This window comes from Squalius cephalus, assembly GCF_949319135.1.
Source record: "Squalius cephalus genome assembly, chromosome: 10".
NCBI lineage: Eukaryota > Metazoa > Chordata > Actinopteri > Cypriniformes > Leuciscidae > Squalius > Squalius cephalus.
This window is the reverse complement of record NC_137131.1, coordinates 20435081-20710591: the sequence shown is the minus strand read 5'-3', so window position 1 is coordinate 20710591 and position 275511 is coordinate 20435081. Positions and strand designations below refer to the sequence as shown.

At 40.1% G+C, this 275511-nt stretch overlaps 6 protein-coding genes and 4 long non-coding RNA genes across 18 annotated transcripts; 2 read left to right on the top strand and 8 right to left on the bottom strand.

The window, feature by feature from the left end:
- Positions 1 to 34086: 34086 nt before the first annotated feature.
- LOC307165535 (uncharacterized protein) lies at positions 34087 to 53529 on the bottom strand. The gene is made up of 15 exons (XM_079883244.1): positions 52916 to 53529; positions 37549 to 37746; positions 37308 to 37421; positions 37162 to 37212; positions 37016 to 37069; positions 36790 to 36879; positions 36593 to 36673; positions 36359 to 36442; positions 36135 to 36218; positions 35917 to 36000; positions 35702 to 35782; positions 35425 to 35597; positions 35002 to 35066; positions 34690 to 34791; positions 34087 to 34475 (listed from the first exon to the last, which is right to left on the bottom strand). Exons 2-15 carry the CDS (start codon positions 37646 to 37648, stop codon positions 34454 to 34456), a joined length of 1185 nt encoding a protein of 394 aa, XP_079739370.1. The 5' UTR covers positions 37649 to 37746; positions 52916 to 53529; the 3' UTR covers positions 34087 to 34453.
- Positions 53530 to 68305: 14776 nt separating this feature from the next.
- On the bottom strand, positions 68306 to 256021 carry LOC307165541. Its single transcript, XR_013822496.1, has 3 exons — positions 255955 to 256021; positions 69552 to 69742; positions 68306 to 68439 (listed from the first exon to the last, which is right to left on the bottom strand). It is a non-coding gene; the product is annotated as an uncharacterized lncRNA (long non-coding RNA).
- Positions 71792 to 88206, bottom strand: LOC307165878 (uncharacterized protein). Its single transcript, XM_079883923.1, has 4 exons — positions 88071 to 88206; positions 87163 to 87459; positions 86823 to 86923; positions 71792 to 72055 (listed from the first exon to the last, which is right to left on the bottom strand). Exons 1-4 carry the CDS (start codon positions 88162 to 88164, stop codon positions 71906 to 71908), a joined length of 642 nt encoding a protein of 213 aa, XP_079740049.1. The 5' UTR covers positions 88165 to 88206; the 3' UTR covers positions 71792 to 71905.
- On the bottom strand, positions 94120 to 105915 carry LOC307165724 (uncharacterized protein). 4 transcript variants are annotated; one of them, XM_079883613.1, is made up of 7 exons: positions 104313 to 105915; positions 102985 to 104059; positions 102450 to 102833; positions 102171 to 102221; positions 97241 to 102078; positions 95737 to 96976; positions 94120 to 95627 (listed from the first exon to the last, which is right to left on the bottom strand). In XM_079883613.1, the coding sequence occupies exons 2-5, from the start codon at positions 103028 to 103030 to the stop codon at positions 101990 to 101992; spliced, it is 570 nt and encodes a 189-aa protein (XP_079739739.1). In that variant the 5' UTR covers positions 103031 to 104059; positions 104313 to 105915; the 3' UTR covers positions 94120 to 95627; positions 95737 to 96976; positions 97241 to 101989. The 4 variants fall into 4 exon arrangements, 1 of the variants encoding a protein (XP_079739739.1); XR_013822532.1 differs by having other exon boundaries at positions 95737 to 95890; positions 96099 to 96976; positions 97241 to 104059; XR_013822533.1 differs by having other exon boundaries at positions 95737 to 96614; positions 96823 to 96976; positions 97241 to 104059.
- LOC307165723 lies at positions 110777 to 117365 on the top strand. Of its 5 annotated transcripts, none has more exons than XR_013822527.1 (10): positions 110777 to 110897; positions 111241 to 111345; positions 111575 to 111626; positions 111759 to 111932; positions 112922 to 112948; positions 113716 to 113879; positions 114277 to 114407; positions 116138 to 116203; positions 116364 to 116458; positions 117111 to 117365. It is a non-coding gene; the product is annotated as an uncharacterized lncRNA (long non-coding RNA). The 5 variants fall into 5 exon arrangements; XR_013822530.1 differs by having other exon boundaries at positions 113336 to 113879; positions 117111 to 117363; XR_013822531.1 differs by lacking the exon at positions 114277 to 114407 and adding an exon at positions 112365 to 112508 and having other exon boundaries at positions 113336 to 113879; positions 117111 to 117363.
- Positions 136695 to 152256, bottom strand: LOC307165945 (coiled-coil domain-containing protein 106-like; the record flags this gene model as incomplete). Its single annotated transcript, XM_079884030.1, has 8 exons — positions 136695 to 138089; positions 139011 to 139232; positions 139555 to 139692; positions 139932 to 139970; positions 140903 to 140968; positions 150962 to 151018; positions 151185 to 151241; positions 152178 to 152256. The coding sequence occupies 8 exons, from the start codon at positions 152254 to 152256 to the stop codon at positions 137779 to 137781; spliced, it is 969 nt and encodes a 322-aa protein (XP_079740156.1). The 3' UTR covers positions 136695 to 137778.
- Positions 164623 to 171357, top strand: LOC307166195. The gene is made up of 4 exons (XR_013822600.1): positions 164623 to 165849; positions 166146 to 166353; positions 170580 to 171123; positions 171281 to 171357. It is a non-coding gene; the product is annotated as an uncharacterized lncRNA (long non-coding RNA).
- LOC307166480 (uncharacterized protein) lies at positions 177370 to 184184 on the bottom strand. The gene is made up of 10 exons (XM_079884869.1): positions 183962 to 184184; positions 183386 to 183535; positions 183113 to 183261; positions 182833 to 182969; positions 181849 to 181943; positions 181647 to 181758; positions 181337 to 181560; positions 181077 to 181248; positions 180817 to 180944; positions 177370 to 179134 (listed from the first exon to the last, which is right to left on the bottom strand). Exons 7-10 carry the CDS (start codon positions 181436 to 181438, stop codon positions 178817 to 178819), a joined length of 720 nt encoding a protein of 239 aa, XP_079740995.1. The 5' UTR covers positions 181439 to 181560; positions 181647 to 181758; positions 181849 to 181943; positions 182833 to 182969; positions 183113 to 183261; positions 183386 to 183535; positions 183962 to 184184; the 3' UTR covers positions 177370 to 178816.
- LOC307166061 lies at positions 190076 to 191409 on the bottom strand. The gene is made up of 3 exons (XR_013822582.1): positions 191336 to 191409; positions 191084 to 191180; positions 190076 to 190188 (listed from the first exon to the last, which is right to left on the bottom strand). It is a non-coding gene; the product is annotated as an uncharacterized lncRNA (long non-coding RNA).
- On the bottom strand, positions 205573 to 212425 carry LOC307166401 (uncharacterized protein). Of its 2 annotated transcripts, XM_079884730.1 has the most exons (8): positions 212322 to 212425; positions 210419 to 210508; positions 209805 to 210116; positions 209351 to 209668; positions 208976 to 209104; positions 208245 to 208277; positions 207710 to 207759; positions 205573 to 207551 (listed from the first exon to the last, which is right to left on the bottom strand). In XM_079884730.1, the coding sequence occupies exons 2-8, from the start codon at positions 210486 to 210488 to the stop codon at positions 207546 to 207548; spliced, it is 918 nt and encodes a 305-aa protein (XP_079740856.1). In that variant the 5' UTR covers positions 210489 to 210508; positions 212322 to 212425; the 3' UTR covers positions 205573 to 207545. The 2 variants fall into 2 exon arrangements, with proteins under 2 accessions (XP_079740856.1, XP_079740857.1); XM_079884731.1 differs by lacking the exon at positions 208245 to 208277.
- Positions 256022 to 275511: the final 19490 nt, after the last annotated feature.

The following is a 275511-nucleotide window of genomic DNA, read 5'->3' as shown; positions in this document are numbered from 1 at the left end:
TGTACTAAAATGGCCCCCAAAGTCACCAGATCTCAACCCAATTCGCTAGTTGATTTTACGAACGTTCCATGATTGTCAGACGTCACTGGTGGGCGATGGCATTTCCGGTCTAAAGTTACGCGCTTCATCGACGACGCCGGTAACTGTCAGGTAAAACGAGGACCAGATAAACATGGCTTTTTACACCAGATCCCTTCAACATCTGCCAAGGATAACGATAAACGACGTACACCGAATAATTCAAGCGTCATCATCGGCTCCCAAGAGCAAGAGGGAAAAGGGTTTCAAGATATACGTCTCTTCATTCATTGACAGTTATGAAGGTAAGTTATGTATGTCTTTAGCTAGCTGTAGCCCTAACGTTAGCGATGATGCTAGGTGACGTTAGGCTAGAAAGTAACCTTTACAAAATACTTATTAAACGGTTCATTTTAGTGGTTGGTCACATGTGGTTTATTATATGTTCATTTTACTATCTGACATTGAATAAATATATACGAATGATTTGTGTTGTTCAGATACATGTATTGACAGTATTTGGTTATCCCCAGTATCAAGTAAAGATCTACAGACAGGGAGAGTCAGCATCCGTGCTACCTGTCATAGATCTTTGAGGAAACATGAGAAACCTCACACCATCAGAGTATAGGATGAAAGACAGTTCAGTTGTTCGTCTGATCCAACCAGTTCTGTTCCAGTTCTGTTCTGGGGCTTCAATTTGGCAATGATGGGTTGGCAAAACTGGCAAACAAATGTATAATTACCTAAACAAGTTGAACATCTTAGACAACTATCTAGCTAACCAAACGTTTGAAGTAGGTAACACTATGATGACACTTGCCTGCCCTATTAGTGTTCTAGTAGACCTACCATTCCTATATGAAACCCCAGAAGCTGGTTGTTGAGACAGTTGTTTTGCTGTTTATATTGTGTTCTGTTTAACTTACTTTCTTACTAACCCTAAAGTAATCTCATTCTCTAACTCATAGTAGCTAACTTGAAAAATAATGCAAAATGCACCTTTGACTTTTAGATATCTGATCAGTTTGTGATCTCTGCTGATTATAACACACTTTTTTGTTTTTTAAAAGATTGTCCTTGAAGACTCCACCCCTGTTCAGCTCTATGAGGCCGAGTGCTCCTGTGTGGCTGGCAGAGCCTTATGCAATCATAATGTTGCATTACTGTATCAGACTGCTCATTACTCACAGTTAAACATCACAGCTGTACCACCTGTTTTGAGCTGCACAGAGAGCGAACAACGTTGGCACAAACCAAGAACTATGGTAAACTTTAAGCAGCTTAATTCCATGCTTATGCAAGATTTGCCTATAGTCCCATTCTGTGACCTCTGAAATGCCTTTTCATTTATTATTGATAGGGTGTGAAGCCGGGCCGTGTGAGTGACATGGTGGTGCTGTCTGCAAAGCCCAAACAGAGGACGGTAGCGAATGGTGTCAGGTATGTCCAGTATGTCTTGTTCATTTAGAATTAATCAACTAATATGATTATGGTTGTCTAAATATACAGTACAGGCCTAACGTTTGGAAACATTAAATTTTTTAATGTTTTTGAAAGAAGTTTCTTCTGCTCATCAAGCCTGCATTTATTTGATCAAAAATACAGAAAAAAATGTAATATTGTGATATATTATTACAATTTAAAATAATTGGTTTTCCATTTATTATACTTTAAATTATCATTTATTCCTGTGATGCAAAGCTGAATTTTCAGGATCATTACTCCAGTCTTCAGTGTCACATGTGACATCCAGTCTATCACATGATCCTTCAGAAATCATTATAATATTCTGATTTATTATGAGTGTTGGAAACAGTTCTGCTGCCTAATATATTTGATGAATAAAAGGTTCAAAAGAACTGCATTTATTCAAAATAAAAAAATATTTTCTAATAATATAAATCTTCTTTACTATCACTTTTTATCAATTTAACACATCCTTGCTGAATAAAAGTATTGATTTATTTCAAAAAAAGAAAGAAAAAAAATTACTGACCCCAAATTACTGACCAGTAGAGTATATTGTTGTTATAAAAGATTTCTATTTTTAAAACATTTGCTTCTTTTTTTTTCTTTTTTTACTTTTTATTCACCAAAGTATCCTAAAAAAGTATCACAGGTTAGAGGTTATGAAAAAATATTAAGCAGCAGAACTGTTTCCAACACTCATAATAAATCAGAAGAATGATTGAATGATTTCTAAAGGATCATGTGATAGAGTGGAGTAATGATCTTGAAAATTCAGCTTTGCATCACAGAAATAAATGATAAAGTATAATAAATTGAAAACCAATTATTTTAAATTGTACGGTAATAATATATCACAATATTACATTTTTTTCTGTATTTTTGATCAAATAAATGCAGGCTTGATGAGCAGAAGAAACTTCTTTCAAAAACATTAAAAATAGTAATGTTTCCAAACTTTTGGCCTGTACTGTAAATGTGCGTAGCGGTCCAATTTGAATTATGATATGCAACTCTACTTAGGAGCACTCTCTACAAAGCGATGCGGGGGGATCTGCCTGATCCTGATGTCCTGAGGGTGGCGGAAGCTTATGAAGGCTTTCCAGCGGACATAGCACCTCTCATTACCACCATGTCCATCAGTGCTGACGTCCCGTTGGTTGAGTCAGCTCTGGGAAAAGTTCAGGAGGGCAGCCCGATTTCGTACCAGCAGCCAGTGCCAGTCAGCCGCATTATTCTTCCTCACACTGGTGCTCCTCCACCCCCACCTCTGCCTTTAGATGGCTACAAACTGGAGCCCACTACATGCCAGTTTGTGTGCAGTCTCCACCAGCAGCTGCATCTGCAATCTCTGCAGACTTCCTTGGATACAGCGAGGAAAATAGAAGAATCAACAAGGGAGCAGAGTATGTCCACAGAGTGGCACCAAGTCAGAAGGATGAGAGTAACATCATCTCACTTCAGGGAGGTATGTCATGTTCGCAGTCAGTCTTCAGCGGAACAGCTTGCTGAAAGAATGATTAGGGGAGTTGCACAAACGGCAGTGATGAAAAGAGGTCTGGCATTGGAGCCACTTGCCATTCAAGAATATTGCAAAGCAAAGAACACTAACTACTGGCCATGTGGCTTCGTTGTACACCCTGATGCCCCCTGGTTAGGGTCTTCCCCTGATGGGGTTGTTTTCGACCCAACAGAGAACCCACCCTTTGGCCTAGTGGAAGTGAAATGCCCCAATGTAAAAAGTTATGTTGACTGTAAATACCTAAAGCTTCACAATGGCACCATGAATCTAAAAAAGCAACACGGTTATTACTGGCAGGTGCAAGGACAACTCCTGCTAACAGGTATGGACTGGTGTGATTTCGTTGTTTGTGCAGAGGAGGATATGATCAGTCAAAGGATCTACAGGGACCCAGAGGTTGCTGCCGTCATCAGGGAGAGGGGAGATTATTTCTATTTCTACTTTTATTTATCATCATGCATGAAAATTTAAAATCAACCCACCTCCCAAAACATGTTTGTGTGAAAATCAATGTTAATGTAAATAGTCCTCTTTAAAAAAATGCACACACATGTACATAAACAACAAACCTATACAAGGTGCCTTTTGTTATTATGAATTCAGTGTTAGTAGTTAGATTACATTAGATTAGATTCAACTTCATTGTCATTTAGCAGAGTACAGGTACAGAGCCAATGAAATGCAGTTGACATCCAACCAGAAGTGCAAAGAAGCATTAAAGTACTGTTGAGTACTGGAATATGTGCTGTTATGTGGACTAGTTATCAACAAACTCATAACTCATACAAAATGTCAAACGTTGCACCACAATGTTTATTTACATAGTTTACATAGTTCATCATTACAAATATATACAAGGAGCCATGTTATTGTTGAGTGTAGTATGACAGCTTGTGTCTTTGTATAATAAATGTCTGAATTAACTCATGTATTTGTGTTCCTCCTGGTAGTGTAAAAGACAATAAATGACAAATGTAAACATTGTCAATATTTCAGACAATTTTCTGAAAGGTATATCACAAGATACAAAAAAACAAACAGCATAGTAAATGACAAAATATATAAGCAGTATATGGAAGCTCATAGAGAAAAATACAGTCACATGCCAGTCTAGATTTTCACTGTTGAGTTGCCCATGCCTTGACAAGGGGTCCATTTTGGTAGTTTACCAAGAAGCAAGCCACACTGAACAGTTGATCAATACTCCCACACACAGATAAGGGAATAAGTTTGTCAAACAGTTTATTCTCTTTAACTCTCCGGATACACCTTTCAACGTGAACCCGCAAACGGGCGATGGACTGTGTTTGTTCAACATCCTGTTTACTCATCTGAGTTTTCTTTGACAGAAAAGCAGGCCGGTAAACTTTGCAGGGTACAAGAGCATCCACAAGAAACCCCTTGTCTACCATAATTGCCATGTCAGCTGTGAGTAATTTTGTAATCCCTGAAATTCTGAAAATTTCCCTATCACTCATAGAACCTGCATACAGTGGAGAGACGAAGGTGATGGGACCATGGGGGGCAATGCCAATCATGGCCTTGAAAGTGGTGTGTGACTTGTAATTGGAGAACACCTCACTTTGCAGAACAAGAGATGAGGGTGTTTGACAAAAAATTTCGATACAGTCCAGCACCACTTGTGTGTCGGCGTATGGGGAAAACTCTGGTGGTAAGTGAGCTTGTACAACCTCTTTTGGTAGCCACAGCCTGATGGAACCAAGAAGGTAGTACAGAAAGTGTGTCCAGGTCGTTATAATTCTGCTGACAGTGGTGCGGTGGATACCAAAACGGTTGGCAAGATCACGGAGAGATAGGCCAATGGAGAGATGCATAAGGAACAGAAGTAACTCGTCTATGGGCGCAAGTTTCTGTTAAAGAGATTATAGAAAATAAACTTATATTAGCAAAAGTAAAATTACAGTTACATTTTTACTACTTAAGAGTAGATACACCACCTAATGAAATAAATATGGAACTTAAATGGGTCAGAACTATGTAACATGATTCGCCTTTGTAATGTGATTCATTGTACATAACATTACATTACATTTGGCTGATGCATTTTTAACCAAAGTGACTAACAACATGGTAAACAGTTTTAAGTTTTACAGCAATTCTCTCAACAATTCTAGGACTATTTAAAAAATGAGTACAGTAAGAATAAGTGCATCAGTGAGTGCTGATTTTAAACAGTTGAGTGTCAGTTCTAGACAGGTGGTAAGTGCTAGGATCAGCAAGACTAGTTGTAAGTAGTGCTATGAGAGGAGATGTTCTCTGAAGAGCTGGGTCTTCAGGAGTTTTTTGAAGACCCAGCTCTTCAGAGGACATCTCCTCTCACTGTAGCCTTAAGTGTGCAGAATGCAGCTGGGTGGGGGTTTACTGGTGATGGGCAGTGTGCTGTTTGGGGGGTATGGAGTGGGGGTAATGGAAGTCAGGTGTGTGTGTGTGTGTGTGTGTGTGTGTGTGTGTGTGTGTGTGTGTGTGTGTGTGTGTTATCTGGGTTAGTAAAGTAAATATGCATTAATCTACAAAAGCCTGATGACATAGCTTACTGTTGATCTGTGTTGAGTTGCACCAGCTGCACTGGCACTGGTGACCCGCACCATCTTGGTATTCGCGGCTGACTCCACAAGTTGCCAAAAGGCCTTGAAATGCTGGTATGATGCAAATCTAGCAATGAAACAATTATGTTGGGTTAATTTAACTTCAAATGAAATTCGATGTAATGGTAGACATATTGATTTCAAAACGATTTGGTAACACTTTACAATAAGGTTCATTAGTTAACATTAGTTAACTCCATTAGTTAACATGAACTAAGAATTAACAATACTTCTTTAGCATTTATTAATCTTAGTTAATATTAATTTCAACATTTAGTAATACGTTATTAAAATCAAAGGTTGTATTTGTTAACATTAGTTAATGCACTGTGAACTAACATGAACAAACTATGAACAGCTGGATTTGTATTAAAGGGGGGGTACAATGGTGTTTCATGTATTCAGAGTTGTTTACAGTGTTAAAGAGATAGATTCTCATGCTAAACATGGGCAAAGTTTTAAAAAAATATTTTGGACGAATAACGGAGAATTTCTATGCTGAAAATCTTACTTCCGGGTTGGTACAAGTTTCGGCTGGTTTTTTTTCGACCGTGGATCTAATGACGTAGATAAGAGTGCAACTCCTTATATGAGCATTTCTCTCGGAAAAGCTCGCCCGCGAGCACGTCGACCAGAGGAGAACGAGACCGCGCACATCAACGCGCTTCAACAGGAAATCATCGGCAGCCAGCGCTGCATAGGATTTGTTCAAGAATGTCTCCAAAAAAGTGTGTTTTTGGATGTGAGGGAAAGCTTACCGTGTTCAGTTTTCCAAAGAACCCAGTGTTACAGGAACAGTGGATGCAGTTTGTTTTTCCGGGGCAGCAACGGAGTGTAGGAAGTGCGGTTGTGTGTTCTGGTCATTTCAGTGACGAATGTTTTATTAACAAGGCTCAGGTCGACGCTGGATTTGCAAATCGTTTGCTATTAAAACGTGGAGCGGTCCCAGTGATAAAAGACCCCATTCATGTAAGTACAACTGGATCAGATTTCTGTCTTTTGCTGGAAATCAAGAACTACCGCTTGACTCTATAGCTCCGCCTCCAGGACTTCGGCTTTTTCCGGAGAGAATCGGAAAGCTGTATTTTTCTTTTCTAAATATAATAAAACTAAACACTTTTTTGAGATATTAAGGATGCACTACTACTCTATAGGTACTCAAGATTAACATGAGATTAGGTGAAACTGTGCATGTTATGTACCCTTTAACTAACATTAACAAAGATTAATGTATAGCCTACTGTAACAAATGTATTGCTCACTGTGTTAGTTCATGGTAGTTAATACATTAACTAATGTTAACTAATGAACCTTATTGTAAAGTGTTACCAACGATTTTTCATAGACATGGTCATGGACCTACCTTGTGTAAAACCGAATGTCCTCATCAGACCCTGCAAGACGCTCTACACCAAATCTCGATTGCAGTTGCAGAGTTTCAATCTGTTGTTGCAGCTCCTGGACTTTTTGCTTCAACTTTTCGTTCTCTTCCACTAACTCAGATGGAGTCACCGATGTCGTCGGAGTTACAGATGAGTCATGCTCCAGTGGTAACGTTACTTCCATCTCGCTATCAGAGCCAGCAGTCTCTGACAGGGGGTCCGGCGGGGGAGAGGGGCGTTTAGGGCAGCGCTCCCAAACACTGCACCTTGGCGCTGGTAAACAAAAATTGTTCCACTCAAAAAGACATGGCACAGCTCCTTGAACAAGTTTTCGACGTCCTGTGGTTGTTGTGATGACATCTTCTAGCTTAAAATGTCGACTGCAGACCCGGGTGTTATCGGTAGGAGTGAAGTTATCGCGTCTTATCTTGACTAGCCACTGAGCTCGTACCTCAGGCTGATGCGGAAAACGATGAAAACTGACTTCAGAATTATACCTCGATGAAACGGCACATCGAGGAACACTACAATGTAATTTAGAGTTGCCAATTTGATGCTGATATGTAAGACGTTTCTTATTTACTGTTAACATTTTACATACGGTACTCACTCACTGATAGCTTGCCACTCACTCTTCAACAACATCTAATACCGCCAGTAGTAACCTAAACCGGAAGTCCCCCCGCCCACCACACAGATTTCGAACGTTCGCGCGTCATCCTGTGCACAGAGCGAATAGAGCATCTTTGGGATGTGGTGGAACGGGAGCTTCGTGCCCTGGATGTGCATCCCACAAATCTCCATCAACTGCAAGATGCTATCCTATCAATATGGGCCAACATTTCTAAAGAATGCTTTCAGCACCTTGTTGAATCAATGCCACGTAGAATTAAGGCAGTTCTGAAAGCGAAAGGGGGTCAAACACAGTATTAGTATGGTGTTCCTAATAATCATTTAGGTGAGTTTATATGGGCCTAGCCTATGTATTTTTGTAGGCTATGTCATATTTGTACCAGACCTCAAATGTAATCCAGGCCCAGGCCCAGGCGGCCCCCCGCCTCTGTAATCCATGCCAAGGCAGCATTAGACTTTGGAAATAGATCCATGACATTTGGCATCGCTGCCTGTGCTGATACTGTTGTCAAGGACCATTTGCTGATTATATACATTCAAGAGCCACATCACCGTTTGATTTTCAAAGTACAAAATAGCAAAAGAAAAACAGAAAGTCCAGAGTGCCACTATTAATGCAACAGCGGAGGTTAAGCACTTTTTGATCCTCCAGCAGGGCTGTTTTTAGACACTTGGAGGGCCTAAAGGCTACATTTATGTCACTCCTAAAAAGCATTTGAAACAAATATGATTTTTTTTTTTTTTTTTTTTTACAACATCTGTTATTGAAAAAATAATATTTTTAGCTTATATGTCTATATTAATCAAACTTTAGGTATACACTAAAAAAGAATTAAAGAATGAAAGGTCATCTATCTGGACCATCTCTTATTTACGGGTGCTATCATGGCCATGTTTTTTTATTGTTTTTTTTTTTTGTTTGTTTTTTGCAGTAATTTGTTCAGACAAAACAAAATTATTTAAAAAAGTTAAAAATCTAAAAGCAATGAATGATATCCCATAATAATTTAATATACGTAGCTTTTCATTATAACAAATAAATATGAAATTGTTTATATTATATAATTAATATCATATTTTTGAATATGATGCTTTCATTATAAATATGGTGATTATCTCTAAGGTGGGAACCCTACTTAATATATGATATTTACCATCTAAATCTAACGTCATGTCAACAAATTCATGACCTCAAGGCTAGATTATTGTAATGCTCTACTGGGTGGTTGTCCTGCATGTTTAATAAACAAACTACAGCTAGTTCAAAACGCAGCAGCTCGAGTTCTTACCAGAACCAGGAAGTATGACCATATTAGCCCGGTTCTGTCAAAACTGCATTGGCTCCCTATTAAACATCGCATCAATTTTTAAATATTGCTGATCACTTACAAAGCACTAAATGGTTTAGCTCCGCAGTACTTGAGCGAGCTCTTAACGCATTATAGTCCTTCACGTCTATTGCGATCTCAAAATTCCAGCCAGTTGATAATACCTAGAATATCGACTGCTGGCGGTAGATCCTTCTCCTATTTAGCACCAAAACTTTGGAACAGTCTTCCTACCATTGTCCGGGAAGCAGACACACTCTGTCAGTTCAAAGCTAGACTAAAGACACATCTCTTTGACCTAGCATTCACATAATACATTATAGACTTCTATAATTCAATGTTAGGCTGCATAGATTAGGTCAGCTGGAACCGGGAACACTTCCCATAAATCCTGATGTACTCGTTACATCATAAGAAGAATGGCATCTACGCTAATTTTCGTGTCTTTTGTTTATCCTGAGGTTTTCCCGCAGCCTGCCGGATCCAGGCCGTATCCAGATCTGATGAAGGACCTGCGCCTGGACCCGATGACAACGCAGTGCTGAAGTGCCAACTAGTCTCTCCCTATGGAGAATCCCTTTACCACTCTACAGATAAAGCGTCGTCGGGAAACTCAATTCGCGTATCTACCCCGAATTGATCAAATAAAATAAAATTCTGTATCAAAAATTATAAGGAAACACCAGTACTTTTGTTTAGGCTTGGTTTGTAGGGAATTACAAACCTGCGGACATATATTCAAACGCACATAACTATAGAACCAATTCTTAATGCGCATGTGACCGCCATCAGCGTTTCTCACAGGTTCGCGTTTAAAGTGTATGTAGAGAGAATGGTGTCGTCTTAGCGGCCTCTAATTTAATCACAAATGATTGTTGTGATGGAAGCGAATCAATCAAAACTAACTTTAGCTGGAAAATAACTTTATTAAAGAACCGCTATAAAGCCAAAACAATCTCTGTTACCTTAAATTATACGTTTGTCTCTGTAAAGCTGCTTTGAAACAATCTACATTGTTAAAAGCGCTATATAAATGAAGATGACTTGACTTGACTTGACAAATGGAACATTCAGCCAGCTCTTGATTATCATGTTAATTATTGAAAAGTTTTTATTAAAGTTTATTTAAAGGTGACATATTATGCCCCTTTTCACAAGGTTTAATATAAATCTATGGTCTATCCAGGATGTGTCTGTGAAATTTCAGCTCAAAATACCCCCCAGATAATTTATTGTTTTTGGGTGGAAATGTGCAATTAAGGGGCAGTAATATTATAATATGATCCCCTTTCTACGTCAGAAGGGGAGCAAAATCTGATCATCTTATTTTTTGACATGCTTGCAGAGAAAGGCTTACCAAAACAAAGTTACTGGACTGTTACTTTTCACATTTTCTGGGTGGGTAGATGCACCGGGGACCCGATTATAGCACTTAAAGGATTAGTTCACTTTCAAAAAAAATTGTTGCTGATAATTTGCTCACCCCGATGTCATCCAAGATATCCATGTCTTTCTTTCATTAGTCAAAAAGAAATTAAGGTTTTTGAGGAAAACATCCCAGGATTTTTCTCCATATAATGGACTTCAATGGCAACCAACTATACCAATGTTCAAAGAAGGTTCAAATGTCCGTCTCAATGCAGCTTCAAAGTCTCTACACGATCCCAGTCGAGAAATAAGGGTCTTATCTAGTGAAACGATCATTTTCATTTTCTTTTCTCCTCCAACTTCAAAATCGTCCGACATCTTTGTTTTAATTTATTATTTATTTTAATTTATTTTTTTTGTGACCTTTCCAACGTGATGACGTAATACAGATGCATCTCAGAGATGGTACAAGATGGGCATTTGTGGTTAAAAAGTATATAATTGTTTTGTATTTTTAGAAAATGACCGATCGTTTCACTAGATAAGACCCTTATTTCTCGATTGGGATCGTGTCGAAACTTTGAAGCTGCAGTGAGATGGATATTTGAACCTTCTTTGAACATTGGAATAGTTGATTGCCATTGAAGTCCATTGAAGTCCATTCTGTGTAGAAAAATCCTGGAATGTTTTCCTCAAAAACCTTAAATTATTTTTGACTGAAGAAAGAAAGACATGGATATCTTGGATGACATCAGGGTGAGTAAATTATCAGCAAAAATGTTTTTGAAAGTGAACTAATCCTTTAAACACAGGAAAAAGTCAGATTTTCATGATATGTCGCCTTTAAAGAAAATTATTTGAAAGCTACATTTCTAGCATCTGTATAACTGCATTTTTCCATCTTAAAAGTAATGATCTAAATTATGACATATTCTCTCAATAACAAATGCAGAAAAGTTAGTTCATGACCTTAAGGCTAGATTATTGTAAAGCTCTACTGCGTGGTTGCCCTGCATGCTTAATCCTCAGGTGCTCCTCATTTGGGTGTAGCACTTGTTATCTTCCCGGTCAGAAGTGACCGGACACCTAAAAATGAATTTTTGTTCAATAATATTTTCTCTTTTGTATTTTGAGACGATTTGATGGAACTTATTCATATTTAAGCAATAATTATGGTTAATTTTTGCCATCTAATTAAAAAAAAAAAATCAATTAATGCAGTATTTCAGATTACTAGAGAGACTAGGCCTTTTAAATAAATAAATTTTTTGACAATTTTTTTGATCTCTTTGACAAGTCAGATTAGCGCCATCTGTTGATAGAAAATAAATAAAACATGTAATTTCATGGTGTTACCACTAGATGCCTGTATAGCTCTCTATGGAGAGGCTTGTGAATTCTTTAGTTGTTTTTGGACAAAATTACTTACATTTAAGATGTGGATTTGAATGTATTTTTTAGAGTGTAAAATGTATAAGGTTTATAAAAAAATAAAACTTAATTATTGTGAAGTGTACACGTTTTTGCATTATTATTACTACAGTCAAACCTGAATACAGAGAAAGCATTTTGTAACAGACCACATTACAATTCAATAAAGAAATTTACAAAAATAAACAGGAATGCTTTATCACAGCTTATTATTATGTATATATTATTATAATTAATAATTATATTAATAATAATTATTAATAATTATATATATATATATATATATATATATATACACACACACACACACATACACACACACACACACATGTATTAATTATAATTATTAATTATATTAATTATTATTATTATTATTATTATTAGTAGTAGTAGTAGTAGTAGTAGTAGTAGTAGTAGTACATCTGGATCTGGTCTCATTTCAACCTCTTATTTCAGTCTTCTGACTCAATTATGCTGTATGGTAATAGCGCTACCAGTTCATTTGTGTTTATAATTGTGTATGAGTGTGAGTGGGTGGGTCTGTTTTTCACTATTGATGTTTTAGAGTTTCACCCCTTCATTGCTGAGCACTTTTTTTTCTTTGTAGATAATTTTTGTGTTTTTATCAATTTCCCATTCATTTCTTATGGTCGGTCATTTTTGACCGAAGACCAAACGTGACTATTTTGTTACGACCACTTAGCCTGCTTGAATCATGCCCTCAATTTTTTGTGTGTGTTCATAAAAGTCACCAAGTTTCGTACCATTCTGATGAAGCTGTGATTTTTAAAAGTATAACCATAACACTGCATTGCTCCCTATTAAACATTGCATACATTTTAAAATCTTGCTAATTACTTACAAAGCACTAAATGGTTTTACGAGCTCTTAAGGTATTATTCACATCTATTGCGTATAGACTCAATAGATTCTGGCCAGTTGCTAATAGAATAACAAAATCAGGTGGTAGATTATTTTCCTATTTAGCATCCAAACTCTGGAATAGTCTTCCAAGCCTTGCCTGGGAAGAAGATACATTCTGTCAGTTTAAATCTAGACTAAAAACACATCTCTTTAACCTGGCATACACATAACACATTATCAAGCTCTATTATTCAAATTATTTAAATGATTGTTAGGCTGCATAAATTAGTTCAATCGGAACCGGGAACACTTCCTATAACACCCAATGTACTTGTTACATCATAAAAAGAATGGTGTCTATGCTAATCTGTCTGCCTCATCCTTATCCTGAGGTTACCGAGCCTGATTTTTTTCTCCATTCTGCCACCTGATGGAGTTCGGGTTGCTTACCACTGCCGACTCTGGCTTGCTTAGTTGGGGACACTTAATATTCAACAATATTATTGATCTGACTTCCGTAGCTGTGGTATCAAAATTGGAATAGAGCATTGTGAATTTTCACAAGTATCAAAAATGTTGGTGTCATAACTGTCTGTTTTTGTGTCATGGCTGGTAAAAACATATTTTTGTCCGGTACATTTGCAGTGATTGCAAGTCACTGGCCATTGGCAGGTGTGGCAAAAAGTTAGTTTTAAGCCCTGCTTTTACATATTTTTCCGTTGTTGAAAAACTGTTCCTTTAATTATCGTTAACAAAACTGAAAATCATTAACAAGACCTTTGTCTCAAAATATGGTCAATAATTTTATAAAATTCTCATTTGGTACATAAATCTACAATAGTTTAAAAACATTAAATATTATATCAAATTAGCACAGAATCAACTTTGTGTTGCTGTCGACGATCTTGTCAAGGATCAGACAAATTTCATGTGCATCATCAAAAGAGGTTGCTAGGAAAAGTGCTGAGCTGAATTTTCATGCCATCTAGTGGTTTAAATGAGAACAAAGTCAAATGTGCCTTTAGCCTCGCTGTACCATAATCATCAGAGATGCAATGAAACTATTACATTTGGACTATTTATGCCTCATAAAGCTTTTACAAAGGATTTAAACCTTTTAGGTGGCCAACCTTTTAGGTGTTCTACTTGAAGCAGTGCTGTGCAGACCGATCAGTTTATAACATCATGTACATCAAAAACGGACACTCTCACTGTGAGAGCTATCGTGGTCTGCGGCTCAGCAGCAACCCAGGCCAGCCTCAGCACCATAGAAAGGGGAGCCAGAAGTCAAGCTATGCCTCCGCCTGGCCAAACGCTACCCATTGCCTCTTAATACTGTATCAGGTGCTGTTCTCCCACCTCGGTGCAAGACGCTGCCTGTAATACTTCAACCATTTGCCACTCGACTCAGAGCATGGCAGGCCATCCCCGGAGTGTTGAGCTGGATTTTGGGGACAATCAAGCGAGGTTACTAGATTCGCTCGCAGACCCCCACACTTCAGGGGCATGGATTGCACTATGGTACGGAGCAACGTGGCGCACGTTCCTAAATGATGAATTTTCTTGCGAAAGGAGCTGTAGAGACAGCGAGTCAGGCTTTTACAGCCGCTACTTCCTCATTCTCAGACATCTGAACCGCGCCTTTATGAAGCGGTCATTCAAGACATATCCTCTCGCAAGTATTGAATTGTTGTTTATTTTGTTGTTGTTATAAATAAGAACGAAATAATATCAGAGAATCCTACAATATAAGCGCAAACTTTGTACCAGACAACAGACAACAGAGACATCAAAAATATTATCCATATGAAAAAATATATATAATAATAATATATATATATATATAATGGAAATTGTGAGATGTGGTATAATTACTGCAGCAGTGCCTACTCCAATTTGTAAACTATTGCAATTGTGTAGAAAAAGTAGTGTAGTGTATGTGATGGGCAGGCTGTAAATTGAAGGAATGTTCGTTCAACAGTCTCACTACACTGGGATAAAAACTGCAGCAGGTGGAACAGGTGATGTGCTAGGTGAGTTACATCCTGAGTTACCTCGATGACTGGCTCGTATTGGCCCAGTCCGAGACCGAGTTAGACTCTCACTCTTCTTGCTCCTCAGCCATTTAGACTTCCTGGGAATCAGAATCATCTTAGCCAAGAGCTTGCTGTCTTCCAGACAGCAAATCGGCATCCTAAGGGCAGTTCTCGATTCGGGCCAAATGCGGGCCAGGCTCACACTGGAGCGCGCTGTGGCTATCAAGTGGCTCGCAGCGTCTTTCAGAGTCAGAGCTTCACTCCCCCTCAGCACATTTTAGAGGATGCTGGGCCTTATGGCGTCCACATCATCAGTACTTCTGCTGGGCCTGCTACTTCATGCATACAGTACTTCATGAAGCCCCTGCAGTACTGGTTGAAACCGTGGGATCCAGTCCTTCATATCAAGGTGGGTCTCCAGAAGGAAGGTTGTCTTGACAGATGCCTCCAACACGAGTCAGGGAGCTCTGTGCGAGCACTGGCCGACTTCCAGCTCCTGGTCGAGCACAGAAAAATGGCTGCACATCAACTGCCTGAAAACGGTGGCAATCTTTCTGGCACTCAGAACCTTCCTGCCAGACCTGAAAGGACACCACGCCTTAGTCCTTTCGGAAAACATGGCAATGGTGTCCTACAAAAACCACCAAGGAGTACTCAGATCGAGGCATCTGTCCAGGCTAGTGAGACGCCTCCTCTCATGGGCAATCTGCGCTCACTGAGAGCAGCGCAAGTGCCGGGCAGACTGAACCAAGGGGCAGACATGCTGTTTTGGGGCAACGTGTCCTCAGACACTCCATCCCCAGATGGTTAACATGATCTGGAATGTCTTCAGGAAGGCAGATGTTGACCTCTTTGCCTTAGAAGACAACTTTCACTGCTCAATATATTTCTCAAAGGACAGGGACGCGCTGGCCCACAAATGGCCCAGCCTTCCACTACACGCCTTTCCCCCGGTCACGCTGCAACCTCATCAGACGGACATCAGACGGACAGTTCATCAGATGGATCAGGGAGGACAGACGCGCAATCCTTCCTGTGGCCCCTTTCTGGAGAACCCAGTCATGTTGTTGGCCCTCGAAAAGAGATGCTACACTCGGCTGAAGTGTGGCCCCTTTCGCTAAAGAGTGGATGAATTACAAGTGCTCTCTGTGAGTGCGTCTTGTCTTGAGTTTGGGCCTAACGACTGTAAAGTCATCCTCAAACCAAGACACGACTATGTGCCTAAGGTGCTCTCTACTCCGTTCAGAGCACAGGTCATTACTGTCTCTGCTCTTCCCCCATCAGAGGATGAGCAGGAATTGCACTTACTTTGCCCTGTTTGGGCCTTAATAGTATATTTCGAGCACTCTACCCAGTTCAGGCAGTCAAAACAGCTCTTTGTGTGCTTCGAAGGCCGTACCAAATGGCATCCGGTCACGAAGCAAAGACTATCCCACTGGTTAGTGGACATGATTGCGCTAGCTTAAACTACGATGGGCCTTCAGTGCCCCATCAAAGAAATGGCCTGCTCTGCCAGAGGCATGGCCTCATCCTGGGCTTGGCACAGCAGAGTGTTCATTGGCAACATCTGTGCAGCAGCTGGTTGGTCATGGCCGTCCACCTTTGCCAGATTTTACAACTTGGACGTCCCTGCTCTACAAGCATGGGTCCTGTCTGTTTAGCTGGGCTTTGATCTCTACGTGAGCTCAACCCACTAGAACTCTCCCTTGTGGCTCTGAGTCTCTTAGTCTCGGGCAAATACCTTGCCCTACTTTAGCCTTGATGCCCTCTGTGTCCTTATTTTCAAGTGTCCTAGGCTAAGGCTATGGAACGATTGTCATTCTGCAGTAATAGCACTGCGTGATTGGACTGGGTTCCCAATGTGTCTAGCGACACAGAACGAGTGATCCGTATCGATAGGGAATGTACTCAGTTACTAATGTAACGGTTTCCTGAGATAAGGAGAACGAGTACTGCATAACTGCCTGGGCCATCATGCTGCACGACTTGCCGTTCGTCGTTTCAGTGGTATTGATCTAAGATTCTGCGGCGGAATGCCCGCTTGTATAGACAGGTATCCCCATCCATTTCAGCGGGCTTTAGAACTATAGGTTTGTGCAGCTCCGCTGTGAAGCCATTGGTCCATGAAACTCTGTGGCACAACCATTTGTTTGTGCAGTTTCACTGCGTGATTCTCCGAATGTTTTCCAAATGCGTATTGCGACACAGAACTCGTTCCCGTTATCTCAGGGAACTGAGGTTATGTAAGCAACCGAGTACGTTTTTGTGAAATGCTGCAACTGATTGATTGTAGAGAACATAAGTGGCATAAGTGCACTCCTGTCTGTCCAATGGAACTTTTTCTTAAACATCCTCTTTTCCTCACTCTATCCTCCCTATTCTTAAAATGATTAAGTAACATACACCTTATATTTACTACACATAAAAAGTACATGATACCATTTCAGATACACCACACAAATCCCATAACCCATTTTCGTGCAAACCTTTAAGTTGATTTCAATCCTGTTTGTCCCAGTCAGTAATACCTCTTTTTTTCTATTTCCTCCCTGGTAATATATCCTTAGTACTGTCTGTGTAATATACCTACTATAACAACATCTTACCATGTTACTTATTCCATCTTATTTGCCATTTATTCATTAACATTTTCTTTAAAATCGATTTTGCCTTCTTCTTTCCCATAGGTACTTAACCCTCTGGGGTCTAAGGTGTTTTTGGGGTCCTTGAGATGTTCTGACATGCCCTGACATTTTTGCTTTTTTCAGTTGCTTATAAACATATTAATGGCAAAGGTGTAAATTCACTCTATATAGCACAAACAGGGCTACCATCATATGTGAGCACCATGCATGTACATGTTTTCATTTTTGAGAGAATAATGTTTATGCATGGTTATTGAAAAAACTAAAAACTAAAGTTTCTGAAATAAGGCCATAAAACACATTCTAAATATATGTCAATAAGACTTGTGACTAATGGATGTCATCGCCTAGTGTTTTTTCTTCAAAATGATGTGAAAATGATCCTGCCTAATCATTCACATAACACAATGCATTGATTTAAATTTTGCAAAACACTTTCTGTCTGGAAAGGCAATATGCGGAGTGGGCGTCAACGATCATGCATATTTAGTGGTTCGCACCTGGAGACAATGGGGCCCGCATACTTAATGAGCCATTCATTCAGGTGTGTCACAAGAAAGAATGCAAGAGCAACAGTTGGAAGCATCTCAATATATATATATTTTTTGTCACAAATTGTGCTTGCAAATTGGCCTATAATATCAAAAGGAAAACATGTCTAGTAATTGTGCAGTTAATTCTCATACTGTATTTTCAATTTTGGAATATTTATCCTCTCCCCAAATTTGTCACTAATAAAACACAATAAAAAATTATTATAAAGAAAAGGCTTATATTTGCCTTTTATTAGTTTATTTACATCTACCTTGTATTTTTTTTTTTTTTTTTTTTTTTTTAAAGGTTACAATTACAACAACAATTCAAGTGTAATCTTTCTTTGTAAAAACTAAAGTATACATTTTATCATACATATTTCAAAGTTAAGGATTCATTACTTGAATATAGCCTAGGCTACATTGGAATAAACACTATAACTTATTATTTGATTATTTTTGACAAAACATAGGCTACTATATTTAACATATGAGCAAAAATTGGCAAACAAAAGCTTATTTGAGGTGGCAGATATTTTACAGTAAAAATGTATAATCTATCCAAAACTAATCAATGAAATGTTGTCTTTCATATGTCTGTAACATAGTAACTTTCGTTTTTATTATAAGAAATATAAATGTTAATTTGCAGTTTAATACGTTGCTTATACAAATACATTTTATTTCAACATATTTCACTCGATTTTTACTCAGTAGCCAGCAATACAGTTTGCTAAAAGCGAAACATTCACAGACAGAAACGATTCAAATTTAAACCGTCTTTTGCCAGTTGTGGTAAACAGCGGCATCTCTGCCGTTCATTCATTCATTCATGCACAGAAACGCGCCGCACTTGAGAATGAAAAAAAAACATACTACATTATTCCATAGCCTCGGATCTGTTGCTCCTCGTACTTCTGAGGTAAATTTTCCATTATAGTATTATTCCTCACAGCGCTGCGAGACTGTGTAAACAAGTACAATGATCTGATGTGTTTTCTCGAGCTGATATGGGGGCGTTCACAGTTTGCGTGGATTGACTCAGACATTTGCGTTTGAATAGCGCGCGCTCTCCGTGGGCGGGGTCACATTACATCTGAATGAGCTCTAATTAGCTCGACTGGAATCGCTCTCTTTTAATACAGATTTCACAAGCTGAGAATATTTGTTTTTTATATAAATTACTTTATTTAAAAGAGGAGAATTCAAGCTTCATGCCTGTGTGTCTGTATGCCTGTTTGACTGAGTATTCGCTGAGTTATGGTTCATTTTCGGACGCGTTTCAGAATTGACTACACTGACAGAGAGAAAGCAGAACTCGCATCATGTTTATTTTTCTTTATTTGGCGAAAAGCACAACACTTTGTTTTTATTGTGAGTATACACAAAAATAATACACACTTAACAGGATCGATTGATGTACAACACAAGCATATAAGATAAAAAGTAATATTTTATTTTATTTTATTTTTTTCACTGATAAGGAAAAAAACGAGCCTATCGCGCCGGCGCGATAGCCGACCTCAGGGGGTTAAACATCTACCTCCCACTAGTGCTTTTTTGTTGTTGTTGTTGCTAGTTTACATGTGCTTGTACCCAACAAAAATGTGCCACTATTCCAGCCTCTTTCAGTCTGTATAATGATGAATATACTTCCATTAATAAATCATCTCTGTCTGATCTTTCATGAAGTATACTAATTAAAGCTGAAGAAGAATCCTAGCATATTACTATTTTGTTTGGTCTGACTTGTTCAACCAATTGTAGTCCTGTTATTATAGATGTTAACTCTGCAGTGTACACTGATAATTCATTGGGCAATTTCAAACTCATTTGTGTTTTCAGATTTCAGAACACATATTCCTAATGAAACCTCTTGACTGACAGTTTATTTTTATTTATTTTTAGCAATTCAGCACTTCAGAAAGACTCATTCATTATATTTCTAACAACACACACCACCAGTTGAAAACCACAAAAATAAATACCTCCATTCATAGAAACAAATTGAACTGTCTGACACCAAATCTATACATGCAGTCCATTGACAATAAAGGTCAAGTGGAGACCTAGGGAGAAGTTTTTCTTGAAAGTATGTAACTTGGTGGGATTTTTTTAATCAGTTTAAAAGAGAAATTGCATCATCAATTTCATCCCTATACATTATTTCTAAGTGATTAAACTGAAGGTGTTACAAGTCTTAATGTTCTTCGGCAGAGGGGAGGACCACTTTCACTACCGCAAGAGGTCACTATGAATATCAAGTCATGCCCTATGGACTGGTTAATGTCCCATACACCTTTCAATCCTTATGAATGAGGGACAATAACAGATTTTCTGCACTATTTTTTCATTGTATACATTGATATATCGATTTACTTATCTTCACTCACTGAGCATGTCAAACAGGTAAGATAGGTACTCTGATTACTCCCATAGCCAGCACATTTATCTCAAAGCAGATAAATGTTATTTACATCAATCCTTCTTAGGATACATCATCTCACCTTCAAAGTTTTTAACTTAAAAGTGGCAATTGATGGAGCTGACCTCAAGTGGAATGGGAGTCTATTCCAGAGTTTGGGACCTACCACAGAAAAAGCACAATCTCCTTTTGATTTTAAATGACAACGAGGGACCTTTAAAAGCCGTTGGTCAGAGGACCTGAGAACTCTAGAAGGAGAGTAGGGACTAGGGAATAATAAGATCACTGATGTACTGGGGGGCAAGGCCTGATAGGGCCTTGTAGACAAACAAGAGAACTTTAAAATCAATCCTGAATTTTAACAGGAAGCCAATGTAAGGATTGCAGTACAGGCCAGGGGTAATATGGTCTCTCTTTCTCACCCCCATTAAAAGCCTTGCTGCTGCATTTTGCACTAACTGTAAGCGGACAAGCATAGTCTGGGGGAGACCAATATATAGAGAATTACAATAATCAATCTTTGATGAGATAAAAGAGTGAACCACGATTTCCAAATCGTTACTGGATAGAAAATGCTTTACTTTAGCAATTGATCTCAGGTTAAAAAAGCTACCTTTAACAATGGCACCAATCTGTTTCTTAAAATTTGGTGATGAGTCCATAATTACCCCTAAACTCTTTACATGATCTTCAATCTTTATGGACAAGGGACCTAAATGATCAGGAAAGGTAGGTGAGATGGGAGAACCTACAATCAAAACCTCAGTTTTACTCTCATTTAATTGGAGAAAGTTACTAGAAAGCCAAAGTTTAATATCACTGTAACAATCATGTACTCTGTCTAGTGTGCAGGTTTTATCTAAGCTCACAGGAAGATAAAACTGGAGATCGTCGGCATAACAGTGGTATGCAATACCATACTTCCGAAAAATAGAGCTTTGAGGAAGCATATACAGAGAGAACAGCAACGGTCCCAAAATGGACCCCTGAGGAACACCACAAACTAAAGGGGCCAATGTGGAAGAGAAGTCTCCCAAAATTCACAGCAACTGTCCTGTCTTTTAAATATGAGGCAAACCACTGAAGGGCTGTACCCTGGACACCAATCCAACACTCCAGACGGTTGAGAATAATCTCATGGTCAATCATATCGAAGGCAGCGCTTAGCTCTAATAAAACTAGAACAACATGTGATCCTGAGTCCAACGATAATAATATATCATTAGTGACCTTGAGCAATGCAGATTCTGTGCTATGACAGGGCTTAAAGCCTGACTAAAATGTGTCTAAAATATCAAAAGTAATCAAATGAGAAAATAGCTTTGAATAGACCACTTTCTCTAGAATCTTGGAGATGAAAGGCAGTTTAGAAATAGGTCAATAGTTGTTATATACTGTATGATCCAAATTAGGTTTTTTAAGAAGGGATGAAGAATTGCATGTTTGAAACTATTTGGTACTACTCCATTCATCAAGGAGCTGTTAATTATAGCTGTTAGGATAGAACTCACAGTATGAAAAACATCTTTAAAAAGATGAGTAGGGAGAATATCCAGTCTGCAGCTACCTCCATTCGTTTTTAAGACAATATCTGCCAGCTGTGCTGATGAAACTGGTCAGTGAAAAAGTTAGACGGCGCAGGATTAATTGATGAACGGGAATGTAAAGGTACAATTTCACTTCTGATCTTCTCAATTTTTTGAGTAAAAAATAATAAAAACTCTTCACAAGTCTCTTGTGTGGCATCTCTCATAACATTCCTTTTAGGGGTTTAAAATAGAATCAATTATTTCAAACATTACTTTTGGCCGATTTGCATAATCTGAGATTACCTTAGAGAAAAAAATCATTTTTTCCTCGTTTACTACCTTCTGATAGTTAGCCAGGGACTATTTTAACATCTCAGACGAAATCTGAAGTTTATCTCTCTTCCACTTCCGTTCAGCTTTTCTGCACTCTTGTCTAAGAGAGCGGGTAACATTGCTTAGCCAAGGTTGAGATTTTCCCTTATGTTTCTTTAATTTAAGAGGGGCAACACAATCTAAGGCACATGGCTTAGTAAAAGCCTCAACCAGCACTTCAGTGTCCTCTTCACTTAAGACTTTGTCTGTAACATGTGATAAATAAAATTCAGAAAAAAAGTTGAATAAAGTTTTCAGTTCAATAATTAATGGACCTAGCATAATGTAAAGGCTGAGAAGAAGTTGGATGGATATAAGAACAAACACCATCGAATACCACTGAATAATGGTCGGAAATGCCTACGTCTGAAACCACCAAATTAGATACAGAAAAACCAAATGATATAACACAAGATCTAGTGTATGACCTTTCTTATGAGTAGAACCAGTAACATGTTGTGTGAAATTAAAAGAATCAATAATATAAATAAATTCATTAACCAATGGCTTTGATGGGCAGCATAAATGAACATTAAAATACAGATGAACCCAGAGAAGGTGACCACCATTACTTTCTGGTCCAAACCCACCACCCTCAAAGATTTACAATGCTTTTTCGGCTTTGCCATGGGGCCGATGGACAAATTTCTCTGGGCCCCATTTGGGTTGCCCAAGCAGGGCCCAAGTGACAGCCCTTCAAAAACCCACATGGGGCTCACATGTAAAGTGTTGGCTAGGTAGCTTTGGAGAATTTGATGTTTCCCCATTCAAAGAGATAGGAGCTGAACTTGCATGACTGAAATAGCCGCCCAAGAGGAATTTCAAAGATGAGAGAAATGACTTGTCTCAAAGGGACTTTGGTTCAAGACACTTTTGTCAGAAAAATATAGTGTACTTTCTCTTAACAATACAAAAATACAGCAAGCTGCACACTGGTGACACCTTCTGGCCAATATGTTGAAAATTCTATGCATGTATAATAATGCTTTTTACAAACCAAATGTAAATATTTATTTATATATGAAGTGTCTGTAATTTGTGTTATTTTATTAATTTGTAGTGCTTGTTTTATGTGTTTTAGGTAGGGATCGGCTGACATAGGCCAATTGGAAACAACTATCATTCTGTTTTTCATTATACATGCTGTGTTTGAAATTAAAACTGAACCTATGCTATAAAACTGACCCAAGATTGTCAGGGATCACAGAGGATGCAGACAAGGTGGTAAGGTTATGGGTTTTATTGCAGTATTGCGGAGAAGCAGACAGATGGTGAGTAAATGAAACACAGATCAACAGTGAATGCTTAGCTGGTATAGTAAAGTCTTTCTTTCTTGTTCCTTTGGCAGATGCAGGATGTCAGAGGGCTGGACCGGGTGAGCTGAGGACTGAACAGGATACGGACCGGAGAAGATAACAGCAGGTAGGTAACAGGTAGGTAACAGGTAGGTAACAGGTTGGTGATCGGGAGTCTGTGTGTCATGAATTGACGAGACCAGACACTGAGTGAAGGGAGACCGTGGGCTTTGTAGGGAGTGCTGGTAATGTGACACAGGTGACGGTGCTCAGTAATCAGGGGAGAGTGAACGGGTGACTTGATGACTGGGCGGAGAGAGTGAACGAGTGGGCGGAGGTGAAGGAGAGCGTGGTGGTGAAGATGGAATCCTGACAAAGATCAGTTAAAACCATCTATTAGACCTGTGGTTCTCAATTCTGGTCCTGGCGACCCCCTCTCTTTTAGGAGAGAACTCCATCAACTGAGATGAGTCCCTAAGCAGCATTTGCTGATCCCTATTCCTTGAGCAAGGGACAATATATGTAAGAAATGTACACAATAATTTAGTTATTAGATGTGTATTTAATCAGATAAAATATACATGTTACATTTAATTGACATATTAAACATCACAACAGACATTTATCACAAAGTTTAGCACTTTAAATATGACCATTTATATTTAGTAAAATAATAATAACTTAATTCTTACATAAATGCACTTGGATGTCTTATACACATGTATATTACAGTTTTTTTTTCGATTGCTAAACGACAGTGGGCACAACTGGAGTCACATGTGCAAAACTCTAAGTCTGCACAGCAGCAGTTCATGTGGACCAAACTCTAGTTCGTTTTTCATTGTTTGAACACAGTTTTCAAAACTCTACACACTTATCCCATGACTTTAACCACAACCTGCACAACACTGTGGATTTGCAGCACTTTGTTCAAATGCTAACACATTGCTGTCAAAACTGTGAACCACACATTCAAAACAGAATAGATTTCAGCCTTGTGCCTTTCAAACACTGCTGATTGCAATTTCAGCTGAAAGACTAAGCAGGTGTCTTGTTTATTTGATTATTTGTTCGAATTACAGTATGTACTTTTAGTTTCTACCTTTTTTTTCTCATTACTGTAATTCCATAAATAAATTACTACAGACTATTGAAGCAAACTGCTAATTTTCATTTACCTTTGTTGTGAGCTTAGAATCGAAAGACCAGGAGACTTGGTTGTTTCTTCAGCAGGATTCTTTATTGGGAACACGAGCTGTCGGTAGCTGCAGTCACCAAATCTAACTAAAACATTATACATTGTAGCTATATACATTCCAAGGGGGAGGGATTACATAGAGGCGGGAACTCTGAATAAAGCATGCAAATGAAGTGGGAACACACCCTACTCTGAGTCCCATTGAATCAGCATAACTATTCACATGCTGATATTGGCCAGGAACTCCAATTCCAAGAGCCATCCCAAAGCCATTGAAGACAAAAGGTGAAAGTCAATCAACCTAACGATTCAAAGTCTGGGCTCCGAAAGGTGAGAATCAAGTGATCTGACTTATTTAAAACACAATAGAGCAAACAGGTCTGGCAGGAAAGGAGATTCTTGCTGGATAAATCAGTCTATAAACTTTATCAGTTTATATACTATTGCAGTGGAAAAACTAAATTAAACATTTAACAATTATGTAATACAACACTTCCCCCTTTGAGAGTTCTAATAACTCTCACAAAAATACAAATTTAAACACTTAAAAGTTAATTCTTGTAACTTGATCGTTACAGGCACATAGCATGTTCTGTGTTGTTCATCTGTAATTGCATGTTGACACTATTGCATTTTGACACAGAAACAAACATGCAATTAGGGTCCGTGAAGTTCTTACGGGTAATATTCTTTGATGGTTGGACCAGTCATGTTCTCGTCATTTGTTGAATGAAACACTTGATACTGTGGACGCATACGTAGAACGCCAGTAGCAGAAACAACAGCAGAATTGCTATTTCTTTAATCCACAGCCAGGGTTTACCAATCAAGTTTCCGAACCATGAAGAATTGTCTTCAGTCATCTGGTGTAATTTTGTTGAAAGATCAAGAATGTCTTGTTGGATTTTGTTCAAGTTCTCTGTTGGATCCATTAACCCAGTGCAGCATTCAGGGCCGATAATGGTGCAGGCTCCCCCTTGTGTTGCAAGAATGTAATCCAAGGCTACTCTGTTCTGTAAGATCATTATCTTGTGCGAAGCGAGAGTGTTCGTGATGTTGCCCAGGGCCAAAGCCGTATCATTGGCCAATTTCTGTACAGAATCCGACAGGCTTCTGACTTGATCGAGAGCCTGCATAACACCTTACGATGGGATTAAGGGTCCAAGAGTTCTTGACCACCACGTTTGAACACAAGTGAGTCCTGGAATGCAGCCATCTTTGTTGGTAGAAGGAGCTGAATCATGTAACTGTGGAGAGCTTGGAGTGGAGTGTGTGTTTTCTCTGATAGCTGGCAGAACATAAACCAAGGTGCACCTGCCGTTGAATTGGCTGGGTAGGATGCTGTAGACAGAAGTTCCACATAACCAAAAAGTGCTAGTTGGTGGAGGAATCATACACCACTGATTTATTGCAAAAAGTTTCGGTAGGGATGGATTCCTGGAGAGACACTCGTTTAAATCATTTTCCTGATTCATTTCTGTAGTAGTGACGTACACATGGGAATCATCTGTTCCTCTTTCAATCACAAAACTGCAACGTTCACGAGGAATTTCACCCAGTGGAGTCGATGCTGGAGCATAATTTTCTATGCACCAGTGGAACATCATTGGCAGGAGTAGATCTGTCATGATGGGAGTAGCTGAAGTTAGGTTGCAGGATGGTAGTCCAGGAATGCAACACTGAGAAGCTGGAGGAATGGTTACGTTGTGACATGTATCCTTTTTGTATAATCCACTGGTATGACGATCGAATAAGGTACACGTGTCACATTTGGAGAGAGGGTGTGCAACCCATGGGATTCCGGCTCCTACTGAAGGTGCATGTGGCATGCAAACGTTCTTTCCAGCAAACAAGGCATTTCTTGACATATTCATCAGCTCTAAGAATATGTTGTTTCTGGGGTCTACACTTTGCGCTATGTCCATGATGGTTAGTATTAAGGCAATCTTGATCATGTTGCTGGATGACTGAAGTTCCCGTAGATGAGTTTCTGCGTTGTGTATTTTTTTTTTCTTCTGTGTTGGTTGTAGTCTCTGCAGTTGGTCTAGTTGTTTTCTGGAGGTTGGGTATATGCAAGTGTGTAGGTCAGTGCATATGGTTAAAAACAAACAAACAAAGAACAACTGCAACAGACCAGTATTCATTGTAAAGACTACAAACATTAGGGTTGTATCCTCTATTCAATCTGAGTCTGCTAATTGTGGTTCCTTCTTTCCCTATTTCTTAATTTATGAGACACCTAAAAAGGAACAGTGAGGTGAGGATGGACTATGGTTGGGAAGGGCCTATAAGGGAATCTTCACCGCAGGGTTGGCCCCCGAAAGCCTGTTGCTTCCAGTTCTTCCTTGCGTTCCTCACTGGTCCATGTGTCCTATCCTATCCCTGTAGGGGGAGGAACCACTTTGCAATGTGACACATGAGTCCATGTTTTCTTTCCCTGGCACAACACTGCAGCTGCTGTAATCAACATTACTTGATGTGGTCCATGCCACTTAGGTTCTAACGGCTTGTGTCCGAATGATTTTATCATGACCTATTGACCTGGGACGATTGTGTGTCCACCCTCTGGTGGAGTCTGCCAACATGACTCAACTCTCTCTCTGGCACTCTGTACTGCCTTTGTAAGGTGTTCACAGTAAGAGATCAGGGCATCTGAGGCAATGTGAACATCAGCATTTCTAAGGTCAATCACATCTGGCATCTGCATTGGGCGTCCTGTAATAATCTCATGAGGGCTCAGTCCTACTGATCTGTTAGGTGACGCTCTCATACTACACAGTACAGCTGGCAATGCTTCCACCCATGACACTCCTTCCTGATGCATTTTGCTTAGCCTGGTTTTGATTGTTCTGTTTGCCCTTTCAACCTGCCCTGATGCTTGTGGCCTGTAGGGGCAGTGCAGATTCCACTTAACCTTCAACATTCTAGACACCTCCTTGACAACCTGTCCTGTGAAGTGTGTACCTTGATCTGAGTCAATGCAATCTGGTAATCCCCATCTGGGAATGAAATCAGTGACAAGACATTTAGCAGTATGTGCAGCTGTAGCACGCCCTGTTGGATAAGTTTCTATCCATCTTGAGAACTTGTCTATTACTACCAAAACGTCAGTTTTTCCCTTACAACGAGGCAACGATATGTAATCAACTTGCAAATGACGAAATGGTCCTGGTGGAGCTGGGGTATGTGCTGCTGGTGTAATGGCTGCTGGTACATCATTATTTTTCTGACATGTAACACACCTTTTGGCTGTTTCTGTGGCTACATTTCTGAATTTTGGATTCCACCATTGATTTGAGAACCTGTGATTCATCGTTGCTGGACCACTGTGACCCAAATTGTGTATTTGTTGAGCCAAATATGGCAGCAGTGATTCGGGAGCAACATACTTCCCCCCTTTGGTCCAGCAGCCAGATGAATAAACGGAGGCTCCTTTGTCTAACCATGTCAATGCTTCATATAGAGGAACATCTTTGTACAAATCAATGATAGATTCAGGAGGCAGAATTGTCTTCTGTGCTGTACTACCTGAACACACTTGTACAGTTACATAGAAACAAGCCTGTTTAGCTGCTACATCTGCAAGAGCATTACCTTTAGCTTCTGTAGTGTTAGTTGTGAGATGTGCTTTCACTTTGATCACCGCTAATTTCTTTGGAAGTTTCATGGCAAACATAAGATCTTTCACTAATTCAGCATGCTTAATGGGGGATCCAGCAGAAGTTAGAAACTGTCTGCTTTGCCAAATGACACCAAAATCATGAATAACCCCAAAAGCATACCTGGAATCTGTGTAGATATTTGCAACTGATCCTGAAGCTAGTGTGCATGCTCTAGTTAAAGCTACCAGTTCTGCAGCCTGAGCTGAAAAATGATCTGGAAGACGACCTGAAGCTACCACCTCAGTGGTGGACGTTACTGCATAACCTGCTCGTCTGTTCCCTTCAATTACTTGAGCTGAACCATCAACAAACAACTCAAATTCTGCATTTTCTATGGGAGTTTCTGCTATTTCACTTGTCGCTGCGTATGTAAGCGTAACACAATCATGAGTCATTTCGCCTTCATCCTGTAACACAACTTCAGTCATTGCAGACATCATACATGATGAGGGGTTCGTGACCGGTGCACGCTGTAAAACAATGTTCGGGGCTGTGAGAGTAGTTAACCAATTTCCCCAACGAGAGGAAGTGACAGAAGGGACTTTTGCTTGATTCATAAGTGCGGACACTGCGTGAGGGCATTTTACATTTACCGTCTGACCTAACACCATTGCTGATGAAGCCTGAAGTGCTAGATGAACTGCCTGTACTGCTCTGAGGCATGGTCCCATACCTTGAGCTACTATGTCAAGTTTACCAGAATAGTAATGAATTGGACGTAAACTGCCCCCATGATCTTGCATTAGACATGCAGTCATAAAGCCCAAGTGTTCATGGACATAAAGCACAAAGGGTCTATCAGATTGAGCAATTCCTAATGCTGGTGCTTGACATAGTGCTCTTTTCAAATCATTGAATGCTTTGAGGTGAAGTTCTTCCATACAAATAATATCTGAATCTTTACAATGGCCTTTCAACAAGTCATAGAGAGGCTGAGCAATCGAGGCATATTCTTTAATCCACGGTCTACAGTAACCTGCTGTTCCTAAAAATGAGCGTAGTGTTTTAATGGTAGTAGGCGGAGGTATGGCTTTGACTGAAGCCGTTCGATCCTGTGTAATAGATCTATTTCCTGCACCAATTGTTTGACCCAGAAATGTGACTTGCTTTTTAGCAATTTGAGCTTTGTGAAAGCTGCATTTGTGTCCTTTTTTATGCAAATAGTCCAACAATGATGCCAATTCAGTTTGATGTACCTCGTGGTCTGTTGAGGCAATCAAAATATCATCGACATATTGGATCATAGTGGACTGTTTTACTGGACATTCTGGGTCACACAAATCACATCTGACAGCCTGATGGTATATGGTCGGGGAGTTTTGAAATCCCTGGGCCAGTCGGGTCCACTGATATTGTTCATGGTCAACTGTGAAAGGGGGAGAAAAGAATCCATTAGACATATCAATTACTGAAAAAATCTTACAATCTAATGGTAAGCCATTACAAATTGTAGATGGATCTGCCACTAGCGGGGTGATTTTATCAATGTTTTTATTGGCTACTCTGTAGTCTATGGTGAGTCTCCATGTCCCATTGGATTTCTTGATGGGCCATATGGGTGAGTTACAGGGACTGTTGGTTTTAACTAGCACTCCTTGCGTCAGCAGCTTTTCTACAATAGGTTTGATTCCCTGTATGGCTTCCTTACTGATCGGATACTGTTTGGTAACCGGGGGTGGAGTTCCTGTCAATTTGACTGGTTCTACACCTGTCAATAAACCACAATCATCCTTGTCATTAGCCCAAATTGGATGATTCAGTAAGAAAGCATACTCTGGAGGGATTGCATTATTGGTAGAAACGTGTGCTGAGGAAATTTTTATGCTAGCAGATTCTGAGGACATGTCTAAAGTTAGATGTACTTGTCTCAGAAGATCCATGCCTAAAATTGCACCTGTATTCAATGGAGCACATAGCAATTTTGTAGTCAGAGTTTTCGGGCCAAATTGTACCTCTATGGGCGGGGTTTCATACAAAACAGAATCTTCACCTATTACGCCAATTAAAGAAAGTTTGGTTTTCTTGTACGGGATGTCTAAACCTTTAGCCAATTTTGTAGGAATTATCGTAATCTCTGCACCTGTATCAAGCAAAAAGTCAATCTCTTTTTCTTTTATGCTACCTTTCACAAAAATTATTTTGTCATTATGATGGATTACAGGGGAAAGGTAGCTACTCACAGCCCCAACAATTAGTTTTTTTCCTGTTCTTTTTGTGCTCTTAGAAGAGCCTGCGCGAGCTGTCCTAAAGTTTCAGTGGACATTTGCTGAACTACATCAGGGTTGTAGACAGGTTGAGAAGGAGCAGAATTATGCATACTATTTCTTTTATTATCTTGCAACTTCTTCCTACATTCTTTCTCCCAATGCCCTAATTTTCCACAGTAGTGGCATGTACTTTCTTTTTTAGTCCATCTATTGTCTTGTTTCATTGGGTTAAACGTAGCTGCTGCTATTCTCACTTGGGTTTTAACATCAGCATCTCTTTCCCATGTAGCTAACCTGTCTATGTTACTTCTGAGAGTTCCGTTAGCCCACGTAACATGTAGGAATGGCAAGGCTGATCTGTATTCAGCTATAAGACCATCTGCCCAAATTCGGCTTAGAGCTCCTCTATCATCTAGTACACTTTCAGAATCCTCCACTATTCCACTGTACGTTGCAGCTGCCTGAGAAAATCTTTCAGTGTATTCACTTATAGTCTCTCCTATCTTTTGTACACATCTAGTAACTTTCGACCAGTCTATTTTGGGTCCTAAGAGATTCTTTAGGATTTTCAAAACACCTTTTCTCAAATCACCTTTACTGGCATGTTGCAGTTCGGAAGTAACAGCAGACTCAAAACTGTTGAATTCAGATTCAGTTAGAATTTGTGACATCAGCTGTGTAACTTCTGGCAACGACATGTCATAAAGACGCATTTTACTTATCAATGCTCTTCTAAATTCAGAAAATTCTGTGCGTGCTGAGGGTAAGCTCTGGGATAGTCTCTCGATATCTTTGGGTCCTAGCGCTTTGGCAACAGTTTGTACTTGGACAACAGAAGAGTTGAGAGGAACACTTTCAGTTCCCTCAATTCCCTGAGACCTTCTCCTAGCGCCACACACCTTCACTGAATCTACTGGCTTATCAGTTACTGATTGGATGGCTACATCTGTTTCAAAAAAAGCTTGTAAGTCAGGGTAAATGTTATCTGGCTGACTAACTTCTACATCAGTTTTTTTATAGCTTTGTTGCGGCTCAATTTCTTAGTCAACGAAGATATTCTAGCACGTAGCTCATTTACCTGTTTCTCTAGCTCTGAGTTGCGCTTAGACTGTTCTGTAGCTTTTGCTAAAACATATTCTCGGTGGCAACAAATAATGGCTTTCATATGGTTTTTGCGGATGCTTGCTCCAAGCACCTTTTTACACTCATCTACTGACCAAGTTTTGTCTGGGTGAATTTCATATTTCTGAGTTAGTTCCTGTCTAACTTTTTCAGTGACTATTAGGGTCCATTTGTTCTCTTAACATATTTTTGAATTCACTTTCTGACCACGATGGAGTCGCAAAGCCACCTTTTTCCATTGTGGGGATCAGTCTGGCATTTTTTCTAAACATTTCTGTGAGTTTTCTTTGTTACCACACAAATTAAAAAAAACTAAAACTTCTCTAGGGTACACTTGTTAACACATCAGCTATTGTTAACTTTCCAAATGACCAACACTTCACACTTAACCTCCCTGCCTACAAAAAAACAGAGGATAAACCAAAATATTAGCAATTTACGCTAAAATCTTCCCTGCCTACAAAAACAGAGGATCAACCGAAATAACTAGCACGTAAAGCTAATTCTTCTCTGCCTGAAGCAAAGGATAAAACAAAATATTAGCACATATGCTAAAATCTTCCCTGCCTACAAAAACAGAGGATCAACCGAAAATAACTAGCACGTAAAGCTAATTCTTCTCTGCCTAAAGCAAAGGGTACACAATATTAACCTGTAATGTTAATCTTCCCTGACGGGCAGAGGGTATCTTTCATCTCTAAACAAAACTTTTTAGAGGATAACTTAGTTAACAAAACCCTGCAGCTGTCTGTTAACTCTTCTCTGAACGGTGCAGAGGAAAAAAACACATATACTGGTCTGTAGCGGTTCTTTGAATGGAGTGAAACTCACCAACCCTTGGTTGTACAGGAAGATTCTGGAACTCAGTCAGGCTTTGAGATCTTTTTGGAGCTTGAAGTTTTCAATCTGGAGGAAGCTGGAAAGATTCAGTCTGGCAATCTTTGTAAGATCTTTTGTTGAGCTTGAAGTTTCAAGATTCAGTTCTTAGAGCTTAAAATTCTTTGAGTTTCCTTTGTCTCCATCCGGGTCACGGCACCATTTGTTGTAAAGTTTTCTTTCATCGAAGCAGAGACCAGGAGACAGTTGGGATCGCGTTCAACGGAAGTTATTCTTTATTGAGAACTCCGCTGTACGTGGCTGCAGTACTTCCAACATGATCTAACTCTAATACAGTATTCATTGTAGTTATATACATTCCAAGGGGGAGGGATTACATAGAAGCGGGAACTCTGAATAAAGCATGCAGATGAAGTGGGAACACACCCTACTCTGAGTCCCATTGAATCAGCATAACTATTCACATGCTGATATTGGCCAGGAACTCCAATTCCAAGAGCCATCCCAAAGCCATTGAAGACAAAAGGTGAAAGTCAATCAACCTAACGATTCAACGTCTGGGCTCCGAAAGGTGAGAATCAAGTGATCTGACTTATTTAAAACACAATAGAGCAAACAGGTCTGGCAGGAAAGGAGACTCTTGCTGGATAAATCAGTCTATAAACTTTATCAGTTTATATACTATTGCAGTGGAAAAACTAAATTAAACATTTAATAAATATGTAATACAACACCTTAAAGAATTGTTATGTTCTAAAAATTTAAATAAATCATGTGAAAGAATGTCACTCTTTTCTTTGAATAAAATATTACTTTGTATGAAGTCACTGAAATTGTTCAAACTGTAAAGATGGAAAGTTTGTATTTTCTGTATTGGTGTTTGATGCTAGTGTTTTTACTCTCAGTGTGTTCTGAGTGACATTGTGTGTTATCTCAGTGAGGGTTGTGCATAGTGTTTGGCTGCACTCAGCCTGTTTTGAGCCATGTGTTAAGAGTTGTGTTGCTTGGAATGAGTTTTGCAGGTGATGTGAACTGTTTAGCTCAGGTGACTGTTGGTAGTGCAGACTGTAGTTAGAGTTTTGCACATGTAGCTCCAGTTGTGCTCACTGTTGTTTAGCAATCGGAAAAAACTAAGTAAAAATATGGTTATTTGTATTGAATTTATTCACAGATTAACTTCTCTAATATGCACTGCTGTAGTTTCATCTCTGTGTGATGATGCTGTGCCGTGTGTTCCCAATTAACACATTTTGCCAAGTAAAGTCCCAGCTAGCAAAAAGTCGTCTATTAGACGTTGAATAGACGTAAATATTCAACGTCTAATTACGGTCCACTGAAGGTTGAAAATGAAAATTGAAAAGACGTCAAATTTGTCCGACTTTTCAACGTTGAAAACAGGTCAAACTTCAACGTCTAATTACGGTCAACTGAAGGTTGAAAATGAAAATTGAAAAGACGTCAAATTTGTCGACTTTTCAACGTTGAAAACAGGTCATTCTTCAACGTTTACTCGATGCCTATTGACACTTGTCAATTCTCAAGTCCCAATACATTAACATGCCAAATAACATTTTAGATTAACATATCAATGAAACAAAGCTTTAAAGAGAGAATAGCTTTATTATACTTAAACAGCACATTTTTAAATAAAATATAGTGCAATGAAACAAAGCTTTAAAGAGAGAATAGATTTACTATACTTAAACAGCACATTTTAAATAAAATATAGTGCAATGAAACATAGCTTTAAAGAGAGAATAGATTTATTATACTTAAACAGCTTATTTTAAATAAAATAGTGCAATAAAACAGATTTCACATTCCAAAAGCACATATTCCAATCAACACAAAACAACTCAGAAAATTTACACTACAATGGTCACACTTTGCGACCTCCACCTCCAGCTCTCCCGGGAGCATGTTTAAGTGTCTCAGCCATAGCAGCCCTGATTTTAACTTCTGTGGCAGTTTTACTCCACTTCATTACTGCAGCTGCAAAAGAAAATATATTAGATGGTGCATGAATAAACCACGTCTTACATCATTAAGGCTCCCACTACACATTACATTTAATCAATTAACAATTGTATGGATTTGCATAACTTCCCAAAAGAAATACAATTGTTAAGATATATATATATATATATATATATATATATATATATATATATATATATATATATATATATATATATAATGCAGTTACCTTTTACCACAGAGTAAAAAATGGTATCCTGGAAGGCTTTTTTTCTCACTGCTACCCCGCCCCTTCATGTTGAAAGACGCCATTAGGCTGTTGGTGAAAAGCCTGAGAATACATGCACAAAATCATAGGGTGAGGTCCACACCTACATTCTACACCTATTCCTTTACGCTTGCATTATTCCTAATGAATCATCTCTTTCCGCATTTTTTATTTTCTATGTGCTAAGAGGAGGGCAAACACAGCAGGCAATGAGTAAAAATGTAACTGCATAATTACATTCTATATTCTGAGCATGTGACAGTTGTTTAATACCTGTCCATCACTTTATGGACGCAGTCTTTATCGTTCCTCCCTCCCACCTTTGAGAGCTGGGACACCTGTACATAACACATGAAAAGCCACTCGATACATTATGAACAAACCCATGGTGTAATATACTGATTGTTGCCAGATTGAGCTTAAATGGGAACTGGTCATGTTGACTCATCTATACATGTTGAGTCCATGCAAAATATTATGGGACAGTAGTACACCTCTAATACAAAGGCATGAAAATACGCCTTCAAAAAATTCGAGCACTGTGCGTCCCTCAATTACACATTCTATAAAGCTGTGCATGTTAACAGATGCACTAGAAAATATTTTTTTTGTACAATATAGATCATTTAGACTTTTTGGAGACTTGGGGGTCTAGTCTAATTGACATAGTTTAGTCCAATTCTGTATAAATCTTACCCTTTGTTCCCAGAGGTTGCGGTCCTTGAGATGTGCCTCTTCTTGAGCAAACTCTTCTAAGGTTTCTAGCCTAGCAACATGGACAGCAGAATTCAGGGGCTCATAGTGCCTCCCGACTCTTTTTATCTCATCTAGAATTTCAACTAGCTTTCCAAGCACTGACTTCTGGTATTCTGTGGAAGAAAATACATGAATTTATTTTTGTCAAGTATTTTATAAATCTTACTTTATGATTATTAAAGAATGATACAATAATAAATATTGACCATGGACGTACTAGCTTGAGACATGGGGAATAAGCCCCTCTCGGACTGTGATGGCCTTACTCCACGCTGAGGTGTGCGAGAACGCCTAGATCCTGAAAAAAACAAAAAAAAAAAAACCTTGAAGCTCATTGAAATCGTTTTTAAAGACAGCTGCTCCTGCAATAATGTCAATAATTGAGGTAGGAGAATTGACAACTACGAAGAATGCAACTGATCATGGACTCACTGGATGAGGATGCCCGACCTTTTCTGCTCCCGGACTGTGATGGCCTTCCAACTCTACGCTGAGGTGTAAGAGAACGCCTAGATCCTGAAGAAAAAAAGAAAAAAAAAACGTTGATGCTCATTGAAATCGTTTTTAAAGACAGCTGATCCTGCAATAATGTCAATAATTGAGGTATGAGAATCGACAACTATGAAGAATGCAACTGATCATGGACTCACTGGATGAGGATGCCCGACCTTTTCTGCTCCCGGACTGTGATGGCCTTCGAACTCCACGCTGAGGTGTGTGAGAACCTCTCGATCCTGAAGAAAAACAACAACAACAAAAAACAGCGTTGAAGCTCATTGAAATAGTTGTTAATTCTACTACCTCACGTATTGACATTATTGCAGGAGGAGCTGTCTTTAAAAACTATGAAGAATGCAACTGATCATGGACTCACTGGATGAGGATGCCCGACCTTTTCTGCTCCCAGACTGTGATGGCCTTCGAACTCTACGCTGAGGTGTAAGAGAACGCCTAGGTCCTGAAAAAAAAAAAAGCGTTGAAGATCATTGAGGTAGGAGAATTGACAACTATGAAGAATGCAACTGATCATGGACAAAATTTACTAGCCAATGGCAATTCTATTGCCAAGGTGTATGTAGAGGGTTAAATTGACTGACTCTGGACTTACTGGCTGACTTTGGACTAAATGCTTCTGATGATTCAGACCTTGTGGGTGAACGGTGAAGCATTGGACGAGAACATCCAGAAACTGAAAAAGGAACAGGAAGGTTGAAAGACTTTGTTTTGAGCCCAGACTTAAAAACACTTTATATTCCATTTGCATTGTGAGCAAGTAAAGTAGAATAAATAAAAACATGAAATTACAGTCTGAAGGTGCAGGACTCTCTGGTTGTCTAATGGTGGTGTTAGGCAGTTCTGGGGGTGCAGGTAACTGGAGCAGCATTGCATTTTGTCCTGTGGTTGTTAAAAGAAATTCCAAAACCAGAAGCATTACAGCAACTTAAGTGACAGAAAAACTCATATTGCCAACCATTCCCTGAAGTTTGATGACTGAATTATACCACTGGACCAGCCCAGCCATTTTACTCACCCCTATGTGAGAGCTTAATCTTTGGCGGAGGAACCAGAAGCAACACTGTATCCTCTTGACAAGAACATGCACAATGAAATTAATCACAGTAAGATAACGATGAATACTAATACACAGTTTACACAGCCAACTTAAACTGTACTCACCCTTTTTCTTGTCTGGCAAGGACTCATCCTCTTCAGCAGACAAATCTGACCCTGCCAATATTATATTTGTCACTTATGTTATGTGATTGTTTACATTATACGCTCATTGTTTAATGCATGTCCTTAAATGGGACCAAATAAATGACCTTGAACATAATCTTCAAATTTCCTTCTTTTCTTCATTCTCTTTTGACTGACTGTGTCCTCCTCTTTGGTTTGAGCTGAGGTGTAATTATATTTTTCACACTCCTGTCGGCTTACTAAAAATCAAGAAAGAAAATAAACACTACTAGCGATAGTAATACGTATTATGGCATTATAGTATTTTAACTGAAAAATAAATTGTAAAAACATGCCAGAAATAACATTCAAAATATTTTTTTTCACCTGATGTCACTTTGACTTTAACAAATTCAAAGCTCAACCAGTCCTCCTGTGGTTGTAAAAGGCGCTTATGTGCCACAGACACGTTTTTTTTAGAGGCCATCGCACCACTTTGGTCTCGGTGTCGATCCAGTTCAATGGCAAAACTCCTTCCGTCTGCTGCCCATTCTCCACTCAAACAGCCCGTGTGTATACCATTGCCTGAAACACAATTAGATTTAATTTAGAACTACACATTTCCTTTTCTACATGATGTTAACAGTGCACTACCATTTTGAATAATAGTAAATATTACATACGTTATTTGTGTTCATTTCCTGACCTCCATTCCATGGAGGAGAGGAAAAAGGGCATGCCCTCGTTCAGAGGTTAGACAAGCAACCTTCCGGTAAAGGTCTTCAGATTGCAATAACTTTCTTTGTCCGTTTTCTTTGAACATAGACAATATTGAATAGCCTTGACTCACATGGCTTCTTAAAAAAGTCTCTTGTGTCCTTTTGGCTCAGCACATCACATACCAAAGTTCCATCTAGCCTTTTTTCCTTCACAAATGTAAAACTTTCATTGTGAAGCATAAAGCAGCAGTCTTTATCTTCTGTTGATATATAAAAACATGACCTTGTCTCTTGATGCTTGTTGATGCCTTTCTTTGTATTTTCAATCTCACTCATCCGCTTTGTTACTTGAGCGATTGGATTGTGGCTATTTTTGACAATTTGTTTTATTACTTGCAGATGATTTTCGAATGGGAAACATGAGATGTCATTTAGTGAACAGTTGAAGCGAGAAGCATCTTCATGCAGATGCAACAGGCAGTGCACATTGTAGAGTGCAAATGTTTTTCAATAAAGGTCATCACACCTTTTAACAAAGTATTTTAGGAGTTCCTCAGCATATGCAATATATGAACGTCGCATGTTCTCATCAGAGCTCAACAGGATTGACAGAGCCACTGTCAATGTCAAAAAGTGAGTATACACTTCTCTTGAAACTACATTTCGAAGAACAATTGGTCCAGTATATAAAACAAACTGTCGAAATTCAGTGGCTTTCCATTTATCCAGTTCCCTCAAACCCCTGGGCTGCCTTGCAAACTCGCTTGGCATGCATCCATTCAGCTTGTTTAGTTTTTCTGAGATCTCATCTTTTTGTCTTGCAGATAGCCGGCACACTTTTGGACCCCGAGACAAAAAAACTAGAACACTTTTTACTACTCAAATGCATATAGTCTAATACAAAAGAGCTCACGCAAAGTCTGCCTGCATCTATAAGTGGGCTTTTTATAGTCTGGTGATCTTCATACAGTACTTGAGTGAACTCCTCGTCTGTTCTTGCTCTAAAGTTCTCATGACTGTTAAAAACAACTCTACCTTCCCACGAGCCTTTGGCCAAACAACTTTCACAGCTGAAGTACCCATTGTGGTTTTTTATGCACTTTAAAAATGATCTTGCAGGTGCATCACATATAAAGGCCTTAAGGCTGATAGCATAAACTTTATCTTCATACTCCAACCCAACAGCTTTGAGATGCTGAAACTCTTCTAAAAGGTCTTTAACAAAATCGTCCAAAGGAGTTGGCTTCGCTTTTCCACAGAAAAGTGCAACAATGAAAGGATCAAATTTGTGAAACTGTGCCAGTATGGGCCAAAATTGAACACTGTTTGATTTAAAAAGTGGTATTCCATCAATGTTCACACACAACTCAACAAGGTTTCGTGAAAAGGATTGGCACTGTGCAATCTTTAGTCTAATGCCTTGTTCTAAACCATAATAAATGTACTGCCCATTACATATAGAAAGACATTCAATGGTTTTGGGGGTTGCAAGGAGGGTACGTGCATTCTTTGGCAGCTGGTGCCCATGTCTACGTAGGATGCCTAGTAGCTCATTCAATGACGTTTGAGTGGTTGAATTACTTGTTGACCAAATCCTTAAATCACAGGCAATATCTGGTGTATCATTATCACTGACAGGGTGTAAACTCAGGATTTCAGGCTCAGAGTCAGAGGATTCTACATGCTCTGTGTATCCATAATCAGATTCATTATCTTGTACAAGTTCTTGAAGTCCTTCACCATCACTTCTATCACTTCTATCACTTGGTACTGAATGAATATCAAGGTTGTCATCACTATCCAACTGAGCAATGGCATTAACTTCTGCTTTTCTTTTTCTCCAACTTCTTAAGTATGTCATATCTGCAACATTAATATAATTGTATGTTGACATTATAGATTTTTGAAATTGATTTGATTTTTAAACATATAAACAAAAAGCTTAATAGTGATTGAAAGAATCCAAAACACAGAAATTGGTTAATCAACTTCCCAATAATTATAGGATGTACATTTATGTGCAGACATCATGATGCTTACAATTTAAATAGTGTATTCCTGGATTCTCTCAAGGACTGCCAAGTATATTCTCAATCTCGAACTTTACCATATAGCTAACAATGGGGCTTCGTGCTTACTAACTAGAAGAAAAAACACAAAACGGACCACGTGTTTAGCTGTAACGTTATGGCAAAATTGTGTCAGCTAGGCAGGCTAGCTAGCTGAGGTAAGCGCAAGTTTAGAAATAGCCTAAACAAAACTGAAATTAATTAATCTGGCTATCTACGATGTAACATAACTAAAAATAAATCACAAACAGTTAAACCTTAATGGCTTAATATCCGCATTTTGTGAATTTCACACAGATAGCTAACTGTCCATCGGTGTGGTGTGTACACTCGTGGTAGCTAGCCGCATAATGTCTAGTACGTTTACAATAAAAAAATCAGGTTTGGTTGAAGTAAACGTTTATAATGTTACACTTATTTTGCCATCATAGCTAATTATTTTGTCATAGCTACTTACTTTACACAGCTGCTTACAACGTTTTCGCTTTCTGGCGTGAAGAGCTCTGGCGATTGGCTTGATGGGTGAAAAAATATAGAGCGCGTGCTTCCTCTGCTGCATGCATGTTCGCGCGCGCCTCATTGCTTCTTCTTTTCAGTTTTATGGCGGTTGGCAACTAACTTTAATGGTGCATTACCGCCGCCAGCTGGGGTGTGGTAATTCTTTCCAAGTGTGAACCTCATTGCACGTATATATTTTTTTTATAACTTTGGCGTAATATGTAAAACTCTTTACATTTTTTTTAGATAATAATGAACATGGTTTGATTTAGTTTTTTTCCATTGTTTTAGCATGTATAACAGACTATCCTAGATGTCTTAGATTATCAGTTGAAAATATGTCTTAGATGATGTTTAAGACATGAGCCAATTAGCCGGCCGAAACTACTTAGTTGAAATCAAGTCGTAAACCAGTCCAAGGTGGACCGACTTATTTTCAACCATATTTCAACGTTGAAAGATGGTAATTGTTTACTGGGCTCACACCCCCAAAAGGTGTAACCTCTGAATGCAAATTTCCATTGTTAGAAGATGTTTCCATGTGAAAGACATTCACATTAGTGGACCAGAAATAATTGTTGAACAATATTGAATATTGAATATCACAGATTAGAAAACCAAGAAACCAAGATGACTGTCTTGTAGTGAGTGAGTGCTGCGAGCTCTAGTCTGCTGGCTCAACTATTTGTCTACTAAGGATGTTGAGATTTATATTTCCACTTCAAAAAAGTATTTGGTGCTAATGATCTACATGTGGTGAAACTGTGCGAGTGGAAACGCAGCTGGCCTCACAATGGGTGAACCAATTACTCTCCAAAGTATTTTTGATATGATGCAGCAAATGAAGCTCGACATGATTTCACATATTGACTCTAAAATAGATTCACTTCGACCTAGTCTGGAGAAAATAGATGACTCACTTCATATGCTTGGAGATCAGGTCAATGAGATTCAGCTGAGAGTTAGCGCAAACGAAGATAACATAGCTGAACTGGTCAAACGTGTAAAGGTGCTCGAAAAGGAAAACACTGACCTTAAAGCATGGACTGAAGACGCCGAGAACCGAAGCAGACGCTCTAATCTACGATTCATCGTCATACCTGAGAAGGCTGAGGCCAAAGATATCCTCGGCTTCATGAGTCATCTGATTCCACAGCTCCTAGGTGAAACAAATTTCTCCGTTCCTCCTATGATTGAGCGTTGTCATCGCATCGGTATCATGGACAACGTTAAAGCCAAGGGTCCCAGGCCTATCTTGGTAAAGTTTCAGCATTTCCAAGACAAGCTGAAGATAATGAAACTAGCCAGGGACAAGAAGGACCTCCTTCAGTACAAAATGAGGGCTGTGAATCGAGAGGGCTCTTCGAAAGAAGTTCGAGTCTATATTTACCCGGACTTCTCCGCTGGTGTAGTCCAGAGACGCAGAGAATTTGATACTGTGAAGAAAAAGTTCCGTGATCAGGACATCGAATATGGCCTGATCTTTCCCTCCACGCTGAGAGTTACCCACGCTGGTAAGAAACATTTCTTTCATACTCCTGGTGAAGCTGAGAAATTCCTCGGTGCAATTTCCTCCATTAACTCCTCCATTGACTCTGATATGGCAGCAGACTAATGGCTGGTGACCAGTGGATAGTACTAACACAGTCTCACCCCCAAACATCACATACTGACGCGTCTTGACCATACGGCAACATACGACGAAAAGGGTACCCCTAAAACGTCCATATGTGACGATTCGGGTTATGGGTAGGTTTAGGTATGCGTTAGGGTACCGCTAAGAGGCGCTGCTGGTGCGCTTATGTCTTCGTCTCATATGGACGTTTTAGGGGTACCCTTTTCGTCGTATGTTGCCGTATGGTCAAGACGCGTCAGTATGTGACGTTTTGGGGTGAGACCGGGCTGATAGTACCAGCGCTAGCATAATACATTGCCTGATGATGAACTTATTTTTATTTGATTTTTTTTCTTCTTTTTTGGAACTCTTCTGTTATTCATATCCGTGAACTTATTTCATCATCGGACTGGCATTGAGTTTGTTTCATATGTTCAATCTTGTCGCTGAAAGAATTACTGTGTTGGCGACTGCTGCTTTACTTTTGCTTTCTTTTTGGCAGAATTGTTTATGTGCGATGCTAGTGGCAGCTGCTTTATTACTGTTTGCCGTATAGCATAACACAAGTGTTGTAAAATAGCTTAACACTAAAAGATGGGTTAGTCTAAATTATGTAAACTGGGTATGATAGACGCCTATAAATAATTTGTTTAGAATAATTATGAAATTGCCTACTTTTGGGTTTTTGAAGCTAATAAATTATGAAGCTGTCGAAGCATATTATTATTATATTATCTTATTTTTGTTTGCTTGTCTTCTGACGACTTCATAAAGGCCCTTTATCTTACTGTTAGTAGATCTGGATCTTTCATTTGATATGTTCGCATTATGCTGAGCCATGCAGACTGAGCTGCGTATCTTGTTATTTTTTATTATTAGGCTACTTATTTGGAAAGTGCTGTATGTGCTTACTCCAATGCCGTATGCGCTTTCCTGTCCGGTCTATGTGTGAGTGCGTGTATGCCTGTGTTTGTGTTTGTTGCTCTCCTTCTGCCTCTCTCTCCACCTATTCCGCCTGCTATATACCACAATCTGCGATGATGCTCTGTGTGCATTCTTACTGCCAGATTATACACATACTTATTCAGTTATTTTGGAATAATGAATTGTGCTAAAGGGCTGCATGTTATTCATTTGAACATTAGGAGTTTGCCACTGAAAATGGATTTATTGAGAGCCTGGCTTACCTATAATAAACCCCATGTAATTACTTTGTCTGAAACTTGGCTAAACAGCAATATTCCTGATGATGATGTCAAACTTGACAATTATGTTGTATTTAGGAACGATAGAGGTTCAAGAGGTGGGGGCCTCTGAATATATGTATCCTAAAATCTGACTGCAGAACTTGCTTTTCCAAATGAGAATCCGCGGCATTTTGAAGGCCTTTTTGTTAAAATCATTTTTCATGAAAACAAACGATTAATCATTGGAAATATTTATAAACCTCCATCTGCGCCAGCAGAAACTACTAATTGTATTTTGTCTACCATTAATTCTTTAGACTGCAACTGTGAAAAGATTATATTAGGTGACTTCAATTCTAATTGGCTAGATTGCTCGCAATCTCTTTAACAGTATAAATCTAACTCAACTTATAACTGAACCTACTAGAGTCGGTCCCAGTTCCTCTTCTTTGCTTGACTGGATTTTAGTCTCCCACCCTGGCAGAATTTTACAATCTGGGGTTTTACCTGATTCTTTTAGTGACCATTCTATGTTTTTTTGTATTTGGAAAATTAAAGTGCCTCGTCTTCCTCCTAAATTGATTAAAGTAAGACAATTTAATAAAATTAACCCTGAACTCTTCATACAGGATATATTAAATATAAACTGGGAGATATTTCAATTAATTCCATCTGTGGAAGATGCTTGGAATTTTTTTTATACCGGGTTTCTCGAGATTATTAACAAGCATGCTCCTTGGATATCAATTAAGGTCAAGGGTCGACATCTACCTTGGATCAAGGGAGTTCTCTTACGAGAGGTCTCTCGTATTGCGTAAGGTTAGCTTACGCATCGGGAAAGTCTTCTTTCTTCGAGATCTGAAGCCAAAAAATTATCCTTAATTTTGTATACATTGTCAACGCAGTGCAGCAGCCGACAGACCTAGGCAGGCTGTATAAGCGTGCTCATTGGCTGCTCGGCGGCAACTGCTTAAGCCTATCGGTGAGCGCTCTGAACGCGGCAACCAATGAGGGCGCTTCGCGGCCTCCACACCCTTCTAACCTTCAGAATGGGTGTGGCCAGCGTGTATATATTCAGCGCTCATAGGCTAAAATTCTGATTTTCTTGTCTTCAGCGACGCTCTTCGCATCGCTGGATCTTGAGAGCTGCCGCCGTTGAAACCAGCGACCAGCAAGCTTAGGACAGCGCCTGAGGAAGCCGGCCGTCTTCGCCGCCTTCAGCCATCCGTGCCTGCTACGCTATCCGGCGACATATCCTTTACATTATTACTGTTTCTGTGTGTATTCTAAAAGAGCACGAGGCGTTTTTGTAAAAACGGCTCGTTTTTGCGGCTCGTGCCACGCCCCGCTCAGCAACGGAGACCGCCACCTCTCTGCGCTCTCCGCCTGGGCCGCGGGCACGCCGCCACCGCACTCTCCGAGTGCGAAAAGCTTTCAATGTCGACCCTGCGGGCTCGACTTGAAGCTTTCGACCAAGCTGTCGCTCCGCCTGTCCATGCCGGGCCGCGCAATAAGAAGCGCCGCTCGCAGCGACCACCGGAGACTGTTGTGACTGAGGAGCTCGCCGGAACCTCTCCCTCGAGCTCTCTCTCGCCCTCTCCCTCCCGGCCGCTCAACCGCCGGCTCTCGCCCGCGCCGCCGCCGCGTCAGGAGATGAGGCGAATGTGATAGATACCCGTACTCTCCCTCTGTTCGAGCCGTGCAACTACGCCGCTCACAAGGGATGGCAGAAGCGGACGGTCTCGGAGCGAGTTTCCTCTCCCTCTGTTCGAGCCGCGCAAACTGAGCCGCTCACGAGGGATGGCAGGAGCGGACGGTCTCGGAGCGAGTTTCCTCTCCCTCTGTTCGAGCCGCGCAAACTGCGCCGCTCACAAGGGATGGCAGGAGCGGACGGTCTTGGAGCTCTCTTTACGTTACAAGAAAGCTACTCCGTCCTCGCGCGTCACTCACCGGTGAAAGGGGAATAGAGTGTTTTCGTCCCGCCGTGGCCTGGACTATAACCTCCATTTCTCACACATTTCTCAGTCCCCTCTTAAGTTCAGGCGACTGGAATTGTTACTATTGCAGTATACGAGCCTGTTATAATACACGCTCGCCTGCAAGCAAACGCCGTCACAAGACATGATGACGCTAACCGAGTACTAATGTATTCTCCCCTGTGGCTCAGTGGCGGAATCCTAGACTGTCAAGCTAGAGATCCGGGTTCGGTCCCCGCTCTCGCGGCAGATAAAGTTTATGCTGTTCGCTTCTCCGAGCTCGCGGCCAGTTTTTCTTACATACAGAAAACAAGCCCGCTCTCTCCCTCGTTGGGCCGCGCAGATTGCGCCGTTCAAGGGATGACAAAGCGGACGGTCACGAGCAGCGTTCAGCGTGCGCGCCTCACTCACCGGCGAAAAGAGAAGAGAGTGTGTTAGTCTCGCTACGGCTGGACAACCGCCAATCCTCACACATTTCTCAGTCCCCTCTTAAGTTCAGGCGACTGGAAATATTACTATTGCAGTAAACGAGCCTGTTTTAAACACACGCACGCCTGCAAACAAACGTCGACGCGACACATGAGGTCGCTTTTTATATGCTCGCGCTAACTGAAAGCTAATGTGTTTTCCCCTGTGGCTCAGTGGCAGAATCATACGCTTTCATGCGGGAGATCCGCGTTCGATCCCAGCTCTCGGGGCAGATAAAAATTCATGCTGCTTGCTTCTCCGAGCTCGCGGCCAGTCTTTCTTACTTACAGAAAGCGAACCCGCCTCTCGCACCACACCTTCTCAGGGTGCTCGAGTATTTTTGAGCGTCTAAACACGAGAGAAGAAAAGACGGTTAAATCCCGCAGCCCAACCACCGTCGAAGCTTAACGCTCTGTCAGTCCCCGTTGCCACGGCTACTGCAGCTGTTTACCTCGCAGTCAACGAGCCGGTATATCTACCCGCTCGCCTGCGCGCATCCGCCGTTCTCACGGCAACCCAGAGAAATTTCAAAAGAGCATAATGTCTGGTTGCACAGCTGACGCCGTATATGTTTCTAGTACAGTGAATGTGCCCACGTTTCTGTGCTCACCCCTGTACACAAGCACTATACATCCCGTGTCTCTCACAGAGCCCACTCTCATGAAGCAGGCAAAAGCCGCTTTAGTGTTAAAAGTAGGTCACGTGTCCACTTCTCCGTGCCCACACCTACTCACTGCCCGCTCTGTCACACGGCCTCGCACGACCGGTCATGTTTTAAATGTAAGTCCTGTGCCCGCCCTCGAGCGCTCACACATACTAAGTAACATTTTCGCCCCGACGCCGACATCGCGCGTCGCGCCTCACACTATATGTTCCCCGTCCAAAGCCACCGGGACACTGTGTGTAAAACGGCCAGCTATCGCTACGTGCGATCCGCCGTATCTAAGCACCAAGAGGGGGCGCGCCGCGCCCGCCCCTGAATGTAAGTCCTGTGCCCGCCCTCGAGCGCTCACACATACTAACGAACATTTTCGCCCCCGACGCCGCCATCGCGCGTCGCGCCTCACACTTTATGTTCCCCGTCTAAAGCCACCGGGACACTGTGTGTAAAACGGCCAGCTATCGCTGCGTGCGATCCGCCGTATCTAAGCACCAAGAGCGCGCACGCCGAGGCCCGCCCCTCCGTTTCGAGCTCTCGAGCCCGCGATGCGCGGCGATCGGAGCCCGGAGGCCATTCTGCCCCTGGCTGCACACGCAAAAGCGTGGGAAGCTATTCCAGGCGCATCAGAACGGGTGCTAAGCACAGTAAAACAGGGCTATACTCTGCAGTTCGCTCGCCGCCCTCCGCGCTTTCAAGCGCGTATCGAGACCAGAGTGAATGGGGAAGTAGCACATCTACTTCGAGCAGAAATAGCTACACTTCTGTGCAAAAGGGCTATAGAACCGGTTTCCCCTTCCATGAGCGAGTCGGGCTTTTACAGCCGTTATTTCCTCGTTCCCAAGAAGGACGGAGCTCTCAGACCAATTTTGGATCTGAGACGTTTGAACAAGGCTCTTATGAGAAGACCGTTCAAAATGCTCACAACCAGACAAATTCTCGCGCAAATTCGCCCGAGGGACTGGTTTATATCTCTCGATCTAAAAGACGCGTGCTTTTCAGATCCAGATAATACCCCGTCACAGGCCATTCTTGAGATTCGCCTTCGACGGTCAGGTATATCAGTACACGGCCCGCCTGTCGACACAGCGCGCGCGCTGCATTCGACGCCTGGCCGCGTCCCTCCGGCCGGGCAGCACCGTACCTCTCAAAACATTTCAGAGGTTACTGGGTTGTATGGCCTCAGCCGCAGCAGTGCTTCGGCTGGGTCTTTTACGAATGCGCCCGCTACAACGCTGGCTGAATGCCCGAGTGCCTCACAGAGCATGGGCTTCCGGCGGTATTCGCATCAGAGTGACTCAGAGCTGCGTTTCAGCTCTGAAGCCCTGGTTAGCGGCCGACTGGTACCAGCGGGGAGTGACAATGGGAGCTATCTCACACCGCAAAGTTATCTCGACGGACGCTTCCACCTCAGGCTGGGGCGCTCTGTTCGAGGGCAAACCGGCTTTTGGCCTATGGTCAGACCGGGAAAAATGCCTCCACATAAACTGTTTGGAGATGATAGCGGTCGAGAACGCGCTCAGGCGCTTCCTCCCATTCATACGGGATCACCATGTGCTAGTCCGCTCGGACAACACGTCCGTGGTATCCTATGTGAACCGACAGGGCGGTGTCAGATCCAGGAATCTGTGCAGGCTGACAGAACGCCTTCTCGTGTGGGCTTACCGCTCGCTGCGCTCGCTGAGAGCCGCGCACGTGCCGGGCCACCTGAATGTCGGTCCAGACAGACTGTCCAGGGACAACTCCCCCGGGAGAATGGTCTCTGCACCCCCAGACAGTCCAGTTTCTCTGGCGCCTATTCGGCAGAGCGGAAATCGTCCTCTTTGCGTCGAAAGACAATGCTCAATGCCCGAAGTTTTATTCGAAGAGCGAGGACGCGCTGTCCCAGACATGGCCCAGCCTCCCGCTGTATGCTTTTCCTCCGATCTCCCTGTTGCCACAGGTCATTTCGAGGATCAGAGAAACGCACCACTCAGTGCTGCTTATAGCCCCGCGATGGGAAAACCAAACTTGGTACCCAGAGCTAGTGAGGCTGTCGCACTCACCCCCATGGCCGATCCCGGTGAGAAAGGATCTCCTCTCCCAAGCCGGTGGATCGATCTGGCATCCCCATCCAGAGCGCTGGTCGCTGCATGCATGGGTGATCAACGGATACCCGTTGACCTGTCAGAAGGGGTCGTGAACACGATCACACAGTCGAGAGCCCCCTCCACGAGACGGCTCTACGCGTCTAAATGGTCGGTGTTTTCTAAATGGTGCGCTACTAAAAACTTGGATCCGCGCGCATGCGGGGTCCCGCGGGTGCTCTCCTTCTTACAAGAGCTGTTGGAAAAGGGCAGATCCCCTTCCACGCTCAAAGTATATGTGGCCGCTATTGCAGCGTTCGCTGAGACGACGCGCGGCCGGGCAATGGAAAGGAATGAGCTCATTATCCGCTTCCTCAGAGGAGCTAGACGGATGAATCCCCCGCGGCCCCCCTCGGTTCCCTCGTGGGATCTGTCCTTGGTCCTAGCGGCCCTAGAGGCTTTTTCCCTTTGAACCGCTTGAATCCGCGGATCTAAAGTATCTGTCGCTTAAAACCGTTTTTCTGATAGCTCTGTCTTCAGTCAAACGAGTGGGTGATTTGCACGCGCTATCTGTTAGCCCTGCATGTCTTGAGTTCGGGCCGAATGACTCGAAAGTCATTCTCAGACCGAGACACGGTTACATCCCCAAATCGATTGGAACCCCGTTTAGGGCACAAGTTATGTCCCTCTCGGCTCTGCCAGCATCCGACAGTGGGGACAGTGATAACCTCCTATGCCCTGTCCGGGCGCTGAGAGTTTACATCACGCGCTCCGCCGCTTTCAGGCGTTCAGAGCAGCTCTTTGTTTCCTTCGGCGGACGCACCAAGGGTCTTGCCGCCTCGAAGCAGAGCTTGTCCAGGTGGATAGTGGACGAGATAGCAGCAGCTTATGCCTCCAGACACCTGCAGTGCCCTCTGGGCATCAGAGCCCACTCCACTAGAGGCATGGCCTCGTCGTGGGCCTGGTCCAGCGGAATTTCTAATCACGGTATTTGTATGGCGGCGGGCTGGGCCTCCCCGTCAACATTCGTGAGGTTTTATAACCTGGAAGTTCCTGCCCTACAGGCAAAAATACTGTCAGCATAAGTGACATGTATGCTCTGCCCATTTCTCGTGTGCAGACTACGTTCATATGCTGGCGCTATTCTGGTACTATACTCAGGGTGAAGTGTTTGACTCAGACCGGCTGATCCGCTCTGTTTCCTATTTCCCGTTACGCGCTGTTGTCGGTGCTGGCCCGCGCTGCTGGCCGCCCGTATTATTCTCTGTCGCGCGGGAATTTTTCCCTTCATGTGAGACCGACTATGTCGTTTTTCTCCTACCCTTATGAGTGCTTATGTACTGTATGGGCTCGCTCTGCCGGCCCTACTGTTTGTACTGTTATATGTTTATAGACCGGCCGCGCCGCTCTATTTCATATGCTGCATGAAGTGCCTGTACTGCGCTGGCCCGTCTCTCCGACCGGCCACATTTCCCAGCAGAGTGTTTTCCCCGGTTTCCCTGGGATTCATGGGCTGGATGCTCGGCGCACACGGCGTTGACAAAGGGTTCCCGATGCGTAAGCTAACCTTACGCAATACGAGAGACCTCTCGTAAGAGAACGTACTCGGTTACTAATGTAACCTCGGTTCTCTCTAGAAGAGGGAACGAGTATTGCGTAACCTGCCGTGTCGCGCCACGAGCTTTTGCGCTTCAGACTGCGAAAACCAGAATTTTAGCCTATGAGCGCTGAATATGTACACGCTGGCCGATAGGCTTAAGCAGTTGCCGCCGAGCAGCCAATGAGCACGCTTATACAGCCTGCCTAGGTCTGTCGGCTGCTGCACTGCGTTGACAATGTATACAAAATTAAGGATAATTTTTTGGCTTCAGATCTCGAAGAAAGAAGACTTTCCCGATGCGGAAGCTAACCTTACGCAATACTCGTTCCCTCTTCTAGAGAGAACCGAGGTTACATTAGTAACCGAGTACGATCTCATATACTTATTCAAACAAAGAGACAAGGCCTGGAAAAAATACCGTAACACAAAGGACTCTACTGACTGGAATGTATATAAGGAGTTAAGGAATAAATGAATAAACCAATACAAGAAATGCTAAAGCAAATTACTGTAAACAAACTGTGAGTGAACCTTTATTAATTGCAGAGGCATTCAGCCAGCACTTTTCTACAATTGGTAGCTCTCTGTCTGGTTACACTTACTCTGGTCTTACATCGACTCAGAATAGGTGTGGCAGCTCCTTTTGTTTTAAAACTATTTTTCCAACTGATGTTCAGCGGGTTATTGATAGTCTAAGTTCTGGATGCAATGCTGGTCCAGATGGTCTGGAAATTAAGTTCTTTAAACTTGCCTCTCATGTATTGTCATTTCCACTGGCTGACTTATTTAATTTATCTTTAGAAACTTGTGAAACACCCATATTATGGAAAAGTGCTAGACTAATCCCTCTTCATAAAGGAGGTGACACTTCAGACACCAATAATTATAGACCAATCTCTATTATCAATAGTATAGCAAAAATATTTGAAAAACTAATATTTAATCAATTACCTACATATCTTACAGAGTACAATATATTATCGCCACATCAATCAGGTTTTCGACCTAGCCATTCAACCACCACTGCTCTTTTAAAATTTACAAATGATATACTGTCAGCAGCTGACAGCAATATGCTTACGGGTGCTATATTTATTGATCTTTCAAAAGCATTTGATATGGTTGATCATTATCTTCTTTTAGATAAATTGTATGCTATTGGTCTTTCTTTGAACTCTTTATTATTTTTGAATTCATTTCTTCATAATAGAAGTCAGTGTGTATCCTTTCAAGGAAGTCAATCAGATTTCAAGATCATTGATAGAGGTGTTCCACAGGGTTCATCCTTTGGTCCTCTCTTGTTTTCAATCTTTATTAATGATCTTTCTCAAATCTGTTCTGATTGTCAAATTCATTTATATGCAGATGACACTGTATTATACTTTTCCAGTTCTGATATTTCACAAATTCAGTACTCTTTACAATCTGATTTCAATCTGGTTCAAGGTTGGTTTTCTTCAAACAAGCTTCTTTTGAACAAGAGGAAATCATATAACATGTTGTTTTGCACTCAACCTAATCCTTCGCTGTTAAGTAACTGATCTATTAGCCTTCTTGATGGAACAACAATAGATAAAATTGAAAAACTTAAATATATAGGCCTCTGGCTTGATTCCCAGCTATCTTTTAAATTTCATATTAATTCGATCACTAAGAAAATATTTGGGTGTCTGAAATCACTTTATCGTTCTGCTGACTGCTTCTCACAAAAAGTCCAGAAAAGAATTATAACACAACTAATATTCCCAATACTGGACTATGCTGATGTGATTTATGGTAACACCTTTGAAACAAATCTCTATCCTCTTAATGTATTATATAATAGTCTTTGTAGATTTGTGCTCAGGTGTCCTTATAGAACCCATCACTGTCTAATGTACGAGTCCTTGAACTGGCCAGCCCCGAAGTCCAGAAGGCAACTCCACTGGTTAACACTTATTTTCAAATGTATTTATTTTAATTTTCCTTCATATCTGAAAGACCTTTTAATCCCTTTCAGCTCTCAATATAGCCTAAGGCACATGGACCAACTGTTTCTAGTTACACCTAGAATCAGTAAAGAAATTGGTCGTCGTGCATTCAAATATAAAGCTCCATCAGATTGGAATAACCTTCCTTCCTCACTTAGGTCGATCACTTCTTTTCATATCTTCAAATCATCTTTAATCACGCATTTTCAAACATCCTACATTTGTTTCTGAACTGTTTTAGGACTCACACTACTCACTGTCCAGTGTATCGTATATATGTGTGTTTCAACCCAAAATTAGGTCATCAGTCGACAAAGTTTTATTCCTGTCTGGCGCTTCCCATAACGTTTACGCATAAGGTCAGTAGGCGGACAGTAGGCAGTCTTTGTAGCGTTTCAAACGCATTTGACCACATGAGCATTTACATACAAAAGCAATCCGGTCGAATGTGTTTTCGACTACCTCTGGAAGTGGTCAAAAATGGACAAGCTCAAAACGTTTTAGGCCCTTAGCTTAGACTCTTGCCCTGATTACACCTGGTATTAAGATACGTTTTGGTCGATCGGATCACATGAGGACTACACTAAATACAGGTGTAAATCAGTTCTAAAATATTTTAAACTTATCCACTTTTGACCACTTCCAGAGGTAGTCGAAAACACATTCAGACGGATTGCGTATGTAAATGTGGTCAAATACGTTCAAACAGCCACAAAAGATTGCCTACTTATCGCTTACTGACCTAATGTGTAAACACTGCAGGAAGTGCACTGTTACAGATCTGCCAGGCTCCTACACCAGCCAATCACAGCGCACTCCCTCTCCTGAGTACTAATCACACACACCTGCACCCTCATCACCACAGCTAAGCACACACCTCGCCCCAGCTCATGGTCTGGTCTCGTTCCTGAACGAAGTGGACACTTACCTTGTTTCCTCCAGCATCAACTATTCCAGCGAACTGTCTCCAGTGTTTCCTCCAACGTCTCCTCCAGTGTTTCTCCTGTGATCCTTCTCCAGCGTCTTCTCAGTCCTCCATTTCCCTGTTCCAAATCATCAGATCTGCACTCCTGTTATCCAGCGAAGTGTGTGCATCCAGTCAATCGTCCATTCAACCATCCACCACCCTCCGGTCCTGTAAGCAAAGACATACCATTTACCGCCCGGTTCCCGTTCTCCAAATTATCATTTGAACTACTCACTTACCTGCTTGCTTCATCTCTGCTCATTGTTGTCAATAAACCTCCTGTTAATTCTCATCCTCTTTGTCCGAGTGTGCTTCCGTAACATAAACATTATAACAACAGTGTAATAATAGGCTGTCAATTAAGATAACACAATCCTTTGGAGGTACAACAGCAGTTCTGTTCTAGTGTTAACCCAGCTGCAGGTACACAGAAGTTTTACTTCAGAATAAGTTACACTGTTGAGTGTAATGTGTATTAATAAACATTGTTTAGCTTTACTGCTTTTTTTCTCTTTTTGAAATCCTCTATACTTTATTTACTGAGAAGTGATCAAGGTTTAATACTTGGGCATTTCACCCATGCAGTTGTTAAATTACTTTTAAGTGGACAGTTCCTGTGGAATTAACATGTAACGACACTGATGGTACATAACAATTACCTTGACGATTATATTATATTAAGTGTACAGTTCTTGAGGAGTTACCATGTAAGTACACTGTTATTATAGTGTTACACAGAGGTTTAGGTTTTACATATTGCTCAGTAAGTTGTGACCGTTTTACACTTTATATTAAGTGGACAGTTCCTGTGGAGTTACCATGTAAGTACACTGTTGTTATAGTGTTACACAGAGGTTTAGGTTTTAGGTTTAGATTTCTTAACTGCATTTACGCAATAAGCATGCTGCTCAATAGGACGAGCACCATTTACAATAATATCATGCTGCAAGACATTTGTTTGTTTAGGAACATTACTAAACAGACAGTTATAATCAGATATTACTTTAACAATATCCATTTCCTGGTCCATAGTTAAATGATTAAGATAAGAGTGAAGATCTTACATAATCTCTGAGTTGGCTAACATTGTGCACTGCTGAGGAGCATTGCGAAGCACAACAAGTCAAGTCAAGTCATCTTCATTTATATAGCGCTTTTAACAATGTAGATTGTTTCAAAGCAGCTTTACAGAGACAAACGTATAATTTAAGGTAACAGAGATTGTTTTGGCTTTATAGTGGTTCTTTAATAAAGTTATTTTACAGCTAAAGTTAGTTTTGATTGATTCGCTTCCGTCGCAACAATCATTTGTTATTAAATTAGGGGCCGCTAAGACGACACCATTCTCTCTACACAGACTTTAAACGCGAACCTGTGAGAAACGCTGATGGCGGTCACATGCGCATTAAGAATTGGTTCTATAGTTATGTGCGTTTGAATATATGTGCGCAGGTTTGGAATTCCCTACAAACCAAGCCTAAACAAAATACTGGTGTTTCCTTATAATTTTTGATACAGAATTTTATTTTATTTTATCAATTCGGGGTATATACGCGAATTGAGTTTCCCGACGACGCTTTATCTGTAGAGTGGTAAAGGGATTCTCCATAGGGAGAGACTAGTTGGCACTTCAGCACTGCGTTGTCATCGGGTCCAGGCGCAGGTCCTTCATCAGATCTGGATACGGCCTGGATCCGGCAGGCTGCGGGAAAACCTCGGGATAAACAAAAGACACTAAAATTAGCGTAGATGCCATTCTTCTTATGATGTAACAAGTACATCAGGATTTATGGGAAGTGTTCCCGGTTCCAGCTGACCTAATCTATGCAGCCTAACACTGAATTATAGAAGTCTTTAATGTATTATGTGAATGCTAGATCAAAGAGATGTGTCTTTAGTCTAGCTTTGAACTGACAGAGTGTGTCTGCTTCCCAGACAATGGTAGGAAGACTGTTCCAAAGTTTTGGTGCTAAATAGGAGAAGGATCTACCGCCAGCAGTCGATTTTGATATTCTAGGTATTACCAACTGGCCGGAATTTTGAGATCGCAATAGACGTGAAGGACTATAATGCGTTAAGAGCTCGCTCAAGTACTGCGGAGCTAAACCATTTAGTGCTTTGTAAGTGATCAGCAATATTTTAAAACTGATGCGATGTTTAATAGGGAGCCAGTGCAGTTTTGACAGAACCGGGCTAATATGGTCATACTTCCTGGTTCTGGTAAGAACTTTATTAAGCGTGCGGGGCAACCACCCAGTAGAGCATTACAATAATCTAGCCTTGAGGTCATGAACGCATTAACTAATTGTTCCGCATTTGTCAATGAGAGCATATGACGTAATTTAGATATATTTTTAAGATGGAAAAATGCAGTTTTACAGATACTTGACACATGACTTTAAAATGAAAGATTGGTATCAAAGAGCACACCCAGGTTCCTAACCGACGACGAAGACTTAACAGAGCAGCCATCAAGTGTTAGACAGTATTCTAGGTTATTACGTGTGGGAGTTTTTTGTCCAATAATTAGAATCTCTGTTTTTTCAGAATTTAGAAGTAGGAAATTACGAGTCATCCAATTTTTTATATCAGCTATGCATTCCGTTAATTTTGTGAATTGGTAGTTTTCGTTTGGTTTCGAAGAAATATACAGCTGAGTATCGTTGGCATAACAATGAAAGCTAATTCCATGTTTCCTAATGATATCTCTTAATGGTAGCATGTACAGAGTGAACAGCAGCGGTCCTAGTACTGAGCCTTGTGGTACGATGATCCAGGAATGGGTAAAAGCACCAGCACTTCATCCCCAGACGTAAAAGAACGTGCAACTGCTTTCTGATCGAACTTGCGCTTTCATGCCTTTCTGAGCATTTGAGATTCTTTAGCTAGTGACCAAGCAGTATGTAAACGATCTCGAAATGTACTTACATAATCCAGAACATTATCGTTCGGACTCGAATCAGTGGTTAAAATGTGTTCTTTAAGAGCTTTTAAGGGTCCTCTTACCTGATGTCCGAATACGAGTTCAGCTGGGCTAAAACCAAGAGATTCCTGTATAGTCTCTCTTACTGCGAATAACACCAAGGGAACTCCCTCATCCCAGTCTCTAGCAGTGTCCAGACAATATTTCTTTAGCATTGACTTAAGTGTCTGGTGAAAGCATTCAAGTGTGCCCTGGCTTTGCGGATGGTACGCACTTGAAACTCGGTGAGAAATTGCCAAAGACTCCAGTACTTGTTTAACCCTCTGGGGACCAAAAACGCGCCGGCGCGTTTTGCTCGGTTTTTTTTTTAGCAATGAAAAATAAACACAAAATGCTCTGTTAATTTTTATCTTTAATTCTCGTGTTATACATCAATCGATCCTGTTCAGTTTCTATTTTTTTTCAGTATACTCACAATAAAAATAAAGTGTTTTGCTTTTTGACAAATAAAGAAACTTTAACATGATGCGATTTCTGCCTTCTCTCTGTATGTAAACTCCCATTTGAAACGCGTTCGAAAATGATCTATAACTCCACGAAAATTCAGTCAAACAGGCAAACAGACCCACAGGCATAAAGCTTGAGATTGCATCTTTTAAATGAAGTCATTTATATAAAAAACAAATATTATCAGCTTCTGTAATCTGTATAAAAAGAGAGCGATTCCAGTCGAGCTCATTACGAGCTCATTGACTTTAATTCGTTCACGCCTACTCACGGAGCGCGCTATTCACAAGATAATGTGCTAAGCCATCTATGCAAAACAGGTAAACACCCCCAAGCAAATGCATTAAACGCTTCAAGTTTCATCATTTCGTCACCTGCGCATTGGGAAGATGACACGGTACACCGGTGCGGAAGCCCTTCAGTTCGTCCTGGATACTAGTGACGAAGAGTCCAGATTTTCATCAGAAGAGGAGCGCGACTACTCTGATGACCGTTTGTATTTTGAAGAGCGAATTGATGCAGCCGTGGATAGAATTTCGGATGAGTAAGTATTTATTCTTACTTGCATTAGTTGACAAGCTATTCAAAACATGAGCTTACATATTATACTGGGTGGACTTTCCATCCAGAGTATTGACATTTGATATCTACCTATATTCAACACGATCTAATGAAAGTGCATATCTATACCATGAATTTAATATCTCGTACCATTTCAACGTCAAAAATTTTTTGTTTTGTTTTTTTGTGTATGCTACACCCCTTGGTTAGGAAATTTGTATTTGTATGTGTAGCCTAAATGATATGTTTAGATCAGCCTATATGTGCCTGTGTGGCTTTGCAACAAATGTGTTGTTATGCATGCACAATATAACAATTATTGATTGGTAATGTTAATATAAAAGAGCTTATATTGTGTTGCTTTATCAGCATTGCTAAATGTCCATCAGTTATGCATGTGCTGGAATAGTACTCTGTAAAATAAATGATAAAAATAGTTTTCAACTTTTTTTAAAAGGAATGTAGCTTGTTCACTCTCGCCTTCCACTGCAACTCGCAGGACACGGAGCAACGGAAATCAAAAAGAGTAAGTACATATTTATCTACTATTTTTTTATCTACTACTGTGGCTTTGCAAAAAATGTGTTATGCATGCACAATATTACAATTATTGATTGGTAATGTTAATATAAAAGAGCTTATATATTTTTTGTTTTATCAACATGCTGATTGCCCTGCCCTGACATGCTGATAGTACTTTGATCAACCTTTATTAACCTTTATTAATATTATTATTTTTATAGGAATGTGGCAAAGAGGGCCAAGACAAACATTGAATCAATGAAGTGGTACAGAAAGATCTTTCTACACTTCTTGGACATTGCTGCCACCAATGCTTTCCTTATCCACAAAGAGCTATCTGGTAACATGACCCATAAACAGTTCATGGAACAGCTTATTGCAGAGCTCTGTGGTGTGTCACAGAAAGTAGCACCAAAACAAACCAGTAGTCTGATTATTTATTTTGGTCACATTTGATTTGCTTAGAGCTCGCATCAACGGGGCATAAGCATTTACTGTGAGATACCTGCCTTTACTTTTGTTTTTACAAAATTACAATAAAACAGATTGAAAAACCAAACATTTGAATCTCCTCATTCTTTGTTCAGGCTGCCTCACCTGATGGCCCATTAGCACTTGAGGGAGTGTCTATGTCACACCCCTGGTCTGAATCTCATTGATATTGATGACCCATTACCACTCCCACGCATAAACCTCTTCTGACAAAAAAACTGTTTTACAATGTTTAAATCAATGTAGTGTTTCATGTGAACAATTAGGCAGGATGATTTTCACATAATTTTGAAGCTAGAACTCAAAGGGACAACATCAATTAGTCAAAAGTCTTGTGGACACATATTTAATATGTGTTTTGTGTTCTTAAATCAGCAACTTTCATTTTATTTTTTTCCAATAACCACGCATAAACATTATTCTCTTAAAAATACAAACATCTACATACACGTTGCTCGCATATTATGGTAGCCCTGTTTGTGCTATATAGAGTGAATTTACACCTTTGCCATTAACATGTTTATAAATAACTGAAAAAAGCACAAATATCAAGGCATGTCAGAACATCTCAAGGACCCCAAAAACAGCTTGGTCCCCAGAGGGTTAAAAAATATTTATAAAAAATTTGTGCCCTGATCACTTTGTATTATTTTAGGGAGTCCGAAAGTGGAAAAGAACTTCACCAACGCTTTGATGATAATGAGTGTGAATGTTTGACAACCAAAATTATTCTGCCAAAAATAGCAAAAAAAGCACTGTGAAAAGATCGAATAAATTTTACCAGACAATGGTGTTTTTGATGATGCGATCATAGCAACCATGATAGCGACCAGCCTAGAGTAAGAGGCACGCGCGCTAGGGGTTGTTGCTGGTTACTGTATGATGACTGAAATCATGAAATTGCCTTAAACAATTACTAAAAATAAACTGCAGAATGTTACATTTTCTAATACAAATGGTATGTATTCTGTTAGCGCTGCACGAGCTTGCGGTGCCATCTGCTGGAAACACTGAATTTTGTTTGTTTGTTTACCAGGCTTCAAAGTGCATTAGGCATTAACTTTTCATCACTGCTAGATTTTTGTCCCTTACATCGATTTCGTTTAGCATGTAAACACATTAACCTGCTTTCTGTCGACTTATTGAAATTGATATTTTAATGTAAGGTGTTCTCACATGGCGATTTAAAATTTTAGTCCATGTATAGCAAATAACTTTCATAAAACATCAGATTTATATTTAAATCAAGTTTGTTTTTTTAATTGCAAGCAAACATTATCAGTGGTGAAAATTGTGTGTTACTCAATTCTGAAGTGTATTCTTTTTACAGAGAAAACATCCATTGAAATTAAAGCAGTACAATGACTGCATCTTGAAAAGAAAGAACTCAGAAGAACAGAGGTGTGATTAATGTCAGGAGTCATTTCGCTTATAATCCCACTTGTAACTGTTCCACTACTGCGTATGGGTTTGTGTGGAGTTAAGCTATCGGTTCAATGTTTATTTACTTGCCTACTCTAGCACAGTCAGACTGTGAAACAATGTTAGAAAAGACAAGGGTATAGGGTTATAGGTTGTAAATGCAACAGTGCTTATGTAGCAAGTGAACAGCTTTATTTAATTTCTAAAATATCCATGACAACCCCAATACTTGGTCAATACCACACTGGTAAACATGCCATAGTTTGTCTATCAGCATTATCCACAATTATCATTAATTTCTGTATTATGTGTATTTGATAGGTATGGATTACATCCTGCATCATCTTGATGCCATGAAGGACACCCAGGAAAACGAATCGCAGCATGTAGTCTCTGACGAGGATGACTTCTTTTCTTCCATTAAGACTGTTCCATCCACAAGAGCATCTGAATTGGATGGATACTTGGCTTGTGCCTCAGAAGAGATGGAACTGCTTCATTCATTTCCTTTGGTGAAAAAGCTAAGCCTTAAACTGAACACACCCTTGCCTGCCTCTGCAGCATGTGAGCGCCTTTTTAGTTGTGCTGGGCAGCTGTTTACACCTAAACGAGCAAGGCTGGACAGTACAAATTTTGAGAATCAGCTCATTGTAAAACTGAACAACAAATTCAAAATGTAAGCTTGTTGTTGACCCCTACATTAAAATCGCTGCAAGTCTGCGTTCACGTTGAGAGACTTTGTCAGTTATCACATGTTATATTCACTTCATTAATCTAATTTGTGCTACCGGCTCATCTTTTTATGTAAAATTGTTAATGTACAACGCTTTGCAACCTTTTACAATTAACCTGCAAGAAAACCTCTACAGAATGGTTGTCATAAATGTTACCAGATTATTGGTTGCTTTCTCAAATATTACATGGCTTTATTTTTAGTGCTAGAAGTCAAAAATAAAACTGTTGGAGAAATATTGAAATACTGTTTCTTTTTTTTTTTTTCTTTTTTTTTTCTTTCTGTGAATCTGGGATGAAAGAGTAAGCTACATTTTCAATTTGCAGGGTATAAGGTGGACTAACATTCATAGCATAATACTCACCACTCACTACTCTTGAGTACTTTTGAAAGGGCTACTTTTTACTCCTACTTTGAGTAGTATTTAGGACAGGTACTTTTACTCTACTATCATACATTTTTTGACAAGTAACAGTACTTTTACTTGAGTATGCTTTTCAGTACTCTTTCCACCACTGCAGGTACGGCAGTACTGAACAACGTTTTTTTTTTTTTTTAACCCTGGACAAAAGAAATGTCGTAATATCCTATTGTACATCTTTGTAACTAGATGACCAGCAAGCTGATTATCATGTGCTAAACATAAAACATGCTGGCGATAAGGAGAAGGAACAACAACTTGATATACAACATCCCAATCTGAATCGTTAGTGTTAGAACACCACTTTCTCAACAAATAATTTTCAACAAAATAAGCAACTTTCTTGTTCTTAGCCAAATCAAGAGAGATAGCAGAATTAAAAGAAGTAACGAGAGACTTATCCTCTTTCTGCGCTTTTTTCTCAGAGACCTGACCTGGATTCGACTGCGCAGCCAAACCGGCAGCAACCTTCATTGCGTCCAGATCGAGCTGTCACAGCCTCACCTGAATCTCAGCCTCAATTTCGAGCCTGCGTACCTCCAAATGCAGATTCAGCTCAGCCTGACGTGCTTGGGCTTTCTCCTGTGCCTCATATTGCAAACGGGCCAAGCGGACTTTTAGTCGCGCACCATCTCTGGAATCAACAGAACTTGGAGAGAATGGATCAAATGGTGGCAAGCCGGCCTTAGCATCGGCCAACACCTCGGCCTCAGCATCAGCTCTACCGCTCCACTTATTCTCATCATCCACAAGGCTGAGATGCTGAGTGGCTGAGTGCCACTGCAACGTCGCCAACAATGAAATTTCCGCTAGCCTCATCACCACCCACAGTATTTGACATAGGAAGAACACTGATCTCTCTTAAACGCTGTATCAGCCTACTCTTTATGTCACTCTTAAGAGCCTGTCTGCTCACAACTATCTGATAGTGGTCAGCTATCAGCAATAAATCTTGTTTCCTGCACAGATTAATCTGCTCTAAAGACGGACTCGCAATAAACTTCTGAAAGCTAAACATTTCCATAATGTATAACCAGCAAACGAGCACAAGAATACCACTCCGCTTGAGTATGCCACCAAAATAACGTGACGTTAGTTGCCACCAGCACACACACAAATTATCACAACTATAAATTTATTTGGGATTTAACAATCCTGGACGAGCCCCCATTAAATGTTACGAACTCTTATGATCTATAGGGTCAGAAGAGGTCAAATTGTGGTCATGATCAAATTTGGTGTGATTGGGGTGGCAAGAGACAACACATAACAAAGTAATGCGAAAGAAAGATAATTTATTATACATAAGTGAAATAATTATACTAAAAGATGGATTCTAGTAATAATAATAATGGTGAATATAAGCAAGGAAAAATAAGCTAAATATTTACAGATCAAAAAGATATCAGATAAATAAATAACCCAAGAGAAAAAGGGGATGCATTTAGTGAAGCCAAAGAAATGAAAAGAACAAAACAAAACTCATTCTAACTTGTAATTAAACCTCTTATCTAACTAATAAAAATAAATCAAAGAAAAGACATCAAATCTTCAGTGTCAAACGCCCTAACTTAATTACTCTGACTAACAAATACAAAACAGAGGGTGGCATTCACTTTCTTACCTGGGGTATATACTGTATACATCGAGTTACCTAGGTGTTGTTTTTATGCAAGTCACGTGACATTTAACCTGTCCACCTTACTCTTGGTCGAACAACGCCATCAAAAGGAGAACATAAAGGGAAAAGTATCAAAACAATATTCAAAATGAGATGGCAACTAAAAGCAACAGGGTTACGACCGTTACAGAAGAAAAAATGAACATACAAAGCAACAACAAAGCATAGCAGCAGGAAAACAAGTTGCTTCCTCGCGTTCTTTTCAGCGTCCTTTTAACTGCTGGCGGGAAACTTGTTTGGCTGCGGGGGAGGTGATGTTACGCCATTGATGGAAACTGACAGACCTCCAAGCCAACAGCAGATCATAGGTGGAGCGAGCCTAATGTCAGAGAGAGAGAGAGACAAGAGAAAAACACAGCCACGCACAACCACAGGGACGTAACACATCTTACTCAAGTAAAAAAAGTGTTGTTAGCAATGTCCTGTTACACATTTGTACTTACACATACCATTCCGTAGGTTGTTACATATGTGTAGTTACACAAATATTACAGCTGTAGATACTACAGTATACCAATGTGTACTTACACTGTAGTTACATACTACAGTATGTACATATCTAGTTAGCATGTAAGTTCCACTATCTATCTATCTATCTATCTATGTATATATATCAGAATATAAAGAATATAAAGAATATAATATAATAAGAATATAAAGGTTCTGTTTTGGGACTGGGCTAGATAAGTCTCAGGTGTGGCTAAGTTTTGGAGTTTCTGGTTTACTTAAGGCTGAGAATCGGTACCAATACTGAAACCTATTCAGGCCCAGTGTAGAGCCAGTTATGGGTTAGTTATTGGCTCAGACTGGGGCCAGTTATGGCTCATTTGTGGCCATTGTCTTTAATCAAGATCTGAGCCCCTACAGGGCCGCCATTCTTTGCGAGATGTGGGCCAAGTAAAAAGGGGTTGTGGACCGAACTGGGCCAGATTTTTTTTTTTTTTAATATGTGGGACTTTGTTTGCTGCTTTTAATCTGTTTAAATGAGTGCTGTGAGTAAAGATAGAGGCACACTTTCTCTGTGTCTTTTAGCTTTTTTGCTCTGCTTGTGTTAAGATGATGAGTCACCACAGAAACACTTGCTTCAACATAGGATGAACAGAACTGACCTGAATGATCTCAATCAGAAAATGTATGGTATGCTAATTTAAAAGTATAGCCTAGATCTTGTTTTTAGTACAATCTAAGTTTATCAATTTTGTAGGGTCAGAAGAGAATGCTAAATCGAATCTAGCTAGTGTGAGGCTGAAGACAGGGAAAACCCCTGGAGAGGAAGCCAGTCCATCCACAGTGTTAAAACTCAATTACATAATCATACTCTCACTTACACCTATAGAACATTTTAGCTTCTCCAATTAACTTGATCTTTAAGTCAAGGAAACCCATCCCAACACAGGGAGAACATGCAAACACAACACAGAAAGGTGTCCAAGATCTTTTGTAAAATCAGTTTAGTTTTATTTGTTTTATTCAGCTAATCCATTTGTGACTCTGCTTTTATTGCACTGTACTGTCACTTATTGTATCCAATTTCAGACCTACTGTACCTGAGTGATTTTGTCACGGCAGGTCAAAAAGTGAAGCGAGGATTCAAGTGCAGATAAGGATATTTATTAAATAAATAAACAAAAAACTACAAACAAAAACCTCCCCATGGGGGGAAAAACTAGACAGGCATCGGTCAGGAACATAACAAAAGGGAAACATAGACAACGAACCAGCACAGGACTGCAAACACAGGGAGACTGTTACGGGAAGTGAACAGCAGAGACAATAGCAAGTAAAACTGGTTCTTTATTGAACAACACGAAGAACCAGACTCAGAAAAATGTAGGAAGATCATAGGAACAGTCTCAGTCTATTGCAGGCAGATCTCACGATCACTCTCAGTGTCAGAAGGAAGAACACAGGAACAGATGCGTTGGCAGCGCAGGCTTGCGTGGGCAACTCGAAGATGCACGGTCAGACGAGTGAGGTGAAATCCCAGTGAAGATGAGATGTGAAGACAAAACTGCAATGGTGAAACTCCCAAATGAAGACATAGGCTGGAAACACAGGGAACCGAGGAGGAACAGGAACAGTACACATCCACAAACAATGATCTGACAAACACAAGACGCACGAGGTGAGTATAAATAGGCACTGGAAATGAGAATCACCTGCCGCTGATTCTCCCGGAGGATAATCAGCGACCACGCCCACACACACACACATAAACACAACGCAAGGAAGAGTCAATAAATTCATCAACCGTGACAGTACCCCTCCCCCTAGGAGCGCCTCCTGGAGCTCCCAGGAGATCCTACCTGCTGATTGTAATCATCAATAAGGGATTGATCCAGGATGTCCCTAGCAGGAATCCAGCTTCTCTCCTCCGGACTGTAACCTTCCCAGTCCACCAGATACTGAAATCTGTGTCCCCTCCGTCTCAAGTCCAGAATATGATTTACAGAATAAGTAGGTTCCCCATCTACGAGTCAAGGCGGTGGAGGAAACGGGGCCGGCGGATTAATGGGAGAATAAATATGGGCTTTAATTTGGACACATGGAACACAGGATGAATTCTCCTGTACGCAGGATGAAGTTTGAGTCTGTCTTTTTTTTTTTTAGACTGTCACCGGACTAATGATTTTGGTGACAGGAAACGGGCCAATGAATTTAGGAGCTAACTTATTCGAAACGGAGTGGTAGGAATATTCTTGTTAGAAAGCCACACTTTGGAACTGACGACGTATACGGGAGGTCTTGACCGGTGGCGATCGGCCTTAACCTTGGTGCGTGCCCTTACCTGGAGCAGAGTCTCACGGGCTCTGGTCCATGTACAGTGACACCTCTGGACGAAGGCGTGAGCGGAGGGAACCGCGACTTCGGATTCCAGGCTAGGAAAAATTGGTGGCTGGTACCCTAAACTACACTCAAACGGAGATAGGCCCGTAGATGACACTGGTAACAAGTTGTGCGCATACTCCACCATAGAAAGTTGTTGGCACCAGGAGGAAGGATTCTTAGACACCACACATCGCAACATTCTCTCCAAATCTTGGTTGGCTCTCTCGGTCTGACCATTGCTCTGGGGGTGGTAACCCGAGGACAGACTGACAGTGGCCCCCAGTAATTTCTGCCAAAATTTGGACACAATTTGGGACCCCCTGTCAGAGACCACATCCGTCGGGAGGCCATGTAAACGAAAGACGTGATCAATGACAGTCACTGCTGTCTCCTTGGCAGAGGGTAATTTAGGCAAGGGAATAAAATGAGCCGCTTTCGAGAACCGGTCCACTACGGTCAAAACAACCGTCTTGCCTTGGGAGGGTGGGAGGGCGGTAATAAAATCTAGCGAAATATGGGACCAGGGTCTCGAAGGGACAGACAGCGGTTGGAGTAACCCATCTGGAGGTCGATTGGAAGTCTTACCACTGGCACAAACCGAGCAAGCCAAAACAAAATCTCGAATGTCGCGAGCCATCAACGGCCACCAGAATCATTGCTTGACCAAAAAGCTGGTACGGTTTACTCCTGGGTGGCACGCCACGTTAGAACAATGACCCCATCGAATAATGTCGGACCGTAATCCCTCCGGCACAAACAACCGATTCGGTGGGCAACCGGGCGGAGGCGCTACCCCTTCTAAGGCCGTCTTGACCTTCGATTCGACCTCCCATGTGAGTGTGGAGATGAATAGAGTCTCGGGTAAAATACACTCGGGAGTAGACGGGCGTTCGGACTGATCAAAAATACGAGATAAAGAATCGGGTTTGATGTTTTTGGAACCCGGGCGGTACGAGAGAGTAAAATCAAAACGACCGAAAAAAAGAGCCCACCGAGCCTGCCTGGAGTTGATTCTTTTAGCAGATTGAATGTATTCTAGGTTCTTGTGGTCAGTCCAGACGATAAAAGGTACCCCCGACCCTTCTAACCAATGTCGCCATTCTTCCAACGCTAACTTGACCGCCAACAACTCTCTGTTACCAATGTCATAGTTACGTTCGGTAGGCGATAAACGGTGAGAGAAAAACACGCAAGGGTGCATCTTATTGTCTGTGGAAGAGCGTTGGGAGAGTACTTCACCTACCCCCACCTCTGACGCGTCGACCTCCACCACGAACTGACGTGATGGATCAGCAGCTATCAGAATGGGAGCTGAAACGAAGCGGCTCTTCAGGTTGGCGAATACAGCCTCGGCTGCATCGGACTACCTGAACATCGTTCTGGGGGAGGTCAAGCCTGTCAGAGGAGCGGCTAGTTGGCTGAAATTACGAAAGAAACGTCGGTAAAAATTGGCGAATCCCAGACACCTCTGTAGGGCCTTACGGGAATCTGGACTTGGCCAATCCACCACAGCCTTAACCTTGTCAGGATCCATACGCACTCCCTCAGATGAGATGATGTAACCTAAGAAAGGGACAGACTGTGCATGAAAAGCGCATTTCTCCACCTTGACAAAAAGACCCTTCTCTAGCAACCTCTGAAGCACTCGTCTGTTCCTGGAGAGACGAAGAAAAAATCAATATGTCATCCAGGTAGACATATATGAACTGGTCTACCATGCTGCCGTGCAAAGGCAAAAGACCGTAATTTCGTTTTTGGTCGAAAATGAGTTATTTATATTTTTGGCACATTCAAGACCTTATTTATCATGTGGATAAGTATCTTGAATCAATTCCGGTTTTTTTTCGAGAAAATAATGATTTGTCTTAACAGTAACTTCCAAAAGCCCATGAGAAACCAAGGCAGAACACCGTAACATCAGTTACCGCTCTTTGGCTTTGTTTTGGAACGCTCAAATTACGAGTTACGGTGCTCTGCCTTTGTTTAGCCGCGCGTCAATATGAAGTTACTGTGCCGGTGTTCAATCAAATAATGCTACCTACCAGATTGTACGGTTATCTGCCTTTGTTTTAATGTCCATTAAAATTAAAATTACGGTGTAGCCTGTGTACTTTGTACAGCTGCCATCAGTCGCTCCAACTTCTGATGTCCTCAGAGCGGTCAGAACATTTAGTATGGTCTGCTCCATCGACAAACGTGCGATATCGATCGCGAAGGATTATGCAGAGTTGACAGAAAAACGTTACACATTGCCGTATCAGATGAATACAACCAAGAATTAAAGCTCGGCAAATTAGCTGGCAGAGTGCCAAAACTTCCCCTTCAGCCCCGCCCTAAACGCGGTCGAGTCAACGCTGGACTATAGGTATTTTGTCATGTCAAATGTATTAATAATGCCATCAGAATGCAACCAAAGCACAGGATAGCAATAAGTAGATGGCTATAAATAATTGTAAATCATACAAAATAAATGCCATGATCACTAGATTTTATACAGGTGTGTACTATAATGATTTTCTTAATGGTGATCAGCAACTAAATATTGATAATGTGGAAGTTACTGCCTTTTGCCTTGGCATGACTTCTCACTTTTTGCTGACAATACATAGGCAGAGTACAGTAACTTTAAAATAGTGGTCAAAAGTCAAGTTTGAGCTCAAGATTTTTTTATGTATATAATTTCCAATACTAAAACATCTATTTGCCAGATTTCCAGTGTCCTACCTATAATTAATTTGGCGGGACAACTAAAAATCTTTAGAGTCATTTTTCTCAGTTCCACACTCTAGCGACTTAAGGTCTTTTGCCTTTGTAGGGCAGCATGTCTCTCAGCACGTCATTGACGAGTGCCTGGAAAATCGCTGGGGAGTTGGAAAGCCCGAAAGGCATGACCAAATATTCAAAGTGCCCCCTGGGGGTGTTAAACGTGGTTTTCCATTCATCCCCCTTCCTGATGCGGACCAAATGATAAGCATTACGTAAATCCAATTTTGTGAAGACCGAAGCTCCCTGCAACCGCTCGAAGGATGAAGACATCAACGGCAAAGGATAGATATTCTTTACCGTGATGTTGTTCAGCCCTCGGTAATCAATACACGGTCGCAGGGAACTGTCTTTCTTCCCCACAAAAAAGAACCCCGCCCCTGCTGGAGGTCGAATGAACTTGGATGCCAGAGAATCAGAAATGTATTTCTCCATGGCCTCCCTCTCGGGAATAGAAAGAGAGTATAACTTGCCTTTAGGCTGAGATGTACCTGGCAGAAGATCTATAGCACAGTCATAGGGACGATGCGGAGGAAGAGAAGCAGCTCTGGATTTACTGAACACTTCCTTCAGGTCGAGGTACTCTGCGGGCACGTTTGACAAATTCACCGACTCCTCCTGCAAGACAGAACTGGACAAAGACGAACCAGCAGACATTAAACAAGACGCATAACATTCAGTGCTCCAGGCAGAAATGGAGTTATGTCCCCAGTCAACCCTGGGGTTATGCTGCACGAGCCAGGGGGAGTCCAGAAGCAGGAATGACAGTTCTTCGGAATGATTGCCGGAAGTGATGAGAGTTAACTGAATGGTGGTGTAAGATATAGTGGGTAACTCTTGACCATTGAGTGCGTTGACGGAAATCTCGTTGGTGAGTGGTATGATGGGTATCTGAAGTTTGTGTGCTACAGTCCAGTCCAGTCCATAAAATTAGCTTCCGCTCCGGAATCGATAAGAGCTTGACAGTGATGAGTGTGAGTTGCCCACTGCAATCTCACCGGAAGGAGAGTGGAAGAGGGTTTCTGGATGGAGACCCCGCCCGACAGAATCCTCTTCTCTACTGCCGGGCTAGCTCTTTTACAGGACAGTTATTGAGAAAGTGACCCGAACCTCCTCAGTAGAGGCATAATCCCCGGGATCTCCTTCTCTCCCTCTCCTCCCGGGAGAGCCGGGCTCGACCCACCTGCATGGGCTCGTGATTGTCGATGGGGCTGACCGCATCACGACCGCTGGGCTGAAGGAGTCCAAAATCTCTATGAACCGGAGTCGTACGGATGCGATGCAAGCGAGCGTCCACTCACAGAGCCAAGTCGATTAATCCGTTGAGACTCGTGGGTAGCTCCAGGGTGTAGATCTCACGTTGGATGCGGTCAGCCAGCCCATGCAGGAAGATGTCCCACTGCTCCTCCTCGTTCCAGCAGCACTCTGCGGCGAGGGTGCGGAACTCGATGGAATAGTCAGCGACAGGTCTTTCTCCCTGAACGATGTCCGCGAGCTGGCGAGCCGCCTCTCTCCCTGCGACTGCCCGGTCGAACACCCTCTTCATTTCCTCAGAGAGTGCCGCGAACGAGGAACAGCATGTTCGTTGGTTCTCCCACACCGCCGTCCCCCACAAAGCCGCACACCCAGACAGCAGAGTAAGCACGAAAGCCATCTTCGAATCTTCAGTGCAAAATGTCTGCGGCTGAAGAGCAAAGAACATAGAGCATTTGGTCAAGAAAGCTCTACAATAGTTAGGCTCACCTCGTTGGCAGCGCAGGCTTGCGTGGGCAACTCGAAGATGCACGGTCAGACAAGTGAGGTGAAATCCCAGTGAAGATGAGACGAGAAGACAAAACTGCAACGGTGAAACTCCCAAACGAAGACATAGGCTGGAAACACGGGGAACCGAGGAGGAACAGGAACAGTACTGGGACACATCCACAAACAACGATCTGACAAACACAAGACGCACAAGGTGAGTATAAATAGGCACTGGAAATGAGAATCACCTGCCGACCACGCCCCCCCCAGGGTGGGACGGGAGGGTTGCACCAGGGACGCTCAGGCGGGTCTGGAGTCCTGGCTGAGAGCCAGGGTGGTCTACCATACACAAATGTTTGTGCATGTGCATTAACTAGATGTTTATTGGTGACAATCTCAAAACAAAATAACCCACATCCCTACAAAAATGTAACTGAAACAGAAGCAACCAAGAGAAAATATATGGGTTTCTATATTAATGCATGCTAAACTGCTCAGCGGTTTAGTCACCTTTTTATTTATACCAGGTCCAAATGCATTTAAAAGAATTCAGTTCATCTTGGCAGGAATGTAACTTGTTTTTCATGCACAAGAGATATGTTGTGGTCAAACATGTCATTTACTGTGAAAACCAGCTACAAAGCAGAAGATAAACAGGATGATGCTTCTGACCACAGACCCATGTGGAGCTATATATTACTGGTCAAACATCATCAGTGTGGGCAAACAGAGAATGGACCTACTATTATTAAATACTGCTGGTGTATATCATATATATCCTTATTAAATTTTTTTAGTTATTTACAAATGCCATACTTTTAAACTTTTACAATTAAATAATGTTGCGTTGCCTTTTACATTGCATTGCTTTTCCATGTTATTGTACTTTTGTATATGTTAGGAGGTCTCTTAATGAAAGTAATACCTTTTTGGCTTTGCATGTAGCTAATATACATGTGTGATATACTATAGTATAGTGTGATAATCTTAAGTATTTTAACTCTACAGACATGACAATATTTTACTAAAACATTTAGCATTTACCTAAAAGGCATACATGTGTGCATGTATGACAGAAAGTGAAAGGGAGAGAAAGAGAGTTGGAAATTTCTCTTTGTGCAGAGCAGAATTTTGTGCCGTATTAGTGTTTTATAATGTCATTCAAAAAAATTCTTGAATGAATTAGTTGGTGTTGTACTGAAAAACATTTGAGGTATAATAAATCCACCTGAATTGATCTGAAAACATTTTGACAATTGTTTAATATTTTTTGTTGTATTGTTGCTTTTTTTTTTTTTTTTTTTTTTTTTTACAATGTTAAGGTTTACAATATTGTGCACAACAACATATTCAGAGACAAGAGATACTAAGTAAAATACATTCAAATGCAATCATGTTGGATGATGAGTTAACAACATACTTTAGCACTTTTAATACAATAAAGCTGTACATTTAAAACTCTACTAACATTGTTAGTAAACACAAGAAACATACGTGTTTTGATGCATTTTGAAAGGTTATAGAGAGGAAGAAAACATGACCACAACTGCAAATGAGGTTATTGGTTAAGGTGGAAACCCAAGTAGAAAAATGAACATCAGAAAGTAAAATACAAACACAAACAGGTGCAGTGCAGTGTTTAGCTTCAAGTTTCCCATGAGGGAAAATGGCTTTTCTGATTAGCATTATTATAAACGAAATATGAGTGAAATGTGATTTGTTACTTTAATGCCATCAGTCATTTCACCACTGGCCTATAGTGTTAGACTGAAACTTACAGACACTTCACAAAATGCTTTAGGCTCCTTTGCACATGCACAAACTTAACCACAAGTGAGGTCTTTGACATTTCTCTCTTCAACTGCTGCATATTTTTTTTTAATTCTTAACACTTGAACTGTTTTTAATTCTCCCTGATCTACAGCATTTTAAATTGAATCGCTTGATATTCACACTAAATGAAAAGAATGATGCCTCACATTCTAAACTGAAAGAAGGCTGCAGAAACAATGATTATTATTAATAATAATAATAATAATAAGTTTTATTTATATAGCGCCTTTCCAGGGCTCAAGGACGCTTTACAATAAACAAACAACAATAAAGGCAATTGACAAAGACAGCACACAAAACAACAGTAGGTAGGTGAGAATGTAAGTACAGTAAATGAAAAATTGGTAGATGGGGCGGCAACCAGCAGAATACAAACAGATATAACTTTGAAAAAAAAAAAAAAAAAAAAATTACACACAAAAGCTACATAAGAATTAAAATATAAAGCAATAAATCATTTGAAAGCTTTGCCAATCCAAATAGACAGTAAAACAACCTAAAGCCTTATCAATCACAAGTATTTATCGAAGTTGCTTGGAAGATTGATAGTCCGGGTTGATGAATGTCCGTACAGTGGGCTGGGCATTCAAATTGCTCCGTTTCATCTCTTCATAAACTGACTCTGAGGGTGGATTTGATGGTGTGTAATTATTGTTCCCCCAACAGCACTTCTGAAAATGAAAACAAAAAGAAGTGACTAATTTTAAAATGTCAAATATTATGTGGAAAAAAAAATAAGAAATTGTTATGTTCTTGACCAATATTCTCCAAGTATTTTGCCAGTTTTTAAACAGACTGTGAATAAACAATGTACGAGAAAAACATGACGATTTAAAACTATTATACAGTAGTTCTCAACCCTGTGGCCTCCCAACACTGCTCATTTTGAATGTCTCCTTTGTCTGACACACACATTTTAGGTCTTGGAGTACCTAATAATTAACTAATGACCTGAATCAGGTATGTTTGATCAGGGAGACAATCAAAATGTGCAGTGCTGAAGGGACTCCAGGTCCAGGGCTGAGAACCACTGATTTATAAGAAGAGCAATGGAACACAGAGAGACGCAGAACAACATGACACTTGCCCAACTTGTTTACAAGAATCGTATCGCTTGCATGACTGAAAGCGGCAAATACCACAAAAGATAATGAGTCATTGACCAATCACACAGAGCATTTAGCTTTTTCTGTGGTCCAATAACAACATGAGAAAACTGTTGCTGATTTTATTGAGCTCTGACTTCTGTTTCTCAAAGAAGATAAGAAGAAATAGGCCTACAGTTAAACAATAACGACCAACATCAGTGGTTCTCAAACTGGGGGGCACAGAGATCTAAATGAAGTAATACAAAGAAATATAAAGCAGACAATGAATCTACATAAAATTCACAAATAGCAAAACAGCGAGCCTACACCAGATGCTAGTGGCGCGATGCGACAAAAGAAAATAGAACCCATTATAACCAGTGACACTTCAGTGATGCTATCTACTAGATGCGGTGCATCACAACAAGTCCCTGATGGTAAACTGATACCCCGTTCTATTTCGGATGTAGCCTACAGCGCTCTGACACAAATGACAAATGGGGTTTCACTTTATTTTGATGGTCCCTTTAACACATTCTGTTGACTATATACTGTTGCACCTACATGTCTACTAACTCTCATTAGAGTATTAATAGAGTACTAGTAGACTGGTAGGATTAGGTTTAGAATAAGCTGACATGCAGTTGCAAAGTTACTTATAGTCAGTAGAATGCTTGTTGGGGGACCAACACAATAAAGAGTTAGCAGATATTAAGCAGACAGTCTACTAATACACTGATGAGTGTTAGTTGACACATAGGTGCAGTGTTACTTATATTCAACAGGATGTTAAAAAAATTATCATCAAAATAAAATGTTACCCAAATGGGTTTGTAACATTCACTTTATCCGTGTCCAAGTGACAGCCTCGGTTGTGGCGCAACCGTTGCGGTAAAAAGTCAAGAAAATTTGACGAGGCATATATTGCCCTTATTAACAAGTACAACAGTGGGTAATGAAGAGAGACCACAGTGTTTCCTGCCTCAAAATGTTAGCTTCTGACAATATGAAGCTGAAAATAGTAGTACTGTATTAATTACAATATTTTACATAAATCCTATTAAATTTGCAACTCAAGGTGAGAGTAGCTTTATGTGGCTGCATATATATTCCAGAAAAAAAAAAAACAGTTGTATTGACAATAATCAGAAATAATTCTTGAGCTGCAAATCATCATATTACTTGCTTTTGCACGCAAAACAATAGTAATATACATTGATGAGCCAAAATATTATGACTAGTCACAGTTGAAGTGAATATTGTTGATCATTTCCTAACAAGGCCACATATTTAGGAATGGGTAGATTAGATCAGGGACGTGCAGTCAGGGTAGGCAGGGTAGGCAGTGCCTCACCAAAGGAAATGTTGACATTACATTTATTAATTCCAAGAACTTTATTAATTCACCACATTATTAATTGCATTTATTTTATTCCAAATATAAATTTTTGTAACAAAAATGTTCAGGAATACACACATAATATACTAATTTTGCCATTGTTTGCTCCTAAAACCATTGTTTCATGCAGGAAATTCAAAGCCATGGCCATTGAGGCAGAGGTTAGCAGTGCCTCTTCGGTCCATAGAACGTAGTTTACGTAGGTTTGCGCATGCGCAGTCAGTTCTCATGCTGTCTTGAATGATCAACATTGAGGCAGAGACCGAGCTTGCTTCATGTCACGTGACCCACTCGCTCTCGGGCTTGGCAACCGACGTCACTGCGCAGTGCATTCTGGGACGTAAACAAGAGTGCGCCGCCATTTTGTGAGGCCACATCGGGCGAGATTTAAAACAATCACTTACTACACGAAACAAAATGTTGAAAAGTCGATTAAAAGAACGAAATGTACTATACAGAGACAAACTTCTACCTGACGCAAGAAAACGGTACATGGAAAAGATGTCATTGATCGGAAATATGGATCCGTATGAGGTGCCTGCAAGAGAATATACTCGAGACCCCGACGATTTACCTCCTCTGACATTTCCAGATATTTTTGTTTATTTAGTCTGTGGTGTGAGTGCTTATTCCGAGGCTCAGTTTCGTAATTATAAATCTATGGAAGCCCACGTTCAGTTCACAAATGGCTGGGTTCATGACTTGGAAGCCTACAAACCGCCGAGTTGTGAAAACACTGTTGTTCGTACAAAGGTGCGTATCATCTTGCTTACCTAGTTGTGATTAGTAAAACCAGAGACAATTTATATGTAAAACTCCTGACTACCTAGTACCTACTATAGTGTTTTGTCCTCTGTAGAGGACATTATGTTTTAGCGATTTTTCTGAGACATTACATGTCCTGTACAGAGCACATTCAGGGCTTTTCAGAGATAAGTTACCAAATGATTGTATGTTTCACCATGACAACTGCGTGTCGGTGTGTGCGCGTAACGCAGTTTGTAGGAGCGAATAAGCTGTTTTTGTACTTTAAAGCAATGTTTTCTGACTGTAGCCTATTCAAATCCTGGTGCGCCGTCACCAGACCAATAGTGTGTGTGTGTGGCTGTCTGTGCGCGTTTGCGCATTTTGAAGGAGTGACTAGGCTGGTTGTCGGTTCGCTGACACCGCGCCGCCTCCCTCTCTTACTGTGTCCCGCACAAAACATTTGTTTGTTGTATAAGTCATAAGATAGATGTGTCCATTAATTTGATTATTAGATTTGATTGGGCATTAGCCTCACATATGACTGACTTTGCTGTATGCAGGCAGCGATGTGATGATGCCTGATATTGAACTTGGGTTGCTGAATTAATATATGAACATATATGCCACATTGATAGGTCACAGCCTACCCATGACAAGATTTCACCGCACATTACTGGATTAGATGGTAAGCAAACAATCATATTCAATGTATTGAATGCAGGAGAAATGGGCAGGAATAAAGATCTGAGCAACTTTGACAACGGCCAAATTGTTAGCAAGGCAACTGAGTCAGAGTATCTCTGAAACGCCAAGGCTTGTTGTGAATTGTTCTCTTACGAGAGGTCTCTCGTACTGCGTAAGATATCTTACGCTAGGGGAAAATCCTTTTTCCGCAAGATATTGAAGCCAAAAATTATCCTTAATTTTTCAATAATGCAAAACGTGTTGCGGCAGCATACAGACATATGCGAGGCAGCTCGCGCGCCTATTGGCTGTTCTGCGGCAACTGCAGCAGCCTATCGAGCGAGGCCTGGCGTGACGCCAGACCCAATGAGGGTGCTTCGCGCCCGCTGCGTCACATCCCGCCGAAACGGGCGTGGTCTAGGTCTATAAATACCGCTCACAGGCAGCTATTATCTGATTTTTCATCCTTCAAGCGAAGCACACGTATCGCTGGAGCTGGAGAGAAGCCGCGTCGTTGAGAGAGAGCACCTTCAGCGGGACGAGTCACTGAAGTCGCTGGCCGCGCCGCCTTCCTTGCCTTCCTGCTGCGCTTTCCGGCGCCTATATCCTTTTCGGTCTCTGTATTGTGTGTGTGTGTGGCTGCCGCCACACACATCCTAAACGAGCAGCGTCTTTTTAAAGATGCCTTCCTGCGGCTCGTGCAGAGCCACACTCAGCGACGGGGACCGCCATGTGATCTGCGTTTCCTGCCTGGGTGAGGAACATGCAGCTCTCGCGCTCGCTGATGGCGGCTGCCCTCACTGCGAGCTACTGCCCATGGCGACTCTGAGGACTCGCCTGGCCTTCTTCGCCGAGACTGCTCCCCCGCCCGCCGCGGTGTCGCGCCGTAAAAAGCGCCGTGCCCAGCGGGTCCCCGAACCTTCCCCCAGCCGCCAAAGCTGTTCGCCCGCCTGCTTCACCGGCTTCGTCAGCCTCTCTTCCTGACGGACAGCGGCCGCTGTCTGCCACCGCTTCCGTCGACATTGCTGACGAGGAAGCCCTGCTGCGAGAAGAGGATTCCTGCTCTATCCTGGCGTCAGGCAGTGAGGATTAGGTGAGCTCTGAGGATCTCGCGCCCCCTGCCCGCACTTCGTCAGGCAAGAGAGCGTCCATCGAGACAGAGCTCATGCGAGTGCTCGTACAGGCCGCGGTGAGCCTCGGCCTCGAGTGGTCTTCGCCCGAGCAGCCCGCTCACAACCGGCTGGATGGCTTTTTCCTGCCTGGGGAGCGCGCTTCGCCTGCGTCCAAACCAGCGCCCTTTCTTCCTGAGCTACACGAAGAAGTCGCTAAGTCCTGGAACGCCCCCTATTCAGCTAGAGTGCGTCCATCTGTTTCTCTGGCATTCTCTGCAGTTGACGATGCCAAGAACAGGGGATACCATTCGCTGCCGCCGGTCGAAGAGGCGATAGCGGCCCACTTATGCCCGCCCTCCGCTGGACGGCGCGCTAAGCTGGCCCTACCCTCTAAAGCTTGCCGCACGACGTCAAGCCTGCTCCGCCGCGCTTTCTCCGCCGCCGGGCAAGCTGTGTCAGCGCTGCACACCATGACCACACTTCAGATCTTCCAGGCCGATCTCCTCCGAAAGCTGGATGAGAAGGGACCTGAAGCGATCTGCGTGCCGGACTTGAGGAGCGCCACGGACCTCGCTCTCCGTGCCACTAAGTCCGCGGCACAGGCAATTGGGCGGACTATGGCCTCTCTCACTGTGACTGAGAGGCACCTCTGGCTGACGCTCTCGGAGATGGCCGAGTCCGAGCGCACCGCGTTCCTCGACGCCCCGCTTTCTCCCGCCGGCCTCTTCGGATCCTCCGTGAAGGACTTTGCGGAGAGATTCGCCGAGGTACAGAAAGCGTCACAGGCTATGAAGCACTTCCTCCCGAAGCGCTCCAGCTCTGCAGCAGGCCGTGCGAAACCGTCTGCACAGAGCTCACAGCCCCAGCCACCGCCCACTGCCGCCACTTCGCAGCGCAGCCAGGCCCGAGGTGCGAGACCGCGCTCCCGCTCATCCGGCCGCCGCCCCACCATGCGCGGCCCGCGGCCTAGGATTGTGGTAAAGCCCGAGGCCCCGAAGTCGTCCTAGCACGCCTAGGAAAACGACGGTGTTTGAGTCCCGCTGCGGCCAGACTTCCACCAAAGCTATTCACTCGTCCAGTTCCAGCAAATGTGACTGGTCCAGTGTTTTCTGCAGCCAACAAGCCAGTTCTGTTGCCCGCTTGCCTGCACACAAAAGCTGTTTTTACGGCTACCCAGATAAATCCCCAAGAGAGTGTATTTTCTGGTGTCCCGGCCACGGCCGATGGTGTTTTATGTGTAGAAAGAATGCCCACTGCCCAGTGCCCATCACTACACGCAAGCACAGCCTGTCACACAGGGCTCGCGCACATAAAATCGACTCAGATCGATTGCGCATCAAACGTGGTAAATGTGCCCAGTGCCCACACACACTACGTTATGCATGTCTCACGGTTTCTGTAAAAACGAAACCAACAGGCATTCGCTTCACTCAAGCGAAAAATGCTTTCGGTGTGATAAATGTGCCCGCTATCCCGCGCCCACATCCACACACAGACATGACAGTTCCTACGGGACTCGCCCAGCCCTCCCCCTCTCGGTTGACCGCCGCAGAGGAGTCGAGCGCGGGCAATCTGCCCGCTGTTATCAGCGCGCCCCCTGCCTCAAATGTCACGAGCGCGACGCTTGTGTTACAGCACACCGAAGCCTCTCCATCGCTGAGCGAACGGAGCGCGCTTCGTATTCAACCCCTAGCTATTCATGCAGATGCATGGGCAAAGCTGCCCGGGGTTTCGAAGTGGGTGCTAGACATTATAAAAAGAGGCTATTCGCTGCAGTCTCGCCGGCGCCCTCGCCGCTATACGGCGTGCGTCGAGACCACGGTAAAAACAGAAGTAGCACATTTACTTCGAGCCGAAGTGGCGAAACTATTGAGCAAAGGGGCCATAGAGCCTCTCTCTCAAGTTCAGAGCGAAGGAGGGCTATACAGCAGATACTTCCTGGTACCGAAAAAAGATGGGGGTCTCAGACCCATACTAGATCTAAGGCAACTGAACAAAGTGCTTGTGAAGCGACAGTTCAGGATGCTCACGACCAGAAAAATCCTCGCGCAGATTCGCCGAGGAGACTGGTTCGTGTCAATAGATCTGAAGGACGCGTATTTTCAAATACAAATAGCGTCACGTCACAGGCGATTTTTGAGATTCGCCTTCGAGGGCCAGGCATATCAGTACACAGTCCTGCTGTTCGGTTTATCCCTGGCACCCCGTACATTTACGAAGTGCATGGACGTGGCGCTCGCACCCCTCAGAATGAAGGGCTTGCGAGTACTGAACTATTTGGACGATTGGCTGATTCTAGCGCAATCTCGCTCAGTGCTCATAGAGCACACGACCATTTTACTCGATCACTTCGAGAATTTGGGTCTCAGAGTCAATTGGGCGAAGAGCTCTCTGTCCCCCAGTCAGACGATATCTTTCCTGGGCACAGAGTTGAACTCGCTTTCTATGATAGCGCGACTATCACCACAGCGCGCGGTGGACATTCAGCACGCAGCGAACTCTTTCCGCTGCGGCGCATCTGTCCAGCTCAAGAAATTTCAGAAGATGCTGGGTCTCATGGCCTCAGCATCCTCAGTGCTCCAGCTGGGCCTGCTCCACATGCGCCCACTGCAGTTCTGGCTGAAAGCGCGAGTCCCACGCCGAGCGTGGACATCCGGTTTGCTTCGTCTCAAGGTCAATCAGAAGTGCGTTGCAGCTCTGAAACCTTGGAAAGCGGACGACTGGTACCGATCAGGTGTAAGCCTGGGGACTTCCTCGAGGGTGAAGGTGGTGTCTACGGACGCATCCACCTCGGGATGGGGAGCGCTGCTCGAGGGCAGACCGTTATTCGGCCAGTGGTCAGAACGGGAGAAGCTCCTGCACATAAACTGCCTCGAAATGCTGGCAGTAGACAACGCGCTGACGCGTTTTTGTCCCCAAATAAAAGGACGCCACGTCCTGGTCCGCTCGGACAACATGTCTGTGGTGTCCTACATAAATCGCCAGGTCGGCCTCAGGTCCAAGAACCTGCACAGGCTAGCGGAACGCCTCCTGGTGTGGGATCAGTGCAACCTGCGCTCGCTGAGAGCAGCGCACGTGCCAGGACTCCTAAACATAGGACCAGACAGACTGTCCAGGAACAATGTTCCGGAAGGCGAATGGTCTCTACACCCACAGACAGTCCAACTGCTGTGGAGGAAATTTGGCAGAGCGGAAGTAGACCTGTTCGCGTCTCAAGAAAACGCTCACTGCCCGGAGTTTTTCTCCAAGAGCAGGGACGCGCTGGCTCATGTATGGCCCCGCCGCCCGCTCTATGCTTTTCCCCCCGTCTCTCTCCTGCCTCAGGTGATAGAGCGGATCAGGGAAGAAGGATGCTCAGTACTGCTCGTGGCGCCACTCTGGAAGAACCAACCTTGGTTCCCAGCTGTGATGCAGCTAGCGAGCACTGTCCCGTGGCCAGTGCTAGTGAGGAGAGACCTCCTCTCTCAGGCTTACGGCTCGATCTGGCATCCTCACCCGGAATTGTGGTCCCTTCATGTCTGGGCCATCAACGGGTACATGTTGAGCTCCCTAAGGGAGTGATAAACACGATCACGCAGGCTAGAGCTCCGTCTACGAGACGTCTCTACTCCTCGAAATGGTCAGTGTTTTCGGGCTGGTGCACAGCCCGTGGCGTGTCACCCACAGACTGTGGAGTGACGGAGGTGCTTTCCTTCCTACAAGAGCTGTTGGATAAGGGTAGAACCCCTTCCATGCTCAAAGTTTATGTGGCGGCTATAGCAGCGTTCTCAAGAACAACGCTTGGTCAGTCGACAGGAAGGAACGATTTAGTCATCCGCTTCCTTAGAGGGGCTAAGAGACTGAATCCTCCCAGACCTCCCTCAGTCCCTGTATGGGACCTTTCTACGGTACTGGAAGCCATGAAAGGTGGCCCATTCGAGCCTTTGCAGACGATTGATCTGAAACATCTGTCTTTCAAGACCGTGTTTCTGCTGGCTCTCGCTTCAGTGAAGCGCATAGGGGACTTACACGCGCTCTCAGTGAGCGCGACGTGCATGGAATTTGGGCCAAATGACTCAAGGGTTATACTCAAACCTAAGCACGGTTATGTTCCAAAATCCCTCAGCACACCGTTTAGGGCGCAGGTCATTTCCCTGTCAGCCCTACCGGTCCCTGATGAGGAAAGAGACGCGAGCCTCCTTTGCCCAGCCAGGGCGTTGCGAGCTTATGTGTCTCGCTCGTCTGCTTTCAGGCAGACAGAGCAGCTCTTTGTTTCGTTCAGTGGGCTCTCTAAAGGACTAGCCGCGCCGAAACAGAGCCTATCCAGATGGATAGTTGATGCTATTGCGCTAGCATATGCTTCTAAGGGCATGCAGTGCCCGTTGGGTGTCAGAGCGCACTCCACGAGAGGCATGGCCTCTTCGTGGGCCTGGTCGAGTGGGATTGCCTTGCAAGATATTTGTACAGCGGCGGGCTGGGCCTCCCCGTCTACATTTATAAGGTTTTACAACCTAGAGGTTCCCGCCCTGCAGGCCAGGCTGCTGTCGGTCTAGTTAACCAGTATTGTCTGTCCTGATGCTATCAGCTCAGAATGCTGTGTCTGCTGAGCGCAGCTCAATGATCAACAGTGTACAATAATAGCACAAGATGTGTTTGGGCAAACTGTGTAAGACCCACACTTCCCCATCAGTTCAGGCCGTACCCCTGTCTGTATGATGTAATTAGCGTCTAAGCGACGCTGCTATGTGTGGAAGAGTGCGGTTTCGCCCCTCCCTCTTCCCGGACTCCCTGTGAGTTCCCTGGGTGATTGTGCACTATATGAACCCTGGGCTTTCGCCCTTGGGTCTATGGTGTCAGATCCCTGCATGCACGGCGTCTTGCATTGGGTCCCCTAGCGTAAGATATCTTACGCAGTACGAGAGACCTCTCGTAAGAGAACGTACTCGGTTACTAACGTAACCTCAGTTCTCTCTAGAAGAGGGAACGAGTACTGCGTATCTTGCCGTGCATGCACACGCTCTGGTTGCTTCAGTGATGAAAAACCAGATAATAGCTGCCTGCGAGCGGTATTTATAGGCCTAGACCACGCCCGTTTCGGCGGGATGTGACGCAGCGGGCGCGAAGCACCCTCAATGGGTCTGGCATCACGCCAGGCCTCGCTCGATAGGCTGCTGCAGTTGCCGCAGAACAGCCAATAGGCGCGCGAGCTGCCTCGCCTATGTCTGTATGCTGCCGCAACGCGTTTTGCATTATTGAAAAATTAAGGATAATTTTTGGCTTCAATATCTCGCGGAAAAAGGATTTTTCCCCTAGCGTAAGATATCTTACGCAGTACTCGTTCCCTCTTCTAGAGAGAACCGAGGTTACGTTAGTAACCGAGTACAATTTATTGTGAAATTAATAAATTATGGAAAAAGTATATTTCATGGTGGCTCTCCTGATTTAAAAGTAAAAAATCCTTAATTTAATTTTTGCTTGCCAAAAAATGAACAGAAAACTAAAGAGTCTTTCTCAATCAGTATCAAGGTCAGGGACGGACTGACAATCTGTGCTTTCTGGAAAAGTCCAGAACGGCCGTCCAACTGAGGGCCGTCGGATCGGCACAAAAAAAAGTGTAATAAAGCAATATGAACAGCCAACAGCAGGGGCACTAATACGATCACTTATACGCTACGTGTAAAAAAAAACAACTGAGGAAGAAGAGTCGGCCTACTAGCCACTGACAGAAAGTTAGTTTTATAAGGCTTAGGCTACCTATACTGCACTTTTAAATTTGCTTACATTATATTTGAATAGTTAAGTTATAGTACATAGCAGTGGTCTCCGACGTAATGCCTGTGAGTTGCCCGCTAAACACATTCTATCCCCAACTTGCCAATAGCGCGCTCCACTGCAAATCGGGGCACCAGACCTCGACTAAATGGTATCATTTTGCGACCTTTTTTCGTGCCGGTGCAAGTAAACATTTGCACTTTTGCCTCTACAAAATTACCCAACTCTCTTTAATTATACGCTGTTATTTGCGTTGAGTATGAGAAACATCAAATGGCAAACGCTCAAAAAGCGGAACAAAACTTGTTTGATCTGAGCAGCGCAGAGCATCAGCTCGGCCCAAAAAACAGCGATCGCGGCCAAAGCTGATCTCGATCACGCGAACATTATTACACAGAGCTGCGCGATCCACTGAGAAGCATTTCAATTCAGCGCAGAATTCTCTATTTCTCTTATAAACCCACAGATGACTATGTGATTTAAGCTTGTTAAAAGCCAGATGAAACATCGCTGATATTCTCAACATATTGACGCAAAAAACAGGCGAAACATTGTTCCAAGAACAAACCAGTCAGAAGACATTTCACTCCACAACTTATGAATTAACTGTAGTAAAACAAACATTTTTTTGGCAGAAATGTACCTGTATAAATTCATATTAAAAATGCTGTTATATTAATATAGTCATGTAGGCCTATATAGGCTATGTATTAAATGTAATGCAGTAGGCTTATGTTTTTGTTAAGAAGTTATGGCAGTTTATTTATTTATTTTTGCATTTATATTTATACTAAATGTTTGGGCTACTGTTTTTGATAACACATACAATAGGTTTATAGAAAATCAACAAAAAAATCAATAAATATTTTCATAATTTTTCAGGAATTGTTGATTTTTTTTTTAAACGCTTGTAAGTCTGAACCAGAATATCAAGATATTTTATTATTTTGCATATGATGGTGTGAAGTAAAAAAGCACCACCATGTTATATGTATAATAAATATTTGAGTATAACAAACAAAAATCCCTTCTATTATTTTATCCCTTGAGGTAGCCCTCGCACACAAAAAGGTTGGTTGGAGGTTGGAGACCCCTGGTATATAACTATGTTTTATAATTATAAGTTTGTGTAATTTGGGGTTTCTGCCTGCAGTGGCATTTCATTATTTGCATTTTATGGCATTGTTCATTTTTTTGTTTTTATTTGAAGGCTGAGGCTTCATTAATAAATACAACCCCAATTATCATCATTGGTTTGATATGTTACTTGCTGTGGATACTTTGTCTGATAGGCTACAGTATTGTGGCATAGTATCAGGACATCCTGGCTAGTGTCTGTTGCACAGGGGCGAATGGCCGGATGATGGGCCTATTTGGGAGAAAGTGCAGGGCTGTTTTTTAGCCCCAGTCCGTCCCTGATCAAGGTAATGAGTCAGTAACCCTGTTATAGTCTCAGAAAGACTGCTGAAATGTATTGATATTTTGCTTTAGCATTTAGCAAAATTAAACAAAAGATTAGAGCTTTAGGATATCATAGGCTATCTTTTCCATATGGTTCAACTATTTATTTTTAGCCTGGATGCCAGTCGAACTTAGCCCTGCCAACAACATTCTGACTAGAATCTGTGAGGGTGCTTTCACACCTGCCTCATTTAGTTCGGTTGAATCGCACTAGAGTTCGTTTTCCCCATTGGTGCGGTTCGTTTGGGCAGGTGTGAAAGCGGCAATCGCACTCGGGTGCGCACCAAAAGCGGACCAAACAAGCGTACCGAGACCTGCTCGAAGAGGTGGAGATGCATCGGATGCATCGGAGCGGCGAGGACCGATCGGAGCTGCGAGAGTGTTTGGAGAGCATACGACTCCTTGTGCTTTTAGATCGCTATCGTAGTGCTTTGATGTCATGCGGCGATCGATCTGCGAGAAGCCGATGCATCTCGAACAAGCCTGGCGTGTTTGTGTTTGGCGCTACCGCACTAGCGGTTGCTGGGCAACATGAGACGTATACAGTGACGTAAGATCTGGCTCTGTTGTGGCTCTCTAGCCGGTGGAAAGGCAAACCGGTTCTTAGTAAGCTCGTCAGTCGAACCAACTCTGAACCAGCTTTGGCTCTGGCTCTGAACCAGCACCCGGTTCTTGTTGGTGGAAAAGGGGTAGAACAGAACCAACTGCCAAAGAACTGCGCATTTTGCACTAAACCAGTTGCCGTAGTCAGCTGTGCTGTGCATTATGTGATGAGGAGAAATGTTTGTTGACAGTTTGCACTTTAAGCATGGCAGCTCGCGGACAAACTTGGAGTTGTGAGGAGGTGCGGAGCCAGATTGAAATTATTAACATTATTTTCGAGCCGCATCCTCGCTTCATTCTCAAATATTATTGTTTGTCTAAAGTGGTGTAAACTATATAATAATATGACGAAGGATACAATCAGCCCACGTAGTCGTCTCTCCATAGTAAACATTGGCGCGTTGTCTGCCGGATTTTCCACCTCTTTGTTTACCTACGGGAGTTCTGTTGGAATTTTCCCGCACGTTAATTCTGACCAAACGAAGTGCAGTTATGGAAATGCATGCGTTCAAGACTGGCCAACGAGCGATGTGGATGTTGTCACGTGACTGCATTTTGGTTCGTTTTATCAATTCATAAACTGATTCGGACCAGCGCGATCAGTGTGGTGTGAAAAGGAACCAAAACAGCTGAAAAATGCAACAAAGTATCATTTTTCGCCCTTGGTCCGGACCAAATGAACCGAACTACATGTGAAAGCACCCTGAGTATGACGACGTCAGGCTAATTTATTTTCACTCCGGTTCTCAACTCTGTTCCTTGGGACCACTGCTGTGCACATTTAGTATGTCTCCTTTATCTGATGCACTCAGTTCAGTTCAGTTCACGTTCTTTCAGGGCCGGCCTGCGGCATAGGCGGAATAGGCAAATGCTAGGGGCGACACTCATCCATAGGGGCGCCAAAATGAGTGAACGATTGATTTTTTTTTTTTTTTTTTTTTTTGATTTTTTTTAAAACATTTTTTAACTAATACTATTTTAAAACCATTAATTCGAAATACTACCAAATAAAGCAAAAAAACTCCACAAAAACCTAAGTCCCCCGACTCCGTCCGGCGCATCAATCTTCCCCCGCCCAGCGAGCGCTTGAAGTGCGTCAGAAACAGAGCGCGCGCGATCAGTTTACTGTTGGTAACTTGTTGTGTAGTGTCGCCTCTCGCCGCATCCAATGTAGATAGCATTGCTTTTGTTTGAGGGCGCTTAACACACTCAAGCACCCCTGTAGAAACGGGCCTGGCAGCTCGCGCCAGGTGTAGACAAGTGAAAATTGCCTGTTTGTGACGGATGGCCGAATTTACATGACACATTATAAATTAGCATTAACATTATAGTCTGCAATGGATACAGTGTCAAAAAGAAGAGAAGATTATAGAAGGAGATAAAGACAGAGGTAAAGTGATGGAATAAATTAACAGTTTATCTAATCGTATAGTAGTAAGATACTATAATTTAATTGCAGTTATTTTTACCCTTAAACTTTATGTTAGCAGTTGTTCTGAGTTCTCCAGAGGCCGCAGACAGTGTGATTTTGTAACAATCATGTCAGTTTTTTTTATATGCATTTAGGCCTACTATCACTTTTTTAATTAATGTTTTACACTTTGTGCAGTTTTTTTTTTTTTTTTAGTTGCCAAAATTAGTAATGATATTTACCGTATATACAGGTTTATTAAAATAGCAATGTTTTGTGTAAAATTCACATTTAAGAAGACATTTCTCAGTTTCATTTATGGTGAAAACATGAAAAAACATGAAACGTGCCATAGTTTAGTGGAAAATTGCTACCATCAATGGGAAAACAAACACTTTTGCTTGTGCTCCATGAATAGTTTGTGCATGAATGACATTTGGACGATGACATCACTGTTTTATCCAGAGTGGCTATAATTAAATGAACTAAATTAATAACTTATTTACAACTAAAATAAACCATCACTGAACTTACTTAAGCTGGACTATGACACTATTTTCTTCTAGATCTGCTGTACAGGAGAAGCAAACTTTTTTGCACTATTTTCCTGTTATCATTGTAAAGCTGCCTTGAAATAATCTGTATTATAAAAAGTGCTATATAAATAAAGGTGACTTGACTTGTGTTTAGGCTGTAATGTGTATATATATGTAAGGGATAATGTAGAGTGAGGCAGTTGTTATAGCGAATACAGCCCCAACAGGCTGATCAGGATCCCGACGCGAAGCGGAGGTGATGCATGGGGCACCAGGTAAAATTTTGCCTAGGGCAGCAAATTGGTCAGGGTCAGCCCTGCGTTCTTTCCTAATGAGCTGATGATCTGAATTATGTGTGTTAAATAAAGAAGACATACAAAACGTGAAGAATGGTGGGTGTCCCCAGGCCCAGAGTTGAGAACCAATGGTGCATAGTGTATAAATGCACATTTAAAATAATCATCCCAGAGTTTAAAAATTGCAAAAGAATTACACATCAGAAGATTTTCAACATCAAACCACAAAAAGCACCAATGAAAAGTCACTTGACAGCATACCTCAGTAATGCACTTCAGATATACGCATAAGGTTGTCCATAAGTTTTGTTTTTACTTTTGAACAACATATGTCGTAATTTTATGCTTACCTTCAGAATCATACAGCAGATAACACTGATGAACAGTAGCATGACAGCACACACAATGAGGATGATCTCCACAGGAAGAGCATCTTTTGGGCAGTCTTTTTCTTTTTTTCAATGACAGAATAAATAAAAAAATCAGGGCCAGAGAATTATAGAATTATACTTTTTATCCTCTATGCATTTTTCTATTCAATATCAATCAGAAAGTGATTGTACTTCTAAATCTCTCCATCAAAATGTTCCCATTCACACCATTTACATACTAAACACATGCGGTACATTCATATAATAAACTCATCATGTTTTAGAATACAATTATTTACATGCAATAAGATACACTTACCTATCCATAACCAAGTGAACTTGCCAACAGTATTTTTTTCTTCCAAATTAAATTCACACCAGTAAAGCCCAATGTCTTCAGCAGTTACATGTAAGAGGGTGACACTAAGGTTGGGAAGTGCTCCACTAACACGGACCTTGGATTCGTTCGCTGTTTTAAAGGTAAGATCGTTTTCTTTGTAAAAGTAGAAGAGTTGCTGCTGTTTACTTTCTCCTTGTTTGTACATGTACGCTCCATCTTGAGGACTTTTATCAGTAGCGCACTCGATGGTGACATCATGCCCAGAAGATTTGATTACTGTTTGAAGAAAAGCAACTATTAAAACTTTTTTTCTGCAAACACTTAAATACACTAATTAATTTGCAAAGCTATCTTTTGTGTGCTTGATATTTTCTTAAAGGGTAACTCTCACCAAAATTGAACCTAGGCTCTTTTTGTTAATCTACCCGAGTCAAACTTTCGTGTAAAAGCATAATTAGAATGGAAACAACACTTTTAAGATTGACAGTATTTTCGTTTTAGGTCAAAATGCCTTTTGAATGGGAGTGCATGGGGCACTTATGATAGCATCAAAATCGCTATTTTTAAAACACTAAGGAGGCTCGACACAACATAAAACTGTGCTTGAAGTATCACCAGGGGCTCTACACATGAACTTGAGCATTGACTACATTGTTTGTGTACACAAAGTTTACTATAACTGTCACCACCTTTCACCCCACTATTAATAATGTTTAATTTGTTAACATTAGTTAATGTATTAACTAACATAAACTAACCATGAGCAATATATTTGTTACTGTATTTTTAATAACGTTATACAGCTGTTCAATGTTTGTTCATGTTACTTCACAGTGCATTAACTAATGTTAACAAATACAAAAAAAAAAAAAAAATGATATACTTACACATATCCATACCTTGCACCACTGTGGCTGCCCATGACATGCTTCTTATACAAATACTGATCAATAGAAAACTGTATCTCACGACGTACAACATCTTCACAGCTCTTTGTGACAATGACTATAGTTTCTGTTCAACAAAATCAGGTGGAAGTGGTCACGCACAGTGACTTTTTTTTTTTTTTTTTTTTTTGTAAAGGAAGCTGAGGGGAAGCGTCTGCATAGTAAATATGGTGTCATCCTAGATCCTGAAAAAATGTATATTATATATAATAATAAATATTCTCAAATTGCCTAAACCTAAACAAGTCAATATTGATGACATATTGTATAAGCTTTTATTTTGGCAGAATACTGGTAAGAATGCTGTAAACTTGTAAAGTATAGCTCTCCACAGAAATGTTGGAGATTGTGCGAATGGGTGAAATGAAGTGAACCTAGTGCACATTGCTTTGTAGAAATGCAAAAGCAATGCTTTAAACGGCAGAGATGGAGTTTGTGAGAAGCAACATTTACTGTGAACTGAAGAGCTGCTGATGCTGCACACCTGAAACACAGTGCCGCTCTTCACTCTGATAATCACACTATACTAACCTATATTGCGATTTCAGTTTATTTAAATTAATTGTGTAGTCACTTTTTTTTTACTTTTAAATTTTTTTTACTTTGCATTAAATTTAATTATTAGCTTTTCATCAACTTACAAACCTGCTTCGGTTCTCTCACAAACCCTCATTTGGGAAATCCTGATCTAGTAAGTCACATTTATGGAGTGTTGACACATTTTAATGTTTGTTTTGTAAAATGATTGAATATGTATAGCCAGTCAAAATATTTGTCCAAAATAAAGATCGGTATTTTGTTTTTGTCAAAATGAACAAGAAATCATCTTATTAAATAAAATATATTATTCATACATATGCTTACTCTAAAGCAGGGGTTCTCAACTCTGGCCCTCAAGATCCACTTTCCTACAGAGTTTAGCTCCAACATTGACCAAAATCCCCTGCCTGTAACATTATAGGCTATGTTTGAAATCGTATGTTGGCCAGTAATCGTGTTCAGAATAAATCCTCTTATTATTGTATCTTCATTGTCCTTTGAGAACCTAAATGTTACAACCCCACTAATATAGTCCACTTGAAGGAGTTAAAGAAAACGAGTCAGCGAATTTGGACACTGAGTGCGGCAGAAGGACTTCTGCTTTTGCATAGTTTGTGCTTGCTGTTTTATAATCATTTGCAATTTAGCAAACTAGCAGATCCAGCAGGAATGAAAAGATTGATCTTGAGCTCTGTCATTGAAAATATTTTGTAAAAATCTTAAAACATTTTTTTGAAAAAGTCTGAGAAGGGTAAAAGGGTAAAAATCCAAAAAAGCTATTTTTTATCTTTTAATCACAATGTCTCTTCCTTGCGTTTTTGTGGGATTGAAAAAAGTGAATGTGCCATCTAGAGGGGGTGATATTGAATTGCTCTTACAGAGACGTGAACTTTTTTGGATTTTTACCCTTCAGACTTTATCACCTAGGGGTATGAATGATGAAGCAGTATTTAATGTGATGTTATGAAATGCTGATATTATTTACAATTGTCTGTACCTGTCTACACTCAAAAAAAAAAAAAAAAGCTGTTGAATGAACTTAATTAAATTAAGGAAAGGTTTTCCATGAAATTGAATTACATTTTTCCAACAAAATCGAATTATTTTGAAATAATTTGTTGTAATCTTGTTGTATGAATTTAAATTAATGTAGTTATTCCTACTAGATAAAGTTTTGTCAGGTTAACTACATTTAGTTTTTGTCCTGCCTTAAATCACCAACATTATAATTTTAGCTAATTTGACTCTACGGTCACTTCTAATGATAGACACTACTAGTGTTCAATTTAATTAAAGCCATTTTTTACATAATAATATAATATTAAATATTACTTGTGCAGGTCTGCGAGTGAGGTTTACACATACAGTAGTGTATACGAGTGCCCACAGCCTGAACATGAGGTTTTAATGCACATAGCGTAATACTGATCCCACAGCCTAAACACAGTCGCCCAGGGATGGACTGGGGCTAAAAAACAGCCCTGGACTTTCTCCCAAATAGGCCCATCATCCGGCCATTCGCCTAGCCGTGTGTGACAGACACTAGCCATGATGTCCTGATACTATGCCACAATACTGTAGCCTATCAGACAAGGTATTCACAGCAATAACATCTCAAAACCAATGATGATTATTGGGGTTGTGTGAAGACTCAGCCTTCAAATAAAAACAAAAAAATATAGCCTACAATGCCATAAAATACAAATAATGAAATGTCACTGGCTACAGTAACCCCAAATTAAACTTGTAATTATAAAACATATAGTTACTATATACCAGGGTCCAACCTTTTTGTGTGCGAGGGCTACCTCATGGGATAAAATAATCTAGAAGGAATTTGTATTTGTTATACTCCAATATTTATTATACATAACATGGTGAAGCTTTTTTACTTTTCACCATCATATGGGAAATAATAAAATATCTTGATATTCTGGTTCAGACTTACAAGGTTAAAAAAAAAAAAAAAAAAAAAATTCCTGAACAATTATGAAAATATTTATTGATTTTTTTGTTGATTTTCTATAAACCTATTGTATGTGTTATCAAAAACAGTAGCCCAAACATTTAGTATAAATATAAATGAATAAAATAAAATAAAATAAACTGCCATAACTTCTAAACAAAACATTACTGCATTAGGCTACATTTAATACATGACTATATTAATATAACAGAATTTTTAATTTGAATACAGGCACATTTCTGCCAAAAAAGTTTCTTTTACTAAAGTGAATTCATAAGTTTTGGTGTGAAATGTCTTCTAACTGGTTTGTTCTCTGAACAATGTTTCGCCTGTTTTTTTTTGTTTTTTTTTTGCGTCAATATGTTGAGAATATCAGCGCTGTTTCATCTGGCTTTTTACAAGCTTAAATCACATAGTCATTTGTGGGTTTATAATAGAGATAGAGAATTCTGCGCTGAATTTAAATGCTTCAGTGGATCGCGCAGCTCTGTGTAGGCTAATAGCCTAATGTTTATGAGGCGCCACGTAGGATTTAAATCAAACTTCGCTTATCAATAGGCTACATAACACACGTGCATATACACCTATAAATTACTCGCATATACATGTATACTATTGGATGTTCAAAATACATATATGAAATACACGTGCACACTAATATGAAATCCATACCAATACATATTATGTTAGTAATGAATGCATACACTTGTGAATAACTTGCATATAAACTTGACGCACGCATATGTGACGATCACACAAGTATTGTAATTGTACTGTAGGAGCCATTAAGTGGGCTGTCACTCATCACTAGGGGTGACGCGCTGGGTTTGAGGTCACGTGTTCACGGGAGGAGTTTTCATAAGGCGCGCATCTCTTTTGTGAATGGAATCTGTCATGGAGAGAGGGGGGCCGGGGTTGCCGTAGTTTTTGTTGACCGTTCGTTTGTTTGTTTAATTACATCGTTTTCACTGGATTACATGCAATACGTGTACACTGTTAACATCTGCTATGTATGTGAACCAAAAGACACTTGTTTTAATTAAATGCCACAAAACGCATGGTAACACTTTATATTACGACCCGCAAACAACTGCGTAAGTAAACCGAAATTACGGTGTACGTTTCTGTAATTATAGTGTACTTCCGTGTAGGTATAAGGGAACAATATGTTAAGTTTTGGGTAATAAAGGCAGTAGCACCTCAATGCAGTACACAAGATCCGAGGGGAGGAGTCGGATCTTATATAAGGGGTGGAGATTGGTAGGTTTAGGGGTGGAGATGGGTAGGTTTAGGGGTGGGTTTTGGGATCAGGGGGTGGAGATTGGTAGGTTTAGGTATGTAAGGTGGGAGGAGTTGGATTTTATCCGACTCCTCCCCCCGGATTTTATGCTCTGCATTGAGGACCATCTCAATAAAGGGGTAACAAGCAGATATACAACCTGCAAAGAACTTCGTAAGTAAACCGAAATTACGGTGTACGTTTCTGTAATTATAGTGTACCTCCGTGTAGGTATAAGGGAACAATATGTTAAGTTTTGGGTAATAAAGGGGTACAACCAGATATACAAGCAAATTATTTATAATGTAATTATTTTAAAACTAACAGGTACCTATTCTGTTAATATATTCCAGGCAAAAATTGTACGTCTGTTGTATATAAAAGTTTTTATCACATTTCTGGCAAAATATGTCTTTGTGCAATGTAGTTACAGGGTAATTTTGACATCTGTGGGTTGTAAATTAAACTTTTTGGCAATGCTATTTATTGGCTTTTCTTACTAAACTACTTAACGTTAAGCCAAAAAAAATTGTTTTTGCTATGATTTTAATTTAGAACGTACCATGTAGTACTTATACTTACCTTATCACATTGTATTGCAATAACACTTAAATGTCAGGGCAAATATACTGTGTAATTAAAAGTTTTTTGTTTAGTTTTTTTAATAAGAGTACCTTTCTCTGTAATTACTGTGCAAATAGTGTTGTTTCGTATTGTTACATAGTAAGTAGTGTTTGTTACCCGTTTCAACTGTGTAGTTACAGGGTAAGTGTAACTCCTGCGGGCTGTAAATTAAAGTGGCGCTTGTTACCCCCTTGTTCTGTGTATTTACAGGGTAAGTGTAACTCCTGCGGGCTGTAAATTAAAGTGGCGCTTGTTACCCCCTTGTTCTGTGTAGTTACAGGGTAAGTGTAACTCCTGCGGGCTGTAAATTAAAGTGGCGCTTGTTACCCCCTTGTTCTGTGTAGTTACAGGGTAAGTGTAACTCCTGCGGGCTGTAAATTAAAGTGGCGCTTGTTACCCCCTTGTTCTGTGTAGTTACAGGGTAAGTGCATGCAGTAAATATACAATAAAGGATCCAATTTAATTTCTGACTTTTATTTTACAAAAAAATGTCAAAACATTTTTTCATCTTAAAATCTTAATAAAACATTGTCTTTTCTACAGTATACTCAAACAACAAAGTAACACATTATACCCCCCCCCCCTTTATTTGCGTCCCTTGCTTTTCTTCTTCTTTCTTTTCTTGCTCTTCTTTTTCTTAACTTCCACAGGGGACTCTGAAGTTGAGGAGTTGATGGAGTCCCATTGGTCTTGCTGCACTGCAAAAATATGAATATACAGTATATACATGCTCTTAGCAAGCTACACCTTCAATTTTACGTTGTCGAACAATCCTCCACTCTAAACATTTTGTGCCACCTGATATTACTGTAGTAACTGTAATTTTGAAGAAAACACATTTTGGTGAAGTTTGAGTCAGATCATGGGGGGGCTGTGATATTTTATAGTGATAATGACTGTAGTGCAGCAGAAAATGTTTTTTTAAAAGGCATAGTTGTTCTGACAGCAACAAAAAAAACAAAAAAGCATGAAACACAAACCTGAGGGCAGTGGCAATAGTTCAATAGTTCAATAGTTCGGATTGAGCTGATCAACAAACGGACAGGGAACTACGTCATCACGTTGAAAGGTCACGCCTGCGCCGGCCGAAGTACCGCCCCACTGTTTACAATGCGACCGTACGTAGGAGGATAATTCAAATAGTATTGTTTGCGATTATATATATAGAAATAGTATTCAGTGAATATGAATATGAATAGTATATGAATAACATTCTGATGAATATGAATAGTAGTTCAAATAGCCGGCGCAGGCGTGACCTTTCAACGTGATGACGTAGTTCCCTGTCCGTTTGTTGATCAGCTCAATCCGAACTATTGAAGGTAAAAAGTCTATAAATTATATATTCCTTTTTTTTAAATGACCTATCGTTTCGCTAGATAACAACCTCCAGGGTTCGTACGTTTTGAAAAAACCTGGAAAAGTTATCCCAGATAGCAAACTGACATTGAATCAACGTGGAAACGACGTTTCTCGTGACATCGAAACAACGTTGATCTCCGACGTTGATCCGGCATCACTTTGCTCATCGAATTAACGTTGAATCAACGTCAGACACGCCATTCAAAACTAACGGAAAATCAACGCAATTGGTTTGCTTTCCTAACGTTGAAACGATGTTGATTTCAAGTTGTTGAAATTACGTTATAGAATCAACATAAAATCGATCTAATTGGTTTGCTTACCTAACGTTAAAAGGATGTTGATTTCAATTGTGTAAATTGCGTTATTATAAACACATTTTCTACTTGTTTTAAAAATCTATCACTTATTTGATAAATTAGTCTGTATAGGTAATCATTTATTAAACACACGTCACATTCAGTTAACATTGCTTTATTATTTATACAAAATATACATTTACAAATACATTTTTAAATCTTCTGTATACAAACCCTAAGAGTAATATAGAAAAAAGCATTTACACTCAAAATACACAGACATTCCACATTCAGGCATTCTTTCTAAGCCTCAACCAAATGCAATTCAATGTACAAAATGTCCTTGACATTTATAATTACATACAGTATTATAGCCTATGATGTATTATTATAGCAAAACCGTTGACAGTGGAGTTTGTAGATATATGTGTTAAATAACAAATAATAATTAAATACCGTGTACAGCAATCGATTAGTACATTGGGTTTAATTTGTCGTTTAATGATCTCATATGTGTTGTTAGTACCGAGAAATTTCACGTGAATAAATACTTAGTACGTGGGTGGCGTACTTCAATGTCCAGTACGTGGTATAACATTTGCTCCATTATATGGTGAGAAATCCTGTAATGTTTTCCTCAAAAACCTTGAAAGAAAGACATGGACATCTTGGATGACATGGGGGTGAGTAAATTGTCAGGAATTTTTTATTTGAAACTGAACTAATCCTTTAATATATTACTAATATGTCTGTTTCGCAAAATCATCGTAAATCATCGTAGATCTACGAGTGCTCTGGAGTAATAGTAAATCATGTAGTGCTTTATATACACTTGTCTTGATTGCTAATACACATCTGATGACGATTATTAGGTTAAACGTTCACGGATACGATTATATCATTTTCAGGACTTCGCAAATGGACAGCGACTCTTAAGTAGCACGTAGTGTTCTCGCGCGTTAATGTTAAGTGCATTTTTGGGATTTCCGTAATCTTGCACGTAGAGAGCTAAGGCCAGAGCAGTCAGACTCAGAAGATTTTGAGAAATGCGATTCGAGTAGGAACCACAAACGGATTTGTAAAATTCGTATTTAATGTATTTTTGTTTTTGTTTTTTTTGCAGTTCACACTTGCTAAATCTTTTCGCATTTCAATCGGACATGCAATATTGTTTGTATTCCAAGCAATCTATATATGCAAAATTTGTCCAAAAAGGTGTAACTTGTGTTGTTGGAGACAAAAAGAGAAAAAAGTTTGCAATTCCAAAAAAAAAAAAAAAAAAAAACTGTCACAGGTGCTCAGTTTTGCTATTATAATACCTTAACATGATAGTAATAAGCCATCTGCAAAAGCAGAGAGGTTGGTGTGGTGTACAGTAGTAGGCTACATCTGTAGTTCCAGGTCAGCATCTGGAGATCTGCATTCAGCTGGAGAATATCAAATAAAATAAAAATAGATAAGCGTCATTGGTTCATTCAGCCCGCGCTCATTTAAGAACGACCAATCAGCGTGTATGTTTTGTCTAGAATAGCCTACCTCAAGTTCGAGTTCCTATGCTTCCTATGACGCTTCCTACGAACTCTCAGTTGTCTTCCACCATCTCGTCTATTCCTACGACCTGCACGGCTGAAATCCAAATCCACTGGTCAAGTGAGTGATGAGCTTTCGAGATATAATCAACCTATAAATCCTGCAAAGTACAAAGACACAGTTTTTCCTCACAAAGAAAAAACGGTCAGGTAAACCACAACGGTTGAAAAGTTGTTGTTTTTTCACACAAAGTAGGCTATTGCTTTTGTCGTTATTTATATTTGCTGCTATGCATGTATAATATGTAGTGGGTTAAAATGAGATTTTTGTTTAAAAAAAATGTGTATGTTTTGTCTAGAATAGCCTACCTCAAGTTCGAGTTCCTATGCTTCCTATGACGCTTCCTACGAACTCTCAGTTGTCTTCCACCATCTCGTCTATTCCTACGACCTGCACGGCTGAAATCCAAATCCACTGGTCAAGTGAGTGATGAGCTTTCGAGATATAATCAACCTATAAATCCTGCAAAGTACAAAGACACAGTTTTTCCTCACAAAGAAAAAACGGTCAGGTAAACCACAACGGTTGAAAAGTTGTTGTTTTTTCACACAAAGTAGGCTATTGCTTTTGTCGTTATTTATATTTGCTGCTATGCATGTATAATATGTAGTGGGTTAAAATGAGATTTTTGTTTAAAAAAAATGTGTATGTTTTGTCTAGAATAGCCTACCTCAAGTTCGAGTTCCTATGCTTCCTATGACGCTTCCTACGAACTCTCAGTTGTCTTCCACCATCTCGTCTATTCCTACGACCTGCACGGCTGAAATCCAAATCCACTGGTCAAGTGAGTGATGAGCTTTCGAGATATAATCAACCTATAAATCCTGCAAAGTACAAAGACACAGTTTTTCCTCACAAAGAAAAAACGGTCAGGTAAACCACAACGGTTGAAAAGTTGTTGTTTTTTCACACAAAGTAGGCTATTGCTTTTGTCGTTATTTATATTTGCTGCTATGCATGTATAATATGTAGTGGGTTAAAATGAGATTTTTGTTTAAAAAAAATGTGTATGTTTTGTCTAGAATAGCCTACCTCAAGTTCGAGTTCCTATGCTTCCTATGACGCTTCCTACGAACTCTCAGTTGTCTTCCACCATCTCGTCTATTCCTACGACCTGCACGGCTGAAATCCAAATCCACTGGTCAAGTGAGTGATGAGCTTTTGAGATATAATCAACCTATAAATCCTGCAAAGTACAAAGACACAGTTTTTCCTCACAAAGAAAAAACGGTCAGGTAAACCACAATGGTTGAAAAGTTGTTGTTTTTTCACACAAAGTAGGCTATTGCTTTTGTCGTTATTTATATTTGCTGCTATGCATGTATAATAGGTAGTGGGTTAAAATGAGATTTTTGTTTAAAAAAAACTTGCATGCCTAAAGTTGTTGAGCCCCTGAACCATTTAGCATTAATAAGTAAACAAGTATAGATATACATGCATGCATAAATACCTTTAAGTGGAACGAATAACTCTGCTGTATGGTGTCAGTCTCATTGCTGGCAAATACCTAAAAATAGACCTAGAGAAATAAAATGAATAAATAAAATATATTGTTGACCACAATATCTGTTAGCATAATAGTTCAAACAATTATAACTACAAGCAATGTAACATTATATTTGTAGCCTACCTCATTTAGTTGATTATTTACCCTATAGAACTTTTCTCACTGAAACAGCCTGGGGTAATTTAAAAATGTTTAAACCTTAAATATTTCAGTAAAAAGCCAAGAGTGTTATACTGTAATATTACATATAATATTTTTAATATAATTTCAATAAACATATAATATACTTATAATTAATTTAACAACTCAAAGTATACACAATTTATCAGTATTTTAACAATTGAGAAACATGTTGGCCTATACAGATTAGTTATTACATACGGTGACGCATTGCTGCCACATACATATTATTTTTTTCCCCCAATTATGTCGTAATAACGAGATCTTATGTCGTTAAAACGACATCTTTTTCTCGTAATAACGAGATCTTATGTCGTTAAAACGACATCTTTTCTCGTAATAACGAGATCTTATGTCGTTAAAACGACATCTTTTTCTCGTAATAACGAGATCTTATGTCGTTAAAACGACATATTTTTCTCGTAATAACGAGATGTTATGTCGTTAAAACGACATCTTTTTTGCCCTTATAAGGACATGTGTAGTCATGTACAAAATATGCCTTTATCCACATAAAATTGACAGCCTATCGCGCCTTTATCACACGTTCAAAAAGCTTAAGCAAATAGTAGCAGCCCCCAATCATGAAATTAATCAATGAGGCCCTTTTTTGAAAATATATTTTATATAGGCTTTTTTATATTTTATATGTTTTTTTTAATATGATATATTATATAGGCCTAATAAGATTTATTTTTGTTAATAGGCTATATCTTCATCTTCATTACATAGAGATATAATTAAACAAAAAGTAGTCAAAACACATCTAACAGAACATAGCCTAAGTTGTTTATTTTTTACAACATTGTGTTCTTATTTTGTTTAATTAACGAAATGTCAATCTTCGTCTTTATAACAGAAGATAGCCTACAATACAATACAAAAATCTTCAAGATGTATAACGGATTGTCACCTTATAAACAGTACTTTTTTAATGGAATAATACACCCTTATAATAAAGAAAAAGCTTCAGTAATAAAGAATATGTTGTCCTTCCACAGAAACCCTTTATTATAAAGAAAATAGGTGGCTCTTAACGTGTCTTTCTATGGGAGGATGGCATTGCGGTGCACAGCAAATATTCAATGCATTCAATGCAAATATTCAATGGTATTCAATGCAAAACAAAAATGAAAAATACAAGTAGCCAATAAAATAAACAAATTATTGTGGCATTAATTAGCCCATAAACAATATTTATTTTAAAGCCTAAACGAATTTGTTTAAAGAAAAACACCAGCGTTGGGCATTTATCTGTATAGGCTAAGTGTTTCAGCCGCCCTTTTCAAACTGGCGCAATAAAATGCAACAGAATTTGATTAGTTAAATATGAAGAGGATTATCCGTCTGGCATGGCCGCTCGCTCTAACGTTAACCTAGATAAATGTTTGCTGTTATGAAGCGCATATCCAAGTGTTTGTGCGGAGTGTGGAGCGCGCAATATGACATGGATGGAGGCGCCGGTGGCATCACTCGCATTTTCCCATCAACAGTGGAAACAACTTAAAATACTCCATTTCTGGTCATACAGAAAATAATAATACATAAGTCGCAACTACTTTTATTTGGGTAAACTCACAACAACAAGAAAACGGTGTGCTTTTGTAAAATAAAATAAAACGAACAGGGCACGCTTTCATGATCTCTGTGAATTGGAGCGCGCCTCAAAAATGAACTGGAAAACAGTGTATAGACAAGCCTCACAGTCACAAACATGAGAAATATAACTATAAAGTTTATACAAAAAAATGTCCACCAACGAAAAAAAATCCAATCGAAAGCATATACGGTAGGCTATAGACTACCATCTGATTATGTAATCCTGTCCGTATGAAAGGCTCATACATTACAGCGGAGATGTATGGAGATACGTATGCAGGCAGCCTACACTGATTTAGAAAATAATAGTTCATTAATAAACAATTAAAATGCTTCGTTATTTTTTTTTCAGATACATTTATCATATCATTAGCATACTTTTGCCGGCGCTTTGCGGCAAGTTTTATGCATGCGCTTGAGCGCGGAATATAGGCTATAGCGTACATGCACCCAGCATTGAATATAAACGTGCGATTAGTTCTAATTGCTTAAATGAATGACTACTAGTCTAGAAAAATCCTTTAGTCTATGGCAACTCTAATCAATAGCCTACATTTAATATCTGACATTATTTCATTAGTAACTAGTATCCAGCTCTTCACATTTAATTAGTTGAGTTAGCATAATTAATAAACTAATAAAATAATAAAATAAAATTTAAATTTAAATTAAGATACTAACCATATATTTATATATATCATTGCTTATTCCACCACACAAAGGACTGTTTAAGGTGACAATCCGTTATACATGTGAAGATTGTAGGCTGTATCTAGAAGATTTTTGTATTGTATTGTATCTTCTGTTATAAAGACGAAGATTGACATTTCGTTAATTAAACAAAATAAGAACACAATGTTGTAAAATTTTCTGTTAGATGTGTTTTGACTACTTTTTGGTTAATTATATCTCTAGGTAATGAATGAAGATATAGCCTATTAACAAAAATAAATCTTATATAATATATATATAAAAAAACTTATAGGCCTATTTAAAATATATTTTCAAAAAAGGGCCTTATTGATTAATTTTGCATGATTGGGGGCTGCTACTATTTGCTTAAGCTTTTTGAACGTGTGATCAATTTTATGTGGATAAATGCATATTTTGTACATGACTACACATGTCCTTATAAGGGCAAAAAAAGGGCAAAAAAAGATGTCGTTTTAACGACATAACATCTCGTTATTACGAGAAAAAGATGTCGTTTTAACGACATAACATCTCGTTATTACGAGAAAAAGATGTCGTTTTAATGACATAACATCTCGTTATTACGAGAAAAAGATGTCGTTTTAACGACATAAGATCTCGTTATTACGAGAAAAGATGTCGTTAAAACGACATAAGATCTCGTTATTACGACATAATTGAGGGGAAAAAATAATATTATGTAAGTGGCAGCAATGCGTCACCGTAATTACAGATATTAGATACACAAATTATTACCTAAACTATATAACAATACTATATACTATATAATAATAACTGTAATTAATTTAGATTGACACAAAAAAATTAACAATTAAATAACAGATGATCTTCTGCCACTGCCACCATCTCTGTCTGGAGCGTAACGCAACCATTTTTTGACTGCCTCAGAAAAGTCTGCCTTGGAAGCCTCTTTACCTTGTGCTGTACTTCTCAATGCACCTGAAACATTATGGAACAAAATTAAACTCGCATTGCAGCATAGGGCTTTGACTTTTGCCTTTTCTTTTTGGTGATCAAAGATGAGTTTTAAGAGATACAATTATTGACTGCAGGGGAGTTTCCTAAATGATTTGGCAAAACTGTTAAACAAAGATAGTGTGAAAAGCTCTTTTAGTAGTTAGTCTATTACTTACGGAACATTATCTTCGAGAGATTTGAGGTCTCGAAGCTCCTCTTTTGTCCACGTCCTGCCCAGTTAAATGATGAAGCCAGATTGTTTGTCAAAATGTGGCTCAACATTTTCCTTACTGTGTCTTCCAGTTTATGACCACCCAGAAGTGACAGCTGGAAAAACTAATAAAAAAGAGATCAGTGTTCACATTAATTCCCATTTCCCAATTTTTTTTGCCATTCTCTGTGAATCTCTCATCAAAGTATTTCCATCCACAGACTCTAGACTGTGTTTGTGTGTGTGTGTGTGTGCGTGTGTGCGTGCGTGCGTGTGTGTGTTTGTGTGTGTGTGTTTTGTTTTTTTGCAAACATAAATGATTGCTTCCGGTGTCAAATGCTAGTTTGAGTATTTCTATTTCTGTGGATTTCCTGGGATTTTTACAGACAAGTGTCTCTAGCATTTACTCAGATTGGTGCCAAAAAATTAAAACATCCAGTGAAGTTCTATAGGTGAGAGATCAACAGAGAATGGCCTGACTCGTTCAAACTGACAAAGTCTACAGTAACCATATCAGTGTAAATGTTTCTACAGCATTATTTTCAGCATTATGTTTGGTATAGTACAGTCATCTCTAATGGTTTCTGTTTTAATGAAAACTGAATATGGGCAATCGTCTGGAAACAATAATCTTTGTTTTCTTTTTTCCATACTTATCAAGACCTGGATATTAAATCAAATTCCATATTTCCCAAACAGCGTAGGTTAAGTGTAATTGCATTACAAGATTTACCAATCTGTTTTTTTCTGTCTCGTCCAACCTCTCCAAAGCATCAAAATCTTCTAGAGACTGTAAAGGTAAACCTAAGCTGCATCCTATTTCTGGTTGAGGTAGAGGGACTCCCTGTAATTTTTGGATCATTGCCCTCTGCTCTTTCAGCTCTGCCTTAATTTCCAGGAGAGCTTTTAACACATTCCTCTTGAAAGGAGACAACTCTACAAATAAAGTAAATAAATATATTAATACTTTATTTGTATTAAGAGAGAGAAACTCTACTAGTTCATTAATAATCACCATCAGCAGAACAGGTTTACTGTTTAAATTGGAATGGAATTTTTGTTTTTGATTTATTACCGTTGGTATGTTCATTCTGTGTTTGTTGTGCTCTACTTGGATTTTCTGAAGAAAACAACACAACAGTTTTTTTCATACACTTAAAACTCACCTGTAAAACAATTAGTCTTAAAGAGGTTAGCAGTTTGAAGAATCACCTGAAAAGATGTCTGAGACAGTCGGACTGGAGTTGTGGTTCATGTATCTCTCTTTAAAAAAAAAAGTGACATTGCAGGAAAAGTTAGGATGGATGTCAACATTTATAGTGAATAAGTAGCCTACATTTAGCCTGTAAGTCCCACCTAAAAGAATAATGTCTTCCAAAATTAAGAAAGAACATAAAATCAACATAAATCTCCCCCCTAGGAAACTTAATGGTCTAATAAAAAGTTTCAAATAACTGTTTTCAAAATAGAAAAAATAGCTTTGATCATTACCATTGACCAGTTCAGTCAGTGTGCCCCGGTGTGCTCCGTGGTTTGCGTCTTGGTGTCCGCCGTAGTGTGTGCCCAGGTGTCCTCCGTTGTTCGTGTTTTGGTGTGATCCCTGGTGTCCGTCGTAGTGTGTGCCCAGGTGTCCTCCGTTGTTCGTGTTTTGGTGTGATCCCTGGTGTCTGTCGTAGTGTGTCCCCAGGAGTCCTACGTTGTTCGTGTTTTGGTGTGATCCCTGGTGTCTGTCGTAGTGTGTCCCCAGGAGTCCTACGTTGTGTGTGTTTTGGTGTGATCCCTGGTGTCCGCCGTAGTGTGTGTCCAGGTGTGCTTCGGTGTTCGTGTTTTGGTGTGATCCCTGGTGTCCGCCCTGGTGTACCCTGTGTGGATTTTCTGAGAAAAATGTGCAGTTTATTTATAGACTAAATAAATTTCTAAAAGGATATTACAGGATTTGTGGATCTGGAAGTGCAATTATAACAGCTGTGATACAATGTAAAAGAGGCAAAACATTTTTTTTAAAGAATAACATTGCAACACATACCTAGTGAATAGAGGCTTGAGACAGCTGGACTGGTCTCAAAGATCATGTGACTTTCTGAAATAATTATGATCAAGTTAAATTAACAGCAGGGTTTTGCGTAATACAATTGTGTGCTTTGAATTCATTCAGTCATGTTTGATAATCAATAAAGGCGGACTTTTGTGAACTTTCTCAATTAGTGGATTTCAATGATGTTGCTGTTAAGGACACTTCGAAACGGGTTAAATTAACCGTTCGTTCAAGGATGCCTGAGAAAAGAATACAGTTTTCTCTGGCCCAATATATAGACTATGCTGAGCTGCTCATCATTTACTGTGAGTTTTTTACAGGGGCTCCAGCCCCTGACCAGCATCCAGTGTCGGCTACAGCCCCTGACCAGCATCCAGTGACCGCTACAGCCCCTGACCAGCATCCAGTGTCGGCTACAGCCCCTGACCAGCATCCAGTGTCGGCTACAGCCCCTGACCAGCATCCAGTGTCGGCTACAGCCCCTGACCAGCATCCAGTGTCGGCTACAGCCCCTGACCAGCATCCAGTGTCGGCTACAGCCCCTGACCAGCATCCAGTGTCGGCTACAGCCCCTGACCAGCATCCAGTGTCGGCTACAGCCCCTGACCAGCATCCAGTGTCGGCTACAGCCCCTGACCAGCATCCAGTGTCGGCTACAGCCCCTGACCAGCATCCAGTGTCGGCTACAGCCCCTGACCAGCATCCAGTGTCGGCTACAGCCCCTGACCAGCATCCCGTAAGGCCGCTCCATTTCACAAACCCATATATACTGTATATGTCCATCCAATTTTATGACAGGTTCAGTGCATTTCAAATTAAATTCAATGGGAATTTACTTTTAAAGTTTTTTTTTTTTTTTTTTTTAAAGATTTGAATCGCCTTGAAATTCAGGGACATATGATCATGAAGAGTTTTTTCTTAAAATTAACTACAAAAACAGTTTAATTAGACTTCCATAATACCTGGAATGTCAATTACGGGGGCAGCTGGGAGCCGTGATTTTTTTGGTGCATTAACATCCTGGTCAGAATCATTCTCTGTGAAGTTTAGGAAGCGTGGATTAGGCCTGTAAAGGGAAACAGTAAAATTATTTCTCAATAAGACAACACGGTAATGCTTTAGATTACAGCCCGGAAAGTACTGCGTAATTAAAGCGATTTTACAATGTAACTTTCGGTAATTATAGTGGACCTATAAAGTAAGTATATACGCTGTAAATTTGTCTTAATTCCGCAGTACTTTCCGGGCTGTAATCTAAAGCGTTACCGACAACACCTATAAAAGTCTTTGATATTTATTATCATTAAACCTTAAATTACCTTTTCTTTCTTTTTATTCTTTCATTATGGCCCTCTTCGTCAGAAGTTATTTCCGACGTGTGGATATCACAGTCCACATACTTTTTAAGCATCTTCTGTGCTTTTTCTAGTGTTTCTAGTAATATAGATATAAATAATATATACGATTGAGCAAAGCATGTATAGTTATCAGTGCATTGAGATAATAAAATAAATAATATAAAAAAAAAGAAAAACATTCTTACCACACTTTTTAAGCAATCGCACAGGCTCAAATAGTTTCCATCCAGCTTGTACAGGCTCTTGTCTCTTTACTGCCACCTTTAATTTTTCTTGAGTGTATTTTGGCCAGTAGCACTTTTGTCCAAAAAGCCAATTGTCTGGGACAACATCTGTGCTTTTGTCAGGAAATTCTATTAATGTATACTGATTCACTTTATCCATTATTGTCTGGGAAAGATAAGAAATTTGAGAAATGTTGACCCCAGCTGTGATTAGTTCTGGGTTGCTGCGTGTTCAGCTCCCTTACCCATACCAATCACAGTGGAGTAAGTCAGGCATGAATTAATTTATTTGTATGTAATGCAATGTACTTATTTGTATGCAGTGAAAATAACAGAAAGAGTGGGTGTGTTAAATTAAAGTATCTTTTTATTTTAATGAGCAGGAAGAAAATGAGTGATATTCCCTTCTCTCACAATGTCACCTCACCTCAACAAACTTTCAAAGGGTTTACCCGAAAATCTTGTCATGATTTACTCACTTTCATCTTAGAAACACATATTTAGATATTTTTTAATGAAATTTGAGAGATTTTGGTCACTCCAATGACAGTACAGATAACCAAAACTTTCTAGATCAAAAAATGTCATCGTACTATTAAAAACGAATCAGTATGAATCAAGAGGTTTAATCTAAGTCTTCTGAAAAGACTTAAATGCTATATATGATGGACAGATTTAATTTAGCCATAATAGACATTGATTAAAACAGATGTACAGTGCATTGCATACACCCAAGTGCTTGTATTTGTGCGTAACCCACCAATGAGGATTGTTCCAGTGTGTTTGAAGTTACTTTTACAAACACAAATTGAATTGAGAGGTGTAATCTATGTTATGACATTTTTGGATCTAGAAAGATTTGGTTATCTGGACTGTCAATGGAGTGACCCAAATCTCTCAGATTTCGTTAAAAAAATATCTTAATATGTGTTATGAAGATGAACAAAAGTCGTATGGGTTTGGAGCATGAGAGTGAGTAAATGATGATAGAATCCTATAACCCTATAGGATTTATTTCAACTTTTTCAATATTTTATGTTTATTTAAATTTAAAATAATTTCCAAAAGCCTGACACTACATCTGTGCTCACTCTGCTGAACAAACACTATCTGCAATGGAGAAGGGGTATTGCAAAAAACCCATTATCATTTTCAGGAAGAAGTACGTACTTGTGTTTTACACTGGACAAAGGTACTATTTCAGTCTTTTCTTGCAAGACAGAGACTCTATAACATCCAAGTGCAGAGGAGTCGCATGGATAAGTGTAAAATGATTCTGTTTTTTGGAACCTCTGACACACTACATGAACGCTTTCATTCTGTTTGATTATATCCTTAATTATGGCTATGTCTGTGTCGATTTTGATACAGTTGTCTCCTTGTTTGGGTGACAAAACAAAATCTGAGAAATGCACCTTTTTTAGCTCTTTTGAACTTGATGACAGATTAGATTGATGAGATTCTTTTGGAAGCATTTCTGAAAGTCTTTTGACAACCTGCTGTAAAGGACAATCTGGTTTTCTAACCAATCGTTTCAGTTCACCCAGGTAATTTTCATATGGAAATGCCGCTATATTATCAAGAGGGCCGAATGCTTTATACTCGTCTGCAAGATGGATAACCTGGTGGACATTGAAAACTACTTCGTCTGTGCCATACAATCTGATGTAATGTGTTACAAATGACAACAGAGCCTTTTTAGCAAATTCAATCATTGAATCAGAGAGGCCGGGACTAAGCAGCAGAAACATGCCAATAGAAAAGAGAAGAAAGTTGTCATAAATTGCGGATTCAACACATCCTTTTAACACAACGGGACCAGTGTATATCATGAACTGGCGGAACTCTGTGGCCTTCCATCTATCCACATCTGTCAAAGAACGAGGTTTCCTGGCAAACTCTTGAGGCATAAAAGAACGGAGAGCAACAAGTCTGTCAGAAATCTCTGCTATACGCTGTGATGACAACCTTGTTCTAAGCTTTTTCCCTTTCATCCACATTTGAATTAACCTCCTCATTACTCCAAGACAGCAGGTGTGCATGTAGTCTAACGGGAATTGGGTTACCATTTTTACTAGTTCGTGTAAAGGGCTTAAACTACTGTTCAAATGGTGTTCTTCATTTGTCATCATTTCATAATCCATGTCAGTACGCAGTGGAGCATCTGTTTCAGGATATGTCATTTTATTAGACCATACTCCAGTCTGGGAACATTTGTCACAACCAAAATAGCCATTGTGAGACTTGACATTTTTGATGAATGCTCGTGCAGGGGCATCGCAAATAAAGGAGGAGACAACAACTTTAAAATGAGTACCATTCTTTACAATGCCTTCTTGCAAAACAAATTTTAATTCGGCAATAAAATCTTTCAAATACTCCCTGAGTGAGCTCGGTTTACTACTGCCACAGAACAAACCAACTACAAATGGAGATCGTGTTTCATCACAGTCAACTGTTGCAAGAATTGGCCAAAATTGTGTTCTGGAGCTTTTAAACAGGGGGATGCCATCAATGTTAAACTGCAAAGCAAGAGTTTTTAAATTTTCAGCAATATTGGAGATCCTACCTAATATGTTTTGCAAGCCATTTACCAGTCCAAAATGGTAATATTCACCATTGCAAATCTTTACTACGGGTACCTTTGTCTGTGTACCAAGAAGAGTCCTTGCATCCTTGGGCAAATCAGGAAATTCTGATCTTAGGATTGCCAATAGTGCTGTTAGAGCTACTAGAGGGATGAAAAAAGATGCTGCCCATGTTTGCAGTTTAGTTTGCAACTGATTAAGTGAATTGTTGCTACTGCTATCAGATTCATTTGATTGGATACTACCAGGATCAGAGAGATTGTCAGAATCACAGAAGAAATCAGCATCTGTGTTTTTTTCCAGATCACATGAGTTCTCATGTGGGGACAAAAGAGAGGAAACTATATTACAAGAAGATGTGAGATCTATACTTTCAGAGTCTTGACATTTGTGACCATGAACAGATTCCTCAGTGTTTTCAGTTTGTGTTTTGTATTCATCTAAAATATCTCTTTCTATCTCTTGTACACTGGCCATAGTCTTTCTCCTTTTAGTCCAGTAAGACATTGTGGTATGTGTGTGTTATTGTCAGTATTATATATTATGTATTTGGTTATATAAAGATTTATATGTACAGGTATATTGTTATTGTTTGATAAAAATGATGATTTTGGAAAATGCTCCTGAAAAACAAAAATAAGAGATAGATAAAAATAATTGTTAATATTGTGTAGTTCAGTGCAATTAATGTCAAACCTTTTTCCTTTGTTTGTCTTTTTTTTAGAGAAAAAACACGCATGTACTGTACCTGATATATATCCAAAAGATTAGATTAAAAATGCTGCCAATCATTTTTTATTAAATTTTTATATTTAATATCTTTATTTATCTCAACTTGTTTTGTTCTGTTTGGGCTAACAGCAATATTATAATAATTATAATTACAAACTATTAGCCGTATTAAGTCTATAGTACTCATTTTGTCCATTAGATGGAGCAAAAGTATAAGAAATCACTTGTAAAACTTTTTTTTAATCGGTCTCCATTATTTTTAATGACAAACAAAAGCCTGAATTAATTTTTAATGTAGGGTACTGACAATACAGTTTAATAAAACATGTTTACGGATAAAGTTGTGTGACGATTATAATTAAATATGTAACTTTTTTATATCCCAATATTGAAGACATAGGTCAAGTTTCCAGACGTTTAGACATAAAATGAAGGGACAAGTGTATTTCCCACAATATACATTATTTTAATTGTATAAAGACACTTATTTAGTGCTGTATGAAGAATACAACAAACCTTTCATTTGCAAAATTGCAAGCAAAATAAGCACATTAAATAATATAAACAAACATAAGCTCGGAAGTGCCCGCAAACTTATTGGTACTGTGACTTGACTTGATCCTTAGCAGGAACTGCATTTTTTGTACACTGGGACTTGAGACTTGATAGTAAGGACTTTTGTTTTGACTTTAACATGCGTTACTTGCTCCCATCTCTGTCGATTTTGTTCCTCATAACCGGTATTATATCGTGGCAAGCCTATTGCAAATATTTGTTTAAAAATCAGTAAATAAAATCAAATAAACATCAATATGATTTATTGCTAATTAATTAAATTAATTAATTTTTGAATAAAAAAAATGAATATGTATATAAAATTGTATAATATAATAATATACTATAATTATAAAAAACAAGTTATTTAAATCCTTAAGACAAATTATTATTGCTGCATGATGTATCTGTTTGAACTAAATACAAATACTAAAAGTATCTGATACTCAGTCAAAAAATATACTCACAAGAAAAAAAGCCAAAGATGCCAAAAGAGTTGTTGGGTTGACAGTAGTTGAGAGTTGGGGTGCTGCTGATGACACATAAACAAAGTTTAAAAAAACAAAAACATTAGTAGTCAGACACTGCATACTGTATGAATTGACATGGATTGTTTATTCATTAATGATCATTGTGAACATTTTAAATCGGAAATAATGCTACAGTAGATTGTTTTCTAAGATATCCGTTTAATTTGTAAAGGCATTACTGGTGACTCTGATGTATGATAATGGAGGAGGGCAGGAGGAACGATGTAAAATCTAATAAATAAAAAAAGATAATCATTGGGTTGGTTTAGGTGAATGCATTTGTATCATGAATCGAAAAAGAGATCAGAAACTGCATGAGCTTGTGAATCAAATTGAATCATGAAATCTATATGAGTCAGGCCAGTATCTGACTTATAACTTAAATATCTGGTAGGCATTCAAAACATACTTACAAAATACAAAGTCGCTGTGTGCTAGGGCTCTTAAAAGAGCCTTTGGGGGTGTTGTAGCTGCTGTTGACACAAGGAAAGGGAAGAGAAAGAAGAAACATGTCTGAATATGAGAGAGAGATATCTGTACGAATTAATGCAATGATTTTTGACTAATCTGGATGACTGCTAGATTTATCACTTACAATAATCAGACTGCAATATATACTGAAAAAAAGAAAATAATAATATTATTAACACGGTGACAATAATAATTTAAATAAAATATTATTATTAATGTATTATTAATAAAATACAATAATAATTATTGTTATTAATAAAACAATATTTATTTAACAATGTTTATATTTATAAATATTATTAGATGTAGTGGTATTAATAATATGACAGACAGACGGATGGCAAATCTGACCTCATCTTTATAAGCCATGCACGTCTCTCGCTCTCATAGGCTTGGCTGCAAGCGCGTGAGCGCTGCGCGTACACCACCAGCGCTCACGCGCTCGCAGCCAAGCCACAATAACGCGCTTTCCATACAACGTAAAGATAGTATTATTAATAATTGTATAATTGATTTATTTTACAGTAACGATAACATCACAGACAAAAAAAAAAAAAAACTCAAAAAAGTAAATTTCAATATGAGCGGATTTTCTCTATCCCAAATGACGTCACAGACGTAACGGCATTTATAGCGGACGGGAAAACAACCGGAAAACCATTGTTTATGTGAAAAGTAGTGGTACATTTACTGGAAAACACAGTTAATACATTTTGTGACAATTAAAAATGTTTATTAGGTGAAAGCGGCCGTTATTTATCTTACTTACTTATCTGTATACCCTGAGTAGGGGCCTACAGTAGCCTATGTGCTATAATTAGATTTTATTATTTACTTTCTTCAAAGTTTTAAGTGTCATTTACCTTTGTATGGGGTTTGTATGTTTTAAAAGTAATTTACCTACATCGGTTAAGTAAAAAGTACTTTACCTCAGAAATGTAGTTGAATATGGATGTCCACTTGGAATGAAAACCGGGTTCTGCGCGCGGTGGTCACAACCCCTTCTTATATATGCCCGCTGCCAGGTTTCGCGGGCTTGGCACGCTCACAAATGTATATTATTTTTTTAATTTTTTTTTTAATGTACATTTTTATAATGATACCTTGCGTTACCTTGTCAAGAAAGTGATATACCACAATAATTTAATAAATATAATTATATATAAACTTTAGAATATAAATATGTTAACTAAGCTAGATTTACAAAATTAATTAACAATTAAAATGAATCGGTTGTGCAGTCAGTGTTGGGTTACCTGGAAGGGAAACATACATAACATAATACATATTCAACAACCCATAGGTGGCGATCATATGCGAGTTACCAATAAGCATGCATACAAGCGAAGAACCATGCGAGTCACAGACACGAGTTTACTATCAACGCGTGGCATCCTTTATGGTGGCTGGCAGCATTCTGTTTTGATGTACAAATGGTTGAGAGAGGTAAGTAGTATATGGAATAATATGTGGAAATGTATGCTTTTATCATAGTATGATAATTTGTGGGATTGTGAGCGTTTTCCCCAGAGCTGACTAACGCGTTTGCACATTTGTTTTGTTAAAGGAGCTTTATAATTTTGAAAATGCAGTTTTGAAATCTATCTTAAGAATTGAAAGTAAATCAAACATGTAAGAGAAGTACAAGATGCATCCATATATGTTAATTAGGTGTGAATTAAACTGTTTTCCTTAGAAAAATAACCTACAGGAATCCTGCATTTTTTTTTTTTTTAAGGATACTTTTATTTATTTATACATTAACAATATGTGCGGGAAATTTCTACAGGTTTTAGAATGAACAGAAACATGCAAGGACATCAAGCACACTTGTGCACACCTCCATTTTCCCTCATATCAGCATCACCAGAGACAGTGCTAGAAAGGTGTCAAGGTCTGTATGTTTTTTGTTGTTGTTGTTGTTGTTGTTATTATTTTACCATTACCATTATTTTTTACCATAAATATTTTGACCTCATTTGTTTGACAGTTTTTTTTTTTTCTGCCAGTTTCTGTGTCCTGCCTGTATATGTTGTTTTCTCTCGAAAGCAGCCTAGATTGTTTATGCTTCTAGTTTGCTGATATTTTAATGTTGATATGCCTTCCTCTGCTGTTTGTTGTAGGTAGCTCCCGATGAGAGACCTAGTGTCATGCCTGATCTGGAATCAGCTGCAGGTTTGCCAAACTCCTAATTTTGATGAATTCATAAACTGACACTGTTAGTTTGTTACACAATGTGTTTGCCTTTCCTTAGTAAAGTGTGCGTGTGTGTGTGTCTGTCTCTCTCTCTCTCTCTCTCTCCTTTAGATGAGCTTTCCCCTGACTCGAAAGACAATATAGAGAGCTGAGTGAGAACTACTTCTCCCTGAAAAGAGAGCGGGACCATCATTACATCGACAAGAAGAGTCTCCATTACGCTATATATTCAAAAAAGTCCCTTTGTCTTCCACGGAAAGTAAACTTATGGATTTGCACATGAAGGTGAGTAAATGACGGCAGAATTATCATTTTTGGAAGAACTAGTCCTTTAATATGCATTTCAAGGCTGAGATTATGTGTCTGCAGAGCTAACGTTACTCACACAAAATAACATCTAAAGTGCATGTGACGAAGACAATATCTTTATGAACTTCAGAAAAATATTTATTAGATTTAGGTAAGTATTAACTAACAGACAGACAGACAGTTATATTCAAAACAACTCCAAATCTTACTAACTTTCCATGATAAAGTGCTTTACCATTTAAACAGATCCAACAAATAAAATGAAGAAAAAACATTATCTGTCGAAATCTGTCTGTATAATGTTGGGCACTGAGAGTATAATGGAAATATAATTAACCACAAACCAACATGAGACTTCAAGTCTTTTAAATAAATGATTCTCTCTTCTATCCTTTTCTTTTGGTATAGAATAAAATACCAGTTCAGGGTTCCTCTTTCAGCTGTTGTTGCAGCCAACTGCACAACATATTGCAGGCATTACTGAGACCGTGATGGCGGCGCAAAGCTACAGTGACGTGATGTGAACCGAATGAATAATCAGCACAGTTGGAGGTAGCCTACTAAGGCTTCCCACATAATCCATGATCAAATCTTTGATTTACAGTACAGTATTAATTCACACATCACAGTAACACTGCAAAATTAAAGACAGACAATGAGATCCGACTAAAATCACGTTTTATTGAGTCAGCAGTTATATACAAACAATAAGGAAAGCTTCAATACTTAAGTTTGTTGCAGTAGCTCACCAATCTGGCTTTCTGCCTCTGGTATGCGCGCACACCCTGTAATGTTTGAAAACAGGAAACCCATGTTTCAACAACTACGGATGGGCCCTGGCTATTAATTCGGGTTACAAGTCTGACTCTCTAACCATTAGGCCATGGTGGTACATTGACACACTTTCCATCCACAAACTTTTAAAATAAGGTTGAGATTTCATTCTTCTTCCTTCTCTTTTCCAGAGATTTGGAAGAACACGTCCTTCAACGGTGAGTTGTCCCCATACCTAACCCAACCATCTATTTGAATCGGAAAGTAACTGTTACCCTTAAAACTAAAATCATTTACATTTTTGTAAAATGTAAATACAGGTTGATGTGGAAGATAATATTTAAAAAAAATGAGCACAGCCTACCTCATTTGATTGAATGTTTATGACTTATTTTCAATTTTTAATGATTTTATTTATAAAACATTTAGGCTTAAAAATATTTAGTTTTTATATGTTCAGACAGTGATGGTGAAAGTGATTCAGAAATTGGAACTTTGTCCGAGGAGGAATCAAGTGATCTAAGAAGTGATATGGCAAAATGGGCTGTAAAAAATAAGGCAACACGCACATTGGTTGATGAGCTGCTCTTGGTGTTACATAACAGGGTTGTATTCAACTACCAGTCACAGGAGAAGATTGATGCAAGAACAGAAGATGACTGGTTGTTCACCCTTGATCGCTGCAGGCTTGCAGTGCATACAAACGTTTGTGCTGGACAATATGCATGTTGTCTGCCCTAGGGGTTGTCAGACGATTGCTGAACTTTCTAAAACAGGGACCGAGAGGGTGTAGGCTGTCCTCAAGGCAAATTGAAGAAATATCAGCAAAACTCTTGATCATTCCCACTACTTAGAATTATACTTCATTTGTAATACCTGCTGTAGCAATTTCCCTTCTTTATTTTATTTTTAAACCAGATCATTCAGCCCTGGCCAAGAGTGTCTGTCCATAAAAATAATAATTGGTCGCTTCTTTTTTGGCTAGAATTCCAGAAGAGAGTTCTTCAGCTCCTTGTCAAAATCAAGGATACAATTCACGTTGCCACCTCATCTGCTGGAACAAGTTATGAAGTGAAGCCGGCAAACACTGAAGAAGAGCTCGAAGCTTTAGAGAATCACCTGGAGGACAAGAATGAGGGAGCAGAACTGGTAAGTTTTCTTTATTTTCGCTCATGATCTGCGCTGTGTATGAACACTTATCCACTTTTTCATGAGAAATATTGCCCTATCGTTTTTTCCAAAAATGTTAGAAACTATTTTTGTTTATGCGTGCCTCTCTGAGATCTTTTTTTGGATTAAAAATCGTTTGTTATTTTGTTAGTTTATATAAACCTTAATATTATTTTCTTTGTGATTAAGATTATTATGCCTGATCATTGTGCCCCAAAATAAACTTTAAAGGTTATCTTGCACTGTATTATGTTTGATTGTATGTTTGCATACCATTTGCTAATTCGCCAGAAAAAAAAACGCGCTTTTACCATCTCAGAAGCACTAACATTAGCTATGGCCGTATCATTTTCCAATCTTATGTCCTTTTTCTTAGACGCTAGAAAAACCATAGATCGAGGAGAGAACCACTATAAATCTGGACATGTAGAACAGTGCAGCTTAGATGCTGGTTTACTTGCCGGTATTGTACGGGCCAGCATGAGGGACAAGGTTTATCGAGTCTCGGTAAGTAAAACTAGGGAGAGATAGAGGAGTTATAAATGTTCTATGTATTTAAGATAACTATACAAATAATCTCTGAACAAGCATAACACAGTTAAATTCCAAACATTTAATATAATAGGCATAATATAATTTAATATAATAGTTGTATTATAATAAATATAATATAACATAATATAATATAACATAATATAATTTAATATAATAGTTGTATTATATATGTTGACATTAAAGAGAATTGTCCAATAGCATCAACAAATGCTTATTATAATATATTAGAATTAAACCATATATGTTCCCTAAATAAACCATATATACTCATTTTGTTAACATTTTCTTTACCAAATGCCAAGCAGGTTATAACTGGTGTGTTTTATGTCATAGATCAAAACGTGAAAATATTAAGAGGCTTTAACCACAGACCTTATTTCAGGCGATTTAGCAAAAACCCATTCAAAAAACCCATAGACTTTTAGGGCGAGGGAACCGGAAGTGCTAAAATGCTAACTCACTTCCGCGTTTTGGCCTACAAAAGTGACGTCATAACTTCGGAACTCTATTGGGGTCTGCGTATCAGGCTAGTGACACATGGTTTCACAACTCTAATGTGCATGGGGCGAATGTACAGGGCTTAAAGTTCTCAGGCACCATTCCTGATTTCAGGCAAAGAGCACTTTTAAATTAATTCAATACATTGTGCACATTTCCTCCCGGACAACTTTTCAGACCTCAAATCTTTTCTTGCTTTAAGCCCTGAATTTCAATGCTAAAGATTTGTAGAGATATTCTTATGCCTCTCGCTGATTGGGTACAAGACAAACACTCAAACTGATCTAATAAGTACAGCTTCACCTTTTGATCAGAGACAACAACAGAGACAGACAAGACGAAGAGGTGTGCACGTCTTATAGGAGCATGGGGCCTATAGAGCGTGCACAGTATGTTTTCATCCGGGTCTTTACAGCAGGAAGTGCCTTTTCCGGCTTCATTCACTTCTGAGGTGTGTGTTATGCTAGTTGTAGCTAATGTACCCTGGAGGACAAGTGCTCTAATGGGCCTTTCACACAGGACGCGGTATGCGCGGGGCTTGCCGCTGGGTTCAGCGTTGCCCTTCAGATACAACGCGATTTGCGCTGCGCTATGACGTAGGCGGAGTTTTAAAAACCTATATGGGGACACATATTAAAAACCTGTTTACACACATTGCCTACCTACAAGTTGCCTGACTGTTAAAACACAACTATTTTTAATGTAAATCTGTCTGTCTATGAGACGATCATCCATTTTGATTTCCGTGCTTGTTTGGATCCCCTGTTTCTATTGGCCGCGCTGGTAATCGTCACAGAGCGCAGCGGCAAAAGTTGAACTATTTTGAACTTTGACCGCGGCGTGCGCGTGAGCACGCCAATGATGCGCACCGCTGCGCTTGCGCTTTGATAAACGCAGCAACAAAACATCCTTGCGCGGCGCAAGCCATTGATATGAATGGGTTTTATAGCGCAGTGCCGCGCATACCGCGTCCTGTGTGAAAGGCCCATAAAAAAACGAAGACAACAAAAGGGTTAAATAATTAATCTTGTAAAGTGCTGGCAAAGTTTCATTAACAATTGGCTTGTTCACCTTGGTGACCACTACAAACTCCTCGTCCTCATCATGTGCCTGCTTTGTGGAGGTCTGGACTCTACTGACCACTTTTCTGGTTATATTTTTAATTTCTTGTTGCTCCTTTTCAGAGTAAACATCTGAAGAGGTTTGGAGGCGTTGATGCTGCAGACCATGTGAAGTCAATGGCTGCGCAAGTAACATTGTTCCTTTTTTGCATTAGTTTACAGTGATGTTCCCTGGCATATACTGTCATGCACTCCCCCCACACACCCACTTACTCGCTCTCTGCTACATTTTCATAATGAACTCGATTGCAATATAATATTCTAATATAAATCTGTTTTACCATGGCAGAACTATGACAAATAAAATGATGACCATAATGAGCCTCAGAGGAAAAAGTGGGAAGGTTGCCTTCATGAAGACCCGTCTCTACAAGATAATCTGTGGTGAGTTTGCTTTAACCTAGTAGTTTTGTAACAATGTTTTAAAAAATTGAATATAGTAAGCAGAATAATAATCATTTTAGTTGGAGGACTCTACAGAGCATGCTCTAATATATAATACTCCATTCTGGGCTCTAGACTAACCGGCAGCACTGGTTACTACCAACTGCCTTTTGTTGCTCGCCCAAGCACATGAATATCAATGACCTTGCACATTGATAAATACTAATTTATATACTTGAAACATTGGCAAAGCCACAGAAGTTGATATTTGAAAAATATTTTAATTTAAAGGGGTGGTTCAGAATTTTGGACATCGGACCTCATTTACAAATTAGCCTGTGTGTTATTTATCAACGGTTATTATTTATTCTCTCAACAGACATTTACATCGATAGTCTGGCGTTATAATTTATTTTATTTTGGTGTACTGTGGAGTGGGTAAAACTGTTTTTAATGGCAGGCTAGAGGATACTGTTGACCACCAGCGAACTATGCAACTGGAAGGACTGGGTGAAATTTTTTGAAAACTGTCTCCACTGATAAATAACACCCAGGCTAACGTGTGAATGAGGACCGATGTCAAAAATCCTGAACCACCCCTTTAAGAGGTTAACGTTTGCTAATACTGATCTGTTTTTTTCCCCCTCATCAGACACTGTCTTGAGCTCATTTGATACAACTACAACAAAAGTAAACGAATACATGGCCAAATTCTTGAAATATGCACCAGAGGAGTATAGGAGAGGTGGTAGAAAGAAGTAACTAGAAGAGAAGATTTAACCAGCCGTGTTCAATGTTGCCCAATGGTTGGGCCGTTTTTCTAAAGGTTAAAGTTCGACACGTAAAATTGTTGTGTGAAATGTTGGCACACTTGCAGCCGTGTAATAAAGAATGTTTCTTACGTCAGTGAAATGTCTTTATTGATCTTCTTTATTGATCTTTATTGGGCCGGTTGCATAAAGCTCTAAGACAGTCTTACAACTTAGACATCAATTTATTTTCTTTAAGACTGTTCATATCTTTTTTAAATCATTTACATAAAAATGTAGATTAGCCTAATTTGATAGCAAAAACTAAGACTGACTGCCCTTGATTAACTGCTATTGGGTCATATTTGAACTTAAGACACTGTCTTAACATAATGGCTTTGTTTATGCAACCGGCTCCTGGTCTTGCTTTGACCAATTGGCTTCTTCCTAGCTGACTCTGTGTCCGCAAACTTAGTGTTTATGTATCCATTTTAAGGTGTTTGCTGTTACTGTTGAACACATCAATACTTTAGTGAAAACAGTTTAACAAAATAAACTGTTGAAAAGCAAGACTTTATAGTGATGTTGAAATTTCAACGTTGATTGGATTTGCAAAATCTAAACTAAAATCTATTGATTCAATGTTGACGAATTCACTTATGTTGAGAAACGTGACGTTGGAAAGACGTTGCTATTTCAACGTTGATTAGATTTGCAAAATCTAAACAAAATTCAATGGTTATCCAACACTGGCACCTGACGTTGATTCAACAGTGACTCGACGTTAAAATGTCAGCTGGGATATGTCTCGTCTTTTGCTTTTGAGAGACCTTTCAAAGAGATTGCCTTTCAGACACCGTGTGTGGTACTACAATCTTGCAACCAATTCCACTCATTTTACAATTATTAGATGATGGGGGGGAAAAGTGAATTGTAAAGTATCAGTGGTTAAATACTGACTAATCACAACATGATTCTGCACATGTGGATAGTAAATCATCGTCAGGTGGTATTGATAATGTGCTTGTAAGTGTTTCCAACGCTATTGCCTAATCTAACTGGATTCAATTTGTCAGTTGTCTAGTAATTTGCTTCAAGAATCAAGACCTGAATGCAGTTTTTGGGGCCTTCCCGGAAAATTCTTACAACTAAACACTAACAACATTGTGCCCTCTGCTGCCTGATAATGCTGGCGTAATTTTTTCTCTGGCTTGTGAAACTAACTGATCAGTTTGGGTAAATATTTTTAACACAATTTAAATCTTTAAATTGTGCAAACACTTGATTTCTCTGGAGGCCTGTAGAAAGTTTGTGCACCTCAAATTTGGCTTGTTTTCGGCTGCTGTGACGAACGGTTTGCGTGCTTTATCAATTTATTAATCTCAACTCGTTTACATATCCCTTATGCTGAATTCCTGCAACTCAGTTAATCAAAAATAACCAGTTCTGGGAACGTTGCTGACATGTTTAGAAAAAAGGTGCTATGTTTTAGCAAACAAGACAGTGATTCAGGTAAGATAAAGTTAGATTTGGTGATGTAGGCCTAAACAACCAACTCAGAAACCCAAAAAAAAAAATGAAAGCTGTCACTTGAGATTCCTTGCCTACTGCTCTCAGAAATCGCAGAATTTAAAGTTATAGTAGGCTACTGTGCACACACAGAGACACAAAAGAAATAAATTTCATAACAGAAAATTGTTTTCCTGTTTGATCATTCTGCATACAGCAGACTTAAACCTTGACAACAGATCACATTTATTTCATAAGATGAATTACTGAGATGAGGTAAAAAAAAAACAAAAAACACTGGGGGTCCATGTTTCTGGGTTCCGGAAGGGTCTAATGGATTGTCAACCTTAAAATCAGTCCTGTTTGTGTGGTGGAACAAGCAATGGTATATAGAACTATGTTTAACATCTTAATTTCATTAACTAATTATGTTAACTCAGCTAATTTAATGTAGAAGAGATGGACACTATGTAAACTAAGTAGGCCTAAATGTATTGTTTAGAGTTTCCTCTGACTAAAGATTTTCCACTGTTGATATGGAATATGCAAGTGTCAGAAAAAAGAAAAGCTTTACTGCTACAATGGGGTTTAATAGATGCTATATCAGGGTTCACCAATCTCGGTCCTGGAGGGCCGCTGTCCTGCAGAGTTTAGCTCCAGCCAGCTCCAACACACCTGTTTGAAAGTTTCTATGCCTAGTGAGACCTTGATTAGCTGGTTCAGGTGTGTTTAATTGGGGTTGGAGCTAAACTCTGCAGGACAGCGGCCCTCCAGGACCGAGATTGGTGAACCCTGTGCTATATGCTGAGGGAGAAACTGCAAATTTAACATTTTTCTCTTTTCTGACTTTTCTTTTCTAAGGCTATATCCTAGAAAAATCCTGGAAACTCAAAATTAACTCAATAGCATAATATTCTCATTTCAAAATAAATTTAATTTCTCCTACATTTCTTCTCCTTTAATGAAGAAGACGTTGTAGGCTACCCTTTTTGCATTTGCGCCACAGTAAAGTGACATATTACTGATTGACTTTAAAAGATCCTGGATATCATTCATATTGCCAGCATATTGCAGATGTGACTCACACAAACACGAATATCAGCGAGAGCAGTATGTTTACATAATTACAGGTTATTTATTTTTTTATTATTCGTTTTGGTATAGCCTACATTAAATCTCTTAGTACACAAACTAAAATGATCACACTGGTAACACGGTTACATTCTTTCAAAACATGATCTCTTTATTCAGTTGATCGATAACTCACCAAGTACGTTATGATTTCGACCAAATGCGTCGGGGCAGTATATGTTGACGAATCAACCGCATTTCAACGTTGAATCGATGTTTTATTTTCAACGTAATAACGTTCTGATATACCGACCAAATAGTGAACGTTGATTCAACGTTGAAATTTGATCGACGACTGATACTAACCTTTACAACTAAAAATCAACGTTGAATCGACATCGGTCTGCTATCTGGGATGAAATTTGAAAAATGCAAATTCCAGGCCTGGAAAGGTTTTGGAAAAATAAAAAGACCCAGAAAGTTTTGGAAAAGTCATGGATTTTTTTTTTTTTTTAACACAGCATAATATGTGATTAATACAAAAACTGTTTAATAAAAAAAATATTTCGCGTTGTCTTAACGTCCTTATTTCGGGCGGCATAACGTTCAGTTCACTTCCGATTCACTTGTTGCGATGTTGCTGAGGCGAAGTCGGTGCTGACAGAAATTTAATTGAAATGGCAGGAAAGTGGCACGAGCATGCTAAAGTTTTGCAAGCACCGGTGGGTCGAGAATGTAGCGGAAAGAGCATTGCTGCTCTGGCCGCATGTGAAACGATACGCAGAATATTAGCCTACGTCTGTCTCCTGCACGCGAGAGGAGAGAAGAAAACGAGTAAATGTCAGTTCAATTGTGAGTTCATTCTATATTAGGAGTGTGTGCGATATTGTCTATGAACTATGATGATATTGTAATCATTGTTTTAACTATGTACGAGGCACTGCGAGTGCGAGCTGACATCGCGTTTGTCTCTCATGCTTGCTTTCACTGCGTGATGTGTCAGTGCAGTTATAGATGCCCCCAAATGAGTTTTTGTCTTATATTTATATCATATTATGTTGTTATATTAGAATATCACATGAGCAAGAGTGCCGTTTTCCTTTGCACAATTGCAAATGTGCTATTTATTTTATACAACAGTTAAATTAACAATAAAGTTAACATTGCGAGTTACTTTTTGGACACAATATTGTCAATTTTCACTTTATATCGCCGACGAGAATTTCATAAGTCGTAGTCCAACAGACATCGATTATTTATTTATTTATTTAATGAAATCCGCGTTTTGAACGAATCATTTTAACGATTCAATGAACAATCACTTGTTTTTCTGAATGAATCAGCCGTTTGAACGAATCGGTTGAATAAATGACTCCAATAACTCGCTTATTAAGACTTGCCGCCACCTACTGGTGGTTTTAGTTTCATGTTTAAAGTATCCTTTAATTAAAAAGTTAAAATTATAAATCATTTAAATATTGAATAGCTTTATTTATGCAATTGTAAATGAAGTATAAATATAGTAGGCTAATGCCAGTTTTGATGCCGCTTCTGTCTCACCTCTGCACTGCAAGGATGGATTTTAATTTAATGATTTAATTTGACATTAGTACTGTGTTATTCTAATATAATTTAATTTGAATGTTAGAATTTGACATAAAAGGTGATGCATACCTCTAAATACGTTTAGAAAAAATGTCCATATATAGGTGAAAATACCCCTGGAAATCAGTTTTCGGTGGCAAATTTTGCCCCTTAATAAAAATGTTAATTTCGGTCACTGCTGTGAACTGATCACTGCATAGAATATAAAAAATATGAATATCTTCGTGAGTCTGCTGTCAACAACAGGCCTAAACCGGCCAGGATACCAGTACAAAAACACAATCAGTAAAATATCATCTAATTATTATCAACAAAATTTTGAAAATATCGAGACATATTTTTGTCAATATTGCGCACCCCTAATGTACGGTATTAATTTTGAGGGTAAATTTTAACACAAATTTTTATTCTTATAATGTCGACTGACATTTTCAGGAATACATAGTCATGGAAATGTGCCGAAAAGTCATGGAAAAGTCATGGAAAAGTCATGGAAAAGTATTGGTTAAAATGTGTATGAACCCTGAACCTCTTCTTCAGCTGTGATCACGTACAGCCCGTTTAAACACTTAAAAGACTTTTGAAACTGCATTGATTTGGACTTAACGATGGTGACCAATGTTTGTTACCGTTGTCCGTTGTAAATTTTCATTTTGGGGTGAACTAATCCTTTAACAAGTGCATTTATAATGTACAGTACCAGTGATGTTTAGTTCTTCAATTTGATGTTTTAAAAAATAGGAAAGTGGTCACAAGTATAAGCCCTGGAGTAGGGCAGGAGTAAAATTTAAACGTCTAACCTTTCTTTCTTTCTTTCTTTCTTTCAAAGATAAGATTATCACTCTTAAAGCAGAGATCACCTTGCTCAAAGATGAGTGTGATTTTTTGAAAAAGGAAATTGAAAAGATGAAGTCTGCTGTCCCATCTGCAATGACACAAAGATATGCTGTTCCTATAGTGCCACAGCCCTCATGTTTGTGTTTCATGCTTTTTTTTTTTTTTTGTTGTTGCTGTCAGAACAACTATGCCTTTTTTAAAAACATTTTCTGCTGCACTACAGTCATTATCACTATAAAATGTCACAACCCCCCCCCATGATCTGCCTCAAACTTCACCAAAATGTGTTTTCTTCAAAATTACAGTTACTACAGTAATATCAGGTGGCACAAAATGTTTAGAGTGGAGGATTGTTCGACAACTTAAAATTGAAGGTGTAGCTTGCTAAGAGCATGTATATATATTCATATTTTTGCAGTGCAGCAAGACCAATGGGACTCCATCAACTCCTCAACTTCAGAGTCCCCTGTGGAAGTTAAGAAAAAGAAGAGCAAGAAAAGAAAGAAGAAGAAAAGCAAGAGAAGCAAATAAAGGGGTTGGGGGGTATAATGTGTTACTTTGTTGTTTGAGTATACTGTAGAAAAGACAATGTTTTATTAAGATGAAAAAGTGTTTTGAAATGTTTTTGTAAAATAAAAGTCAGAAATTAAATTGGATCCTTTATTGTATATTTACTGCACACTACACAGAACAAGGGGGTAACAAGCGCCACTTTAATTTACAGCCCGCAGGAGTTACACTTACCCTGTAACTACACAGAACAAGGGGGTAACAAGCGCCACTTTAATTTACAGCCCGTAGGAGTTACACTTACCCTGTAACTACACAGAACAAGGGGGTAACAAGCGCCACTTTAATTTACAGCCCGCAGGAGTTACACTTACCCTGTAACTACACAGAACAAGGGGGTAACAAGCGCCACTTTAATTTACAGCCCGCAGGAGTTACACTTACCCTGTAACTACACAGAACAAGGGGGTAACAAGCGCCACTTTAATTTACAGCCCGCATGAGTTACACTTACCCTGTAAATACACAGTTGAAACGGGTAACAATCACTACTTACTATGTAACAATACGAAACAACACTATTTGCACAGTAATTACAGAGAAAGGTAAGCTACTCTTATAAAAAAAAAAAAAAAAAAATTTAATTACACAGTATATTTGCCCTGACATTTAAGTGGCATTGCAATACAATGTGATAAGGTAAGTATAAGTACTACATGGTACGTTCTAAATTAAAGTCATAGCAGAATTATTATTTTTTTTGGCTAAATGTTAAGTAGTTTAGTAAGAAAAGCCAATAAATAGCATTGCCAATGTTTTTCGAAATCAGCTGTTTATAAAATTGTTTCAGATTAAATTTTTATCATACTGTGCTTACATACAGCCATATATATATATATATATATATATATATATATATATATATATATATATATATATATATATATATATATAAAATTTACAACCCACAGATGTCAAAATTACCCTGTAACTACATTGCACAAAGACATATTTTTCCAGAAATGTGATAAAAACTTTTATATACAACAGACGTACAATTTTTGCCTGGGATATATTAACAGAATAGGTACCTGTTAGTTTTAAAATAATTACATTATAAATAATTTGCTTGTATATCTGGTTGTACCCCTTTATTACCCAAAACTTAACATATTGTTCCCTTATACCTACACGGAGGTACACTATAATTACAGAAACGTACACCGTAATTTCGGTTTACTTACGAAGTTCTTTGCAGGTTGTATATCTGCTTGTTACCCCTTTATTACCCAAAACTTAACATATTGTTCCCTTATACCTACACGGAAGTACACTATAATTACAGAAACGTACACCGTAATTTCGGTTTACTTACGCAGTTGTTTGCGGGTCATAATATAAAGTGTTACCAAACGCATTTGGTTGAACTTTGTGCTTCTGTGATAAACACCAAGCAGCGCGTCATACAGATATACCGAACCCAAGCAGCTCCTCGGAAGCGACAACAGGGCTTGGAGTCGCTACAATTAAGTCAACAAAAAAAAGAGCATTTGCCGAAAGCCATCGCTCGCAATATCAATCCACTCTGAACACGACAAGTAAGTGCATCAGTGATCTACGCGCAGGCAAAGAGCCGCATCAAACGCGAGGAGGCCAGGTAAGCTTACCTGTGGTAGTTTGTATGTGGATATGGAATCCTTATTGCAATAATACATGAAGTATTTACGATTGGAGCATTTGGATGAAAGGATACTTGTTGGATGCCCGTGTGTAAAGGTTGATTTTTGCTGTTATTGACGCTTATGCAATGTGGATTAAATAATGCGATGTTCAGATGGAGTTTCATGGGAAATGACAATGCTGCTTTGTTGAAATGAAAATGACGTATTTGTTGCACACTGGATGTATGTAAAGGTTCACTGAAAGAAATAAAGGGAAAATGAGTGAAATAAATGGTGCGGCCTCATTTCCAGGTGTAAAGCCTAAAAGGCAAAGTAAACTTACTGAAAAAGCGTTTCTCCTAAAGTTGGAAAAATTACAACATGAACGCAAAGGTTTTGTGAGTAAAATGAAAGCCTTAATACCGGAAATGAAAGGACTCATGCATAAAAAGGAAAATGTGTTTCAAGTAAAGGAATCTCTTGGAGCATTGAAGGAATTGAGTGAAAAGGCCATCATTGCTCACGAGGAAGTGTTGCCCTTATTTCCAAAGGATAAAACTGCACAACAAATAGAGTGGTTTTCGAGCATAATGACATACAGTGAAACATTTAAAAATGATGTTCAAAAGTGGCTTGATGAAAGTGAACCCGATGTAAGTGACAAGGGTTTGTTTGAAACAAACGGAAAGTCATCCTTGGCTCAAACAAATGAAACAAATGGAGTAATCGAACATTGTTTGAACACAAAGGAAACTGCTGATGAACTGAAACCTTCAGACAGTGCTTCAAACATTGGAACATGTATCCACTTCTTCTGCACGTTTAAAGGCTGAAGCAGAGCTTGCTGCTTTGGGTGCTCGACAAAGGTTATTGGAAGAAAGACACTCACTGGAAGAAGAAGAAGAAAGATTAAGAAAAAGGAAAGAGAAATTGCAATTAACCACGGAAATTGCTGAAAAAATGGCAACATTGAATATTCTCAAAACAAGAAGTTCTATCAGTGGAAAGTCATCAAAGGTTTCAAATGCAAAAGCAACGTCAAAAGCAGCATCACGTGTCTCAAATGGAATGGATTCTTATGTTGAAAAGAATAAGTCTAGGCAAACTTTCAATGTTCATGCAGGAGAATTTATTCCAGCAATGCATGTAAAACAAAATGCAACCAAAAATGACGAAACATACTCTCTCAAATACACAACAGCTCCCTCTGCTGGACAAAGTTCAGTGCGTCCTCAGGATTTGGCCAACACACAGCTTGTGCATGGACCCATTTTAAACACACAAGTAAATGAAGAAGATGTGGAAAATAACAATGAAGTTTTGGGAATTATGAAAAAGCAGAATGAAATAACAACTCTTTTAATTCAGCAACAATGTCTCGCCGCTCTGCCAAAGCGAGAGATCCCTGTGTTTGATGGGGACCCATTAATGTACCACACCTTCATAAAGGCATTTCAAAATGGAGTCGAGAGAAATACGAATAATAATTCAGATCGTCTATATTTCATGGAACAGCACACTAAAGGCCATGCTAGAGAACTGATAAGGAGCTGTCAACATATCAATCCTGACAATGGATACATGAGAGCAAAGGCTTTATTGAAGGAGCATTTTGGAAACGAACAAAAGGTTGCTGCGGCCTATATGGATAAAGCCCTCTCATGGGCCAACATTAAGAGCGAAGATGTAAGAGCACTACAGGATTACAGCCTGTTTCTTCGGGGCTGTTGCAATGCTATGGAGGACGTGCAATACCTGCATGATTTGGACATGCCCTCCAATATGTTGAATGTTATAAGAAAACTTCCTTATAAGCTCAGAGACAAATGGAGGAGCCGGGCTTGTGATCTGCAGGAAAGCCAAAAAAGGAGAGCAAAGTTCAGTGACATTGTGGATTTCATCGAAAAGCAAATAAAAATCTTAACAGATCCAGTCTTTGGCAGTATTCAAGATCCCCCCACAATAACCGGTAAAGTCGCATTCAAACCAAAGTCACAACCTCGTCTTAAGGGAGCCAGCTTTGCCACTACAGTGGGTCCCACAGGGCAGAAGGCACAGTCTGCAAACAAGGATGTGAAGGCACCAGAACACAAGACGTGTCTCTATTGTGGAGCAGGACATGCACTGGAAATGTGTATGCAGTTGGGAAGGATGGCACATGAGAAGAAAATTGTTTTTCTAAAGGGAAAGGGCATTTGCTTTGGTTGTTTGTGTATAGGACACATGAGCAAGCACTGCCGTAAAAGGATTTCCTGTACTAAGTGTAGCCTTAAACACCCTACTGTCCTCCACAAAGAAACTACGTATAGTGTTGTGCAGACTGAAAGGGGTGATGAGGTCTCTATTGACAATACTCTGGTATCAAGTGGCCTTACAGGGGCTGGGGACCAGGATTGTAAGCTGCCAATTGTGCCCGTTCAAGTTAAATCAAAGAAAGGAAGCAATATAGTCACAACTTATGCATTTCTGGACCAAGGGAGTACTGCAGTGTTTTGTACGGAGTCTCTGATAAACAAGCTCAACCTGACAGGAAGAAAAGGAAATATACTTCTCCGGACGATGGGACAGGAGAAGGTCGTGAGAAGCAATATGGTGTCTGGGCTTGAAGTTGCTGCACTGGATGGAGAGGAGTTTTTGGAGCTGCCAAAGGTCTACACACAGGAATCCATGCCAGTGTACAAAGGGAATATTCCTATAAAAAGGGATATTAAAAAATGGCCTCACCTGAAGCACGTCCACTTACCACAAATTGATGCTGGTATAGAGCTCCTGATTGGGACAAATGTGCCAAGGGCCCTGGAGCCACTAGAAGTGGTGTGCAGTGTAAACGGAGGACCATTTGCAACTAGGACTAGGCTGGGATGGACTGTTAATGGACCACTTGGTGCAGGAAGCAGAGAGACGGTTGCCTGCAGTCAGCCAGAATTAACTGTCAATCGTGTTTCAGTCGTGAATCTGGACGAGCTGTGGCAGCAGCAATTCAAAAACGATTTCCCAGAGAGCGCCATGGATGAAATGCCTGCTCTGTCACGAGACGATCAAAGGTTCCTGGAAAAGGTGACAAATACAACAAAACAAGTGGATGGGCATTATCAGATCGGCTTACCATTGAAGCAAATGAACATCAAAATGCCTAATAACCGGAAAATGGTTGTGCAGCGCTTATTTCAGCTGAAGAAGAGGCTGCAGAAGGATCCAACCTTTTTCACTGAGTATAACACCTTTATTAATCAGCTTGTGGTGAAAGGCTATGCAGAGATGGTGCCTGAAGAGGAGCTGGACCGTGTTAGTGGCAAAGTATGGTATATCCCACACCACGGTGTTTATCATCCCACAAAAAAGAAGCTCAGAGTGGTGTTTGATTGTGGAGCAAGCTGTCAAGGTACAGCGTTAAACGCTCACCTCCTACAAGGCCCAGACCTAACCAGCTCCTTGATTGGTGTGGTGACCCGTTTTAGGAAGGAACCGGTGGTGATAATGGCCGATATAGAGTCAATGTTCCACCAGGTGTTGGTCACCCCCAATGACCGAGATCTGCTCAGGTTTCTCTGGTGGCAAGATGGTGATATGGAGAAAGCACCTAATGAGTACCGGATGAGAGTGCATTTGTTTGGGGCCACGTCATCGCCCAGCTGCGCAAACTATGCCCTCAGAAGGTGTGCAGAGGACTACGGGCATCTTTACAGAGAAGAAACAGCACAAAGGATCTATCATTGTTTCTATGTTGACGATTGCCTAGTGTCTGTGGCCACTGAAGAGGAAGCTGTGCTACAGTATCAGGAGTTGTTCTCACTGTGTTCCAGAGGAGGATTTACTCTCACGAAGTGGATGAGCAATAGAGCAGCAGTCTTGGATGTCATCCCGGAAAATCATAGAGCAAAAGGTACGGAGATTTTGGATATGGAATTTGATTCTGTGCAAGTGGAGAGAGTGCTGGAAGGTTGAATGGTCAATTAAATCGGATACGTTTAAGTTCAGAGTCCAGATCAAGGAAAGACCACTCACCAGAAGAGGAATGCTCTTGACCATTGCCTCCATATATGATCCTCTTGGGATGCTCAGTCCTTTGATTCTAACTGCCAAAAGGATAATGAGAGATCTGTGCAGGAGAGAAATAGGATGGGATGATCATGTTCCTGAATCCATCGCAAAGCAATGGATAAAGCTAATTCAGCAGCTCCCTCTGCTGGACAAATTTGAAGTGGATCGGTGTCTGAAACCACCACACTTTGGAGATGTCTGTACTGCACAGTTGCACCATTTCTGCGATGCAAGTGAAAACGGATATGGAACAGTCACTTACCTGGTATCAAAAAATTCAAGTTCAGAGCTGCACTCTGCTTTCGTGATGGGGAAATCCCGTGTGGCTCCTCGTAAAACGGTGACTATTCCCAGAATGGAACTCATAGCAGCAACCATGGCAAGCAGAATGGATGTGCTCTGGAAGAAGGAGTTACAGATGGAACTTGTTGAATCAGTATTTTGGACCGATAGTGAATCCGTCCTTAAATACATTCGGAATGAGGCTTCACGGTATAAAGTGTTTGTGGCTAACCGGGTCTCACAGATATTGAAGGCTTCCAGTGCTACTCAATGGAGGTATGTGAATACCAGCAGCAACCCAGCAGACATGGCGTCCAGAGGGGTAAAAGTCGAGGCGTTTGTCAAACATGCTACGTGGTTGTCAGGACCTCACTTTCTTTTACGTCCGGAGAGTGAGTGGCCTGTAAGTCCTCAAGATTTCTCAAGAGTTCTCAAAAGTCCTCAAGAGTTGCTGTGGTGAATGCTGTGCAGACAGAAGAAGAGCCCATTTCATATCTGTTCCAGTACTTTTCTTCCTGGACACGCCTTAAAACATCAGTGGCGTGGATACTGAGAATAAAAAGCTGGCTTCTGTCCTGCGTGAGGAAGAGGAAACAATTATACCAGATGCTGTCACAATCTGGCATCACGAGAGAGCAGCAGAAATCCTCTGAGGATGAGGAAATGGAAAGATTCAAGAGGACCATTGGCGCCCACATACTCGAAGTAGAGGATATGGAGAAGGCTGAATTGGCCATTATAAGGTACTGCCAGCAAAGAACATATCCAGAGGAACTGGCGAGTCTGGAAAAGGGGCAGCCAGTGAAAGCAACTAGTCACCTTCGTAAGCTCTGCCCACAGTTACTTGAAGGAGTCCTGAGAGTTGGAGGGCGTCTCAGCAAACTTTCTATGCCTGTGGAAGTGAAGCATCCAATTATACTGGCCAAAGGTCTCCATATTACAGAGCTCCTACTACAGCATGTACATCGTCAAGGGGGACATGCAGGTCGTAATCACATGCTGTCAAAGTTGAGAGAGCGATACTGGGTAACCGGAGCCAGTACTGCAATAAGAAAGGTGCTGTCAAAATGTTTTACCTGTCGCCGCCTGAATGCTTTGCCAGTTCACCAGCAGATGGCGGACTTGCCTCATGAAAGAGTTGTTCCAGATGAGCCACCCTTCTCTCGTGTGGGTGTAGATTACTTCGGGCCTTTTGAAGTACGGAGCAGAAGGAGCATGGTGAAGAGGTATGGTGTCATTTTTACTTGCCTGGCCATCAGGGCCATACACATTGAAGTTGCTCCCTCGCTAGATACTGACTCTTTTATAAATGCGCTCAGACGCTTTCTTGCGAGAAGAGGCCAAGTTCAAGAGCTCCGTTCAGACAACGGCACCAACTTTATAGGAGCAGAGCGGGAGCTGAGAAGTGCTATGGAGCAGTGGAATAAGGAACAGATCAATCATGTCTTGCTCCAGAGAGGAATAAGATGGAGTTTTAATCCACCCACTGGCTCCCATCATGGAGGTGCATGGGAGCGGCTCATAAGATCAGTGCGCAAAGTTCTTAACTCCACCTTGAAAACTCAAAATCTGGATGAGGAAGGACTACAAACTTTGCTGTGTGAGGCTGAAGCAATCATAAATAGTCGGCCAATCACTAAAGCCTCTATGGATGTCAATGATCTGGAAGCATTGACTCCGAATCACCTGCTGCTTCTAAAGAATTCCCCATCACTGCCGCCAGGAGTATTTCAACCCACAGACATATATGCGCACAGGAGATGGAAACAGGTCCAATACATGTCAGACTTGTTCTGGAAGAGATGGGTTAAGGAGTATTTACCTCAGCTTCTGGAGCGCCAAAAATGGGGATCTCGTCCTCATTATGGATAATACAGCTCCACGGAACTCATGGCTGGTTGGACGAGTCATACAAACCTTCCCAGACCGAAAAGGACTTGTTCGCCAGGTGAGGATCAAAACACGGACTAGCTGCCTGGAACGGCCCATCACCAAAGTTTGTTTGCTGCAGGAGGCTGAGGCAGATTAGGTGTATTTAGTGCTAGGCCTCAGTGTAGACTTGGACACTTTTGGGGCACTTTGGATTACTTTTTTTTTTTTTTTTTGTTCTGCTCGATTTATTTTGTGGATTATTTTTTGTTGTGATTCTGACACAGACTATGAACTATTTTTTTTGTTCATTTGGACATGGCTTATTAACTCTTACTTTGCTTTACTTTACTTAAGAAGATATCAGATTGGACTATTATGGACATTTAATGATGATTTGTTGAATTATTTGTGATGATCATTCTTGTCTTGTTTATGTCTCCTATACTATTGGATGTGTTGGTAATTATTGTGTAATAATTAAGGGGCTGGTTGTGTAGGAGCCATAATTAAGTGGGCTGTCACTCATCACTAGGGGTGACGCGCTGGGTTTGAGGTCACGTGTTCACGGGAGGAGTTTTCATAAGGCGCGCATCTCTTTTGTGAATGGAATCTGTCACGGAGAGAGGGGGGCCGGGGTTGCCGTAGTTTTTGTTGACCGTTCGTTTGTTTGTTTAATTACATCGTTTTCACTGGATTACATGCAATACGTGTACACTGTTAACATCTGCTATGTATGTGAACCAAAAGACACTTGTTTTAATTAAATGCCACAAAACGCATTTGGTTGAACTTTGTGCTTCTGTGATAAACACCAAGCAGCACGTCATACAGATATACCGAACCCAAGCAGCTCCTCGGAAGCGACAACAGGGCTTGGAGTCGCTACATGTACTTTAGGTATATTCAAAATTATTGGTTTCATTTTGAATATGTTATTGTGTTATTTTGGAAAAAAAAACATTCGGAAGGGTTTTATTTTAATGTGATTCCTTGTAAAAAAAAAGAGAAGTGTGCAATGCTACTCCTGACCGTTAGGGGCAGAGTCGAGCGATGGGTGTTAAGCTGTGCGAGTCGTGAGTTTTTCATTACTCCAGAGAGCTTGAACGTGACACTTGTCTCCTCGTTTCTCTCCTGTGTGTTACAGGTGGGTAAATGTATAAAAACACTTTAAAGTTTAATTTAACCATGCTGAAATGTGTTTAGAATATAAGTGAATTGTTTTAGAGAAGTGATGTTCGTCAGAGGTTGTTTTTGAGTTTGATTTAAGCGAGAGAGAAAAGCTCGACCGATTAGCGGCCTACTGAAAACGCACATGTAACGTTTGTGATCGCGTCAGTTAAAAATATACATTTTTCCTTATACAAATGCACATGAAGGTGTTCTATAAGATCTAAAGGTTAATAAGTATTGTTGAATGTACTATATATGTGTGTTGAATGTCAATTGATAATGGTTAATGTGTTAAATAGGGTTTAAAGTATATTTGAAGTATATTAATAATTCTGAGAGTGATTTGCAGCATCGTATTAATGTGATACTGGTAAAATATCAAATTGTCACAAAAATTGTGAATAGAAATGTTTAATCATTTAAGAGAAGTAATTGAGGTATATTACTATGTTTTTTGTATTTCTTTTTTGATGAATAGTGTGAAATATAAAAATACAGAGTCAGTGAACATGAATGTGAAATTGAGAAGTTTATTTTATTGCAGATTGTGAATTGACATGAACACTGAAAGTCATTATAATGTTAAGAAGACATTGAAAATGTGATATGTGAAGCATAATGTGACTCTGAGAAACAGAGATTTGTTTAATGAACATATTGTGAATAGATTACTCCAGAGAGCTTGAACGTGACACTTGTCTCCTCGTTTCTCTCCTGTGTGTTACAGGAGAATAATCTGTCCCTTTCACATACACCTATAAATACTCGCATATACATAAACTTCCATGCATATAAACCTATAAACACTCGCATATACATATAAACTTCCATGCATATACACCTATAAACACTCGCACATACATATAAACTTCCATGCATATACACCTATAAACACTCGCACATACATATAAACTTCCATGCATATACACCTATAAACACTCGCATATACATATAAACTTCCATGCATATACACCTATAAACACTCGCACATACATATAAACTTCCATGCATATACACCTATAAACACTCGCATATACATATAAACTTCCATGCATATACACCTATAAACACTCGCACATACATAAACTTCCATGCATATACACCTATAAACACTCGCATATACATATAAACTTCCATGCATATACACCTATAAACACTCGCACATACATATAAACTTCCATGCATATACACCTATAAACACTCGCACATACATGCATATACACCTATAAACACTCGCACATACATATAAACTTCCATGCATATACACCTATAAACACTCGCATATACATATAAACTTCCATGCATATACACCTATAAACACTCGCACATGTATATAAACTCGATGCGCGCATACACATCCATAAAACACTCGCGCATACATACAAAATAAAACGTGGATGTGTGCTTTAGTTGTGTATGTATATGCGAGTGATTTTAATGTGGATGTGCGTGAACTTTTCAGTGCAAACGGAAGGAATTTCAGTGTAACCGGGAGTGCCGAAGTTATGACGTCATTTTGTAGGACAACCCGGAAGTTAGCGGCGCATGGGTTCCCTCGATCAAAAAGCTATGCATTTTCCCCAGAGATTTTTGGAAAAGAGTTGTGACCCTTACACGTTTTGTCTATCAAGATAATCTTTACAAGTTAATCCAAAATTTATACATTTTGAAGCCTAAATAAAGCCGTCAGATATAAAACGGTAGGCTATAAACGGACTACAGCACACCATGGTCGCGGATCAACGTCATCATCAAGCTTCCTCAAACTTTATTTAAAAAACTCGCTCGCTCATTATGATCTGCGCTGTATGAACACTTATCCACTTTTTCATGAGAAATATTGCCCATTCGTTTTTTCCAAAAATGTTAGAAACTAATTTTGTTTATGCGTGCCTCTCTGAGATTTTTTTTTATTTTTATCTTTTGTTAATGTTTTATTTATTCGTTTATTATTTTGTTAGTTTATATAAACCTTAATAATATTTTCTTTGTGATTAAGATTATTATGCCTGATCATTGTGCCCCAAATAAACTTTAAAGATTATCTTTCACTGTATTATGTTTGACTGTATTTTTGCATACCATTTGCTAATTCGCCAGAAAAAAAACGCGCTTTTACCATCTCAGAAGCACTAACGTTAGCTATGGCCGTATCAATTTCCAATCTTATGTCCTTTTTCTTAGACGATAGAAAAACCATAGATCGAGGAGAGAACCACTATAAATCTGAACATGTAGAACAGTGCAGCTTAGATGCTGGTTTACTTGCCGGTATTGTAAGAGCCAGCATGAGGGACAAGGTTTATCGAGTCTCGGTAAGTAAAACTAGGGAGAGATAGGAGTTATAATAGTGTTCTATGTATTTAAGATAACTATACAAAAAGTCTCTGAACAAGCATAACAGTTAAATTCCAAACATTTAATATAATAGTTGTATTAACTTGTATATAATTATGTGTTATATGTTATTTTTATGTTGAATATATGTTGAATTTAAAGAGAATTGTCCAATAGCCTCAACAAATGCTTATTATAATATTTTATAATTAAACCATATATGTTCCCTAAATAAACCATATATACTCATTTTGTTAACATTTTCTATATACACTGCTCAAAAAAATTAAAGGAACACTTTGAAAACACATCAGATCTCAATGGGGAAAATATCATGCTGGATATCTATACTAATATGGACTGGGTAATGTGTTATGAATGAAAAGATGCCACATCGTTTGATGGAAATGAAAATAATCAACCTACAGAGGATTGAATACAAAGACACCCCGGAAATCTAAGTGAAAAAATGATGTAGCAGGCTTGTCAATTTTGCTGAAATTTCATTGCAGCAACTCAAAATGGTACTCAGTAGTTTGTATGGCCCCCACGTGCTTGTATGCATGCCTGACAACGTCGGGGCATGCTCCTAATGAGACGACGGATGGTGTCCTGGGGTATTTCCTCCCAGATCTGGACCAGCGCATCACTGAGCTCCTGGACAGTCTGAGGTGCAACCAGGTGATGTCAGATGGACCGAAACACAATGTCCCAGAGGTGTTCTATTGGATGTAGGTCAGGTGAGCATGGTGGCCCTTCAATGGTATCATTCCTTCATCCTCCAGGAACTGCCTGCATGCTCTCGCCACATGAGGCCGGGCATTGTTGTGCACCAGGAGGAACCCAGGACCCACTGCACCAGCAAAGGGTCTGACAATGGATCCAAGGATTTCATCCCAATACCTAATGGCAATCAGGGTGCCATTGTCTAGCCTGCAGAGGTCTGTGCGTCCCTCCATGGATATGCCTCCCCAGACCATCACTGACCCACCACCAAACCGGTCATGCTGAACGATGTTACAGGCAGCATAACATTCTCCACGGCTTCTCCAGACCCTTTCCTGTCTGTCACGTGCTCAGGGTGAACCGGTAACACTTTACAATAATAGTACATGAATAATCATGTACTAATACCTGAATTAATAATTACTTTACTATGAACTAATGATGAGTTAAGACATGTATTAATGAGGTACTAACCTTAATTACGACATGAGTATCATGAATTCCTACATGAATATACCATCTTAACTACGCGTTAGTACATGCTTGTTAATTAATGTATTAATTAACATTTCGAGGTAAAGTAAATCAAACATGCTCTAGATCAGAAGAAAGATGTACTAAAAGGGCACAATGTTAAATTGTTCATAAATTTGACACCATCAATTGTCACATACATCAGTGAATGACACAAGATGTCTTGAAATATTTATATTAAACCTACTCATTGAACACACATTCCGTTTTAAGTGATTCCACTGCTGCCTTCAAGTGTAAAATACCTACTACACTAGCATATTCATTAAACAGATGCAATTTTCAAAATTAAAAGTTGTTAGTGTTAGCACAGATGATGGTTATTTTCTGGATTTGTTTACTGTCTTTATATCATAATGCAGTCGGATGTTAGTCTTGTTTGCTGGCTCTTCTTTGGGGCCACTATTGCCCCTTCAAAATTTGTCCACTTTTTTCCTACCGTTCAGTTCCTTCTCCATCTAAATTCAGGCACAGCACCTCTGCTCTTCCACTTCTTTACAAACCACCGACAAGCACCAAATGATATCTGATTTAGAAGAGCTGAATATGTATAAAACATGTGTAATTGATACATTTTTGAAGATTTACTCTTGGAGGGCCAAGACAAGAAATTACATGATACATTAACAAGTCATGAATTCATGTTACTTTCCAGGTAATTAATGATGAGTTAGTAATGATGTGCCCCTCCAAGTAAAGTCATGACATTATGATACATTAACAAGTCATGAATTCATGTTACTTTACAAGTAATTAATGATGAGTTAGTAATGATGTGCCCCTCCAAGTAAAGTCATGACATTATGATACATTAACAAGTCATGAATTCATGTTACTTTCCAAGTAATTAATGATGAGTTAGTAATGATGTGCCCCTCCAAGTAGTCATGACATTATGATACATTAACAAGTCATGAATTCATGTTACTTTACAAGTAATTAATGATGAGTTAGTAATGATGTGCCCCTCCAAGTAAAGTCATGACATTATGATACATTAACAAGTCATGAATTCATGTTACTTTACAAGTAATTAATGATGAGTTAGTAATGATGTGCCCCTCCAAGTAAAGTCATGACATTATGATACATTAACAAGTCATGAATTCATGTTACTTTACAAGTAATTAATGATGAGTTAGTAATGATGTGCCCCTCCAAGTAAAGTCATGACATTATGATACATTAACAAGTCATGAATTCATGTTACTTTACAAGTAATTAATGATGAGTTAGTAATGATGTGCCCCCCCAAGTAAAGTCATGACATTATGATACATTAACAAGTCATATCTATCTACATGAATATGCATTCTTATTCAAAACAACGACAGATTTTCAAAAAGGCATTTTATTGAACAGTTTTTAAACTCTTAAACAGTTTACCTTAAAGTCAGTTCACCTCAGACTAAACAGCAGTCCACCTAAAATCAAGAGGCTTACATTAACCTGTATATTACTTGACCATCTATAAGTAGTGTATAAACACTACACTACACAAAGTATAAACACTACTTTTAAATTTACTAAATTTACTTTAAACAGATGTAAACACGCCAATTTGATTGGACTTCAGCTTATTCACTGTATACCCGTGTTAGATAAGTCCACACATATCCTTCATCTCTGTGTGTGCCGTAACTCTGTCTGACACACACGCCACCACTAGCCAGCTTCGCACAAAGACTGGAGGTAAATGGTTCAAGCTAGTATACTGCTCCTAATAAGACGTCAACATTTTCCTATTTACATGTTGTGCTCTGTATAGTCACAGCGTTTTACAAATAACAAGGTCACATGACACAGCCATCTTCTAACCATATACATACTGGGAACTATACTCTCAGAAGAGGAAGCACTGCCAATTCTGCGAAGTGATTTGCTCACCTGAGAAGCCTCATGGTGAGGAGCAGAGAGTTCCTCAGAGTTGCACAAATCACTCCGCCCAAGTAGCAGTACTTCCTCTTCTGAGAGTATAGTTCCCAGTATGTATATGGTTAGAAGATGGCGTTGTCTCATGTGACCTTGTTATTTGTAAAACGCTGTGACTATACAGATCACAACATGTAAATAGGAAAATGTTGAACTTGAATGAAAACTTTATTTTGTCAGTTATTGGGAGTAGTATGCTAGCTGAAGCGGTTTTCCTCCCGTCTTTGTGCTAAGCTAGGCTAGAGGTGAGTGCGCATCAGACAGAGTTACGGCATGCACAGAGATGAAAAGGATATGTGTGGACTTATCTAACTCTGGGGGATACAGTGAATAAGCTGAAATCCCAAAAAGTTGGTGTGTTCCTTTAAAGAGATTAACCAAAATTAGAATCAAATAAACATTTTAATGTTTGGAAAACACAGCTCTGATGTTCACAATAACCAGATGAACATTATAAACTTTAGTTTAGACTATTAAGTAAATCTCATTTCTTTGTAATATCAAGAAGGGCACTGCTCTCTTTCAAATTCCTTATCTTGTCTACATTAGGCTGAGCCAGGCACCGTGCAAGACAGATATCCGAAAATTTTTGGACACTTTCTCCTTTTTTAAAGGTTGCTCTCAAAGTTTTGAACTGTTCAGGATTTGCAATTGCTAACTCCGCAATAGGGGCTTGCATGACAATTGTATTTCTGTCAACATTCAATTTGTTGTATGCTTCAGCTTTACTGAAGCCACCATTCACCAGTTGTAAAACTTTGTGGTAGCGTTTGATGGAGTCTTCAGGGGTTCTTACTGGTGGGGGGAAAGAAGAAAGAAGAATGTTATACTAGTTTGATATGGCATAAAGGCAAGTAAATTAAATTAATAATGATCATTATTTTTGGGTGTGTTATTGCTTTAAGAACAGGCTACAAAACAAATATATTGTACCATCACAACATTCTCTAGTAAAGATTGCACTTTCGCTCCAGGGACCTCATGTATAAAACTTTACATATACATGAAAACTGGCATATACTGGTATTTTTTTTGAAACTTTTTTGTTACAAAAAAGTTACAAAAGATAGATTTTGCATATTATGCACAGAATTTTTCTGATTTGGAAAACCATGTATAGCCTACACAGGAACCTGCAAAAAAAAAATAAAAAAAATCCCTTTTAAAAACCCAGTCAGTGCAGCAGAAGATTGTGTTTGTATATCCATCTCCACCCAGTCTCTTCCCTGAAATAACCATATATAGAGCTTACAACGCCTAGTTTTACTATGTATTTTCTTATCTGCATATTTTCATGCAAATTACCATCCATGTGAAACCATTTAACAAGACATTAGGAAAATGAGGTAAAGACTTCATGCCATCACATTAGGCTACATTGCTGAAAATTAATAAGTATCCTTGCATCGTTTTAGAATAAAATCAAAATATCAGATAAGAGTTATTTGCTATATTTTCTACTGGCCAAATAATACTTAATTTATATTTAACTATATTTAATTACTTTAAATCAAATGTATTCATTAGTCTACTGTCTGTCAGTGCACAACACCAACAGCACCTGTTGGTCCATATTGCCCCTATTAGTCCATATTGCCACTAACACTTTCTCCAAAAAACTGGATGAGACCTGTTCTCCTGTTATTCAATTAAAGCCTTAGCATTTTTAATTTCTGGATTAACTATACATTTTAATACTTAATACAACAAACATACCTCTCTTAAAATCAACCTTCATTTTCTTGGATTTCTTCTTGTTGTTTTTCCGCTTTTTATACTTTTTTTTTGCTCTAGGTCCAGAATCCGATGAATCTGAAGATTCTGAGGAATCAGATGATTCATCAGTGGACTCATTCTCCTGTGATGCAGCAGTAGTGGAAGAAGATCCAATCAGTGGCTGGCCAGGTGAAACAACTACTTCACGCCTTAGAACAAGTGCTATGAAAAAGAAATATATGGATAAAATATAAAAGTAAATACTTTACATTTATTTTTTAACCACTTGTAATGTATTTTAAAGGTTTCAATTGCAAAAGACGGGTGACATTCTTGGTCAACAACCTTAAAATGTGCAAAATGCTTCACCCATCTTTGATAGGGCATGTTAATTAGTGTTACCTCAATGTCTCACTGATTACAGTTTAGCATTAAAGAATGTCACCCTCAAGGTCCACAGCATTTCTTGTATTTTTATTGAAATGTTGCAACATACTGACTGGCAGAATTGTTTTTTAAGATAGTTAATGACCACATTACATACCATCCTCCAATCTTGATTGGAGAAAATTTTTGTCATCTGTCAGAGAGTCAACTTTTTCTTGAAGATGAAGAATCTTCTCCTTTTGAATTTCTATTGTTCTCTTTGCTTTATCGAGAGCAATCAGCAAAGTAGGTGCACCTTATAAAATAAAATATATACATACATATATAAAAACATACTCCGTCATTTTGTTCATACAGGACATCATTCAAACTGCAGAACACACAAAAAAGTAACTTGGCTGGAAGCAAAATAAGAAAAATGTGGCCTACATGAATTAGGCTTAGCTTAAGATGCATAATTAAGCATACACATCAACAGCCACATTTATGTTTATGTATTTCTTGGGTCAATGTACAAAAACGAACATTACGAACCTCCTGTTTCATTGGTTTGCTGTAGTTCAGGCTGATGTCCTGAAATGTATTCCAAAAAAAAAAAAAAAGAGAACATCTTAAAGCACTTGAAAAAAAGGATAGTCATCACCACATGAATGCATCATGCAACAAGAAAACAAACAAACAAAAAACAAGAAGAGTATCAATAGAGTTTAAGTTGGCAGGAAACTGGTATTTCAAAACAGAAGTCAACTGTTTTCAATTTCCATAACCTGTAATTTTATTTATTAACCCATCATAGGAGGAATTGGAAAAATAAATTATGTGGGTTTTATATATGATATATATTATATGGTACTGTAGTTTGGTAAACTTTGATGAGCAAGCATAATTTTAATAAAGCCCCTAATTTTCTCCTTGTAAAATAATAATAATAAAAAAACCTACTTTGTATTTTGCCTTAAAATCAACATTAAAACCCCCTTAACTGTCACAGTGAGCTCAGGGCTAAACTCCTATGCCAAGTTTGGTCTTTAAAGGACAAATCAAGTGAAAAATGAACCTAGGGGTAATTAACCCTTGCCCAGCAGGGATCACTGGTGATCCGAAATCATAGTTGTTCAAATTGCATTACTCTTTTAAAACATCACACTCTTACTTGATCTGGACAAAATCAACATCATAAGGAAGGTTTAAGACTGCAGCTTCGATATTTGACCACTGTTTATGATTAAACTGGTTTGCAGTGACATTAATTTTTTAATTTATGACAGGAGTGCAAAATAATTAATCTGTAACGTTCGTTATTTTGAATAGAATTAATCACACACAACATCCATTCTCGTCTTCTCCGGTTTATTTGTGCTCAAATACATATAATAAACCGAATCCGCCAGGGCAATTATTACAATGGTGCGCATATTTGGAGAAATATTGATTAATTATCATATGTTAGTAAAATATTTCGCCAATGCAGAATACAATTTCTATTAATTTCCACTGAATTGTACCATCTGAAGAACTCAAACAGCGCACGGACCTTGTTGTGTGTCTCCCCTTCCTGGTTTGCGTCAGAGCTGACCTCGGAGAAAAATGATTCGGCTGTACAGCTGTCAATATTAGGCTTGTTTGAGATGAGCAAAATCTGCGCAGAATCGATCACCGGTGATCAGCGCGAGATGCATGCCGGTTAGAAATGTGTCCGAGTGCGGTCCGCCTTGCTCTGATGTCATGCTGATGTATGTCAAAAAACGCACCTGTCGGATTCTGCAGTCGAGCGCAGTTGCTCTCCACTGACTGCGCTGATCAAAAGCATGATGGGAAACGACTTGCTGACGACACAGCTTGATGTTCATTGGTTTAAACAACCGTGATGTATTGTTCTCTTTTAAAATGTTTGATTTTAAAACTCTGATATCATGTTTTATGTGTATACATTATGTGGTAATATTCCCAAACTATCTCAGTGCGATCTCTATGCAATGTAATTTGTATATATATAAAAAAAAAACATGTCTGTATTAAAGAAAAAAGACTGATAAACATGTATTTGGAATGGAATTAAATAAGTAGGCTACTTTGGGTGTCTTGTTCATTATATTTATTTTCATATAAAAGCAACAGAACTTAAATTCCATCCAATTTATTAGCAACACTGGGCACGAGCGTGAATCCCGTGAATCCCGCGATATCCATCTTTGATCTCGCAGGTGTCAGATCCACTGCGAGAAGAGAGAACTGTCCGGCTTGCCTGCGCTTTTTTCACTCCTCCGCTCACTGCAGCCGCCTACTCTCGCATACATTTCAGGCGAGGCAAGGCGCATCTCAAACAAGCCTAATCTCACGTGGTTCAACGTGACCTCTTCTGCATTACGCGTCCTGTGTATACTTCCTGATTCTGCACATCCGTGATAAACAAAGCGAACGTGACATTTCTTCACCGAAACAAGTTCTAATAAATGCACGATTTAAGTATGTGTGTTTTGTGTGTTATTTTCGTGCGATTTGGGGTATTTTTATATGAACTAAAAAATAAAGGTAAGGATAAGCATAGACCATAGCTTCAAAATCGTTTTCTGACTTGAAGCCATTCTAAACCGCGACCGGAATATGATACAAACACTCGATGGTGTTTTAAAGTGAGCTTTAAATAAAAGTGTAATATTAATAAATTAAATTGTGTCATGTAGCTTGAGGCTAACTGTTGTGCTAATGCACCTGCTGCAGGAGCTGTCTATTCCATACAATCATTTTTTTTTAAATAATTCGCAATTAAAAGTTCCAAGAATATTTTTTAGTTGTTTGTTTTCTAACAAGGCTTAAGTTAATAGGTGGATTATCCGTCTATGGGGGTTACACATTATGTGTCAATGGCTAAGCATTATGCTAAGAAGAAAGGCTATAATGGCTGCATTCAAACAAAAGAATAAGGATAAAAGAATGATGAAGACCATCACAGGTGTGAAAGCTTGGTCGATTTAAATGAAAAGACCATGAATGTGCCAGTTCTCCTTGCCAGACATTAGTCAGAGACAGTAAATAGGTTTTTAAAGGGCAATAAACTATTTGGTGAAAAACTTGTTTGCCTTCTCTGAGAATTCTCCAAATTCTCCCCTGACATGGTCTCACAATAGGCTTCATAAAATGCATAATTTTAGAGATAACATACTCAGATTTGAAATGAAGCATGATGACCACAGTTGTGGCTACACTTTAGTTGTGGTTATAAGTTGCTATCCTAAATTCACATAATATTTTTATACTTTTAATAAATATATTCTTAATATTTGTTGTTTTTGTTTTTATGTTTGAGCTTATATATCTCAATATTAATAACAGTCTGGTTAATTTTGAGTCTTGAACTATAAACTCTCAAGGGTTGGCTTTCTAAATATATGTTGGTTATGTGTCTATTCAGAATGACTTACGAGCAGCAACCTTTTTATTTTGGGTATGTCATGTATGCAGCCCTTGCCAAAATTGGGGGTGAGGGGTAAGGGTTAACACATGGTTACCGAGTCGATCGTTCCCTGCGATGTGTTTTCATGAAAATCGAATGTAAAGAGTTTTATCTCTAAAAACAGATTAGCTCATAACACTAGTATATAGGGCAGAGAGTAAGTAAAAGTAAATCGCTAGTTAACACCACTAACAAGGCTCGAGCCACGAACGCCGTGCTACATTAGATTTCACAAACGTAATTCCTATCGACCAGCTCATATCGCACGGCGTTCGTGGCTCGACTAGTCGAGACTGTTTTCCAAGATGGATCCTGCCTGAAAACGCGTAATGTACTGGCTTTATAAAGTATCTTCTTATTAAACTGTCTGTACACTTACAAAGTTCTCAATGCTTCGTTTTGTATGCAGGGACCCTCATTATGCTCTCGTGTTAGTGTGAGGCTATTTTACTCGTTCCCTCTCTAGAGAGAACCGAGGATACGTTAATAACAGTACGTTTTGACTTGTCACAAAAAAAGGACGCCCACACTTTTAATAATTAAAGCGTTGATTTTCATACTAAAGTTAATAACAATTTAGTATGTCAATAAATAAAATATTCTCAAAAAATTATATATATTTATAATTATCTATATATAATATTTATATATTATTTTATAATTTATATTATAAAATTTTATTCTCAAAAAAAAAAAGATATATATATATTATATAATTATATATATATATTAATTATTTTTTTTAGGGGGGTGGGGGGTGACTTATGCCTGGCTCACACTACAGGAGTTTTAAAATCCTAACAGATTTTGAAATCTGGTTGCAGCACACACTAAAGGAGATTCTTTGCAGATTTTCTTACCTCAAATCTTAAACGTGCTGCAATTTTCAAATCTTGTAGTATGAGCATATCACACACACAAAACGTTATTTAGATTCTTAATCACGTGATTTACGCAGCAGTTTGGAAGCGAGAAAGCGGATGGAAACAAGATGGAAACTGTAACAAGATGTACTGTAAATATTGGGCATAAATCAGCCTAAAACTCCTGTAGTGCGGGCAAGATATGGCTAAGAAGTACACTCTCATTCCAAGAATTGTGCTGGGTGCAGCAGGCGCAATATTATGCAGTGTTTGGAGATAGTCCCCAGTTAGATAACTTACAATGTCATTGGTGCCAAGTTTGTGTTTTTGTGCTGTGTAATATTGTGCCTGCTGCACCAACGGTATGGCAGCACAGTTCCTTGATTATTACCAGGAATGAGAGATTATTTAAAGGGGATCTAGCTATGAAATGAAAAGTGATCGTTGCTGCTGCAATCTTTACCGCTGATACCATGTTCTCTTATGACTCACGCACAGTCAGCGGAGACTCGCGCTTGTGCGGATGCTAAAAAAAAGGCTTATTCACTCAGATGCGCGCATCAATCCGTTTTGTAGAATCCATATTGTTCCAGTGAAATTACAAAAACGTGTCCCTATCTGCTCCTCTTCTCAGTCATCCACGCCCATTTAACCATTTAAACCGACAGGAGCTCCCAGTTGCGCGTGTCTGTTTAAAAGCCTATAGAAACTGAAAGCAAACATTCTTTTTGCATACAAAACTAGAGATGTAACATGCTCAGATTATACCTCAAACATGCGAGTGATGCGTTGTTTTCACCCTCTAAAGAGTCTTTAAAAATTGCCTAATATGAGTTTACAAAAAAAACAAATGCATTGCACGTCTTTACACATGATTTATGGATCTGCGATTGATAGTTTTGTCCAGAGTTTGTCAAATGTGGTGACGTCACAAGGTGCGTCTTGACCATGCACATGACTCCTGTTTGACTCCCATTTGCTTCATTTGATCATTTATTTCTCATTTACACACACACACACACACACACACGTCTGGTGCACTATCTTTGTGAGGACTCTCCATAGACGTAATGGTTTTTATACTGTACAAACTGTATATTCTATCCCCTTACACTGCCCCTGCCCCTAAACCTGCCCATCACAAGAGACATTCTGCATTTTTACATTTTCAAAAAAACTAATTCTGTATGATTTATAAGCTTTTGTACCCATGGGGACCTCAATTTAGGTCCCCACGGTGACACGAGTCCCCATGAGTCTGTGTGCATTGAGGTTTAAGTCCCCACCGGTGTAGAAAAACATGTCCACACACACCCACACACCCACCCACCCACCCACACACCCACCCACACACACCCACACACATTTGCAAATACAAGCACATCCACAAACACACACTTACTCACGATCGCGCGCAAACACACACACATGCGCTCTCTGTCTCGCTCACTTACTCACGTGTCACTTGCGATCGAACACACACACACACACACACCTGCTCACACACACACACCCTCGTGTCTCCAAACAGTCTATGGTCTCCACCTATGGTCTCCAATCTCTCGCGATTGCGCGCACATACACACATGAATTGTTTTGATCATATATTTTTACGAATTAAATGTTCGATCAATATTCAAAAGCAAAATGATATCTGTTTGACCACAAATGTCATGTTTTTTTTGTTTTGAGTCCACAATGCACTGTTTATAAAAACGAGTAGGCCTATATCTTCTAAACTAATTTATGCATAAAGTTCAAATCAATTGTGTGTAGTTTAAAATTACTTCATGCACATTTTTTACATTGACAAGTTTGAGGTTTACATTTATTACATTTCTGTTTAATAAAAATATTTAGAAAAAAAATATATAAAAATTGTTTTTCTTTTTGTTTATAGCACTTTTGAGATATTTATCTAGTTACTGTTGATTCTTTACAAACAGCCTTCAAGAGGGGAGTGTAAGGATTATTTTGATGTATGGCATATGCAAATGCTCAAAGGAATGACAGCACAGCATGCAAAAATACTGAGATATATTTTGGCTGAATTGTTCTATGGCAGGTCATAAAGGGTTAAGTTGCATTTTTTTTTTTTAAAATATTGTGAGCTAAACTTCAACTGAAAGAGGGGGCGGGGTTCATGACCCTTTAATGAGAAAAAAACAAACTATTCGAGTCCGGATTTTGATTGGCAAAGGTTCTGCCACATCTAGACCATTTGAATACTCGCTTAAAGACGAATCTATGTAGCCTATTTATTCACGTTTGAATTTGCCACTAACAACATATAACGACAAATTAAACCCAACGTACAAAATCGATTGCTGGACATCATAATGCTATTTTATATACATCTGATTTATGATATAGATGTATTAGCAATTTTTTATTTTTTTTGCTTGACAAGCCGACCGGACGGGAAATGGAGTGGAAGTATCGACGATTCAATTTTTTAATTCAATGATTGAGATTGTGATTTAATTTCTATCAATCTCATTTAAAAATCAATTAAAAGTCTTGACACCCTTACTTGGGTCTTAGCCATTTGATTAATTTACTAACCTCCTGATGGACCAGCAGCTGCATTTCCAGTCTGAACATTCTTGCGTGTAGATAAAACTATAGGGGGAAGTAAACGTAGTTCAGCATTAAAGAAACACTTGAAAATGTGTACATAAGGATTGCCAGCTATCACACATTGTGCTTTGTCTCACTCTCAGGACAGGAGAGTACTAGGGCTGAACGATTAATTGCATTTGCGATAGTATCGCGATATGATGAAATGCGATTTTTTAAACCGCAAAGCTGCGATTATAGTCTGGTCACGTGACACGCGAGAGTAAACCAGTCTGTATTGCAGATGAAGCATCAACTTGGCACGCGACACATAGACCTGGCTACAGGAAATAACAGTTTATGTTTAATTTATGTGATATTGTGTTATAGATTCTCTCCAACGATTCTGTATTGTATATGTCTGAGCTTAGTTTTAAACACAGACGTGTACGACGCGCGTGCTTTATAAACAACCGTATTCTGCTTGCTTCTAATTCCTCTGTCTCTCTCTCTCTCTCTCTCACACACACACACACACACACGACACCACTCGAACCTTACGAGAAATAATCTTTAATAAAGTTCGGAAAAGTTGAAGCGAGTTACAAGGACATTCGCGGGCTTCATTGCGCAAGATATGAGATACGCGCGGTCTGCGTGATGTTACTTCAGTAGTGCGCGGTCTCGCCCGCCGGTATTTTACTTACAAATGTTCTACGAAGGCATCATATGTCTTGGAATGCAGTTGGCTTATATATTAAAAATATGAAAATCACAGACAGAAGCTGCTTTCAATTTCAAATACTCACGTGCGTTTTGCGACGAGCATTTGAGCATGCGGCTGTGAGCGAGTCTACGTGGTTAAATGTACGTTTGCATCTCAAAATGCTTTTATGACGCGAAATTACCGGTAATGTGACACAGTCAGTTATTAAACAAACAGGACAAACCACATCTTATAATTTCAAAAGAGATGAACACGTTCAGACAGCCTACTCTTAAATACTGAAAGCACTCTTTGTTTTGCTTGTAATATTTTTTTCCCTCTTTGTTATTAGGGCCCAAGCCCTGAAAGGGCGAAGGCCCTATTGTTTTCGTAAGGATTATTTTTTTTCTTTTTCTTTTTCTTTTTCTTCATTATTTTTTTTTTTGCCTTTTTGCCACTTTTGGGGCCCTTAACATGCTCAAACTCTTGAAATTTTGCACACAGGTCAGAACCCGCGGCCATCAGGGCCGGACTGAAGCTGGTACCCGGGCGTGGCAGGGGGGCTCGACAGCACCCCCTGGAATGGGGTCCGAAATCTTGGTCCATATATCAAACATGCTTGCATGTAATAATATGAAACTCAGTACACATATAGATCTCATCGGGCCGAACAACTTTCGTGCTCTAAGTTTTACAAAAGCCCAACAGGAAGTCGGTTATTATACGTTGTTTGGAAAACGCATACAATGGAATGTGAAATACTCCTCCTAGGGAATTCATCCGATCGCCGCCAAACTCGTTGTGAATGAAGTCAAGACATTGAGGATGAATTCTTGCGAACAGATTTTTGATATCTCGAACGGTTTGGCCGTGGCGAGGAAACGAATTTATGGCGAATAATGGGACACAGGAAGTGTGTTATAACTTCTGCATACATTATCTGATCTTGCTGAAACTTCAGCAGTGTGTTCGTTGTAAGAGGCCGATCACATGGATGTGACCTTTGTGAGTCAAAGTTATAGCGCCACCAACTGGCAGCAGGAAGTGTGTCACTTTCAAAATGCTTTGAAATCACTTTCTTATTTTTACCCGATTTGCTTAAAACTTTATGTGTATAATGTAAACACAGGGCAGATGTAGACCTGTGAAAGGATTATTGATATCTTAGATACTGTTGCCGTGGCAACGCATCAAACTTTAATATTCTTTTCGGATGCTTTTGAGACTCTTCACATGCTTGAAAATGCATGAACCTCGACAGACACATCACATTTATTATACAGTAGACATGTGCAAAGTTTCAGAAACGGGCGTGGTGGAATGGCTCAGTAGCGCCACCTTTAGTCAAAAATGGGGGCTTAGTTTTTCCTAGAATCACAAAACTTGGTAGGTGTATTGTTCTCATCAAGCAGGACACCTTTCTAATTTACAGTCATTACCTCAGACCCACAGGAAGTCAGATATTTTGGTTTGAATGTGGATTTTCTGGAGAATTTTCTCTCTCTCTCTGTGTGTCTGTGTGTGTGTGTGTGTGTGTGGGGGGGGGGGGGGGGGGGGATTTCTCTATTCCATTTAATCTTTGTTTTTCAAGGTTTCAGGGGCTTTTGGGGCCCTTAACGTGCTCAAAAACTCTTGAAACTTTCCACACAGGTCAGGACCCACGGTCATCAGAGCCGGGCTGAAGCTGGTACCCGGGCGTGGCAGGGGGGCTCAACAGCGCCCCCTTGGACACGGTCTGAAAACTTGGTCCATATATCAAACACGCTTGCATGAATTAATATGAAACTCGGTACACATATAGATCTCATCGGGCCGAACAACTTCCGCACTCTAAGTTATTAGCTCCGCCCAACAGGAAGTCTGCTATTATGGGTTGTTTGAAAAACGCATGCTGTGGAATTTAATGTACTCATCCTAGAGAATTCATCCGATCGCCTCCAAACTCGGACAGCATGAAGTCAAGACATTGAGGACGATAAATTCCGGACGGATTTTTGATATCTCGAACGGTTTGGCCGTGGCGAGGAAACAATGGTGAGAAAAGAGAAACACGAAGTAATATAACTTCTGCATACATTAACTGATCTTGATGAAACTTCAGCAGTGTGTTCGTGGTAAGAGGCCGATCAGATGGATGTAACTATTGTGAGTCAAAGTTATAGCGCCACCAACTGGCATATATATATATATATATATATATACACATACAGGTGCTGGTCATAAAATTAGAATATCATCAAAAAGTTGATTTATTTCAAGAATTCAACTTAACAGGTGAAACTAATATATTATATAGACTCATTACATGCAAAGTGAGATATTTCAAGCCTTTATTTGTTATAATTTTGATGATTATGGCTTACAGCTTATGAAACCCACGAAATCAAAATCCCAAAAAATTAGAATATTACATGAAATCACACAGTAATTACACAGTGATACCATGATCATTGAACCAGGTTTTGGTTCTTTTGGCAGTGTGGGCAGGTGCAAATCCTGCTGGAAAATGAAGGAAGCATGAAGTGCTCTGGAAATGTCCTGGTAGACGGCTGCGTTGAGTGGACAGCACAGTGGACCAACACCAGCCGATGACATGGCTCCCCAAACCAACACATACTGTGGGAACTTCACACTGGACTTCAAGCATCTTGGATTGTGTGCCTCTCCATTCTTCCTCCAGACTCTGGGACCTTGGTTTCCAAATGAGATGCAAAATTTGCTCTCATCAGAAAAGAGGACTTTGGTCCACTGTGCTTTATTAAATCCAGAGTCGACGCAGCCATCTACCAGGACATGTCCAGAGCACTTCATGCTTCCTTCATTTTCCAGCAGGATTTGCACCGGCCCACACTGCCAAAAGAACCAAAACCTGGTTCAATGACCATGGTATCACTGTGTAATTACTGTGTGATTTCATGTAATATTCTAATTTTCTGGGATTTTTATTTCGTGGGTTTCATAAGCTGTAAGCCATAATCATCAAAATTATAACACATAAAGGCTTGAAATATCTCACTTTGCATGTAATGAGTCTATATAATATATTAGTTTCATCTGTTAAGTTGAATTCTTGAAATAAATCAACTTTTTGATGATATTCTAATTTTATGACCAGCACCTGTATATATATATATATATATATATATATATATATATATATATATATATATATATATATATATATATATATATATACAGTATATATATATATATATAGCTGCGAGCAGCAATGGAGGGCCCAAGCTGGTGACACCGCCACCCCGGTGGCTTTAGTGTAACTAAAGGCACCAGGGTGGCGGTGCCACCGGCTTGGGCCCGCAATCGCTGCTCGCAGCTATATTTTGTTTTGAAGCTATATTTGTTAAAATTATTAACATGTAATTGTATTAATTTAGTTTTTTAATGTGTAATTATTATAAGTAGGCCTACTTATAATTATGTAATTAAATATTTTAAGTTTTATTAATAAGATCAATTAAAGAAAAAATTGTATCGGCTCATGAGGTGCCTAAAGATTCCCTTCCCTATTTTACAATGATTTATTGCTTGTTTTTGTTGAATAATAGAAAAGATAAAGAGCTTAAAAAAACAAAAACAAAAAAAAACGCATATTAAATCGCAATCGCAATATTGGTAAAAAAAATAAATAAATAAATAAATAATCCCAATTAGATTATTTTCCAAAATCGTCCAGCCCTAGAGAGTACCAATGAATTTCTTCCCACTTAACATGTCTTAGCCATTTGATTATTTACTAACCTCCTGATGGACCAGCAGCTGCATTTCCAGTCTGAACATTCTTGCGTGTAGATACAACTATAGGGGGAAGTAAACGTAGTTCAGCATTAAAGAAACTCTTGAAAATGTGTACATAAGGATTGCCAGCTATCACACATTGTGCTTTGTCTCACTCTCAGGACAGGAGAGTACCAATGAATTTCTTCCCACTTAACATGTCTTAGCCACTTGATTATTTACTAACCTTCTGATGGACCAGCAGCTGCATTTCCAGTCTGAACATTCTTGCGTGTAGATACAACTATAGGGGGAAGTAAACGTAGTTCAGCATTAAAGAAACACTTGAAAATGTGTACATAAGGATTGCCAGCTATCACACATTGTGCTTTGTCTCACTCTCAGGACAGGAGAGTACCAATGAATTTCTTCCCACTTAACATGTCTTAGCCACTTGATTATTTACTAACCTTCTGATGGACCAGCAGCTGCATTTCCAGTCTGAACATTCTTGCGTGTAGATACAACTATAGGGGGAAGTAAACGTAGTTCAGCATTAAAGAAACACTTGAAAATGTACAAAAGCCGGGTTGCACATTTGGCTTTGTCTTACTCTCACAGGCTGCCCAACAATCTAACATCATAAGACAACAAAAAATTTACTCATAGGAATTTTCCCACCACCACAGGACTACATTTGTCCAAAACACAGATATTCTTGAATTGATTTAACTTTTGACAATTTCTTTAACAAAAAAAACAACAACAAAAAAAAATCTCTTCCAGTACTTTGAAACATGAACAATACAGAACTGATCTGTTATCCACCATTGATGGAATTTTCTGTCAGTAGCTGTATGTTATAACTGTTATAAGTTAAGGTGCACCAATATGAATCTTCTGAAATACATAATATCTGGATCAAAACGCTATGAAGCAGCAGCAGAAACAATACAATTAAATTTTCTATTACTGAATAGGAGCAAGTAATACAGTGTAACTGTTCTCATTTTTCATTTTTTAATATTAAAAAGACGACTAAACTAATGATACACAGAATTTTACAAGCAAACGACAGAAGATGACTTTAATACATTAAAGAGATACTCGACTTTTTTGGAAATATGCTCATTTCGGCCCAAAAAAAAAAAAAAAAACTGAAAAAGTGAATCTAATTTATAGCATGCTAAAGAATGGCCTAGTTTCACAGATGGGGCTTAGATTAAGCCATTTGACCTTATCTCAATTAAGATGTTTAAGTATATTTTATAACATGACTTAAGATAGGTCTCTGCGAGTTGTTTTCAGGTCAAACATTAATTTTAATCTGAGGCTTAAGTTAACGTTAGGCCTAACGTTAAGCGTCTGTGCAACCGGGACAATGAGTTAAAATGTCACTTCAGCCATACAACCCTGAAAAAATACCAAAATCAAACCACAAACAACATGACACAAGTACTTACCATATTCAGCAGAGTTGTATTTGCGGGTTTTGTTGGTAATTTTCCTCCCACTCCGTGTTTCGTTTCTCTTTTCCTCCATCTTACTCAAATAATTGACATCGTGGTCTACTGCTGATTGGCACGAAGCGGTTGGCGCCACCCCATCGTCCTCGTCTGACATAGTTTGTACCTTTAATATTGAAATTCTTCCTCTTAACGCCACGTGAAGCTCTGGTGCGTCCTGTATGTTTTTACAGTTATCCCAGTTTGTATATATTTGTAAAGACGGTGCTATTCCATAAACTTGGACTTGGGTTAACGTATGTATAATGCTCTGAGTCTGCATGATTCTTATTGCACAGGAAATAGGCGGGGCAATCTCTGTTGATTTTCGCGCCACCTGAGGTTAATTTGTTAGCACGCTAATGAACTCGTACAGCAAACATAAATCAATTTAAGTGAAAGGTTTCAAAGGGAAATGTAGAAGAGATTAACCCTTGGATGGTGTTCGGGTCTGTTGGACCCGTTTTCATTTTTTATCAAAAGAAAAATGATACAAATAATGATTTTTTCAAACTGAGACTCATTGGCCTTGGCTCATTTTTCTGTGAGGAATATATATCAGAACACATTTTCAATGAAAACACACTGTACACCCCCCCCCCCCCCCCCTACACATTTATATTACACACAGGATGTTCGGGTCCACTGGACCCGGGGCTAATAAAAGTGTGGAAATTGTAGGTCCTGTGTACCTTTACTCTGTCCTCCTCCTGTCAGGGCCTGCTGTTAGTGTGTGTGTGTATGTTCTTGTATATGGTTTATAAGGACACAAATGTGTATAATGACATGGGTATTACAACGTAAACATGGTTTATGACGACATCTGTGTCCTCATACTAAAACATACTAAATGGTGTTTTTCGAAATTCAAAAAATGGCAAAAGTTTTCTGTGATTGGTAGGTTTAGGGATAGGGTTAGTGTAGGGGGATAGATTTACATTAGAAAAACCATTATGCCTATGGAGAGTCCTCGTAAACCACATATCCAAGTGAGTCTGTGTATGTATGTACGTGTGTGTGTGTGTGGGGGGGGGTTGTGTGTGTCTGTGTGTGTGTGTTGTGGGTGTGTGTATGTGTGTGCATGAGTGTGTGTGTGCGTGCGTGTGTGAGAGAGAGATTGTGTGTAAGTGTGAAACAGTGCAAGAATGAGTTTTGTGTTACTCCTGCCATTCCCACATGAGGTTGCAATTTTTAAATGTGATCTAACAAGGGTAAAGAGAAAATATTAACCATATATGCTGTTTATATTGCTTCTAATTGGGATGAAGTAAACATCTGTTGAGTATTTTAACATAACATTTTTGATTGTGTTGAATTAAAACCCCAAAAATGCAGCGGGTCCACCAGACCCACGAACACTGGCTGAGTAACAAAAATATGAACACCACACAAGGGTTAAGTGCTTTTTTCCCCCAAGATCAAGCTACTTGGACATTCTGGGTTAAAATCATAGGTTAAAATCGACGATGTATTTAATGGCAAAATTTTGATCTGACAAATTATGTGGGGTTTGTAATGTTCCTTAAAATTTCAAGCATGTCATAATGAAATGTAGAAATTATGATTCTGAGAGGAATCTTACGTGATAAGATATGAATTAGGACTGGGATGGAATTTATAAGGTATTTTAGGGATGAGTGAGGGAGTTGTTCAAGATGTAGCCTATCAATTAAAGTCAGAAAGGAGTATATTAAATGTAATGGTAGAATATTTTGGAAATACTGGATAAAATAAGCGTATTTAGAATAGTTTATTTTTTTATTTCTCTCTCTCTCTCTCTCTCTCTCTCTCTCTCTCTCTCTCTGTGTATGTGTAATGGTCCATTTTCTGAAATAGGTGGCGGTAATGCACATATTTGTTTGCGATCCGTGGTAAAATAACTAGAAGAAGAAAGAAGAACTCTAAAACTCGTCTTGATGAAGAGTAGCAGCAATGTTACATTCGAAATTGTTGCTTTTTGCTATTCAAAAACCCTCGACAAAAAAGAAACGTAGGCTCATTAAATGGTGTCAAAGTAAACGGCTACTAGCAAGGAAAGTAAAGTGCTCAAGATGTGGCCATAATATGCGAATGAAGCAAACACGACATCTTGACGGTTTTCAATGGTGAGTTAAACAATTTAAGACTTGTTGTTCACATGATGTTTTGCTGAAATAGTTTCTGGGGATATTTTAGAACAAAAAAGAAAAAATAATTTCTTTAATTAAAAATAACATATTAACGTTATAAAAAAAAAACCTGCATAATTATGTTCAAGACTTGAGATTAATTTAAACAAATATATAATAATCAATTAATCATTTTTGTAAGGAGGTATATGATTACAATATGAAATAAGAGCCTGCACAGAGAAATTGATAAACCGTGTAGGTGTGGTATGCTGAATAATCCTCTGTGATAAGTGCATATAATCACTATTATTTTTCCTATGTATTTTCATTTGTTTCTGCTAAGGGACTATTTACAGATTTTATATTAATTGTTTTCATTTACATACTTGTTGCATATTTTAGGTTCTATAATAAGCACTATTGATTCGAATTAATTAAATGTAATAGTTCAAGATGGATGTGTGTGATTGGTTGCGCGGTCGTGGGTGGGCGTGTCATCACTTCAAATGGCAAATAGTAGCGTAGTTCGTCCACGTTTCAAGCGTTTACTATCGGCTGATAACGAGAAGTCGGATTCTGTGGTGTTGCCGTACTTTTAAAACTGCAAAAAGTTTGCCTTCATCCCGCTGAAAAGCATGCATCCACATTTTATTAGCTTTTTAATCATTTGGAAAAGAATGGAAACTAATACAAAGCAACACTGATGCATCGCTTGAACTTGTTCATTAATTTCATCCTTTACAGGTAACGAATGTATAAAATGCACACCATCGTTTGTTTAGATCGTCATAAGAAGGACTTTTAACTGTATTCTTTTCCTTTGTAACTTATGAGTGGTGTGTCTGTAAACTGTTTGGTTTTTAAGCTGCATTCTACAAATTTTTTTTTTTTTAGTTAAAAATAATTAAAAAATAATTATATATATAAAAAAACATTCAGCCAGTGTTCAAAACTATCTATTTGCCTTCGCTTGCTTTAAAAACGGTTAGTTTGTAATAATGATTTTAATTCCAGGTGTAGCCTACGGATCAATTGCCCCGGGAAATTAGAGCATGTCTTTACCCTATTTTTTACAGTCTATGGTCTTTACCTCATGATGTCACATCCGTACATTAAAGGGTTAGTTCACCCAAAAATGAACATACTGTCAATAATTACTCACCCACGTGTTGTTCTATCGCTGTAAGACTTCCATTCATAGTCAAAACATAATTATATTTATGATGGAATCTGAGAGCTGGATCAGTCTAAGGGCTTTTTAGGCTCAAGATTCGATTCAAAATAAATTTTCGATTCCAAACCGATTCTGGATTAGAAAAGCAATTTACAGTATGTAAATGTAGTTTACTTTTTCCTGTGTGATTGCAGTAGACAATAGTTCTATATTACGATCTATATATTTTTCCACTATAGTGTATTAAATGCAGGCGACAGCACAACAAAGTGTTTTCTAATTTTTTGGTTTCTAGTAAGCTACAATGGGTAAATATATGTTTTTTTTCCGGTGTAAGTTTGTTTTTAACTATGTCCCACTTTGTTGAGCTGTTCCTGCATTTAAATGCGCTACAGTGGAAAAAAAAAATATAGTCTAACAATTTAATGTATTGGAGATTATTATGTCGTAATAACGAGATCTTATTTCGTTAAAGCGAGATCTTTTCTTGTAACAACGAGATCTTAAAACGACATATTTTTCTTGTAATAACGAGATCTTATGTCATTAGAATTACATATTTTTCTCGTAATAACGAGATGCTATGTCTTTAAAACAACATATTTTCTTGGCCATATAAGGACATCTCGTCTACAAAATGCATTTATCATATAGGCATATTTTGGAGCTTTTGCTAACGTGAATGATATTACAATGTTATTCCCCAATGTAAAAATTGTTAACTGGGGCCTATCATCATCATCACGCCTTTATCAAACTTCTATGTTTAAAAGCATAAGCAAATAATAGCAGACACCAATCAGAGGCAAACCCGCCGGAAAAATGAACCCTTTTTAAAAATATATTATATAGGCCTATACGTTTTTTATTTATTATGCATTAATACAATAGGATTTATTTTTGTTAATAGGCTGTATTTTCATTGCCTTGATCAAAGAAATTGCAGTTTTTTCAAAGCTTCAAACTGATTCAGTGTTTTATTTCTGCTGTCGTAATTTGTTAATTATTTAAGTTTAAAAAATATATAGGCTAGGCTATTTATTGTGGGCCTATATTTTATGTGGGTTTTTTTAACCTATATTATTTTATTCTGTTTTTCTCTCTTGTCAACCCAGAACCCCTGAGCAGAAAGTAGGCTACGTAAACAAACTGCTGAGTAAATGGATATTATAACAAATTCGTTATTTTTTTTATTTTTTTTTGGCACACAAAACGTATTCTCGTCTCTTGATGAACGCATGGTTGAGCCACTGGAGTCACTTGGACTTTTTTAATGATGTCTTAATGATATCTTAATGATGTTTGATCAGCCTTACCAAATGTGGACGTTACTGCATTGTCTTTTCGCACTAAAAATAAACCTAGTTGTATCGTTTTTAATTTAATACTGTGAAGCTGCTCTGGGGCAGTCTGTGTTGTGAAAAGTGCTATACTAATTTGTGACTTCAAAGTCTTTAACACGTTATAGTCTGTGTAGAGAAAATGGTTTTGTCTTAGCGGCCCCTAATTTAATTTAATAACTAGGGTAATGAATGCTGCAACGGAAGTAAATTAATCACAACTAACTTTAGCTAGAAAAAGCTAGATAATACCAAGCTAGATAATTAGCTTGATAATACCAAGGATTATCCATTTGTCTATGTAAAGCTGCTTTGAAACAGCCTACACTGTTAAAAGCGCTATATAAATAAAGATGAGTTGATTTTAATACGTTTTCTGGGCCGACAAGTTTAAGCTTAGGAGTCTATGGAGGTCTGATCCAGCTCTCAGATTCCATCATAAATATAATTATATTGTGTTTTGACGATGAATGGAAGTCTTACGGGGTTAGAACAAAATGGGGGTGAGTAACTACTGACAGTATTTTCATTTTTTGGTGAACTAACCCTTTTAGAAGGAGTTTTGGCTAGTCGGCTGTGTTGCGCGTGAGGATGTTTAGAGGTGGAGTGATTTATAGCCTTTTCTCGCAGCACTTTAAATAATTGAACTTATGGCGGATACATAAAGGTCCAAACGACAATCATTTGTGACAACTGGAGATTTACCAGTTGTAAAACCCAAAAGACTTGACTGGCTTCGGAGTGGCTCTAGAAAAAACAAGACTGCAACCGGCTCATGCGAAGACAAGGATAAACATGCACAGGGCTTTTGAAAGGTGGAGTGAGCTCCGTGTTTTTACTAAACAGACGCAGACAGGTTTTTTTCTGATGGACAAGTAAAACCTTTCAATTGTTTAATTGTGTAACAGTACCACAATTGTTTGCTTAATTCACACAGTTACGGATTTTCCTTTGTTTTCCTTTTCCTGTTTAGCTATTATGGTGAATATGAGGGTCATTCCAGAATTTCATGTCCCACCTATGAAATTTCAAATAATCTATGTATAATATACAAAAAAATTAGTCACTGTGTAAAAAACACTTGTCCTGAAACTAAATATATATAGACTTGAATAATTTTTTTCCTAAATATTAATGAAAATTAAAAAAAGTCTATAGTACCCACTTAAATGCCATTTTTCTCTTGTCCCACATTCTAGATGACCAAATTGAATGTTAAATATAACTGTTAAAATACATTTTAAATACCCCTTTTTTTGCATGATTTTGTTTACCGGTATATATGCCTCTTTTAATTGTTAAAGCATTTTTTTAATTGATATTAATCTTTTAAATAATAGAAATGTTGCAATAAAGTTATATCCCCAACATTGTGCAACCCTGTTACCGAAATATTTAGACTGGCAGAAGAAAAAAAAAAAAAACAGTGAGTGACATGATACACAGGAAATTACATCACTAAGCAGTTTGCCACCAGAATGGGTAGAACAAAGGTATATTCTCTCTTTGATTTTTCATGTTATTATACAATTTTTAGCCTTGACTGAATGTGTCACTCTAACAAATGCAACCCTGTTACACTTATTATCAGAATAAGACAAATTAATTTGAAGCTTTTCTTCTTCTTTCTAGTAATTCGCTAGCCTGTTAACGCGCCACCCGTGCGCTCAGCTATCTTTATTTATTTATTTTTCTCTCGCGCGTCCGCGCCTTTGAGTTCATAAAAAGCTCAGGTGAGTAAGAATCAGTCAACAAACACGGTGAGTAATGTCTTGTCCTGTTATTGTCACCTGCACTTCATGTCACATGTTTAGCATAGCCTTCTCTGTCGACAATATAGGATTTATATGTGATAAATGTAAGGAGACAGTTTGGCTGACAGAGAAGATTTCAGAACTAGAAACACCGATTACCATAACAAATCGATTTGCCCCGCTCAGTGAAACACCCACTGAGAATGATTGTGCCCTAGTTATTGGCGATTCTATTACACGGAACGTGAAAATAGAGACACCAACCACCATAGTCACATGTTTGCCGGGAGCCAGAGCGCCTGACATCAAAGCAAATTTAAAAGTGCTGGCTAATGCTAATCGTAAATTCTCTAAGATCATTATTCATGTCAGCACTAATGATGTTCGACTCCGCCAGTCGGAGATCACCAAAATTAATATTAAAGAGGTGTGTGAACTTGCAAGTACGATGTCAAGCACTGTAATTTGCTCTGGCCCCCTTCCTGTTCGCAGGAGTGATGAGATAGTTAGTAGATTGTGTTCACTGAATCGCTGGCTGTCTGAGTGGTGTCCGTGTAATAATATAGAATTCATAGACAATTGGAAAAGTTTTTGGGGCAAACCTGACCTGTTGAAAAGAGATGGTATTCATCCCTCCTGGGATGGTGCTGCTCTTCTCTCTAGTAATATGGCTCATAGTCTTAGAGCTCAAACATGACAATCTGGGGCTCAGGTCAGGAAGCAGACAGACTGGCTAAACCGACCGTCTGCTAGCGGCCTCGCGTCACCAAGGTCAGATAAATCACATCACATAGAGCCTCTTTCACCTAGATATCATCATAGAGACTGTGTCTGTTCCCCGAATTTGGAAATCCAAAAAAACGTTTAAACCCATCGAAGGTTAAAAATTTTATTGATGTTCAACAAATAAAAAACAGCTATAATACAGATGAGCAAATGCTAAAGCTTGGGTTGCTGAATATTCGATCGCTTACTTCAAAAGCACTCGTTGTTAATGATATGATTTCAGATAATAACCTAGATGTGCTGTGTTTGACAGAAACCTGGCTAAAACCAAACAATTACATTACTTTAAATGAGTCCACCCCGCAAGATTACTCTTATAAACATGAGCCTCGTCCGAAACGCAAAGGGGGTGGTGTTGCTGTAATTTATAGTAATAGTTTCAAAACCACTAAGAAATTAAGTTTTAAATATAATTCTTTTGAAGTATTGGTGCTTAATGTAAAAATATATAGTGTAAACAATAAATCACGTTTGAGATTTGTGCTGGCTACTGTATACAGGCCACCAGGGCACCATACAGACTTTATCAAATAATTTGCGGACTTTCTATCAGAATTAATATTGACTGCAGATAAAGTACTAATTGTTGGTGATTTTAATATTCACATCGATAATGAAAAAGATGCATTGGGATTGGCATTTAAAGACATTGTAAATTCAATTGGAGTTAGACAACACGTGTCAGGACCTACTCATTGTCGTAATCATACTCTAGATCTAATATTATCACACGGAATAGATGTTGATGCCGTTGAAATTCTGCAGCAGAGCGATGACATCTCAGATCATTATCTAGTCTCGTGTAATTTGCATTTAGCCAAGGCTGCAAAGCCGACTCCGTGTTTCAAATATGTTAGACCTATCACTTCTGCTACTAAAGATTGCTTTATTAATAATCTTCCTGATCAGTTTCATCATCTCAGCATCCCAGATAGCTTAGAAGAACTAGATATTACAACAGAAACGTTTAACTCTCTCTTTTCCAGCACTTTAGACATAGTTGCGCCGTTGCGCTTAAAGAAGATTAAAGAAAATAGTCCAACGCCGTGGTACAACGAGCACACTCGGGCCCTTAAGAGAGCAGCCAGAGAGATGGAGCGCAACTGGAAGAAAACAAAACTAGAGGTATTTCGCATTTCATGGAAGGAGAGCTCGATTGCATACAGAGAGGCTTTAAAAGCTGCTAGATCTGCTTATTTTTCAACCCTATTAGAAGAAAATAAACATAATCCTAGGTATTTATTTGAAACGGTGGCTAAACTAACAAAAAATAAAGCTTCCAGCCCAGAAGTTTCCAAGCAACACAGCAGTAATGACTTTATGAACTTCTTCACTTATAAGATTGATAATATCAGGGACAAAATTATAACTATGCAACCGTCTACTACAGTATCGCATCAGGAAGTGCATTGTAGTCAACCTGAGGAAAAATTTGATTCATTCGTTGCTATAGGAGAGGAAGAATTTACTAAACTCGTTAAATCATCTAAATCGACAACATGTATGTTGGACCCTATACCAACTAAGCTACTGAAAGAAATACTTCCAGAGGTCATAGATCCTCTTCTCAATATCATTAATTCGTCTTTGTCACTAGGATATGTACCGAAAACCTTTAAGCTGACTATGATTAAACCGCTTGTTAAAAAAACGCAACTTGATCCTACAGAATTAGTCAATTACAGGCCGATCTCGAATCTACCTTTTCTGTCAAAGATATTAGAAAAGGCGGTATCCTCACAACTGTGTTCCTTTCTAGAAAGAAATGATATCTGTGAGGATTTCCAGGCCGGAATTAGACCGTACCATAGTACCGAAACAGCTCTCGTTAGAGTCACAAATGATTTGCTCTTATCATCGGATCGTGGTTGTATCTCGCTATTAGTGCTGCTGTTCACTCTGTACATGCTACCATTAGGAGAAATCATTAGGAAACATGGAATTAGCTTTCACTGTTATGCTGATGATACTCAGCTGTATATTTCTTCAAAACCTAACGAAACTTATCAACTCACAAAATTAGCGGAATGCATAGCGGATATAAAAAATTGGATGACTCGTAATTTCCTACTTCTAAATTCTGAAAAAACAGAGTTTCTAATTATTGGACAAAAAACTTCCTCATGTAATAATCTAGAATACTGTCTAACACTCGATGGCTGCTCTGTTAAGTCTTCATCATCGGTTAGTAACCTGGGTGTGCTCTTTGATACCAATCTTTCATTTGAAAGTCACGTGTCTAGTATCTGTAAAACTGCATTTTTCCATCTTAAAAATATATCTAAATTACGCCATGTGCTCTCATCGACAAATGCGGAACAATTAGTTCATGCGTTCATGACCTCAAGGCTAGATTATTGTAATGCTCTACTGGGTGGTTGCCCTGCACGCTTAATAAACAAACTACAGCTGGTCCAAAACGCAGCAGCTCGAGTTCTTACCAGAACCAGGAAGTATGACCATATTAGCCCGGTTCTGTCAAAACTGCATTGGCTCCCTATTAAACATCGCATCAATTTTAAAATATTGCTGATTACTTACAAAGCACTAAATGGTTTAGCTCCGCAGTACTTGAGTGAGCTCTTAACTAGGGTTGCAAAGGGGCAGAAAATTTTCCGATAAATTTCCATGGGAAGTTAAGCTGGGGAATTTTGGAAATATTCATTACCACGGCAACCACTTGCGCGTCCACTCTGAAAGTAACTGTACACATAATAGACAGATAGATACATTGTTTAAGATTATTTCTATTCGTTAGAATATTGATATATGAACTTGTTGTCAAGTAAGCCCCGTTGCGAGCATGTGCGTCTCTCTAAACTTTCAGTGTGCTGCACTGCTCTAGTTGACTTCTGCACCTTCCCCCCCGAAAATATCACGTTAATTTTGAAAACGTAATTCCTTTTGTGGATCCTCTTGGTCTTTCTTCATGTTCCTTTGACAAATATCAGTGTCTCAGTATCACGCACGCTGCACGCAAGTTAACCACGCCTACTTATTTACATGTTGCGGTATACACGGAATAAAAAAATCTGTTACGGTTGACATTTTCTTCCGCGGTAACGATATATACCATCATACCACCCAGCCCTACTTATGTGGTAAATAAAGTTATGCTATCTTATTTAGCATCTAACTTATCAGCTTGCTATCTACTAGATGAATACATTTGCATGTGATATTTGCAATTTAAACATTTAATAAATATATTTCCCTATAATAATATCATCAAAACTTGCTTCACTTTGTTTAGTCCACAGGCTCAAATGTGTGCCTTCAATAGTCTTGTGCTTTGGGCTTCTGTACATGTGATGGAGACATGCACAGTGCCAGTAGGGGGTGTGGTCTCAATAGCCATGCAGTAAGCAGTATGCTGTGTGCATGTGATTGAGGAATGGCATGAATATTCAAGTGTATTTGAATGGCATCTGTTTGTTTTAGTCAAGATTATGCTAAAATATACTTTCCTCAACTATATTTAAGTTCCCTATGAAGAGCCAACCCTCAACTTTGAAAATTCCCAGTTTATTCCCGTTTATTCCCATAAATTCCTGTTAATTCCCTTAAATTCCCATTAATTCCCATGGAAAGTTTCCATCTTTGAAAATTCCCATAATTTTGCAACCCTACTCTTAACACATTATAGTCCGTCACGTCTATTGCGATCTCAAAATTCCTGCCAGTTAATAATACCTAGAATATCAGAATCGACTGCTGGCGGTAGATCCTTTTCCTATTTAGCACCAAAACTCTGGAACAGTCTTCCTACCATTGTCCGGGAAGCAGACACACTCTGTCAGTTCAAAGCCAGATTAAAGACACATCTCTTTGACCTAGCATACACATAATACATTATAGACTTCTATAATTTAATGTTAGGCTGCATAGATTAGGTCAGCCGGAACCGGGAACACTTCCCATAAATCCTGATGTACTCGTTACATCATGAGAAGAATGGCATCTACGCTAATTTTAGTGTCTGTGTTTATCCCGAGGTTTTCCCGCAGCCTGCCGGATCCAGGCCGTATCCAGATCTGACGAAGGACCTTCGCCTGGACCCGATGACAACGCAGTGCTGAAGTGCCAACTAGTCTCTCCCTATGGAGGATCCCTTTACCACTCTACAGATAAGGCGTTGTCGGGAAAATTCGTTTCATGTTCCTACCTCAAAGCAACAAAATAAAATACAATTCTTTATCAAAATTTATAAGGAAAGACAAGTACTTTGTTTAGGCTTGGCTTGTAGGGAATTCCAAACCTGCGTATATTCAAACGCACATAACTATAGAACCCATTCTAAATGCGCATGTGAACGCCATCAGCGTTTCTCACAGGTTCGCGTTTAAAGTCTGTGTAGAGGGAATGGTGTCGTCTTAGCGGCCCCTAATTTAATAACAAATGATCGTTGCGACGGAAGCAAATCAATCAAAACTAACTTTAGATGGAAAATAACTTAACTCTGCTATAAAGCCAAAACAATCTCTGTTACCTTAAATTATACGCTTATCTCTATAAAGCTGCTTTGAAACAATCTACATTGTTAAAAGCGCTATATAAATGAAGATGACTTGACTTGACTTGACTTGCTGGAAAAAAAATAATCGCGATTAATCGCATCCAAAATAAAAGTTTGTGTTTGCATAATATATGTATGTGTACTGTGTATAATTAATTTGTATATATAAATACACACATATGCATGTATTTATTTAAGAAATATTTGCATGTATATACTGTATATACATTTATACATAATTTATATTATATATAAATATAAATAATTTATATATAAATAAATAAATAAAAATCTTAAATATATACATGCATATGTGTGTATTTATATATACAAAAATAATTATACAAATTATACACAGTACACACACATATACATTATGCAAACACAAACTTTTATTTTGGATGCGATTAATCGAGATTAATTTTTTCCCAGCACTAGAAATATTAAAAGAATAATCCCAGAATACAAAATAATGAAAGAAATATAACAAATGATAATAACAAAAGGAGAGAATTTGAGTGAAATATTAACAAATATTAACAAATATAACACCCATTACATTAAGCTAAATAATTCATATCATTTTGATTATAATTTAGCATACATTTCATGTTATTAATGTATCACCCTGTAACTTTTCGCAACCATGTTACTTAAATTTCAACCCTGTTACCGTATAATTTTTATTAAAATAATAATAAATTAACTTATTTAGCTCACAGGGGCTTGAGCTATTGTCATTACTGTAGTTTGAAGGATTATATGCATTATGCATTTTAGCAAATACTTGAAAATATGCTGAAATCAGTCAAATTAAACATGTCAAAAGTTAAAAATTTGGCAAAGATGGAACTCAAAAGTTACTGAAATGAATTTAAATCAATTTAAATCAAGTGATATCTAAAATTAAATATTTATATAGAGTGATTGTGACTTTCTATACCTAATGGCAGGAAATTATATTTAAAAAAATCAATAAATATACTTTTTTTCGGGTTCCTGAGTATTGGTAACAGGGTTGCATCCAGCACCAAAAAAAAAAAAAGTACTTTAAAAAGTGTGCCTTTGATACCTGAGCTGGACGAATCAAATTATTTAATGGTATATTGCCTGTTTTTATGAAATACATAATAAAAAATAGTAAAATAAAGGGCCAATTTTTCAAAATTATGGATGCCTAAATGTCCTCCAATTCTGGAATGACCCATGAATTCTGAACTGCAGGTAGCCATAAAACGCATTAAATGTAGTCACCAGGGATGGGATTTTTCCGGATTAATCCAGAATTCCTGATTTTCCGACCTGAAAATGTGACATGCGTGAATCATGCAGATCAGTAAAAAAGAAAAGAAAAAGAAAGGCGGGGGGGTTGGGGGCGCGGCGGCATCTCACAGCCGTCACCGCAAAATTCATCTTCAACCGGCAGCGTCCCTGAGCAAGAGCGCAAGTCAGAAACTGTGTGTGTGTGTGTGTGTGTGTGTCTGTGTGTTCATCTGACCTCACGGGTCTTAGTATATTTTCCTGCTTTTTTGTCCTTCGCAAATCACATGCCTGAGTCACGCAAAGCTGATGTTGTTAACATTAACAATTTGAGAACAAAGTATAATTTGCATGATTCCACATGATGATAAGCAATCGTTATTAGATTTAATCAGCACGATTTTACTGCAATGCTATTCCCCCTTAGTTGATCAGAACAAAAATGGATGTTACCTTTTCAGATGACATTATCTGTAGAAAATTCACAAGTTTGTTTACTAAAATTTTGTAATTCTTAGTCCAGGTAAAATTATTTTGTCTGTATAACCATAATTCACCATTTATCGCCATCACAGGATGTGCAGACATAAAAGTCACCGAGGCAAGACAACCAGGCGATCAGTGCGAGTAGGGTCTCTCTTTGAGAGATCAAAAATCAGCTTGTCGTCGTGGCTAATGTTCATTTACAGGTAAGTCTATTGTTGGACAGCAGAGAATGAATAATTCATTTAATCAACTTACAATCCTATTGATTATCCTTAACAAACATGGACATTATCGCATTGTATTTCTCCACTAGAAATAAACCTTGTTATATTATTACCTTTCATTTGGTACTGTGAAGTTGCTTTGGGGCAATCTGTATTTGAAAAGCGCTATATAAATAAACGTGACTTGACTTGAATAGTAAAATCAATGTTACAATGCATTTTTATTTTTATAGCTCCGCTTTCTCTATGCTGTGTCATCACTGTGTACTTCACAGGTTCACTCAGGGATTGCGAATAAGACAAATCGATATGATGCAAGATGGCATTGCGAAAAGTTCAAGAACTCTCTCTAAGATGGCTCGTGTCCTGAGGAAAGTTTGCCGCTGTGCCATGAAACAATTCAGAAAAAGACATGGACAGATGATTGGGGGTGGTCAAGAATTTGCCGTTCTTGATGAAAGTAACTTCCGTCATAAACGAAAGGTAAATTTAGAACCAAGAAGTAAAATGTATACTGCAGATGCCGACCAACAACAACAGACACTCTTGTCAGGATTTGGTGGATCACTGTGTAACCCCTTTTGTTTTTTAGTCAGTGATTGTTTTTGCCGTTTGAACATTTCTAACTGACATTTATTTAGTTGTGGAATGTATTGACTTACTGTCACCTGGGGTCTTATTTATAAAATTGTGCATAGGATCCTTACTAAGTGTACGTGTACTGTACACGAAACCCAGAGAAATATTCAAAATTCTAAAACAGTGTACCTGCGCAGAATTCACTTTATAAATCCCAGTCAGCGAAAGATTGTGCACATGCTTCTCCACCCCGAAATAACCATGTATGAGCTTACAAAACCTTATTTCCTATATCCTCATCTGCATATCATGTGCATATGATTTTTAATCCACGTGATAGCATGTTTAACATTACAAGACATTAGGAAAATATGAGATACGGAGGGTAAAATCATTTAGTAGCATAGCCTTGCCTTATTTTTGAAAAATTAAATTGAGAGAAAGTTTTTCCCAATCTTTTCCACTGGCCAAATTGTATTTATAATTAATTATATATTTTAATAGAAACAGATAGGCTTTATTGTGCATTATTTGTGCAACAACTTCTCAGTATTTATTTAATTCAATTGAACTATTATTGCGAATGGCATATTTAATCTAAATATGTATATCAGATGTAAAACATAGTATAAATAATTATTTTAAAACTTTCGGAACTTGTACTGAACTTATGATTAGAACTTATAATGAAGATTTATGTTTTGACCTCATCTGCCATCAGATATAAAGTATGCTGCAGCAGTTAGCTTCACTATTTGGCCCAACATGCTTGCTAGCGCGGACAAAGGATTTAAAGGATTAGTTTCCCCCAAAATGAACATTTTTTTTTTTAAATTATTTATTCACACCATTGCTATTCAAGATATCCATGTCTTTCTTTCTTCATTGGAAAAGAAATTAAGTTTTTTGAGGAAAAAATTTCATTATTTTTCTTCATATAATGACTTTCAATGGCAATCAACTGCTATTGTTTTCCTCAAAAAAACTTAATTTATTTTCCACTGAAGAAAGACATGGATATCCTGGATGGCATTGGGGTGAGTACATGATTAGGAAATTTTCATTTTGGGGTGAACAAATCCTTTAAGTTTAGAAGAGATGGATGCTTTCCTTACTTTGAATAACAGATTTCCAATAACCCTACTGAGTCTCTCTTGATAGACGTTCTCTCTCTCTCTCTCTCTCTCTCTCTCTCTCTCATATATATATATATATATATATATATATATATATATATATATATATATATATATATATATATATATGGGCTGCGTGATTAATCACAATTTTCATGAAACCGCACTTTAACTGTTTTGGTTTATCAGGATTTTAAAATGTAATTTATTTTTATGTGCAGTTTGTCAGTTATGATTGGCTCTGTAAACGCTTCTCACTCTGAAAGCACTGCGATTTTGAGTCACTTATAACTTGCATATGAAAAAGCAACACACGTCCAATTCAATTTCAACCAAATTAACACGCTTTTATTAAGCTACAGTGGTAGTATGATGCCCATATGGAATTCCTCATTTTCCTTGATTCAGGGCCCGAATTTCGGCAAGGTATTGCGCATAAATTCATTCATTGCTGCAGGTCTCCCACTCATAATGCAGGAAATTCCCTCAAACATTGATTCACTTTAGCATGCAGGTTGTATTAGTAAATTAGTCCACACTGGACCACATAGATTATAAAATTAAATCAGTCATTTTAAAGTCCGCCTGTAGCCTGAACCGGAAGTTGCAAATTTCTTTTATCAAGTGCTGTGACGTATTTCCCAGTGAAAGGGAATATTGAACAGAGGGCCGGGTTTTACTCTAGCACTCCGCCTGTCTGTCTCTCGTTCATAGCAGACTAATTGTTTGAGGGGAGTGGTTAAGCGTTTCCCAACCCATGCCGTCACGCTTTCGTCATCAGAGTTCGGTCCTCCACTGCAGAGGGGAGGTGCATGTTCAGATTTTGATTAAAGATTACGAAGCCAAGTCATTAAACACATTACATTTCTACATTGAACACAACAATACGCCATCGCATTCATTCGCGATTCTTCTGTCAGTAAAGGCGACACTTCCGGTTTTCTTCCCACCGGAGCTCGCTTTTGATTTCAAAATAACGTCTGCGTGACATCAGTGTACACTAACCTAAAGGATTATTAGGAACACCTAAATACTACATTACTAATACAATACTGTGTTTGACCCCCTTTCACCTTCAGAACTGCCTTAATTCTACGTGGCATTGATTCAACAAGGTGTTGAAAGCATTCTTTAGAAATGTTGGCCCATATTGATAGGATAGCATCTTGCAGTTGATGGAGATTTGTGGATGCACATCCAGGGCACGAAGCTCCCGTTCTACCACATCCCAAAGATGCTCTATTGGGTTGAGATCTGGTGACTGTGGGGGCCATTTTAGTACAGTGAACTCATTGTCATGTTCAAGAAACCAGTTTGAAATGATTCGAGCTTTGTGACATGGTGCATTATCCTGCTGGAAGTAGCCATCAGAGGATGTGTACATGGTGGTCATAAAGGGGTGGACATGGTCAGAAACAATGCTCAGGTAGGCCGTAGCATTTAAACTATGCCCAATTGGCACTAAGGGGCCTAAAGTGTGCCAAGAAAACATCCTCACACCATTACACCACCACCACCAGCCTGCACAGTGGTAACAAGGCATGATGGATCCATGTTCTCATTCTGTTTACGCCAAATTATGACTCTACCATCTGAATGTCTCAACAGAAATCGAGACTCATCAGACCAGGCAACATTTTTCCTGTCTTCAACTGTCCAATTTTAATGAGCTTGTGCAAATTGTAGCCTCTTTTTCCTATTTGTAGTGGAGATGAGTGGTACCCGGTGGGGTCTTCTGCTGTTGTAGCCCATCCGCCTCAAGGTTGTGCGTGTTGTGGCTTCACAAATGCTTTACTGCATACCTCGGTTGTAACGAGTGGTTATTTCAGTCAAAGTTGCTCTTCTATCAGCTTGAATCAGTCGGCCCATTCTCCTCTGACCTCTAGCATCAACAAGGCATTTTCGGCCACAGGACTGCTGCATACTGGATGTTTTTCCCTTTTCACACCATTCTTTGTAAACCCTAGAAATGGTTGTGCGTGAAAATCCCAGTAACTGAGCAGATTGTGAAATACTCAGACCGGCCCGTCTGGCACCAACAACCATGCCACGCTCAAAATTGCTTAAATCACCTTTCTTTCCCATTCTGACATTCAGTTTGGAGTTCAGGAGATTGTCTTGACCAGGACCACACCCCTAAATGCATTGAAGCAACTGCCATGTGATTGGTTGATTAGATAATTGCATTAATGAGAAATTGAACAGGTGTTCCTAATAATTGTTTAGGTGAGTGTATAGATTGATTGACCAGCACTATATGGACAAGTGGACCCAAGCCATTTCAGTTAAATGCCCCCCACGGCATAACAAATTAGAGGATGGATACCCGACTCGAGCCCGGCGGTACCCGGTTTCGGACAGATATTTATAAATTATGTTCGGGTTCGGGTCGGACTCGGTCATATCAGCGCGAATGTATTGAGCATTTTAAATGTACAACAGCTTATTAGGTAGCCAATGTGCGTGTTTCACTTGATCCAAGATTCGTTTTTTTTTGCGATTAAAATGCCTGTAAAATATTAGCTTAACATCCGTCTTCCCAGAGCTGTGTCTTCCTATGTGCAGAAATGTGTTATGTAGCCGTGACGACAGAATCGCGTGGAAGCGCGTCTGTGTTTCTCCCGTCGGTTGCTCCATGTGCATCTGTTGACATTTCTAGATAACTAGCTTAATAAAAGCGGGCTTTCCACACAAACGAGTGTTATTAGTATGAGGGAGGGGGGGGGGGTGATTTTTGCTGTCGGGTTTGGGTCGGTTTCTGACATAAATATCTTAATGACTCTCGGGTTCCGGTCGGTTTCGGGTACTGCTCTGTCGGACGCGGGTTGGTTTCGGACAAAAAAATTCGGCACGATCCGCACTCTATAACAGATCCCCCAGATTTTCATTTAGTTTTTCGCCTATCTTTGTCACGTTAAAGTTATGTGTACATGATAAATAAATATAATTATAATATTGTAGTATTTCTTTTAATTACATGATTCACTTTTACAGTATGGACGAGGTAGAGCATCAACAACATGGAGGCGAAAGAAATGGGTGTTTGGCATTCTAGGTGTAGGGGGAAAATGCCGACGCCCAATCCTGCGTCTCGTGAAAAGAAGATCAAGACCCCACCTCATTCCCATAGTAGTGAAACATGTGCGTCCAGGCACTGCCATTATTTCAGATGAGTGGAGAGCCTACCGGGGGGTTTTGGCCAATATGGGCTACAAACATTTTACAGTGAACCATTCCCAGTGGTTTGTAGACCCACACAGTGGAGCTCATTCACAACACATTGAAAGAGCTTGGCTGACATACAAAACAAGCGTATGGAGACTAAGAGGAAATAGGACAGAGAAGATGCTTAAAGAACACCTCTCGCTCATAGAGTGGACTCACTGGCTTGGTGAACAACATAAAGAGGGACCCCTTGGGCGCCTAATAAAAGACATTCGCATTACATTTCCTGTTTAGAGGACAACATGAACATTTGATGTTGTGTTTTATGTAAAGTAAAACCGGTGAACTGTTTAAGAGTGCTTAATTTAAGGCAGTGGTCTCAAACTCAATTCCTGGAGGGCCACAGCTCTGCACAGTTTAGCTCCAACCAGCTCCAACTCACACCTGCAAGGAAGTTTCTAGTAATCCTGAAGACCTTGATTAGCTGGATCAGGTGTGTTTGATTAGGGTTGGAGCAAAACTGTGCAGAGCTGTGGCCCTCCAGGAATTGAGTTTGAGATCACTGATTAAGGTAAACTGCTGTTTTGTTCAATAAAGTCCCTTTTTGAAAATCTGTCGTTGTTTTGAGTAAGAATGATGATGATGATGATGAATTTTATTTATAATGCACTATACATTTGACATCAAATCTCAAAGTGCTACAAGGCTCAAACAGATAAAAATAATTAAAACAAATACACAGACACTTAAAAATACGCTTTTAAGAATGCATATTCATGTAGATAGATATGACTTGTTAATGTATCATAATGTCTTGACTTTACTTGGAGGGGCACATCATTACTAACTCATCATTAATTACTTGGAAAGTAACATGAATTCATGACTTGTTAATGTATCATAATGTCATGACTACTTGGAGGGGCACATCATTACTAACTCATCATTAATTACTTGTAAAGTAACATGAATTCATGACTTGTTAATGTATCATAATGTCATGACTACTTGGAGGGGCACATCATTACTAACTCATCATTAATTACTTGGAAAGTAACATGAATTCATGACTTGTTAATGTATCATAATGTCATGACTTTACTTGGAGGGGCACATCATTACTAACTCATCATTAATTACTTGTAAAGTAACATGAATTCATGACTTGTTAATGTATCATAATGTCATGACTTTACTTGGAGGGGCACATCATTACTAACTCATCATTAATTACCTGGAAAGTAACATGAATTCATGACTTGTTAATGTATCATGTAATTTCTTGTCTTGGCCCTCCAAGAGTAAATCTTCAAAAATGTATCAATTACACATGTTTTATACATATTCAGCTCTTCTAAATCAGATATCATTTGGTGCTTGTCGGTGGTTTGTAAAGAAGTGGAAGAGCAGAGGTGCTGTGCCTGAATTTAGATGGAGAAGGAACTGAACGGTAGGAAAAAAGTGGACAAATTTTGAAGGGGCAATAGTGGCCCCAAAGAAGAGCCAGCAAACAAGACTAACATCCGACTGCATTATGATATAAAGACAGTAAACAAATCCAGAAAATAACCATCATCTGTGCTAACACTAACAACTTTTAATTTTGAAAATTGCATCTGTTTAATGAATATGCTAGTGTAGTAGGTATTTTACACTTGAAGGCAGCAGTGGAATCACTTAAAACGGAATGTGTGTTCAATGAGTAGGTTTAATATAAATATTTCAAGACATCTTGTGTCATTCACTGATGTATGTGACAATTGATGGTGTCAAATTTATGAACAATTTAACATTGTGCCCTTTTAGTACATCTTTCTTCTGATCTAGAGCATGTTTGATTTACTTTACCTCGAAATGTTAATTAATACATTAATTAACAAGCATGTACTAACGCGTAGTTAAGATGGTATATTCATGTAGGAATTCATGATACTCATGTCGTAATTAAGGTTAGTACCTCATTAATACATGTCTTAACTCATCATTAGTTCATAGTAAAGTAATTATTAATTCAGGTATTAGTACATGATTATTCATGTACTATTATTGTAAAGTGTTACCGGTGAACCTGCTCTCATTTGTGAAAACCACAGGGCACCAGTGGCGGACCTGCCAATTCTGGTGTTCAATGGGAAATGCCAATCGAGCTCTCTGGTGCTGGGCAGTGAGCACGGGGCCCACTAGAGGACGTAGGGCCCTCAGGCCACCCTCATGAAGTCTGTTTCTGATTGTTTGGTCAGAGACATTCACACCAGTGGCCTGCTGGAGGTCATTTTGTAGGGCTCTGGCAGTGCTCATCATGTTCCTCCTCGCACAAAGGAGCAGATACCGGTCCTGCTGATGGGTTAAGGACCTTTTACGGCCCTGTCCAGCTCTCCTAGAGTAGCTGTCTGTCTTCCTGGAATCTCCTCCATGCTCTTGAGACTGTGCTGGGAGACACAGCAAACCTTCTGGCAATGGCACGTATTGATGAGCCATCCTGAAGGAGCTGGACTGCCTGCGCAACCTCTGTAGGGTCCAGGTATCGCCTCATGCTACCAGTAGTGACACTGACCCTAGCCAAATGCAAAACTGGTGAAAAACAGTCCGAAAAGATGAGTAGGGAAAAAATGTCAGTGGCCTCCACCTGTAAAACCATTCCTGTTTTGGAGGTTGTCTCACTGTTGCCCATCTAGTGGACCTGCTGTTAATTTCATTAACACTAAAGCAGCTGAATCTGATTACCAACCCCCTCTGTTACTTAACTGACCAGATCAATATCCCAGGAGTTTAACTGACTTGATGATATTCTCTGATTAAAAAGTGTTCCCTTTATTTTTTTGAGCAGTGTATTTTGACCTGGTAATCCACAAGCCCCAATGTGAGAGCCAGTATAGTAAATTTTATCTCACATTCACATTACTGTAAGCTGACTGGAGTGTAGTTACAATAGTATACAAGTAGTATACAATAGTTTAACATTTAATTCTTGGTATTTGTCAGACAGGCGACTTACAGTGCCCTCCACAATTATTGAACCCCCTGGTAAATATGATCAAAATTGGCTGTAAAAAATAAATCTGCATCGATTATCCTTGTGATCTTTCATTCAAAAAATGTGCAAAATTCTAACCTTTCATTGAAGTAAAAGAATTGAAAGTGGGGGGAAATCACATTATGAAATAAATGTTTTTCTCCAAAACATGTTGGCCACAATTATTGAAACCCCTAGAATTTTTTCCCTAGAAAATATCTCTGAAGTATATTCCCATTAATATTTACCTTTTTTAGTACACCAGGGTGACTAGGAACATGAAATTGTCCAGCTATGACTTCGTGTTTCACAGAAGTTTAAATATGAGGAAACACAAAGGCCAAATCCCCTTAATCATCCATCACAATGAGTAAAACCACAGAATACAGTTCTGATGCGTAGCAAAAGATTGTTGAGCATCACAAACTAGAAAGTGGCTGTAAGACAATAGCTAAAGAATTGAAAATCCCCATTTTGACCATCAGGGCAATAATTAAGAAGTTATAACCAACTAAAGATGTTATGAATCTGCCAGGAAAAGGACGTGTGTCTATACTGTCTTAATGCACGGCGAGTATGAAAGTTTGAGTGGCCAAAGACTCTCCAAGGATCACAGATGGAGAATTGCAGAGATTAGTTGAGTCTTAGGGTCAGAAAGCCTAAAAAAAAAATTATCAAACAACCCCTACATCCCCACATGTTGTTTGGGAGGGTTTAAAAAAAAACCTCCTCGCTCCTCCAAAAACAAATTCCAGCAAATTTAATTGTCAGACACGACTGGATCTTCAAACAACACAGGGTTCTGTGGTCAGATGAGACTAAAACAGAGCTTTTTGGCAGCAAACACACTAGATGGGTTTGGTGAACACAAGGATAAAAAGTACCCCATGTGTACAATTTAATATACCATTGGATCTTTAATGTTGTGGGCATATTTTTCTGCTGGAGGTCATGGACTTCTTGTTCAGATTCATGGCATTGTGGATTCTATCAAATATCAACAGATAAAAAATCAAAACCTGACGCCTTCTGCTAGAAATCTTATAATGGGCCGTGGTTGGATCTTCCATCAGGACAACGATCCAAAACAAACATCAAAATCAACACAAAAATTTGTTGTAGAGCACAAAATGAAGCTTCTGCCATGACCGTCTCAGTCCCCTGACCTGATGAGTGGGCTGAACTGAAGAGAAGAAGCACCAACATGGATCTGGGAATCTGAAGGATCTGGAGAGATTCTGTATGGAGGAATGATCTCTGATCTCTTGTCAGGTGTTCTCCAAACTCATCAGGCATTATAGGAGAAGACTCAGAGCTGTTATCTTGGCAAAAGGAGATTGCAAAAAGTATTTAATAAAAGGGTTTCAATAATTGTGGCCAACGTGTTTTGGAGAAAAACATTTATTTCATAATGTGATTTCCCCCCACTTTCAATTCTTTTACTTCAATGAAAGGTTAGGATTTTGCACATTTTTTGAATGAAAGATCACAAGGATAATCGATGCAGATTTATTTTTTACAGCCAATTTTGATCATATTTACCAGGGGGTTCAATAATTGTGGAGGGCACTGTACAGTGCATTCGGGCTATACATATCGTGTTCTCTGGGAATTGAACTCGCAACCTTTTGCACAGTTAACAAAATGCTCTAATCACTGAGCCACAGAAACCTTACAGCAAGAGTTGTAGTAAACATCTTTATTTTCATAAAATAAGTAAACCATAAATTGTGTAGCCATTTCCTCCTCTTCATCCATGGGTGGTGGAACATTTTTAGGCACATCAGCGCTATCCTGTCTCAGGGAGTATGAACCCAGACAGCAAGCCAACATTGAATAAACATTGTTTTTCCATCTGAATCATCATTATTGTTGATATTGAAATTTCAATGCAAAATAAATGTTGAATCACCATTACCATATTGATGAAAACCTGATGTTATTAATGTTGATGGCAACAATATTGGAACAACATTGATCTATAGTTATCTTTATGATTGATTAAGCATTGCTATTTGGTTTACCGGGCGATCACTGAATGTGTTGAAAAGTCATTGATTTATAGTTGACCGGGAAACGACACTACAGTCTCTCCACAGAAATAAAGAACTGGTAATCAGTTACCTTAATATCACAGAATTCTGTGTACAACAATATTTGGAAAAACTACCATTTGAAAAGACAAAATATATAACGTTATGCATATTAACTGAAAGGTAAACTTCTAAGAACGTGAGGCTGAAACGCGGGCTAGTGAGAGATTTCTGTTTGTCATGATGACGTCTAAAGTCCCCGCCAAAGGATGTAGTCCCTTTTAGCAACTTGTTAGCAACCACCATTTTTAAGACACAATACAGTTTAAAAAATCACAAGCAGGTTATAACTGGTGTGTTTTATGTCATAGATCAAAACGTGAAAATATTTAGAGGCTTTGTTAACCACAGACCTTATTTCAGGCGATTTAGCAAAAACCCATTCAAAAAACCCATAGACTTTAGGGCGAGGGAACCGGAAGTGCTAAAATGCTAACTCACTTCCGCGTTTTGGCCTACAAAGTGACGTCATAACTTCGGCACTCTATTTCAGTGTAACCGGAAGGCATTTCAGTGTAAAAGTCATTTGTGTCATTTTGATAGTTTGTTTTCCAATTTGAAAAAAAATAATAAGCATAAACGAGAAAACGGCCCCTTTATTCGTTTTTTCGTAAAAAAAAAAAAAAAAAAAACGGAAAAAACGAGATTTCGGCTTGATTTTCCGTTATTTTAGTTCACAGGCAAAAAAACGAATAAATTACTTCAAAATTCGTTTTCCACATGTGGGCGGCCTGACACGCCCCCTTCCGCCGATTGGTCAAGCAAGTCTGAGCATGTGACATCATCAGTTGTCGCTCGGGTCTGTTCTACAAAATAATAGTCCTCTACTATGGCTACAGATTCTTAAACTGTACAGGGCAGGTCCTATTGGGCTTTCTTCTGTTCAACTTTACGCGTTTCACAGAAATCTTTACATCAGAGATATTAATTATTAGTCTGCCACCAGCCTGTTTTATTTAGCTGTGCGGAGTTAAATCTGTGTGGTGAAGCTGTGCTTGACAGCGCCGAGCGGGAGAGGCTCACTGATCAATGTTCAGTCAGTCAGCAGTCAGAACGTTTCTTAGTTTAGACGCTCCATTTTGACACGGGATGCACAGTAAAAACAGAAGTGTTAATTTAACTCCTAAAGAGTTGAATTTGACTCTGTTTCAGAAAACATTTGGTCCCACTCGAAATCAGTGTAAAATGTACTCATTGGTCAGTGTCAAGTTTTTAGAGTTAATTCTACTCAATATTGAGTAAAAAATAACAATGAATTGTGTAAAAGTATTTAACACTGTAGTTTAATCACACTGTTAAGAGTAATATGATTACACAGTATAGAGTTAATTTATCTACAATTTTACTTAAAAAAAAAAAGACACTTTAAGTGTAATGTTTACTTTATTTCTCTACATTGTTTTAAAATATATATATATATATATATATATAAATCATAAGATGCAGTGTTACTGAATTATATAGAACTATCAATACTATCCAAATAAAAACAAGCACAATAACACTAGATCACAGAACTCACAATTTATTGTGAAAAAGCATTTCAATGTTCAATTGAGTTGAACATTGAATTTACAATGCCTTGTATCTGACAGAAACATGTATAACAATGTTTTTTTACAAACATTTTTCTCTTACCAGAGAAAGCAATATGACACAAGTAGAGTTGTGTCAGTCCCTCCATATGACATTTGTATGTCAAAAGGCCTAGGGTAATGCAGGTTGTCGACATGAAAAAAAAAAACGAAATCCTGCTTTGATCTGATCACCTCATATGCATGGAAATGTTCTTGAAAAGTTTCTGTAACTAGAGGCACTGTGAGTAGCAACAGTTTTTCACACATTATCAGAACTGACTCAATTTGAAAAAACACGGGCACTTCAGATTCAACTTTGCCACAGATAACCAAGTTTGGCCGATAAATAAACCCATTATGTTTCGCCCATTTAACCTTCATAACCTGAATGCTACTGGGCACTTGCATTGCCATAGCAATTTCAGAACCTCCTTTTACCATATTTAAAGACACCATTTTTCCTGGACCAATATCTAACCGACTAAAAGTTGTTGAACTTCGCCAACTGTGTGCCATATGAATCTGATGCTTTTTTGCAAGCGTTTTGGTAATATTTTTAAACAATTTAAGCTGTTTTTTTGAAAAAATTATGCTTGCCTTCATACCTCATACACCAACTATGAAGGACAGGCCCAATTTTCTGGATGCAGCGGGGATAGTGGATAAGAAAATGGTGCTTTGGTAAAAGGTTTTTCTGAGGGTACAACTTCTTAAACAGTGTGTGGTGATCCACAATTAAATGTTTTAAATATACACATAAACCTTGAGATAACAATCACACATTCAACTGGTTCTACTATTTCCCACTTGTCAGTCATAAATTTGGATCTCTTGTATTCCGAATTTAGAATTGTGAAAGGATTCTCTAACCCCTCAAAACACGCCTCAACTTTCTTGCACATCTCCGTTTCTCTTTCATTACTAAATACATGCTTTATTACTGTCTCTTTAGCATGCTGATGGATATCTTGAACAATCTCTTCCATTGAAATCACTACAGAATTCAGTGTACTTTGACCAACACCTGCTGCCTTTAGATCAGAAATTACAGCTGAACAACTATTTACAATGTATGGCGAAGATAACTGTGACTCAGCCTCTAAATATTCAGTCGACTCTTCAACATGAGAAAAATTACTTGTATTGACGGTACTTTGAGGATATGAAAGATCATATTCTACAGAATCAACTAAACTACTTCCATGGCACTTATTAAGATGCTTTCTTAAACCAGAAAAACTACCAAAAGAACGTGAGCATCCTTCTTGACCACACTTCAGAAAAAGAGTCCTGCCTGTACATAGGCCATGAATTACCTTAAAGTGCTTAACAAGGTTGTTTGGACTTCCATGGTCACTTTTGCAAAGAAAACACTTCATAGTCTCATCTCACCATTCTCGCTCGCAACTCTGCAACTCTAGGAGTCTCCTTTGTTTCCCCCATGTCGATGTTATAGATGGTTGTTTGCACAAAAGTGAAAAAGCTGCTCAGGGCAGAACTGTATGACGTACCAAAGACGTAATGGGCTTTAAAGAGTTCGTCAAAAGCTCCAACTGAACCTGTTGCCTTGCATGGAAGGGCATGCTTGTCAACCACAATGAAGTAGTAATGAATGGTGCTCTGTGTGGATCCCTGGGCGAGAAGGTAGGGCTGACTGCTTTGGGTGATGTTGTCTAGATGCTGCTGCACACTGGTTCCAACCTACAACAAAACACATTCAACTTCAATTCAATTGTTTTAGTGACTAACTTCTGACAATAGATCAGATCACCTCCAACTGTGCTCAAGATTGAGGTGATGGAAGATATATTTCAAACAACTGTTAAAGGATTAGTTCACTTTGAAAAATGTTTTTGCTGATAATTTACTCACCCCAATGTCATCCAAGATGTTCATGTCTTTCTTTCTTCAGTCAAAAAGAAATGAAGGTTTTTGAGGAAAACATTCCATGATTTTTCTCAATATAATGGACTTCCATTGTGGCCAACGGTTTGAGGGTTCAAAGTCTGTCTCAATGCAGCTTCCATTCCAATACCATGACAATGTTTTCCTCAATTCATTTATTTTCGACTGAAGACAGAAAGACATGGACCTCTTGGATGACATGGGGGTTAGTAAATAATCAGCTAGGGGTGTAAGAAAAAATCGATACACTTGAGTATCGCAATATTTTATTTTGCAATACTGTATCGATTTTCAAAAACGCAATATCGATTTTTTTTTTTTTTTTTTTTTTTACGTCCAAAAATATTCATGGTAAGACCGTAAGACAGTGGTTCACGTTTATGTTGTTTAAATCCCTACCACTAGATAGCTATGCTGAGACGCACCACTAGTGTCCTCGCCAGGCTCGCCTATAACGGTGCGTGTCCACTGGACATTGTAGGATTGACAGCGGACCGGAGAAAGCGTTGAGAGCGACCGAGAGCGTCAAAAAGTTGGGCAGTTCCTTTATACAAATATCAAGCGAAAAACGCAGTCGGCAGCCAATTGCTGTGAGGTTCGGGATGTGACGTCTGTCTTGAGAGTTTAAACATATGCAAATTGTGCCGGAGTTTATGCTGGATTTAGTGCGTAAATCATTTTGTTTACAAATTAGACGTTGTGCAGTTGTTATATAGCCTATATGTTAAATATTTCATTTTGGATGTGTTTATTGTGATTTATATTGGCTGGTTTTATAAAAGTTTATACAACTGAAAGGATATCTTTGCTTGGTGCATTTGGAAACAAAGCTTGTCTATTTCTAAATGTAATCGCGTGCATCGTTCACACCAAACTCGAATAGAGCATCTGGCGCGAGTGATTTCAATGTTAAGTCAATGCAAAGACGCGTTTACGCGCGTCTGGAGGTCCTGCGGCACGAGGCGTTTAGCGCGGCGCGGTTCGCCTCATTCGCGCGTCCAGTTCTTTTAAAATCTTTTATCACATAAAACTTGATTTCAATATGACACATTCATTTTGTTCACTTTCATCCACTTTCATTCATTTCACGTTGTTGTTTTGTATTGTGACAGGGGCTATGTACCTATTTTCTTTTATTATGGCCTACTTGAGCATATAAAAATTTGCTCACTATAGGAACCTGTGAACCACAATCCCAAACTGGCAGTTTGATTTTCTGTGTACTGAATTGTTTACCTAAAGTAAACTTCTTTGACTTTTATGCACATCATGTCTTTTTAAAAATATTTTTAATATATTTTACTTTAAAAAAATCCCAATATATCGCCTTATGCACAGTATCGAAATATATTGCAATATATTGAATCGTGACCCATGTATCGTGATACGTATCGTATCGCCAGATTCTTGCCAATACACAGCCCTATAATCAGCAATTATTTATTTTTTATATAAGTGAACTAAGCCTTTAAGCATACCATTTGAAATCTGATGAGCTGATCTACAGCTTGATACGCAGAAAGCTTTCCCGGCCTTTTTCTACCTTGTGCAGATGGTGGTAGCAAATGTAGCAGCAGCAAGATGGCAGACATGTCACTGTCCCAGCCTACAAATAAGTAAATAAAAACCTGGTTAACATTATGCCATAGCATAGCATTCAAAATGACAACTTGCACCATTACCAAAATGTACCCACCTATATAACCCACAATAAAAAGTAAAACAGTTACATTCATACCATCCTCAACTTCAGCAGCTGACTCAGCATTGCGCATCAAATCCAAGAGTTCTGTAGTGGGTACAAGTCCATGGCTTTCCTTTATTACTTTTGCTTTAAAAGTGGTTGGCCACTTCTCCAAGAATTTGTTGGCTGTGGCCTCACCAAACAGAAATCTGAAATCTTGTTCTATCTGCAATGTAACACACATAGAAGTGATGAGTGATACCTAATATGCGACATTGGATATTTTGGTGATGCGGTGAATTAAGATGTCATACCAGTCCTGGTGTGTCCAGAAATCGTGGGAAGACCAAGAAGACATCTGATGATTTGGCTTCATCGTTGACCATTGCTTGCCGATACATGAAGGTCACTTTCATCTTCTCACGGACAGTCTTTTCATCAGCAGAGTGTCTCAAAACAGCAATAGCTGCTTCCACATCCTCATCAGATAGCTCTTTGTCAAAGGTGAAGGGCTGACGACCACGACCTGGCCCACCAACTTAAGACAAAATACAATGTTAAAAACTCATTACTCTACAATTCACAGGTCACCATTATAATCACGTCACTGATCAGTAAACATACCTTTAGGAGATTTGCTGACTGAGGCACCCCTTTCCTCTGCTGTTTTTCTTTGTATGGTCTTCAATCGCCATGCAAGGTATCCCGAACCACTCTCTGGATCGTAGTAATGTTCCTAAGTGATTATAAATAAATTATAAAGGAGTACTATTAACATTTCATAGAGTGAATGTGCGCATAATGTTGCAATAACCCATTTACTTACATATCCATGTTGTGAGTATGGGTCTTCTAGATAGGGGAAACAAAGCTACTATCCCCTGTGCATACATCACTCTGACACTTTTGGGGGGAGATGTCCTAGCATATGAATTCAAAGTTAACATCACACTCAATTGATATTGCACAACACAATTTACATAATATTTGTAAAGTAATAATGTTTCTTTACAGCCCATCTATATGCTTAAAGGAGAACTCCGGTCAATTTTAACATTGAGCTCATTTTTTTTGTCAATTTGGAGTGCTGTCAGTACAGAGAACAACGACAAAAATCGGTGTTGCCTACACAGTGTTATCCTCTTTTTAAAATGTGCACCCTGTTGACTTAAATGGGGCAAATTTTAAACCTGCTTTTTAGCCTCTTAACATCCTTGATGTGTCATTACAAGTGCCCAGCCATGTTGAGTGATTCCTTCAGAGTGAACACGGTGAATCTGACTGCAGTAGATGTGAAAGATCTGGATAAAAGTTATGTTAATTCAGCCAGCGCTCATACCTGTATTTACTTCCTGTTTTCGGTCGAAGTCCACAGTAGTCGATTGTCGAGTTTGCGCGCGTCTGAGTCTGAGTCTGCACCGTTGCTTAGTCACGCGTGCGAACTCGACAATCGACTACTGTGGACTTCGACCGAAAACAGGAAGTAAATACAGGTATGTGCGCTGGCTGAAATAACATCACTTTTATTCAGATCTTTCACATCTACTGCAGTCAGATTCACCCGTGTTCACTCTGAAGGAATCATCTAACATGGCTGGGCACTTGTAATGACACATCAAGGATGTTAAGAGGCTAAAAGCAGGTTTAAAACTTGCCCCATTTAAGTCAACAGGGTGCAAATTTTAAAAAGAGGATAACACTGTGTAGGCAACACCGATTTTTGTCGATGTTCTCTGTATTGACAGCACTCCAAATTTACAAAAAATGAGCTCAATGTTAAAATTGACCAGAGTTCTCCTTTAATACTTACCCATGCGTTTCTGTCATCTCAGCAGCAAGTATGTTAATCATCTGTCTTCTGGTGGCATCTGTCAGAGATTTGGTTTTTCCATACTCTAGCATAATGCGTTCACCACCAGGCTTGGAAGTTAGGATTTTCTCAATCAACTATAGGTGGAATAAAATGTGCTTTCCGTTATTGTAAAACCATATGTAATAATGATGGAAAAAAAAAAAAAAGTTATCTAAAGAACACTTCTCATGGTGAAACAACATTCAGATTGGACTTAACAGCAATTTCCACCACTTACCGCTTTTGCCTCATAATTTATGTGGCATGGCCTTTTAGGCTGGCTTCCTTCAGCAGCGGCTTCTTCTTCAACAGTGTCACACATCGTAAAATTCAGGATGATGGTGTCATCAGATGTACCCGAGCATGATGATGATGATTGAGAGACACCTGTTCATTATAAAATTAAAAACATATTACAAGAATTTTTTTTTTTTTTTTTTTAAGACAATAACTGTTCTCAATCCAGTCTTTAAACTAAACAAACTAGTTTGTGAATTGTCTGAATGAATACCAAGTCCTCCATTGCCCAGCATGATTCTCAAAGTTCCAGGTGACTCCTTCACTATTTCTTCAAAAACCTCTGAGTCAACTTCCGTGTCTGACTGGTCATACACCTTAATGTCTGGCTGCCTGCTTTCTGGTATGTTGAATTTTAGACACGCTGTTAAGAAAAATAAAATAAAAAATGCATTCCCTTCTCACAAGAATCAAAGTTCATATTTTTATATCATGTGCCCAACCCTGCTCCTGCCGATCGACTGTCCTGCACAGTTCATCTCCAACCCTAATCAAACACACCTGAAGCAAACAATTAAGGTCTTCAGGATCACTTGAAAATTAAAGGCAGCTGCGTTTGATTAGGGTTGGAGATGAACTGTGCAGGACAGTCGAAGAGTCGATTGGTAGGTGAAGGGTTGGGTTACTAAATGATGAAAGACAAGTATCTGCAGCCGATTTTATGTAACTGAAAATATAAAGCACAACAGAAATGATTATGGACCTAACTAGATATTATAACATAATAGGTTAAAGCTGTATTATTTTGTCATTGTGTGATGAATATTGCAGTTTAACCTAATGTACCCACCTTCTTTCAAGAAAGCATCGTATGTCAGTTCAGACAGCTTGACGTATTTCTGCTCTTCTCCAAATTGAACACGCAACAGCATTTTGCCTCTGTTAACAAAGAAAATATACATTCAAAATCATAATTTAGGGCTGGTTCAACTAAGAGTTAACGTTACCTATCTCAGTAGTGGCAATGCTAATACTTTGATGTTACACTGGCGGCAGAAGACAAAGTTGTGCTGTTTGAATATAACGTTATGCTATTTTCTGCAGTAAATTATAGGCTAACGTTAAAGTTAAGATGCACTGTCTCCCATTAGCTACCAAATAACTATGCCAAAGTTAGCTATTCGAACAGTAACCCGTTAAAATGGTTAAGCTATGTTAAACAAACACGTCATCCAATCAGTGATCTAAATTATCGTTTTATAAGACCAACATTAACTATCAGAAGCAAGCTAACATTACGTGTATATATCATGGTATATATATATATATATATATATATATATATAAAACTAGATTAACGTTGCCTGGGAAGCTAAAAAATATGTTAGTTAAGAATAGCTATTAACTGTATTAAATCTTTTGTTGTTAAATAGTGACCGAGTTAACGTTATTTTACGCATACTTTGAACATTCGAGAAAATATTGCAACACATAAACGCAGTTACCGATACGGATTGCTATAACTTGTAATATGACCTCAACTAATATCAGCACACCTCTAAAATGATCTAAAGATAAAAAATAGCATTTTGGTGTTGACAACACAGGATGTTACTTATCTAGTAATATCAGTGGCCTCCTGATTTTACTCCTTCGAAATCTTCCTCCAACGAAATGCGTGCCAAACGTTTGAAAAGCACAGCAGAATGGCGGGCATCCGATCATCACTGCTTTAGAGTTGAAATTGTCACTGCGTTTCTGCAGATTTTTACACTCACTTTTAAAGGGGCTCTAGGTAACTTTTTAACCTTAACTGAACAGCTTCGGAGTCAGTGGAATGTTTATATTACTTATTTCGGGTTGAATGGTGGTGGTTTCGCACCCCCCTGGTGCCCGAGAGCGGAAAAAACTCACTTGCATCTTTGGGACGCGGGTCGGTGTCAGGAAGTATCGCGTGATATCAGGTCTCGCGATGTAACGAATTGCTTGACGGCACTGCACACGTAATTACACGCCCCCATTCAAGCACCGGCTAGCTAAGCAAAGGGCAACGATAGATTTAGTTATGGCTGAGCCTGTAAAAAGAAGCAGAAAGCTAGGAAATCTTTGTCGGAGGACCAACGAAAGAGGAAACGGGAGACTGACCGAGCAATAAGTCAGACTCGAGTAAAGTTAAATATCGGACCGCTTGGTGAGAACTGAGAGAAACAGAAGCCTGCAAAACGGATGCTGACCTGGCCTTATTGCTGTTGCACTTGTAAGTATCTTTGGAATAAACTGTGTTTAATATTTAAATTTCAAGTAATTGTGACCTCACGATGTTTGCTATTGTCTGTAAAGTTTTTTATTATGATCGCTGTCTGTTACGGGCTTACTAGTAACGTTACGCTAGATACTATAACTTTGATGTTAGGCATTGTCATAGCAAACACGTTTGATTTCTGTAGTTGTTTGGCCGTTCCTCTGTCGGTTTTATTTGTGTAACTTACACTTTTATTTTATGTCACTAAGTCAACGCGTCTGATAATAGGCAATAAACATGTTGCACATATCATGATCGAGCTAGAAAAAACGTTCTGATGTTTTCTTAGACAGGCAAAGGTAACCGTCATTCTACTAGATGAACCTTGCTAATATAACTTTAGACAAATATTAGCCTCCGATATATATATATATTTTATGCTCATGCCCACTCTCCCAAAAACAAACAAACACGAAAGCAGTAGTTCGCCTCGTTCATACCCAGATAGCACACGTACGTCGGGCCGACGTTGGCCCGATGTACAAAGTTCCATCGGCACGACGTCGCTCAGAGATCGTTTGCTCATCGGCAATATGTCGCCTCGACGTCGGCCTTTGATCGCAAATGATCTCCGGCCGATGTTTGAACGATGCAAAGCTGTAAATCTTTTGGCAGCTCTGCATGGGTTTTATAGGACCTTTATTTATATAGGTCGGACCTTTCGGGCTACTCCTTACATTAGACACCATGCGCTGCTTTCATTGACGCACGCACTTACGAACACACGCACGCACGCACACACACACACACACACACAGAGAGAGAGAGAGCGGAGATCGCGCTGCAACACTCACTCAGCAGCACGTAAACTGTAGTCAACATTGCCCCGAGACTTAAATTGATAAAATAGCTTTGATACTGAACTCATGCAACTTTCATCCCTCAAAATGGCCATATTCAAGAAAAAAAGTGGAGTAGTTTTACATTTCCATCTTACCTCGCACTCTTTCAACGTTAAACTGATGAAATAGAGCTGGTAAGTCCCGCCCCTTCCGTAAAACCCCGCTGGACCTCAAAGTTGAAAAACCGTCAATGCAAGTGAATGGGAGAAAATAATTATTTTCTGGTCCCGTTTGAATTGTGCCATGAATGTGAACATATGTTGTCTGTGAATTTTTTATATAACTTTTCGTGTAAAGAATGATACAATTTAGCGGGTAGAAGTTTGATACGGTTAGACTTTGTGTGAGTGAGAGCACTTTGTGGACTACAACTCTCGACGCGTTTGAAACGTCAACACCACTAGAACACGGACTAGCTAACGGATCCCGCTAAACATGGCTGTGTCTTTGGTGCACTTCACCGCCTTCTTTCAGGGAGAGGACAAAATCGTTGAAGTTGGTGAAAACCACGGGTAAGTCAACTTTATGGGGTGACGTCACATAGGCGACATGTAGTCTTTCTCGTTATGTCTTTTCCACAACTGCTAGCCGAAGAATCATACCATATACTGTCAAACTCGTAACATGAAAAGTTATATAAAAAATTCACAGACAACATATGTTCACATTCATGGCACAATTCAAACGGGACCAGAAAATAATTATTTTCTCCCATTCACTTGCATTGACGGTTTTTCAACTTTGAGGTCCAGCGGGGTTTTACGGAAGGGGCGGGACTTACCAGCTCTATACATGCTCTGCTTCTGTGAACAGTAAACCCCGCCTTCTATGATTTGATTGGCTATCTATTTGGATGGTCGCTGTAAGGTAGACCAGCCTAAAATGTAACTTTTAAACCTTTTTGCCATCCTAAAAACAGAGCGGAGCAAGAATTTCCAATATTGAATTTCCAGTTTGTCCATTTCTAACTATTGACATACTATTGTTATTATTGACGTATAATTATAGGACTTGTCCCCCTCAATGTCTATGTACATATATACAGCCCTGGAGTTACTTGACTATCCAATATGAAAAAAGTAGGCTATACTGACATTGAAAAATATCTTCTTAATTTTGTGTGTAACTGTCTCTAGTATAATGAACAGACACAATTCAAGTTAAGACATTGTAATGACACCAGAAAGAACTCCAGGAGAAAAGGGATCAAAAAGGAACAGCAACAATGTAGAGCAGGATTCTTCCTGGCAACCTGTAACAGAGTGAAAAACATTGAGAAAAAGCAGTTAGGACTAAAGCTAAGAATACAATTGTCATTACACTGGATAATATAATTAAAAATCTAACAACAATCAAAGGTACATCAGCGGGCAAACCATTTAAAAGTTTAATAGGTTTAATAGTCTATTTAAAGGGAATGATTGTTGTGGGGAGTTTGCTCAAACTATGGCAGCGATACAGCGAATAGATGTTCTAAAAGACGGCGCCGTCCGCGGAGTGCTTTCAAAGGCCAGTGAAAGCATACTGTCAGTTAAGTTGTAAGTAGATGCTAACTGTTTCTCATGGGTTCGTATGGTATTTTAAACATTTACAGGGGCATAGGCGCCGATACCGTGGGTGCTCCGGGGCTCGAGCACCCACGGAAAATACCGAGCACCCACGTGTGCCGGACTGCCAGTAGGCTACATTCATTTAAAATTAAACATAGCAGTTGGTGCTATGTGAAGCGTCTGTCACACTGTGATTGGTTATGTCGCTGTCAGTCGCCTGCTCCATATCCTTTCCACCAATCACAGCGTTTCTCGGATGAAAACGCCTCTTTAGTGACCCCGCTCTGTACGCAGAGACACGTTCCTCCTGAAGAATTAACCACAATGGTGAGTCAACAAATCAAATTTATACTGTGTGGACTTGTGTGACAGAGTCCTGCACTGGTTCGGGTACCCGACGGGTGACCCGCAAATTTTACTCAAACGGGTGCAGGTCGGGTCGGTCACGGGGGAAACACGGGTCTAAACACGGGTTTAAAACAATCACGTGCAAACGTAAAAATGAATGCACATTTTTAGGAACACATGTACAAAAATATGCCTGTATTTCAAGTTAATAAAATGATTTAAAATCCACATCAGTTTATTTGAGCCTTGAGCCCACGCCCTCCCAGGAGTCTCTATACCTACTTTCACTTTTAAAAAGTCATCATAACCGCGCGCGCGATCTGCTTGCAGTCGAGATGGATGCTGAGGAGTTGAAGAAAATAATAGCTAGTGAAAACTGAAGAAAACAATGTTGTGAAAGGCTTAGCTGATCGCGGTTACGAGTCAGTTAAACTTTTCATCTCCAATCCTGTCTGTATAGTGAGAAGTGGCGCTGTCCTGAGTTGAAAGATAGCCTACTTTACGGCTTTATTATCAAGTAAATAGGTGTGTGTAGTGTTCGTGTCGGCCGCTGTCCATTTCCTAAGGTTCTGAAATGCAAACATTTTTTTTTTTTTTTTTTTTTTGTCTGTGAAGTCTGTGATTTTATTGCCATCCGAATCCATAATGTCAGTGTTTTTTCTCACCCAACCCGCGTACATTTCTGAATTGCTTCTTTTATAAAGAACAGCACTTTCTCACATAACGCAGTGAAGTAGCCCCTGCACGAGAGAATAACTGATTCTCGAGCCGTCGATATCAGCAGATTCAGCACCATCGCCACGGACAGCACCGGTTAACGTCACACGTAAGAAGGAATATCTTTAGCAGCTTTCTAAGGTATGGTTCGGGGAACACGCCTATAAATGGTATACCTTTAGTTAAGTTATACCTTAAGAGTCTTCGTAGCGCGCTAAGAGACAACGTTATCGGGAAACCCAGTCCAGGTGTTTATGAATGAGACACTGAATTAATTGGTTTTAAAAGTGTTTGAAATAATGATTCAATTGAGTATCTTTTTTTTAAATAGACTAGAACATGTTATTCTGATGTATGTTATCGTGATCTCCATTTTAAACAAAACAAAAACGATTTTAAACCAAATTGATTCTCAGTTTATCCTGAATTAGGGGCCGTTCACATATTGCGTCTAAAAACGTGTGGAAAGCGCTCTCTCCTTTCTACAAGCGCTAGCGCTCCCGTGGCATCTGTCGTTGCTATGCAACCATGAACTGCTCTCTCCATGATGACGAGGAAGTATCAGCAAAGGATTAATTGATTTCTAGCCCTTGCATTAGCTTTACTACTAGATATATTTATGGAGATGAGAAATAAAAACTCGCCCTGTACAGCTATGATGGTTGGTTTTTGTCACATGACCTGCGGTGCGCTTGTGGCATTCTGAAAAGTTGAGATGTTTTCATCTCGCTGTGGCATATGCACGCCTGGAAAAACGAGCACGCCGAGCACGCCGCATCGCATGCGCGTTACTTCTATTATGGTATTACCGGTGTTGTCACACTTGATTAACTGGTGGGGAAATATCCGAACGTATGACTTACAGAAGGTACAATTAACTAAGAACGTTTCGGGAAACATGTATTAACGATAAGTTACAGCTTAAGGTATAACTTAGGAACGACGTAGAGTTAAGGTTTCGGGAAATCCAGCCCTTATCATAATTAATAACGTGTTTCCTGAAACGTTCTTAGTGTTGCGCTTTTATTGAGCAGGTCATGCAATAACATAAATGAGTTATTTACACCAATAATGTGATGCGGCTGCTGGGCAATCTGGTGAGTTTTGGAGGAGGAGCATTGAAGAGAGGGGTGTGTTTGTTTGGGTTCATTCCAAATATCAACAGTGTCCAACAGCGTTTTTGAAATATCGCTTACCCCACCTTAATATCTGGCAGTTTTTTTAAGTCCATCTATAGTTGCCATCATCTGAAGTCTTCACAAGTGAGGCTGGATCCAAACTGGAGCTGCTATAATCTCTAGTGAACTTGCTGAGCATCCTGAGATAGAAACAGGGAAGCAACATGAGAAAGATTAGCATAGCTGCAGTTCATATTATTTCAGGCAAAAGATGCTCATGTGCACTTTTTTTCTATTTCATCACATATTAACTGTAAAACAAGATTATGAGATGTGTTAATTGAATGCTTGGCTAAAGAGTTGTGTCTTTAGTCTAGATTTAAATTGGGACATTATCAGGAAGGTTATTTATGAAAGTAAAATTGTAGCAAAACTCGAGAGCATAAAGATGTGAATTTGAGAACTTGTCCCCTGTAAAATACAAGTCCAAAGTTGAATTTAGAGATTTGCGCACACAGAACGTGACTTAACGCATAGACAGTGATATTAAAATAAATAAATGATAACTCTGTAAACACCATACTAATTAAAAATAGACTAATATGTACAGTTAAGCGTTTTCCTCCCATAGAAAACTGGTAGAAAACGCTTAAAGGTCCCATGGCATGAAAATGTCACTTTATGAGGTTTTTTAACATTAATATGAGTTCCCCTAGCCTGCCTATGGTCCCCCAGTGGCTAGAAATTGTGATAGGTGTAAACCAAGCCCTGGGTATCCTGCTACGCCTTTGAGAAAATGAAAGCTGGTAATAATCATAAATGTTTCTTGAGCGTCAAATCATCATATTAGAATGATTTCTGAAGGATCATATGAAGCTGTGATGCTGGAAATTCAGTTTTGATCACAGGAATTAATTACATTTTACAATATATTTACATAGAAAACAGTTATTTAAAATTTGTTATATTATTTCACAATATTATTGTTTTTAATGCTGTCTTGGAGAACATAAGAGACTTCTTTCAAAACATATTTTTTTTACCAACACAATTAGTGTATGTTTGACATTAGTGTATGTTTGAAGTTTTACTTACTAATCATATGGTTCATAGCGCCTTAAAGATGATGATCCGAGATGATGATCCGCCCAACTCTGCTACGGTGGAGGCCAGGGCATCAACATTGAAGGATCTAGGAACACAACAAACCATTTGTCACAGAGCCAACAATATGATTATATAATGCCAGGTTCATTACAAGTAAGAAGCTATAGCTAAGCTATATTATATATAGGCTACAGCAGAGGTGAAATGCTTTTCTGAGATGAGTTTCTGAATCTATTTGACATGCACCTGGGCATGGAGTACCTACGGTCTGAGGGAAGTAGCTTGAACTGGCAGGACAAAGGATGACTAGGGTCAGCTGCAATAGATAGTGCCTTCTTTGCCACTCTGTTGGAGTAAATGTGTGAGAGAGGGGGAAAGTTAATGCCTGCAATCTTGCTACACGTCCTAACAATACTCTAATCGTTTTTTGTAGACAAGGAACCAAACCAGCAGATAAAACAGAAGGTTAAAACAGACTCAATAAAACAAGAATAAAACATTCTCATCAAAGTGGGGTCAATGTTAAAATTCCTCAGTCTACGGTAAAAATACATTCGCTGCTGGGCTTTGGCACAAACAGCATCAGCGTGTGATTCAAAACATAGCTTACTATCAATTATTGTGCCAAGGTACTTGTATTCTTGTACTATCTCAATAGGTTGGCCATCAATGATAGTGGGGGGAAGAGGGGGGCTCTGTTTTCTAAAATCATTAAAAAGTATTAAAAATTAATTAATTCTTTAGTTTTGGATTTCCTACCTGTATTTCCTACTTCTCCGGCAGCAGCTTTCTTCAGAAATGTTGAAGTCGTGGAGCTTTCCCTCTGTTATGGGTTATTTTGCTGAAATCACAGAAATTTTTTTTTTTATCAATATTTGTTTACCATTGAGCTAGTTTTAACCAATTTTATCACTCCATGTAAGTGACGTCACCGATTACATACGTTTATGTTTACGTTTGTGTAAAATAAATTAGCTCACTTCCAAGAAAAACCTTTACAAAACCTCTCATATACACATAAGAGGTGATTAAAAGCCCAAACTTTCATAAACAAAAGCTCAACCGAGTTAACGTTAACTTAGCTTAACTTACGTTACCTCTTCTGAAAACGGTTGAGATGCTAACGGACTTTTTCCGAAGACACAAAATGTACTCGGTTACTAACGTAACCTCGGTTCTCTCTAGAAGAGGGAACGAGTACTGCGTTTTGCTAAAAACGCTATGGGAAAAGTCTCTTTTCACGAAAACACATATGAAAATTAAGGATAATTTTTTGCTTCAATGTAAAACGCGTTGCGGCAGCAGCAGACAGCTGAAACAAGACGGCTTGTCTGCTCATTGGCTGCTCTGCGGCAACTGCATAAGCCTATCGAGTGCAGGCTGATGCAACATCAGGCCAATGAGGGCGCTTCGCGCCCTCCTCGCCACTTCCCGCCGAAACGGGCGTGGCTTATCCCTATAAAAGGAGCTCGAAAAGGCTGATTCACTCAATTTTGATCGCTGAAGCGAACCAGAGCAAACCAAACGCACGGCAGGGAACGCAGTACTCGTTCCCTCTTCTAGAGAGAACCGAGGTTACGTTAGTAACCGAGTACGTTCTCTTACGAGAGTTCTCTCGTACTGCGTTTTGCTAAAAACGCTATGGGAACCCCTTGCAAAACGCCGTGCGTGCCGGGACAAAAACACCAATCACCGGAAGCTAGTTCAGGCATACAGTGCATAATCACCGGATAGACTCACACAGAGTCAGGGAATAAGGGAGGAAGCCTAAATTCCCTAAACTATAGCGTCCGTGGGTTACATTACCTCACGGGGAAAGTCTAAAGACGAAAGGGGTTTCCTCCGTCCTTATATAGACATGTCCTCAGACACGAATACGTCATCACATAGCCAGGGCAGGGAGCCTGCACTAATGCGGGAAAACGTGGGTCTTACGTAGTTTTGCCCAGTAAAATCGGCAGCGCATAGCGCCTGTAAGCAGATTACACCGACAAAAGCTTAGCCTGCAGGGCGGGAACCTCTAGGTTATAAAACCTAATAAATGTAGACGGAGAGGCCCAGCCCGCCGCCATACATATATCTTGTAAGGGAATCCCGCTAGACCAAGCCCACGAGGAAGCAACGCCTCTCGTGGAGTGCGCTCTAACTCCCAACGGGCATTGAATGCCTTTGGCAGTATAAGCCAGCGCTATGGCGTCAACTATCCATCTGGATAGACTCTGTTTCGAAACAGCCGTTCCTTTGGAACGACCGCTGAACGAGACAAAGAGCTGCTCTGTCTGTCTGAAGGCAGCAGAGCGGGATACATAAGTTCTTAAAGCCCTAACTGGGCAAAGAAAACTCGAGTCCCCCTCCTCACTCGACGCCGGCAGGGCAGCCAGGGAAATAACCTGAGCCCGAAAAGGCGTGTTGAGGGATTTCGGCACATAGCCGTGCTTAGGTTTGAGTATGACCTTAGAGTCATTAGGACCAAACTCCAAGCACGTCGGGCTCACAGAGAGCGCGTGCAGGTCGCCTATGCGCTTCACTGAAGCGAGAGCCATCAAAAACACTGTTTTAAGAGATAAGTGTTTGAGGCTGATAGACTGAATAGGCTCAAAAGGGGCACTTTTCATAGCCGCCAGGACTGTAGAAAGGTCCCAAATAGGGACTGAAGGAGGTCTGGGCGGATTCAGTCTCCTGGCTCCCCTGAGGAAGCGGATGACTAAATCATTCCTTCCCAGTGACTGACCTAGCGCTGAACCAGAGAACGCTGAGATAGCCGCCACATACACTTTAAGCGTGGAAGGGGATCTGCCCTTATCCAACAGCTCTTGCAAGAAGGAGAGAACCTCCGTTACCTCACATTCGAGGGGTGAAAAACTCCGAGCCGTACACCAGCTGGAGAAAACCGACCACTTCGAAGCATAGAGCCGCCGGGTCGACGGCGCTCTAGCCTCAGTGATGGTATTTAAGACTCCCCCTGTGAGACCAACGGATATCCGTTGAGTGCCCACACATGAAGGGACCACAACTCCGGGTGTGGGTGCCAAATCGAGCCCAAGGCTTGCGAGAGGAGGTCTCTCCTCACCGGCACTGGCCATGGAGCGATGTCTGCTAACTGCATCAGAGCCGGAAACCACGCCTGGTTTTCCCAGAACGGTGCCACAAGCAGTATTGGGCATTTTGTTTCCCTGATCCGTTCCAGCACCTGTGGCAGGAGTGAGACGGGGGGAAAAGCATATAGCGGGCAGCGCGGCCACGTTCGGGACAGCGCGCTGCTGGTCTTTGAAAAGAACACGGGGCAGTGAGCGTTTTCGTGGGACGCGAATAGGTCCACCTCCGCTCTGCCAAATCTCTCCCACAACAGCCGGACTGTTTGTGGGTGTAGAGACCACTCTCCTGGGGGAATGTTGTTCCTGGACAGTCTGTCCGGGCCCACATTCCGAAGTCCGGGCACATGCACTGCTCTCAGCGAACGTAAGTTGTGCTGAGCCCATATTAGGATGCGTTTCGCCAGTCTGTACAGGGACGCTGATTTCAGACCGCCTTGGCGATTTATATAGGACACCACAGCCATATTGTCCGAACGGACTATGACATGTCGGTCCATGATGTAGGGACAAAAACGCGTCAGCGCGTTGTGTACTGCCACCATTTCCAGGCAGTTTATGTGTTGGAGCTTTTCTCGTTCCGACCACAGGCCGAAGCACGGTCTGCCCTCGAGCAGCGCTCCCCATCCCGAGGTGGATGCGTCTGTCGACACCATCGTCACCTTCGAGGAAGTCCCCAGGCTTACACCTGACCGGTACCAGTCGTTCGCCAACCAAGGTACCAGGGCTGTGACACAGTCCTGATTGACCTTGAGGCGCAATCGACCGGTTACCCATGCTCCGCGCGGTACCCGCGCTTTCAGCCAGAACTGCAGCGGGCGCATGCGGAGCAAGCCCAGCTGGAGAACTGATGATGCTGAGGCCATAAGACCCAGCATCCTTTGAAACTTCCTGAGCGGGGTTAAAGCGCCGCAGCGGAAAGACTTTGCCGCGCTCTGAACACTCAGCACGCGCTGTGGCGACAGCTGTGCTGTCATAGATAGTGAGTCCAGAACTACCCCCAGAAACGAAATCGTTTGACTGGGGATCAGTGAACTCTTCACCCAATTGACCGTGATACCAAGATTCTCGAGGTGATCGAGTAAAATGGCTCTGTGCTCTATGAGCTGAGATCGTGATTGGGCTAGGATTAACCAGTCGTCCAAATAGTTCAGCACTCTCATGCCTCTGTTTCTGAGAGGGGCGAGCGCTGCGTCCATGCACTTCGTAAACGTGCGAGGTGCCAGGGACAAGCCGAAAGGCAGGACTGTATACTGGTATGTCTGACCCTCGAAGGCGAATCTCAAGTATCGCCTGTGGTGCGACGCTATTTGTATTTGAAAATACGCGTCCTTCAGATCTATCGATATGAACCAGTCTTCTCGGCGAACCTGCGCGAGAATTTTGCTGGTCGAGAGCATTTTGAAACTGCGTTTCACTAATACTCTGTTCAGTCGTCTTAGATCCAGAATGGGTCTGATACCGCCGTCCTTTTTGGGGACTAGAAAGTATCTGCTGTACATCCCCTGTTCGCTTTGCGCACGGGGAACACGTTCTATCGCCCCCTTGCTTATCAGTTTTGATATTTCGGCGCGAAGTAGGTGTGCTACTTTCAACGGCACCGAAGTTTCGACGCGCGCTGTAAAGCGTGGAGGGCGTCGAAAAAACTGTAGCGAGAAGCCTCTCTCTATAATGCCTAAGACCCAGTCCGAAACCCCTGGAAGCGCTGCCCATGCTTCTGCATGGTTGGCTAAGGGCCGGATACAGAGCTCGCTCTGTTCGCCGTGCGACAGAGGTGCTACGGGACTCGCAAACGTAGGCGATTCGCCTGTGGCATTTGAGGCAGGGGGCGCGCTTGATACAGCGGGCGGAACGCTCGCCCTCGACCCCACAACAGTGTTTAGCTGAGTGAGGGAGGGCTGCGAGAGTCCCGTGGGACTCATGTGTGCAAGTACATGTGGGCTGAGAGCGGGCACATTTACTGATTTGGGCGCGCCGCCTGTGCGAGCAGCGCGCGCGCTCACAGGTCTCGCTTTTACGGAGAGCCTGTGATCTGATAGACATAGTGTTCGTGGGCACTGGGCAGTGGGCACTTTTACTATGTTGGAAGCGCAATCGACCTGAGTCGATTTTATTCGCGCGAGCCCTAAGTGTAGGGCTGTGCTTGTGTGTAACGATGGGCACGGGGGGGTGGGCATCGATACTACATTTATAGCACCATCGGCCGTGGCCGGGACACCAGAAATCACACTCGTTTTGGGATATATCTGGGTAGCCGTGAAAACGGCTTTTGTGTGCAGGCAAGCGGGCAGAAGAACAGGCTTGCGCTTTGCAGATAGCACTGGAACAGCCGCGAATCTTGGGGCTGAAACAGCGAGGCGCTTGGGTGAGAGGCCGGCCGCAACGGGACTCACACACCTGCGCTTTCCTAGCGGTGCTAGGATTTCTTCGGAACCTCAGGTTTCACCACAATCCTCGGTCGCGGCCCGTGCGCAGGGCGCCGGGCGGCTGATCGAGAGCGGGGTCTCGTGCTGCGCTGTTGCGGCTGCTGCGAAGATGAGGCCGAAGTCGGGGGCTGAGGCTGAGAGCTACGCGGGGTCCGTCTTCCACGACTCGCCGCAGAACCAGAGCGCTTCGGTAGGAAGTGCTTGAAGGCTTGGGACGCTTTCTGGGCTTCGGTAAATCTCTCCACGAACTCGGAGAGAGAAGAACCGAAGAGGCCAGCGGAAGACAGCGGGGCGTCGAGAAACGCTGTGCGCTCGGAATCAGCCATCTCCGTGAGCGTTAGCCACAAGTGCCTTTCAGCGACAGTAGCGGAAGCCATACACCGTCCCATTGCTTGCGCGGCAGCCTTGGTAGCTCGGAGCGTAAGGTCCGAAGCACTCCTTAGATCCGCCAAACAGACAGCATCAGGTCCCATCTCATCCAACTTACGGAGGAGATCTCCCTGGAAGATCTGTAAGGTAGCCATGGTGTGTAACGCTGACGCTGCTTGCCCAGCAGAGGAGAAAATTCTCGCGAGCAGTGATGACGTCATGCGGCAGGCTTTCGAAGGCAACACCGGTTTAGTCCGCCGTCCAGCAGAGGGCAGGCAAAGATGTGTCGCTATCGCCTGTTCCACCGGCGGCAGAGAGAGGTAGCCTCGGTCTTTAGCATTATCCAGCGAGGAAAATGCAGGCGACACAGATGAGCGCGTCCGCGCAGAGTAGGGCGCGTTCCAGGCCTTCGCAACTTCTTCATGTAGCTCAGGAAGAAAAGGAGCGGGCTTTGATTCTGGAGAAGAGCGCTCACCGGGGAGGAAGCTACCATCTAGCCGGGTGCGAGAGGGGGGCTCCGGTGCAGACCACTCGAGGCCGAGGCTCGCCGCGGCCAGCGCGAGTATCCGCATGAGCTCCGTCTCGATGCTGGCTCTCACCGAGGGCTTTTGGGCAGGAGGCGCGGGATCCTCAGAGACCGCCCAATCCTCGCTGTCCGAAGCCAGGAGAGAACAGGAATCCTTATCCCCCGACGCGGCCTCTGAAACGGCCCCCTCAGATGAAGCGGCGGCAGACTGCGGGCGCTGAGCATCGGGGAGTGATTCGAGCGAGGCCGGTGAAGCTAGCGGGCGAACCGGCGAGCTTAGTCGGGCTGGAGCGGGTTCCGGGATCCGCTGCGAGCGCCGTTTCTTCCGGCGCGGCATCGCGCCGGTGAATGCAGGCTTCGCGAAGGATGCCAGGCGGGTCCTCAGAGCCACCATCGGCAAAAGCTCGCAGTGAGGGCAGCCGCCGTCAGCGAGCGCGAGCGCTGCATGGTCCTCACCGAGGCAGGAAACACAGATGAGGTGGTTGTCTCCCTCGGCGAGTGGGGCTCTGCACGAGCCGCAGGAAGGCATCTTGAAAAAGACGCCGCTCTTTTAGGGGGTGAGTGTAACTGAAACACCACACGCACACACAGAAAAACAGAGCAATAATAGAAAGGATATGATGCGTCGGAAAGCGCAGTAGGTACGGCTGTAGAAGGCGGCGTTGGCCAGCAGCTTCGAGGGCACGTCCCGCTGAGATGCTTGCTTCGACGACGCTTGCTTCCGTGATCCAGCGACGCGTGCGCTCCGCTGAAGAGAACAAAATTGAGTGAATCAGCCTTTTCGAGCTCCTTTTATAGGGATAAGCCACGCCCGTTTCGGCGGGAAGTGGCGAGGAGGCCTGATGTTGCATCAGCCTGCGCTCGATAGGCTTATGCAGTTGCCGCAGAGCAGCCAATGAGCAGACAAGCCGTCTTGTTTCAGCTGTCTGCTGCTGCCGCAACGCGTTTTACATATATGAAAATTAAGGATAATTTTTTGCTTCAGTGTTTTCGTGAAAAGAGACTTTTCCCATAGCGTTTTTAGCAAAACGCAGTACGAGAGAACTCTCGTAAGAGAACCATGTCTATAAAAGTAAATATTCAACATAAGCATATCAATTACAAGTAAGATAAGTGTCAAGAACAGTTGTGTGTATTCTCCGTGTGATTTTAGAGACTAATATCACCTGAAAGCAGTAAAAACAACAGCGAGAGAGGGAGTTTTCCTGCTTACCAGTCGCAGTGGTCCCGCGGCGTTTCCATGGCAACTCTGCGCCGCGGCCGCTCCAGTGTTTGAAAGCGACTTGAAAGTTCACGCGCACAACGCGACATCGGCCTCCCGTATAGACCAACGCTACTTTTGCGTCATCGAAGGGTAACGCCCCTTTTGGGGGGAAAACAAACAGATTCCCCTGAGAACAGAACTCGCTCGCTCTAGACCTGCAAAGTTTCTTGATAGCAAAAATCGCACAAACATACACTCTCTTTGGACTATTCAGACATCTACCACTATCTCGTGGAATCACCAAGTAAGTAGCCTATTTTTTTTTTGTCATTAACACACTCATAGTATGACAAACTAGACGATGAGGCCATGTCAAGAGGAGTCGGTGGTTTAATTAGATCATATTTCACTTGATTTAAGCTATTGACATAGTTTTGTTGTCGACTAGCTATAACTTATAGTTAGAAAGACGAAGCTGCTAGCAGCTACGTGATTAACGTTAGCTCTCACTAGGCACGCTACCTTGGCTGTTAACTGATTTTACTGTTGAAATAGTGGCAGGCTAGGACTAAAGTGGACTTGGCTGGTTTCTGCTTGTGTCTAGAAAGTGCTAGGACTTTGAAAGTTGTAAAAAGGTTTACAGTGTACGGCAAAATATGTATGGGGCATATTTTTCATTGTCTCTACCCCACTTAAGGTACGGACTATTTATGTTTTTAGCCTCTGACATGATTGTTCTGATTACAGTGTTTGAGGGTTACTAGTATAGCTAGTCGACAACAAAACTGTCAATAGCTTAAATCAAGTGAAATATGATCCAAGTAAACCACCGACTCCTCTTGACATGGCCTCATCGTCTAGTTTGTCATACTGTGAGTGTGTTAATGACAAAAAAATAGGCTAACGTTACTTACTTGGTGATTCCACGAGATAGTGGTAGATGTCAGAATAGTCCATATTTGGCCACTGCGTGGGGTCATTAATCCAGTTTTCGACCATTTCAAAGGGACACCTCTGTAACTCCCTATCCAGTAGCTTCTTTAAGTACCGCTCACGGTCCTCGGCCGGCAAAGAGAGTGTATGTTTGTGCCATTTTTGCTATCAAGAAACTTTGCAGGTCTAGAGCGAGCGAGTTCTGTTCTCAGGGGAATCTGTTTGTCTTCCCCCAAAAAGGGGCGTTGCCCTTCGATGACGCAAAAGTAGCGTTGGTCTATAGTGGGCCGACCTAAAGCCGACGGTCACGGAGCTGGGAAATAGAGCACTGACTGCCAGAGATCTGCCTACGCCTGGCCGACGCCTTTGCGATGTTATAGGGAGGGAGGCCGACGCTCGATGTTGGGCCAACGTCGGCCCGACGTACGTGTGCTATCTGGGTATCGTTCGTTCCCGGTAAAAATACTAGTATGCATGACAACACAATAAAAAAAAAAAAAATCGCCATCAGTTGGAAAGAAAATATTGCTTTACTTGCCTCGGTAGACATAACTGGTTTTGAAATAGCCGGTTCCTCTGCTCAGCTGGGTTGACAGCTGATCAGCTGGGTTGCTCGTGGCGAGGGGGGTGGGGTGACAACAGTTCGTTTTTACGACAGTGTATGAAAGCATTTACTACCAGACACTAGGGGGAGCTTCGTAGAGAAAAAACACTCAAGAGTTGCCTGGTGTCCCTTTAACTCCACTGATAGAGCAACTTTACTCTCCAAAATGTTGAAAATACTCTATCTGGGTTAAAATAACTTTACTCTGAATATTAACACCCCATTTTTTACTGTGTGGTGATTGCAAATACTGTAATGCCAATCGGCTGAGGGTGGGTACCGATGATGGTGAAATACAGTTTTACTGAAACTGTAATCATATCCGCGACCCGCGAGAATGAGACAGATGATTGACAGGACGATAGCGAAGGCAATTAAAGGTGCTAGATATAACTTCTGTTAACAAAAAAATCAATAAAAAAGTGTTTAATATAAGTGACTTTGTCTTTGTTTTATTGTTTTTGTTGTTTTTAATCAAATAATTGTGAACCACAAACTGAGCCTTCGTTTTAAAGGGCAATTTCCAAATATATTTATTTGTTATAATGTGGGTATTTTATAATACTGCATAAATAAAAACAAACACACGTAATACGTATGCCTATAGGCTAAACACCACAGTTTTTTGGTTTTGTTTGTGTGAACTTTTATCCCCAACCATATTTCTTCATGGGCTCCACCTCCAGGGGTCACATCAGCACCCCTACTTCCCGTGGTACTAACTGTAATTAACAGCTGACCCAGTTTATATGTAAAATCTTTAAGTATCCTTAAAAAGTATCACAGGTTATGAAAAAATATTAAGCAGCAGAACTGTTTCCAACTTTGATAATGAATCATAATGAAGAATGATTTCTAAAGGATCATGTGATAGACTGGAGTAATGATCCTGAAAATTCAGCTTTGCATCACAGAAATAAATGATAATTTAAAGTATAATAAATTGAAAACCAATTATTTTAAATTGTAATAATATATCACAATATTAAATTATTTCATTTATTTTTGATCAAATAAATGCAGGCTTGATGAGCAGAAGAAACTTCTTTCAAAAACATTAAAAATAGTAATATGTCCAAAATTTTGTTCTGTAGTGTATGTAAAATAATCAAATCGCCCTCTTCCCAGACATTTCTAAGATACATTTGACATATTTAACATCAAAACAAATAAAAAGTCTTGAGTGAACTTAAAGGACAAGTTCGGTATTTTACACTTAAAGCCCTGTTTACAGATCGTTTCTGATGAAATAGAACGGTTAAGATTAAAATTTGGACTCATGCTGCTGTCCCGAGAATTTTAGGTTTCTTTCGCTTTCCCCAAAACCTCTAGAATTGGGTGTATAGTGCACTGGAACAGTCCTTCCTAAAACACATTAAACTTTCGTTTACAAAGACGTGAAACTCACCGAGTGGTCAGGGGTGTTTACTGATATTCTCACACAAAAATCGCTGCAAAAGATGCTTTCCAACAGGTGTTTTACCATTCGTTGTAAAACTGTCGGGGGGCAACCCTTACACAAAGAAAATATATTTCCTAATATATGAATGATCAATATATTAAATGATTTAATGGTATATTCGAAAATATACAGAATAATATATTGTGTAAATATATTACAATATATTGAATAATATATAAAGAATTGCCGCTTTCATATATTGAAAAATATGACAATATATTAAATTTGTTACTACATGTTTAAATATATTGAACATATTTACTCATATGCACACACTTAAAACATAATTTAATATATTCTTATATTTTATAATTATTTACATTATATATGTTTAATATTTTCATATATATATATATATATATATATATATATATATTATCAGCTAGTTAACAATAGTACAAGTAACACCTGCTTGTACTAAGATATTTTGCCAAGGGACCATCACTGTGCTATGACTAATGGTATCCCCAAAATCTCACACATAACAGAAAACCTTTTAAATTCCAAAATAATAGAACATTAAACACTAACATAATTCCCCCTATATTAATATTGATCAAAACACGTGAAATAACACTTAATTTTAACATTTACTCTCCTTTAACAGTCAGAAGCAAAGCATGCTGGGAACTAGAAGTCTGTTGTAACCACTGATTGTAAATCATTCTGTGAATGTGTGTATATTTGTGTGTACAATACAAATTCACATTTATATGAGAACATGGTTCATGGTCAATGCATATATTGCAGTATATTGAAAAATATAAGCAGAAGTTTATCACATTATATTTTGCAGTATATTCCCATTTATTTTTTGTCATGTAAGGTAAGACCAACACACAACAAACAAAAATTCATAACCATAATAAATTTTATCTAACACACACGCACACACACACATACACACACACACACACACACACACACACACACACACACACACACACACACACACACACACACACACACACACACACACACACACACACCTACCTCCCTGATTACACAGATAAACAGAAGAAAAACAGCTTCAAACTAAATGGCACTCGCCTACGGGTTTCCTCACACAATATAACTTGCCTTAAATTCTGAAATCCCAGTAACACAAATGGCTGAAACTTTTCAGCAACAAGACACAGGGAGCAAGAGAGAAAAGGTCCATGTGGCAAGTCACACTCTGCAGCACTCTACTTTTTGTGAAGCAGTGTTAGCTTTTATTCTGGTCTTATTCAGGAGCCAATCAGTGAAGCTGGGGTTGAAACTACTGTCTTTTTAGAGCTGTTTTACAGCAGAATTCGGTTTGCATCATTGATCATTACTTTCTTGATGTCACTGTAAATCTGCTTTGAAACAATCTGTATTTTATAAAGCACTATTTAAATAAAGGTGACGACTTGACTTAGTAATGCACTGTAAACATGAATAAACAATTGTGTTTTTATTAACTAAATTATTAAATGCTGTATAGCCTTGTTATACGTCCCAGGACGTATGCATTTGTGTTTTATAATTATGGTGTATGTGTAATTCTTTGTTGTACAGTGTGTGCTGCTGTCAATGGACCCATCACCCTGCTGGGAGTTAAATCTATTAAGACTCCTTCCTGTCTTAATCTAGGTGATAGGACCTATCAGCTGCTCCTCGTAAATTTCAAGAGGAGCCAGTTTTTAAGCAGAGCCCGAGAGAGAGAGATGGTGAGAGATTCCTTCTCCCAAGACAGTGAGCGTGTTGAGATGGTGCCAGTCCCAGACTGTTGCTCTTGTTAGTATGTCTTAAATTTAAACTTGATGTTGTAATTTGCCCCCTATAGAGTGTAGGAGCAAGAGGGAGACAGGTGATATTTTCTTTTGTTCTCATTTTCTCCTGTGTTTACTAGTAAGGAAATAAGAGTTCTGTTATTTATTTTGTCTTTTCCCCCATGCAGGTTAAGGTTATTTAGACTTCCAAATAGCTAGTGATCTTTTGTTTGTTGTTTTGGCCTTACCCGCTCATGAAGAAAATGCTTTTCTTTTTATGTTGGAGTTGTATTTAGAGCTTTTTGCACCATATATACGTCATCTCTTGTTTATTGTAAATAAATTAATTGGAAATCTAACTTTGTTTACCGAGTTCTGGGGCTGAGAATGATTCAAACCTTCTCTTTGCCGCTGCTAACTTTTGTTTTAAAATGTTACTTCCCTTAGTCTAAAGTAGAATGTCGATATATATATATAAAGTAGAATATATATATATATATATATATATATATATATATATATATATATATATATATATATATATATATATATGACATAACACGTCATTAATATGAAGGAGGTTTTATGCATGTTAATTAACAATTAACAATTGTCATTAAGTGTCATTCGCTCAATTATGTAATTTTTAATGCAAAGATGACATTGTTTGAGATGTCTTTGTTATGACACCTTTACATAAACCAATACATCATAACCTGTCATAAATGTGTCATAACCATGACATAGCAGATTAATCATCAAACTTAAGAAACTACTTAGCTTTATGGGTTAACATTACGTTAAACTGTCATGTGGTTGGTTTGACATTGGCTGTCATGAGGCCATTATAACTTATGAATATATTTCTGACCACTTTTTTCCCCCAGTATTCCAGTATTAGTTATAAAATAATTTGACAGTATTAACACTTAATGACATTTTAATGACAAATTAAATTCGTATCACTGTAGTTGAGGTCAAGAAAAATATTCATGACACTGTTATAAAAGTATTAACACTTAATGACATTTTATTGACAAATAAAAAATTTACCACTGGAAAAAAAAGTGGTCAGAAATATAATGTAATGTTAACCCATAAATCTAGTTTCTTAAGTTTGATGATTAATCTGCTATGTTTATGACAAAGACACTGACAGGTTATGATGTATTGGTTTGTCAAGTTGTCATAACAAAGCCATCTCAAACAATGTCATTTTTGCTTTAAAAATGACATAATTGAGCGAATGACACTTAATGACAATTGGCATTAACCAACGCTATCTCACGACCAATTCGTACGAATTCGAACAAGTGATAAAAAGTTGGCTAATTCGTACGAATTCGTACGACCTCACTCGTACAAATTTGTATGATTTGTCTAAACTCACGTGATGGGTAGGTTTAGGGGCGGGGTCAGGGGTAGGTCATTCGTATGAATTCATACGAATTGGACAATTCATACAATATGTACGATTTAGCAAAAATCGTACTAATTCATACGAGTGAGGTCGTATGAATTCGTACGAATTAGCCACCTCGTAGAATTCGTACGAATTGCCGTGAGATCAGGCTGCATTAACATGCATAAAACCTCCTTCATTTTAATGACATGTGTCATGTCATGATTATGAAGCTGTCATGTCAGTCTTATGCACACCCCTTCAGGTAAAGTGTTACACAATACTTTATATAGATAGATTACAATAGATTGTTTCAAAGCAGCTTCATACACTTGCTGCTTGTTGGATCGGCATTGATCTATTGAAAAGCTGCACTGAGATTCAATACTGGTGTCCATGAGCATTTAAAGTTGTTAGAAGTTCTTTTTCAGCATTATTTACTTGACCCAAGAATCAGTTTTACAGTGTTATTTGTTTAAAAAAAAAAAAAAAAAAAAGAAAAGGAAATAATTCCAGGGACTCATGTGTTACTGTAAAAGAGGATTGTTAAAAATTGTCCCATAGATGATAACCCAAACCTCCCTTAAGCCTCAAATGTTTTGGCCTAAGCCAAAAACATATGCCTAAGAAAAACATATGCCTTTTTTTATAGAGGTGATACCAGTTATCCATGGGTTGTGATGTGATGATTAAAAGATTGCGAGAAGACAAAATGTCCTTTTTCGTTTATTGTTGTACAGTAAGAAAAATAAAAACATGAAATACAAAAGTGCTTAAATGATTAAATGGGATGATCTCCTAGTATTAAGCATCTTTGCTACATGTATAACAAATAGACATATCTTTTATAATTTTATTCAAAATCAAGTAAGAAAATATACGCATCCTTTATTCAGAGCATTCCTTATTCAAAACCACAACATTCCTTGATTTAACAGGAACTACTTATTGACACACACAAATCATGCCATAATTCACTTTTGAATTACAGTTTTTTTTCTTTTTCTTCTCCCAATTACTAACACCCAATGATCATGTGTGAAAAAACTTAAACATAAATTGTTCACTTAGAAATCAAAACTCAGTGTTTTGAGAAAGAAAGAAATTATTTTTACCCCCTTGCATTTCTGTTTATATTGTAAATATATATTGAATATATATTCAAATTCTGCTGTAAAGCAGCTCTAACAAGCCAATAGTGTCATAATTCAGCTCAAGTTAGTTCAGTATTGATTCAGTTTAGTTCCATAACAGTATAAAATTCATCAGTTGTGCATACATACTGTATTTACTGTATATTTGTGCACATGTGCATGTGAGTGCTTGTGTGTGGCTAATCATTTTATGTTTGTGTAGAGTTACTACTCAAAAATATAATTTTAAGTAGAGTTAAAATAGTTTTGAATGAAGTATTTGCTTTTGCAAGATATGTGTGACATTTTGCATGTTGTGTGTGTGTTTTGTTTTTTGTGTGTAGAGTTTTGATAAATGGAGCCATAGTTCCAAGAATTGTGTGTAAGCATTTTTTTTAAAAACTGATTATTTTTATTTGACAGTAATTATTATTTGAGGTAAGACTTAAGACAGAGATCTTTCCTCAGACAGTGATACAATGGCAGAAGTACAAACATAATTACAAAAAACTGTATGTGAGTTCAAGCAAAAAAGTGTTCAAAGTTGTCAAAATTATTAATTTAGGGACAATTTAGGACTCCCTTCCTAAAAAGGATATATTTTCAGGTGTTTTAAGATTGTTAGAATTAATGATGTTAATGTTTGATGTATAATGTATCAATATAATGTATATATTAACACTTACTAAATAAGCATAAATGTTGTTACTAAGCAGCTTTACAGAAAATGTGAACATAATCCCCTCAGTGATTAAGCTAAAGGTGACAGTAGTGAGGATAAACTTTCTAGAAAGATACAAAAAACTTTTTACACGACTATAGATTTGGATTTTATTTCCTATTGCTGAAAATGAATTTTTTTTTTTTTTTTTTTTTTTGAAATAATCATGAGTAGTGATTTTTTTATTATTTCTGACCAGGCATATTGATATATTTAATCAATTTCAAAATAACCTTGACAGCCATTTTGACAACATTTTCAACACACCTCCTTATACCCTCCTTGGCCCTATAGAGCCCAGTTGGAAAACTAGTGTTGAACCCCAGTTACTAGTGATGAATTTAACAGTTATAGTGCTCCCTACATGCTCCCTAAACCCACATTCCTTTGTAAATGTAAAGAGAAGCGATAACACTTTACAATAAGGTCTCATTAGTTAATGTATTAACTAACTTGAACTAACAGTGAGCAATGTATTTCTTACATTCATTAATTTTTGTTAATGTTAGTAAATAAAAATACAGTTGTTGATTGAGATAAATAAATGCTGTAGAAGAATTGTTTACTGTTAGTTTGCGTTAACTAATGTAGTGAACAATGTTAACAAATTAAACCTTATTGTAAAGTGCTACCAGATACATTAAGCTGATTTTTAAGTCTTTGTAATCTTACAGTCATTACAACAATCAGTAACTCACAGTAACATTACAGTCATGTGAAGCAGCTGCCATTTTCTTTATACCTTCACTTTTGTTTTAGGTTAAATGGTGGCTGTGCTGACCTCGGTATGAAAATCAGGGCTTAGTTTCAATTTCATCTGCTGATAGTGGAAGCTTCAAAGATTAGGACTAAAAAAAAAGATAAATAGAGAAGTCAAATTTTCAATAATATAACTTATGAGCTAAAACAAATAAATAACGTGTTAACTATTAACTAACATTAAATCGTAATAATCATAACATTGCATTGATCTGTGCCTAAAAGCACAAATTAACTGTGGGCCTACCGTGTTGCAAGATTCCTCATCATCGTCAGCAGTTTTTCCAAATTCATAATCTATAAAAAAAAAACAAAAAAAAAAAACATGATATATTGTTAATTGATAAGAACATTAGTGTAGTCTCTATAACTATCATTCCTGCACAAGATAGAGCCCTTCATGTGTCATTCACAAGCCCAGAAAATTGGGTCAAAATAACAAAAGTGGATTAAAAGTGGATTATCCACTCTGGTGACCCTTCACAATATTTGGTGGGAAAGTACTGGAACTCTGTCCACACACACACACAATTAGTGTGTGTGTGTGGACAGAGTTCCAGTACTTTCCCACCAAATATGCTTTCAGACTTATCCACACAGATTGTAACTCAGATTAACCATGAACGTGGAAAAGTGGAAAAGCGAAACAGAAATGATCTACAGGGAGACTCTATTTCAAGCTGCAACTGATTGTTAAAACAGAAACAAGAAATGTTTCAGAGAGAGGATGTTTAACCCAACACCATTGTTAATATAAAATCACATGCATTTGTGTAACATACTTAGAAAAGGATGGGCAGAAGGTCGTCTACCATCTGTGAATAAATCCAGTGCAAAATTATATATCACTATGACTACTCAAACCCATATTGTAGAATAACATTTAATTAGAGAAGCAATTTTGAGATATTGAGCTTCAAAGTTTTTGCATTCCAAGCGACTTTATTTTCTAAATAAAAAGTCCCAAAATGTACACAACATTAAAAAAATCACATAGCCTAATATAAATAAGTTGTCACAGAATAAGAATGTGAATAACTCAATTTTGAGTTATTCAAAATTGAATATTCAAAGTCATTGTTAAAGTCATTCAAAGTCATAGTTAAAAACGCTATATAAATGAAGATGACTTTGACAAAAATGTCAGATAGAACCTTATAATTCCAAGTTGACGAACTATAGAGAAGTGAAAACACCACTTCATAAAACCTATGACTGCAGCTTAACTTAAACAGAAGTCACAATCAAATCATGATAAGGAAGTACTGTACGTCTGTGCTATCTAAGGACTTTTGGTACCACAAGAATTCCCCTTAGACAAGATCTGCTGAGGCCTCTTATTTCTAAACTAAGCATTGCCACATTTCCCCTTTTGGCTCCAAAAAATGTAAAACATCTGTTTCACAGAGATCCTTTCTCAGACATAATAATCACTGAAATGTGTATATAATAGAATATACAAGTAAACAACAGGTTCAGTATTCTTTAGAACAAATGTTAAAAGTATACTCACTTTGAACATTTTTTTTCCGGAATATCAACAGAGCACACAGAAGACCAACAATAAGTGATCCGATGACCATCACACCAGCGACAATGTGTGTTGTATTAGATGTTGTAGAAGATTCCTCGTAAGAAGCATCTGAAGAAATAATACACAAACAATTGACAACAGCAAATGTTTTGTCTCAAAACATGCCCAGTGTCTTCAGAATCTATGATATGGTTACGTAAACACTCCTAAAACAGTGCTACTGTTAACCCTGAGTTGACATATTTCTAAGAGCTAAAAGCAAATCTATTCAGCAGATCATATTTTTACACAAACTTCTAACTATGTTAAATAAGCACTCAGATAAGAGATGGTAAGAAAATTAAGCTTAATTACTTAAAGCAGATGTGATCTCTAATGTGCTTTCTCCGTCTTGCATATATTTGCTGTTCAAGACAATGCATCTAAATGGCGCCAGGTCCAAGTTAATAGACTTGAAAGTCAGTTTGCTAGATAAGGCCACAGATTTTAAACCATTGGTGTCCTTTGTGGTTTTTGTCAGGTCTGAATTCATGGTCCAATTCGTTCCAGAACGGTCAAACCAATGGACGAAGCCTGCTGGGTAGCCATCAGTAGCATTGCAGTAAAGGTCGACGGGCCCTCCATCTGTTACATCTTTAGGCCATGTGCTTGAGAATACATTTTTGTACTTGGCTTTATTGAGGGGAAGAAACATTCGATAAGTGTCAAGAAAGCAGAAAGTATTATAATAACCACTTTTAAAACGAAATGGCTACGAATTGCAGAATTTTTTATTTTATTTGATGTGACTGAAGAAATTCAATCTCACCTGTGATAGTGATTTTAAGTTGCACATTTTTTGCACCTCTGTCTGTTACAACACGGTACAGATATTCACCCTCATCAGAAAACTTAGTGTCGGAGATTTGCAGCGATGGACCCATTGCTGGGTCTTTAAGACTAACGCGTGGATCTCCTGAATGATTTTTATCAACATATTTGAAAATTGGCGTGATCTCTGTGACTTTTGTTAAAGAAACTGCATCTATTTCAATTTCTTGGATGTCTTTGAAATTGCAGTTGATAACTGTGGTCTCAGCAACAATTCCAACAGTAGGTAGGCATTCCAATGTCCACAAATCTGTTGAACATAGAAGTACAAACATAAAATTCCATTATGGTATTTAAGAGAAAGCATAACTAGATATTTATAATCAAAGGAATGTTCAGAGCATGATAGAAGTATCTGTTGACAGAATCTGTGGCATGCTAACCACAGAAAATAATTTACAATGTAAAAAAAAATTAACTTGAGCCCAGAACATTCTTTGAAACTGCTGTAAGCACAACAAACAATCTTAGTCTCTACTGGATACAAACATTATTGTGACAATAATGCTACTGTGCAAATCAAATAAATCTCTGAGTATTAATGCATTGTACCTTGACTGGGCCTCACAGCAGGGATGAAGAGAGAAATTATTACAAGTGCCATAACCATCACCGAAGACATGTTTACTCTGAAAGGAAAAGCTGAGAGAGAGAGAGAGAGAGAGAGAGAGAGAGAGAGAGAGAGAGAGACTTCACAATAACGCAATCATTGTACTTTGTTGCTGTGTACATGTTGGGAACCTTATCTCTACTATTGTAAAAGTTTAAGCTGGGTTTCAGGAAGCAATACTAAGTAGAACTCAATGTTAGTTCCTTCAAATAAATAAAGCTTAAATACAATATGGTCCTTAATCAGAAAATGTTGTGCATGTCAACATACATACATTGTTAATGGTGCAAAAACATTGATAGGCATAAGTAATTAATTGCAATAGAGAGATGTCATTAAATTCAAATAATTTTAAAATTATAATAAAATTAAATAGGGGAGAGCAGGGCACAGCCTAACACTTTTTGATTTTCTCAGTTTCTGTAAATTCATTGGGTTTCAGAGTATTTATTTTTTAACTGCATTAATTTCACACAAGTCTAGGACAATTACATGGTTTTGTTTCATTAATACAGTGTATACTTTTTTCTTGATTTACCCCAAAAGAATGGAAGTGAAATGTGACAACATGCCCCATAGGTGGGGTACATTGTAACGTGAGGGGCACATTGATTATAACATGACCATATGACAGCTTAAAATGTTATCTGATCTAAAAAAAAATATGTATATATATATATATATATATATATATATATATATATATATATATATATATATATATATTGTCAATAAAATACAATTAAATTTTTCATATAAAACAATGGCATTTTTAATCATTAAAAATAAAGTAATTTTTGAGTTTGTCAACAAACACACCACAAAACACAGCTATACAGCATAATTCAAAATATAATAATAATAAATAATTTCTGAACATTGACTCTCGGTCTTTATTTGCCTTTTTCTCATGATTTCTCAATAGAATTCATACAAATATAGAATATAATAGGTTAGTTATAATAGGGGCACATTACATATAAGATATAAGATCAAAATAATATCAGATTTGTCTAATTAAAAAAACACACACTAAAAACAGAGATGTACTTTTGCTATATGGTTAAATAAATGTTCCGTTATATATTCCACAGATTTAAACATTTTGGCGCAATTTTTTCTCTTGCCTAAAGTGCCTATAGTGTATCATGCTGGCATGTGTGGAATGTTTTAATTCATGTGTGTTACACTTACACCTAACCCTGCGTTAGGTTGTGCCCTGCTCACCCCCAACCTCATTCTGTCTTCAACAGAATTTTTCCATCTCCATAAACTAACAGTCTCCTCTTTCGCGGCTTCTAGCCCGAAGCTTCGCATTGTCCTAGTAGCCTAGATACAAATTATTAAACCAAACGTTGCAACCTGCCTTCACTTTAACATTCTGTTGTTCATTTTTGCTCCTAGATCCATAACGTAATGACTTTATACCACTTAATGAAAAGTGATTGGTATGTGTAAAAATAGTAGCCTACTAGTCTCTAGTTTCTAAAGCCCGAGTTACTAATGCATGCTATTTTTGTTGTTAACGCATGCGCAGTTTTTATACAGATATTTCCGTGTATGAAATAGGCTACGTTAAAAGAAACTATACCAAATAGCCTAGATGTTAAGAGCCAATATGATACTCATGATTAATAAACACAAGAGCGGCATTAATGTGCCCTAATCTTACTGCTTTTGCATGTTTAGCGCGTCAGTAAGCGCTTAACATTTTTTAAGGTCAAAGATTTTTGACGTTAATGTTTTGCTGTTAATGTTTACAATCCGTATTACATGGTTGTTCAACCTTACGGATATTAAAAAATGAAACCATCGAATATAGGCAAAAGATTAAACAAAACTTACAGTGTAAATGCTCTTCAAATGGACAAGGAAACGAGAATACAACCGCATGAAGCACGAAGGACTGCCTTTGTAATGGAAATATTGCATGCTTTCACTTTCAGAATGACGGTAGACACGTACGCCTACACATAATAGCTTAACAACGAATAGTTTTATAAACCCTTTACTTATTTTGCAAGCAACTGTTAGTGAAAATTATTTTCAATTAAAAAAAGAAGTTAAATCCTAACATATAGTCTACATTTAGACTATGTAAATAAAGCAATATAAGGCTATAGGTAGCCTACCAAATAAAACAATAAAAGAAGTAAAATTAGGAAGAATGACCGTGACATTTTAAATAAATTTTTATTGATGTGTTTGAAGTTCTTCATAATAAAGACACAAGTTTAAGTCGAGTTTCTTTCTTTCTTTCTTTCTTTCTTTCTTTCTTTCTTTCTTTCTTTCTTTCTTTCTTTCTTTCTTTTTTTTTTATAAATTCCAATTCAGCAACAGGTTTTCTGTTCTTTTTAATGACATTTTTGAGGTCTAAAATGGTATTTAATTCAACATTTTATTGTTTTATTTGTTTAGTTTTCTGGCAAAATGTGAAATGTTTTAAAGCAACACTATGTTTTTTTACCTTAAAATAATGTTTCCAAAATCGTTTCAGTGGTTCACCAAGTCGTAACAGGGTGAAAGGCACTTATGCCACCGCTTTGCGGTCCTTTATCTGCTATAACCACACTATGTAAGATTGCCAGATCGGGTCGAGTTTCTGTAGTTCTAATGAGACATAAGAAAACTACAAATTTGACTTGCTTTACGGCAAGCGTTACAATAGTCATTATTTTGTTTTTCTTCGTTTCTGATGTCGCAATACATCATACTTTCATAAAATCATGCATGCTCTACCTTGTCTGTGGGCATCGTTCATTCCAAAGCCGGTGCTGGATAAACAGTGGGTAAAACAAAACATAGAGAACTTCCAAATAACTGAACATATGGACTATACTAAATAACTATGAACTGTTAACGATCAACAATTATGTGGGAGTGACCATATTTTTATCATTTGGTCTAGAAATTTTACCTGATTCCAAACTGTGTCTGATTCCCCATTGATTTCAGCAGCATTCGCTGAGCAGTAACCTGCTTTTGCATATAAGAACATGTAGCCTACTTAAAGTTTAAACATATAAAGTTTATTTTCATACAGTGCATATACTGTAGCCTATGCATCTCTATAACATGTATGTCAGGATGACCTATACTTTTCCACTTAATATGTTGGACAAGTTTCAATCAGAAAGATTGTGACATAGAGAAAACATCTGGCCGGAAGGGAAGATCTCCAAAAACTACCCACAACTATTACAAGCAGCATCTATCCCAGGTCCAGCAAGCTGCGTATAAAAAAAAGTTATATTTTTTTACTCCTGCATTTATACAGCAAATATCTCCCTTTGTGTTGAACTGTTGAACTTTGAGCGTTGTAACTTTGCAGATGTTGTTTATGCTCAAACAGCAACATTACACACTAGCTAAAGTTAAAAAAGTGAAATCACATTCAACCACCCCTTTAAAACGCAGTGCAGCTGCACAGTAGACAACTGCACGAACCTATGGTGAGGCGGCTAAGATGCGTGAACCAATCTGGTCGCTTGGCGCCCAGGCGCATCAGAGCCCGCCAGAATGGGCGTGGCTTATAGCTATATAAGCCCCCATTTTCGCCATAGAATCAGATTTAATCTCCTTCAACGAGTTTCCACTTCGCTGACCTCCGGTTTGAGAAGCCTTCTTCGCCACTGTCGAAAAAGCCTTTAGCGGAACAAGCCACCTGCTAAGCAGTTCTGAGGTCGACGGCTTCCTGGTTTCGACTGGACGCCGCCTTCAGCCCGCTGTTCAGCTTTGCCATCCGGCGTGCATATATCCTTTATAAGCTAGTGTGTTCGCCGCTGTGACTCACTTTCTAAAAGAGCAATTTTCTTAAGGCGTTGTTTCAAATGCCTCGAGACACCTGCACCTTGTGCAGAGGCCCTCTCTTCGTCGGAGATCGTCACATCCTGTGCGCTCCCTGTCTGGGCCTAAAGCTGCACTCTCTAAAGGCGGTTGCCCGTGCGATGAGATGGTGCTCTCCACCCTATGGGCTCGACTGGCCAGCTTCGCCGCCGACGAACCCGCCCCCCTACTCTCTATTTTCCTATACTCGGACCGTGCAAGAAGAAGCGCCGTGCTCAGAGGATGCCAGAGTGGACAAATGCGAGCGAGCCCAGTCCCCGCGTGCCTCACTCTCACCCAGAGAAACCCCCTCGCCGGTTCTGTTCACACAGGCGGACCAGCGCCCCTCTCAGCAAGCGGCCGGTCTCGTCTCCTTTGGGGGATCGGACGAGGAAGAAGAAAAGGATGACAGTTTGTCTCCTGCTGCATCCGAAAGTGAAGAGTGGCCACCTTCTTCCATTCAGTCCACCGACATAAAGCCTTTTCATTCAGATCTTCTCTCTTGCTGGCACTCAGCTCAAAGTGCAGGTTGTCTTGCTACCAGCTCTTTATTCGTCAAAGGACGGAAGGGGCCAAATCTACTCTGCCCTGTTGGGGTTTTCAGAGTCTATTTAGAGCATTCTGCTGTTCAGACAGCTAGAACAGCTCTGCATATGCTTCAGCGGCCGCACCAAAGGGCTTGCGGTCACCAAGCAGACATTGTCACGGTGGATAGTAGACCTATCTTGCTGGCTAAGTCTAAGGTCCTCCATTGTTCCATAGATTCAGAGCTCATTCCGTAGGAGGCATGGCCTCGTCACGGGCATGGGCGGGTGAAAAATATCAATTGTGATATATAAATTGTGACATACTTGTATGTGCGGTGGCCGGCTAAACCTCACCGTATGCATTCATGTGGTTTACAACCTAGAAGTTCCCACCTTACAAGCTAGGGTCTTCTGTATAAATAAGTGTTTAAAGCACAATTTACTACATACAGAGGGCCCCACATCTGTCTGATGCTGGTTGTACCTGAACTTCAGTTCTATGTATCATATAAGTAAGGAACTTGGCTCTCTATAAAGGTCTATTTCTATAGTTCCCTATATGAGGCTCATCACTGGTCTGGCCTCTATTAGGACTCATAACATTACTCTTCTATGGGCCTTGGGTACTCGACCCTCAGCTATAGTTTGGTGCAAAGTTTTATAAACACGCACAGCGTTTTGAAAGGGGTTCCCATAGCGTAAGCTACTTACGCAATACAAGAGACCTCTCGAAAGGGAACGTCTCGGTTACTAACGTAACCTCGGTTCCCTGAGAGAAGGGAACGAGTATTGCGTATCCCGTCGTGCTACTGTGCTTAGATCAGGGGATCGCTTCAGTCGATTTAAACCTGATTCTATGGCGAAAATGGGGGCTTATATAGCTATATTCAATATTCTCAAGAAAAGGAGTTTTCCCATAGCGTAAGCTACTTACGCAATACTCGTTCCCTTCTCTCAGGGAACCAAGGTTATCTCGTTATCTCGGACTTAGTAGATATATTTTGGATGATTTCTCCATAACATTGTTAACTAAAAGAACATTGTGCTCAAAATATCTTCAGTTCACAAAGCAAGATTTTCCAGTTATTAAAAAATGACTGATTAACCTTTAAGACACCAGTTGTTGACCTTGATTTCATAATCTCATTGCCACTTTTGACAGTCTATAACTGCCTTCACTTTTGTTAGTGTATGCAGTGAACCTTCTCAGCACACAACACAGCATAAATCACTTTCCTTCTATGTTGTTCCTTTGAAAATTTAAACCAGTTATGCCTACTGACAGACTGGAAAAGTCGTTGTTTGATGACACGACAGTAGGATAGGAAAAAACTTTTTTGGTGAAGGCAGGAATTTAGAATCAAAAAGTGACCATTTTAGTTGCATCATGTACTAAATGGATACCTTATAATTTTTTAGATAATCACTTAGCTAATTGAAATAGATTGGACAGACACTAAGCTTAGTTATTTGATTGTGACTATAACACCATTTTACACATATTAGGATGATGCTTATAAATTGTGCCACACTGAAGTAAATAGAATTTATTTTTGAAAATTTTGAGCAATCGATGTCTTTGTCTTTGTTGATAATTGAATTAAGTGCCTAAATATTTTTCTGATTAGTCAAGTCTGTGGATGATGTGGATGGTATGCAGGACATTCTGTTGAGCTTGTAATGGGATCATGAGCTTGTAATGGGATCTTTATACTTAGCTTTGATTGAGAGAGTTTCAGTTAGACTCATTTTGAAAATAAAAGTAGCACTGAACAATTGACATTTGTGTTTTTTGTGAATACATAACTCATGTATAAAACTGAAACAGAAAGAGATTATAAAATTATGTTTTTTTTTTTTTTTACTCTTCATGAAAGAAAAAGCAAGAATTAATAAAAAATAAATCATGGGCATACCACTGATATCATCATTTGGACAAGCTCTCTCTTGTTTGAGAATTATACAAATTTGGCACAAAAAATAATTGTGTTGAATGCAATTTTAATGTTTGCTTTTGTAAATACCCTTACGAAAATGAAGTATACTTCAAGTTAATTTTATGAAGTATACTTAAGTAATGTTCAAGTACATTTTTAAGTATACATTATGAAGTAAGTATACTAATGTCAATATGTACTAGTAGTAAACTTGTGTTTAAAAAGTGTACTATTTTAATACTGCTTGGGACTAAATTGGCCCACTTTTAGTATATAAAAATATATGTTTAAGCGTACTATAAGTGTAACAGTAGTAAACTTTAAGTGCACAACTAGTTCATAATTACGTTTCTCATTTGTACTGCAAGTGAACTTATGGGTATAGGGGAGAGCGGGGCACAACCTAACGCTTTTTGACTTTCTCAGTTTGTGTAAATCTACTTATGGTTCAGAGTATTTATTTTTTCCCACATTGATTTCCCACATGTCTAGTACAATTATGTGGTTTTGTTTTATTAATACAGTATATACGTTTTTCTTGATATAGCCCGAAAGAATGGAAGTGAAATGTGACAACATGCCCCATAGGTGGGGTACATTGTAACATGTGTGGGGCACATTGTAACATGACATATGGCAGCTTAAAATGTTATCTGATCTAATAAAAAAAAAAAAATATATATATATATATATATATATATATATAATATAATATACAAAACAAACTAAAATATTTTCTAAATAAAATACAATTAAAAAACTTTTTCATATAAAATAATGGCAATTTTTAATAATTAAATAGAAACTCATTTTTGAGTTTTGACTACGAACACATGAAAACACAGCTATACAACATAGTTCAAAACAAATAAATAATTCGTAATTTCTGGACATTGACTCTCAGTCTTTATTCACCTTTTTCTCACGTTTTCTCAATAAAATTAATAAAAGTATAGAATATAATAGCATATTTCTAATAGGGGCACATTGTAACGCAGTGTGACAACATGCCCCCGCCTGCACAACTGGGATTTAAACCCTGCTAGTGTCTTCTGCTAGTTAGCGAAGCATTAAAGAACTATCTCAACTGTTAAATAACATATTGGAGATTAAAAATAATATCAGATTTGTCTTATTTTAAATAAACACAAAAAATAGAGATGAAAAATTAACTTAAGAAATTTGCTTTTGCTATGGTTTAATAAATGTCTATGGATATCTTCCAAAAAAAAAAAAAATTTTGGCGGATTTTTTTTTTCTATATAGTGTTGATATGGCAACTAGTAAATACACAAAGTTCCGTCATCCAAGCATGTGCGGAAGTATTTATAACAAGCGTGTTATAACTAACCCCGCGTTAGGTTGTGCCCCGCGCTCCCCTACTAGTAGTTCCCTTTCGAAAGGGAACTCTACACTACGTCAGAATGACGCTATGGAGAACGCCTCAGGCGTGACAGGTGTCTGAAATCAAATATCAACTCACGTCAATCATGTTGACCGGCGACAGCCCGTGAATCATCAGCTTGATTGATTAACGCGCGACCTGGATGTATAAAGGGGAGCCTTGCACACATGACAACATCTTTTCGTCTTCAGGGACTGTTTGTCTGTTTTGAGAATATCGCTGAAGTGCGCGGGAGGCTCTCGAGAGAGCCTCTTGTGCAAACTGTGAGCGTTTTTTATTTAAAAATGCTCCGCTCTCGTCGGACCCTTTTCTCGAGGGAGGAGGGTTCAGCATCTGAGCTGTGGTGCGTGCGATCTGTGAAACAATACTGTTTGGGTACGAGGCGTTCACAGTCAGTTCCTGAGGGTGCTGGCAGTGTTCATTAAGAAATATCTCGGCGCGCGTGAGAAAGAAAAAATCCATGCGCTGTCGGATGTTTCAACCTCGCACCTGTTGACTTTCTTCTCGAGGGATGAAAGCCAAATATTTTTTAACGGCTCGTTTCTCGCGCTTGCCGAGGCAGTGTGTAGATTACGAGAACGTATAAATGTTAAAACAGTATTGTCTGGTGATTATGGCTACATTTAATTCTATGAATTAAAATGGTGGAATATTATCTGACTTTTAAGAAGTTAGATATTTAGTAATTCAGCCTATCATCCAGATCGCGTTATCCAGTGTTTTTGGCTGCATTTTAATTGAGGAATTAAAATGATGAGCAGTGAACAAAAAGAGCAGGTGTAATTCTGGTCTTTTTGTAAAATGTGAAATTAACATATTTCTGTTTCTTTTCAGACCACGTCTCCTGTTTTAGAGTGGGGCAAAATGTTATGGGTAAGAAAGTAAATCTAAAGATTTTTTCGATGGTCAGGTAGTAGGTCTTAACAGGCCTCCTTGACCAGACAGTCCCCATTTTGCAACCGGAGTGCTTGGGCCTCCCTGAGGTGAGCTCCCAGGAATTGACTGTCAAGGAGTAATGTGGTTATCAGGTTATAGGCCTCACTAGGCCTTCCTGAATATGAGCTTCCACATACTATGGTTGAATGAGCTCCCACATATTATGGTTATCAGGTCATGGGCCTCACTAGGCCTTCCTGAATATGAGCTCCCACATACTGTGGTTATCAAGTTATAGGCCTCTCCAGGCCTTCTTGAATATAGCTCCCATATAATGTGGTTATCAGGTCATAGGCCTCACTAGGCCTTCCTGAAAATGAGCTTCCACATACTGTGGTTGAATATGAGCTCCCACATTCTGTGGTTATCAAGTTATAGGCTTCACCAGGCCTTCTTGAATATGAGCTCCCACATACTGTGGTTATCAGGTCATAGGCCTCACCAGGCCTTCCTGAGTATGAGCTCCCACATACTGTGGTTGAATATGAGCTCCCACATACTGTGGTTATCAGGTCAGAGGCCTCACCAGGCCTTCCTGAATATGAGCTCCCACATACTGTGGTTGAATATGAGCTCCCACATTCTGTGGTTATCAGGTCAGAGGCCTCACCAGGCCTTCCTGTATATGAGCTCCCACATACTGTGGTTAGCAGGTCAGAGGCCTCACTAGGCCTTCCTGAGTATGAGCTCCCACTTACTGTGGTTGAATATGAGCTCCCACATACTGTGGTTATCAAGTTATAGGCCTCACCAGGCCTTCTTGAATATGAGCTCCCACATACTGTGGTTAGCAGGTCATAGGCCTCACTAGGCCTTCCTGAGTATGAGCTCCCACATACTGTGGTTGAATATGAGCTCCCACATACTGTAGTTGCCAGGTTATAGGCCTCACCAGGCCTTCCTGGTTATGAGCTTCCACATGTCAGGTTACAGGCCTCACCGGCCTTCCTGAATGTGAGCTCCCACATACTGTGGTCATCAGGTTACAGGCCTCATCAGGCCTTCCTGGTTATGAGCTCCCACATACTGTGGTCGCCAGGTTACAGGCCTCATCCGGCCTTCCTGGTTATGAGCTCCCACATACTGGGATATCAGGTTACAGGCCTTACTAGGCCTTCCTGAATATGAGCTCCCATACACGGTGGTCGCCAGGTTACAGGCCTCGCCAGGCCTTCCTGGTTATGAGCTCCCACATATTGTGGCGCCAGGTTACAGGCCTCACCGGCCTTCCTGGTGATGGGCTTCTACATGTCAGGTTGCAGGCCTCACCTGGCCTTCCTGAATGTGAGCTCCCACATACTGTGGTCATCAGGTTACAGGCCTCATCCGGCCTTCCTGGTTATGAGCTCCCACATACTGTGGTCGCCAGGTTACAGGCCTTACTAGGCCTTCCTGAATATGAGCTCTCACACATGGTGTTCGCCAGGTTACAGGCCTCATCCGGCCTTCCTGGTGATGGTCTTCTACATGTCAGGTTACAGGCCTCACCTGGCCTTCCTGAATGTGAGCCTCCACATACTGTGGCCACCAGGTTACAGGCCTCACCCGGCCTTCCTGAGTATGATCTCCCACACACCGTGGTCGCAGGTCTTCCTAGTTATGAGCTTCCTCATGTCAGGTTATAGGCCTCATCCGGCCTTCCTGAATGTGAGTTCCCACTTACTGTGGTCACCAGGTTTCAGGCCTCATAGGCCTTCCTGAGTATCCCACATACTGTGGTCGCCAGGTTACAGGCCTCACAGGCCTTCCTGAGTATGAGCTCCCACATACTGTGGTCGCCAGGTTTCAGGCCTCACAGGCCTTTCTGAGTGTTAAGCTCCCACATTCAGTGGTCACCAGGCTTCAGGCTTCCTAAAGGCCTTCCTGGTTATGAGTTTTCACATGTCAGGTTACAGGCCTCTCCAGGCCTTCCTGAATGTGAACTCCCACTCGCTGTGGTCGCTAGGGTTTAGGCCTCACTAGTTGTGAGCTTCCACATGTCAGGTTGCAGGCCTCATCAGGCCTTCCTGAATGTGAGCTCCCACGCATTGTGTCCATCAGGTTATAGGCCTCATCTGGCCTTCCTGATCATGGGTTCCCACATGCTGTGGTTGCCAGGTTACAGGCCTCACCGGCCTTCCTGGATACGAGCTCCCACAGTCTGTGGTCGTCAGGTCACAGGCCTCAGGGGCCTTCCTGAGAATGAGCTCCCACTTACTGTGGTTGTCAGGTTATAGGCCTCACTAGGCCTTCCTGAATATAGAGTGATGAAGTACATGCACCTTTACTTCATCTATTTTTCTTAAACCCATGCTTATGGTAAGTCACACGACTAACGTCCTGTGTACTTTCTAAAATCCATTTTTGTCGTAAGGGTCATGCGCTGTACGCTTTGGTCCCTTCCTATGTGGCTCAGACCCTGGTCTTTCACCTCGGGTCCCACTCTAGATGCGTCCTGTCGTCACGTATATTACGACAGACGCCTTTCTCTAGCTACTTCCACATTCTGATGAGCTCCCACACACTGTGGTCACCGCGTTACAGGCCTCACCGGCCTTCCCGAGTATGAGCTCCCACATGCTGTGGTCGCCAGGTTACAGGCCTCATCAGGCCTTCTTGGATTCAGAATGGCTAAGTGCATGCACTTTCTTTCATGTACTTTCTATAATCCATATTTATGGTAAGGGTTGTGCGCTGTACGCTTAATTCCCTTTCTTACGTGGCCCAGACTTCGGTTCTAGGGCCTTTCTGAAAGTAAACTCCCACAGGTTGTGGTCCCCAGGTTACAGGCCTCACCGGCCTTCCTGATATGAGCTCCCACATGCTGTGGTCGCCAGGTTAGAGGCCTCACCGGCCTTCCTGAAGGTAAGCTCCCACATATTGTGGTTGAATACAAGCTCCCCCATGTTGTGGTCGCCAGGTTAGAGGTCCTACCAGGCCTTCCTGGAGGTAGCTCCCTTTAGGCCCTCACAGGCCTCCTCAGTGTTTTGAAACACAAACACTGGGTAGATCCATGGATCGAGTAGGGAAACTCCCCTCGCTGGCAAGGGTTGTAAAGCACTATGCTGAGTCATACTCTCCAGGATGTCCCGTCTCTGAGATCCGGGCTGAGTGGTTCACTGCCTGCTTCGCAGTCCCTCGGGTTGGATGCCTTCCTAAGGCAAGTGTCCAGAGGCTCTGTCTTCGGACAGACAGGAAGTGGCCAGACTGTAGTGTCTTATGTAGTGACTGGCCCAGATATACCCCCCATTAACTATGTTCTGGCGGTTTCTTGGTTCATTAGCTTGGGCTATGACCGGTAGGGAGTGCTGTCACTGACAGCCCGATGTGACCTAAGGGTGAGTGGTTCCAGTGTTTCTGAATTACTGGTTCGGACAGTTGTCACTGCCTTTGGGCATGCACTCCCCTCAGCATGGTGGCGTTGGTATATCGTTCCCCATAGCGTCATTCTGACGTAGTGTAGAGTTCCCTTTCGAAAGGGAACGTCTCAGGTTACGACTGTAACCTATCTTCCCTGAGAACAGGGAACGAGACACTACGTCTTCCTGCCATGCCTCGGGGCCTGCCTGCAACAGTCCCTTCAGACGATAGGATGTTGTCATGTGTGCAAGGCTCCCCTTTATACATCCAGGTCGCGCGTTAATCAATCAAGCTGATGATTCACGGGCTGTCGCCGGTCAACATGATTGACGTGAGTTGATATTTGATTTCAGACACCTGTCACGTTCCCCATAGCGTCATTCTGACGTAGTGTCTCGTTCCCTGTTCTCAGGGAACATAGGTTACAGTCATAACCTGAGACGTTTACTATTTTAATACTTGTAGCAACTTTGAAGTATACTCTCAGTAAACTATTAGTTTAGTAGTTTTATACTGCAAGTATACTTGCAAGTTTTCTTTTAGTGTACTCTCAGTAAACTACTAGTTTAGTAGTTTTATACTACAAGTTTTCTTTAAGTGAACTTAACATTATACTTATAGTTTACTATTTATATATATTTTTTGCACTTGCAGTAGGCCTATACTATTATGTTCAAATGTTATTTTTTATACTTGAAAAATACCTTTAACTGTACTTTAACTTTAAAAACATTTTATTAGCTTCCTTTTTTATCAACACTTGAATGTTGGTAAGTTTCATAAAGAAAGGCAACATTTTAAACGAAAAAGATGAGAAAATCTAATTTTTGTCAAAGACTACACCTTTCAAAACACAGATGGAGTAGATCGAGTCCAACACCCCCAAAGCTTCACAGTCGTTTTCTCTTCATGGGTTAAACTGGAAAATTCAGTCAATGGTGGGAAAAAGTAGAATTAGAGTAAATTCCTATGTGCACTACCAGTGGACTAGCCTACACAAAAATTCAGATACGCAGAATTAGAAACATATCTGTTTTATATCAATATTTTCAAACAATGTAAGTTTCATAAGACTGTGTATGAAAAACTATGTAAAAAAAGAGTATATTTAATAGGCTACTCGATCAAAAGAGTTAACACAACTACAAGCCAAGTATACTTTGAATACTTAATTATACTTTTAAGTATATCTCGATCAAAAGATTGAGTACAAGTATAGGCCAAATATTCTTGGACATTTCTCTCAGTATAAGTCAAGTACACTTAAGTGTAATTAAGTATATTTCTGAGAAGTACAGTATATTTTTGAGAAGTATATAAAATGTTGACTGAAAGTATACTTTCTTCTTTTTAGTTGAAAAGAAGTATACTAATAGAACACTTGAATACATTTTTCGTAAGGGAATTACAAGATCAGGTTCAGTTCCATGCTTATTTTATTTATCTCTATAAGCTATTCCACCAGAAAGCTTGTTACTATATAAACTTGAACATGTTAGTTTATAAGACAGTGTGTAATATTATGTTTTAGAAAAAGTATACTAAGCTACTCAATCAAAATAGTAAACACAAGTACAAGCCAAGAATACCTAGAATACTTAATTATACTTTTAAGTATATCTCGATCAACAAGTACAGGCCAAATATACTTACACTTTTCTGTCAGTATAAGTCAAGTATACTTAAGTGGAATTTGAAGTATATTTCTGAGAAGTAAAAAGTACTAATAGAACACTTAAATAAACTTATTTTTCGTAAGGGTAAGGCCTAATATAGCCTGTTAACTGGTGTCCCACTAGCAGGACACATGGCGTGCCTTTTTATTGTTTTGTGTGGCTTCAAATTTGGATATTGGTTAGATAATTTATACCAATAAAATTAATACCAGATAAATTAATAGATTAATTTTTTGGCAATCTCCAAATCATTTTGGAAAATATATATTTTGTATAAAATTAAAATATTTAGTTATTCAGTACATTTGCAGCAAATTTAAGCTTCTGTAATTTTAGACTTTTATTTTTTTTCTGTGCTGCTTTCACTTCTGCAATTTTTTTTGAGTCTTGTTTAAAAAGAAAAGGCAACCTAGGCCTGTATTCAAATGCATCCATGAATGACAGCCATTTAAGTTCAGATTTATGATTAAAAAAGGGTGGTGTCAGTTAAGGATGTGTGTTTGGGCTGAAAATAGCAATAACTCAATACAATACAGTGGTGCAGTGCTAAAAGCACCAGGTTAAACTGGACTGTGTGTGTAGTGAATTTAGAAATTTCAAGTCAAGTCAAGTTTATTTATATAGCGCTTTTCACAATACAGATTGTATCAAAGCAGCTTCACAGTATTAAATAAAATAGTACATCAGTGTTTGTTTCTAGTGTAAAACGTCCACGTTTGGTAATGCTGATCAATAGTATTGTTGATTTGATTAATTCAATTAAGTATCCCCAACTGAGCAAGCCAAAGGCAACAGTGGCAAGGAACCGAAAAACTCCATCAGGTGACCTAATGAAGAAAAAAAAACCTTGGGAGAACCCAGGCTCAGTCGGGGGCCAGTTCTCCTCTGGCGTTTATGAACTAGAGACCGGATTTAACTGTAAGATTAAAAATATTATATAAATGCCTGGCTGAAGAGATGCGTCTTTAATTTAGTTTTAAACTGGGAGAGCGAGTCTGAGCAACGAACAGTATCAGGAAGGCTATTCCAGAGTTTTGGAGCTAAATGTGAAAATGATCTCCCTCCTTTGGTTGATCTGGATATCCTAGGTATGACCAAAAGCCTCGAATTTAGTGATCTTAAAGAGCGCGATGGATTATAGGGCGATAGAAGATCCGTTAAATAAACTGGAGCTAAGCCGTTTAGGGCTTTATAAGTCAGTAGCAATACCTTGTAATTAATACGGAACTTTATAGGTAACCAATGTAGTGATGATAAAATTGGTGTTATATGGTCAAATTTTCTTGATCTAGTAAGAACTCTAGCGGCGGCATTTTGGACTAACTGTAGCTTGTTTATTGAGGATGCAGGACAACCTGCTAATAAAGCATTACAGTAATCTAGTCTCGAGGTCATGAACGCATGAACTAACTTTTCTGCATCAAAAACAGATAGCATATTACGTAGCTTAGCAATGTTTCTAAGGTGGAAAAAGGCTGTTTTTGTAACATATAAAATATGATTTTCAAAAGACAGGTTGCAGTCAAGTATAACACCCAGGTCTTTTACTGTAGAGGATAAAGTAACAGGACATCCTACTATGTTAAAGTTGTATTGTGAGAGGTTTTGTGGGCAGTTTTTTGAACCGATAAGTATTACCTCTGTCTTGTCTGGATTTAATAAAAGAAAATTGCACGTCATCCAATCTTTTATATCTTTAACACACTCTGTCAATTTGGATAATTTAGCGTTTTCATCCGGCCGTGATGAAATATATATTTGAGTGTCATCAGCATAACAATGGAAACTAATTCCATGTTTCCTTATAATATTTCCAAGTGGCAGCATATATATTGAGAATAATAGAGGGCCTAACACAGATCCTTGCGGCACTCCATAGTTTACTGGAGTTATGATCGATTTTTCTCCATTTAAATAGACAAAATGGTATCGGTCAGATAGGTATGATCTGAACCAGCTTAATGCTTGTCCTTGAACACCAGTATAATTTTGTAGTCGATCTAAGAGTATTGTGTGATCTATAGTATCGAACGCAGCACTAAGATCAAGTAAAACTAGTATTGAGATACAGCCTTTGTCAGAAGCTAAGAGTAAATCATTTGTGATTTTAACGAGCGCAGTTTCAGTGCTATGGTGTGGCCTGAAACCAGACTGAAACTATTCATAGATGTCATTTTCTTGTAAGAAAGAGCCTAGTTGGGCAGACACAACTTTTTCTAGTATTTTAGACATAAAAGGAAGATTTGAAATGGGTCTATAATTTGCTAGGTTATTTGGGTCTAATTGTGGTTTCTTAATGAGTGGTTTTATAACTGCCAGTTTAAATGTTCTTGGAACATGACCTAAAGATAAAGATGAGTTAATAATATTGAGGAGAGGCTCTTCCACTATAGGTAACACTTCTTTCAGTAGTTTAGTTGGTATGGGATCTAATAAACATGTTGTTGTTTTAGATGAAGTGATAAGTTTATTTAACTCTTTTTGTTCTATAGTTGTAAAGCACTGTAATTGTTCTTGCGGGGTGATAATCGAGGCTGAGTTATAAGGCACGATTGAGGATTGAACGTTTACAATTGTGGTTCTAATGTTTTCTATTTTCTCAGTGAAAAAATTCATGAAATCATTACTACTAAACTGTAACGGAATATTTTGTTCAGGTGACGCTTGTTTATTTGTTAGTCTAGCCACGGTGTTAAATAAAAACCTAGGATTGTTTTGGTTATTTTCTATTAGTTTGCGGAGGTGCTCAGCCCTGGCTACTTTTAGGGCCTTTTTATAACGTGACGTACTGTCTTTCCAAGCATTTCTAAAAACCTCTAAATTAGTTTGTTTCCATTTACGCTCTAAATTACGGGTTTCTCTCTTTAGAACACGCGTAGTATTGTTGTACCATGGTGCTTTAATTTTCTCTCTGACCTTTTTTAGTCTAATAGGTGCAACAATATCCAATTTTCCAGAGAGAATGGTGCTCATAGTGCTGGTTGGTTCCTCTAGTTCATCTGTTTGTTTGGGTTCACTGAGCAGCTGAGACAGATCCGATAAGCAATTTGAAAAATTATCTATGGTGGATGGAAGGATTGTTCTGCCTAATCGATAACGCGGCGCAGCATGATATATTACAGGGGTACGTAATATGCAAGTTACCATGTAATGGTCAGTTACATCATCACTTTGTGGAATGATATCTATAGCGGTTGGATCGGTTCCATGTGATATAATTAAATCGAGTGTATGATTAAAATGATGAGTTGGTCCGGTAACGTTTTGCTTAACCCCAAAGGAGTTTAATAAATCTATAAACGCAGCCCCTAACGCATCATTTTGATTATATACGTGTATGTTAAAATCTCCAACAATTAATGCTTTATCGACATTGACCAATAGGTCTGAGAGAAAATCTGCTAATTCTTTTAGGAAATCAAGTGGCACATGCATCATGACAGGACTGTTGCTTCACCAACTTCAGTTTTGTTCATGTTGTTGATGACATAAACACTGAAGTATTTGTTTGTGTTAGGGTATAATCTGCTGGAATTTGTAAATACATAGACAATCTTGTTCTCGTCAGGTCCAAATAGATCAAAATCTCATTTTCTTAACTGGCCTGCAAAAAAAATTATACATGAGTGGTATTGGTGCATTAATTATATAAAAATAATGTAAATGCTTGATATTAACATTGTAGTTAGGTACAATATTTTGCCGGTTTTTAGGCACTTGTTTTGCAATGTTGACTTCCCAGGAGAATCTTGAAAATTACCATGGAGGTAGATCTATATGTCCCTGTTCCCCTGGTAAAGAAAAATACATTTTAGGGCACCAACACAGATTGGTTGACCATCGTGACTGAACAGATAGTGAATTTGCTTCAGACTACTTGAAAAACACATACTGTATGAATATGCATTTAATTAATTGCGTTCTTGCAGATAATCATAAAATGTCGCAGATGGATGCTGTGTCAGATATTTGCAGTGACTGATTCAACAAGACACATGAATCTCCTGGTGTTGTGTGATATAGGCCTATGCCTTTAAAATGACTTTGGCGTCTTTCATTTTTGTCAAAGAAACCCTTCTCTTCTTAAGATGAACACAAATATAAATGTAATAATAATGGGGAGTGATTATGTTTTTCAATTACCAGCATTTACAAAAGCAAATTAAAAAGCGGGCAGTCACAGCAGAGATGCACAAAGAAACGTGTAACATGGAAGTCCACTGGAGGCAAGCTTGACGAACCCAAGTGCAGTTTATTAATACTCAAAACAAGATCAAACATAAAACAAAAGCATGGTGTGGCATGAAACTCAAGACTTAAACTTGGACATGGCAGGATCACATGAGGGCCAGGGAATCACATGACAAGACATGAAACATGGACCAAAACAAGACGTGACAAAACTACAGCAAGGACCACAACCATAACTAAAGTCATATGGTGACATTGTTTGAACAGAAAATTTCTCACTAAATTTCCTAATGTTCAATAAATTTTACAATTATTACACAGAGCATTTTCAATGAGCAGAGGATATAAACGTGGTTTATGACCTCTGAATTTCATTATGCTTTTGACAACCTCCAGAGTATTTCTTTCTTTCTTGGGATCAGTTCCTCACAAAGTTATGAGAATGTAGCACACAGCTGCAGTTTAGGGGTGGACTGAGACAATGATTCATTATTTTGGAGAGAACAATAAATTGTCATTTTGCTCTGGGAACTGACATTTTAAGAACTGTAGCTCCTCCCACCTGACTTCAATCTGCCTACACTGAGTGCTCCCTGTGCTTTCTTTTGTTTTTTCTCTTTTTGTTTCGATGTATTTTGTAAGTCCCCACATTTAGGTTCATCATAACAACTCCCTGACTGAAGACTAGATCAACAAAACTAACCCAGCACGATTTGAGTTACAACTGCATTCCCCATGGTTTTAAATAAGGCTTTTGCATCAATTGCCAAAAAATGGAGGTAATGTGAAATCTTATAAATGCAATATAAACATTCTTTAGATCACTTGTTCTAAACCAGGGGACCAAGGTCCACAAGAGAGGCTCAGATGACTTAAGATCATTTAAAATAAGACAAATAAGTGTTCAAATAAGCTAAAACAATTAAAAGCAATGTATTTCTTAGTTTAATTCATGCCTATTTATAAACTGAGCACCTAAACCAGTATTTGTACTGGGAGACAGGGCAACTCAGGGAGGGAATGCTCTAGATTCACTCACGCATAGTTGGTGATGTAAGAACTGATTTTCCTGCTAAGACAAAAGACCCTACAATAAAGCAATAAAACGCACCCTGGGCAGAAGATTGCAAAGAAAGAGCACAGGACATTGTCTTGTCCAAACATTTCTCCTTCCTCTGTATCCCCCTCTCCCTCCTCCCTTCCTTTCCCCCTGAGTCAAGTCACCAAAAGTTCACTAAGAATGTCTATATATCACATATGATGTATCTTGTGAATCTATTGTTTTTCCTTTTCATGTTTGGTACCATTTTAAATGTCTCAGTGTGATTGGTAAAATGGTCTTAATTTCATTGCATTCATTGGTTTTATGAGAAAGATTGAGAACTTAGGAGAATCCTGTTCTCCTCTTTGAATGATGTCTCTTCAAGATGTCTCCCCTCTCCCCCAAAACCAGGTGTTACCACCTGGGGTAAATGAATTGACCCAAAACAACTCTAAAAAAATGTTGGTATAACCCTTTTATTTTGGTCGGGGTATTTGCGACGTTGCGACGTTCGTCTGTTATAGACCCCTTTTGCGCGGACATCACAGTTACGTCACGGCGCTAGCTGGAGGCAAAACAGAGTGAAAACTGGAGACGGCCAATACAAACCAGCACAGATTCGACTACATAATAAGGAGCTTAAATTACTATTATTATTATTAAATGTCATCTTGTTGTGTTGTTGGGTTCTAGAATCGACGGAGTACAGGCTCCAATTTTACATTTTATCGCATAATGTTTTCTAAATTATTGTGATTATTTGTGAATCATCTATGATTGTTGTTTTGATTGATTGTGACTAGACTTTTTGAAGAACCTGGTAAGAAAGGGTAATCAAATACATAGTTAAAAAATGAATATGCTGTATCTGTAATTTTTATTTCAAGAAAATATTCACATAATTAAAATTGCACCGTAATGTCAGTCTTTACATTGTGTCTGGCCGTGGCGCTGGCTAGGCAGAACTGCGGATCGTACCAAACAAGTCTTGTACGTGGCCATTCAGCACATAGTAATAGGCATCTAAAGATGTATATGCCCTCAGTTTCTCTTTATGCTCAGTTTCTCTATCGGACAGGTGTAGAGCAGGCTTTTCAACCGGAGGTTGCGTTAACGTTAATCCTGTCAGATCGTCCATCCATTAACTGAGTGTACGGGTCGGCCAATCTGGTTCCGTCCGTTAAAATTAACTTTTGCAAATAACAATCGCGGCCCTGGGCAGTGAGTGACCTTGCACATTAAGATAAAATTGGATTTTCTCCAGTCATTGTTAAAAAACAAGCTAACAAAACTGGCAAACTAACGTTAGTGAAGCGGCCAGAGGGATCTTTCTGCCTCCAGCTAAGCCCCGCCCACACAAATACGTCACCATGTTTACCAACTGTAAAAGGGTCTATAGGACAACTTAGTTTGAATAAATGAGCAGACACTGATTAGCTATTTGATCGCCTAAATTAAAAACATAAAATTAATATTTGTGTAGTGTTCAAAGTTGTTATCGATAGAGATACGCGGATGGGGTATTATTTCATCCGCAACCGCATCACAAAACTCATCATCCGCACCAACGTTTTTTGACCAAATTTCAAAGCCGCACCCGCCCGCCATCCGCTGATTGTTTTGCGCTCTATGGACGACGCAATGCTCTGCTGATGCAAGTCGCAAGAAAGCCCTTGTCTGTTCTAGAAAGGATGCAGCAAAGATATTTAATGGTAATGTATGAGGCATAGGCCTACGCTGAGTTTCATTCATTTACGATGAGATGCGCTCTAGTTCACAATGCAATGCAAGTGAACGTGGCGCACCGGCGCCTCCATGTCACGGTTATTATATTGTCATTTGCTTTTTATTTATTAAATACATGCAATTGGTTGATGAAACATTTATTAAAATTAAGATACAATTTGTACAAAACGAAATTCGCTTTAAAGAAAGGCTTTCTACAAAGAAAAACTTAATGAAGTGGTAAAAATCATGTCTTACGATTTACAAAACAAAACTTGCGTTGGTACTTGGCAAAGAATCAAATACAGTTGGAAACCAGTGGCGTTTTCTTGCGGAGGCCAAGGGAAGCCAGGCTTCCTCACTTTTTCAGAATATAATCGTCATTTAATAAACACTTTTGTTTTCGCAGTTTACATAATCCTTCTGTCATCTCCTCATCGTCTCTCTTCATTCATTACTGAGCGTTTTATGATGTGTAAAACAGCGCCCCTATAAAAGTGACATGGTGAATGAGCGTTGAAAACATGGTACTGCACCCTGTGTCTGTGAGGAGGCCAGACTGAGTTGGCATCCCTTGATAGAAAAAAAAAAGAATGATTAACCAATCAGGTGACGCTATTGTCACGACACTGCTCCCCTGTGATTGTTCAGGACAGTGTCAAGGGAAGCCATGAACTTGTTGGCATCAGGCCAATCACATCACGTTATCATCGTCAATGAATGAATGAATGAAATAGCGGAAGATTTGTGGATTTGTGTTGACATCTTGTTTAGCTAGTTAGCTAAAATTATTAATTGTAATTATGGAGGGTGGAGATTTGGAGTATTTGATAAAAACAATTTTTTTTACGTGATTAGTTCTTACTGTGTCTTGCGTGCTTTGATTAAGCAGCATGTGAGTGCACTTTGTTGTTTATTGTTGTGATTGTTTGTGAATAACCGCTATTGTATATCCTTACATGAGCGTCACACCGATTTAAGGGTGTATTAAATGAAAAAGGTTATCTTCTTGTTGCTTACCGTTGGCGTTTCCTATCTGCGAATGTTTTAATAAAAAACACCATGAAAGATGTTTAAGAGGACTGACTGTGTGTGTGTGTGTGTGTGTGTGTGTGTGTGTGTGTGTGTGTGTGTGTGTGAGAGAGAGAGAGAGAGAGAGAGAGAGAGAGAGAGAGAGCGTCCGTGCTCAAAGTGTTGGATTGTAACAAGCGTAAGTCCCGGTAAGATGATGCTGGGCGCTCTAATAGTTCATCCAAATAGCAACATATAAATGGTAACGTATGATTTTCTGCCCCCACCCCTTAAAACACACAGCTTAGAGGTTGTGTCTTAATTGGCTTCCTCAGAAATTTTCCCCACGCCACGCCACTGTTGGAAACGAGGAAGACCATTAATGACACAGACTGTTAACAATTGTTTTTAATTAGTGTTTAAACATTCTCTATGATAAAAAATGTTTGTAAAAAATATTTTAATAACACGATTTTGGCGGTTATAGAGATCTAATGACGGTGTTCAACTATAACCGTCGGTCTCACGGTTATACTAACCGTCACACCCCTAGGTGAAACATGTAGTGTCGATTCACGTATGATACTAAACGGAAACAGAACTGATCTTGATTTAAATCTTAAATTCAAAGAAAATTATTTGATTACATGTTTTTTGTTACTACAGACACAGAGGTGTTTTGGGTGTGGAAAGTCTGGTCATTTGATATGCAGGTGCCCGGAAAACACCGCTCATCAGAATGATGGTGTTAAAGATAACACTGCGCAAAATGAAGACAGAAGTTGCCAGTAGGCCTTCTCAAAAAAGAGTTTGTCAGCAGATGCAATTTTTGAATCTGATCTGACTAGACAAAGTGATGAAATAAATGAAAAAAACATCTGATATGCTAACCTGTGAGATTGATGAAAGCAACAGCACTGGTTGTGGAGAGGCTCTGGTTAATACACACAAGAGTTTGAGTCCACTTTCTGATACTGAGTCACAAGTGGAAAGTTTAATTCAAAATGATAATATAATGGACATGGATCAGGTTATTTTTAAAATACCTCTGAAGAGGGAAAAAAATGACAAGAGCATGGTTTTGAAACAGGCCAGAAATAACCAAGAAGAGATTAAGGTGGACAATGAAAGTAGTGAGAGTGAGTGCTCTGATTCAAATGTCTCAGTTTGTTCTCAATCCAGTTGTTAATGTCTTGACTATGGAGTGGAAGAGTGTCACAGTGTCTGGTTTGTGTTCCCTGGGTAACCACTAGATGTCCTCCTTCCCCACGGTGTCTGTCACTTTCTGAACTACATTCCCCACGATCCTTGTTTCTTCATTGCACTCAGCTGTCCCTTGTCATTAATCATTGCACTTAGCCAATTCCCCTTTAGCATTGTCATTTCCCTGTGTATATAACCCTGTCTGTTTTAGTATGTGTCACGGAGTCCTTGTATTTATCGTGCCACTTCCGAGTTCTGTTCTTGCCTGTTTTCTTGTGTCTATTTATGTTGGATCTTGGTTTTGACCCCTGCATGGACTGTTTCTGAGTAACGGATTACCCTCATTAAAAAATACATACTGCAATTGGATCTTCTCTCTGTTTCCTATGTGTGGATAGTGACAGAAGGACTCCGTCATGTCAAGATCCAGCGGTAAGAATGTTCGTGGCTCCTCTCCGACCATCGAGAGGAGGAATTCAGGACTCAAGGAAACACCTCCACGAATTAACATCTTCCAGTGTTTCGCGCTATGGGCCCAGCAGACTGAGGAGATCAAGATGGCCAAATCCCTCGAGTCTCGGCCCATCAGGAGGGAACCATCTTTTGAGGGAACCCGTCTGGCCAGATTTTCTGGTACCCGTGGTGGCCACAGAAGAGGAGGTTCTAGAGGCGACATCGAGCACCACTCTCCGCCTCGGTCTCTCATCGACCCTGAGCCGGTGATGATCGACCCAGAGCCCTCTTCACCGTGGTTCCTGCCTGACCCGGAGCCTGCTCCTCACCATCAGAAACGGCGGAGGAGGAAGACCTCCAACCGTCCTAAGGACCCGGAGGTGGTCCCAGAGGTCCCTGTGCAGCCCGCTGTTGTCCCGGAGATCCCCGTGCAGCCCGCTGCGGTCCCGGAGGTCCCCGTGCAGTCCGCTGTTGTCCCGCAGGTACCCGTGCAGCGCGCTGTTGTCCCGGAGGTCCCCGTGCAGCCCGCTGTTGTCCCGCAGGTCCCAGTTCCGGTGGTCCCAGTTCCGGTGGCCCCGAAACGGAGAAGGAAGACTTCCTCCATGCCGTTCCGGTGGTTCCTGTTCCAGTGGTCCCGAGTCCGGTGGTCCCGAGTCCGGTGGTTCCAGTTCCGGTGGTCCCAGAACTCGCCATCATCAGTCCTGCCATGGCCAGGAAGGCCGTGTTCCTCTTCTATGCAGTGGCGATACTGCATGCGTGGAGGAGACACAGCACGTCTGCCGATCCAGTGTCTGCGGACAAGATGGATGCCACAGAGACTGTTCATGTCACGTCTGCCGAGCCTGTGTCTTCGGACAAGAGGGCCGCCACCGAGCCTGTGTCTTCGGACAAGATGGCCGCCGCCGAGCCTGTTCACGTCACACCTGCCGAGCCTGTTCACGTCACGCCTGCCGAGCCTGTGTCTTCGGACAAGATGGCCCAGCCCGAGACTGTTCACGTCACGTCTGCCCAGCCAGAGACTGTTCACGTCACGTCTGCCCAGCCAGAGACTGTTCACGTCACGTCTGCCCAGCCAGTGTCTCCGGACAAAATGACCAAACCAGTTTCTTCAGATAAGATGGCCGAACCGGTGTCTCCGGACAAAATGGCCGAACCGGTGTTTCCGGACAAGATGGCAGAGCCAGTGTCTCCAGACAAGAGTCCCGAACCAGTGTCTTCGGACAAGATGGTCGAACCAGTGTCCTCGGACAAGACGGCCAAACCAGTGTCTCCGGACAAGACGGCCGAACCAGTGTCTCCGGACAAGACGGCCGAACCAGTGTCCCCGGACAAGAAGGCCGAATCAGTGTCTTCGGACAAGAAGGCCGATCCAGTGTCTCCGGACAAGATGGTCGAGCCAGTGTCTGTTCCTGAGCTGGTGTCTGTTCCTGAGCCGGTGTCTGTTCCTGAGCCGGTGTCTGTTCCTGTGCCGGTGTCTGTTCCTGAGCCGGTGTCTGTTCCTGAGCCGGTGTCTGTTCCTGAGCCGGTGTCTGTTCCTGAGCCGGTGTCTGCTCCTTCTTACTGTGTCTTGCGTGCTTTGATTAAGCAGCATGAGTGCACTTTGTTGTTTATTGTTGTGAATAACCGCTATTAATCCTCGCATGAGCGTCACACCGATTTAAGGGTGTAAAAGAAATGAAAAAGGTTATCTTCTTGTTGCTTACCGTCCGTTTCCTATCTATCTGCGAATGTTTTAATGAAAAGACCATAAGATGTTTAAGAGGACTGACTGTGTGTGTGTGTGTGTGTGTGTGTGTGTGTGTGTGTGAGAGAGAGAGAGAGCGAGAGAGAGAGAGAGCGCGTCTGGTCTGTACTGCCCATTTAGCGATGTGTTATTTTTTTAATGTGATTATAGTTCTTCTTACTGTTTCTTGCGTGCTTTGATTAAGCAGCATGTGAGTGCACTTTGTTGTTTATTGTTGTGATTGTTTGTGAATAACCGCTATTGTATATCCTTACATGAGCGTCACACCGATTTAAGGGTGTATTAAATGAAAAAGGTTATCTTCTTGTTGCTTACCGTTGGCGTTTCCTATCTGCGAATGTTTTAATAAAAAACACCATGAAAGATGTTTAAGAGGACTGACTGTGTGTGTGTGTGTGTGTGTGTGTGTGTGTGTGTGTGTGAGAGAGAGAGAGAGAGAGAGAGAGAGAGCGTCCGTGCTCAAAGTGTTGGATTGTAACAAGCGTAAGTCCCGGTAAGATGATGCTGGGCGCTCTAATAGTTCATCCAAATAGCAACATATAAATGGTAACGTATGATTTTCTGCCCCCACCCCTTAAAACACACAGCTTAGAGGTTGTGTCTTAATTGGCTTCCTCAGAAATTTTCCCCACGCCACGCCACTGTTGGAAACGAGGAAGACCATTAATGACACAGACTGTTAACAATTGTTTTTAATTAGTGTTTAAACATTCTCTATGATAAAAAATGTTTGTAAAAAATATTTTAATAACACGATTTTGGCGGTTATAGAGATCTAATGACGGTGTTCAACTATAACCGTCGGTCTCACGGTTATACTAACCGTCACACCCCTAGGTGAAACATGTAGTGTCGATTCACGTATGATACTAAACGGAAACAGAACTGATCTTGATTTAAATCTTAAATTCAAAGAAAATTATTTGATTACATGTTTTTTGTTACTACAGACACAGAGGTGTTTTGGGTGTGGAAAGTCTGGTCATTTGATATGCAGGTGCCCGGAAAACACCGCTCATCAGAATGATGGTGTTAAAGATAACACTGCGCAAAATGAAGACAGAAGTTGCCAGTAGGCCTTCTCAAAAAAGAGTTTGTCAGCAGATGCAATTTTTGAATCTGATCTGACTAGACAAAGTGATGAAATAAATGAAAAAAACATCTGATATGCTAACCTGTGAGATTGATGAAAGCAACAGCACTGGTTGTGGAGAGGCTCTGGTTAATACACACAAGAGTTTGAGTCCACTTTCTGATACTGAGTCACAAGTGGAAAGTTTAATTCAAAATGATAATATAATGGACATGGATCAGGTTATTTTTAAAATACCTCTGAAGAGGGAAAAAAATGACAAGAGCATGGTTTTGAAACAGGCCAGAAATAACCAAGAAGAGATTAAGGTGGACAATGAAAGTAGTGAGAGTGAGTGCTCTGATTCAAATGTCTCAGTTTGTTCTCAATCCAGTTGTTAATGTCTTGACTATGGAGTGGAAGAGTGTCACAGTGTCTGGTTTGTGTTCCCTGGGTAACCACTAGATGTCCTCCTTCCCCACGGTGTCTGTCACTTTCTGAACTACATTCCCCACGATCCTTGTTTCTTCATTGCACTCAGCTGTCCCTTGTCATTAATCATTGCACTTAGCCAATTCCCCTTTAGCATTGTCATTTCCCTGTGTATATAACCCTGTCTGTTTTAGTATGTGTCACGGAGTCCTTGTATTTATCGTGCCACTTCCGAGTTCTGTTCTTGCCTGTTTTCTTGTGTCTATTTATGTTGGATCTTGGTTTTGACCCCTGCATGGACTGTTTCTGAGTAACGGATTACCCTCATTAAAAAATACATACTGCAATTGGATCTTCTCTCTGTTTCCTATGTGTGGATAGTGACAGAAGGACTCCGTCATGTCAAGATCCAGCGGTAAGAATGTTCGTGGCTCCTCTCCGACCATCGAGAGGAGGAATTCAGGACTCAAGGAAACACCTCCACGAATTAACATCTTCCAGTGTTTCGCGCTATGGGCCCAGCAGACGGAGGAGATCAAGATGGCCAAATCCCTCGAGTCTCGGCCCATCAGGAGGGAACCATCTTTTGAGGGAACCCGTCTGGCCAGATTTTCTGGTACCCGTGGTGGCCACAGAAGAGGAGGTTCTAGAGGCGACATCGAGCACCACTCTCCGCCTCGGTCTCTCATCGACCCTGAGCCGGTGATGATCGACCCAGAGCCCTCTTCACCGTGGTTCCTGCCTGACCCGGAGCCTGCTCCTCACCATCAGAAACGGCGGAGGAGGAAGACCTCCAACCGTCCTAAGGACCCGGAGGTGGTCCCAGAGGTCCCTGTGCAGCCCGCTGTTGTCCCGGAGATCCCCGTGCAGCCCGCTGCGGTCCCGGAGGTCCCCGTGCAGTCCGCTGTTGTCCCGCAGGTACCCGTGCAGCGCGCTGTTGTCCCGGAGGTCCCCGTGCAGCCCGCTGTTGTCCCGCAGGTCCCAGTTCCGGTGGTCCCAGTTCCGGTGGCCCCGAAACGGAGAAGGAAGACTTCCTCCATGCCGTTCCGGTGGTTCCTGTTCCAGTGGTCCCGAGTCCGGTGGTCCCGAGTCCGGTGGTTCCAGTTCCGGTGGTCCCAGAACTCGCCATCATCAGTCCTGCCATGGCCAGGAAGGCCGTGTTCCTCTTCTATGCAGTGGCGATACTGCATGCGTGGAGGAGACACAGCACGTCTGCCGATCCAGTGTCTGCGGACAAGATGGATGCCACAGAGACTGTTCATGTCACGTCTGCCGAGCCTGTGTCTTCGGACAAGAGGGCCGCCACCGAGCCTGTGTCTTCGGACAAGATGGCCGCCGCCGAGCCTGTTCACGTCACACCTGCCGAGCCTGTTCACGTCACGCCTGCCGAGCCTGTGTCTTCGGACAAGATGGCCCAGCCCGAGACTGTTCACGTCACGTCTGCCCAGCCAGAGACTGTTCACGTCACGTCTGCCCAGCCAGAGACTGTTCACGTCACGTCTGCCCAGCCAGTGTCTCCGGACAAAATGACCAAACCAGTTTCTTCAGATAAGATGGCCGAACCGGTGTCTCCGGACAAAATGGCCGAACCGGTGTTTCCGGACAAGATGGCAGAGCCAGTGTCTCCAGACAAGAGTCCCGAACCAGTGTCTTCGGACAAGATGGTCGAACCAGTGTCCTCGGACAAGACGGCCAAACCAGTGTCTCCGGACAAGACGGCCGAACCAGTGTCTCCGGACAAGACGGCCGAACCAGTGTCCCCGGACAAGAAGGCCGAATCAGTGTCTTCGGACAAGAAGGCCGATCCAGTGTCTCCGGACAAGATGGTCGAGCCAGTGTCTGTTCCTGAGCTGGTGTCTGTTCCTGAGCCGGTGTCTGTTCCTGAGCCGGTGTCTGTTCCTGAGCCGGTGTCTGTTCCTGAGCCGGTGTCTGCTCCTGAGCCGGTGTCTGTTCCTGAGCCGGTGGTGTCTGTTCCTGAGGCGGTGGTGTCTGTTCCTGAGCCGGTGAACATTTAAAACATTGAACATTTGAATTAAAACGAGCCAATGGCAAGAAATGCCATGAGTCTGCGGAATTTGCATAGCGTAACTTTGCCCCACCTCGTGGGTACATAAGGAAGTATGCCGGCAACATGCAGATATGTTTTCGCTTCGCAGCCAAGTGTTTCACTTCAGTCCACAAGCCATCCTGAGATCATCGATTTATCTCTCTCACCCTGCCTAGTGTGTTCTCGCAGCTGGATGATTGGTTTTTGGGTGCGGCCGCTGATTTTTCAGCATCCAACCCCAATACCTTTCTTCCTGGATGTGCATGAGGAGGTCACAAGGTCCTGGAAGACTCCTTTGTCTTCCCGTGATCATTCGGCGACCATCTCCGCCTTTCCTCCCCTCGACCTGGCCGCTGCCAAAGGGTATGGGGTTCCCCAGGTTGATCGCTCGGTTGATCGTTGTTAATGGCACAATTAGATAGATTTTATGTTTTCAAACATCATCTTACATTTTTTTTTTTTTTTTTTTCATAAATGGCTCAATTCTTCCAGTGGGTTTGGTTGTGTGTAAAATTATTGTAAGTTCTGTTAAGTTAAATAGTCCTTATTGGCATTTTAATGTGACATTGTTGTCAGATTTACAGTTAAAAGATGTTTTAAAGTTTTATTTGGGAGTCTTTTAGAGAACAAAAATATATATTTTCCTCTTAAAGCCCCATTATGTAGGATTTCCGTTTTGGTCAAACAACGACCCCTAGAGTCGCTGTGGACTACTTGTATTTAACGTTACTGTCGTAAATACCACTCACGCAGCAGTCTCTTCACTCACTGATCCTGAGCCTGATGCCCCTGTATACCGGTCCCTGTTCAGTCCGATAGAAGCTGTAACGAGTGGCAATAAGGTGTGTCCCCTTTAAGAGCTGCGCGCGCCCTGTTTAACTGACTCGGCACAGTCTGTATTGTATGTGCGCCTCGAACACACCGTAAGCGGATTGTTTCTGTTTGATGCTCATTCTTGTCCTATTTTTGTCTATCAAGTAATGCTGTGGACCATAGAACGTGGTGTGACAGACAGTTACACGAGTTCGATTGGGGAATAAACACAACGCGTTACAAATCGTCGGACATCGAACAAGCACAGCTAGCCTCCGAAGATGTCTACATCAACAAGAACGCCAGGTGCTTTTTAGCTCACACCAACGAGTAAAAAGCTTGTCCGAGTGATATACAGTATAAGCAATATACTTACAAGTCCAACAGCATGCGAGGACGTGTTGGGGGAAGTGAGGTAGCCTATGCCGTAAAGCAGTCGAATTTTGTAGTTCTTTTTGTGGGCGGGTGTTACTACCCGAACCCCGAAGTTTAAAAGTACGATTAAAAACTATACAAACCCCATCAGGCTATGGCAGACGCGTCATTCAACCTATTTTAAGTCGATGTACCATCACAAGCGTTTTGGAAATATATTATGAAGGTTGAAAAGTTACTTAGTGTTACTTTAACAAGAATGGTGTGACATTGGGAAAGTAAATATTAGGCAATTATGTCACAAACATTTTAACTCAGTCTATGAAGAATTTAGATGATGATATTTTAGAAATTCAAGTTTTAACCCTCTGGGGTCTAAGGTGTTTTTGGGGTCCTTGAGATGTTCTGACATGCCCTGACATTTGTGCTTTTTTCAGTTGCTTATAAACATATTAATGGCAAAAAAAAATTACACACTATTTAGCACAAACAGGGCTACCAGAATATGTGAGCAACAAGAATGTACATGTCTGCATTTTTGAGAGAATAATGTTTATGCGTGGTTATTGAAAAAACTAAAAACTAAAGTTTCTGAAATAAGGCCATAAAACACATTCTAAATATGTGCCAATAAGACTTTTGTCTAATGGATGTCATCACCTAGTGTTTTTTCTTCAAAATGATGTGAAAATCACCCTGCCTTATCATTCACATAACACAATACATTGATTTGAATTTTGCAAAGCACTTTCTGTTTGGAAAGGCAATATGCGGAGTGGGCGTCAACGATCATGCATATTTAGTGGTTCACACCTGAGGAGACAATGGGGCCTGCATACTTAATTAGCCATTCATTAAGGTGTGTCACTGAGCCACAAGAATGCAAGAGCAACAGTTGGAAGCATCTCAATTCTTTTTTATTTTTCCACATATTGTGCTTGCAATTTGGCCTATAATATCCAAGGAAAACATGTCTAGTAATTGTGCAGTTAATTCTCATACTGTATTTTCAGTTTTGGAATATTTATCCTCTCCCCAAATTTGTCACTATAAAACACAATAAAAATTATTTAAAGAAAAGGCTTATATTTACCTTTTAATAGTTTGTTTACATCTACCTTGTAAATATATATTTTTATTAAAAAGGTTACAATTACAACAACAATTCAAGTGTAATCTTTCTTTGTAAAAACTAAAGTACACATTTTATCATACATATTTCAAAGTTAAGGATTTGATTGATTATTTGATTACTTTATTTTTGACAAAACATACTATATTTAACATGAGTAAATATTGGCAAACAAAAGCTTATTTGAGGTGGCAGATATTTTACAGTAAAAATGTACAATCTATCCAAAACTAATCAACGAAATGTTGTCTTTCATATGTCTGTAACATAGGTCTTTCATTTTTTATTATAAGAAATATAAATGTTAATTTGCAGTTTAAAACGTTGCTTATACAAATACATTTTATTTCAACATATTTCAGTCGATTTTTACTCAGTATAGCAATACAGTTTGCTAAAACCGAAACATTCATTCACAAACAGAAACGCCTGACTGTAACGTTGTTTTTATGAAATATTAGGGCATATAAATGTTAATTTTCAGTTTAATACGTTGCTTACAAATAGCCTACATTTTATTTCAACATATTTCAGTCGATTTTTACTCAACTCAGTATAGCAATACAGTTTGCTAAAACATCATCATTCACACAGAGACGCAATTTAAATTTAAACTGTCTTTTAGCGAGCTGTGATAAACAGCGCGCATCTCTGCGGCTGCCGTTCATTCATTCACAGAAACGCGATTAACTTGAGAAGGAAAAAAAAACTTACTACATATTCGGATCCTCTCTCCTGCAATACCCGCACTCTGAGGTAGATTTTCCATTATTATTATTCCTCACAGTGCTGCCAGATGGTGTAAACACGTAGGCTACAATGATTAAACTTGTGTTTTCTCGAGCTGATATGGTGGCGTTCACAGGTTTGCTTGGATTGCCTCAGTAATTTGCGTTTGAATAGCACGCGGTCTCCTTGGGCGTGTTCACATTACATTTGAATGAGCTCTAATTAGCTTGACTGGAATCGCTCTCTTTTAATAAAGATTTCACAAGATGAGAATATTTGTTTTTTATATAAATTACCTCATTTAAAAGAAGAGAATTCAAGCTTCATGCCTGTGTGTCTGTTTGCCTGTTTGACTGAGTATTCGCTGAGTTACAGTTCATTTTCGGACGCGTTTCAGAATGGTCTTCACTGACAGAGAGAAGGCAGAACTCGCATCACGTTTATTTTTCTTTATTTGGCAAAAAGCACAACACTTTGTTTTTATTGTGAGTATACACAAAAATAATACACATTTAACAGAATCGATTGATGTATGAAACTTGCTTGTAATATCAAAGTCAACAGAGCAAAATTAATTTCTTTTGAACTGAACTGAAAAAAAGCGAGCCTATCGCGCCGGCGCGATTGTCGACCTCAGGGGGTTATTTTAAGTAACAGGAAATCAAGACCTGTTAAAAGGTCAAAAGTCTATTAAAGGTTGTTGTTTTTTTTTTGTTTTTTTATTAGAAAAAAAGAATGGTCAAAAACGGTATATTCAGAATCTACGTTCTGAAACTGGGGTTGTGTTATCAGACCCAGTCGAAATTAAAAGGACTTCCCAAAAAGAGCAGTAACATTCTTTAAAAATCTTCATAGTTCTGATTACAGGACAGATCAAGATACAAATCACATCTTCTTTGAAGTGTACTTCTCTGCTCTTCTTTGTTTTTTTGTTTTTTTACCACTAAGTGGTCGGAGAGCAATTCTTACTCTCCTCCCTAGTACAAATGCATTACTAATGAGAAACCTAGTAGTGTACTTAAAGTTTACTACTGTTACACTTATAGTACACTTAAACATATACTTTTATATTCTAAAATATGGGCAATTTAGTCCCAAGCAGTATTGAAATAGTACACTTACAAGTTTACTACAAGTACACATTGATATTAGTATACTTACTAGATAACGTATACTTAAAAATATACTTGAACATTACTTAAGTATACTTCATAAAATGAACTTAAAGTATACTTCTTTTTCGTAAGGGGAACCTCTTGTTGCATTTCTTTATATAGACAGAAACTTCTTTCACATGGAAACATTTGCTAACAATGGGAATCTGCATTCAGAGTTCACACCTTTAAACTCTTAAGAACTTTATTACCTTTTGGTTTACTTCTTTGGGAAAGACACATTTGTACCAGTCGCACTGAGATATTTCAAATGATACCAAACATGTATAATACTATGGGCCCTATTTTAACGATCTAAGCACAGGGTCTAAAGCGCACGGCGCACGTTCACTTAGGGCGTGTACGAATCCACTTTTGCTAGTTTAACGACGGGAAAAATAGTCGGCGCAGCAGGCGCATGGTCTAAAAGGGTTGTCCCTATTCTCATAATGAGTAATGGGTGTGTTTTGGGATTTACGTGCGTTAAACCAATTCCCTTTAAATAAGTTGCGCTCGTGCCATGGCAGATTCACTATTTACATGACGGAATTTGATAGTGGAAAGACCGAAGCCGTCTCCAGAGCGCAAACGGAACTGCTCGTGCGTGAGTTAAAAGTGAGCGCAACAGACCATCTACGGGACAAGCCGGATTCCACCATATCTTTATGTACACAATAATAATCTTTTACATTATAATCCTTTTATTTTAAATATGTGGCATGTTTGTGTGCTGCTGTGCTTCCCTGTGTGTTAAATAAGCAGAGTGTACGCACGTTGTGGAGCCTATAGGCGCACATTACTAACGCGCTCATTAAATAAAAAAATAAAAAAATTATTGCCCATTGACTTTAGACCAGGTTTGAGTTGGTCAATGGCACAGTCTATTTCTGTTTCCTCAAAATAGCAATGCGCCAACAATCCGCCAGAACACACCTCATTTGCCCTCTCTTCTAGTTCTTCCAGTCTTCCAGCTTATGCTGATGATGTTATTGTAATTGTAAAAGAGCAAAATGATGTGAACATTTTGATGAAAACTTTGGAAGATTTTGAAATGATTTCAGCTGCAAAAGTGAATTGGTTAAAAAGTAAAGCTGTTTTAATGGGAGTTGATAACAGTGACTCTCAAACTCCCAGTTGGTCTGACATGGAAAAAAGAAAATATTTAGGAGTTTATTTAGGAGAAGAGTCATTTTAATTACTGTATTGGGAAGGGATGGTTGAGAAAATAAAGGGCCGTTTTGATAAACAGAAGTGGATTAATCAAATATTGCCTTATAGGGGTCGAACCCTTATTATTAAAACCCGATGCTTCATCTCTTTGGCAACGGCTGACTTGTGCTGACCCGCCACCACTCTTTCTGGCTAAGATCCAATCGATGTTGATAGACTTGTTCTGGAATAAAATTCACGTGGTGGTCCATTACATCTTATATTTACCAAAAGAAGTTGGACAAGGACTTACAAAGCTGGACCTTTCAAGTACAATTTCCCAGCTGGCATTTTAACGTAGAGTCAGCGTTGAATCAACGTCAGGTGTCAGTGTTGGATAACCGTTGGATTTTGTTTAGATTTTGCAAATCTAATCAACGTTGAAATAGCAACGTCATTCCAACGTAACGTTTCTCAACGTAGGTGAATTTGCCAACGTTGAATCAATATTGATTTTAGTTCAGATTTTGCAAATCTAATCAACGTTGAAATAGCAACGTCATTCCAATGTCACGTTTCTCAACATAGGTGAATACGCCAACATTGAATCAATATTGATTTTGGTTTAGATTTTGCAAATCCAATCAACGTTGAAATTTCAACGTCACTATAAAGTCCTGCTTTTCAACATAGTTTATTTTGTTAAACTGTTTTCACTAAAGTATTGATGTGTTCAACAATAACACTAAACACCTTGAAATGGATACATAAACACTAAGTTTGTGGACACGCACAGTCAGCTAGGAAGAAGCCAATTGGTCAAAGCAAGACCAGGAAGAAGATTAATAAAGACATTTCACTGACGTAAGAAACATGCTTTATTGCATGGCTGCAAGTGTGCCAACATTTCACACAACATCATTTTACACGTGTCGAACTTTAACCTTTAGAAAAACGGCCCAAACATTGGGCAACATTGAACACGACTGGTTAAATCTTCCCTTTTTGTTACTTCTTTCTGCCACCGCCACCTATCCTCTCTGGTGCATATTTCAAGTATTTGACCATGTATTCGTCTGCTTTTGTTGTAGTTGTATCAAATAAGCTCAAGACAGCGTCTGATGAGGGGGGGAAAAACAGATCAGTATTAGCAAACATTAACCTCTCAAATTAAAATATTTTGCAAATATCAACTTTTGTGGAATTGCCAATGTTTCAAGTATATAAATTAGTATTTATCAATGTGCAAGGTCATTGATAATCATGTGCTTGGGCAAGCAACAAAAGGCAGTTGGTAGTAACCAGTGCTGCCGGTAGAGAAGTTAGTCTAGAGCCCAGAATGGAGTACTATATATAATATTAGAGCATGCTCTGTAGAGTCCTCCAACTAAAATGATTTCTTCATTTCTTATGAATTATTATTCTGCTTACTATATTCAATTATTTTAAAACACTGTTACAAAACTACTATGTTAAAGCAAACTCACCACAGATTATCTTGTAGAGACGGGTCTTCATGAAGGCAACCTTCCCACTTCTTCCTCTGAGGCTCATTATGGCCATCATTTTATTTGTCATAGTTCTGCCATGGTAAAACAGATTTATATTAGAATATTATATTGCAATCAAGTTCATTATGAAAATGTAGCAGAGAGTGAGTAAGTGGGTGTGTGGGGGGAGTGCATGACAGTATATGACAGGGAACATCACTGTAAACTAATGCAAAAAAGGAACAAAGTTACTTACGCAGCAGCCATTGACTTGTTCACATGGTCTGCAGCATCAACGCCTCCCAACGTCTTCATATGTTCATTCTGAAAAGAACAAGAAACAAGAAATTAAAAATATAACCAGAAAAAGTGGTCAGTAGAGTCCAGACCTCCACAAAGCAGGCACATGATGAGGACGAGGAGTTTGTAGTGGTCACCAAAGTGAACAAGCCAATTGTCATAATGAAACTTTGCCAACACTTTACAAGATTAATTATTTAAAACTTACCAGTTCTGCTCCCTCATTCTTGTCCTCCAAGCGATTCTCTAAAGCTTCAAGCTCTTCTTCAGTGTTTGCCGGCTTCACTTCATAACTTGTTCCAGCAGATGAGGTGGCAACATGAATTTTATCCTTGATTTCGACAAGGAGCTGAAGAACTCTCTTCTGGAATTCTAGCCAAAAAAAGAAGCGATTGATTATTATTTTTATAATGTATTGAGTACGCTCTACACCACAAAATCCAAGTTTTTTCATTTGCCCAATAAAAATGCACTGCAAAAACTCAAAATTTTACCAAGAATATTTATGATATTTCTAGTCAAATGTCTATTTTCTAATCAAAATAATCTCATACACTAAAAAGTAACTTGTGTTTAGACAATTTTCACTTGTTTCATGCAAATTTTCACAAAATAAATAGAAAAATTTGCCAGTGGAGCAATTTTTTTATTTTGTTCTAGTTGATCAAACACAGCACATTGACACACTTTCCATCCACAAACTTTAAAAATAAGGTTGAGATTTCACATTCAATTCTCATTCAATTTTGCATTTTGTCGTCTCCATTTTTTGTGATACATCTGGGAGTGTAAAATATAAAAACTAAATATTTTTATAAAGAAAATCATTTAATTTGAAAATAAGTCATAAAAACAATCAATCAAATGAGGGCTGTCCTCATCATTTTTTAAATAATATCTTCCACATCAACTTGTATTTAAATGTAAATGTAAATTAAAAATGTAAATGATTTTTGTTTTAAGGGTTAAATTACTTTCAGATTCAAATAGATGGTTGGGTTAGGTAAGTTATGGGGACAACTCACCATTGAAGGAGACTTTCAAGTCGTGTTCTTCCAAATCTCTGGAAAAGAGAAGGAAGAATAATGTGAAATCTCAACCTTATTTTTAAAGTTTGTGGATGGAAAGTGTGTCAATGTGCCGCGTTCGACCAACAGAGACATCCCTAACACTAGCACACACACTCCCTAGCACACAACGACGGTTCGCGGTTAAACTAGTCTGCACGCACGCACGCACGTACACACACACACACACACACACACACAGAGAGAACGGCGGTTGGCGGTTGGCGGTTAGCTAGCACACAACGGCGGTTCGCGGTTAATAAACTAGTCTCTTCCCATACACACAATATTAATTAACACAATACGTATTAATATATGTGACAGAGTCAGGCACACACAACATTTATTTAGGAATTTTCTAGTTATAAAATGTGACTTACCGTTTGAGCTGTTACCCCCAAATTCATTCCGAACCGGTCCAGGTCGAGGTCAGAATCTGCCTGACGATGACGACACAGACCCACTTCCCGCATGCGCAATCGGGTGTTGTCTGGAACCGTCAGAGCCAATAGAATCACAGTTGTGTGATGGACAACCGCCGTCCTCCAATCAAGCTCTTGTATTGAACGATATTCCAAAATGATCAATCAGACCAGAGAATGTCTAATAGGAAGAGAATTGGCACTCTCTATTACTTCCGGTTTCTGGACTGGCTGCAGTAACACGTCTCTGTCCATGCGGGGGCGCTCGCAGGCGAGTGCAGAATGAATGGAGGTCTATGGCGAAAAACCCTCAAAATCCACTTTTCTCAGGATATAATTTTTTGTCTAGTAATTTGAATGTTGTATTCGAAAGGAGATGCAAAGAAATTACACATTGCTGGGTGTTAGATTTTTTAGAGTCACTTATTTGGTTTAAAAAGTCTTTTAAAATGTCAATGACGTCAGAATGCTGACGTCATTAGCAGAATGCTAGCGTGTTATGGGCAACAACAACTCAACCTGTAAGAAATCGAAAAGAAATATGTACTCGTTCATTCAACTTTTACCTATAACCCATGTTGAACTTGCAAAACCTACAATAAAATCTGAGATTTCTCAAAGGCAATCAGGTGAAAGAGACACATTTAGCCGTATAGCCCCATAGACTCCCATTCAGTCTGCACTCGCCCGCGATCACCTCCAGTGGAATTCTAATGGAACTGCAACCAAGATCGATACAATGGGGCTAATAGGAAGTGCCAAGACGGGCTCTAATCAGACTGGAGTTGCTCTCAAAGTACGCCAGGAGATGTAGAAAGCGTCTCAATTCTCTATTGGCTGATGTGTATTTATTTTTATTTTTTTATTCCTTATGAAAACATGAATTGTATCTAAATGATGTATTACAAGATCAATTTCTTTTTTCGGCAAATTGTAACAAATGTGTTATGCAATAAATTTTTTTTTTTTTTTTTTTTTTTTTTTAAGATGTAACGTTAGAAAGCGCTTTTATCACGACTCAACAAACGTTTAATTCAGAGTTGATCTTTCAACGTTGTATCATTATTCATGTATCAACACTTTTTCAACAGTTAATTGATCAGCATTGTTTGGATGTTGGAACGTTATTTTTCTACTGATATATTTCAACAAAATGTTTAAAAGTCATGGTTGTAAAAAATAATGTTGATTTGACGTACATCTCAAAAATTTATTTTTATTTCTATGTTGAATCCGTAGTGAGTTTACAACACTTCAACCATTTAGTGTTCAACGTTGTTTTGACGTTGAATTAATGTTACTTAACAAACGTTTAATTCAGAGTTGATTTTTCAACGTTGTATCATTATTCATGCATCAACACTTTTTCAACAGTTAATTGATCAGCATTGTTTGGATGTTGGAACAACGTTATTTTCTACTGATATATTTCAACAAAATGTTTAAAAGTCATGGTTGTAAAAATAATGTTGATTTGACGTACAACTCAAATTTTATTTATATTTCTATGTTGAATCCATTGTGAGTTAACAACACCATTTCAACCATTTGGTGTTCAACGTTGTTTTGACGTTGAATTAATGTTTTTCCATAAACTGACATTATTTCAACCACATTTAAACGTTTAAGGTCAGTCGAATGCCTTGACAGGCCCAGAGTCTGTAAGTTGTAGACCAATGCAAGTGCCCTTAGAATTCCTGTAAAATTTGCCCTAAAACGCCTAAAAAAGCATTTTGGTCTCTTATGAAAGGGGACACTTTGAGGTTTGTTCCTAAACAGAATGATCTGATGATAATCAGAATGACTGTAAGTCTTACTGGTATTGAGTAATAGAACTTTGAACACACTAAAAAAAGGGGGGGGGGGGGGGGGGGATTTCCACCTACATTTTTTTTTTTTTTTTTTTTGTAAACAGATGCCTGCAGATAACTATAGCTGCGAGGTATTAGCTGGAAACACGGTGGGATTATTATGGCATGAAGCCTTACCAAGCCCAATTTAAAAGTTGATAACAATACCTTAGATAATGAGTGTTTTACACATGTTTATCTAAGTTTATGTCTAGGCGCTTCCCAAAAAAAGGCCACTTGGAGACTCCAAATGACACTTTGTAACCACAGACACATTGTTATGTGTGACATGACATCATCCTCTTAAAGTCGGCATGAAATCAAATTTGACAAATCTTCTTTTTATATGTAATATTGTAGTGTTTATTATAAATGATTTATCTGTGCACTGTGCAATTCATGTACCCATATAATCTTTAATCAAATATTAAAGCCTACCCTTCCCTCCCCCCTCGAAACGACCTCTCTTCTCTTTCGGTCACGTGCCATGGCGAAAGGGTGCGGCCAGAGCCGATGAGGGTGCGGCTATCGAGATGCTCTCGAGGGTGAACTTGACTGATAACAGAGAATGTCTAATAAGACTGATAACTTGACTTGACTCATCTTGGTTCGCGGGAATAATAAAATAAAATAAAAAATCCTTCATGGGAGGGTAACGGTGGGGAGTCCGGTGGAGAGAAATCCTCCACAACTGAATGTAAACTGGCATTCAAATCTGCCTCCATTTTGTTTGCAACGCCCAACCTCCAACGATCCAATCAATTCCCGAAGGACGAAATCAAGCCCCGCCCTACATTTTTTTCTAATTTCAGAAGCCGTTTCACTCGGATATACGTCAAAACAAGGAAAAAATTACAATCTCAACTTCCGTTTCATGCCGACTTTAATGCCTAGTGTGCTGCTATTCTTGAATGCTTTACTGTACAGTCATAATTTTGGGCTCTAATGAAAGGTTAAACTTAGAGCTATTCTATTCCTTATCCAGATTCACTGTCAATAATTGCTGGCATATAGTAACTGAAGCATAAACACATTATAGTTTTTTTTTGTTTGTTTTTTTGCAATTCTTGAAACTGAAATTTGAGCAAATAACGATACAAAACATGTGTGCAGGTGGTCTGACAAAGACAACGATTGTACCAGCAGTGTTGATTGTATCCTAAAATGGTTTACATCGTTCGAATCACAAGAATCTCAGCTTTCCAAAGATATGTAACGTTTACTTTTTTTTTTTTTGGAGTTTTGTGTTTCAAGAAGTTAAACCTGTTAAACATCCAATGGCCTGCGGGTGGGACGTCAGAACTTTATCTGTAAAACTGTTGCAGGTCTAAGTTTGGACAAATCCTTATTTTTATTGAAATTTGAAATTTTGGTGAAATTTCCATTTTTTTTTATCGGAACCTTTTTAAAGTATGGAGTTTTTTAAACTCCAAAGGATAAATAATCCCAAATCCTTGTATTGGCTTCATGAAGAGCCATTACTTTATGGCGCAAGACTGGAAATAAATAGTGCATCAGTTTCATTGACTTAAGTCAGTTTGGAAGGACCAGATCTTATTGAGGTGAATGTGGTGTAGCGTGGCCACATAAGGGGAAGTTTTTAAATAAGATAAGTGACTAATAACAAAGTATGTTTAGTCACTTTATGCAATTACTTTATCTTCTTACCTCAGTACGCTGTATGTGCCTTAACTGTTGTGTATTTGACCTCGATTTCTGTTCGCGCGATAACTTCTCATGACTTTGCGTCATGTGATGACCTGTCATGTAAACAGGAAAAGACGATGTGTTTTCCATTAAAGGAACCGGTCGTTGGGAGAGCGTTCTCAACTTTCTTCAACTCAACTCTTTTCATTGTGGATTATCCATTTGTTGATTGACTTGGAAGCACTTGGTTGTCACAAACTTCTTTGTCACAAACTTCATTGATACTGCTCAAGGACTTGACATTGTTACCGGTGAGGCTGATCTGAACTTGACATTATACACGCTGGACTAAAAGACATTACGTACACGCTCATGCACACACACCAGCACTAACATTTGTAAAGTTTTATGTGATTTGGGTACGTTTGTGTGGGTTTTGTAAATCCACTTGGATTGTTTGATTAACAGATCGTGCTGAATATTCCTTTGTCTCCGACTTGTAAGTGGACTAGGAAACGGGAACAGGCGTTCCTATTTATTTTTGTATATACTCTGCTGTATAATATAGTGGAGTGTTACAGTGGTGGCAAAACAAAAAAACAAAAATTGGCATTAAGATCCTGTCATAATACTCAAGCGGAAGCAAGGATGCAAGTAAACTAAAGCCCTGCATTTCAGCCCGAGCCCGACGGGCCCCGACTTTTTTACGCCCCTAGGGCCGGGCTTCGGGCCAATTTTCACGTCATAGTTCACATGCGGGCCGGGCCTCGGGCCTTTTTTGGGTTATCCTTCTTTTTATATTTTTACACATTAATTAAAAAAATATGAGAAGTTGACATCGACGATAGAAAATCAAACATAGAAAGACATTTAATAACCTCATAACTTTCATAATCTTATCATTACACTGACATATGATTGACATGACAGTCGCACGCACGCACGCACGCACAAACACTGAAGGTTTCCCGTCAGCGCAACCAACGATTCACCTCATGTGCAAATAATGGAGAATATTAAGAGAAAAATCGCGAGTGATAGAAGAGAGGACTGGGTTAAAATCTTCCACTGTGGATGCTATTCTTTTTCTCCACGATGCTCTGTAAGAGACTGTTCTAACTTTTCGTTTGATTGGACTTTATTTTCGTTTAACTGTTGGAAACTACTGATGTTTTTCGTTTGATTGGACTTTATTATCGTTTAACTGTTGGAAACTACTGGAAAAAAGAATGGCCATGTTCTGTGGTGCATTTTTGAGGTAAGATAACCTGCAAGTTTGTTTTTGATTTATTTCATTTAATTAGTTTAGATTGACTATTGCTAATTTCGTTTGCGAGCGCTGTTGCGAGCAGCCTGAGCCTGCCTCAGTATTTCAAAAAAATTTACTCACTGTGGTTTAATAAATAAACATTAAACTAACTGTCTGTGTGATATGCTTGAAGTGTTTTATATCTATGGATTTTATTGTAGCCAAGTAAAGTATTAGCGTTGATTGAGAGGCTAAATTGATCAAATATGTTTTACTCGCTGTTGGCTCGGCTTGCTTGGTCGTCTTTTTTTTTTTTTTTTTTATGCTCCAAACATTTGTCTAAATTAACTTAATAAAGAAATGAAAAGAAAAGAAACATAACTAACAAAACGGATATTTTAATGGCTGCAAATAGGGCAGGCTACCGCTGTGAAAAAACAAACAAAAAAAACACGGGCTCGGGTCGGACTCGGGCTGATAATTCTGATGAGCTGTCGGACACGGGTCGGGCTAGGGCCTGAGCGTCTCGGGCCAGGGCCGGGCTCGGGCCTAGATTTGAGGCCCGTGCAGGGCTCTAAAGTAAACTCTTTATTAGTTGGTCAAAAGACACAATCACAGTACAGAATCTCGGGTGGGCTGGTGGCGCAGGGACAAGATGGTCAGCGTGCTGGTGAAGAGTAGTGACGGTGGATCCAGTGCAGGTGAACATCCAGACGAGACGAAAAGCACGAAGACACTGAACAGGAACTCGAACCAGGAACAGGACTGCAGACGGGCACACGAAGAACACACACTGAGGACACCAAACAACGATCTGACAAAGAGAGGAGAGTGCGATGAGAACTTATAGGTGAGTTAATTGGCAGCAGCTGGTGCGGGGAATGTGGATCAGCTGGCGCGCTGATCAGCTGGAACGAGCGGTAACGCCCACTCACACACACCCACACACACAAAACAACAAATACACGAGACACAAAGAAAACAGTGAATTCATGAACCGTGACAGTACCCCCCCTCCTAGGAACGCCTCCTGGCGTCCCCAGACTCCCTTACCTGTCGATTGTAATCATCAATAAGGGAGTGATCCAGGATGTCTCTAGCAGGCACCCAACTTCTCTCCTCCGGACCGTAACCTTCCCAGTCCACCAAGTACTGGAACCCGCCTTGAGTCCAGAATACGATTAACCGAATATGTAGGTTCCCCTTCTACGAGTCGTGGCGGGGGGGGGAACCGGGACAGGCGGATTAATACAAGAACGAAACACAGGTTTTACTTTGGAAACATGGAAGGCGGGATGAATCCTCCTGTACACTGGAGGGAGTTTGAGGCGGACTGCCACCGGGCTAATGATCTTGGTGACAGTGAACGGGCCGATAAATTTGGGAGCAAGTTTATTAGAGACGGAACGGAGAGGAATGTTCTTGGTAGAAAGCCACACTTTTTGACCAACGACGTATACGGGAGGCCTAGACCGGTGGCGATCGGCTTTGGCCTTGGTGCACGCTCCCACTTGGAGTAGAGTCTCGCGGGCTCTAGTCCAAGTGCGATGACACCTCTGGACGAAAGCGTGAGCGGAGGGGACCGCGACTTCGGATTCCAGACTAGGAAAAATTGGGACAGACTAACAGTCGCACCCAGTAATCTACAAAACTCTTGACAAAATTTGGACACGAATTGGGGTCCTCTGTCGGAAACCACGTCCGTCGGGAGGCCATGTAACCGAAAGACGTGGTTAACGACTGTTAACGCTGTCTCCTTGGCTGAGGGCAATTTGGGCAAGGGAATGAAGTGGACCGCCTTCGAGAACCGGTCCACCACGGTCAAAACTACCGTGTTACCCTGAGAGGGTGGGAGGGCGGTGACAAAATCTAGTGCGATATGGGACCAGGGTCTCGAAGGGATCGGCAGCGGTTGAAGGAGCCCATCTGGGGGTCGATTGGAAGTCTTACCAGTGGCACAAACTGAGCAAGCCAAAACAAAACTGTGAACGTCGCGAGCCATACGTGGCCACCAAAATCGTTGCTTAACTAAAGATGTAGTGCGACTGACTCCTGGATGACGAGCCACATTGGAACAATGCCCCCACTGAATAACGTCGGACCGTAATCTCTCTGGCACAAATAAACGGTTCGGTGGACAACCGACCGGAGGAGTTACCCCTTGTAAGGCCGTCTTGACCTTCGATTCGACCTTCCAAGTGAGTGTGGAGATAATTAGGGTCTCCGAAAAAATGCACTCGGGAGTAGACGGGCGATCGGAACAGTCAAAAATGCTCGATAAAGAATCGGGTTTGATGTTTTTGGAACCCGGGCGGTACGAGAGAGTAAAGTCAAAGCGTCCGAAAAAAAGTGCCCACCGAGCCTGCCTGGAGTTCAATCTTTTAGCAGTTCTAATGTATTCCAGATTCTTATGATCGGTCCAAACGATAAAAGGTACCCCGACCCTTCTAACCAGTGACGCCATTCTTCCAATGCTAACTTGACTGCCAACAACTCTCTGTTACCAATATCATAATTACGTTCGGCAGGGGACAAACGGTGAGACAAAAACGCGCACGGATGCATTCTGTCGTCTGCAGGAGAACGTTGGGATAGCACTGCACCTACCCCCACCTCTGACGCATCGACCTCCACCACGAACTGACGTAATGGATCAGGGGTAACTAAGATGGGGGCTGAAACAAAGCGGCCTTTCAGTTTGGCAAATGCAGTCTCAGCTGCGTCTGACCACCTGAACGTAGTTCTGGGGGAGGTCAAGGCGGTCAGAGGTGAGGCTAGTTGGCTGAAATTGCGAATGAACCGCCGGTAGAAATTGGTGAACCCCAGAAACCTCTGTAGGGCCTTACGGGAATCTGGACTTGGCCAATCCACCACAGCCTTAACCTTCTCAGGATCCATACGCATTCCCTCAGACGACACAATGTACCCTAAGAAAGGAACAGACTGTGCATGAAAAGCGCATTTCTCCGCCTTGACAAAAAGCCCATTCTCTAGCAGCCTCTGAAGCACTCGTCGAATGTGCTGCACGTGCTCCTGGAGAGAAGAAGAAAAAATCAATATGTCATCCAGCTAGACATATATGAACTGATCGACCATAACTCGCAGCACGTCGTTGACGAGTGCCTGGAAGACTGCTGGGGAGTTGGACAAGCCGAAGGGCATGACCAAGTATTCAAAGTGCCCCCTGGGGGTGTTAAAAACAGTCTTCCATTCATCCCCCTTCCTGATGCGGACCAAATGATAAGCATTACGTAAGTCCAATTTAGTGAAGATAGACGCTCCCTGCAACCTCTCGAAGGCTGAAGACATCAGCGGCAAAGGATAAGTATTCTTTACCGTGATGCTGTTCAGCCCCCGGTAGTCAATACAAGGTCGCAGGGATCCGTCCTTCTTCCCCACAAAAAAGAACCCCGCCCCCGCTGGAGAAGAGGAGGGACGGATGAACCCCGCTGCTAGAGAATCAGAAATATATTTCTCCATAGCCTCTCTTTCTGGGACAGAAAGTGAATATAACTTGCCCTTAGGCGGAGACGTACCTGGCAGTAACTCTATAGCACAGTCATAGGGACGATGCGAAGGGAGAGAAGCAGCACGAGACTTACTGAACACTTCCTTCAGGTCTTGATATTCCACGGGCACGTTTGACAAATCCACTGCTTCCTCCTGAAACGCAGAAACAGAAACAGATGGACAAGCAGACACAAGACAGGACTCATGACATTTACTGCTCCACTCCAACACTGATTTCTGCTGCCAGTCTGTCTTGGGATTGTGTTCAATGAGCCAGGGGTGTCCTAAAACAATGGGTGCGAGGGGGGAGTCCAGAATGTAGAAGGAAGTGGTTTCAGTGTGGTTGCCAGATACGATGAGTGTGATGGGTCCAGTGGTGAATGAAATGGTGGGAAGAGCTTGGCCGTTGAAAGCGTGAACTGCGATGGTACGGGTGAGGGGTAGAAGGGGAGCCTGAATCTTGAGTGCAAATGTGTAGTCCATGAAGTTACCCTCTGCCCTGGAGTCCAGTAGTGCTCGACAGTCGTGAGTGTGGGCTGACCATCTTAGTCTTACCGAGAGGAGCGTAGATGTTGATGAGGTCTTCTCAGCGGAGATCCCACCCGACAATAGCCTCAGATTTACTGCCGGGCTTGCTCCTTTTACCGGGCAGTTATAAGCAAAATGTCCTGCCGAGCCACAGTAAAGGCAAAGGCCCTGGGATCTCCGCCTTTCCTTCTCCTCCCGGGAAAGCCGAGCTCGCCCGACCTGCATGGGCTCGTGATCGTAGACAGGGCTGACCGCGTCCCCGCCGCTGGCTCGCAAAGTCTCAGCCGCTCCATAAACACGAGCGGGTAGCATCCGACGTTCGACTCGGGAGAGTCGGGAATCCACACGAAGTGCCAGTTCGATCAACTCACTGAGTGTAGTGGGTAAGTCCATAGCATAAATCTCTCTCTGGACGCGGTCAGCCAGCCCATGCAGGAACATATCCCACTGCGCCTCCTCGTTCCACTGACACTCTGCCGCCAAAGTCCGGAACTCCGCTCTGCAATAGTTTGGCTCACCGTTGTATGGCTCGGGAACAGGTAGGCGGGGCTCTGACTGGGAGACGCTCTCTGGTGGTACGGGGGGAGCGGGCGGTGTGGGTGGAGCAGTGGGAACTCGCAGATGTTGTAATTGCTGGGTGAGCTCGGACACCTGCGCCACAAGAGCTTGAATAGCCCGACCCGACTTGTTCATGTTCCTCTCCTGGGTATCCATCCGTGAAATGCTGGACTTGATGAATTCCTCCAGAGGAGAAGAGGGACCGCTTGCTGCTTCCATCAGTTGGTCAGATCTTTCTGTCATAATACTCAAGCGGAAGCAAGGATGCAAGTAAACTCTTTATTAGTTGGTCAAAAGACACAATCACAGTACAGAATCTCGGGTGGGCTGGTGGCGCAGGGACAAGATGGTCAGCGTGCTGGTGAAGAGTAGTGACGGTGGATCCAGTGCAGGTGAACATCCAGACGAGATGAAAAGCACGAAGACACTGAACAGGAACTCGAACTAGGAACAGGACTGCAGACGGGCACACGAAGAACACACACTGAGGACACCAAACAACGATCTGACAAAGAGAGGAGAGTGCGATGAGAACTTATAGGTGAGTGAATTGGCAGCAGCTGGTGCGGGGAATGTGGATCAGCTGGCGCGCTGATCAGCTGGAACGAGCGGTAACGCCCACTCACACACACCCACACACACAGAACAACAAATACACGAGACACGAAGAAAACAGTGAATTCATGAACCGTGACAGATCCACTTAAATATTGGAAAAATTACTACAAAAGATACAGATATTCTTACGGTAAAAGAGGCTGATTTCCTCAGAAAATATTATGCGGGTGAAATTACTACCAATGATGAAGATAAAGAAAGATAAAGAAGTTGTGGGTTTCACCTAATTTAGAAGAGTATGGTGGATTTTTTCTGGAATCAGAAAAATATATGGACATGACATTGAAGAAGTGAGTGGCAATAACACACATATAAGTATGACATATAAGTCATGTGTTAAATTTTTTAATAAAAAAGGACTAAATGGTCATCCACGTCACCAACGAGCGCTTGGGTTGAATTCGTTTACAAAAAAGATGACTGCCGCTGGAGAATTGAGATTTCACGAGTTCACACTTACAAATAAGTCAGATAGAATAAATGCATATTTGGCGTGCTGTCCGAGGAGAGGGCTCCAGGCTCGGTATTCGGCCCGAACCTAAAGTGCTCCCCCGTATTCCAGGCTGTGGAAGAACAAGCCGCGAGTGAGTGGAGGGATGCTGAAAACTGTAAAGGAATGTTAGGTGAGTTGATAGAGTGAATACATATATGCTTCCTCTCATGCTGATAGGGTAGACGGTAATTGTTTGATTACAAGTTGATTGGATTGATTATTTGAACGTGCTCCTCCCAAACTTTGTCTATAAAACATCATAGCTTTGTCCCAATGTGAAGGCTGCATCCTTCGAAGGCCGCGGACTTCAAATGATGCACCATATAGCCTTCGTAGGATTTCCTAATTGCGCAACCAGGTGTTCCCGATTACCGCTCCAGGCGCCAAGCAACGGTGCAAGAGTATGCTACTATCCTGATAATTCATTTGATATAATTGAGTAAACAGCTATGGAGCCAGAATTGGCTATTGCCATTTTTATGTTTTATATTTTACTGGAGAACATGGTAAGGATGTTTCAAGACATGTACTTTCGGCTTAGCCGAAGATTCAAATGTTCATTTATGATGCCTTGATGTGATTTTGTAGGCTAGTGTATTCTTTTTATTATGCACATAAATGGAACATGGTAAATATATTTACACAGGTTTTCAACCCTATTTGACTATAAAACCCAGTTGAATATAAAAAGTCCAGTGCGAATGTTACTCCCGCTCGTCATCGGCAGCTGTCAGTCACTGTTGCTAGGCGACAAGAACAATCGTCCGTAGGCTAGACCAGTCCGAGCGCTTCAGATGCGCCCTTTGAAATGGGACGGAGCTGTAGTTAGCAACAATTTGTTAATATTGTGACAATAGACCTACATTTTGTTACTTTAATTTTCAAAATAACCACTGGTGGTATGTAAGGAACTACATAATTCGTTAATACTTGAAGTAATTTTCCCACACAGGACAGCAACACTACACAATTATGTTATTTTACAATATGATGCATTGTTTTACATTAAACTACACAAAAGTATATAGTTTAAATGTATCAACCTTGAAAATATTCAGAAGTAAAATGCAACATATACAGTAATATAAATGCAAAACCATCATAAAAACCCTGACAAGGTTTTTTCCCTGCAAAATTGTTTTACTTTTACTCTTGATACCTTAAGTACATTAGAGTATGCAAGATAATTTTGCTCAAACTAAGGTTTGAAATATATGACTAGTAGTTTTTCCCCAATGCGGTATTAGTGGTTATTAAAAGTACTTTAGTGTAATAAAGTATCTCAATATTTATTCCATGAGTCAGCCCTGCAAACCTGTTGGTAGACAACTTAGTGGATAGTGAAAATATGCAGTCAAACACTCTGGAGACCATCCCAGATGATGTCCCACCAGCAGGAGGCCTTACCAGGGTCTCTATTGTGGAGCCCATCCCGGTCCAGCAGCACACCAGAGAGGAGCGTCCCACTCAGCTGAATAAAAGTCTACATAATTTTTTCTTATTTTAAGCACTGTAAATTTAAATGTTTATGTTGATTTTGAGATGTTTAACATATGTTGTAAATAGTTGGGGTAAAAAAGGTATAGAAGAATTTGTTTCATGTAGAAATTATGACTGTCATTACAAAAATAAACAATGTCCAGAGCAATTGTTACAGAAGAGGCTCCCGTAGCGCCTCCTCTTCACCACCGGAGGGATCCGTCCCCGGAAAATTAATCATTATCAACTCCAGTTCCCATAAGCCTCTTACCTGGGACTGATTGCGCACACACCTGCATCTCATCCACACACACCAGCATCTCATTCTCACACATACATATAAACCACTTCCACGCACCACACCAGTGCGAAGTCTTGATTTGCCCTGGCTGTCATTACCGAGTGTTTATACTTGTGGATTGTTTATTACCTTGACCTTGACCTTGACCTTGGACTGTGTACCCCGTTTCTGATCGTTCTCTGCCTACCTCGACTTGGATTGTTCTCTGGACCTTGTTTCTCGCCGCCTGCCTCGACCATTGCCTGTTATCTGGTTTGTCTCTGCCGTTTCTCCATTGTCCTGTTTGCTGGTGTTGACTCCTGCCTGTTTGACTTCATTAATAAAAGCTGCAAATGGATCCTCTTGAGTCTGATGCATCATTACAGAAGACTTCGCCGATTAGCGATCCAGCGGCCGTCATGCAACTGTCAACCGAATTATCAGCACAGGCATCACAGTTGGCTTTGCATCACCATCAATTGAGTCGTCTCACTACACTCACGGAAGAGCTGGTACAGGCACTTCAAAGTCTCCGTGCCTCAACGCCAAACATCCCCGCTGAACCATCACAAAATGTCATCCCGGCCCCTGTGAGTTCTCCGCATAATCCCCAACTCGCTCTCCCCGAGAAATTCGATGGCACGCCCACAAAGAGTAAAGGTATCCTGCTGCAATGCACACTCTACATGGACCAACAACCATCTCTTTACTCAACTGATTCTGGACGCATTGCCTTTGTCTGTTCTCTACTCACGAGGAGAGCGTTGGAGTGGGCAACAGCGGTCTGGAGACTGGAGGGATGGTCATTTCCCACCTACGCCTTCCTTCAACAATTTAGCAATGTTTTCGCACATCCCACTGAAGGAAGTGATGCTGGCGAGCAACTGCTGAGTCTTTTACAAGGCAAGAGAACCGCGGCTGAGTACGCCCTTACTTTTCGCACTCTCGCTGCTCAAACTGACTGGGTTGAGAGCACCCTGAAAACCATGTTCAGAAAGGGCTTAACCACCGAACTACAGTCCGAACTAGCCTGTCGAGATGAAGGGAGGAGCTTTAACGAATATATTGACTTGGCCATTTCAGTGGATAATCTCATCCGTTCCCGGCGCTCTACTTGCGCAGCGCCTCATCAGTTTCTGACCACAACCCATGCACCTGAACCCATGCAGCTGGGGTTTACTCACCTCACGCCGGAGGAACACGAACGCCGCATGCAGAATAATTTGTGTCTTTACTGTGGTCAATCAGGCCACCAGAAGATTGCTTGCCCCGTTTGTCCGTCATCTAACTCCCAGCCGGTGAGTACTATCTCCACAACTAACACCCCATACACCAAGGCAAGGCAAGGCAAGGCAAGGCAAGGCAAGTTTATTTATATAGCACATTTCATACACAATAGCAATTCAAAGTGCTTTACATAAAAGAAATTAAAATAATAAAAAGAAATAAGACTAATTAAAACAGTTAAAAAAAAAAAAAAAAAAAATACAGTACAGTACAAACAGTCGGACGAACATTGGCACAGTGCTCATTCAGTAAATGCATAGCTAAACAGATGTGTTTTGAGTCTAGATTTGAATGTGACTACTGTAGGAGCACGTCTGATCTCCTCTGGAAGCTGGTTCCAGCTGCGGCTGGCATAATAGCTAAAAGCAGATTCACCATGCTTTGAGTGAACCCTTGGTATTTCTAGCTGATATGATCCTAGTGATCTGAGTGATCTGTTGGGTTTATATTCAGTGAGCATATCTGCAATGTATTGAGGTCCTAGGCCATTGAATGATTTATATACCAGTAATAATACTTTAAAATCAATCCTAAATTTAACTGGGAGCCAGTGTAAAGACCTGAGGACTGGTGTGATATGTTCATATTTTCTAGTTCTGCTCAGAATCCTGGCGGCAGCGTTCTGTATGAGCTGCAACTGTCTTATGGTCTTTTTGGGAAGGCCAGTGAGGAGTCCATTACAATAATCCACCCTGCTGGTGATGAAAGCATGCACAAGTTTCTCTAAGTCTTGTCTGGAAACAAAGCATCTAATTCTTGCAATATTTTTCAGATGATAGTATGCTGATTTAGTTATTGCTTTGACATGACTACTGAAACTAAGGTCTGACTCTAGTGTCACACCAAGATTCCTGACTTGATTTTTAGTTGTTTGACACCTAGAGTGAAGGTATGCATTCACCTTGAGAACTTCATCTTTGTTTCCAAATGCAATGACTTCAGTTTTGTCTATGTTTAACTGAAGAAAGTTTTGACACATCCAACTTTTGACTTCATCAATGCATTGGCACAGGGAGTCAATGGGGCTGTAATCGTTAGGCGATAGGGCTAAGTAGAGCTGTGTGTCGTCTGCATAGCTGTGGTAAGCAATTTGGTTCTTTCTCATTATTTGGCTCATTGGGAGCATATACAGGTTGAACAGGAGTGGCGCAAGAATTGAGCCTTGAGGGACTCCGCATGTCATGGATGTCCACTCAGACTTATGGTCTCCTATACTCACATAATAACCTCTCCCATCTAAGTATGACCTGAACCATTTTAGGACTATCCCAGAAAGCCCCACCCAGTTTTCCAGCCTGTCAATAAGTATGTTATGATCGACAGTGTCAAATGCAGCACTGAGGTCGAGTAGCACCAGCACTGATAGTTTGCCTGAATCAGTATTTAAGCGAATATCGTTTATTATCTTTATGAGCGCTGTCTCTGTGCTGTGGTGCGGTCGGAAACCAGATTGAAAATTGTCAAAGGATCCATTCGAGCTTAAGAATTTGTTCAGCTGATTGAAGACAACTTTTTCAATGATCTTGCCTATGAAAGGAAGATTTGAGATCGGCCTATAGTTGCTTAATATGGTCTTATCCAGATTGCTCTTTTTCAGGAGGGGCCTGACAACTGCAGTTTTTAGGGAGTTTGGAAAACTCCCAGAGAGAAGTGAGGCATTTACCACTTCTAGAAGATCTGCTTCTAAACTGTTTAACACACTTTTGAAAAATGATGTGGGAAGTGTGTCAAGAGCACAGGTTGATGTTTTAAGGTGTCGTACGGTTTCTTCCAAAATTTTGCCATCAATTTCTTTGAAGTCAGACATAGTAACTACTTTCTCAGGTGGTTTGATCTGTCTGACCCCAGGGCAACTCAAGGATGTGCTGATCACCTTTCTGATATTATTGATTTTCTCAGAGAAGAAAGAAGCAAACTCACTGCACTTGTTCTCTGAAAGCATTTCACTGGGAATCTGGCTTGGGGGGTTTGTCAGTCTCTCTACAGTAGCAAAAAGAGTGCGTGTGTTGTTTAAATTACTGTTTATAATATTTGAGAAGAAAGTCTGTCTAGCTTTGCCTAGTTCCATATTGAAAGCATGAAGGCTGTCTTTGTAGATGTTATAATGGACTACAAGTTTTGTCTTCCGCCACATGCGCTCTGCTTTTCTGCATTGTCTTTTCATATTTTGCACTGCTGTTGAGTTTCTCCAAGGTGCTTTTTGTCTGCCACTCTTCTTCCTGACTTTAACAGGAGCAATATCATCAATTACACCTTTAACTTTTGAGTTAAAAGAATCAAGGAGAAAATCAACAGAGTCTGCAGATATGCTTGGTGTTAAGGATATAGCCTTCATAAATAGTACACTAGTGTTCTCATTTAAGCATCTCTTCTTGACAGACACAGATCTAGCTTCAGTGGCAGGAGAGATCAATATATCAAAGAAAATACAGAAATGATCAGACAGTGCTACATCCTTAATAACAATCGATGAAATGTTAAGACCCTTACTGATAAGTAAATCTAGAGTGTGTCCACGATTGTGTGTGGGTCCATGTACATGCTGAGTCAGATCAAAAGTTTTTAAAACAGTTTTGATTTCTTTAGCCATGTTGTTCTCTGCACTATCTATGTGGATGTTAAAATCTCCAGCAATGGCAAAACAGTCAAACTCTGAGGTAATTGCTGATAACAGTTCTGTAAAGTCCTCAGCAAAGGCTAGAGAGAATTTTGGAGGCCTGTAAATAATGATAAGTAAAATGCGTGGAGCACCTTTTAACACAATACCCAGATATTCGAAAGAAGGGTAATTCCCAAATGATATTTGCTTACATTGATAGATATCTTTAAAAAGAGCAGCTAGACCCCCACCTCTCTTAACAGCTCTGCAGACACTCATAAAAGTAAAGTTAGGAGGGGCTGCTTCATTGAGGATTGTTGCACTAAAGCTGTCTTCTAGCCAGGTTTCATTTAGAAGCATAAAATCCAGGTTGTTTGTGGTTATTAAGTCGTTGACTAGAAGTGATTTATTTTTAAGTGAACGAATGTTTAAAAGTGCTAACTTAACAGTCTTACTTTTTGTCCCCACATCAATCTTACTTTGACGTGTAATAGGCACCAGATTAGTTAGGTTTGCTGCACGGCTATTGAAGGCCTTAGATTTTCTATCTTGTAATAAAACAGCAATAGAGAAAGATACCGGCACACTGGGTTCCCGCTTGTTCTGTAAACATTTGAGAAAGTTACTGTTATCAGAGCGGGGACCCAAAACACATCACTGAGAGCTGGTATCAGTTGTTTTTGGTTCACCTCGAGCAGATGTAGGTGGGTGTGGGCCCTGGCGTTGTGGCAGAGGCCGAAGAGCTCTCACAGGAGGGGGAGGGCGAGCTGGGCCTGCAGGCTTTGGTGCGGGTGGTAATGGTGCCTGCCGTTTTTTGGTTGGTATCTGGGGGCTTGCAGCAAAAGAGTGGGATAGTTTGGTTCCAGCATACACCAGTTCTTCCATTTTCTGTGAGAAACACAGAAGTGGCGATGCTGGAGAGAGGGATAGCGTGTCTGGTGAAAGGGGCTGTTGCTCTGGTGTTATAGGAGGTTGTGATATGCTGTCCTGGCTTCCCTGGCTGTTTTCCAGGAAGTCGTCCTTGGGTGCTGAATCTTCAAGCAGTTCTGATATGTCTCTCTGTGGGCAGGGCTCAGCTGAGATTGTGTCCGTGAGCAGAGGTTGTTGTGGCGGAGTGGTGTTATCATTGTCCTTGTGTGATATGTCAACCGCATGTCCATTTTGCTGCTGAAGTGAAGTCCTGTGGTCATTCATACTGTGTCCAGGTGTGTGTGTGCCGTTCAGATTGAGTGGATTGGCACACACTGCAGAAGGATGATTGAGGGAGAAGTAGAAATTGTCCTTTAACACTCTTGAACCAAGTTTGTTTGGGTGATGGCCATCCCGATGAAACAGTTGTCTCTGACTCCAGAAAAGATTGAAATTGTCAATGAAATTTACTCCTTTTATATTGCAGGTTTTTTGCAGCCATGTATTTAGCCCAAGCAACCGTGAAAACCTGTTTGTTCCTCTTGCTGGGAGAGGTCCACTGATGAATGTTTGAACTTTCAGTCTTTCAAGTGTTTCAAAAAGTTCATTGAAATCCTTCTTAAGGAGTTCTGACTGCTCTTTATGAATATCATTCTTCCCCACATGAATGATGAGTCGATTTGCAGTCTTATGTTTCATCAGAATGTTCTGAAGTTCCCTGTTTATATCAGAAGTTGTTGCTTGTGGAAGGCAGCACATAGTTGTATCCCTGCTGCTAATGTTTCTGATTATCGAGTCCCCCACTATCAGAGTCCTGGGTTCGGCAGCGTTCTGAGCTGAGTGCCGCTGTCTGCTTGATCTTGAGCGCCAGTTAGCATCAGTGTTAGCTACTGGCCCATTCAGTCTGTGTTCGATCACATTCATCACATTTGGGGATTCCTCATTTACATTCATTAGTACTTCAAATCTGTTGAACACCAGCTTCACACTCCCTGTTCACCTACGTATCCAGGACAAGGTCATTGTTACTACTGCTCTGATTGATTCAGGAGCAGCGGGGAACTTCATATCTGAGAAGTTTGCTTCAGACTGCCAACTGAAACTATCTCCCTGTCATTTCCTGACCTTGATTATCTGGTTCAGGTGTGTTTAATTGGGGTTGGAGCTAAACTCTGCAGCCCTCCAGAAGCAGGATTGGACATCCCTGGGCTAGATGGTCGACCCCTCGGAGAGGGCAGAATTCAACGCATCACAGAAACAGTTAAAATGCACATTGGTTCTCTACACTCCGAAGCCATCCAATTTTACGTCATTCATGTTCCACACCACTCGATTATCCTTGGACTTCCCTGGCTACGCACCCATAACCCCCACATCTCCTGGCGAGAGGGTCAGATCATCCAATGGGATACCACCTGTCACGATCACTGCCTGTCCAAAGTTTCTCGTATTTCAGATCTGTTCCAGATACCCCCGCACCAGAGATCTCCACACTAAAGAAATCCACTTCAGTTCCTGATTGCACTAATGTACCCCCTGACTATGCAGATCTCTGCTTGGCATTCAGCAAAGAAAGAGCTTCTCAACTTCCTGAACATCGCCCGACTGACTGGTCCAATAGACCTAATCCCCGGTACCATGCCACCCAAGGGAAGGATTTTTCCATTGTCTCAACCTGAGTCTGAAGCCATGAAACATTACATCGAGGAAGAACTGGCCAAGGGGTTCATCAGACCCTCAACATCACCAGCCTCAGCCAGCTTCTTTGTAAAGAAAAAGGATGGAGGGTTACACCCCTGCATTGATTATCGGGGACTTAACAACAATACCATCAAGTTCCGGTATCCGTCACCCCTTGTTCCCGCCGCACTAGAACAGCTCCGCCAGGCCAAATACTACACTAAGCTGGATCTCCGCAATGCCTACAATCTGATCCGCATCCGCAAGGGTGATGAATGGAAAACGACATTTTCCACCACTAGTGGGCATTACGAACACTGGGTTTATGAACGATATTTTTCGGGACATGCTGGATAGGTGGGTGATTGTGTACATTGACGACATCCTGATCTACTCCACCTCTTTGGAGGAACACATTCACCACATCAGACTGGTCCTAAAACGCCTCCTCCAATACCAACTCTTCGCCAAAGCTGAGAAATGTGAGTTCCATCGTACCAGCACCTCCTTCTTAGGATATATTATCAGCCGGGAGGGGGTAGCCATGGATGAGGGGAAGGTCAAGGCAGTTCTGGAGTGGCCACTCCCACAAACAGTGAAGGAACTACAACGCTTCTTAGGATTTGCAAATTTCTACCGCCGGTTCGTTAGAGGGTTCAGCACGGTTGCTGCTCCATTAACCACCATGACGAAGCGTCAAACGTCTGAACTGGTCCACAGAATCTCGTCAAGCCTTCAATAAACTAAAAATTCTCTTCACATCAGCTCCCATCCTGCGACATCCAGATCCCGAACGGCAATTCATTGTGGAAGTCGATGCCTCCAACACAGGAGTAGGGGCTATCCTATCCCAACGTCAGGGTGATCCAGCAAAGTTTTAACCAATGCGCCATTTTCTCTCAAAAGTTGACCCCCGCTGAACGTAATTCCGACGTGGGAAATCGAGAACTGCTAGCCATGAAGCTGGCTCTCGAGGAGTGGCGACACTGGCTGGAGGGAGCAACACAACCCTTTATCATACTCACTGACCACAAGAACCTCGAATATCTTCAGTCAGCCAAATGCCTAAACCCACGCCAAGCTAGATGGGCTCTCTTCTTCACCAGATTCCAATTCACTTTAACTTACCGACCAGGTACCAAGAACACCAAAGCCGACGCTCTCTCCCATCAGGCTGAAGAAACCCTCGCAACCCAGACCCCTGAAACTATCATTCCCAGAACCCTGTTGGTGGCTCCCGTGCAATGGGACATAATCACTGAGATCGAGCACGCCAACCAACAAGTGACACCTCCCTCTGACTGCCCTGCTAACCTCTTGTTCGTTCCGGAACCTCTGCGCCCTCGACTCCTCGAACAAGTGCACTCAACGCCGAGTTCAGGTCATCCCGGCATCACCGCCACCACTCATCTACTTCGTAATCGCTTCTGGTGGCCTACTTTACCCACTGACGCCACTAAACATGTCCAGAACTGTGCCAATTGCAACACCACCAAATCTCCCAGACAACTACCCGCCGGTCTCCTGACTCCATTACCTACACCCCTTCGGCCCTGGTCTCACATTGCCATTGACTTCATCACTGACCTACCCAATTCCCAAGGACACACTACCATACTCACCATAGTTGACCGATTCTCCAAGGCCTGTCGCTTAATCCCTTTACCTAAGCTTCCCACATCCCTCGAAACAGCGGAACTCCTCTGCAACCATGTATTCCGGTTATACGGTCTACCCGACGACATAGTGTCCGACCGAGGCCCTCAGTTCACCTCCAGAGTGTGGATTTCATTCTTCAAGCATCTCAACGTTAATATCAGCCTCACCTCCGGTTATCATCCCCAATCCAAAGGCCAGACGGAACGTCTGAACCAGGACGTCATTCGCTTTCTCCGTTCCTACTGCCAACAACAACAGACAGAGTGGAGTCGATATCTGTTCTGGGCCAAGTATGCAAACCCGCTACAGGAATCACCCCTTTCAAATGTATCTTGGGCTTCCAACCTCCTCTTTTCCCGTGGTCGGGTGAACCCACAGAGCTTCCCTCTGTCACAGAGTGGCTACAAAAGAGTGAGGAGGTTTGGGACCAAGCCCACACTCATCTCCTTCATGCTGTCCGACGACAAGAGCGACAAGCCAACCGCCACCGCCGCCCTGCTCCTGAGTACCACCCTGGTCAATGGGTTTGGTTATCCACCAAAGACCTCAGACTCCGACTTCCATGCCGCAAACTCAGTCCCAGGTATGTTGGTCCATTCCAAATTGCTAGAAAAATCACTCCTGTATCTTTTGGATTAGACCTACCTGCTAATTACCATATCACTCCCACTTTTCATGTTCTCTGCCTACCTCGACTTGGATTGTTCTCTGGACCTTGCTTCTCGCTGCCTGCCTTGACCATTGCCTGTTATCTGGTTTGTCTCTGCCGTTTCTCCATTGTCCTGTTTGCTGGTGTTGACTCCTGCCTGTTTGACTTCATTAATAAAAGCTGCAAATGGATCCTCTTGAGTCTGATGCATCATTACAGCAATGGATTCTCTTTTATTTACACATTTAAAGTTGCATAAAAATAAATAAATGTACAGAATTTTTTTTTCCTTTTAAAAAATATAAGTGAAAAAAAGTTAAACAAGAATATATATATATATATATATATATATATATATATATATATATATATATATATATATATATATATATTTCTCAATCATTCTTTCAAGGAGAGAAAACAGCCTGTCCATCCTCTCCCTACTCTCCTGTGCTCTCCTCGCCTCTGCAGTCCCATGTCTTCTCTAATCAAGTCCAAAAACTCGTCCTCACTGTCTCGCCTTCTTCGTGGTGCTGGTGCTGGTGCGGGTGCCGCCCCTGGCTCCTCCTCTTCTTGGTCACACACTGCTGAACTCGGCCCTTGTCTGTCCTCAGGGATTGAGGCAATGACGACAGGGGGGTTGGTGCAATGCCTCTGTCCCAACACCTCATCCATGAGGACAAACCAGGGCCAAGTTTCAGCAGTGGGTTCCCACTCACACCCTCACATGTCCCAGGACATGTGCAATCCTAAGGCAGAGCAAATTAACCATGGCTTGTTAACAACAACAACAGCACAATACGTTTCAGCAAAGATGTGATCTCAACTTTCTTACTTTGTATTTTTAAAATCATATTCATATTCAGAAATCATATTTATGAATACTCAAATTTGGTTAAAACCTGTAGACATAGCTTGCATGACAACACTACAAAAACACATAAAAGTGAAACCCCATTGCCTTATCTACTGCTTTTCTTATTGTTGTGGGCTTTATAGCGTGCGCTGAGTCCCGTTTCCTCTCTTTGAACCAGTGATTGACAGCTGGAAACTCCGAGGGTTCTCCGGACCAGGGGAAGAGAGGAGGTTGGTAGCTGAGGATACATTGGAACAGAGTAAGCCCAGTGGTGAATTGGCGCAGGGAATTCTGGGCATACTCCGCCCAGGGGAGGTAGCTATTTTGGTGCTGGTGGCAGTATGACTGCAGGTATCTCCCAATCTCCTGGATCTTGCGCTCAGTCTGGCTGTTGCTTTGCGGATGGTAACCGGATGAAAGATTCACTGAGACGCCGAGGAGTTTGAAACTGGCAGAGGTACCAACTGCCCCTCGGGTAGCTTCCTTGGTGTGTTGGTGATGGCACAGACTGAGCACCCACTGACGTATCGGGAGATATCCTGGGCCATGTTGGGCCACCAGTAGAGATCCTGTAGGAGTGAGAGGGTTCGCTGGCTGCCTGGGTGTCCAGAGCCTGGAGAGGTGTGTGCTGAATCCATGGGGGACAGACGTCATGCAGATGGTACATACAACCGTCCCTCAGGACCTCCCGGCGGAGCAGGTTCGGTACGGATGGCTTGGAGGATCTAATCGTCGAGGGACCATTGAATTGGGCTGACTACCATGGCTGGAGAACAAACTGGTTCTGGAGGACAGGTTTCAGGTTCAGAATGATACAGACGGGATAAGGCTTCCACCTTGCAATTCTTGGTACCAGGTCGGTAGGTCACGGTGAAAATCGAACCGTTAGTCGTGGGTTGAGCCGCTTGGCCTCTCGGAGATACTCTAGGTTCCGGTGATGACCTCGAAGCAGTGATGAGCTCCCTCCAGCCAGTGTCTCCATTCCTTTAAGGTGAGCTTGATGGCGAGCAGCTCACGATTTCTGATGTCTTAGTTCTGCTCCGCCGGGGAAAGCTTCATGGAATAGAAGGTGCATGGATGGAGTCTAGGAGGCTCACCCTGCCATTGGGACAGCACCGCTCCAACCACGGTGGTAGACGCATCGACTTCAACCACGAATGGGAGTTCTGGATTGGGGTGCACCAGGATTGGAGCGGTCGTGAAGGCATCCTTCAGGTGTTGGAAGGCTTCGGTAGCCAAGGGGTTCCAGGACAGAGACTTGGGCCAGTTCCTAATGAGTGAGGTGAGCTGAGGAGACTGTAATTCTGGATGAATCTGCGATAGAAGTTTTGTGAAGCCTAGGAAGCGTTGGAGGTCCTTGATGGTGACAGGTTGGGGCCAGTTGTGGATGGTGTCAACCTTCCTCTGGTCCATCTGGATACCTTGTTGGTCAATGATGTACCCGCGGAACTGGACAAATGGTGTGTGGAACTCGCACATCTCCAACTTTAAATAGAGGTGGTGTTCTCTCAGCTTCTTGAGGACCTGCGTCACGTGGTGGCGATGTTTGGCCAGGTTCCCGTCGATGAAGGTACTCCTGGCTGGAACACCTCATTCATGTAGCCTTGGAATATGGAGGGTGAGTTGGAGAGGCCATAGAGTTGGAGTGAGTTATAGGCGCTCTGCAGGTCCAGCTTGGAGAAGATGCGAGCCCCACAGAGCTGTTCCAACGCGGCAGGGACCAGAGGAAGAGGATAACTATTTAACAGTCTGTGCGTTAAGGGCCCGGTAGTCGATACCTGGCCGTAAGCCTCCGTTCTTCTTGGCCACGAAGAAGAAGCTGGATGCGGCAGGGGATATCGATGGACAGATGAAATGTTGTTTGGGAGCCTCCAGAATGTACTCCTCCATAGCCTTCTGTTCCGGGATGGACAGTGGGTAGACTTTACCCTTAAGTGGCGTCGCCCTAGGCAGCAGGTCAAAGGTGCAGTCCCATGGCCGATGAGGTGGTAGACGGGTCACCAACCGTTTGCTTAATACATCCTGGAACACCCGGTACTCTTGAGGGATTTCAGTTTTACTCTCAGTCTCTGGGCTTTCGGAGGAAGAGTTCAACTGGAGACTGGATGAAGATTGAGAGATGTCGATAGTTCCGACGTGTAGATGGTTTGATAACAGATGACAGACAGTTATGGGAGCAGGAATCACTCCATTGTAAAACCTCTCCAGAGTTCCATTTGATGGTGGACTTGTGCTGAGTCATCCAGGGGCGTCCCAGGATGATGTCAGTGGTGGATCCTTCCAGCACCAAAAACGAGATTTTACCCTCATGGATCCTTCCAGCACCAAGAACGAGATCTTCTCCTCATGCAGGCAGCCGAAACGCAGCATGACTGTGGGGGAGAAGTGGCGGACATGACCACGGCCCGGCAGCTTGCCAAGGATAGTGTGAATAGTTCATTCTTGTGAGCAGCATTTTCTTCTGGAGGTTGAGTCTTTGGAGAAGTTGATGATAGATGAAGTTCCCTGCAGACGCGGAGTCAACATAGCAACACACACAAAAAAAAGCACACATTTACAATAAATCATTTAATTGCAGCAGGTTTAAAGGAATTCTTATATCTATTTGATTTGTACAAGGGGAGTTTAAGTCTCTGTCCTGAAGGAAGCAGTTGAAGTTCAGTACACAATGGGTGAGTGACATCTGAAAGGACTAACTGGCTCTTCCTATGCTCATAAATTTGTGTGATAGTCCTTAAGTCAGTCCCCACTATATTGCTGCATATTGTCGCTTTACTAGTCAACTTCCTCCTATTCTTGACATTAAGATTGCCATACCAACAAATAATGGAAAAACTTAAGACAGATTCAACAAACCAGTAGTATAAAACATTTTCATAATGGAAGCATCCATATTAAAAGTTCGAAGTTTCCTTAAAGCTGGGGTAGGTAACTTTTGTAAAAATTATTTTTTTACATATTTGTTAAAACTGTCATTATGTACTGACAGTAGAATATGAGACAGATAATAAAGCTCCTCCCAGTGGTCCTATTGCCATTTGCAGAAATACACCGCTCCCGGTCAGAAACAACCAATCAGAGCCAGGAGGAGTGTCTTAGCAGTGTCAATCAAGTTCGCGTACGCGCTGATCACACCCCTCTCTTGCACAGCGCATACCGTCATTCAAAATCAAGATTGCCGGTGTGCCAAGCAGCTGTGCTAATGGCGGACAAACAACCAAAACTGCCAATTTCTCGAGTGGAACCTGCTCATACAACAAAGACAGGTAAACGGAAATAGACTGATGACGATAAACAAGCCCGTCGGAGCCCATTGACTCAGTGTTAAAACTCTAGCCGCATAACATACAGATAAAATGTCACGCACTGTGCAAAGCAACAATTGAAACCTGCTAATTCACTGGCTTGTCATGTTGCTGAAATAATGTACTAGCAAACCTTATTTAGCATTACATATCGCTAGAATAATTATTTACATAGCCTACTGCAACGTTAGTTACCGTTATATTATCTTACTAGCTATTTATAACTCATAGAAAGAGTGCAACGTTATAAAGTTACATTACATGTATTGCATAATACGTAATGATTTGAGGACCAAGTTTGTAGTCAAAGTATGGGCAGGCCAGTCAATGTAAAGCATTTCGTCCCTACCAGTGAATGTGCCATAACTGTTTATCCGCCGCCATCGGTGACCCTGCATGTTTACTAGACTGCGCGCTCACGGCAGGCTCCGCTGTGGGGGGAACTTTACATAACAAAATACATGTTTAACAGCTAACAGTTAGTAGGCCTAACATTATATGTTATGAATCTTACACGAAATTCATCTTCATCACAGTGCAACTAATGGAAATGGAAAAACGTGTATCAATGCAACCTGTTTTTAGCTTTGCCTTATAGTTATAACTCGTTAGCGAATCAAAAAATATATATTTTAAACTTTACCAATATCGATATGCTAGCTTGATAGTGAGTAGGCTACTAAAATACATCTTATTTGTTTATATTCATAATGATAAAGTTAGATTTTTTTATTACATGTGATTCTGACATGATGTCACTACATGCACTGCGCTCCTTCCTCTCCGCTCGTCTCAGGTAAATAATGCGTTTTCCAGCCATCCTGGGGTGCGTTTCCCGAAAGCATCGTTGGCCAACTATGGTCGCATGTTCATCGCAATGTCCATTGAACTCTATTGGTAACGACGGAACTTGCGACCATAGTTGGCCAACGATGCTTTTGGGAAACCCACCCCAGCTCAGCGGTCGGAGTTGCGCGTTCATGTGTTTTGGGGGCGTGGCTTTGGAAGGAGCCCAGAACTGGAAGGGGTGGACTGAATGGAAATAATGAGCTGTCTTTAAAACAGTCGTTAGAGGTCTACATACACTCGATTTTTATACTTTCTTTTTCAGAGTACTTACATTTTAATTATGTATTGATATATACATAAAGTTTAAACAAATTTGAAAAATAAGTTTTTTAGACCATTCCTACCTACCCCAGCTTTAAATACATATGCTGAAGAGCTTTTCCTCTAATAATGGTGTTTGCCTCAAATTTTAGTTTATCATCAAATACAGTCCCTAAATTTTTATACTGTTTGACCACTTCTACCTGATGTCCATTTATGACAGAAGGCAACACAGGTACAGAGCTCTTCTCATGGAAATAAATGGACATCTCTTTTGTTTTTGAAGCATTAATATTTAAAAATGAAGCATCACACCATTGAATATAATGATCTACCACTGGACCAGGATCTGACTCAAACTCAGTGAGGAGAGAATATGGGATCTATTAGTTCCCAAAGAGTAAAAAAACAAAACAAAACAAAAAATCCACCTACCAACACACAATGTTTAAGTCTAAATTAAAATTATCAATCAGTTTCTTTGCCAAAATATGAGGCTGAACACAATTAAAAGCAGAGGGGGTGGCATCATCCACTCCTCTACCTGATCTATATGCAAAATCCATAGGATCAAATGCTGATTGTGTAAAGGCTAAAATCTCCTTCCTTACAATTTTCTCAAAAGATTTAATAACCAAAGTAGTAAGTGCAACAGGCCTATAATCATTAAGAGAAAGATCATTTCAATTGGCACCACTAGGTGCTAGTCTTCTTTGACGCTCAGCGTTGGACAGATGGTAAGTGTCTACCTGCATGGGTTCTGGTGCTGGAAGGGCGACAGATGGAGAGATGGGTGGAGGATGCGAAGCGAGTTGATCCAATGAGTGGGCTAAAAGACGCTGAGAGATACGCACAGCTTTCCGAATGAAACTCTCCAAACCGACGGAGTCGTCATAAATGACCATCTGGTGGCGTGCTTCCGGGTTCAGACCCTGGTGAAAGGCTGTCAACAGGGCCGTTTCATTCCAGCTGCTAGATGCTGCCAACGTGTGGAACTGCAGAGCAAAAGCATTTATAGAAGCATTACCTTGGCGGAGGTTGAACAGCTGATCATGGACGGATAATTCTGATGTGGTTTGACCGAAGACTTCCTTGAAGTGACTGATGAAGGATGCCAATTAAGTCGTGACCGGTCTGTTGGAGTGCCTGATGAATTGGGCCCATTGGAGTTCGTGTCCAGATAGCAGGGAAATCATGAAGGCGATACCCGCCCGTTCGGTGGAGAAAAGCTGTGGTTGCGTTTCAAAATATAGTGAGCATTGTAGAAGGAACCCGCTGCATTCCTCCGCCTCACCGTTGTATGTCTCTGGTCGGGCCATGGGACTGGCAGAGGCAGGTGGCGAAGATGCGGGTGGTGCAGAGGGGAGAGTTTGCTGAACCACCTGCACAGGTTCGGCAAACTGATGCGGTGGACGCTCCCCGCTGATTCCAACAGGACTCTGCATGATGGTCTGGTCTTCTGTCACAAACACAGGAGGAGACAGACAGGTATAGGTGCACACAGTGTTTATTAAAAGCAGTGTGGTGGAACAACAGGAACCAGATGATGGTGAGAGAATGGTGACTTGTAGAA

Bases quoted from the DNA above. Each gene is read 5' to 3' on its own strand.
- LOC307166401 (XM_079884730.1), bottom strand. From the start codon at position 210,488: ATGTCTTCGGTGATGGTTATGGCACTTGTAATAATTTCTCTCTTCATC. The intron at 209,669-209,804 runs GTGAGATTGAAT...CCCTCAATAAAG, and splicing joins ACTTAAAATCACTATCACAG to CCAAGTACAAAAATGTATTC. The intron at 209,105-209,350 runs GTAATTAAGCTT...TTATTTCTTCAG, and splicing joins AGAGATCACATCTGCTTTAA to ATGCTTCTTACGAGGAATCT.
- LOC307165724 (XM_079883613.1), bottom strand. From the start codon at position 103,030: ATGATCTTTGAGACCAGTCCAGCTGTCTCAAGCCTCTATTCACTAG. The intron at 102,222-102,449 runs GTAATGATCAAA...TTTTTTTTAAAG, and splicing joins ACTGACTGAACTGGTCAATG to AGAGATACATGAACCACAAC. The intron at 102,079-102,170 runs GTGATTCTTCAA...TGTTTTCTTCAG, and splicing joins TGTCTCAGACATCTTTTCAG to AAAATCCAAGTAGAGCACAA.
- LOC307166480 (XM_079884869.1), bottom strand. From the start codon at position 181,438: ATGAAAGTGACCTTCATGTATCGGCAAGCAATGGTCAACGATGAAGCC. The intron at 180,945-181,076 runs GTATGAATGTAA...ACTTATTTGTAG, and splicing joins AGCTGCTGAAGTTGAGGATG to GCTGGGACAGTGACATGTCT. The intron at 179,135-180,816 runs GTATGCTTAAAG...GTTTTGTTGTAG, and splicing joins AGCTCATCAGATTTCAAATG to GTTGGAACCAGTGTGCAGCA.
- LOC307165878 (XM_079883923.1), bottom strand. From the start codon at position 88,164: ATGTTGTACGTCGTGAGATACAGTTTTCTATTGATCAGTATTTGTATA. The intron at 86,924-87,162 runs GTAAGTGTATCT...ATTGAAAAAAAG, and splicing joins GTTCACTTGGTTATGGATAG to AAAAAGACTGCCCAAAAGAT. The intron at 72,056-86,822 runs GTAAGCATAAAA...TTTCATTTTCAG, and splicing joins TCTGCTGTATGATTCTGAAG to AAGTGCTGTTGGGGGAACAA.
- LOC307165535 (XM_079883244.1), bottom strand. From the start codon at position 37,648: ATGGCCTCTAAAAAAAACGTGTCTGTGGCACATAAGCGCCTTTTACAA. The intron at 36,880-37,015 runs GTGAGTAAAATG...TAACAACCACAG, and splicing joins GATTAAGCTCTCACATAGGG to GACAAAATGCAATGCTGCTC. The intron at 35,783-35,916 runs GTGAGTCCATGA...TGTTTTTTTCAG, and splicing joins AGGTCGGGCATCCTCATCCA to GATCTAGGCGTTCTCGCACA.